The following is a 288358-nucleotide window of genomic DNA, read 5'->3' on the forward strand; positions in this document are numbered from 1 at the left end:
ATCTAAGTATGTATTATTTTATTAGCTGATCTGAATAACCTGTGTACATGTTTTGATCTGAATAGAGGGACTGACTGGGAATGTGCTGAGTGCAAACTAAATTTGAAATCAGCCATACTCAAAAAAGCTGAAGGGTCTTGTTGGGGCAGTCTCCAGGAGTCAACACTGACTAGAAGGCATAACCCCCCTCCCCCACACACACACTGTAGATAACTATGAGAAATACTATAGTGTGGACACATCTGGATTTGGTTGCCAGGTTGGTGTCCTTGCTTTTCCATACTCAATTCAAGCTCATCATTGCTGTGCGATTTGATGCTTTGTTTCTGGACTGCATTCATGTTTTGATCAATCTGCAATCCTAAGAGAGTGAATTCTGGCACACATTCAATCTTTTCACTGTCAATTGTTATTTTGAGATTTCCATTCTTTGCAGTGGTTATGAACTTGGTCCTTTTTGATGTTCAGGAAGGGGCCAAATTTCTTCTTTAATCCTTTTGATCAGATGTTTCAGGCCTTCTTTAGGTTTCTGAGAGGAGAGTTATGTCGTCAGCCTCCTGAAGACTGTGAATGTTCCTTCCTCCAATCCTCACCCCAGTTTTTGATTCTTCAGATTCCTGATCACTTCGGCATACATGTGCTTCCGGATTTGTGTACAGTGATTGCACCAGTTTGACCAGATGCGTTGGCACCTGCAGGTCTTTTAGGGCTGTCTACAGCTCGTTATGATCAACATCTAATCAGAGGCTTTTCTGAGTGGGTTACAAGGTAATTAATTCCCCCTTTCCTGGCCAGAACCACCCTCTTCATAGCACCTGCCTTAATTGCTCAGAATATTGCCCTCCCTTGGTTTACTCTGCTCAATATGCATTTTGAAACCTCAATAGCTTAGTTGGAGTTGCAGTCTTATGCGGCATGATGGAATTGCTTGGAAAACTTAAGACTGCTGCTCAAAAACCTAACTGTGCCTTTATCTATATTTTAACCGTCACCAGTGAGGAGGACAACACCCCCCCACACACACACATACACACACACTGTGTCATTTCTAGCCCATTTATTGGTTTACAGCTCAGAAGTCCTAACGAGGAGTGTCACAAATCCCCATGGTGTCATTGAATGCCTTTTGCATTAGGACCTCCGATTTAGCTGAAAGATACATAAAAATCACATTCAGCCAGACGGCTCCCTACTGGCGATACATCTGAGAAGGCTCATGAGCAGAAGGTCGGCACAGAGCAACTTATGTTCACAAAAGGAACTGGAGAACCACCTGTTTCAGATGTCAGAATGCAAAAGATTTTGCAAAGCTTGGAGCTCTTGCCCTCACCACATCACTCTGAGGGATCCATCCTCTCCCTGTCCAATACGCTTCTTTTTCAAACGGCAGGCATACATTCTGCTCAGCGCGAAGATTTCTCCACACAGAGACCGAGAGAGGAATGTTTGGAGAGGTACAATATTGCTTCAACTGCTGTTATTATTTATCCCAGGAGCCCTGCAGGACTTTGCAAGGAAGGGGAGGAAACGCTCAAATCCTATTCAATAAAAAGCAAAGTAACAGCAGAATGCACATTTGATTTCCCAGTTATTAAGTGCCATCACATCCAGGTGCACAACACCTCTTTGGGGGAAGGAGGCATCTCCCTTGGCCTTTCCTTGGCATGCTGGAAGCTAGGCGCCCAAGAGGACAAAACCTACATTGGATTTAATTTAATTTTAAATGACACGTCATTAACCAAATTCAGCCAATTTGATTACTTCCCATGCATAGAATTATTTCCCTTTCCTACAAAGCACTGAGAGGAGTTTCGCTGCTTTCAAAAAACCTAGGCAGAATCAGGTTTGGGAGTTTATGAGAAAATAGCAGGACTATAAGATAATAAAACTGGGAAGTTGAAATACATCCTAGAAGAAGGCATGTATTGCTGCCAAGAAAAGAAAATGGACCTATTTGTGAAATCAGCTGGAATGATGCTTTGATGGCGATTGGTGATGGGAAGGAAATCGGAAGGTTTCAGGGACTTTGTATCATCCTTTTATCTCAGGATGGGCTTCTTTGCATCACACCATTGAATAATAGCCCATGTCTACCCTACCTTTTCCATTTGACTCACCTCCGTTGGGGAGGGGGGGAGCTGAGATTGGCAATTACAGTATCTAAAATGATTTAAATCTATGATCTTGACTTTTTTTTTAAGTGCCTCCGAAAGTCTGAGATGAAAGAAGGCAGTGATATTATGTTACAGGGCTTTATAATGTAAAGGGACAAGGTCTCGTTAGGGATTATTAAGGATGGCAGTGACCTGAGAGGATAAAGAAAACAAAATCAAGAAAATACTTCTTTTTCCCCCATGGCTCTGTTTTTCCGCTATTGAAAGAATTCAAACTTTGAGGAAGATGGAAATAACAAGCGTTAGATTTCCCCCTTTCAATAAAATCAAAACTGTTTTAAAACAATATTGATTAACTGCTAAGCCAAAATTCAAAGGTAGTAACTGAAGTCTAGCAGGTGGCCCTGAAACTGATATTTGCTCCATTATTTTAAATGGTAAGTTATTCCAAGAACCATTTCTGGGCTGAAATAATTTGTTAGATGAATTAATAAACAAGGCACAGGCTTAGCCTCCTCTGTCAAGGATGGGGTGACAAGACAGATCCAGAGAGAGAGAGAGAGAAGAGATACTGACCTTTGGATGACTAAGCAATAATAAAATGGCAGATGAGATTCAAGCGCAAAGGGACAACTGCAGAGATTTGAAAGGTATAATTTAATCAAAATGAACTCCATCACATTCAAAGGGGCACACTGCCATCCTAGAAATGCTGGGTTCATACATGTATGAGGTCCAATTGGACGGCGGTTGGCCAGAAGAGAGAGAATAAGGGGTCCTTGGTGCTCTCTGAGCTTGCTTGTTTTCTTGCAGACATTTCATTACCCTAACTAGGTAACCTCATCAGTGCTAGTAAGGAGTGCTGTTTTCTGTCTGTTTATATTCCAATGTCTTGCCTGTCTGGGTGGGTGGAGGCGGTCTTAGGGATTATTTGGTTGGGCTGTTTACTAATGGCTCTTTGGCAATTTCTTGATTGGGGTATTTCTTACTTGACTGTTGGTCTGAAGTTGACCTTGGAGTTAGTCTATGCTGATCTGAGTACTGACTACCTGGTGGAGAGGTGCTGGAGTCTTTTTGTCCTTTGGGCTGGTTGATTGTCTCTTTTGCATAGTCTATAGATGTTGTTAATGGCTATATGTCCATTGATGGCTGATTTGTCAGAGTTCCAGGCTTCTAGAAATTCCCTGACATTTTTGGATTTGGCCAGGTCTAGGATTCTCACATTTGACACATGTGCAACTAACAACAACAATAACAATAGCAATAACAAGAAGAAGAAGAAGAAGAAGAAGAAGAAGAAGAAGAAGAAGAAGAAGAAGAAGAAGAAGAAGAAGAAGAAGAAGAAGAAGAAGAGGAGGAGGAGAAGAAAAGAATGAAGGGCAACAGCAGCTAAAAAACTGGAAGCTGTGAATTGATCTTGCTATGTATATAATAAAAATATATTAAATTTATATTCCATTCAGTTCTCAGTGATTCTGAATCTTGGGGTGACAGAAGAAATTTACTAAAAGCAGCTTTTACAAGACTTAAGTTATAGGAATTTTAGAACATAAATTGAAAACAAAACAGGAAGCATCCCGTAGTGAAAATTGTTACAGTCGCATTGAGAAAGATATGCTGTACATACAACTGCTTTGTCACATGAAGCCATTTTCCTCCAGTTGGGTCAAGAGACTTCCTGCTAAAGTAATTAATTGTCTGAGTGATTACAAAATATTTATAAAAATATATTTAGGTACCAGTCTTTATATAGCCCCAAATACCACCAAACAACCCAAATTAGAAGAATCAACAGTTTGGAAAAAACACTCTTGATTTTTACAAGTACAAAGGTTATATTAAGTGGGTGGGGAGAAGTTTGAAGCAGAAGTCAATACCATAACTACCTCCTCACACCCATAAAATGCTTGGGAAATTTATTTTATTCATCTGAAACAAAATAAGAAGAAATTAAAACCAGATGATCATCAAAAGGAAGGACTTAATAAAGATAGTGTCAACTTTGAAAATGAGCGTGGCTGCAGCCATTTTCCCTACTCATTTTCAATTGACACATAGCACGGAGGGAGGGGGGTTTACCCTGTGCTTCGCTAGACAAAATAGACTTTCTCCCGTGGGAACCAAGGTCCACCCGGAGACTTCAACTAGTGCAGAATGCAGCCGTGTGAGTTGTCTTGGGGGTTTCCCGATACTCCCATGTTACACCTTTGCTCCGTGAGCTGCATTGGCTACCGGTTGCTCTCCGGGTGAGGTTCAAGGTGTTAGTGATGACTTACAAAGCCCTTCATGGCATGGGTCCGGATTACCTACGGCAACACCTGCGGCCGGCGTCAACTTCCCTCCGTCCAGTGCGCTCCCACAGAGAGGGCCTCCTCAGGGTGCCGCCGATCAAAGAATGCCAATTGGTGGCCCCCAGGGGGAGAGCGTTCTCTGTGGGCGCGCCAGACCTTTGGAACCGCTTACCGGTCGAGCTCCGGATGGCCCCCGACCTTCGCTCCTTCTGGCGCGATCTCAAAACCTTCTTTTTCAAACAAGCTGGCCTGGTCTGACGGGATGGGGTTGGGTTTTTATAAATAGTTTTAATTTTAATATGTATTAATTATTACGGGCATAATGGTTTAATCACTTTTTAATTTTTGTATTCTGTTTTTTATTATGTATTGCCCTGTTCACCACCCTGAGTCCTTCGGGAGAAGGGCGGTATACAAATTAAATTATTAAATTAAATTAAATCAGCTGCTCCCGGGACTGCAGGCAGAGCGTTTCATGAAAAGCCCACCAAGAAGATGTATTGGGGAACATAGTAGCTTGCCTAGATTTAAGGGTGGGACTTCTTAACTTTGTATTGGGGATTGTTACAGGTCTATTCAGACTTGGTTTCACTTTTGACATGCCAATAGTGGAGAAGAGCCTAATGCTGGGAAAGGTTGAGGGCAAGAGAAGAAGGGGACGACAGAGAATGGGGTAGCTGGATGGAGTCATTGAAGCAGTAGGCGTGAGCTTAAATGGACTCCAGAAGATGGTAGAGGACAGGAAGGCCTGCAGGAACGTTGTCCATGGGGTCGCGATGGGTCGGACACGACTTCACAGCTAACAACAACAACTTTTTATCAATAAACATGTTCTTTGAGGAACTTGCAAGCCTCGGAGTTCTGCTTTATTTGTCTCTGTCTGTTGGAACCATGACAGCCTGGTTCTTGTCTGTTTAGCATAAAGTGTTTACCAATGAGAACCAGAGACTATAGTACAGATAGTCCTTGACTTACAACAGTTTGTTTAGTGACAAAGTTATAACTGCACTGAGAAAAGTGTCTTATGACCGTTTTTCACAATTATGACCTTTGCAGCACCCCCATGATCATGTGATAAAATTCAAACGCTTGGCGAGTGGATCATGTTTATGACCATTGCTGTGTCCCAAGGTCAGGCGATCCCCTTTTGTGACCTTCTGACAAGCAGAGTCAATGGGGAAGCCAGATTCACTTATCTATTGGGTAACTAACTTATCAACTACAGTAAGTCATTGAAGAACTGTGGCAAGAAAGGTTGTAAAATGGGACAAAACGCAGTCAACAAATGTCTCGCTTAACGACAGAAATGTGGGCTCAGTTGTGGTCATAAGCTGACAATTACCTGTATTCAGATTTTAAAAGAAAATGCCTTCGTTTGCTTCAGCATCATTCAGGATTGAAAGAAAATTATTTCAATTTATATCCTCAGAGGAGCTGAACGGTGGAGAACTGTTGAGGAGAAGCTTCCATTTATGATGGAATCCGCCTTTATAATCTGAGAGCATCTTACACTTTTCCTGTGCCTATCGCCAATTAACTGGCTAGTTTTAAACACTGGTTTAGTACCCTTTCAGAAGACATAAGTGGTGAGAGGTGTCAGGGATGATCCATTTCTGCTTAAAAATATCCTGACAGGTTCGTGAGGGACTTGTGCCAGATGGTGGGAAGGAGCATAGCTTATTGATCTCCCTTTCGCAGCCCTGTTTGTGATGATGCAGTCTCCAAAATCAGATCTTCCAGAGTCGCGAGAAAGCCCATGAAATGTTGCCTGACTGTGAGGCCGGGAGGATGGCGGGCCAGCAGACTGAAACTTCAGTTGATAAGCTGCAACATTTGGGGTCAGGCTAATTATTTTTGATCATTTCTCAGAACAAAATGAAGTAAGAACTGGGGGGCAAAAGATGGTAAGTCTCATAGAAGATTGGCTGGTAGGAGATGCCTAAGGCAATGCAGTGTTTGAGGCACCTTCCTCCCTCTCTCTCCCCCCTCCACCCCCTCTGACACACACAAGATAGTGACTCAAAAGTCCATTTATGAGGTAAACCTGGGCGACTCTGGACATATAAAAAGACAAGGAGCTGTAACTGGATGGCTACTGATGCACTGGCCCATTCCAGGCTAGTTTTCAAAAATGATCCAACTACAAGCAAAATGCAGTGGATTACAGTGGTCCACAATTCTTTTTGGTTTTCTGTAGGCTTGCAAAAGGGACTTCTCTAGCTGTAGGGAAATTTGCCAGTAGCATTTAACTCACAGGCCGAATATAAGCTTATAAGAAAGATACAGGCATGCATAGAAGTCCTATATTCATTAAGAAAATTATGGAGATCTTTATGTATCCCCAAACCTCTTTTTCTTGGCCGCGATGATTGCATTATCACAGGTTGCTCTTGTGAACGATGACCGAACTTACTTTTGCACATTGTCAGCTTTGAATTGTCACAACGTTTCATTACATTGCCATCTAATCCCTCCCTTAACATTTTTCTTTCTTTCTATGTATTCACTGATAATAGATATAAATACCACTGAGCTGTTTAAATATCCATCTGTTTATCAATTAAAGATGCACGTAACTGTCAATTGAGACTGTGTAATGATGTCAGGGACTCCAATCTAGGCAAACATATTTGTGCCTCGGCTAAAAAGCCTAAAATAACACTAATGGCTAATTATATATAACTAGATATTATCCAGAGAGATAAGAACTAGAGCCAATATGCTTAAATGAGAACATAATATAAAATAGAATTATTTTATGTGTCCAACGAGTCCGGATATTTTCATTTGATTTGTTTTGCAAATTTAGATGCCACCCATTTTGAACAGCCCTGGGCCCAGAATGGTCTGACAGGGAGCAGAATTATGAAACGTTGTACATTTCCCACAATATTCCATGGGCATGCATGGAGGGTGGAGCTTGCAACATGAGCACTGCAACATTTATTTATTTATTTATTTATTTAATAATATTTCTATACCGCCCTTCTCCCGAAGGACTCAGGGCGGTGAACAGGGCAATCATTGCTTTCGTGATTCCAAGGAAAGCCACAAGCTCCTGAGGAGACCTATGTCTTGGTGAGTTACAAATACGTACAGGTAATCCTCGACTTCAGTTAGTGACTTTTCAAAGTTGCAACAGCACTGAAACCCACACTGTGGGTTGATTGAAGTTACTTCTTTATTGTTACAATCCCTACTTACAGGAATCTCACCAGCTACATTCTCTTAGGAATGGTCAAATAAGGCTTCAGGGACTCTGGGAAAAGTGTACTGCTTCATACCTCCTCTCATTCTACTGGAGATTCCACCACAATTGTCACATGTAACAACCATCATAGTATCCCCATGGTCATGTGATGCAAATTTGGGCGTTTGGCAACCAACATGTATTTATAATGGCTGCAGTGTCCTGGAGTATGTGATCTGCATCCACAATCATCCCAGTTGACTTTTTGGCAAAGTCAATGGGGGAAGCTGTCTTTGCTTAATGACTGTGTGACTCGCTTAACATCTGCGGTGATTCGCTTAACAATTGCGGCAAAAAAATGATCAGGAAATCGGGCACAGCTCACTTAACTGCTTTACTTAGCAACAGAAATTCTGGTCCCATTTCTGGCTGTGAGTCAAGGACTACCTATCATACATAAATAAATGGACAGAGACCTCAGGAGGAGGAGCCAAAGGTATCAAAATGGCAGGTGCAACTGAGCGCTCAGAGGCATGTCCCTTACACGTAGGCATATTAAAAAGAGATGGGGGTTTGATTGCCCATTTTGATATTGCTGACTAGCCCCTGTGGATAACCTGAATCTGTCAATCATAAACTGTAAAAAATCTGGGTGAAAAGATATGATTTGAGTGCCATCCTGTTATAAAAAAGTGTGATGGTGGTGGGCTGCTTCCAGACTTTGGGCAATTTGCTGCTAATTCTAGGATAGGCATGTCCCACCCACAGCCCTTGGGCAGCAGGTGGCCCTGGCCAGCTGGTAATGTGACTCCACAAGATAATAAATTTGTAACATTATTATGTGGTTTATATCCATTAACTATATTATATGTTTCATAAGTGAGCCAAGACAATTCCTCTTCACTCAGTGTGGCCCAGGAAAGCCAAAAGATCAGACACACGTGATCATTCTAGGACCTGCCGCACAAAAGGCAGCATTAAGTGTGTCTTTCTGTGTCTTTTGTGCCAGTGTGTATCCATGCGCTTTAGGTGCTTTTTAAAACACATTGTCTAATTAATAAAATGCAGAATGCAACACTAACGATAAAAAAAAGAGTGTCACCCTTTGCATGATATTAAAATATTTTTATGTACGAATAGTAAATATTTTGCGCTCAAATTATGCCAACGTCTTTCCCAGGCATTGGCCCAGTAAAATGAGAGATTTTTCTTTCTTTTTTTTCTTTTTTAAATAAAGGCTCTCTTCCTTTCCCCATTAATGTTGTGTGTATATAAATAAGCCAGGTTATCTTCTTGTGCAAAATGCTTTATCTAACAGCTGCTCCCTGGTAGTTCACTACTCCACTTCTCTAAATTAGGACACTTTATCTTAAGGCTTCATAATCTTACGAGACTATAATTGGAAAGTTTATTAAAGAAAAAAAAGAGGGGGGAAAGAACGGGAGGGGGGGAAGCCCACCCTGCTTTGTAAAGCTTGGCAGTTGTGATAGGAAGAGGGAATGAGAAGAGCTCCGGCAGAATTACCCCATTGCTACAAGCCTGACTCCGTTTGACAGAGCCGTTTAATATTTTGACAAGACAAAATATAAAGCAGCCTTTTATTCTGTAGAGACTTCACTAGACACAAGCATGGGAGTGCTTGTGATCAATAAAGTTTGCGGTGGGAGAATGATTTATTTACAGCAGGGTATTATGTAGAGAAAGAACTGCGATATTTCCACCCGCCTCGACGGCATAATGGGCCCCTCTCAATCCTTACATGGAAGGGTTAGATTGTCGTGGCTGCTCAGGCAGTATTCAAAACGTTATCTGATCAGCCTTAAAGACTTCAGAACGAGACAGATGATTAGTTACCCTAAACGATCCTCATCATGCAGAAATTGATGATTTAATATAGTCAATGACAGACGATTCCATTTGTACTAGATAAAGTGTCTGCGGTTTGTATCAATCATAATAGAGTTATTATTGAGCATAAAAGGAAAGCATGTTTAATATCATTAATTCCAGATATGTCGCTTTGCACATCTGGCATTCATCCATAGAGCAGAAGCACTCCGGGCGATTATTCCTGCTGGTGCGTTAGTGACTCCAGTGTTTTTTTTGTAATTTCAAAATGTTTTTCAGCACCTCCAGCTAGGTGCAATAACAGTTTACAGATTACCTATGTCATCACATTTTGACAAACTTCTCAATCTGGTGTGACCTTCATCTTTAGCCATCTGCTTGCCTTTGTTTCTGCATCATCATCTTCTGTTTCTTTCTTTGTTTTTTCTCTCTCCTTCCATCCCTCTCTCTCTCCCTCCCTCCCTCCCGCCCTCTCCATTTGCTTTTTAAAGTAAACCTCCATCATTTAAAGATGTAGTAATTTATTCTCTATTTTTCTGGGTCAGCCTTCCTAAACTGATATTTCCCAGGTATGTCAGGATAGCTTCCCAATTTTCCTGCCAAAAGGTAGCTGGGAATTCCTGAGATTGTAGTCTCCACACATCTGGAGAGCATCTGGTTGAGCAAGCTACAGTTTTGAACTAAGACTAACACTTCCTAAGTCAATGTTTTCAGTTTTGTAGAACCTAAGCTGCAATTAAAATGCAGGAGCCTGGGTGAAATTCCAACTTGATTGGCACGTGGTGTCTTCTTGCCTACACGATTTTCAGCTCTATTGCCAAATACACCCTAATTGGGGCTTGAAAAGGATTGTTGGTGACCATAGATTGACTTCTTCTGAAAACGAACCCCGTCTTTTTGATGGTTCACTTACACAACTCACCAAACATCTGGGGCTTCTGGTAAACAGATATAGACTTGGACAGTGCAAAGATGCTGAAAAAAAAAAGCAATCAGGTTTTAATAGTCTTAATGATTTCTAAATCAATGAATTTCTCTCTAGAATTTGCTATCCCCCCCCTCAAGAAAATACAGACCTGAAGTCAAATGACAATGTTAAAAACCCCAATCAAGCCATCAGTAAAAAAAAAAAATCCATGCATTTATAATCGGTGAAAGGCAGGCTAATTTTATTCACCTCATATAGTGTCAAAGTCCTCCTTAAACAAAAAGGGGTTCATCCAGTTTGGTTGTAAATATCTAGCAGTATACTGGTCTGAATTTAACTCTAGCTTGGTCTCCTTTATGTATCATCAAAATCAAGCAATATTCTAGGATATGAATAACTTCCTAGGAGCTAGATGGTACAGAGTAGTAGAAGCAGATGCCTCCAGCAGACATGACATAGTAATCCATTGTTATCTCAGTGCCCAACCAGGCAGAAGGAAGGGAGAACTATCTTGCTCGCTGTGATTTCCTCTCTGACAGAAATCTTCCACTGAAACCAATGGATAGACATTTATCTAGATCACAGACCAGTTTGCAGCATTCTGATTTGGGAAACTCAGGAGGATTCTGGACTCCAGGGTTGATTATTTATTGATTTTTTTTAATGTTTGTCAGTCTGTCAGTTGGTCAATCCTTTGGGTCGTGGGACTTTTAGCACTGGAGCAAACCAGCTTGGAAAGCTCTGGTGGGAGACATTTATGAAAGCCGTTCTGATGTGAGATTTTCCTCTTCAGGGTCAGAGTGTTATTTTTATTCATTTATTATCCAATTTCAAGGCCGCACAAATCCTTAACAACTCTGTGTAGCTAACAAATAAAAGGAAAATAGCAAACATAAAAAAAAATCATAGCTGACTGTAAATGTAATGTCTCCAACTAAAAAACCAAACTTAACTAAAGGGAATTCCACAGTCACCCCATTTTAAGGCTTGGTAGAAGCTTTTTCTCTAATATTGGATTTTTAAAAAAAACAAAACAAACCCAAAAAACAATGTTCCTAGGTATGCTTGTGATTTCAACCTAAGAGAAAGATTGTAGGTGATTGTTATCTCCACTAGATTGGAGACTGTCTACTTTTATGGTCTTGTTCGATCAGCCAGCATGGTGTAGTGCAGACATGTCAAACACAAGGCCCGGGGGCCAGATCCGGCCCGCAAAGTGGTTTCATGTGGCCCGTGAAGCCATCCTGGAAACAGTGAGGGAATGGCCCCCACTACCTTGGCCCTGGCCCAGAGACCCTCCTTCGGCCAGAGACCATCAAGATCTGTCCCACTCCTGCCCAGGCCCCCATAGGCACCCTTGATGCGAACGAGGTAGAGCTGGCCACGCCCACCCAGTAGGCCATATGCACTCCAGCCACGCCCACCCAGTAGGCCACGCCCACCCTGGCCATACCCGCCCGGCCCCCTGAGGGCAACCGCAATGCTGATGCGGCCCTCCATGAAATTGAGTTTGACACCCCTGGTGTAGAGATTAAGCTGTTCAAGTAGAACTGGGGAGCCTCATGTTCACGTGCCATGGATTTGGGGCCAGTTGTCAGCCAACCAGCATCAAAGGATTGCTATTGCAGGAAAAAATGGAGGCGGAAACAGTAAAGAACTCTTAACTCCTGGAAGAAAAGCAGGATATGAATCTAAGAAATAAATATTAACCAATGGGCTGTTTGACTTGGCTGTTCTTATCACGAGCAGGCAAATTAGACTGGGATATGCTGAGAGACTTCCAGAAACTGGCAGAAGACCACACCAGTGGTTTTCAGCTCCCAGATATTCAATAAGAAGGACAGCAAAATTCTGTGTTTTTCCCCCCTTTCTTTATAAGACCGTTGAAATGTGTAATAATCTTTAAAAGCTGAGGAGAGAATAGGAGCATATGGGCCTGGAAAGATTTATGTTTGAACATCATTTGCAGAACTGAAAATAAATGTCAGTTTGTCAGCTCGGTTAGTGTTCTTCTGATCCATGGATTGGAAAGGAAAGTGGATCCCAGGAGCGATCTCAGTTCTAGGTAGGACCAACAAATTCTCCTGAGGGAATTCCTAACACTTTGTCTTATTAAATGTTTTAGTTTATATCCTCCCCCAATTTTCAACAATGGGCTTGGTAGGTACAAAGGAAGCACAGATATCATAGGTTGTCTCCTAGATGTAAATGCAAGATATAGTGATGATTTTATTTACTGAGTTTACTAATCAAAAAGAAGAAAAACAAAATAAGACTTCAGAGACAAAACTGTTACTGTAGGATATCATTTGAGCACTGCTACATTTCTTGTATTTCGATGCTTCTTTTGAAGTCCATTCTCACAGTTTCTCTTTTAAAGAAAAGGACACCCAACTAAATCATAAATATAAATGTTACTGGCCCTATAACTGGACAATGTTATTGGAGAGTCTTTGTTGACTGTTTCCCAGTTGCCTGATGTAGGAGACTCAAGAAATTGGATTTTTTTTAACCTCATATCCCTAGTTTTTATCTGAAACCCCCCCCTAAAAAGTTAATTATTTTTAAAAATGCATAATTATTTGAATAATGTGAAATTTCCTAGTCAGCAAAAGTCAGGTAAAATATCTTCTAAGTGCAAAATTACTCAACAGCAAATGGCTTAGCAGTGATACAAAATGTATTAACTAAATTCTTAACCCCAGAGCCATTGGTTTACAATTGTTGCTGCTAATATCGTTAGCATCTTCTATTTTTTACCTTTTCCTTTAAGGATCTCAGGATTACATAGCCCATTTTGTCCTCACAACAATGCCTTAAGATAGGTTAAGTGGGCCAAAATTATATAATGAATGGCATGGATTTGAATCAAGGTCTCTCGAGACCTTGCCTTTCATTTCAGCTACTACACCACATTGGCTGGCACACAATCTGTCATGGTTCCAACAGATGAAACTCTTCAAAAGAACTTCGAGACATTGTTTACCTTAAAGAATCTTTTATTCGAGAAACAAAGTATCAGCACTACATAGTTGAAACCAAAAACTAAATTCCCCTCCCCTGGATACAAAGTATCAAAGCACAATTCCCTCCTCCAGTCATAAATCACATTCCCCAATTAGCTTGAAGCCCGGGCTTTCTTCCCAGCTCTCCAGCCCGCCAAAACTCTGACAACTCTGGGCCCAATGACCTTGGATTCCCACGGCTGAGTTATTATTGTTATGACTAGCTGGACTCTCATCCACATTCCCCCCTCCCAGCATCAACTAACTCTAAAAGCAATGGAGAAAAATGGCTGCATTTCCCTCTGTTGTCAAAGCAAGAACATCCAATGTTAGCAGCGTTGACACAGTCTTTTAATGACTACAATGCACAACAATGCTTTGGAGCTGTCTCCCTCAACCTCATACCCACTTCTTGTGATGGGATAGCAACTTCCATAGGCCCCAGCTAGATATTCAGATAGCATGAACAAGTGGCAGGATGATGCATTATGAATAGAATGCTCAGAATTATTATTGCAAGGCCTTTTTGCTTCTATGAAATCCCTTGACAGATTCTACTGCCAGTTACCAACAACTATTTAAAAATCCTTTGGTTTTTGTGCACTTGTGGCTGAGGATCTAACATTCATTACGATGCTCATTTGCATATATTATGAGCCCTCATAATTGGAAATGTCCTGATCTCTTCAACACAATCTCTTTCTATGACGTTAGTACACACAATGAGCTCCTAATTCAGTGCTGAGACCAACTCAGAAAAAACCAGTAGGGATGACTAAATGCTATCCTAGGAGAAGAGATTGAAGGAAATGGGAAACCTGAGGGAGATATAATAGTGCTGATCAAACATCTGAACTTGTCCTTTATCATCCCACAAGGAGACATGGAAGATGCTTCCAAAGGCAGATTCTGTCTACATATTAAGAAAGGTCTTCTAACAGTAACAGCTCTTTAAAGGGTGCATTCAAGCAGAGGATGGCTAACCATCTGTCAGTGATGGTGTAATTTAGATTCTGCACCAAGAAAAAGGCCTGAATGGTCCCTTCCAACCTATTAGTTTATGTGTCTTGTCCAATGAGTCATTGTAGAAAAATAACATCCAATATATACATTTTAAAGCTGATCTTGCTCACTCTGGCAATCACCTTGACCTATTATTTGCTTGTTCATTGATACAAGGCATAATCCTACTGATATTATCCAAGCACTTCTGAATCTAGTCAAGTCACCATCCCCATATTGATCAAAACACGGTTTCAGCATTTCCTTTGATCATATAAAGCTGAGCGACAATACGTCATGCCTTTACGCGAATTGTCTCACTTCGGTGGGCCCAGTTTCCAACATTTGCAGCAGGTCTAGGATGCGCTTGGTATTTCTATTTAAAAAAAAATTGTGTATTGTAAGCTAGAGTACACAGTGCTCATGTTAGCACAGTCTGTGCATAAAACCTGAAAGAAAGGCTACCTTCTGCACGTAGTACAAAAAGACAAGCAAGCAGATAACTCGGCTCTAATACCATTTAACACATGGTGTGCAGCACAGTGATCAATCATTCCAATAACCCAAGTCCTCCAGGCAGCTGAAACTGCCAGAGCAAAGAAGCAGATGACGGCTTCCTAGGTATCATTAAACTTTTTAAGACAGGTCATTTCTTTCTCTATATATGTATATATAGATGTGTGTGTGTGTGTGTGTGTGTGTGTCTGTTCCTCTATGTGCGTGTTTGTGTGTATACTCTCCATCCCCACAAACAATAAACAATACCACGGAAATTAACAATTTAAACACAGCAAGCATTTCTATCCATCTAGATAACCTTAAGAGCAATTAAATAAAATAAGCACAGTTTTAAACAGCAATTGTCTCTTTTATTTATTTGTTTGTTTGTTTGTTTGTTTATTTATTATATTTTTATGCCGCCCTTCTCCCGAAGGACTCATGGCGGTGTACAGGGCAAGTCGTGGGAATGCCTATTCCCACGACATTAGGGAATGGCAGCAGGTGCAGAAACAGAGGGCCGTATCGATCTCAGGGAAGGCCTCTCCGCTACCTACAAGTGGTGAGGCGTTCCGGCCCTCTTGTTCTGCCCCGAGGTCCCGGGAGTGAGGATGTGCAGCCTCCTGAGCTCCGGCTGGTGTACTTGAATGCCAGGTCTGTCGTTAATAAAGCTCCTCTCGTCCGTGACTTGGTCGAGGGTGAGCAGGCGGACCTGGCTTGCATCACGGAGACTTGGTTGGGCCCAGAGGGCGGTATTCCTCTGGCTGATCTTTGCCCACCAGGTTTCCGGGTGCTACACCGGCCTCGGGCTCAGGGTAGGGGTGGGGGAGTGGCTGTTGTTATGAGGGAGACCTTAGCTCCGCGGGAGGCCACCGTTCTGCAGATAGTCGGGTGTGAGTCTCTCTTCTTGAGATGCGGCCCTGGTGCGCAGTTGGGCTTGCTGCTGGTGTACCTTTCGCCTAGTCACGCAGCAGCAGCCCTGCCTGAGCTTCTCGATGTCCTCTCTGGGTTGGTGGTTGAGTTCCCGAAACTTATAGTTTTGGGGGACTTCAATCTACCATCTCTGGGAGGATCATCTGAGTTGGCTCGGGAGTTCATGGCTTCCATGACGGCCATGGACCTGACGCAAGTAATTTCAGGACCGACTCATGAGGGAGGCCACACCCTTGACCTAGTTTTCTTATGTGGTCGGTGGTTAGATGATCTTGGTGGGGGCTCCCCAATTATTATGCCCCTGTCATGGACCGATCATCATCTCCTGCGGCTGGTCTTCCGTTTTGCCACCCCCCGCCGTGGGTGTGTGGAACCAGTTAGATGGTACCGCCCCAGACGCTTAATGGATTCCGCGAGATTCCAGGCAGCGCTGGGGTCCCCACCTGCCTCCCCCACTCACAGCTCGGCAGATGCCTTAGTGGAAGCTTGGGAAAGGGCAGCCACTGAGGCTCTTGACCGAGTTGTACCCTTGCGGCCCCTGACCCGATGCAGATCCCGTCAAGCTCCATGGTTCTCCGCGGAGCTCCGGGAGATGAAGCGTCGGAGACGGGGCCTAGAGAGCGGTTGGAGGTCCAGCCGATCCGAATCCGACCGATTGCGACTAAGAACCCATATTAGGTCTTATCTCGCTGCGATAAGGGTGGCGAGGTCTAATCACTTCGCTACCCTTATCGCGTCCGCAGATAATCGCCCGGCCGCTCTGTTTAGGGTGACTCGCTCCCTCCTTAATCAGGAGGTGAGGGAGGAACCCTTGCAGGGTCGTGCCGAGGAGTTTAACAATTATCTGTCGGACAAAATCACTCGGATTCGGACCGGTCTGGACTCTGACTGGGCAGAGTCTGGCGATCAGGACGCGGGTGGTCTTGTCGATATCACTTGGGAGGAGTTTGATTCTGTGACTCCGGAGGAAGTGGACAGGATTATGGGGAGACTGAGCTCCACCACATGTTTATTGGACCCGTGCCCTTCCTGGCTGGTTTATGCAGCCCGGGAGAGGACACGCAGCTGGTTCCAGGCAGTTATATCAGCTTCTTTGAGTGAGGGTAGCTTCCCTGCCGTCTTGAAAGAGGCGGTGGTGAGGCCCCTCCTCAAGAAGCCTGCCTTGGACCCAGCTGTATTGAACAACTTTCGTCCGGTCTCCAACCTTCGCTTTCTTGGCGCATCAGCTCCCTTTGGTCCTAGATGAAGCGGATTATCTAGACCCGTACCAATCGGGTTTCAGGCCCGGGCACAGCACGGAGACGGCATTGGTCGCGCTGGTGAATGATCTCTGGAGGGCTCGGGACAGGGGTCGTTCCTCTGTTCTAGTCCTATTAGACCTCTCAGCAGCTTTCGATACCATCGACCATGGTATCCTGCTGCGGCGTCTCAGGGGATTGGGAGTGGGAGGCACGGTTTTACAGTGGTTCTCCTCCTATCTCCAGGGACGCTCGCAGTCGGTGTTGACAGGAGGGCAGAGGTCGACCGCGAGGTCTCTCGTTTGTGGAGTTCCTCAGGGGTCGGTCCTCTCACCTCTCCTGTTCAACATCTATATGAAACCGTTGGGTGAGATCATTCGTGGCTTTGGAGTTGGGTATCATCAGTACGCTGATGATACCCAGCTTTTTCTTTCTACCCCAAACCACCCCAGTGATGCCCTCAATGTGATGTCCCGTTGCCTGGAGGCGGTTCGGGTCTGGATGGGGAGGAACAGACTTCAACTCAACCCCGACAAGACCGAGTGGCTTTGCATACCTTCATCCCGGGTCTATTCGGATATTCCATCTCTTTCTATGGGGGGTGAATTATTACCCCCCGTAGATAGGGCTCGCAACTTGGGAGTCCTCCTAGATTCGCGGCTCACCTTGGAAGATCACATGGTGGCTGTGACTAGGGGGGCTTTCGCCCAGGTTCGCCTGGTGCGCCAGTTGCGGCCCTATCTAAGCCGGGATGATTTATGCACGGTCACTCACGCGCTCGTGACCTCTCGTCTAGACTACTGCAACGCTCTCTACATGGGGCTTCTCTTGAGGACCACCCGGAGGCTCCAACTGGTATAGAATGCAGCCGCGAGAGTTGTGTTGGGAGTCTCCCGATACTCCTATGTGACACCTCTGCTCCGTGAGCTGCATTGGTTGCCAGTTGTCTTCCGGGTGAGATTCAAGGTGCTAGTAATGGTGTTCAAAGACCTCCATGGCATGGGGCCGGAGTACCTCAGGGAACATCTGCTGCCGGCATCAAGCTCCCTGCGCCCTGTGCGTTCCCACAGAGAGGGCCTCCTCAGGGTGCCACCGGTCAGAGAATGCCGACTGGTGGCCCCCAGGGGGAGATCCTTCTCTGTGGGCGCCCCGGAGCTATGGAACCAGTTACCGGTTGAGCTCCGGACGGCGCCCGATCTGCGCTCCTTTCGCCGCGATCTGAAAACATACTTGTTCGAGCAAGCCGGCCTGGCCTGAGGGGGGATTGGTGGGGTTTTTTATTATTTTTATTGGGGTTTTTACTATGTATCTATTGTATTTTAATCGGGCATGCATTTAATTATCTTTTAGTTTTTGTAAATTTCTGTGTTTTATTCTTGCCCTGTACACCGCCCTGAGTCCTCCGGGAGAAGGGCGGTATAGAAATATTAATAAATTAAATTAAATTAAATTAAATACAAAACAGGATACAAAAGTTAAAAGCGATTAGATAAATGCCCAAGGTTAAAACAATAATTAAGACGTATTTAAAACCCCAACCCTAACCCATCAGTCCAGGTCAGACTGCTCAAATAGATACGTTTTTAGATCGTGCTGGAAGGAGCGGAGGTCGGGGGCCGTCCGGAGCTCAACCGGCAAGCAGTTCCATAGGTCTGGCGCACCCACAGAGAACGCTCTCCCCCTGGGGGCCACCAATTGACATTCTTTTATTGGAGGCACCCTGAGGAGGCCCTCTCTGTGGGAGCGCACTGGACGGAGGGAAGTTGACGCTGGCCGCAGGTGTTGCCGTAGGGCTTTGTAAGGGCTTTTGATATTCTTCGATACTCTCAACTTGGGGGGGGGTCTGTTTCTAGCATAAAAACATGGCTTTGAACCACACTGTAATGTGTTTACCGAACATTTTAAGAGCACAGTTCTTCACTACTGCCGTCATTTAGATCTCATTGTTAACGCTGATCTATCTGTAGAGATGTCCTAAGCACTGTCTGGTCAAGTGTTGTTGGATGTGTCGCAATTTGTGAGGCTTGAAGATGTGTGCATGCTCTCATTTGATCTCTGCCCAACTTGACTGACTGCATTAAGTAGTATGATGATTGCTAGTTGGTCCTGGGAAATATCTCTTGAAGATATTTAAGAGAGGAAGTGGCTTCAACCTCAGAATAAGTACGGTCAGTGATAGATGTTGCTTTGATAGATAATGTACTTGAATTGATGATCAATCAAGGCCAGGCAATCTTGTATTATTATTCAGATCTGATTTTGTTCCTGGAACTGCTTTGAATGTTCTGCGGAAATTTTGTCAGAAGAGATACAGAATACAACCCTATCAGTACTTCTTCATTTTTTAAATCATAATAATGCTATCCTTCTGAATAGGTTTGGGTATGAACATTACAGCATTGCAATATTTCTGCTCGAGCGTAGGAGGAGTTGGATACAAATATTCTAAATAAAGGAATAAAGTAGGACATTGATTTCCTAGTTCCCAGGTTAGAAGTGGATTTTTGCAAGGCTTTGCATTTTTTTGTTTTCTTTTAACCATAAAGTGACAATTGTCAGATATTTTACCACTGGGAATGCCTAGCTGCCAGAGCCATATGCTGACTAGTTCTTCCTCTTGACTGCTCCATACCTAACTGAAATTAAAAGTAACTTTGGAGAACAGTGAATCCAATGCAACCACAGAGGCTCTCTTAATGTAGACTGCAAAATCAAAAGTGCAACTAAACCCATCCATTTAAAATTCACTTTCAGCATGATTGAAAAACATATTGGTGACGTGCTTAGCTTCTTTTCAAGTGGGTGAGAAAAGTTAACTAGTAAACACCTTTGTAGAAATGTCATAGAGTTGGTGTTGCAGGGATGTCAAAAGTGAAACATAAGCATGCTAAGTGGCCTTGAGCTTCTGGAAAAGAGGTGAGATGTAAACCCAACAAACAAAATCCACAGGAGTAAGATTGTGTTTATAGGATGTAGCCTTGGGCAAAGAATGGCGGCAGAGTCAGCCTATGAAAAGAAGAGAACGTTTGTAGCTCAGGGCTGAACGGTGGAGTCCTTGGTGCTGTCTGAAATTGTTTTCTTGCAAGCATTTCATTATCACGTTAGGTAACGCCACCAGTGCTAGAGCACTTAATGAAACATCTGCAGGAAAATGACCAAGCTCAGAGATCAGTTAATAATGCATCTTCACATTTTCAGGAAAAACAACAGTAGATCTGGCTGCAGCTTCATTTTCTGGGCCATTTCTAGCACCTACTCTGTATTTCCCTTCTATTCTTATTTTGCTTGCTCTTCGTTTAGTGAATATTGGCAAGCTAAAAGCAGCTCCAGATGGAACTGGATGGCATGCATGTGACTGGGGCTTAAACCTGCAAGAGGAAGTTCCCATTGGCCTGCATTCCCCACCTCGTAAAAATACCCTTTGTTGAATCAGGGGTGCAATAAAATTAGGGAAACTAGGAAGACATTTCCCTAAGCAGCTGCAGAGCATGACCCTCCAAGAGAAGATGTCTTAGTGATGCAGCTTCATGCTGTGAAGAAAGCGTATCAAATGTGTGAATCAACTGAAAGTAAAAGCTAAGTGCTGATACTTGCAAGGGCTGCAATCCTTTATTTCAACATTGAAGACAATTAGTTTATTAAGAATACGATATGATTCTTAATATATGCAATCTTGATTTATTACTTATCCAGTATATAAATGACAATATAATGCAGATGTCACGTTTCTAGAAATACTGACATTGTAATCAATGTTTTCTCTCTTTTTTTTTGTCTTTGATAATATACGTATGTCCTGAGGATGTGTTAGTACACTGCGTAGTATGATGCAAGTAACAACATTTTTGCTTGCAAGGTAATCTGTAGGCCTTAGCTTGCATAAAATAACATATGCATGATGCATACTGGGTAAAAAATGCCAAAGCTGACCAGTGTTTTCCTTAATTTCACAGGAATAGTAATATGGTACAAATAAAGTTGAAAATCCTACCTATACTTCTTATGTATGACTTAAACGTATGTGAAATATGTTCTACCAAAATCATGATGGGCAGCAAAGGTCACTATCTAAGGGGACAACCTTGGTATGTAGTAGATTCCAATGTGGAACGTAAGAACAAAAGAATGATGAAAGAAACGAATGAAAGAAGAATAGTTATTTGTGCTTCTGTGATACTAAGCAAAAGGGAGCCTTGACAGATAGATCTAAATGAAGGTAGTGGACTTATGTACACATTAGACTTTCGTCTTATGAAGTGGACTTCATGAATACATGCAGGGGAATAAAGTAAATGTTTAATTATGAATGGAAAGGCTATGAATTCTTAAAACGTAGATAGTTATAGGTGTGTATCAAACTAAGAATCCAAAGGTTGGTGATAGTTGCCTATTAGATTTGAGGGAAGTCAACTCCCCAGAGAAGGAAATATTAAAAGGGCAGAAAAATATATTTCCTAAAAAGAAATTGAACCAGGAAAGCATGCCAAGTTTTCTTCATAGTCTCAGTTCTCCTTCCCCCCCCCCCAAGCAGAAAACCAGTTCTATAGACATGTAAATGTGAGCCATCAAGAAGGTTGGAGCCAGGAGCTTAGGTAGACAAAAGCTTAACATCTACATACTCCAGCCCCAGGGAAGCAGGGGCTGGGACATAGCCATAACCAGCAAGATTCCTAGAAGGGCACACCTGGACTCAGGATACGTGACACAGGAAGTAGCCTCAAATAGGAACCGGAAATAACTCCAAACAATAGAGTCCAGGGGGTATAAAAACCCACTACCCACATGTGTTCAGCCCTTTTTCTCCTGGATCCATCTTGCTGTCTGTCTTTCTTCTGCAATAAACTGTAACCCTCTTCCCAAAGCAGTCTCCATGTTGTTTATCCCCGGCTTGGATGGAACCATGATGAAGACTTTTCTTCCTACAGATTCTAGAGCAGGGGTCTTCAAACTTGGCCCTTTTATGACTTTTGGACTTCAACTCTCAGAATTCTGGGAGTTGAAGTCCACAAGTCATAAAAGGGCCAAATTTGAAGACCCTTGTTCTAGAGCAGGGGTGTCAAACTGCCAGCCCACGGGCTGGATGCATCATGCGGAAGCCGCACCCACCCCATTGCCAGCAATGGCAAAAACCGTCCCAATACGTTGCATGACGTCATGTGACATCGTGAGTTTGTATGTCTGTTCTAGAGTACTGGGAAAGTAGAAGAACCAAGGATGCTTTTGGGGAAACATGAATACAACAATTCAGGGAAGAAAACAAATCTGTTAGTGTTATAACTGAGTTGAAACCAGACAAGGGACATCCAAAAACAATGATTATTGTGGAGTATCTGCCTAAAAAACACAAGCAAAACTCTTTGTTTTAAAAATGTACTTTAGGCATCAGTCTATTCATATGTACACAGAACAAGGAATTAATGCAAATTGAAAATAATGACTGATCTGATTGTTTATGATGAAGCACTGAGAACTAATGAAGGATGCAAGGATGATGGGAGATTATTGCCAGCATGAAAAGTGAATTTTAGGGGGGAAAAGAGAAATGGAAAAAAGAAACAAGAGTGACTGTAGCATGACTACAGGAAGTGGCAAACATTAAGTATTAGAAGGAGGAATAATCTTGCAAGATGTTATGGCATAAATAAAGAGAATGTAGGAACTGGTTGGAACAGAGTGAGCATACATGATACAGAGAGCAACAGAATTATTTCCTTTTTATGCTAATCGGTAATATAAAAAAATAATTAGCAAAATGAGGAAATAAAGCTATTAATTAGGGAGGAAATGCAAGTAACAGAACTATTAGTGAAAAAAATGATGAAAGCAAGAAAAATATTGTATATATAATATAATAAATACATAGAGAGAAAGACAATGGCCAAGATAGTAAAAGAGGCAAAGAAAATACAGAGCAATTTTAATGGCAATAAAAATTGTTCTGGAAACGCAAAAAGAGTCTCTAATAGAGGGAATGGAATTAAAAATAAAAACATTGAAATTATTCTAGATGAAACTAAACTGAGGCAACGATGACTACAGAATGTTAGAAGTTTGCATTGGAAAGACAGCGATAGGCAAAAGAGTGGAGCTGAAACAAATGCTATAAATGTTAGTATGCAAGAAAAATGATGAAAAAGAAACCATAAATGAAGAGCCTGGTGGAGCAGTGGGCTAATGCCTCCTTAAGTAACACCAGCTGCCTGCAATTAGTGCAGGTTCGAGTCCCACCAGGCTCAAGGTTGACTCAGCCTTCCATCCTTCCGAGGTAGGTAAAATGAGGACCCAGATTGTTGCGGGCAATAAGCTGACTTTGTAATAATGCCACTTGGGGGGTGTGTGAAAGCCCTAACAAGCAGGCATATACATAGAATGAAGGCTACTGCTAAGCTTGTAAGCCGCCCTGAGTCTTCGGAGAAGGGTGGGATATAAATGGAATTAAAATGAAAAATGAAAAATGAAATAAATACTGTGAATGTTGAAAAATGATAAGGCTGCAGGTATAGAGAGGGCAACTGGAAAAAAATTTAAATATGAAAATAGTTTGCTACATGACTTGATGTGTGTATTGTTTGGGAGAATACAATTATGCAATTATTCTTCTCTGTACCAGTGTTTCTCAACCTTGGCAACTTTTAAGATGTATGGACTTCACTTCCCAGAATTTCCCAGCTCGCGTCCATGCATGAAGTTGCCAAGATTGAGAAACACTGGCACGAAGAAAGAACAATTATATACTTCCAGCCAATGAGAAACACTACTCTATTCAAAGGAAAAAGGATACATGAAAAAAACTACAAGAAGATTAGTTAAAGTGTGCCAGGGAAGATATTTTGCAGACTTCTGATTTAAAAAGTGACAATGAGCAAATTCATGGCAAGCAGGGAATACGGAGGCCACGTGCTTTGCTCTTTGGCAGCCCCAGATGTATCAATATGAGAAACATATTGGATAAGTTTATTCTACAGTTTTATCAAACATATGATAAAACAAACAAATTTCATTTTTTAAAAAAAATAAAAATAGTGAAGTAGGATAAGCAGAAAAAGAAAAAAAAACATCAGTGTTCGTTCAATAAAAGTGATTAAAACAAATGTAACACTTAAGTGAAAGAAACAGCTTGAAATAATATTAATATAAAATTAATTCAAACTTTAATCTTATTATTAAATGTAGACTATATATTTTTAAATTTCTAAACTGGATAAAACAAGTAATAAGAGTAATTATAAAAGATTATTTAAAAAATATAAAACGTTTATTTATGTTTCTGGCGAATCCCCAATGCCGCTGCACAGAATCTAGCCACTTGCGCCGTGATCACTGCCTGCTCATCTTTAAGCAGCCACTGGAGATAAATACTTTCCAAACGACCAGGATACCTATCAATTACGGGGAGGATATGTTTTTTCCAAATAGCTCTATAGAAGGAACATCGAAGAAGTATGTGTCCAATGGTCTCCACCTCTCCTGAGCCACAGGAGCAGAGTCTTTATACTTGCCGTGCAGGACGGCCGATGGAAATGCATGGGACTGTCCAAGCGAGAATGCTTTACGGTGGTTTACTGACTCCAACTGACTAAGATACCAGGCAGGTGTAACCACGTATCTAATAGAGTCCGGAGCCAGAAACAGCAGAGCTATACCTAAGTCCGCTTGCCTCTAGATGTCCTCTACCCTTTGATGCAAGGTTTGTTTTGCTTGGTCGTAGTCAATGTAGACTATATGAAAATATATTACAGAAGTTTTTGTTGGAATAGAGAGTGGAGCATTGATCAATGAATGCTTTAAGAGTGGTATGTGATGGATATGATACTTACCTGAGAATAAATGAAATGCTGAGCATTGAGCAGAGAGTTAAGAAAGCATGCACGAGGACCTTTTGAATGTTTAATATATTTTATATGTGTAATAGTATAAGGATTTTATGGAGCTATATCTAGACAACGTCATATCGTTGGCTCAGAACAGACTGATTTCTGGCAAACGTTGTATAGATTATAATATGCAACAAGATCTAACGTCTGTCAAAGCCCAAGGTATTTATATTTAATACAGAAAAGGAAGTCAGGCAAGTTATACAAACATAATAAAAAAAAAAGCTAGGGAAAGGAGATGTGAACTTTTGTGTATTTGCTTAGAATGTTAACTGAAGGTGAATGTCAAAGGAAGCAAAACTTTATGTGTGTGTATAAGCATTCTTCTATCCTCTTCAGTATGGAAGTGAGTGAGAGAAATAGGCAAGTTGAATTCAGTGGCAATGGAAGGCTTAACGAGTGTAGGTGGTCAAATAAGAAGGTCAAGAAAGAGTAAGAACTGAAAGTATCTGGACAGAATACAAAAGTGAGTGACCAGGGAGAAAGGAAATGTTCTGAGGTCCTCCTCAATCCTCCACTAGCCCTGGACTTTTATATTATACTGGAGGATAGGGGATCTTTCTTATCTTCCGTTGACAAAGCAGATGCATCCCCCTTTTTGGCATCATTAAGGAATAGTTCGCTAACTTTTAGATTGAACAATGCAATGCAATTGTTATCAGGTGGCCCTTAAAGATGAATGTGGCATTTCCCCTCCACTGGTTACCGCTTTGGAGGCTCATTGCCTGGCTGCCTAGTGTTACGTGGTCTGCTACCGCTTCCGCCTTGGTGGAGCAGTGGGCTAATGCCTCCTTAAGTAACACCAGCTGCCTGCAATTAGTGCAGGTTCGCGTCCCACCAGGCTCAAGGTTGACTCAGCCTTCCATCCTTCCGAGGTAGGTAAAATGAGGACCCAGACTGTTGGGGGCAATCAAGCTGACTTTGTAATAATGCCGCTTGGGGGTGTGTGTGTGAAAGCCCTAATAAGCAGGCATATACATAGAATGAAGGCTACTGCTAAGCTTGTAAGCCGCCCTGAGTCTTCGGAGAAGGGCGGGATATAAATGGAATTAAAATATATATATATTTAAATCATCAAGAGTGCCTAGTAGCAAATCCCCATCTAATCTGAGAGTAAGCTCTGGCACAGCCTATGTACGATGGAACAAAATGTCATTAGAGTGAAAGAGAAGTCTCTCCTCATTACAGTTTTAAAGGAGGAGGGGGGGCTTTAAAATAAACCTTTTGTTTTAGTTTGGTGTTTTGGTGATAATGCATTTAACTGTTGAATATTAGATTGTGTAGAAACAGATGAGGGAGAGTGTAGCTTGTCAAGCTTTCAAAGACAACATAAACAAGGTGGGAAAATTGTTTGTGGTTTGTTTTTACTTTGAGGCTTGTTTGTTTGGTGGAGTTATGAAACCAAACTGTCCTGCCACAGCACGAGTCTCCCCAGTTTGTGGAATGCTCCAAGCAAACCCAGTTGGTGGCCCCACAGCTACTACTTCATTTTTGGCACTTTAAAATATCTATTTTTATTTTTCCCCCTTTTAAATCTGGATGAAACGCAGCTGAAGCTGCTGCTGCTATTTTTGATGTTATCTTGTTGTTTTATTTATTTATCCGTTTCAGTTTTATATTGTAAGCTGTTCTGGGAATCTATTTACACTGAAGGCTGGATGTTAACAGCTCAAATTAAATTACATTAAATTACATGAAATTGAAAGATACAGGCTGTCATCTGGGCAAACTAAAATTGGCCTGAAACTGTTCCATGTTTGGGCTTAATGCTGAAGAAGAAATGTTATTGATATTAATTGGAATTTGATCTCGTTCAAATGTAAGATTTGATTTCTTTGAGTATTTCCCTTATGGATGATCAGTATTAACTGAGCTTTACAATTATTACAATGTAATTGCCCATTAAGGCTGCTTGAATGCTCTACACACTCTGAGCCTCGGGTGCCATCACTGGCTGAATTCATACTCAGCCATAACAGGGTTTGTTTTACCTAAGTGAATCTAGCCATTGCAGCTTTTCAGTCATGGTTTCATGTTGTAGGGACCAAGGCACTTTGGCTTGTTCAACAAGCCATGATTGAAGTAAACCAGCACAATGTATTGAGGTGGGCTCTGAGTAGCTTTCTACATAACATAGGGTATAATCCTAAAACCAGAAATTTCTGATCTCAGTGGGAAGAAGAAGATTCAACACACAAGATCCTTAAGGAAAGGCTATGAGATTTTGGGATGAGAAACCTATTGGCCTCCAGATGTTTCTGCATCACAGTTCCCAGATGCCTCAACCAGATTGGTCCATGGTCAGGAATGTCAGCAGTTGCAGCTAATCCCACATCTGGAGGCCTACTGGGTCTTTAGTATTTTCCTTCTAAGAGATTTTCACGTAAACCTAGAACCAACAACATAACCTTGGTGGAGCAGTGGGCTAATGCCTCCTTAAGTAACACCAGCTGCTTGCAATTAGTGCAGGTTCGCATCCCACCAGGCTCAAGGTTGACTCAGCCTTCCATCCTTCCGAGGTAGGTAAAATGAGGACCCAGATTGTTGGGGGCAATAAGCTGACTTTGTAATAATGCCGCTGGGGTGTGTGTGAAAACACTAATAAGCAGGCATATACATAGAATGAAGGCTACTGCTAAGCCTGTAAGCCGCCCTGAGTCTTCGGAGAAGGGCGGGATATAAATGCAATTAAAATAAAATAAAATAAAAATAAAAAATAACAAACGGAAACAAGTCCAAGGGCATTTATGGCCTTTTTGTATTGGCTATTGGCAACTTTAACCATTTCCAAGATTAGCATTCATAAAGGTGCTCAGCCCTCTTCCTGGTACGGTTTTAAAAGTTATAGTTGGAAATTGAATGAATGTTCAGCTGAGTTCAAGTCTACATTCTATCCCGCTTATTTTACTTAGAGACTGCAGCTTGGGAACCTTGTGCCAGGTTCAACAGCTTTCGTCCTATTTATTTAATATTCTTGAAGTGTGAAATTTAAACACAAAAATAAATATTATGCTTCTGGAAATGTGTGCCATCCTTTGCTCTGTACAACATAAGAACCATACAGTTTGGTGTTTATTTTCACAGCAGCATACTGAGAGTTTCACGGAGGGTCTGCTTATTAATTCCCAGAGGTTGTAGATATCCACTTTACAATGTCTTCTTTTCAAGGTGCTTTCTCTCTCTCCCTCCCTCCCTCTCTCTCTCTCTCTCTCTCTCTCTCTCTCTCTCTCACACACACACACACACACACACACACAAAACTTCTTTCTTTATAAAATGCTCAACTGAAATTAATTTAAAGTGAAGCTTTTTTTCTTGTCTCAGTTTAGGTACTAACTGCTAGTAGCTCAAGAGTCTCTTGGTTGAGTTGGGCAGCTATAGAAATTGAATAAATAAATAAACTCCCATGAAATGTCAAATCCAAGTAATAAACTTGGGCCAGTATCACATCTCAAGTATCACATCTCATAGGACTTTTGTACTGGGGGGGGGGGAAGGAGGAGGAAGGAGTATTAGGGATGTTTATAAAAAAATAATAATGCTGAAGGTGGGATAAAAATAAATACAGGAGAGGATGGCGATTACACAATTAACATCATCCTTCTATGAGATCTGAAGGGATTTGGGTTACAGACTGGTCAGAAGTGATCAAAAAAAGGGTAGGGTCCAAGGATGACATCTTTCAAGGCCAGCAGAATTGGCATTAATCACCCCTGGGACCCATTTTACAGAAAGCCTTCACCAACTGGGGGAGCATAGGTCCAGATCACAGGTGGCAGGGTTCACCGCTGCAAAGATTCTGTCCACTTCCTCAGAATTCTGGAGCTCTAGACACAAAAGGGTTTTGCAGTTTCTTCTGAGAAAGACGTGTGAGATTTTTTTGTGTGCATGTGTGGCATTTGAGTGTTGGTTATCATCTTTAAAGCCATGCATGGCATGGGTCAGGGTCAGGCTATCTGAGAAACTGGCTTAGCCTGATAGGACTACCCTGCCCCACCCATGCTGGCAGAAGAAGTATGGCGGGAACCCCATCAGCCAAGGAATTTCAGCTATCTAGAAGATCTAGAAGAAGAGCCTTTTCTGCCATGGCTCCTGCATTATGGAACATTATGCCCTCTGAGGTCAGATCCTCTTCCACCCTTTTGGCCTTTAAGACAAGGCTGGGTCAACTAGCCTGGGGCCTCAATGTGAGGGTAGCACATTGGAGGTGGCTGTTGGAGTAGATAATAATAATAATATAATAATAATAATAATTTTATTTGTATACCGCCCTTCTCCCAAAGGACTCAGGGCGGTGAACAGGGCAATAAATAGTAAAATACAGAAATACAAAAATTAAGAATGGATTAAACAAAGTGCCCAGTACCTTAGAACAATAAGTAAAAATACATTTAAAACATTAAAACAATAATAAAACCCAAACCCATCAGGCCAGACCGGCTTGTTCAAACAAGTAGGTCTTTAGATCCCGTCGGAAGGAGCGAAGGTCGGGCGCCATCCGGAGCTCAACCGGTAAACGGTTCCACAAATCCGGCGCACCCACAGAGAAGGACCTCCCCCTGGGGGCCACCAGACGACATTCTCTGACCGGTGGCACCCTGAGGAGGCCCTCTCTGTGGGAGCGCACTGGGCGGAGGGAAGTTGATGCTGGCTGCAGGTGCTCCCTAAGGTACTCCGGACCCATGCCATGTAGGGCTTTAAAGGTCATTACCAGCACCTTGAATCTCACCCGGAAGACAACTGGCAGCCAATGCAGCTCACGGAGCAAAGGTGTAACATGGGAATATCGGGAGACTCCCAACACAACTCTTGCGGCTGCATTCTGCACCAGTTGGAGCCTCCGAGTGGTCCTCAAGGGCAGCCCCATGTAGAGAGCATTGCAGTAGTCTAAACGAGAGGTCACGAGTGCATGAGTGACCGTACGCAAGGCATCCCGGTCTAGATAGGGCTGCAACTGGCACACCAGGCGAACCTGGGCGAAGCCCCCCCCTAGTCACAGCTACTATATGATCTTCTAAAGAAAGCTGTGAATCTAGGAGGACTCCCAAGTTGCGAGCCCTATCTACGGGGGGTAATAGCTCACCCCCCATAGAAAGAGATGGAGTATTCTGAATATCCCGAGATGCCAGTACACACAGCCACTCAGTCTTGTCAGGGTTGAGTCGAAGCCTGTTCCTCCCCATCCAGACCCGAACCACCTCCAGGCAATGGGACATCATGTCGAGAGCATCACTGGGGTGGTTTGGGGTCGAAATAAAAAGCTGGGTATCATCAGCATACTGATGATACCCAACTCCAAAACCACGAATGATCTCACCCAGCGGTTTCATGTAGATGTTGAACAGGAGAGGCGAGAGGACCGACCCCTGAGGAACTCCACAAACGAGAGGCCTCGAGGTCGACCTCTGCCCCCCTGCCAACACCGACTGTGAACGTCCCAGGAGATAGGAGGAGAACCACTGAAGAACCGTGCCTCCCACTCCCAATCCCCTGAGACGCCGCAGCAAGATACCATGGTCAATGGTATCAAAAGCCGCTGAGAGGTCTAATAGGACTAGAACAGAGGAATATCCCCTGTCCCGAGCCCTCCATTCACCAGAGCAACCAATGCCGTCTCCGTGCTGTACCCAGGCCTGAAACCCGATTGGTACGGGTCTAGATAATCCGTTTCATCCAGAACCAGAGGGAGTTGATGCGCCACCACGCTCTCAACAAGCTTCGCGAGAAAGTGAAGGTTGGAGACCGGACGAAAGTTGTTTAACACAGCTGGGTCCAAGGCAGGCTTCTTGAGGAGAGGTCTCACCACCGCCTCCTTCAAGATGGCGGGGAAACTACCCTCACTCAAAGATGCAGATATAACCGCCTGGAACGAGCCTTGTGTCCCCTCCCGAGCCGCGTAAACCAGCCAGGAAGGGCACGGGTCCAATAAGCACGTGGTGGAGCTCAACCTCCCCATAATCCTGTCCACTTCCTCTGGAGTCACAGGATCGAACTCCTCCCAGATAACATTGACAAGACCACCCATGTCCTGATCGTCAGACTCTGCCCAGTCGGAGTCCAAACCGGTCCGAATCCAAGCGATTTTGTCTGACAGATGTTGGCTAAACTCCTCAGCATGACCCTGCAAGGGTTCCTCTCTCACCTCCTGATTAAGGAGGAAGCGGATTACCCTAAACACCCTTATCGCCACGAGGTAAGACCTAATAAAGGTTCTTAGTTGCAATCGGTCAGATTCAGACCGGCTGGATCTCCAACAGCTATCTAGGCCCCGTCTCCGACGCTTCATCTCCCGGAGCTCTGCGGAAAACCATGGAGTCTGCTGGGATCTGCACCTGGTCAGGGGCCGCAAGGGTACAACTCGGTCGAGTGCCTCTGTGGCTGCCTTTTCCCAGGCTTCCACTAAGGCATCCACCGAGCTGTGAGCAAAGGAGGCAGGTGGGGACCCCAGCACTGCCTGGAACCTCTCAGGGTCCATTAAGCGCCTGGAGCGGAACCATCTAGTTGGTTCAACACGCCCATGGCGGGGAGTGGCAAAATGGAAGTCCAGCCGCAGGAGATGATGATCGGTCCATGACAGGGGCATAACAATTGGAAAACCCTCCACCAAGATCATCTAACCACTGTCCAGATAGAAAAACCAAATCAAGGGTGTGGCCCCCTACATGAGTCGGTCCATGAATTACTTGTGTCAGGTCCATGGCCATCATGGAAGCCATGAACTCCCGAGCTAACTCAGATGATCCTCCCAGGGATGGTAGATTGAAGTCACCCAAAACCATAAGTTTGGGGAACTCAATCACCAGCCCTGAGAGGATATCGAGAAGCTCAGGTAGGGCTGCCGCTGCGCGACTAGGCGAAAGGTACACCAGCAGCAAGCCCAACTGCGCCCTAGGACCACATCTCAGGAGGAGAGACTCACACCTGAATATCTGGAGAATGGTGGTCTCCTGCAGACACAAGGTCTCCCTCATAACAACCCCACTTCCTCCCTGTGTGCACTCTGCTCCCTCCCTCTCCATCCTGCTTAGTTTTATTTAAGTTGAATTTCAAATTTACGGTCCTTATTTATTGTTTCAATGTTTTATAGTGCATTTTAATTGAATGCCTATAAGTCTCCCAGAGTCGCCTTTGGTGGGAGGGGCAGCATGCAAGTTTAATAAATAAATAAATGAATAATGTGCAAAATCCCCACAAGATCTCCTGGGAAATGGAAATGTTGCCAATTTGACATACTACACTATAGTTCATTACTTCCTACTCTGACAGTGTCTTTATGGAATCTCAGCCAGGAGTATCTTTCCCTGAGTTTTCTGGAGTTGCCTGGAAAGGAAGTGCTTTCCCACTAAGGCACTTGTTTCTTTTCAAAAGAAAAAAAAACTGTGACCTTCAATTATATCATTCTGGAGTGGTTTACAAAAGAGGCCAGAATGTGGTCATTTGGGAAATGTCAGATGATGTCCAAGCAGCCTGAAGGTGAAAAAGGCTGCACAGCTTTGTCCCGTGAAGGGAATGGCAGAAGAAATCCAGATCAGGACAATTTATGTATCCTCCTAACCTCCACAAATTCTTCTACTCCTATTTTGAGCTCATACTTCCTCCAGCTGCTTTCTTTAACCTGAATGTTCTTGAATTTGGAGTCTTGGGTGTGTGACAGTGTCTTTTCCTGATTGCGCTAATAGATGATTTTGTGGTTTCTCCCAACTGCTGTGTGTGTGTGTGTGTGTGTGTACATGTACACATGTACATCACTTAGTATAATGATGAAGGTACAAACCTAGAAACTGGAGGAAGACCATGACCAACTAGGGTGCAACCTTGGGCCAGTCACACACTCTCAGCTCAAGGAAGTTGTTATGTATGGGGTAGGAGCAGCAGCTCTGCAGGTACCACCAGGTGGCTCTGTGCTGTGGCTGGATTGGCTGAAGGGTTTTTGGCGGGAGATTCGGATGGATGGATTGGCCAGAGTGATACCTGGCTAGGTATATAAGGGGTCCAGGTAACCCCCTTTGTCCAGTATGCGCCTATCACTAATAAAGAGCTGAAATGCAGTACTCATCTGTCCATTCATTGCCATGCGGTCCAGAACCCACTACACAATAGAAGTGGTCAAGGGCAAACCTCTTCTGAGGGCAACCGCAATGCTGATGCGGCCTTCAATGAAATTGAGTTTGACACTCCTGTGTTAGAAAAATACTATGGAGATTCTCAGTCATCCAGGTCATAGTTGTTCCAAAGGTGCTTTTTCAAGAGGCAATTGGACTTGAACTGAAGAAGCTTCTTGGATGAGAAGCAAAATGTCTTCAAGGAAAAACAAGGAAAATCCAGTTGCCTCTTGAAAAAACAATATTATTTCCAGAATCTAATTACATTCTCCCCATAGAGTTGATTTGTATTATAAGACAACAGATATGGGGGAAATTTGCCTGATTTCAAGGACACATAAAGGTTAGAGAGTATTTAATCCACAACCCTCGTCATTTAAGAAAAATGCAGTACATTGGTGGCAACATTGGTCGAGTAGGATGTACCAGGAAAAGTGGAAGGGTGGATTTATGGCAAAAATGTAGCTTTGTACAAATACGACTATATTTTGGAACTATGAAAATTAAACAGAAAAAAGAATAGAAGCAACCTAAACCCATATGTGTCAGACCTTTACAAAAAGAAAAGAAAAAAAGACTGCTTAAATTCCTTCTGCCTTAAGTTAGTCTTACTTCCTTTGATTTCCACAGGTCTTTAAGAGGCGCGACAAAGTGTCTCCTGCATTACCAGCAATCTGTATTCAAGGGTATCAAATTGGTGTAAATTTCATAGCACTGCACTGTGCTCCATTTAACCTGTGAGAAATTCAAGTGCAAATGAGGCAATTCATGAACAGAACCCTTGATGCAGAGACGGAGCTTTGGGGGTGAATCTAGTGGTTGGCCAAAGGTATAAGACTGATGACCCTGGAATTGAAGGGTTCGGCTAATGGAATGAGGTATTCATGCTCTCATATAAAGCTATGGCCATATGCATGTCAATTCAAACAGGGAAGGCAGTATCAAGCAGGGAGGGGCAACTTTGGGTAGACAAGGAGCACCCTTACCACTGGGGAGAGGGCCCAAGTCTGCACAACACATGGGCTACAAGACACACAGAGCTATGTTCTGGAGGAGTGTTGAGGCTTTGCCTACCTCAGTGATTATTTACTACATTTGCTGCTTACTGTTGTCAGTTTTCCGAAATCATTCTCTTCCAATCCTAGAGCTCTGTGTGTTGCTGCTTCTGGATCAATAGCAACAGTACCTACTCACGGTGCAGTCATCAAAAATGGCAGAGGGAGTGGGAGTATTTTATGCAACCTAATAGGAAGTGTGGCGGTCAATAGATCCAGCTAATGTAGGGTAACAGGATTGAATCCCAGTTTGCTTCTGTTTTGTTTTGTTGTTTTGAAATGTCTCTTTGGACCACGAGGCAAAACTGCAGGCAAGTATACACAGAAGATGTCACACATACTGGGCCCGATTTTGGAACTGATGGTGACATATTATTCCCCCAAATTATTCTAAGTGTTAGACCTCTACATGGGAAACAAGGGACCAATTGTATGAAATGCAAGTCATGATCCTGCAACTTAGGTACATGTGTTCAGTGCTGAAGCACCCAAGGCAAAGGTGAGGTGCAGGTCTTATTTGTTGTTATTTTATTTATTTTATTTTAATTCCATTTATATCCCGCCCTTCTCCGAAGACTCAGGGCGGCTTACAAGCTTAGCAGTAGCCTTCATTCTATGTATATGCCTGCTTATTAGGGCTTATGACGTTTACTTGTGGATGCTGATGTTTGATGGAAGAGGGTTCCATGTGTATAACCAGTATCTCCATGTATGCATTTCCCAAGGAATGAATTGCTTACTTTTATTTGAAATGGGAATTTGTTTGATTAATATAACGTCTTATAAACAACAAGAGGCTTCAGTTATCAAAAAGACAGACAGATAAAGAAGCAATGGAATCTGCAACAAACCACGAAGAGTAAGCTCTCTGAAGGTTTCTAATCATTTAGCCAGACATACCCTCATTTCCTCCATCAGCATCTTCTCATAGACATACTATACAAATTCCCACACATCGTTCTATTCTATGGTTACATAACACGCTTAGTTCTCATTTGATTATTTTTGGGGTTTTTTTCTCTCTAATTTATTACCTTTTCTTCTTTTTTTTGGCTTTTTGCAAGAATAGTGCTTTAGCTATTGAAGAAGAACTAAATTCATTTTTAATCTATAAAACAAAGACCAGTGACATAATTTTCCATATATAGTGCATGTGTGTGTGTGTGTGTGTGTGTGTGTGAGAGAGAGAGAGAGAGAGAGAGAGAGAGAGAGAGAGAGAGAGAGAGAGAGAGAGAAAGAGAAAGAGAAAAAGAGAAATTAAATCTCATCAGAGATTTAAAAGCTTTTGTGATTTTAGAATTTCCAGACAGGATCTTGTGATGTCACTGAAAACACACAAGATTGGGCATGGTTATGAGATTTAGGATGATTGTGTACAGAAAAGGATGATGCACACTGGGTGACAATGGAAAAGGTGTCCTGGGTTTGAAGATTATTCAATAGGGGTAATGGAACTAAGACATATACAATAAGATTAAGAGGTTCTGTTCTGTTTTTATTACAGCAACCTTAGCAGTTACCTTAATGCAGGGTATTACCTTCTTCAAGCATGGTCCTTTTATGACTAGTGGACTTCAATTCCCAGAATTCCTCAGCCAGCGTGCCTGGGAGTTGAAGTCCACAAGCCATAAAAGGGCCAAGTTTGAAGACCCCTGCCCTAATATCTCTTGGTAATGTCAGATTGGATTGCACTTCTGCCACTATGCTGAACTTTCCCTTCCAAGGAATCCCAGCCTTATGTATTTGGATCATTTATGCTTAATCTCTTTTTTTAAAAAAAATCTATGTAGATGGAATCTCTTTAACACATTGCTTTATAACTGTTTCTGGAAAGAGAGAATGGGGAAGAGTTAACAGAAAGAGAGAGAGAGTTGGGTGTGTGTGTGTCAATATCAGTTGCCAGCTGCAAGAGCCAACTCAGGCTGCATCCAGTCTGCAGCTCAAGACTGGCTGTTCTGCAGTATGTGCCATTTCCAAGCTGTGAAATAATCCTTGCCTTGCGTTTCATCCTTCCCTTTGGGTACCTGCTCCAGTGAATGACCCCCATCTTGCTTTGTGCATTTGAGATTTAAAGCTGGCTGCTAACTACGGTGCTTGCATTCCTGACCCTGACTGGTGGGAATTGAACCCAAGTCTCTCAAGTGCTGTAGGATCTAATTAAAATGCATCTTATTCCAGGAAAGACTCATTACCTTTTTTGATATTTATATAAGGGGATGTCTACCATAATGGTTAGTAACTAGGAATAAAAGTTTCTTTTCAGGAATTAAAAATAAATCCAGTGGGACTCAGATTTAGATACAGATTTTTAGCCTTATAAAAATGTGCAACAGATAATTATATTGAGGAGCTTCGTCTGCCTCATGCACTTTGTTGAGACAGTTGTTGAGTGGCTTTTGCCCCATTTTACAACCCTTCTTGCCACAGTGGTTAAGTGAATCTGCAGTTGTTAAGTTAGTAAATGAATATTGGCTTATCCCTTGACTTTGCTTGTCAGAAGTTGATCACATGACCCTGGGACGCTGCCCAGCATCTGAATTTCAATCACCTGACCACAGAGATGCTGCAATGGTCATATGTGTGAAAAACGGTCATAAGTTACTTTTTCCAGTGGCACTGCAACTTCGAACAGTCACTAAATGAAGTGCTGTTAGCTGAGGACTACCTGTAGTTAGCTGAACTCTCCTTTCCCCACCCCCATCACTTCTACTTAAAGAAATTTGAAAGGGGTCAGTTTATTCCAATGGGTGCAAATCCACATCTTACTGAAATAAGTGGAGTAACATGCTTAGCTTTTCATGGGAGCAAATGAGCTCTTTGGAGTTGACCAGCCTTCCTCTTGAAGAGGCAATATTTCTATAGGGCTGGCCATTGGTCCTTGCCTCCATCAGTTGCCCATCTGATGGTGGCGCACTGGTTAGAATGTAGTACTGCAGGCTATTTCTGTTGACTGCCGCTACCAGCAGTTTGGCAGTTCAATTCTCACCAGCTCAAGGTCAACTCAGCCTTTCATCTTTTACTGAGGTCAGTAAAATGAGGACCCAGATTGTTGGGGGGCAATATGCTTGGATTCTCTTCAGAAAGACAGACGCGAGACCGTAGGCAAGGTTCGAAGGGTTTATTCGGTTCAGCTCCCGGCAGCTGACTGTCAAAACAATCCGGGCTTTTATAGGGAACTGTCAAAACAAACAACCAATCAGGTAACAGTGTTTTTCCCGCCGTTCTGAGGGCGGCCAATCGATGAACAGTATTTTGACAGCTCGGCGTCTGTCAGGGAATTCCTTCCAGCTGAGCGCTTAGCTCACTTGGAGGACTAGGTTGAAGACTGCGGATTTGACAGTTCCGGGAACTGTCAAATCCGGCGCGTGCGCGTTGGCCTCCGGCAGCCCTTTTGACAGCTGTCAACGGGAATGGCGGCCGGCTGGTTTGTGCGCGTGCGCCGTTGCTTCGGGCGGCCATTTGACAGCTGTCAACTGTCAAATGTTGGCCGGGCTGGCTTTTCCTTAGCGGCTTGGAAGCTCTTGTTTTCCCGATATAATTCACCCCCTTTCCCCCCCCCCCCCCCGAACAGGTACGTTATGCATAACAACAGTTGAACATTTTGGAACAGTAAGGTTAACAGGTTCTTTAACAGACGGCGAGTTTCCCTTCCATTCAAAGTCCGCGAGGTATGCGGGGGGCCTTCTAGCTCGGCTGGACCGACGGGGGCAGGGGTTGCTCTCTTCGGGTTGCGTGGCTGGAGGAGTTGTTTCTTGGTGGGGCTCGACAGGTGGTTGAGGGTCCTGGAGTTCATCAGGTCCGGGGGTGACGGCTGGTGAAGACTCACCCGGAGTCGGTTGCAGAGGGGGGTTGGGCAGTGACCTGGGTCGGAGCTGATCCGAGTGTCTGCGTTGTATGAGTCCAGTCCCAGTGTCCACTGTGTATGATAATGGTCCTGTTTGTTCCAGGATAACTCCCTGAACCCACTTATCCCTTCCCCCATAATCTCGGGACCAAACATTTTGTCCTTTGGAGAAAGTTTTTGGATGTGTGTTTGGTGTTATTTCGGCTGCTAGTCTGTCGGGGTGGAGTCTGTCGAGTCGTGTCACCAGGCGGCGGCCCCATCGTAGTTCAGCTGGGCTTTTGCCGGTGGATGTGCAGGGCGTGGAATGGTGGGCTAAGAGAAATTGAGACAAACGACGGTGCCAGTTCCCTGTGATGATTCTTTTGAGGGCGTCTTTGGTGGTCCTCACCATAACCTCCGCAAGGCCGTTGGACGATGGGTGGAAGGGAGCCGATGTTGAATGCCTAATACAATTTCTCCTCGTGAAGATCTGAAAGTCATGAGAAGTAAATTGAGGGCCATTGTCTGAAATAATAACGTCGGGGAGACCGTGTGTTGCGAAGATTCCCCTGAGGGCTTGGATGGTTGCGGCAGACGTTGTGCTGTGAACCGGGAGAACCTCCAGCCACTTGGAATAACTATCCACAACTATGAGGAAGACCTGTCCCTGGAATGGGCCGGCATAATCAATGTGGATTCGGGACCAGGGGTTTTTTGTGAGTTCCCATTTATGAATTGGAGCTCTGGGCTGGAGTGGGCGGGATTCTTGGCATAGGTAGCAGCCAGCGATGTATCTTTCTATGTCCTGGTCTATTCCTGGCCACCAGACGTAGCTGCGGGCCAGTGCTTTTGTTTTTACAATGCCAGGGTGGCCTTCATGTAATGTGTCTAGTACTTTTTGTCTGTGTTTGGAAGGCACGATTACCCTGCATCCCCAGAGTAAACATCCTAAGTGTGACGTTAGTTCGCTTTGCCTGGAGAAATATGGCTGAAATTCTGTGCCCGGGCAAGAGGTTTGCCAGCCTGTGTGTACCCATGCTAACACTCTGCTGAGTGTTTTGTCAGATGAAGTTGCGGCAGCAATGTCTTTTGCTGTCAGTGGGCATTCTGGTAGCTCTTGAATGGCTAAGATGTTGCTCGCTGGGGCTGGGTCTGGTTCTGTGTGGGGTAGGGGTAGCCTGCTGAGGCCGTCAGCGTGACACATTTGGTGTCCAGGCTTGTATATTAATTGGTAGGAATATGCTGTGAGGAACGTTGTCCAGCGCAACATCCTGGGAGATAATATTTGGGGGGTCTGGCGGTCCCATGTGAATAGTCCTAGCAGTGGTTTGTGATCTGTGTAAATCACAAAGGGGCGGCCGTAAAGGTAATCGTGAAATTTTTTTATTCCCGCCACAATTGCCAGGGCTTCTTTATCTATCTGGGCATAATTTCTTTCGGTTTTTGAAAGTGTTCTTGAATAATATGCCACCGGGGCTTGGGTGCCGTTGCTGTCTAAATGACTCAAAACTGCTCCGATCCCGTATGGGGATGCGTCGCAGGCTAGACAGAGGGGTTTGTCTTCTTTGTAGTGGGAGATGGTGGCGTTGCTGGAAAGCATTTGTTTGAGTGTTCTAAAACTGTTTTCATGGGCTGTTGTCCACTGCCAGGCTGCCCCTTTGTCAAGCAGCCTGTGTAGGGGTTCTGCGATTGTTGCTTTCCCTGGTAGGAAAACATGGTAAAAGTTTAAAAGTCCAAGGAAAGCTTGGAGCTTGGTTTTATTCTTTGGGGTAGGGGCACCTTTGATAGCAAGGACTTTTGAGTTCGTGGGGTGAATTCCCTGTGAGTCAATTCTGTAGCCTAAGAAATCTGCAGATGGGACGCCAATAGAACATTTTTCCCGTTTAAGTTTCAGCCCCGCTTTTCTAAATCTTAATAATACTTCTTGTAGTCTGTCTGCTAAGTTGTTTTCTGATTCCCCTGCGATGAGTATGTCATCGAAATAGGGGCATACACCTGGGATTCCTTTTAATGTTTTCTCCATGACCTCCTGGAAGATGCCAGGAGCCACTGAGATGCCGAATGGGAGGCGGTTTACCCTGAAAGCGCCTCGGTGTGTGACAATGGTTTGAGCTTCTGCTGTTTCTCGGGTGACAGGTAGTTGCAGGAAGGCATGCGCTAGGTCGAGTTTGGCGAATATTGAACCGGACCCAATTTCTGACAGCACGTCCCTGACAGCTGGCACTGGGTATGCATGGGGATTTAAAGCGCGGTTTAGCGTCGCCTTATAGTCCGCGCATAGTCTCACGTCACCATTGGGTTTGACTGGTGTGACTATGGGAGTTTCCCAGGTTCTCCCGTCTGTTGGTTCTAGGACCCCAAGGCTGATTAAACGGTCTAATTCTGCCTCGATTTTTTGTTTCAACGCAAAGGGGACCCTTCTTGCCTTGATGCGGATGGGAGCCACCTCAGGTTTTAATTTGAGGTCTATGGGGGTGCCTGTGTATTTGCCAAGCGTTCCGTCGAAAACGTCTGCGAACGCTTGGCAAACCTGTTCTAATGTTTGGGATTGTATACGGTTGGTGCCTTCTAGGTGGATGCCCAGGGCTTCAAACCAGTCTAACCCCAGGAGGGTGGACCTGGGTGCCTCAGTGATCTGGATCGTTAATTGCCCCAGGAACTTTTTATATTCTACTTTTATTTGTGCCTGTCCCTTTAATTGAATGGCAGCTCCCTGAAAATCTGCGAGGAGTATTTTGGAGGGCTGCAGGGGAATACGGCGTCTATTTTTTAACCCAATTTTCCTGAGGGTGTCCCAAGACATTATTGAAACTGAGGAGCCGGAGTCGACCTCCATCTCGCAGGGCACCCCTTGGATTTTAACCCAAACTTTAATTTTGGGTTGTAACTGGTGGATGGGCGACCTTTTTGTTTCGGCTTGTATGGACAAGACTGAGGGCCGGGGAATTCCCTTGGCTGGGGGAGGGACCTGGGTCCTACCTGCCGGAATTTCCTCAAGCTCGTGGAGGGTTTCCCGGTTCGAACTGCGGCATGCTGAGCGAATGTGCCCTGTCTTCTCGCATCCGTGGCATTTGGCGTTTCTAAAACGGCAGGTGGCTCTGGCGTGAGCCCCGCCGCAGCTGGCACATTTAGGTTTCAGCCCTGTGGCGGTGGGCCTTGAGCCCGGACCGGCTGGTCTGAATGGCCTGCGGTTCTTTCCGTGGTCGGCGCTCATCTTGCTGAAACGAGACATGATGTCGTCGACGCCGGTGTAGGTCTCTGGTTGCTCGTCGTCCGGCTCCCTGGCGTGGTGGACTGAACCGGCTGGGCTGCCTCTGTACACCGGAGAGACCTCACGGTGGCTATCTTCGTAGGCCATGATCTCTAACGTGAGTTGAGCGAGGTCCATCGTGGGCCTGGCTACCAGCTTCCGCTGGAGCCGCTCGTTAGAGAGGCCGGCGATAACCTGGTCTCTGATGCGATCTTCCAGGTCGGGAAATTGGCACCGGCGGGCGGCGTGACGTACCGCCGCGATGAAGGCTGTGGTGGTTTCGCCCGGTTGCTGGTGGCGGCGGGCGAAATGGAGGCGCCAGAATAGCTCGGACCGACGGGGCATGAAGTGCTTGCTGAGGCGGTCGGTCAGCACGGCGTACGGGATGGTCGCGATGGGGTCAGGGCTGCAAAGCCCTACGGCAATGTCATAGACGGCAGGCCCGCTTAGACAGAGGAGGGCGGCAGCTTTGTGGCGGTCCTCTGTTATCTTATTGACAACGAGGTAGCCTTCAATTTGTCCCCAGTGCGACTCCCATCCTTCAGGATGGCGGACGTCGAATTCTCTGACGTGACCTAAATTTGCCATGGTCTGGGTCCACAGTACTGTTCAAGCTGCTACAAGGGGTTCCTTTGCCCTCCAAGTGGCTTCAGCAGTGACTTGTCAGCGGGAGGGATCGGAACTCCTTTGCGGGGTGACTCGGCTCAATATGCAGCTCTATAGTACCGGGATCCCATCCTCGTCGCCAGGTGGATTGTCTTCAGAAAGACAGACGCGAGACCGTAGGCAAGGTTCGAAGGGTTTATTCGGTTCAGCTCCCGGCAGCTGACTGTCAAAACAATCCGGGCTTTTATAGGGAACTGTCAAAACAAACAACCAATCAGGTAACAGTGTTTTTCCCGCCGTTCTGAGGGCGGCCAATCGATGAACAGTATTTTGACAGCTCGGCGTCTGTCAGGGAATTCCTTCCAGCTGAGCGCTTAGCTCACTTGGAGGACTAGGTTGAAGACTGCGGATTTGACAGTTCCGGGAACTGTCAAATCCGGCGCGTGCGCGTTGGCCTCCGGCAGCCCTTTTGACAGCTGTCAACGGGAATGGCGGCCGGCTGGTTTGTGCGCGTGCGCCGTTGCTTCGGGCGGCCATTTGACAGCTGTCAACTGTCAAATGTTGGCCGGGCTGGCTTTTCCTTAGCGGCTTGGAAGCTCTTGTTTTCCCGATATAATTCAATGCTGACTCTGTAAACTGCTCAGAGAGGGCTGCAAAGTGCTATTGCTACCTAATGCTAATCTGTCATCACCCTTCCAAATTAAAGAGCTATTCCCTTTTGTGCTATAAGAAGCTTCTCAGAACAGCTATACCACAACCCTAGTGCAGGCTGGTCATTGCTGGCAATGATGGCAACCGAAGTCCGCCGCTTTGGAAGATCACCAGAATAGAAAAGAGTGCTCTAGAAGAAAAGCAGAAGTAGAAAAAAAATCCATTTCCTACTAGCTGGATAACTGGAGGAGAGATGATTCTGTGCCCAACTCTGCTGCATCAGGCAATTAACATTTCTGATTAATTTAGCTGGACTGATTCCATCATTTTTTCAGTATTCAAATGGGTTAGGGTTAGGTTTAATCTGATTTGGAAGAAAAGGATTGCGGAAATTCAATATGAGTTGGAAGGAGGGGTTCCCTAATGAACTGCTGCAGTGACAAGGAATGGTATATGTTAATTAATTAATATTTCTCTCAAGACTGACAAATCATTAAGGAACTGAGGATCTATAGAGCCAACCTTTGGATCCTGACAGTTTGGTTGATCTGAGGTCAACCTGGTCAAAGGACCTCCATAGCAAACAGTTAAGGTAAACCTGGAAATAAATGGAATACATGCCCTACTTGATTCTGTGTTCAGAATTAAAATAGGCTGTTGAAGGTAAGCTTTGGAGAAGCCACGATGCAAAGAGGGCAAAATTATACTAGCACACAATTCACATCGTTTGCCATCCTACGCATCTTATGTACTTTTGGGAGGTATTCTGTACTTTGGGGATGCAAAGAGTTTTCCATAGTTACGGATGGAAAAATGCCCACAGGACAAGTTTCTGCGCTTCAAAACAAGGCACCCATCCTAGTTCTGGTATTCTTTTTCATAAGACACAGCGCAGTGCACAATTCACCGGCTTCCTTAGCAAGTTAATATTGGAATGAGAGAATTCAACGTACAGTTGTATAAAATGTACTGTTTTACAACTAACTTCCATTAATCAAGTCATTTTTAAAAGTAAGGGTTCTCAGACATTGCTTGCACCGTGCATATGTCTAAATAAAAGATAACTTTTCTCTTTCAGTAAAAATAAAAGACCAGCCTTTCCATAATTTAACAATTATTGATTAGAGTTCTAGCCTCAGGTGTAGAGTCACAAAGAGGATTTCCAATGTCTGGCAGCTAAACGTGTCAGTTGTGACATTTCTAAAATTCTGTTTATACATCTGTAGATTAGGAAAAAATATTTTTGAACATGCTTTCTCTAGTTTTCTACTATACCTTTCAAAATAGTGTTGCTATGGGTTACAGAATTGTCCATCTCAATAATAAAGGCTATGGCCACCTTGATGGAAAGGACTTATATGGTTCCTTTCAATGTAATTGTTCCAACTTTCTTTTCCAATTCCATATTCTGCCATCACTCAAGAAAGGAACACATGCACGGAGTAACATTATATGAGGCCTGACTGCCTTCTGAAAGAAAGGAGAATACGAAGACTAATACCTAAATCAGATACTTTAAAGCAAAGCAAATCAAGATTGAACCAGGCATCAGAAGAGGGTCGAATTTGGCAGTGTTTCTGAGGACCCTCTGGGTCAATCAGTCACCAACAACCAGAATGTTTACTGGCTAGCAAGTGTGTCCACATATTTTTCATTGGCTAATCGTCTCCACTTAAAAGTAAGTTATAAGAGAGAACTTATTTTAGCATTGGTTCGTATCATATTCATCATAGGAACCCACATTTACACTTATTGAAATGTTAACAGTATATAGGCTATGTACTGTATTCTGCATGACTTTCCTTAGAAACCATTGTACACTGGGAAGAATATCCTCTCAGTCTGACTAAGATGTAAGGCTTAAGTCAAAACCAAATTCATAAAAAAAAGAAACATATATACAATTAGATGCTGGATTGCTCCTGGGTGACAACTGGGTCTTATGTTTTAAGTTGGTAAGGGAAAGCACTCTTATTATACTCAAGCAGGGGAGGAGCACTAACTCCAGTTAGGGCTGTGCAATGCTTTGGATTGAATTCTGAAAAGATATTTTTGTACCTCAGGTATGAATGTAATACTGTGTCTTTTCCGGGGACAAAATAGCATTTGCAAAAGCATACAAGAAGTTGTAAAAGGAATAGCATTTTGCAAAAATGGGAAAGAGAAAGGAAGTTAATGCTTTTTTGAGCCTGGAAGCAGAGTGAGGAGGAAATTGTCACCAAAAAAAATACAAGCCATCTACAAGCTCTGTTTAGCCATAGTTTGGCCCATCAAACTCTATTTTAGTTGGAAATAACTGTACATAGATCCAGATATTGGCCAGTTCAGCTTTTCAAGTGGGCCAATGTTATGCATTCTGATTGGTCCACAGTCAGCTTCAAACTGATTTGAAGTAATCACTTCTTGTCAGCACGTTGCCTGCTTCTGCAGGCATTTGTATACATGTTGTATTTCATCAGCACATTCATCCTTTCTGACCCGTGCAAGTCTAGGAGTAGTTCTGTTCACTCCATCTTCGGCCTGCATTTTGAAACACCATCAGAGAGGCAGAATTGCTTGCAAATTAACTGCCTCAGCTGGCTTGCAACTAACTTAACTTTCAAAGTACATTATTTTGAAGGTCAGCAGCATCCAAACAGTAACCAATCCGTAGGGTAGGGAAGGGACCAAAAAGTAAATACATTTTAAAAAATAAAAAATAAATCTTAAATCTAAGCAAAGAGAAGAGGGAAATTCCACAGGGAATTTCTGCCCAAATAGGTTCTTAAAATGACTAAAGTAGGAAAGTGTTCCATTTGCTCTGCTGCTGGAGGCGTCTTCCATTCCTGCAAATATAGCTGCATTTTAAAAGAAATGTTTGCTAAACATAAGGACATGTTTAACCTCTTAGGCAGTGGTGGGATTCTGGAAGTCCGTTCTGGGCCCGGGCAACAAAAAAATTAGCTACCGGTTCTGCCGAACTGGTGCGAACTGGCTGAATCCCACCACTACTCTGAGGTAAATAAAAAAGAACCTGCATGGTGCCAACTATCTCCTTAAGTAAATTAGTCAGGTTGTCAGCTTGCCAAAAAAACAACAACAGGAAAATGAAGCAATGGCGGATCTGCAGGTAGTCCTCACTTAATGACCACCCTGTTTGGTGATCATATGAAGTTACAGTGGTACTGAAAAGGAACTTTACAGCCAGTCCTTGCACTTCCCAGCTGCCTTCCAACAAGTAGAATCAATGGAGAAGCCAGCAGTGAAATCATGTCACAATCACAGGATCTCTCATTTAATGACTGCATAACTTAGCTATGGAGTTGCCAGTTCCAATGATGGTCATTAAGTGAGGATTTCCTGTAACAGCATTTAAACTCTTATGTCTGAATGAAGCCCCTGCCTATGGCCTTTAAAAATAGGACAAAAGCTGTATGAAATTAGGTGGGGCACCAGATGTGGTTGGTAGAAAGCCATTCAAAAATAGCCCAGGGAACATTGACAGACATTTCTAAATCAATGAGAAGGCTGTGTAATTTGGCAGTGAAAGTGTTGAACACAGAACCAGCTTGAAATACAAGTCCACTATTAACCATGGAGGCTCAGGAGTGACTTTTAGGTAATCAATATGTCTTGGTCTAGTCTACATCACACTGTTGTTGGAGGAAAGCATAAATCTAAATTGTTGCTGATATTATTAGCCATACTTTTGAAGGAGGATATATATGCATATGTTCGTATAAATGAGACCTACATGGCTCTGTCAACGATATATCTGTATTAGTGAGTTTGTGTCAAAAGCTTTCACCTTAATACATTCAGCTGAAAACCCAGGGAAATCTCCTTGGATATCACTTTATAATTTTAGGATTCTGTTTACATGTCTCAAATTTCCAGTACTGGTTTTGGCTCAGTGAAAACAGCTGCTGATAGAAACATGTGCCTTAAAGTATTTGTTGGGAGAGAAAATAAAGCAATTCTTCATGCACCCCCAGTTTCAACACCAAATAAAGCACTCAGGTTTATATTTCTTAATTAAATCCAAGCTGGTACATTATTTCTTGGAAACAGGCAATTGTGCTAACTGACAACGTCAACTCCGTAGGAGATCAGATTATCTGTTAGCCAAGTAAAAGGGAAAGTTTCCTTGGAAAAAGGGCAGCTTCAGATGGGGGAGTGTGTGTTTAAAGCCTTGGAAGTTACTGTAGCAATAGAAAAGATTAATAATTTGCACATGTGAGATTCTTGGCAAGCAGGATGCAGCTGTAAAGAATTAGCCCCACTTGAGAGATGTAAAAACACCAAGCAGCTGAGAAAGAAAAGAGGATAGGTTAGTAAAAAAAAGTGAGGCTGGGCTAATACAGATGTCCTAGAAGAGAAAATATGTAAAGTGGTTTTGGGGATTAGAATGCAACTGAAGCATGAACTAGCCTCAGTAATATTTCGGATGTGGATAAAAAGGACAGCCAAAGATGAAATAAACTGACTCACTGTGATTCAGCCTTCAGAACTGTTTAATGGTAAACATGTTCCATCTCGGCATTTCCTTGAGAAAAAGAGGCTCGGGCAATGTGGCCTTCACTTAACATTAAACAGCGAAGGCTTTATTTGGAGAGACTGCAAAAGAGGGCCATCCCGTCCTTCCTGAACTCTTACAGGGCATGACAACTAGTTCTCCACTTACAACCACAATGGGGATTAAAATTTCTCTTGCCAAGCAAGGTGGCTATTGAATGGGTTGTGCCCGATTTTATGACCTTTTTGGCCATGGTTGTTAAGTGAAATCACTGCAGTTGTTAAGTGAATCGTGCTAAGCAAATCCACCTTCCCCTGTTGACTTTGCTTGTCAGAAGCTGGCCAGGAAGATCCCAAATGGTGATCATGTGACCCTAGGAAAGGGGTAGGCAACCTTGGCTCTTTTATGACTCATGGACTTCAACTCCCAGAATTCCTGAGCCAGCCATGCTGGGAGTTGAAGTCCACGAGTCATTAAAGAGTCCAAGGTTGCCTAGCCCTGCCCTAGGACATTCCAATTGTCATGAATACAAGCCAGTTGCCAAATGCCTGAATTTTGATCATGGGACTGCGGGGAATGCTGGGGTGATGATAAGTGTGAAGCCCGGTTGTAAGTCACTTTTTTCAGTGTCATTGTAACTTTGAATGTTCACTGAATGAATGTTCACTGAATACAAACTACCTTTGTATTCACAATTTGTGCTTATTGGACTCTTCTCCCTGAAGGAAAAGCAAATTCCTGGCAATGTTTAAAAAGCAAGTCTTCAAGAGTTTGGTTGTGGTGTCGTCACAGCAGAATCTGTGGCATTTTGCTAAGCGAATCCTTTGCACATTGATGTAAAACTAAGCCCATTTCAAGAATGAGCTTTGTATACTGGGCTGATTTGTTTTCTTCTTGAGGCAGAGATAGCTCACTTCCCAAACAGATTCCAAATCCCTCCTTGTAACATGCTGTAAGTGTTACAAAGAGTAACTCAGAAGAGTTTCTGATCTGATTATGCCATAAATTCTGCTCGCACTCACGCATGTCAAGGTCTTTGCAGATCTCAAAGGTTAGGAATAAGAGAAGTCCTATCTAATATACTTGCGGGCAGTGTCATCATGCAACAATTGAAGGGTGGTGTTTGAATACCAACATCAAACACATTGTCATTATAACTAGGGATGGACACCTATGAGGCATAGATGTCCTCTTACCTTATTCAAGGATTATTCCTGACCAGAATTTAGCCTGAATTCTCATTGTACTGCCTGGGACTCCTGGTTACACAAGATACTTTTGCTCTGATCCTCCCTACATTAGTCATTGCACCCAGGATATTCTCTCCAATTTCCAAGCATGTCCATTAGTTAAAAGATTGGGAGATCCTAATTTATCTTCAAGAGCCAACTGAACGAAAGATTGAAACACACATGTACACATGCGCCCAGGTTTTGCAAATGTGTATATCAGAGAAGGGACGCGGTGGCTCAGTGGGTTAGGACGCTGAGCTTGTCGATCAGAAGGTCGGCAGTTTGGCGGGTCGAATCCCGAGTGCCGCGTAACACAGTGAGCGCCTGTTACTCGTCCCAGCTTCTGCCCACCTAGCAGTTCGAAAGCACGTAAAAATGCAAGTAGAAAAATAGGGACCACTATGGTGGGAAGGTAACAGCATTCCGTGTGCCTTTGGCATCTAGTCATGCCGGCCACATGACCACGGAGACGTCCTCGGACAAACGCTGGCTCTTCGGCTATGAAACGGAGATGAGCACCGGCCCCTAGAGTCGGAAACGACTAGCACGCATGTGCGGGGGAACCTTTACCTTTACCTTTATATCAGAGAAGATGTCTTAAAATGCCTCTCTAGACAGGTATATTTACTTGCCATGACTCTGAAATGTGCCCTGAAAGTCTCCTCTGATTCCACTGTGGCTCCAGAAGGGCCTAACAGAGGTATAATAGATTTTCCTTTAATTAGAAACGAAAGGAATTTAGACACATTGTTGAGGAGTCAGCATACCCAATTAAAGTGGAAGGAAACATTTGGTGTTCCCTTGAGATGAAGTGCAGGGAAGATCATTTGTGATTATGTCAGTTTCCTCATCTGATTAAAAACAGTTGGCAAGCATATTCCAGAAGAAGTCTTTCAGAAACAGCCCTAGATAGTAAATCGTCTCTTTAAGACATATAGGAAGTCTCATTTGAGTCAACTTTGATTTCTGATGACTTCATCAACATGTCTATTTAGAGATTTGTTTGGTGACATTTTTTTTAAAAAAATCAACAATATAGCAGTGGGCGGTTCTTGCCTTATTTTAGGAACTTAGCCTTCATATCTAGAATTTCTTGCTAATCTTCCACCTATGCACTAGTCAGGTCTGACCCTCCTTAGATTTGTCTATTCAGTGCTGCCAACTACCTGGGGAATCAAGATTAATCAGTTGAAAAGTCAGAAGCATTTCCAAAGAAATTCTTTGCCAATGTTTTATCTTTCTCTACTGTGCTCCCATTCTGAGTGTGACATCGGCCTTTTTGTCCCAATACATCCTGCACTTTCCATTATTTCTTTGGCATGGCTTAATTGTCCTTGAATATGCCTCCTTTGTGCCATTTTAGCGACGTCATAATTGACCTGGAATCTTTTGTTGTATTTCCTGAGAGAGACAAGAGAGAGAGAAAAAAACTTTAGAGTGTATTTGCTATATAATCATGGTGAAGGCCTGCAACTTGTCTACTGCTGGAGGCATCTCTGCTAAGTTGATATCGGTGTCTCCAATCTGATGGTGGCATGATGCAAATTGGCAAAAACGACTGGTTGGGTTATAGCTGCTGGAAATCACCTGCCTTCCAATTTCTTGACTCATGATATTGTAGCAGTTCTGTAGAATCATAAGACCACTCTAATATGTCCCACCCTTTTTTCCCCCTGTGGATTAAAAATATCCGTCTCCTACTGACCCAGCTCATACTTTTCCCGATAAACCCCCTCATCGTTTCGATAGCCCTTTTCTGAACTTCTCCAATTTGTCACGGTCCTTTTGCACTCTGGGGCACAGAGTTGGACACTAGATAAATGACCACTTACCAAGGCAGAGTATCACTTCCTTTGACCTGGGCTCAACCCTCATATTAATGCACCCAAAGATAGCATTTCCTGTTAAGCTGCTGCATCGCCCCCTTGACTTGTAATAAATAATGATACTTTTTCACATGTTTTATTGACAAATCTTCCTTATTTTGTGCCTTATATTTTACCATTCAGATGCAGGTCTTTCTAATTTTCCATTAAATTCCATCCTATGCATTTCAGCCCAATGCTCAAGTCTTTGTGAATCTTCTCTCTTTCATCTAAAATATTAACCACCTCTCCTAGTGGGTGCTCCAGCACTGAAGAGTTTTAAGAAGAGACTAGACTAGTCACTTGTCTGAAATGGTATAGTTTCTCCTGCTTGAGCAGGGAGCTGGACTAGAAGAGCTCCATGGTTCTTCTATTCTATTCTATTCTATTCTATTCTATTCTATTCTATTCTATTCTATTCTATTCTATTCTATTCTATTCTATTCTATTCTATTCTATTCTATTCTATTCTATTCGTTGTGATAGGGTCCAGGAGAGAGCGCTAAACGCTCTCTTGATAATTCCTTCCAAGCTGAAGTGGAACATATTTGATGAGTGATCTGTTAATCAAATGAGAATTAATCTAGCTCATATTTTGTCATTTTATGGAAGACAATATCACATAGGAGTCCTCAACTTACAACCGGTTGCTTAATAGTTGCGTGAAATTATGACAGGCCTGGAATGAGAGGTACTTTATGTCTTTGGCCTTCCCACAATCTACTAAGTTAGTAGTTAGTAGTTCTATCAAAGAAGGCAGTACGAATAGTCTGGCACAATATCTTTGTGACAAACCCAGGCTGATTTCTATTAATTCTTATAGGCTTAAGTGGTCACAAACTGCTGAATAATAAACTATGTAAAGATTTTGCTCAGTATAGACAATATGCTGGCAAGTCTGTAGCTTCCTGAATTCTCATTCTTTCCCTCTTTGAAGGTAGGAATGATATATGCTCTTCTTCAGATCTCAACACTGTTCTGGGTGTCCTCAACAATGATCAAGGATGGCTCTACTATCACTTCTGCTACTTCCTTTAGTACCCCAAAATATAACTCATCTGTATTACCTTAGGTAAATTACTGCTTCTCCTTGGCTATCCAAAATTTCTCTCATTCCTTTCATGGCATAGTTTAAATCAACTAGGACTCCATTTTACTTCTAGGGGAGGAGAGACACAAAATAGGAGTTAAGAAGCTCTCCCTTCTCATTATCCCCTTTTACTGGATCACCAATTTCTTCCCGCCATGGGTCAATAATTTCTTTGGCTTTGCTTTTATTTCTAACATATCAAAAGAGCTCTCTCTTTTGTTATTTTTGATAACTTTCACAAGCCTCAGCTTATTCTGAGCTTCAGCTTTTCAGACCCAATTCCTCCAGTCATGAAGACTATCTTGCATTCTCTTTTGGCTAAGCTCTCCTTTTTCCATTTTCTGATTTGGCATTTTAGAAAACTCTGCACGTATCCATACTGCCCTTTTTAGATTTCTGCCATTTTCCCCCTTCTTTTAGGGATTGTTAATGGCTGCAACTTCAGCATCTCATTTTATAGACATTTCCATCCTTCCTAGACAGTTCACACAGAGGTTTTATAAGACACACTATACTATTCTATAGGATTATTTCCGAATGCATTGTAGTTATTGTGAGGAAACATAAGTATAAGTCTACAAATCTCTTGTTGCCTGAATTTTTGGCAGCATGCCCAATATTACAATCTTACTTCTTGTTCTCATCTCATATCAACTCATGTTCTTGTGTCATCAATCCATCTAGTATTGCATCATGCTCCTGGTGAAATTTCCAAAGAATCTTTCAAATACCACCCCTGTGAAAAGAGTGATGAGCTGCAGGTGATATTCCTCAGGGCTAGGTCACCTAGCCAGGTATTCCATTTGCTTTCTTTTCAGTTAATATAATGGCAGCAGGTACCAGCAAAATGTGGGAATTTATTCGCTGAGTAGAACTGTGTTTAGGGTCATAGTCTCGTCTATGACGTGCAATTAGGATGTGTCTTTTGACATTGCCGTGATGAATATTCAAATGTGAAGGAGTAACCACTGTGGAACAGATGGGCAAATTCCTCCTTATTTCACTAGTACAGTACAAAAAGTAGTTGTGCCTCCTTTGCATAGCTGAGCAAGAAAAAAAAATTAATGCTGGCAATGTTTGCATGCAATTAATCTCTGTATTTCTGCTTCAAAATATCCATTCGATAACATTCCGAATGAAGTGTTCCTAGATTTGTAATCATGAGTTGTCTCCTTAAGGGGGAAAATGAAGGGGGCTGGAATAGATTGGAAGTGCTGTCAGTTTGATTGGCAGTTTTTTTAAAGGAGCAGATATTTGTAAATGGTATGCAAACATAAAATGCCCAACACTTTCAATCAAAGCAACATTAAAAGCATTGATGTTGTCTTAAAAAGCAATGCCCTGGTTCCAAACAAGGATTCCCCTCCCCCATCAAAGACATTGGCCTTAAAGGATTAAGATTTAAGGGCCTTGTATATTAGATTAGACAGATAAATAAACAGTTTTATGTTGTGCTACACTAAGATTTGGATACCGAGATCACTTGTTGGCACCATGCAGTACCTATTTTTCCCCCTCCTGCTCAGTTGCTCTTCTTAAGACCCAAGAGAGAAAGATAGTTTTGTAAAAGCTCTCTCACATCCTTTCAGCTCTTCAGGCAGATAATCATCATAAAGTCACTTTCTTCAGCAGACAAAAACTGTCACAAAACTGACCCAGTCACTTGTATCTTTAAATGTATCATATTTATTTATAAAGAAGAGGGTTGGGGGGAAAAATCCATCTTACCAGGTAAAAAAGAAAAGAAGGAAAGCAGAAGAGGGATCACTTCATTCAAACACTTGAATTTTCCCTGAAGTTCTCTTATAAACGATAAAAAATATATACCCATATAGTTTAGAAAGCTATAATCAAGCTTAACACAATATATTCAGTTCTTAAAATGTCAAACTATACCATCCATAGGTCTGGATGTGGAAACTCAAAGGTGGAGATTGCATTGTTTACTAAGGTTCTACTTTTGGTATATACTTATTTTTTATTTGCTAATATTTCCATGGAGGATTATTGAAAGGAAGACAGGTAGTCCTGTTGTGATTCAGGGTCAGCCTGTGGGTTCGGCAGTTGGGTCAGACGAATCAGAGGAGGAGGGGGGTGTTGAAGACCTTGCTGAGGGGGTTGAAGATCTTGCTGATGATAGCCCTCAGGCAGGCCCCTCCCACTTGGTCACCATGGAGACCCAGCTGTGTGAGCCTGACAGTGTGGATGAAGATGACCCACAGCTGGCCCTGTTCAAGGACGCCCGACGCAGGAGGCAGTCAATTAGGAGTAAACAGAGGAAGGCAATGGGGCTTCTCGGAAGGAGGCAGAGAGAAGCCACGCCCTGAACTCTATATAAGGGGAATGTGTGGGGAGGGCTGGTTTGCTGAAAGCAACCGCTCAGATAGTGTTTCAAAGCTCCTGAATCTTGGTTCGAGTCTTGTTTTTTGTAGTAATAAATTTGGCAGACGTCATTCCAGCCTCTTGCCATTTATAAAGGGGTTGCCTTTTCTGCAGGGCCAGTAGCAGGCTGGTACAGAACAAGTCCCTGCTTACCAACAGTAATGGGAACTCCATGCTACATGATGTGGTTGTAAGATGTGGTGTCACATGATTGCATTGACTTACAATGGAAGTTCCGGAAGTCCCAGTTGCCATTATTAGGCAAATTCCACAAGGTTGCAGCATCTTGCAATCACATGATTGCCATTTGCAATCTCTTGCAGCTTCCCCATTGACTGTGCTTCTCAGAAGCTGTCTGGGAAGGTTGCAAATGGTGATCACATGATCAAAGGGATGCTGCAATATTGTAATTGCAGGTTGATTGCCAAGCAGCTGAATTGTGCTCAGTGACCACGGGGAAGCTGTGATGGCCACAACTAAGAAGAAGACCAGTTATATGTGCCCCTTGTTCAGTGCCATTGTAATTTCGAATGATCACTGAACGAGTGGATATCAAACAAACTCTACTTGTAGTTGCTAGTTATTAGAAATAATAATATTAAAGCCAATAATTTTATTTGAGTCCATACAAATCAAAGAACCAAAGCAACAATGGCAAATACCTCTTTAACAAAATTGCTTGCCATTTAGAAATATATTATTTCTAAGATAATTCTGTCATTTATTTCCAGGTCTTGTCACAAATGTGTAAATATTTCCTTTTCCTTGACATATGTTTTGAAATGGAATTGGAAAATATTCATACCATATCAAGGCACCCAAGTATCTAACTACAGAACTTAGAAGGAAAGAAGGAAGAAAATTGCAAAATAAGTATTTTTTAAAAGAACCTGTCAGGTAATGAAAAATGCTAGACTTGCAAAAGTTTCCAGAGTGACATTTTAATTTCATTAAGTTGTGACTAAAAATGAATCTGGATTTGCAGCAAATACATTATGTAAATATTAACCACTTCAGCAGAAATTATCCAAATTTTGTGAACACACTAATGACTTCTCCCATGTAAGGGCCTTTTAAATATGTTTCTAAAATGCTAAGCAGAAAAAGTAACAAAATTAAGCCATTTCAGCATGAGCTGAACATAAAGTAGAGAAAGACGTTGGATGCAGAAATGTTCCTTCTTAAAAACAATCTAACCAGCTATGATCATGACAGATAGGAGAAGGAAACTTTTCTCCAACCAAGAGCCTCTGAGAGTTGCAAGAAGAGAGGATAGGAAGTGTAGCAGCCATAAAGATATTTGTAGATGTGATAAGAGTGAAAATGGATTTAGTCAGTGCTTTTTTTCTAAAAAAAAGAAAAGGTGCTGGAACTCTCATCTTGGTGGGCGCATGAGGCGGGGGTGGGTGGGGTGGGGTGGCGCTGCTGCGGTCACGGGTGCGAGGGGTGTTGGCGGCAGGCTCCCCCCCCGGGGCCAGAGCTGGCACGGTTGGTGCTGTGGGAGCAGCAGGGCCCACTCTATATGGTGGGGCTGCGTGGGGCGGGCAGTGGAGGCGGTGCGGGCCAAGCGATGCAGGGTGGTCACTTATGCACGCAGGGCGAGGCAATGGTGGCGCAGGTCCAGCACCAGGTAGGCCACCAGCCTGGCTGACACGGGTGAGCACAAGGATGGAGTGCACACGGACTCCGCAGAACCCACCTCCCACTCCTTGTCCTCTCTTACTTACCTACTTGAGATGGTGTAGTTGGGCAGCAGGGAGGGATGCAAAGTTCCTGCCTACTTGCTTTCGCTGCAGACAACTAGCCGGTGCAACGTTTGCTAGCCAGGTCTTTTGGTGCGCTCAGCAGCAATTCCTATTGGCTTTTGAAAGCCAATAGGCTTTTGAAAGCCAATAGAGGGAGTAGCATAGCTTGTGCAAAAGCTTTTTTGTGTGTGTGCAAAAAAGGTGCCAGAACGCCATTCTGAGCGTTCTATGAGGAAAAAAAAGCCCTGCTTTTATGTTTTAATCTTATGATTTTAAATATATATATTTTTCTATTGTAAATTGCCCCAATATGTAGCTCCCATATTCAAAAAATGGAAAAAAATAGATCCTGGAAACTACAGACCTATCAGCCTGACCTCAATATCTGGGAAGATTCTGGAAAAGATAATCAAGCAACAAATCAGCGAACACCTTGATGCAAACAAAGTTATCACTAAAAGCCAACATGGGTTTGTCAAAAACAGATCATGCCAGACAAATCTTATTGCATTCTTTGACCAAGTGACAAAACTAGTGGACCAGAGGAATGCATTTAGTGAGCTCAAAGCTGTCTTGCTCTCAAAAGGACCTTGAGATAGTATTATATCTGTGCTGATCTGGAGCAGCCATTGGTATTTTTAATCAAGCCCTTAATTCAAAGTGCCTTTGTTTGAAAATACAGCTTGGGGAAAATAGGGTAGGGAGGAATAAAACCCTCCCCCTTCACACCCATTGTGGTTCCTGTAAGTTGATAAAGTAATAGCGTCACCTGTGGATTTCCCATTGATGCACAGAAAGTGCTTGCCCTTTTGTGACTCCTATATGCACATTTACTCAAAGCAACTCCTATTTATTCCAATATTTAGGTAAATTTAGAGGAGGTTGGGGGTACATGGACAAAAAGACAGGCCTATTGGGCTGTGGCTGTGGCCTCATGTTGTGGAACATTCTAGAAGGTCATATGGAATTCCAGGCGGCCATTTTTCTTCCATGTTTCAACTGAGCTGATTGTTGTGTGGTATGTTTTATAAGGGCAGTTTGTCTTATGGCTTTCTTTTTTCTGCTGCATTTGTATTGTTATTACTTTTTTGTATGAGGCCTGGACTCTAGAGATTGGGGTGGGTTAGGTTACAAAAACTGTAAATAAATAAAAATTAACTAAATTACAGAATAATGTGATATTTTTCTTTTTATGAACCTTACCCTGAGAACTTGGTTACCGAGTGGTTCACAAGCTATAAAGAACAATAAATGAATGCATAAATGTATCTGGGCTTATAGGCTCGGAATACAAATATAGATGAATCCACTTGAACTGACTTAAGTGGTACATGAGGATATGATGAGACAGCCTTCTCTGGTTTAACCTCCCTGCAGCAATAATAAAGGAATGTATTAAACATTTGGACTCACTAAATGCTGCACAAAGTATTTTTTTATATATTTCACAGATATCTGTTTTTATAACAACTCAGAAAATAAGGCAAACAAACAATGAACTTCCAACTTGGAAGTCTAAACTTCAGAAACAAAGCAGAGACATCTGTAGCAGCCCAGACAGTGGGTCTTACGCAATGCATCCCCTTCAGACAGAGAATTTTTGAAGGTTGCTAGAAAAAGAGGCCATTTGGTTCATTAAGGGCCCAATTTTAAAAAAAAACTGGGGTCCATAACCCACAACCAGGACCAAAACTAGAACATTTCATATGGGAACAACATTATGAACTGAAGCTAACTGTAATTCATATTACAGGTGGAGTAAAGGAGAACAAGTTTCAAATGCTTACAAAGATCTGTACATTCAGTTGAGAAGAGATTTGAGCTATGTATTTACTGGCATATATAATATCCTTAATATATGTCTGCAAGTAGAGGCAGTGCTCATTTAGTCACCCCAATTGGGCCCAGCAGCTCAGTATTAACTGAAATGGTCACTAAGTGAAACCATAACTGTGCTTATGTTTACAGACCTGCGAAGGCTGTAAATGCAGGCATTGGATGCAAAGTTACTTTTTCCATCAGTGGTTGCTAAACAAGGTGGTCACTAAACAAGGACTACCTGTAGCAGCGGCAACCAAATGTAGTGCTTAGAAATCTAATCTATCCTATGCTAAAGGATTGTGCACAGTGAGCAAGTAATCTTCCGTAATCCCATCAGGAAGCAGCCTGGATCTGGCAGAACAATATGATTAATTGCCTCCCTTGGTTATTTCAAACTGCTCTATCAAGAGCCAGACAAAATGTGTATATCTATACCCACGTATTTGAAAAATGCTGAAGCATTATCCTTACAGATTTATAGCTTTTGTTGGAGCCACATAGTAGAGTAGAGCACTAGGCAGGGTACCACTTTTTATTTTCATCTAGATTAGATGTTTTAAATCATCTGCTCAGGGGGGGGACTGTCCAGTACTACATTGGCATTATTTAACTTTTTGTGCATGGGAATCCAAACTTGGCATTTCATGTTACACAGTCAAAGCTGCTGCTTGCCAACCTAATGTAGACAGATGTCTATGGAGATTCTCAGTCATCCAGGTCAGGGTTGTCCCAAAAGTGCTTTTTCAAGAGCCAACTTTGTTTTTCCTTGAAGCCTGAGAATCTCCATAGACATGTAGCCCATAACTAACTTTTAGTACCTCTCCATTTCCAAACTGTACAATTGCTATGTAAAGAAACCTATTGCTTGGACATAACAACATTTAATAGAACGCATTCATTCAAAAGCATTGCTTCTGCAAGCCATGACAGGAAATCATTATACAACATGAATTACATTAAAATGAATCTTTCTTTACTAGGACAATTTGCTTGCTTAATCTGTTGATATCCATGGGTGAACACAAATGGATGGATTTTCTCATTTCCTAATAGCTGCCATTGCCAGGGATATTTTTTTAGGAAATGTATTCTTCTTTTATGGCTTTTACAGCCACCCAATACGTTTTTGCTCTTTCTTGGAGGTTTTAAATGAGGAGAGTGAAATATATTTATTTGCATTTAACCATACCAATATCTTCAGTATCATTTCTCCATTGCTATGTTTTGCCCAGAGACATTCTTTTTAAGAGGCTATAAACCTCAGGGGTGTGTCTTATCTCCTGCGATGTAATTAATTTTTATTGTATTGCAGACATTTCAGATTTGCTAACTTCTGTGTTCTGAAGAGAGAGAAACAGAGAAAACATAATATACCTACTAATTAACCAACTAAAATGGGAAAATAGTTCAAAATATTTTAGAGCTGGAAGGAACATACCAATTTTCCCTTTCATCAGATCAGTTTTAACAAGTAAAGTTTTTCCCTTAAAAAAAAAGGGGGGGGTTAGAAAGCAAGATTTTAAATGGCGAATGTTTAAAGATCACTTGAAAGGTAAACTTGTCTTCACTGTTAAATGCTTTTATATGTCTAGTCCCTCTCCAAGAGAAACAGACCAAATTCTACATGGTAATAGAAAAGTAGGTCCTTTCTGTGATCACAATGTCTTTTTAGTATTCAGCCCAAAGGATTCAGAAAGATTACATTTACCATAATTAACATATATGTAAATGGAGATCATGGCTATGAATGATAAATTTTCATAGCAATTTAAACCTTGTTCAAATTAATCAACCATACAGACACTTGATTAATGAAAGGCAGCATCACTTTAAAATGCAACATGTTAATATATATTTCTGTTATCACTGATCAAAGAATCTTTAAACATAAACCAATTAAGCCCAGGGTTCAATCTACATTTTTACTGGTTTAATTCCTACATAATTATAACAGAATCTGGGAGTGGAGGGAGCGTTTTACCCTAGTTCATATTTATTCACTAAATTGACTTGTAAAGCAGAGACATGCAATGCCTTAATAAAATTTATTCCAAAAGTGTAGAATTGATACTGCCACCAAACTAACAGTTGACAATTAAAGCAGCTTACAGTTTTGTTGTTGTTGTGTTGTGTTTTTTGTTGTTTTTTTTTTGCATTTTCAAATTTTTTTTTTTGGGTGGGGGGAGGGCTATAGTTGCCACACACTTGTTTACTATTTCTGAACCTTTAACAAGAGCTCTGTCTGAATAAATTAAGTAGAAGATCTTTCTGTTTAATTTCCATGCATAAAGTTATAAGAATATATTTACTGCAGGGGCAGCAGATAATAAAAATGTAGAATAAATACAGATTTAGCTACCTTATATCTAGTAAATCAGCAAAGTGGAATGCCACTGTGACAAAAAAAGAGGTTGGGGGAGAATGAATAAGAACTCCCTGCCTGCCAATAGTAAGCAGAAAAGACAGTTTTGCACTACGAGTTCATTCCCTAAGGGATTCTCACAGGAATCCAGGAAACTTCTTTTGTTCTTCTAAGAGTCAACAGAGTGGAAGGTGTATTATGTTCCGTCTTTCTTAAAGTTACTGGTGGGTTCTCATCTTTTTATAGGGTAGGGAAAAATCACATCTGAGAGACAGGCTTCCCAAGAGTCAAGAATACGCAATTTGTAGGCTTTGGGGAAGAACAATTCCATGCATTTAGTGTAGTCCACATTCTGAAAAGAACACTATTATTACCGAAGTGCTGCTTCTAAACTTATTTGAGCTTTGTTTATTCTCCACAGTTGTGCGGGAATCAAAAAAAGACTTGGATTCTGAAATGAGAATTCTATTTGGGTGACATTCCTGCTGACAGGTCTAGGTAAAAAGAAAATCAGCAGAAATTGTCCCATACTTTCCATTCAGCAGAAGCATCTATTAGATTAAACATCTACAGTGAGTAGAAGGTTAAGTCCAAATTGTTGCCCTTAGCCAATATGATTATCCTCCAGTCATGAATATTTTCCTTCCTTTAGTCATACTACAGAAAATCAAGCTGTGGTAACAACATATTTGGAGGCCTATGGAACACACTCCAACCTTTAGAAGACCATTTCCCAATCCAGGTTATCTAGAGTCTAAACTGAACACTATTGATTAGCAAATGGCAAAGGGTGGGTCAGGAGTCAACAGAGTCTCTGGTAATATTATTTCTGTCTCTTCCAATCCCAGTGTAGAGACCAGAAGAGGCTCTTTCAGAGTTCTCCCTCCCCACTTTTATGAAATCTTTTAACCCAGGGGTCCCCAACCCCTGGTCCGTGGACTGGTACCAGGCCACGGCATGCCAGCAATCGGTCTGCACAAACAAGCAAAGCCCCTTCGGTGGGATGCAGGCAGCACACAAAACCATGCACTCTCCGGTCCATGAAAAAACCTTTTTCCACAGAACCGGTCCCTCTGTTTTAACCCACTCCATTACACGAACCAAAATTGTTGGAGATGGAAACATGCAGCTTCTGACTTTCAGAAGGCAACTTTCTAGATTTCTCTGCTACAAATAGAGTAGAAAGATTCTAAATTTACCTCTTGGAGCAAATAGGAGCAAATTAGGAGTTGTCAATGTTCATAGTTTTCAATTGATTAAAATATAAGCCCCAAATAATATTTTTTTATAGTTGAACTCCTTGGCAATTGTCTTAACCCGGTGCTGCTAAGGGGGCTCATGTGGTTAGGATGCTGGGATGGAGGCAAACCTATGTTTGAGACGCAAGTGCTGGTGTAGGGTGGGATGAGCTTCCACCCTTCACTCCAGCTTCTGCCAGGGACATGAAAGGGGCCCCTAACTGGGCACCCCCCAGGCAATGGATATCACCAGCTAATCCTTTCAACTGGAAGCGCCTTGGTGCTTCTGACACATGTGTGATGCGATGCATTTTAATACTAGACAAAATATTTAATCACTGCAGTATTATCATTTAAAAAAAATAAGTATCACATCATTTCCATTTCTAAGTGTGCTTAAAAAATAAACAATGATAGTTTCACAGCCCTTTCCAAATATTTGCAAGTCTATTATTACTTGCCAGTTAAAGGGAACAATTTTAAATAGAAAAATTGTTGAATGCGTTGTTATGAACAATTCCTTATATTTCATCTTACTTCCTATCACTATAGATGAATAACCTAAAATTCCTTTCTTCAGTTTACCCATACTAAAACCCTATTTTTGAATTTTAGAAAAAGTGGCAGAAAGACAGTGACTAGCCTCAAATCAACCACTTCCATGGCTAAGAGTAGACTTGAATCTGGGTCTCCCTAGACCTAGTACAACATAACCACTACATTATACTAGCTCTCTATTAATAATTTTAAGCTTATCCCATAATTTGCAGCTCTTATTAAGTATATAGGTAGATCTCACTTAGCTACTGCCTTGAACAAGTATTTGAAATTATGATAGCAATGAAAAAGTAACTTTGTGACTAATACCCATATTTATGACTTTTGCAGCATGTATTCACAGTTAATATGCATTGTCCTATGCCTCACTTTTTTTGTTTTTCCCTCCTCACAGAGGAGAGTTTGCCTAAATAAGCTACCTCTTCTTGAGCTGCTTTTCTCTGCCACTCAGTACATCCCTAAAAAGGGCTAACTGCAAGTGAAAAAGTTCAGTTCTGGCTGTTGCCTCTAACTGACAAAACTTTAATCACTTTCACACCTTTAGATTTGCTTGTTTCCTCAGCTGCTCTGAGCTGCAAGCATACTAGGCAGAGCTGGCACAATGGGGAATAAACATCACTCCTTTCGATATGTATTCCCCATTGTGTTAGATTACTCTCTTATAATCCCTTTCTCTCCAATGAATGTAAATACAAATATTAAGTCCTTTATCTCAGTGGAAAAGGAAAGCTGAAGTAAAATCATAAGCACAGTCACAGTCACGTGATTTTCCACTTAATGAGTTTGTCAATCAGTGACTGAGTTGTTGTTGTTAGTTGCAAAGTCGTGTCTGACCCATCGCGACCCCATGGACAATGTTCCTCCAGGCCTTCCTGTCCTCTACAATCTTCTGGAGTCCATTTAGGCTCACACCTGCTTCAGTGACTCCATCCAGCCACCTCATTCTCTGACATACCCTTCTTCTCTTGCCCTCAACCTTTCCCAGCATTAGGCTCTTCTCCAGTGAGTCCTTCCTTCTCATTAGGTGGCCAAAGTATTTGAGTTTCAACTTCAGCATCTGGCCTTCTAAAGAGCAGTTAGGGTTGATCTCCTCTAGGACTGACCTTGCAGTCCAAGGGACTCGCAGGAGTCTTCTCCATCACCATAGTTCAAAGGTTTCAATTCTTTGGCGCTCAGTCTTTCTTATGGTCCAACTTTCACAGCCATACATTGCAACTGGGAAGACCATAGCCTTGACTATGCGCACTTTTGTTGGCAGGGTGATGTCTCTGCTTTTTAGTGTGCTGTCTAGATTTGCCATGGCTTTCCTCCCCAGGAGCAAGCGTCTTTTAATTTCTTGGGTGCACTTCCCCATCTGCGGTGATCTTGGAGCCCAGGAAAATAAAAACTGTCACTACCTCCATTTCTTCCCCATCTATTTGCCAGGAATTGAGAGAGCCAGATGCCATGATCTTGGTTTTCTTAATGTTTAGTTTCAACCCAACTTTTGCACTCTCCTTCTTCACTCGCAATAAGAGGCTCTTTAGTTCCTCTTCACTTTCTGCCATTAGAGTGGTATTATCTGCATATCTTAGGTTGTTGATATTTCTCCTGGCAATCTTAATTCCAACTTTTGATTCATCGATTCCTGACTTTCTCATGATGTGCTCTGCATATAAGTTAAACAGGAAAGGTGACAATATACAGCCTTGCCGGACTCCTTTCCCAATTTTGAACCAATCAGTGGTTCCGTGTCCAGTTCTCACTGTTGCTTCTTGACCCGCATATAGGTTTCTCAAGAGACAAATAAGATGGTCTGGTACTCCCATCTCTTTAAGAACTTGCCACAGTTTGTTGTGATCCACACAATCAAATGCTTTAGCATAGTCAATGAAGCAGAAGTAGATGCGTTTCTGGAACTCCCTAGCTTTCTCCATGATCCAGCGTATGTTGGCAATTTGATCTCTAGTTCCTCTGCCTCTTCGAAATCCTGCCTGTACTTCTGGTAGTTCTCAATCCACATACTGCTGGAGTCTAGCTTGTAAGGATTTTAAGCATAACTTTACTAGCATGTGAAATGAGTGCAATGGTGCAATAGTTTGAACATTCTTTGGCACTGCCTTTCTTTGGAATTGGAATGTAAACTAATCTTTTCCAATCCTGTGGCCACTGTTGAGTTTTCCAAATTTGCTGGCAAATTGAGTGTAGCACTTTTACTGCATCATCTTTTAAGATTTTGAATAGCTCAGCTGGAATACTGTCACCTCCACTAGCTTTGCTGTTGCTCAGCTTTTCTAAGGCCCACTTCACTTCACATTCTAGGATGTCTGGCTCGAGGTCAGTGACCACCTCATTGTGATTATCAGGAACATTAATCTCATTCTTGTATAGTTCTTCTGTGTAATTTTGCCACCTCTTCTTAATCTCTTCTGCATCTGTTAGGTCCCTGCCATTTTGGTCCTTTATCATGCCCATTTTTGCATGAAACGTTCCTTTCATCTCTCCAATTTTCTTGAAGAGATCTCTGGTCCTCTCTATTCTATTGTTTACTTCTATTTCTTTGCACTGTTCATTTAAGAAGGCATTCTTATCTCTTCTAGCTATTCTCTGGAATTCTGCATTCAATTGGGTGTATCTTTCTTTTTCTCCCTTGCCTTTCGCTTCCTTCTTGTCCTCAGCTATTTGCAAAGCTTCCTCAGACAGCCATTTTGCTTTCTTGCATTTCTTTTTCTTTGGGATGGTTTTAGTTGCTACTTCTTGTACAATGTTGCGAACCTCTGTGCATAGTTCTTCAGGCACCCTGTCTATCAGATCTAATTCCTTAAATCTATTTGTCACCTCTACTGCATATTCGTCAGTGATATGATTTAGTTCATACCTGAGTGGCCTAGTGCTTTTCCCTACTTTCTTCCGTTTAAGCCTAAATTTTGCAATGAGAAGCTCATGGTCTGAGACACAGTCAGCTCCTGGTCTCGTTTTTACTGGCTGCATCAAGCTTCTTCACCTTTGGCTGCAGAGCACATAGTCAATCTGATTTCTGTGTTGACCGTCTGGTGATGTCCATGTGTAATAATAATAATAATAATAATAATAATAATAATAATAATAATAATAATAATAATAATAATAATAATAATAATAATAATAATATAATAAACCTTTATTGTCAAAGTACAACATGTGTACATTGAGATTAGCTGAGCCTCCCCCTGTGCTCTCTCCCCCCAACACACAGTGACAACAAACCCTCCATCCCACCACACTATGTGAACCAATTACACCACACACCGGCCTCCCAAGTCAATTCTGCATAAGATTATGTCCCATTTAAAAGCCTAACAGCCCACGGATAAAAGCTGTTCTTCAGCCTGTTGGTACGGCTGGCTATATTCCTATATCTCCTACCGGATGGTAGGAGAGTAAAGAGATACCGTCCAGGGTGTGAGTCATCCCTGAGAATCTTCCTCACTCTTCCAAGGCAACGAGTGTAGAGTCATCTCTTGGGTTGTTGGAAAAGAGTGTTTGCTATGACCATCGTATTCTCTTGACAAAATTCTATCAGCCTGTGCCCTGCTTCATTTTGTACTCCAAGGCCAAACTTGCCTGTTATTCGGGTTATCTTTTGGCTTCCTACTTTAGCATTCCAATCCCCCATGATGATAAGGATATCATTTTTTGGTGTTAGTTCTATAAGGTGCTGTAGGGCTTCATAGAACCGGTCAATTTCATCCTCTTCAGCACCGGTGGTTGGGGCATAGACTTGGACTACTGTGATATTGAATGGTTTGCCTTGGATTCGAACTGAGATCATTCTGTCATTTTGGGGATTGTATCCCAGTATTGCTTTTCCTGCTCTTTTATTGACTATGAAGGCTACTCCATTTCTTCTGAGGGATTCTTGCCCACAGTAGTATACCTGATGGTCATCTGAATTAAATTCACCCATTCCTGTCCATTTTAGTTCGCTGATACCTAAGATGTCAATGTTCAGTCTTGTCATCTCTTGTTTGACCACCTCCAGCTTTCCTTGATTCATGGATCTTACATTCCAGGTTCCTATGGAGAAAAAATCTTTACAGCATCGGACTTTCCTTTCACCACCAGATACATCCACAGCTGAGCATCCTTTCGGCTTTGGCCCAGTCGCTTCATTCTTTCTGGCGCTATTAGTACTAGCCCTCTGCTCTTCCCCAGTAGCATATTGGATGCCTTCCGACATGAGGGGCTCATCTTCCAGCGTTGTATCTTTTTTCCTTTTGGTACTGTCCATGGGGTTTTCATGGCAAAGATACTGGAGTGGGTTGCCATTTCCTTCTCCAGTGGATCACGTTTTGTCAGAACTCTCTGCTATGACCTGTCCGTCTTGGGTGGCCCTGCATGGCATAGCTCATAGCTTCATTGAATTACGCAAGCCCCTTCGCCACGACAAGGCAGTAATCCATGAAGGGGAGTTACTGAGTTACTTGTCCCAATTATGGTTGCTAAACAAAGACAACATGTAGTTCTGTATTATAAGGGCACCCAAAGGCCACTGAAATTGCTTCCATCTTTGCAGAAAATGTCTATTTCAGATGGTGGGTTAGTGGACCTAGGAGTATAGCTCTATCCTTTCTTTCACACAATGTCAAATGTAATTAATTTAAACATACCAACATGCATCACATATAACATTACTGTCACTTTCTGCTAACATTGCAATGCAGGTCAGCCCATTGCAACCAGCCTACTGCAGTGAATATGCTAGGATAAGATGGAAGAAAGGTTGCTTAAAGCTCTGCTATGAGTTCCTCAAAAGTTGGCTTTTGAGGAATTGGGTTTCTCAGTCTTTGATGGTTAGGAGGAAACTTTTGTGCATTCTCACAAAGCAGTTGCCTGGGGAAGATCCTACCCAGTTGTAAAATGGCTATGGTAGTGAATCTACGCTTAATTCCTTTTGGATTAATGAAATACTGTATGTGTAAGGAATATAGCCTTATTATATACCTTAGAATAATTTTAATACCATCTACTGAAGGAGCAGATGAATGTTTAGATTTTTTTATGCAGTGATAAAATTGTACAGTAAACCTGAAGTTCACTAAAATCTCTGGAAAATAACAATCTTGGTTTAGAAAATCCTTGCTTTAACTTTAGAAAACAAAATTGAATATTTTTACAGATACAAGTTCTAGAACCTTCATATATTTCTTGTGTGTGAACTTTCTCATCTAAATTGAACTTCAATTGCTCAATAGTACAACCAGGGCTTTTTTTTTCTCATAGAACGCTCAGAACGGAGTTCCGGCACCTTTTTTGGATGGAACCTTGTAGGGTAGGCAAGGCGGGTTGTATGACATGTGTGAGTTCCGGCACCTTTTTCTTTTACAAAAAAAGCACTGAGTACAACACTAATCAAGAAGGTGACATCACACTATTGTGTAACGTCAGTTTTACAAACATGCTTGGCAATTTTAAAATTGCATCAGTGTGCATATGGTTTTCTGAATAAACTCTCTGATGTGCAGGATTATTTTTCCCCTGGTGATTAATAAGGATTAGCAAGCTTTGTTAGTGGCAATAATGTTAATAGTGGATTTAGAAACCATCTCTTTAAATATAGAAAATAAATAATATTATAATAAGAATTGGGTTGTTCTTTCTTTCTTTCTTTCTTTCTTTCTTTCTTTCTTTCTTTCTTTCTTTCTTTCTTTCTTTCTTTCTTTCTTTCCTCTATAATCACATAATAGAATACTGGCAAAAATAATCTATAAAAGCATAATAAATCATGAGAATAACTGGTATAAAGTCATAATACTAAAATAATCCAACCCACAAAGCCAACCATACTCACTTTTTTCATTTCTGGAAAGCTCTCCAGAACATTTCTCTTTTTAACCAGTTTCTGGAAAACTATCACAATAGGCACCTTAGTATATCAGGTAGTATTTATAGTACAGCATTCCCATCCCTGAAAAAAAAATCATAAGACACTCATTTTATGGGAGGAAATTACTCAGATGCTTCTTATTTTCTCCTTGAGTCATCCACTCCGATTCATGTTTCTCTCATAGTACTAAGCAGGATCCCTCCCAACAAAATATTGGGCTTCCGTTTTCTAGGATATATACATATCCATCCCACCTTTATTATTTTTACAAATAAGTCGGTGAACATATCCAGACCTTCCTCCTCTTATTTTCCCCCAATAAAGCCATGAAAGATGGGTTGAGCTACCTGTGGGTCACTTGTATAGGACAAAGGTGTACTTACTAATAAAAATGATGCTTGAGATTGATGCTTTGCCTTAGAGCATCTAATTTTATTGGAAATCAAAAGCATCTATTTTCGTTAAAAAAAATTCAAACATCAGATTGAGCAGAGAGCCTGGCAGTGCGAAGATCAGTGTCCATGGGCGCACAGATGAAGTAAGTCATACTGGGAATCAAAGCATGAATCACTACGTTACACCAATTAGCCGTGCATAAAAATAATCATTCTCATTTTTTTTTAATGAAGGTTGGAGTTGTGATGAAAAGGCAGCAACTCCTAAAACAATTGAAAACCAGAAGATAAAAAGAAACAAACAAATGCCAAACAGTGGCAAAAAAATGACAAATTAAACCTTCCTCCTAAAGAGAAAGCTCAAGTCATCTCATGAAAATGAAATTAAGTGACTTTAATTTGTGTTTACTAAGGTATGAGCTGAGAAATTGACATATAATCAGCCCAGGTTCGAATCTCGTAAGGGTATGGCTGACTGATGAAAACTAATAAGTTTGAAATGCATATCAGTCTCCCTTAATTCTTTGTTAGCAATTTAAAATTTACACAAATATGAGCTGTCACCGGTGTGACTACTGCCTGTCGATGGCCTTCAGGATAGGCTGACACAGATTTGTCCCATGTTTGGGGCCTAGCAAGGTAATCTAATAGTTAACAAGCATTTGTCATATATCTCCCCTTGCTTCTCTGCTAACAAAGTGAGAGAGATCCTGTGGCCTAGAGGTGAAAACAACTGCCTAATGTGTAATCAGCCCAGGTTCGAATCTTGGAAGGGTATGGCTGACTGATGAAAACTAATAAGTTTGAAATGCATATCAGACGAAATCCCATCTGTCATCGTCAGGCTGGTGGCTTCAGCTTCCTTCTTCTGGGAGAAGCATGTGGTAGTGACTGTTTGTTCCTCTTTTTTAAACGGCCAGAGGGGGTGTGTTCTGTGGGTGGAGGTGTGCTCTGATTGGGTGGGGGATTAGGTGTGTTCTGATTGGGTGGGAGTGTGTTTTGAATGGGGTGTGTGTTCTGATTGGTTGGGGGGGTGTTTTGAGTGGATGGGCTGGTCTTAGCTGCCAGCCTCAGACCTGAGCTGGTGAGTTGTGCTGCTTTTGTTCGGCTTCGTGTTTGTGGTGGTGCCATGTTTTTATAGTGGGTGTCAGTTTGCTTATTGTGTGGTTTGGAGGGGTTTAAAGTGGCTGATGTTGCAGCTGTAGTTAGGTTTCTGTTTTGTGGTTGTGCGTCGTTATCATTGTGGGTTCGGATTTGCTTTTTGGATGGTTGTGTGGTGGTGATGTCATGTGATGTTATCATGAGTTTGGGTCTGGTATCATTCTTGGTGGTTGGGACTCATCTGTCAATCAAGGCAGGTTTCCAAATACATATATATATATATATTGCCTGGACTAGTCTCTGCAATTTTTTTGGGCAAGATGTCAGAAGTGCCTTGTTTTTGCTTTTTTCCTAGGCTGAGAGAGAGAGAGTGAGTAACTGGCCGAAGGTCACCTAGCTGGCTTCATGCCTAACATGGGATTTGACCTCACTGCCTCCTGGTTTCTAGCCTGGTGCCTTAATCACTACTCCAAACTGGTTCATTGTATAATTGGCTTATTATGGTTATTGGGCAGTCTAAAAATATATGGAAAAAACACATTCTGCTTTTAGCCAAGCAGCCCTGAAAAAGTTTGTTCTTTCCTAGTTCTGTGATTGACTTGAAAAAGCATTGGAGATTCTCCAGTAATTTTCAAGTTCTTTGCCCTGTTTTGACTGCTCACTGAAACATAGGAGTGTCATTTTGGGAGAGCAGCAAAAGAGGGGGGGGGAAGGGCTGTAAATGTCTTGGGTGAGTGGCCTTGCTATAATCAGCCTGGCTTTAGAAACCAAACATAACACATGTTTTTAAAAATCCTGACATTTTTGTGGGAAGGGTGGTAATGTGATTTAATCTTGAATATACCGAAGAATGACTTTTGAATCTTTTGCAAATTTTACCACCTTTGTCCCCTGAAATTATCTTTCCTTTAAAAAAAAAGCACTCTTGCTGACATGTTATCATATTGTTAGCAATTTACTCCAAACTGGTAAACTTTTAGCTATCTTACATTATCGACTTTAGTCCTCAACTTTATTAAGCCAAGATTGGGAGTACATGTTTTATTGTTTTCCTATACATTTACTACAAAGCTCTGTTTCAATAAAGCATGGGGATGCTCATATATGATTCCATCCACAGAAGCAGAATAAATTTTACAAAAGAAAAAAAAAGAAGAAGAAAGTTTGGGCAATGTACTCTGTTCTTCTTTGATGAGTAAGGATAACTAATAATTTTTTAAAATAATGTGCTGACACTCTTGACAGCAATCCAGTTGCTTGGCCATCATTGCTTCTTCATGATGGGCTTTGGGGTGCTTATTCTAACATTCTTTGCACACTGTTAACTTCAGACAAGAGAGGGAACCTGGAACTATGTCCATCGGTTTTGTAACACTGATCTATCTGACAGACCAAGTAACTGGGTTAGATTAAACAAAAATTGAAGAAATCCTGGCCATTTTCATTTGCCTGTTATTCAGATGTAACGAATTCAGCCTCTGTTACATTTGGAATACAGTGGTACCTCGGTACTCAGTGCGTACTAAAAAGGATGAGTCCCAAACAAACCACGTGACTTACCATGTAACCCTTTGTTTCAGACAGGAAGAACTTTCTGTCTGTCCCTTTTCCTGTGTCAGCAACCTTCCCAGCATGGCCGACTTCCTGTCCACCGTCTGTGGCTATTCCCCTCCTTTTGCAGTGACCTTTCCAGCATGGCTGGCTTCCTATCTGTTCCCCACAGCTATCCCCCTTTTCCAATAGCACGGCACTGAGTACTAAACAAAGGCCAAATACTGGGACAACATTTTCAAGTCAAAATGCATCAAGTACCAACCTCAGTTTTGAAGCAGTAAGGTGCTGAGGTACCACTGTAGCATTTCCGCTGTCTGTGCCTCATCAAAAGGTCAGCTAAAATTACTGTGGCTAAGGCTGATTCACATAGACCAGGAATTCCTAATAGTTTTGTCATCATGCCTCCTCTTAGTGTAATCTTAACGTACATACCTCTCTCACAAAATCCAAACACCCAAATAAGCACAAATGAACAATGAAAACATTAAAAAGAAATGTTGGGAAATGCAGGTTTATTGTAACTTTGTACATCTAAAAGTTTCTTCACACCTCCTCTGGACTCTGTCTGCACCAAGGAAGGGGCACCTCACACTTTGGGACACCTTGCTGTAGACGGAAACCAATTTATAATCCACTGAGCCAAGCAGCTCTCAGGCATTCAAAACTTATGTTTGCGGGACCAGATTCACAGGATATGGCTGCACTGAAGAAACCTGAAATTTTGGATACATGAAGAGAAGCTGGCCATGTGAAGAAGCCACCATCAATCCTCCTCAAGCAGAGAACACAGCACTGACAAGGCTGGGCCAGTGAAAGTGGCTGAGAAAGCATGTCTTCATTGGGAAAAAATGATGAAGAAAATATCTGCAGAGCAGCCCCATTCTCAGCAAACCACAAGGATGCCAGAAGAGGACTTGAGAGATCAACCAAGTTTATACTGTGGGCTTTGATACAAGCTTGAAGTGGCAGTAAGCTCTGTCTAACTCAGTCAACACAGTTCAGGTAGAAGTGAAGGACCGCAAGCAACCAAATGGGGAGGTGTTTTAATTTATTTATTTTTATCCCACCTTTATTATTTTTATAAATAACTCAAGGTGGCAAACATACCTCATGCTCCTTCCTTCTACTATTTTCCCCATAACATCAATCCTGTTAGGTGGGTTGGGGGGGGGAGGAGAGAGACAGGGAGAGGGAGAGAGAGAGGGAGGGAGGGAGGGAGAGAGAGAGAGAGGGAGGGAGAGAGAGGGAGAGAGAGTGGGAGGGAGAGAGGGTGGGAGAGGGAGGGAGAGGTAGAGGTAGAGAGAGAGAGGCAGGGCGGGAGGGGGAGAGAGAGAGGGAGGGAGGGAGGGAGAGAGAGAGAGAGAGAGAGAGAGAGAGAGAATGAATGAGAATGAATTCCTGGCTCAGGAATTCTGAGACTTGAAGTCCATGAGTGATAAAAGACCCAGGGCTACCTACCCCTGCACTAGACCAAACTGTCTCTCTTGAATTGTCTTCCATGGACACCAAACACTTCTTGTTCTCTGTGTGCTGCCTAGTGAGTGGAAGCCACACCTGTGCCCTATGTCCTAGCCCTTGGTGGGGAAGGGAGCTCGTGCTCTGAAGAATCACCCTGTGTCGGAGCAAGGGCACTTGGCATCAGCAAGTTGACCAGGAGAGCCGATGTTGACAAAGTTGAGAAGATCTGAGTAGTTAACATCAATAGGAGGTTGCAGTTCCACTGCATTGCTGAACACAACATTTGTGGCCACATATAAGGTGGATCAGGGAAAGAAGCCGCCCAATGTTGCTAGACCATGCGTGTTTTCCCACATTCATTTGATTTGTGTGTTCTTTTTTCCCCCCCTTCAAATGCTAGGGTTGTATTGCTCACTAAAGGAACTCCAGTCCCCAGCAGTCTTGAATATAAAAGGCAAGTCTTCCCACTAATGAACAGTTTGTCTAGTGTTCTTAACCTTATCAGCAGCTCCTGAAGTGATAAAGGCTTAACTATTATGCACTGAAAGGTGTTGTTAATTCTCAATCTTCATGCAGGGAAAAGAGAGAGAGAGAGAGAGAGAGAGAGAGAGAGAGAGAGAGGCGCTTTTTTTGTCACATTGGACTTTACTGTTAAACTTCGCTGGCTGCTTACAGATTATCTTGCCTGTGCCATAGAGCAGACAGTGGAACCCGCTGGTGGATAAGCAGCAGGTGAAAGCTTTCTCTAAGTCAGGACAAAAAGATGCCGACTGCTTGGTAGAAAAAGAAGCGTTTGAAAATTAATGAGATAGAACCGTCTCAGGACATTGGGTGGCTCAATTGTGGGTGATGACGAAGCAGAGGGTTGGAAGATGGGGGAGAACAGAAGAATTCAGAAATGCTAAAGAAATTAAACGGGGGGGAAAAGAAAAACAAAACAAAACACCAAGATACCGTTGACACAGGGAAGAGCTTCCTCTTCCTCTCCCTCACCCTGCCTGCCTCCCAAAATGCTGAGTTTAGGTCGAGCCTTTGTCAGTCTTTTCGAATGAAGAATGTGGAGCTTGGCAGAGCTGTGAGAGAGAGACAATAAAAAGCTTGATCAGCTAATGCTTAAATATGGCTGAATGTTTGATGAGATGAAGATGTAATTTTGTCTGCATTCCCCAAGGATCTGGATTAAATATGTCTACAGGGCCTAATCAAATAGCACGCCGCTGAACAACAGCCCCAAACTGCATTTTTCATTCCGTGCATGCCGTTTGCCTTCTCCCTTCACTGCAACAACGCCCCCCCCAACTTCTGTCCATTACTTATTCACTGGTTTGTCAGCACTGTGCATTATTAGCGCTTGAGAGATAAAACTTTAAGTGTTGCTCCCAATTAGCACAACAGTGACCATGCACCATGCTCTGTGCTTAATGCCTGCTCTCAGAGAGGAGCTGGTTGGAAGGTCTGAGGTGGAGAAGAGGGAAAAAAACAACAAAAAAAAACACGAAACAGCTTAAGCATTCATTTTGAGTGGAGAGACAGCTCCTATTAACATTTAACAGCATTTGTGCAACTTGGTGCGGAGGTTATGATGCAAATGAGGAGGAATTAAAAGTGGCCAGGGGTTTGTCATTGATGGATTGCAGTCTGGCGGTGTTCACACTTCTGCCGTGTCCATCAGAAGCGATTACTGTGTAATTAAACCTTATTTCTCGACTCTTCAGTGCATAATTACTTTGTGAATGTAACCATCATCGGGAAAAAAAAAGCTACCAAACCGCTTTAGCATTTAGTCTAGCAGTCATTTCCCCCTTGCTTGTGTCAGATATAACCATCAGACGGTGCAAAAAGAACTGTCACTTTTAATAAGAGGCAAAAAATTAAATGAAACAGTATGCTTATTACAGGAAAATTAGGCGTTCAAGTGGTAGAGTCCTTTTCCTGTTATTTGCATAATTTATTCTCTTTTTGTCCCTCGCACCAGAAGCTTCAGGCAATTTTCCCTCCCATTTAAATAGATCGCACATTTAAGGCTACTTAAGGAAAATTATCACTTTGCATATTTTAATTGTTGTGAAGAAAGTGAATAGAAGAGGTCTGCAGCTTGGACTCTGGAGTGGGTCAGATGCTCAACCGTCTGATCCTGCAGCTCCCCACTGTTCCACTAGAGATAACCTGACGGTTCACAGCCATCCACTCGCATTTCATCAGCATGCAAATGGAGCTCCAAGCACTGTAAGAAGTGGGTCTTTGATATTTACAAACTAGCCGCTAATAACCAAAATGTAATTTGTTTGACATAACTTTAGATTCCCTTATCTGCCTGCTTTTTTTTTTTAAAAAAGAAAACCTTGATAAGTCCTTTAGCATTACAAAATCTGAAGATATCATCCATTCAAACCACAGCTTGCCCTATTAGGTCTGGCAGCATTGTGCTTAGGAAAATTGTATCAGCTACTGTCTTCACTTTCCTTGCAGCTAGCCGTCCCTTCCCTTCCGTTTCAAATTCTTTTGTTTAATTTTTCTCCTCTCACTTCCCCGCTTTAATCAAACGAAATGAAATTCAGATACGATTAAAGCGAGAAACTCTTTCCATTTACCTGCAGACACAGATCTCTTATGGCACACGCACACAAAAAACTGGGGTATTTCAGGCATTAAAGGAGGATATAATACTGCAATTTGCTCCTTCGTGTTTCTGGAAAATAATTGAGTGGGGAAGAGACAGTCTTATATTACAGAACATTATGGAACCGTAAACAGTCCAAGGATGTTAATTATCAAGCTAATGAAATTGTTAAAAGGAGATCTGATGAAAAATGTGACCATATGTTACAAAAATTGCCATTACGTTTAATCAGATAGTATGGGGGGGAAATGCTCTCCGAGGTATCAATTTTTGTTATACATGATTTTTTACATGTTACCAAACCTGGTCAAGTTAGCAAAAACAACAACCACATGCCACCAAAAACCTAATCAACAAACTACTTTGCCTCCTGATGCCTTAAAGCATGTCAAGAGGAGAATTTTATTAGTTCGGCATCACTTGGACTAAATTATAAATAATTATGTGCTGCCTTTGACTGGTCTACCTTTGTCTGCAGTTTCTAAACATCGGACTGATTGGACTCTTGATGTGCAGTACTGATGATGTGAGAAATTCAGTACAAGAAGTTATGTCTTTACCAACTAAAATGCATCATCCACCAGTGAATTATTTTAGTACCTGCTAACTCTTAAGTAGGCGAAGCTGCGTTCCTTTCTTCTCTAATATATTTAAATCTATTTGTCATAGTAGTCTCTAGCAGCAGATAATAGCAATAGCGCTTAAACTTATATACTGCTTCACAGTGTTTTACAGCCCTCTCTAAGCGGTTTACAGAGTCAGCATATTGTCCCCAACAATCTGGGTCCTCATTTTATCGACTCCGGAAGGATGGATGGCTAAGCCAGTCAGGATTGAACTCCTGGCAGTGGAATGCAGAGTTAGCTTGCAATACTGCCTTCTAACCACTGTGCTACTACGGCTCTAATACACAAGGCTTACAAACGTTCCTACCATGAAGTCCGTCAGCTTCCTCTATCGATTGCATATTTCATTCTCTCTGCTACTTGTGTTATTTGGCCTTTAGGTTCACAACACCTCCACCAGGTAGACTGAGAGGTAGAGACTTGTTCAAGGTGACAAACTGAGATTCATGGAAAGCAGCCGTTTAGATTGGAGTTTCTCACTAACCATTGGCTTGAGGGAGCTGCGTGCAGTTTCCCAAAGTTTGGATGCAGTTCCCGGAGACCTCCCACTGTTGTTATCAAAATGTAATATTTAATAAGGCAGGAGAAAATTATTCAGTTCATAACTGGAGAGTCATACATTATTTACACCGTTAGTTATACTTAATTTGCTTTTAGCCAAAGACCACTGCAATGGAGTAATCACATTACCTGTATTTAATTTTAATTAAATGAAATCAGATTTAGTTTCCATTCTAGCTCCACCTTCTGCTTTTTCAACTGCAGTTCCTGGCACACCAGCCAAAAGCCAAGGGTGGTCCCTCAGCCCAGAAAAAGCTGAGCGTCCCTGGTGTGTTCACACTACTTTGAAGCCCGGTGTTTCTCTTCTGCTTAACTCTGCATTGGGAGCGGTTCCAGTTTCCATGGCTCACTTGAGAAGAGAGCAAAAGGGTTCAGCCTCCAGAGAAGAGACACGGCCTTATATCAAGTCCAATTCCTTATTTCAAACTTGCCATTCTGACAATGGCAAGTGCTGAATCTCAGGCAGAAAGGCCGATCCAGAATGTGTGATCCTTTCTATCTGAGAATGATGGACCGTCAACATGTCCTACAGGCTGGAGGCAAAACACCCTTATCATGTTTCCCACTTAGGGATCTCTCTTCAGATTTTAGCTGCAAGTCTTTTCTCTTTGTCTGGCCTGGGGTTTCTTATTGTTATGATTTGATAGAGAGTATCATAAGCATTCCACAACTTCTGTTCTAGATTGGCATCTTTCTGCTGTCTTTGGAATCCTTCTCAATTCTCCACCTGTGCGAAACCCGATACATTTTTCTGTTCTCAGCAGAGCAGAGTAGCAGCAGATCAGTAACAAGAGGACGAGGGGATACGCAGTCTGAAGCAGTGCGCAAAGGAAGTTGGGGTGCCCTTGTCTGACCTCCTCCTTAGCCTATAGCATGGACAATCAAACAGCAGAACAAGATCCAGGGCACCAATTTATCTTTTACAGACTGCTTACACATGGAAGATTTAAAGGCGATTACTGACATGCATGGGAAGAAAAACAGGTCTGGGATTGTATCACCATTGCTACCACAACTGTCCACATTTTCATGAAATTTAATTGCTTGCCACTGGCCTCTTGCCAGTACTGATATATTCAGAGATATAGGAGTTGATCCAACATAAATATGGCTCCAAGACATCATAATATTATAGCTGTGTTCATATGCATAAAAGAATCTAAAGAAATACAGCACTGATGCTAGCTTTTCCACTAAGAAACATTATGCAATCTACTGTCCAAATATTTCATAAGTGCTACCGCTTCCAATGACAGATAAATCGTTGATTGTGAAAATCCATAGAGCTATTAAAAGATTTCAGGTAAATGTATCCTAATTCAAAACCAGACATTTATGTATTTATAAAGAACCATTTTTTTCTGGATGGAAACTAATCAAGGAGAGAAGCAACCTAGAACTAAGGAGAAATTTCCTGACAATTAGAACAATTAATCAGTGGAACAATTTGTCTCCAGAAGTTGTGAATGCTCCAACAGTGGAAGTTTTTAAGAAGAGATTGGACAACAATTTGTTTGAAATAGTATAGGGCTCCCTTCCTGAGCAGGGGGTTGGACTAGATGACCTCCAAGGTCCCTTCCAATTCTGTTATTCTATTCTATTCTATTCTATTCTATTCTATTCTATTCTATTCTATTCTATTCTATTCTATTCTGTTCTCTTCTGTTGTTCTGTTCTTATCCTATCCTATCCTATCCTATCCTATCCTATCCTATCCTATCCTATCCTATCCTATCCTATCCTATCCTATCACACACCTCAAAAAATGACCAAAGCCGTATCTTGGGGCTTCTTTTCATGATCCCGTAACCACTGCACAAAGATTCTCAGGAACCCTTTTCAATTGACAAAATTCTTCTGATTTTTGCCTATTTTTGTCCTCAACCCACAGCTTTCAAGATTAAACTTACATTTCCCCTCTTCTCTATATACAATTTTTCTATGGCTCTTTGCTGGGGCTACAATATTTCCTGCACTTTTGAAGGAACACCAGCTTGCCTTTTAGACATGACTCCAGTTTAGATCGGTAGTTAGGCCTAGAGTTTTCTGGAGAAACTAGCAGTCCTGTGCTGTATAAACGTTCCATGAAACTGGAAAGAGAGCCTGATTCTACTGACAAAGGGTTCCAGATCCTCATACTCTGTGGGGCCTGTCCTTTGTGTTCTCCATGAGTTACTCCATGTTGCTGTCAGCCATGAGGCCGTAACTGGCTACTCACTCAGCAAGCCATATAGTAATGTCATTCAACTGCATGGTACAGAGTGCAGCTGCACGGACACTTTTGGGGGCTTCCCGATACTCCCATATTAAAACCTCTCCTCCGTGAGCTGCACTGGCTTCCAGTTGCCTTCCAAGTGAAATTCAAGGTGCTAGTGATGACATACAAAGCCCTACATGGCATGGGTCCGGATTACCTACGGGAGCACCTACTGCCAGCGTCAACACCCCTCCGTCCTGTGCGCTCCCACAGAGAGGGCCTTCTCAGGGTGCCACGGGTCAGAGAATGCCGGCTGGTGGCGCCCAGGGGGAGATCATTCTCAGTGGGTGCGCCAACCCTTTGGAATTGCTTGCCTGCCGAAATCCAGATGGCCCCCGACCTTCGCACCTTCCGACGTGACTTAAAAACATACCTATTCCAGCAAGCCGGCCTGGCCTGATAGATTTTGGGGTTTCATTTATTTTACTATTATTTTTTACTGTATACTTACCTTGCTCTGTACACCGCCCCGAGTCCTTCGGGAGAAGGGCGGTATATAAAAACAAACAAACAAATAAATAAATAAATAAATAAATGTTCAATTACATGCCATTCCTATCATGCCTAGAACATAAACATAGAGCAGGGATGCTGGGTGAAACAGTAAAGGGGCCTGCTGATCCTCCTCACAGCTGCTCTGCTGGGCCTGTGACCTGTCAGTCGGCCTGTTTGGAGGCAGGGATTTAGCAGTTTCCCAGAAGAGCACTGGAACCACGAAAGACCACCTCCATCCCTTTGGCCCAGCAATGAGGGAAGAGAAAAGACAGCTAAAACCTCTGTCCCAGGCAACCAGTTATACTTGTCCAACCTTCCTCCACCAGAGAAGTGCTGCTGGTGGTTTTGAGTGCCGACAGATGATGGCTGATGGAAAAAGGAAATCAAACTGGGAGAATCCACTCTTCACTTTCCCAAATGTGTCTTGTATCAATTCTATAAGAGCAGCATCCAGGTACCAGCCTCAGCAAGTCAGGGTAGAGCCATTTATTTTGGCATCCTTTTCTGATGATTCATCGACTGATGGAATGTATACTAATATAACTGTGAGGACAAGCACACGAATAATTTAAAGGGTACAAAAGAAAAACTTCTTCTGATTTTTAAATATTACAAATGGCACAGGGCACACTTTGTTCAGATCTGGTATGTCCCCTCTTGTTAAATATTTGCATTTTTAATGAAATATAGAGTTTTATTCCTTATTCATGGTTCTTTAATAGGACATGGAATTTCTAATATTTGTGTTGGTCACTCCGTTATCAATTTCAGATCCCTCATGGTAACCCCCAATTTGCTGAGTCAAATTCAGTAATAACTAGTCTAGATAATACTTACATCCCATTTATATCACACATACTCATCAGCTTTAAGGGGGACACCATTGCCCTCCTACTTTCTCTAGATTTTTTTTCTTGTAAAATAGCTTCTTTTATAATTTATTACTGCTTCTAGGTAGAATATCACAGTACATAGCAGTGGAGATAACAGTGTATTCTAGATCAGAGCCATGGCAAAGTGGGATGGAAAAAGTCTAAATTCCCTAAATAAATCCCTGAAGAATTGTCACTTGTGAGTTGTTGTCCCTCTAAAATTGGAGGAGTCAGTTCTAAAGCAGACAAGTTCATCCTATGATGACTCATCTCTTTTTTAAGTGAGGCCAAGGATGTGAGATTTTCCAGACATCTTCAGTCTGATATTTTGAATCTGCATAGACAATGCTTCTTTGACCATGGCGAACCATCTAGCTTGCCACCTTCTGATCAAGACAGCGCTCCAACCGCACTTACCAGCGTATTATATCTAGCAGAAATTTAATCAGTGCTCCAGCCCTGGGCTTGCCTTTCACATTCTCCTGCCTTGCTATCTTGTTCAGTTTTCACTGATGGTAACTGCAAATGGTTTCATTACTGGAGATGAAAAAATAACGGCAGAACTATAGAATCGAGTACAAACTCTCCTAGCTGGTTCTATAGGAGGAAAGAGGAAAAAAACACACAACAACGAGAGAAACAAGTGAGAATAATGATGCAGTGCCAACCTCATTGGAAAACAATAGGGATGAATTTGCATGTTTTGTGAAGACAAATATTAATTTTGATGGCCCTATTATTCTCTGATCTAAATTAGGCTTCAGAATGTGAGGCAAAATATAGCTGTTGCCCTCGCCCTCCTTATACTGGTCTTTGATTGCAATAAAGATTTGATTTGAAACAACCACTGTGCTTGTGGTAATTCCTTTCCGCCCCTATTGAGGATGGGTCCACATCTGTGGCAAAGACGTGACATGTGTTTGCCAAACAAAGTTGCTGCTTTGAAGGAACTTTCAATGGAAATCAAGCTGCAATGGGATTTTTAATCTCCTCTTCTGCATCCCGACAAGAGGTTGTGGGGCTGAGGAGGCCAAAGGAGGGACACATTCTACCAGCATTTGACACACTAACACCAGAATGATACACATGCACACAATCTTTTGTCTTGGATCACCCAATTTTGTCAATCAGGTATGTGAAATAATTACTTATAAAATTAGTATGATGGTACTGTATGTCCCACATATAGTTCCTTCACCAAATTTGGTAAAATGGCCATTTTAACGGCTTATGAGTGTCAAATGTTTGATCTCAGATAGGGCGACAAATTTCGTATTTTGTTTTGTTTTTACATTTCCCTTACTACTTTTGTTTTTATTATTATTACAAATGTTTGATCTCGGATAGGGCGACAAATTTTGTATTTTGTTTCGTTTTTACATTTCCCTTACTACTTTGTTTTTATTATTATTACATATTTGGATTAAAGGAAAAAAAATACAAAAAGCAAGTACAGGTTTAAAAGAATATAGAACTTAATACATTTTTTTTAAAAAAAGCCCACCCAAATTCAATAAATTATGGTCAGATAGCCAACAAAATTAAAATATCATGACTAAAATTTTCCAGTAGACCATTAAGAAGTTACAATAAGGCATTGTATTCTCATTTTTTAAAAAAATAAAACATGTTTCTACTAAACCTCAAAGGTACCTGGTCAAATGGTTATAAAGAAAAAAAGAAAGAGACAATATCAGTGATGAACTGATGACTTATCTGCCACCACTTTTTAACATATTTCACCAACATACCATACAAATATTATTGTGCAAAGTTTTCCACATTCTAACCCCTCCTAAGCATTCTAAGCACATTCACATCCAGTGAAAAAAGGTTGAGATGATGTGCGTGTCAACATTAGATCATATAGAGAAATAGTAATCAGTGAAGAAGGAATTCACGTTAGTTGAATTTCTAATGTTACTTTCATGGCACCAAAACAATTGTAACTATAGGATGCTGAATGTACTTCCATGTACGACCATGACAATCCTCAGAAAAGCTGACGATTGTATGAGCATCTTCCATGTAATCTTTCAGCCTTACTGAAGAACGGAGAAAGAAATATACTGTCACTTTTAAATATAATATGGAAGAAGCTCTACGTTAGGTGATCCATAAACAGAAAAAGAGATGTGCCAAGGGCAGAGTGCTTTTGGCTGTGCCCCTTACTTCTTCCCTGTCTTTTGGACAAAAATGGCAGACTTTGAACTCTGTGAACAAGTACCAGAAAGATATATTGATTTATCTTATTTATCTTGTCCGCTGAACTCAAGGTGGAAAATATACTCACAGGATTCCAACCAGTCTCCTGTCCACGCACTGATCAAACTGAAAGCGACTTAGCTTCATCAAAGTTGCTATTGTGCCTTCAAACAATTGCTAAACATAGTTTCTCAGTAAGGATGGCAGTTTCTTCATACCTGTCTCATTTTTAAATTATTGCTTCTGGCAGATGCAAGGAAAAATAAAGTTGCAGCTATTTTGCACCCTGTTTTCCACAGGGTGTGAATGACCCCTAACGAATAAAGAGTTTATTGGTTGCCATTCTTCTCATTACAATTAATACAGAGCAATTGCAGCCAAATTTCTCCTTCCAGAAATTTTACAACTGCCAGCAAAAGTGTAGTAGTCGTCCACCTGTCCAATTCACATAAAGAAACAATAGATTGCCCTCCTTCCCTTGAAAACTATATTTATGGAGTCTCAAAATAACTTGTGTATATGAAAAAGATCTTGATAGCATAGTAGAGAATACAGAAATTTATACAGGATATAACAAAGCCAGTTTTTAAAGGTACATAGGAGAGTTCTTGTAAAAGACATTAGATATTAAATAATCCATTTTTGAAAGCTCATTATTAACAGATTAAATTCTATACCAAAGACAAATTATATTTCAGGAAGTGCATTTCAGAGTTGTTGTAATAAAGTCATATACCTTTACACAAATATATTCAGAAATATGAACCAAAGTGACAAGCATGGGCAATGCATAACAATATATTTTTCCTAGTTTAAATATATATATACTAATACCATTTCTACCATGAACAATATATAAAGAAAAATGCTTTAGACAATAACACAAATGAGTCACTCCTCGAAGCAGTATTTCTAGTTACCATCCTTCTGTTTCATTCCGAACCTAAGTGAAGAAGGAATTCACATTAGCTGAATTGACTCATTTTAGCCAAGTATAACCTTGTTGAGGATACATGGATGACAACAAGTTATCCCCTGTAATGGTCACTACTGGGCTACTGTCCCTACTACAGCCAATGTGATGGTATATAGTGAAGTGATGGTGGTGATGATATGGAAAGTAAGTGATTATTCATAGAGCATGACTTAATTCACATTGTCTTTATGCACCATTCCTTATATATGTAGTTCAGGAATAATGTAAAAACAAGGTAGTAATTAAGTAAGTAAGTTGCAGAAGCTGGGCCACCAGCATCACTTATAGCTTTGGAACTGGCCTAAAAGTGTCCTATTCTGCTAAGAATATCCAAGGGTGAATTTCCCTTGAAGAAACAGACCAATGAAATTCTTTATTACCTGAATAGAAAACAACCTTTTCTTCCGTTCTGTTGGAGCAGCAAGTTGGATATGAGATTCAAAGTCCTTGGAATTTCTTGAATGCCAGTATCTCCTCTAGAAATCTTCATATAAGCACTTGCCCATTAATGACAAAGTAAAATGGCATTTGGGAAGCAAAATCTGGGCACCGTTAAAATAACAATTGAATGAATAAATTTCACTCATGCCTTCATTCCACGTTGCAGATAGGTTCTGCCCCAGGATGAAATTGTCTTGGAAAGTGGTAGAAACTATTGCCATTTTTAAACTAGATGACATCACACATTTGACAACAGATTTCTTTCAAGAAGGAAGACTAAAACTGCTGTGGCTGCCAGAGAAGAAACTGGTAAAATTTAGAGGAAATCTGGGCCAAACTGTTAAGTCCTGGGCAAAGGGAAAAATTTGCAAGGAATTCTGAGCATCGTTTTAACTGTAAACTTGATATTGGTGAGTTCTGCATTTTAAATAGCTACATATTCCATTTGGTTTAAAACTATAACATGAACCAAAACATTTTGAAAGCATTTTAGTTCTGTTCTCAAATTTGATTTAAATTTACTTCCTGAGATATTGAAAGAAGAAACAGATTCTCCTTTGTGAGTTAAAATTGCAAACAATTTGGCACTAGCAAATTGGAGTGGCAATTCTGATTTAAACTAGCCAGAATTTTCCAGACTAAGGCCAGAATTGATTCAGAAGCCTGAGACTTGCTTCCTGACGAATTTGCTACTTTCCCCTTCTCAGAAATTAATCCATTGGTTTTTATTTATTTTCTAAAGTTAGATACTGGGATGTTTTATGCTACTGAGATAGGAATTATTTGGATTTGCCTTGGATTTGGTTCTTTTTGATTAACTTTACAAGAAATACCATGTATTTTGAGCGCGAATCCAGATTCTCAGCAAGGAAGATTTTTAGCACTAATGGTTACAAATGGAACTTCAGAATGTATTTCAGAATATGAGTTGTAGGGTGGCTTTGGATTTTGTTGTAAGATATGCAACCCACTCACTGCAGTTTTCAAATGCTCATCCACAAATACCAAAGCTAAGACAACGTATTAGGAAACAGTCAATGCTCCAAGTTCTCTCTTTTGTAAACACTTCAGAACAATATTTCTTTGCCACTAATTTTAAGTGAAAAATAGCCATGCCTGCCCCAGAACATACAAAAGGCTCTTGCTTCTTCAATTTAGGTGCATTCTTCAGCACAAACAAGCAAAACACCTAGCCTGTGGGTCCTACAAATTCCAAGCAGAAGCAATTTCTGGGAGCTAAATTCATTCCTGGATACAAAAGAAAGAACAGAGAGCTTCAATAATAGAACTCGTTTCTTTTTCTTTGTGGCAAAAGCCGAAGGTCTTTGCATTGTCCTATTTTTATTGGGCTTGCAAGAATAAGATTCTGCCTTCCAATGTAATGGCAAATTAAGCTTTAGTTATTAGTAGTTTATGTACTTGCACTAATGTATTTGCTGTCTTGTATCTTTATTTCCAACAAGGGAGATCAGCCCTCTCTCACCAAAGACGCAGAGAGAGGCTCCTTCCCAATCACAAAATACGGATTTCTGGTGGATGGCGGTGAGTAAAAGACTTGCTCACTGATAGGTGCTACAGTCTGCAAATAGTTCTCGTGTCGGCACGGTAACTGTGACTCCTGCTGTCAGACAAGTGAAAAGAAAACCGCAGTCAGCAGCTATTCAGCAGCAAATCATTAATTAATTACATTTTAATGAACCTTAAGTAGCAACTGCAGGAGCCTTCAGAAGTTTATCAAAAATGAAGAATTGCCTTGTGTAAATCTGAAGTTGACTGGGGAAAAAAAACACCCAACCCCTAAAGGTATGAGCCAATCTAGTGTAATTTCCAGATGTTCACTACAACCTGGAATTTTAGCAATGCTGTATTTGTTTTCACTGCAAAACCGACAGAGGATGGGAGCTTTTAACATCTGTTAAAAGCCAATATTTTCCCTCTGCTAATCTGCTAGTATGTAGATGAAAAGCACGTGGAGGTGTGAGGGAAGACTCCAGATGTTAAATGCTCTCTAAACAGTGCAATTATTTACACAATAAAAGCCTCATCCAAGAAGTTTGTGCATTTTTTTTATAAAAACATATTTTCCTTGTGTGTGTGTGTGTGTGTGTGTGTGTGTGTGTGTGTGAGAGAGAGAGAGAGAGAGAGAGAGAGAGAGAGAGAGAGAGAGCCCAAATGGATCCAACTTGCAACAAGTTTGAATCCATTGAACATAATGAGGCAATATACGAAGTCTTTTTTCCCCTTGAACCCACATAATGTAGGAGTGGGAGTCTCTTCAGGCTTCCCCTACCCCCAGCATATCTTGTGTTGAATTATACAAGCTCTACAATGACAGGAGTTGTAGAGGCTGAACTGAAAAAAAAGCTTTCCTGAATTCTCTGCAGATTCCTTTGTGTGTCTTTGCAGAGAGAAAGATCATAAGTTTAACCCTAAGGAAGAGGCATCAGGTTTATTATCTTTTCTGTGCCATTCACAATATTTGGCTTGCAAAATACTTAACAATACTGAGGGGAAAAAAATCTTTTGAATAGTTGCACTGAGGTGGATTTAAAACATAGGCTAATTCAAGAGGTAGCTTGGAAAATAAAAGATAGGGAAGGTAAATAAAAAAACCCTTAACTCTGCATATTTTTTTAAACTCAGAATTCTTTTATTTGAGGTATGCTTGTTCTTTTTTCGTATTCCATGATAGTAGCATAGCCATATACAACAAATTTTACAATAGAGAAAACTTTTCATAAAAATATCTGCCTTGAACCACAACTTTTATTTTAATTCTTCAATGATTACTACTGAAACTAGTTATTCTATATGAAAACTTAATTTCCCTGTGGTAGCAAGTATTTATGAAAAGGAATATTCAGTAGGGACAGTTAGTTACAATACTGAGCACTGGTTTTTTTTTTTAATATTACAGTGCTAACACCCAAGAAAATGAGATGCATGGATTACAATTGAAACTGTAACAATGAGGACAAAAAAGCATTTTCAGATCTCCAGGTTAATTGTACAGCAGCTTCCTACACACATATGATCAACCATATAATGATCCCATCAAAATAATAAAAAAAATTCCAAGCAGAAATGTCTCATTTACATTAATAATGTTCACAAATTATATGAATTCAGTTTGCAAGTGATGGATAATTTAAGCTTTCATCATCTAAAGCTTGTCATTTTTTTCCAAGAGAAATGGATCATTTCACTTTTTCCTTAATGAGTGCAGTAATATCACATTTAGTTTCAGAAGATGCAAAATAATGCACAACAAAAATGATTTCAAATCTGATGAATAGAGAAGCAAAAACAGTACCAGAAGAATTCAAAGAAATATATACTATAGAAGTCTTTCTTTCCTTGTGAGAGGTCAAAATCTGGTCAAACCCAACACATTGTTTCAATTTAAGCAAATAAAATCAATATGGCCAGGAAAGCAAAGTGCACCAAAATTTTAATTTAGTTGGGCTTTAACTGAAAGGGGAGGGGGACTGTCCCAGACAAGGCGTATTATTATTTGATGAGAAATATGGCATCCCACAGAAAACCAACCAAAATAATTCCCCCTACTTCTTAATCATTCCACTAGGCAATGGTGCTTCTTCAAGGAACTGCAAAATAAAAAGTTCTGATGCTACTTTATTAATGGAACTTAAAGAACAGATTGTCAGGCATACCAAAAAAAAATATTCAAATGCATTTCTGCATTAACATCTGTGAATGTTGTGGATTGTCACAGTTCATTTGCTTTTGTAAAAAGATCCACAATTTGCTGACAAGCAAACTAGAAAAGTCCATGCATTGATTTGGGGCATTTCACCCATTCAGTATTTTCTTACAAAAGAAAAAACGAAATGAAAATGAGAGAGAAACAGAGAGAAATGTATTCTTCTCCTACAGTACTGTAATGCAAAGCTAGTGGAGACAAAGGGGAGGGGGAAATGATGCAAAAATAAATAATAAAATATAAAATACTTCATACAAAGTACTTCAAATGTGCCATCTGTGTACAATTACTTCCAAAAAACAAATGTTTATAAAGCAGAATCAACAATAAAACTATTTGATTACAGAACACATGAGCACCTTCACTCTACGGATTCAGTCCTGTGCACATGTCTGCGCATGTCGGTAAACGGTAATGAACTTCAGACGTGCGCAATTGTGTGCAGGACTGAAGCCCATATTTTAAAGTCCTTTGGGAAGTGCCTCTTTTTTATTTTTATTTTTGGTTTATGTTTAAACCTTGCACAGACTCTTACAAAATGCATTGTTTCATTTTAGTACGCAGGAAGTGAGAAACTTACAGTCTTAACAGTGTGTGACACATTTCTTTTTACACCACTGAAGATAAAAAATAATCCTTAAGTACTATCATTTGTTTGGAGTTTAAGAGCCAAGTTGGACCGCATGTCAGTTAACAGTAATAGATGGTAGCCAGATTGCCAATGCAAAAAATAAAAATAAAACAAAAATCTTGCATCTTATTATGTTTTCTTTCTCCCCAATCAGGGTTCATCCTATTAAAGTGGGATGTTCCTAGAGCAAGCCCCAAAGTGGGACACTGATCAAGATTTGCACAGTGCATGATTTCCTTTAAGTTCCCTTAAGCAATCTTGTGTTACAAGAGTACAATTAAAAGTCCATCAATATGCCAAGTCCCCATGTATTATCTGCCCTGCCATACTTTGCTAATGCATCTTATTGTCCTGGTGGGTTAATACTATTCAGTGTAGTGACAGTCTTTCTGAGGTAGACTGTTCAAGTTCAAGGACACGTCTTTCTTACAAAATGCATGACATTCAAAAAAAGACAACAAATAAATACTACATGTACAATATGTAGTAATGAGGTAGAAATGGTTTCAAAGAACAATGTCTGAACACACACCCAATGTGGTGGTGGGAATCTATGGAGACAAACAAAACTACTTGAGACTGCATGTAAACCACAAGAACCATTTGGGGTGAGGAAAAAAATGTATACAAGCAAAGTTTTGGTTGGGAAGTATCTCCTCCTCTTTGTGTATCATGAAACAACAAGAAGGAATGACTGCCGTCCCAACCTTCGTGGAGAAGAGAACCGTTTTATAAATATTTAACATTCTATAGGACTGAGCCATATACTCTTACAAAATTCGGTTGCAAGGCTGACTGACCCACACTGCCGACATTTTATGTATCACTTAGACAGGGAGGTGAAATTTTTCTGCTTTCAGTCTAATTGTCTTTGACAACGGCGATGCCTAGCGCTACACTTCTTGTGTTGCCTTTAAAAATAGGGGAAAGTATAGAAGCTTGTTCATTAAAGATGCAGTATCCCTGGTTCACAAAAAAAACACATATCTGGCAGGTTCAAAATCGAATGTCAACCAAAAGATCTTTGCAAAGGGGAAGGGTCAGTTCATGGACTGACTAGTTCCCCAGGGCAGCAGCTTCTCTGGGTCTAGAAATATTACTAGCTCCATGTTTACCAATGTGCTTTGAGTATAAATCTGCAAATGATTAAGGAAAAGAAAGCTTTTCATCCTTTCCTTGAAAGAGAGAACAAAAGCGGCCTCGTATTATGTGTGTATGTCCATATAAAGATTATATAAACACACGCATGCATAACAAGATGGAAGGGTGTTAAGGCTGTGGGAGGCCACATGTTGATCTTTACGGTTAGCTATCCCCAGTTATATCCTTGGAATTTCTGGTGAAATGAATGGGAGAGATGCACAAGAGACTCTTAGTCTCAGTGGGGGGTTTTTCAAAAGGGAACTGGACTTTGTTTTTCCTGGAAGACATTTTGCTTCTCATCCAAGAAGCTTCATCAATTCTGGCAGGATGGTGAGAGGAGAGGAAGGAAACAATCCTTCCATTTCCTCCCCCCCCCCAATTATCCTGCCAGAACTGATGAAGCTTCTTGGATAAGAAGCAAAACCTCTTCCAGGAAAAAGAGACAGTCCAGATGCCTTTTGAAAAAAGGACGTTTGGGACAACCATGACCCACCCGGATGACTGAGAATCTCCACAGACAGGAGACTCTTAGGCAATCACATCAATGTAACTTGTGCACATGGCCTGTCTAAGGAAGTAAGTCTAAACCATGAGAGAGAGGTTAGGTATACGGGGACAGCTGCACCAAAACTAACAGATTAGTTTCTGCAAAATTTACTCAATTCTAGGGTGCCTGTGTATGTGTACTGTATTTCTGAGATTTCACTTTCTAAAAGATTATCTATATTTGTAGATTAGAGTGAAACATATTATGGAACTTATAACTGTTCCTCTACTCAAAGTTGCACACGTTTTCAGGCAGCAGAAACCTTTATTTGCAGCTTTTGACATGTAAACACATTACCATCCACGAACATCTGTTGGAATTAATTGGGGTTTTTACACTAGATTATCTCCTTTTGAAAATTGCCTAGCAAAGTATTATGCTAACCCATATAAAATGACCTTGTACTATTTTGCAGAGCATAGCCCCTGGACAGATGAGCTAGCTTTCCCAGATGGTGCTTTGCCTATGTGTTTTACTGGGAGGTTTTATTTTCTCCTTGATGGGTTTGAAATGCACAAGGAAAACCATTTTGCCCATCTATCTACATTTGAATAGAATACAAATTGACTAATACAGAAATATTTTGTTAAAAAAAAAGTAAATAGCCCCAAACTGCCTTCACATTCCATTGATCAGCTCAGTCAGCAAACTTTTCACTACTATCCTTAATGGCCTAAATATTTTGGAGGGAAGGATGCTAGAAGTGAAGATTTATTTATAAATATATATTAAAAAGTCATCGTGCCAGGATTTCAGTTGGCAGTGATAATTTGTTTGGCAGAAACCAGTCCCCTGCTTTTTGTTATTATAATTATTCTCCTCACCAGAGAAAAAAACTGAGGGGGGGGAGGAGAGAGAGAGACACACACACAATGAAGTCTCACCTAATGAAAAATTGTCTCAAGTAGAAAGGGAAGCATCTGATATATGTTTATCTCCAATTATTCCTAGAATTTTCCAACAAACGATGAAGCCAAGCTATATGTCCTGAAGTGAAGGGAGAATTGAGTCAATGGAAGTTTGGCCATCATAAAGATGTAATGGTGGAAAAGATATTAACAATTAATGCTCTTCCTTTTATTCAAAGTATAGAAGAGGGGTCTTCAAACTTGGCCCTTTTATGAGTTGTGGACTTCAACTCCCAGAATTCCTCAGCCAGCCTGGCTGAGGAATTCTGGGAGTTGAAGTCCACAACTCATAAAAGGGCCAAGTTTGAAGACCCCTGGTGTAGAAGACCTGCCTCGTGTGGAATCTGGCCATAAAAACCTCATTGTTTTATGCTCTACTCAGGCAGAATCCTGAGTCCCAATCAAATGAAAAACACAGCTGAACCATTTTACCTCTTCAGAATGCTAGTACGATTTGGCCATATCAAACTCCCTATCAAAAGCTAGTCTTCTCATTTGTGGAACACCCAAATAGCCCGGAAAGGAAATTCTTAGGAGTTTTGATTGCAATGAAATGTATATGGTCGCAATTCTATGCAGGCCTAAATGTAGCAGCAGAAGGAACAAATGGCCTAATTTGTCTAAAAAGTGCAAATAAAAGCAATGGCCAAAAAAGGATAATATTCGTAACTCAGGGTTGAACTAAATGGTTCTGAGTGAACCAGGCAAAGTCTGAGTGATTCTATTTACCAAGGAATCTCCATTGGCAGAGAGCGGAGAGTGGATTATAGCTTGCCTCAATTTTGTACAAGTGCAGTACAGTAAACAAAAGTATTATTTTTGTATCAGGTAAAATATTACCCCTCACTAGTTGCAGCTAATTACCATTTGGGAGAAAATGTCCTGATATTTTCAGCCATGAATCCGCAATATAAGATTCAAAGGATTTGGGAGAGGACAAACTCTTTCAAGTTTCTTAACCTCACAGTTAAGTCTTTTATTTATGAAGCTCACTGGAAGAATACTGTAATTTGTTTTCCCCAAATATGCAGAGTAAAATGTGAGGTAAACTGAGCACCTGCCGATTCCAAAGCTAACTGAAGTGTTCCTGGGATTATACTGTAGCTATATACGTGAACTGAATGTATTTGGTGCCACCTTAAAATTAGATAACGTTAGTTTTAAAGGATGTATAGACAGAGGTGATACAATTGTAAATTTAGTTTTTCAAAACATGTTCGAACCTTTCAAATAGACGGCAGTACAATAGCATAATGTGATATCTAAAAGTCAGAAGATTGGTCAGCAATATGCATCAGAAAGCCATCTGCAAGATCAATATGAATCTGGGGAAGGAGATTGTGCCTCTTCCCAAATGGAAAAGATATAATGGAAGAAATAGATGGGAATGAAAAACGGAGAAAGAAAGACCTTTGCTAACTGAAAACGCAAAGCATTTATTAAGACTTATTTTACTATATCCTTAGTGAAAGGCCCTGTTTTACTTTTTAATGTACTCCTCTGCCTTTTAGAAGCAACCCATAAGTTTAGAATGAACAGAAGGACTTTTAGGATGTGCATTTTGGTTTATTTGCTCAATTTTTAGCAATGAAAATTAACATTTTAGCAGAGGAAACACCAAGTGTAATAATTGGGCAGTAGCTTTAAAGACAAACTAAGTAGGTGACTAATTGGTCTTTTTCTCATTAGAGCTCTTCAGTGCATTCATTTCACGGATTTGAAGGTACCTTACTTAAGAGTAACATTAAATGCCAATAAATTTGTAATTGTTCTGCTGCCATTTCTTTAAAGTAAACAAAAGATGACATTAAAAAAAAACAGAGAGGGGAAAGAGAAAGGGAGGGATGGGGAGAGAAGAGGCTGTTCTCTGCTCGTGTGGCTGAGGAAGGTTTGAATTGCTCTACTGTTCAGCGACATTACAGCATCAGTCAGCTGTCATGAAAGGAATTGCTCATAAAAGCATTAAAGAATAAAAAAAGGGAGACAATGTGGAGCAGGGGCACAAACAGAATAAAATGCCAATATCCTATCTAGCTTCTCTTTCCTGAGGCAAAAACAGTCACCATTTGCAATAGGTGGCCACAGGGAGAGGAGGTAGAGAAGGATTTCCTTCCCAATCCCCTATTTTTGACTGCAATTCTTCAGACACTTACTTGGGACAAAACCTCACCAAACACAAAGCTGGTTCTTTTCAAAGAACCCTGTTTAGGATTATGCGTCAATAGGGCCTTCCACAGCTCTGCCTGCTAGCGGTAATCTGGGCTCGTCCTATTCTTTACGTGCCTCCCTAAGACAAATAAAACAAAATCTGAGGTAGAAATAAAATGACGGGCATTTTCCAGCCAGGCAAATTTCTAATGACTGTGGAATGATCACATTAAAAATAAAACAAACAAAGCCATCAAGGAAACAGAAGAGGCCACAGCACACATAAAAACAAAGGGATAACTTTTCATTTGGTGGTGAAAATGCAAAGCAAAGAGAGGAAGAGAGGTGCCATTTGAGGGTTCAATTTTTTTCCTTGCTTTCTTTTTTTTTTTTTGGTCTTGTTTGGTCGCTCTCTGCTGCATTGCTGTAAACAGCTCTGCAGCCCCTAAGCCAGTGGTGGGATTCAAATACGTGAACAACCGGTTCTCTGTGTGGATGCCGCTTCCGGAAGTCCATTCTGGGCCTGGGCAACAAAAAAATTAGCTACCGGTTCTGCCAAACTGGCGCGAACTGGCTGGATCCCACCACCGGCCTAAGCTCTCTGTGGCCTACAAGTATTCTGTGCTAATGATGCATTGGGAGAATCAAGATGCTACCTTAGCTGAGATTAAAAAAAAGTTGTATCTTGTGGTCTAAGGTAATTTGCCTCTCAGAGTCCTAATCAGATCTTGTCTCTGACTATCCCAGATGACTCGACAATTCAACAGAGGGACTTTTTTTTATTGTCTGTGTGCTCTCTACTGACTTGTCACAAAATTTCTCTAGGACTAAGGACTTTCACACATGACTGCCATGAAAATTGCCTTGCTCCAATTTGATCCCCAGTATTGGTTAAAAAGAAAGAAAGAAACGTTTCTTAAACACTGGGATACTTCTGCTGTATTTTCAAAGTTTTAGAGATTATCTTTTTTTTTAGCACGCTTCAGCTTGCTCCTTAATACATTCAAAATATTTCTCCTTGTCATTTTTCCCCAACCACTGAGGTAAACATACATATTTAAGATAAAGTAACCTTGAAGCCTAGCCTATTAAATCTCAGCAGTACATAGTGCTTTCAACACATTCCTTTGAGGTACTGTACAAATCACAATCACTTTCCTGAGTTTTTTTTCTTTTTTTTTCTTTTTTTGCAGACAGAACAATAAACAAAACAAACCGCAGAAATTAAAGTCCAGATTACCATTACCCTGTTTTACCTGTTCTTAGTTTAATACTGCAGAACAGAACAGGATTGAGGAATACTGTTGCTTTTAGACTAGCCAAAAGAGGGGAAGAAGACCAAAAAAAAAAAAAAAAAAGCAGAAGTAAACCAAAGTCACACCTGGTTCTCTGTCACAACACAACTGTTCATGTCTTTAGTCCCATAAGATTTTGAAGTTAAAGCTCTTTATATTAGCACATGCCACCAATGTAATTGTGAGGCAAAAAAAGAGGGGAAAAAAATAAAAGTACCACGTTAGGCACTTGACAGCAACTAAACCCAAAAAAACAGCCGAATGAATCAACACACAGGGTTCATGTCCTTCTAAAAAAAAAAAAAATCAACCCTCCATGGTGAGAGTGTGATGTCTAGTCTGAACGGGGCATCAACAGACTCCACCTCTCATCTGTGGCTTCGCAGATCAATAGTTCTCCTCAGATGCACTATTCCTTCAAGCCTAAACCTGGCTGTTTAGATGCAACATGATTATCTCCCCACCCCGCCCCCACTACCCTCCCACAATTTCAACACGACTGAAAAAGGGGTTCCGTGCCCTATATAACAGGTTTGTGTGTGTACGTGTGTGTGTGTGCGCGCACCAACATTCATTACATTTTGTGTGTGTGTGTGTGTGTGCGTGGGTTTTTTTTTTGTTTCACTTTTCTTTCTTTTTTTAAAAAAAAGCGAGAGACGACTTGTCACTGACTGCAACCAAACATTTTGTTCCATTCAACATATGTATCGAGCTCCTTTGGAGAGATGCTAGGCTGTATTTTGCAAAAAGCCTTGTCGAAGTCTTGGTACGTGACAGGCCTCAACTGACTGGGCATAAGGGCTGAAAGGTCTGTGGCTGGCATGGCATGGAGAGGGCCCACTATGGCTTCCTGACACAAATGAGCCACGTCGAGTCCAGAAAAGCCTTCCGTACGCTGGACTAGCAGTGCAACCTCCTTATCGCTGAGGCAGTAATTGTGCTGTGAAAGCAGCTGTACTATTATCTGGTGCCTGGCTGTGCTGTCAGGAAGTGGGATTAAAAGTCGTTTCATGAAGTACCTTCGAAGAGATTCATCTATTTCTTCCGGTTTACTGGTGGCACAGATGACTACTATTTGGTCCTCAGCAGAAGTGAGCACGGTGTCCAGCTGCATAAGGAACTCAGTTCTCATCCGACAGACTGGACTGTGCTCTTCACTCACTTGGGATGAAAGGAGCATATCAATGTCACTAACAAAAATCACCGAGGGCTGTCGACACCTTGCCACCAGGAAGGAAGAGTGAACAATTTTTTCTCCTTCTCCTAACCATTTTGTGGCAAGAACAGAACCTGTGAGTTTGAAAAATGTGGCACCCAGTTGGGTAGCTATACATCTCCCCAGTAATGTTTTGCCTGTGCCCCGAGGTCCAAATAAGAGGATGCTCCGAGGTAGAGCAGTCAGCCCATTAAATGCATCTGACCTCAAGACTGGCCATAAAACCTCCTCTTTAATGACAGCCTTCACCAAATCTAGTCCAGCAATGTCATTCCAGTCCACCGGTGGCCCTTGGTTGATAATCTCATTGGTCACAAGGTCCATGAGGTGCGCATCAGTGTTCTTCAGTTGCTCGTCCACAGAGTGGTTGGATGAGGTAGCTGCACGAAGTCCTGGGCCTTGCATTGGATGAGGAAGAAGCTGCCTATGTTCTTCGCTGTGTTCGTTCATGACGGGAGAGCTGTACTTCCCAAAGGGCTCACTTGCTCTGGAGCCAAGGGAATTCTTAGCAGAACTATAGGAAGGGGGCGTCAGAGCCCGACCGGACTGGTTAAATTTCCTTTGCTGCTCAGAAGCCATGATTTGTTTGGTTGGCTTAAAGCCCAAGGAGGAGGATTCAGAGCTTCGGTCAAAGCCATTCCCTCTGCTGGCATTGGAAATGCTGTTGTCAGGCATCCTGTACATGGGGCTTTGTGTAGATCTCTGTTGGCCGTAGTTGTAATTTCCATAGCTGGAGTCCATTTCTCCTTGCCCTGCCATATAGAAAGCTTTTCTCTTGAGAGAAGTTGCTGAGCTGTTGGTCAGGGCTGACGGCGCAATGGGCGTTAACCCATGACTCTGGTAGGTGTACCCAGGTACTGTGGTGGGCGGGAGAGGAGTCGGGGCAGGGATACCTGAAGGCAGATAGGCTGAAGGAGGTGGTGCTCCACCAGGGCTATAGCCAGGCCCAACAGCACTCTGAGGGGGATAACTTGCTGGTGGGTAGCTATAACCGGAAAGGTTAGATGTCCCATTGTAGCCTGGCACTAGGGCTGGTGGTGGTGGTGGCGGAGGGGGTGGCTGTAAAAGCCCAGAGCTATGCAAAGGAGAGGGATGAGGTGAAGGAAGTGCAGGTGCTGGCTGGCCACTGTAACTTGTATGCAGGTACGATCCATTATATCCTGCAGCGTATTCCTGAGATGGGAGCCCTGAATGCAGACTAGGGACTGAATGACTTCCACATGTACTACTTGAGTAACTAGGTTCTGTCAGGTTACTTGCCACCCCAGGTGAGCTCCCTATACTGGCAGAGACATCTGCCGGAGGGAGGGCAGTACTTACTCCAGCTTTGCTGGCGGCAATAACATCTGGGACACAGTTCATAGGATAGACACTCTCAGAGTTCAAAGAAGGCTGCCAGGGCTCACTTTCGCTTTTGCGACCATTCACCAGCCCTGATGGAGGCTCCACATAGTTACCCAGGATGGGACGTTCGGCTGGCCCTTCCAAAAGGCCGGAATACTTTTCTGCATATTTCTTTAGCAGATTTGAGGCCGTCAGAGCAGAGATGTCATCGTTAGCCCAGGCATACTGGTAGGTGCGCTGAAGATGTCCACGATAAGCTTCTACCTTGTGGGCAGGAGAGCGGGTGGTTGAAGTGATGTCAAAGTGCTGCTCTGGCCACTGGGCATGTTCTGGCGTCCACTGCATCTTCAAGCCTAAGGGTTGGGGAGGGAGGAAAAGCAAAATTAGCCATTAGATTTTTTTTTTAAAAAAAGACACGCGTATTCAACTTGAGTTCTCCATTTATATGCAGAATTGCAAAGTTGAAATCAACAGATGACATGCAAATGATCTGTAAAAGAATAAAAGTACTGCCGGTGACTCATTTTTCTTTGGGGGCGTGGGGTGGGGGAGAAAGGATATAGCTATCCTTCTAATGCATTTTGCCAACTTGGAAGGGGGGAGAGAGAGTCAAAGAAATGATTTTATCCAGCCGGATTTGTTTTAAAGGGTCACGCATGGACTTTCTTCGTATCCCAAGCGTGGACCTGCTATTAGATCATCTGCTCTTCGACATCTAAAACGTACCACCTTCCCTCATTGCATTTTTAAATTTTGATAGAGGAGGAAAAAAACAACCAGCACCTTCCGTGAGCTACAGCTGACAAATCGCATCTAGGATACCTTTCTTATTTGGTACTGAACACCTAGTTAGCACAGTGTAATGCACCCTGTGCAGAACCATATGACACAGACATAGCAGGTCACTCCATAATCCAACTCTCATCTAAAGCGGTCCACGATAGTTTCAAATCTGCTTCCTGGAGTGCAGCAAAGCAATCTCCCAGGCAGCGCTCCATTGCTTTCATCACACAAACCCTACAACTTGGTATGAATTACAACGGGCTTCTCTCTGCATCAAGAGTTCTGTCGTTGAGGCTCTGGAAGGAAGCAGGCGGGGGGGGGGGGCGTAGAAAGAGCAAAGCCCAGCAACACTTGTCTATCTTCTTTCTCCTCCCATTCCCTTCCAATTCCCCCCAAACCAAGAGGGAATGGGGGGAGGGGGGGGAGAAAAGAGAAGTAGATGTAAGTCAGTTACTAGCAGTTTGAAAGGGGGGCGGGGGGGGGCAATGGAACAAATGCTAGCTACCAGAAGAAAATCAACACTGCTCTGACAAAATGAGCTTGCCAAAACAGAGAGGAAATTATCTTAATTTAGATTTGGTTTAGTCCTGTACCAGACATGTCAGGTGGAGTTCATCAGAAAAAAAAATCCTTTAGAATACTTTATATCCTCTCTCTCTCTCTCTCTCTCTCTCTCTCTCTCTCTCTCTCTCTCTCTCTCTCTCTCTCTCTCTCTCTCTCTCTCTCTCTTCATATTCTTTTGAGAACAGGCATCAGAATTTCATTTAATGTGTGCCATTTCACAGAAAAAGTGGCAGTAAAGTTTATCTTACTTTATCATCTCATCTTATCATATCACCTTAGACTTGTTCTGCCTAGTAAAGGTAAAGGTAAAGGTTCCCCTGCACATGCGTGCTAGTCGTTTCCAACTCTAGGGGCCAGTGCTCATCTCCGTTTCAAAGCCGAAGAGCCAGCGCTTGTCCGTCTCCGTGGTCATGTGGCTGGCATGACTAGACGCTAAAGGCGCACGGAACGCTGTTACCTTCCCACCGTAGTGGTCCCTATTTTTCTACTTGCATTTTTACGTGCTTTCGAACTGCTAGGTTGGCAGAAGCTGGGACGAGTAACAGGCGCTCAATCTGTTATGCGGCACTCGGGATTCGACCCGAGAAACTGCCGACCATCTGATCAACAAGCTCAGTGTACTAACCCACTGAGCCACCGCATCCCTTGTGTTCTGCCTAGTAGGCAACACTAAAACAACATTCCTTCCTTTCCTTTTTTCCTTTCCTTTCCTTTCCTTCCCTTCCTTCCCCCCTATCAGATGCTCAGATAAAAAGTCTCAGGATACATCAAACATGGATGACAGAGTTTCTCTGATAAATTACTACTATCTTTTACTTAACTGCCTGTACTCTTCCTATTTTGCGCTTCTTCATTTAGCTCTTCTTTGCCTGACTCCAGCATCTTGGCGTGACTGTCTTAGCCCTGCTGAGCTAGACCGAACACAACATACAGTTTGGCAACAGAGTGGCATGTTTATTCCCTGCTGAATCCCTATTCCTTGTTTGCACATCCACTGTACCAGACACAGGAAGTTAATTAGCAGCATGATGCTGTGCTAATTGTGTTAATTTACAAGGTTTTAGTCAAAAAGAATCATGCCAGGGCTGGCACTGCTGTCAGGCTTCCGGCTTAATGATTAAGAAATACTGAAAACAAGGTGGGAAGAATTGCAGTAATTACACAAATAATTAATAGAGCAACGGGATTAATTTGTAAATATATTGTATTGCAATAGTGCGGATATGAATTTGGATTATTTAAACTGGAGGCTGTTGACAAGATTCACACAGGTATCCTTTCTCACTTAGTCCAAGAATTTAATAACATAACTTAGATCCAGTACTGAAAGTTTTACACTGTATGAGATTATGAATCCTGAATCCTCAGCTTAGTTAAAAAAGATGGGACTCAATGCAATATGTTTATTGGGTTCGTGAAAGCTATATTTTCAAAAATTTTAATTAAACATAATTTATAGAAGCCTCTAATTTCATTAAGAAATTGTTGGCAGTTTCTTCACAATATTTCACATTAAGTTGGAAAGAGCAAGAAAAAAAAAAATCCCAGCAGGGTATTTATTAAATAGGGGAAAAAATAGAAAAGAGACATGAATGCCTTAACCTCATAGTTCTTTTTAACAAAAATCCTTCTTTCATGCTTACATCTTTGGAGTTTTAAGTTTTCAGAAATTATAAAACACAAAAGGCAGAAAATTCAAGCTTCTAGAATAAAGCTTCTCTTCATTGATAAAAATAAGCATCATATACAAAATTTGGAAAGAGATCTATTCAGCTGCAACCTTGCTCTATAAATCACCGGAATGTAAAATTTCTCTGAAAAATTATTTTCCCCATATTTGAGTTTTCACATAGGTCCTACCTACTATTTTATAAAAGGAATCTAAAGTGACCAAACTTTGGTACCTTTTCCATTTATTTCAGAAACAAAGTCATCCTGCATATGATGTGCCAGTTTGAAAAAGTACAGTAATTCCCCACTTTGACTCAGCCAACAGGCTATGCCTTTTTTTTAAACTTCTCTGCAAATAATCCTGTAACTGTTACTAGTCTCTCACATCTTGTGTAAGAGTTTTGCTTCACTGCTCCATGACTAACTCAGTAATACTTGAAGGTTTTCCAGCAGGAACTGCTTGTTTCAGGTTTTCCTTCAGGGATTTGGATCTGACTCTCCCCTGACCATTCCAACATCCTGAATTTGTTCATCGTGCATTCTCCTTAGATTGGCCTCTACATCTGGGATCATTGTCTTGCTACATGATCTGCGCTTCAGCTGATGGGTAGGTTGTAGCTTGACATTTTCCTGTAGAATTTCCTAGTAGAAAGTAGGTTTCGTGGTTCTGTCATGTTGTACATCATCCGGGCCCTAAATCAGCAGAGTGCATCCAAATCATGCAACTACTTGAAAGCTGGCATAACATTCTGACTGACTGCTTTCCATGAAACACAATGATACCCATCTAGACCACAAAGTACCACTCTTGCGTCATCGGTCTGAAGACTCACCTAGGAGCTTTGGAGCAAACTTGAGATGAGCAATGATATTTTAATGAACAATGGTTACTGTAGGCGATGACAAGGCTGAGCCCGAGGGAGGGGTCATACACGTCATAAGTCAGTAGTCCCTTCGGACCTGCAAGAGATCTAGGTACAGCCCACCTTGAATTCCTTTCTATTCTTAGAATAGAAGGAATTTCCCTTAACAGTCACCTGGCAAAATGCTCGTAGAGAACTTAAGCTTGCAATAAATCTTCATACTCATTTGAACTGCCTGAATCTCCTGATTTCCTGGGCGCCTGACATTAATCTAAGCCTAAGGAATTCAAGGTAGGCTGGACTTAGATCTCTTGAAGGCACGAAGGGGCTCCTGACTTATGACACGTTTGACACCTCCCCCTCGGGCTCAGCCTGGCCATCTCCTATATCTTCTGCCTTTTTAATTTTCCTTGAATCCCATTTTTATCCATCATTTTTCCGTGGTTGAGTCTTGAACATTGACTTAAGCTAAAGCAAAAGTGATGCAGAACACTATTATTCTGGGGCTTCTAATATTTTCTAGATTATTTTAATCCTATGCAGTTGGAGTGATTTTGTCAGGACAATAACTTTTGGGAAAGTTCTTTGTTATCTTCTCCATCTTTGAATTGGTGGAGCCTCACAACTGTAGAATTGTTTTTATAATTTTTCTCGGACTGAGAGGGATTTAAAAGAATCTCACATTTTGTGGAATTGATTCAGATTTATAAATTCCTTGAATTTGGAGCATTATTACTTTTTCACATTGGTATACTGCAAATTATTTTTTTTTGTGTAATAAGTGAAACAATCAGCAAGCTCTTTGTTTAGTTATTCTCTACCAGTTGGACCTACAGAAAGCTTTGGTTATATTCAGTGGTAAAGATCTGCAAATATTCAGGAAATGTGAAAGAGGTCAAATGCTTTTTTATCAAACGTTTTGTTATTCCGCAGCTCATTTTTTTTTTTAAAAAAAAGCCATACAGGAGCTAAGAAATATACAGCCGTCATGAAACATTTAATGGTTTCTTGCAATGCAGTAAAGATCTGAATGCAGAGAAAAATTATGGAGACAGACTGAAAAATATTACAGATATTTAGCTTTAAAATTTTCAAACTGTTCCACATTCATCACCTTGGAGTAATGTATAACACAGGTATTCCTATATACTGTATTTCATGTAAAATCTGAATTCACAGATCAGTCCCTAGATAACAAGCGTGGGTTAATGCAGCATCTGTAAGGCGTGTCCCTGTGTTTGTGGACACTTATCCTGGTGCTTATCTGCCACCTATTCCCTACTTGGGTTGTTTTTTTACATTAAAACATTATGTAAAAATACTTTATTTTGAAGAATGCCTCTTAGGATGCCCCTTATAAATCTGACAGGTGGCTGAAGTTGTGCTTTGTGCCTGCCTATCCAAAACAAGACCACATTAAGTAAAGAAAGGGAGGATGGCCAACATTCTGATATGCCAATGCATTGTCACTAGCCACATTCCCCCTAAGGTCTGTTCTGTGTATAGGCAAGGCCCACAGCAGCCATTTGTAGTGACACTTGTAATATATACTGCTCAAAAAATAAAGGGAACACTTCAACAACACAATGTACTGTATTTAATAGTAGGATGTCTTATCTTGTGTTCCCTTTATTTTTTGAGCAGTATACTTTCAAATTTTCAAGTGTGCCCACCAGGGCAAAAAAACTTGGGGATCTCTGAAATCTCTTCTAACAGGAAAAACTATGAGCATACATAAAGCTGGGTGTTTGTGTGTGTGCAGATGCATGCTTTCTATAGCTATCTTGTATTCTTGCACGACTGACAAGACCCAGTCTGTTGTGCTCTTTGTGCCACCATATAAATGGCGCTATTTTCAGCCTGCAGTCTCTGATCACTCTGTTTCCTGTTATATAGGGCAGACGATACTCTGCCTTCTTCTGTCTTAGGCTGTGTGAATGACATGTTAAACTCCCTGTCTTTTACGGCTGTATTCCCTGCATAAAGAGTAGGGTAATTCAATAGGATTTTTTAAAATATTTTAATAGGGTAAGAATTAGAAGCACTTACTGGGTTTACCCTCACTTCATAGCTGCCTGTGGCAACAATTTTAGTTGTGTTAATAGAGCTTGATTGTATCTGATATTCTTTTACACATAGGGAAATACAAAATGAACGAAGATTATTGGATATAAATAAGTGGAGGAAAAGTGGCAAGCAAACATTAAGTTAATGGCTAACTTGGTGTAAAACAGTCTGTCTTTCTCTGTTTCACACACACACACACACTTACACAAACACACAAATTATAATGCTAAAATATGTATTATAAATTATCTATTTTCTTAAACCTGATCCTGGAAAACAAGTCAGGTATTCATTTTCTAGCGTAAAGGTTCACATGCATCAAAATTATTTATTTGGCATAATTATTAGTTAGCCCATTGGTTTCAGATTGCTATCCGAGCTGTGGATCTGCTCTCCGCACAATACAGTAATTGAAAGTTTATTTATTGACGCACGCTAAGTACCAGTGCATTTAACAAAGGTTGTAAAAAGCAGCATTTCAGAATTTATAATATGAATTTAAGGTAGAGGGCCTGTTCTCCTAAACTAAAGCGTAAACTTTTGCTCTACTAGTTGTACTAATTAGTTTTATTTGAAAGTTAATGTTTAATTACAAAATCATTATCTATTTTAAGTGGTTTTATTCCAGCATATGCAGCTGCACCAAGGCTGGCAGATCAAAGATTAAAAAGAAAGAATATTGTGGGATAAAGCTGTCATGGTCTGAAAAAAATTGGCAAGCTCCATAATTATTTTAAAATAAGTGGTAATAGTAACTGCTGTGCTCTCAAGTAATTTGTACTGAAACAGAGATCAGTGCAACTAAATTTGTATCAGTAAATTAATATTTGACATCTGACATGGGTAGTTTTATTAGTATACCTCTATTTGTGATAAAAGAAAAAACAAAAAAATGATACTAAAGACATAAAATTGGGAAATATCCTCTCCAAGAATAAAGACATGCAAGAGTTCAGTTTTGAACACAGAGTTCTAAATTACTTTACACATGATATCATTAGCATATGTAAATAGTTCTACAAAAAGCTTTCTTGTACAAATGAGGGTCCATTTTTATATTTTTGTTGTTGTGCAAATTAAAATAATCAGAATTGCTTCAAATCAGGGTTTCTTTCCTTTTGGTTTTTTTCACCATTTCATTATCTATAATTTAAAAGGAAAAAAAATGTCATTTCAGAATATTTTACGGAATTTGCACGAATACCATATGCAGAGATATGCCAGAAACTTTATAAATGTTTCCTGTCCACTGCTTTAAATTACCTCTAAAACTTGTCAAGGTTAAAGAAAATAAGTTTTAAAATTATAGCACACCTGGGCTTCTGTTAGGCAAATGCAGATGGACAGTATCTAACACAAAAATAATCCAAACTGAGAGAGAGGGGGAGGGAGGGAGGGAGAGGGGAAGAAGAAGAAGAAGAAGAAGAAGAAGAAGAAGAAGAAGAAGAAGAAGAAGAAGAAGAAGAAGAAGAAGAAGAAGAAGAAGAAGAAGAAAGTTTTTGTTTTCTTTTGTTTTGAAAGGTTAGTAGAAATTAGTATAATTGTTGAGTTACTTCTCTAACCATCTACGCTATTTGTCGGTGCTTTTATTCCAACTCGTGTGATCAAAGGGATTAATTACTTTTCAGATTAACAATTAAGCCAAATATATTAAGATTGGCCACTCCAGTAGCAAAAGAAAACAAAACAAAAAGACTTGTTTTCTTGCAGAAAGAAGAAAATGGAGGAAGCATACAAAAGCCCAGAAAAGAGTTGAAAAATCTTGAACCCTTTCATGCTGAGGGCATACTTCTTTTTTCTTCTTCTCACGAACATTAGTTCATATGAATCGAGGCAAAAAGAAACAATTGTCTTCCCATCTGTGTTAATTTTATGTCCTTGCCACTGTACCGTCAAAGAAGTCAACATAACGTTCTGTTCATTGTAGGCTGCAAATAAGAGCTTTGCTAAATAGGGCTGGTCTACTGAATTAAAGGGCAAAGAGCTAAAGCTGTAAGTGAGACATGCATCTGATTATCCATTAGAAGCGGGCTGATGGTAGCTTTGCCCGTGCATATTCCTTGCCAAGGGACGCGGTGGCTCAGTGGGTTAGGACGCTGACCTTGTCGATCAGAAGTCGGCAATCTGGTGGGTCGAATCCCGAGTGCCGCGTAACAGAGTGAGCGCCTGTTACTCGTCCCAGCTTCTGCCAACCTAGCAGTTCGAAAGCACGTACAAATGCAAGTAGAAAAATAGGGACCACTACAGTGGGAAGGTAACAGCGTTCCGTGCGCCTTTGGCGTCTAGTCATGCCGGCCACATGACCACGGAGACGTCCTCGGACAAGCGCTGGCTCTTTGGCTTTGAAACGGAGATGAGCACCGGCCCCTAGAGTTGGAAACGACTAGCATGCATGTGCGGGGGAACCTTTACCTTTACCTTTATTCCTTGCCAAAGCCACTGGCCTTGTCCCTCGCTCCCCACCATATGTACAAGTGCTCATTTCCTGTAATGCCCTTAAACAAAAATCAATAATTAGAAATTTCACATCTATTCACTTATCCGTCGTATGCAAAACCAACATCTTTGTAGATATCTGTTTTCTTCTTTCTTTTTGAGAGGTAAAGTTACTTTTTTTTTCCTCCGTAAAAGTTACCTTCATACTTTATTTACTTGGATATTTTTTTCCATTTTATTTTTTAAATAGAAAAGAAGCAGACAAATAGAAGCAATCACCCAGCAAGGATACTATTGCCCCAAAGACGCTTGATGCAGTAGGGACCTTCACTCCACGATTGACCATATTACCGTACCTTCTTTCCATGAAGTCAATCAAGCCCATGGATACAGAGAGGTAAAGACAGCAGTGCAAACCATTAGATTTATGCAATGTAAAAAACAGAAAATAATTCGATTACCTATACAATTGGGAGTAAGTCAATTCACAATCATTTTAATTTGTATTAACTCCGCATGAAACATGAATGGGGACTTTTTTATATATCCCCCCTTGCTACCATAGATTAAAAGGAAAAAAAAGAAGTGTGATAACAAAAAATACAAAAGAATAAATACCGAGGGCCACATGAAGCTGGAACTACCAACCTTAGATCCAGAGCTGTAAATTAACCTCAGCCTCAACCTTAAATTTATATTTACTGTACTAAAACAGCATAGTGCATTGATTATTGCAACAGCACAGCCTTTGTTCTATTAGGCAATTCTATTTTCCCAGTTTTTCAAGTGCTAAGAGCCAAACATTTAGAACATGGACTATAATAATTAGCTTGAAGTGATTGAATACAGACACCTGATACCACATCAGAGGCGAAACATCCATCAACTCGGATGAGATCCCAGTGCTCAAAGATGTCAAGTGCTCTCAAGTGTTTGGCTTCATTGAGCTGAAGATGCTCAATATCTTTAAGAATCAGATCCTTAATAGGGACCATTTTGATTTGCAGTTCTGCAGTTTTAAAAAGACAGACTTACACACAAGCCATTTCTGCATATATTTTATAGCTACACAGATGTATATCAGAAATTTGAAATACAGGTTCCCCTATTCTGAAAGCTTCATTTAAGAATAACAATGGATTAGATTTTATTATTTCAAACAGTTAAAAGTTAACACACATACTGCCTGCTAGAATAGCACAGTAGATAACAAATGGCGTTTGAGCATTACTGGGACCATACACACCTCTTTTGGCACCTGCCATACTACCCTTCTACTCCTGATTTTCAAAATAGACTTTTTAAAATAATTCAAGCGTTCTTAAGTGTTTCACTTGCTTGAGCTGAAGATGTCCAAGGATCAAGGTGTAGCCTTATTTTTATGTACATGAATGTATCTCAAATAATTCTTAAGATAAGAAGTATTTTGATTAGATACAGAATAGTATTTTATTTAGAACTATTCCTACAAATTCAGGAAAAGGTAGCTGGAAAAACAGAAAGATATCCCGCAGGTAATAAGAATGGGCCTAAGAGAAGAAAGAGAGAGGAATGCCATCTAATGAGGTGGAGCTTCATGGATGGCCATGAGTATTACAGTGGCTCTTTTGTACATGGACAAATAATATCCTAAGGGTCATTTTCTACTTTCAAAAATCCTTGTGGCCACTGGCCTAAAAGAAACAAGAAGTCAGCTATGCTTTTAGGTTGGTCTTTGGCCAGATATGTGGTCCATAATAACGGCTTAAGATGAACGTGAAATGTCAGCATATGGGAAGAACAATGTTATGTTTAAATGGTTAACAACAAGACCAACAATGTTGGTGATGATGATGATGATGCAACTGTTCTGCTCACAGAAGAAATGAAAGGAGGATCAAAAGTAGATGTTTAAAAGCCCAAATATTTGTCTTTCCGTTTTCTTACAAGTACTTGACTGCAGAGAGAATCATGGACAATGAGGAGATATTAAAACCTTACATTCTCCATTACTAAATATTGTAACTTAAATATCATAACAACATACTAAGCCTCTGGAAACTTATTAGAGGAACATTTCTAAACCTATGGATATCTAATTTTAATATGGTTACACAATGCAATTATTCTTTTTAAATCACAGCTCATGACTCTCAATTACCGTCCCAGCAAATTACCCCCATTTCCTCCCTAGCAATATTCTGATCATTTGGATGCTTTCGCTTCTAACATTTATGAAGCCATTTTTGTCTTAACTTGTTTAGCAAGAACTGCTGAATTCCCATACTAGCAAAAATTGATATCAAAGTGAATGTTTAACATGTCAACAAAGGAACAAGGCAACTAATTAGAAAATACATCAATCATGCTACTGTTTTCATTTATTATAAGGACAAAATCATTTAATAAAATCAACTTTTTTGATTGAAGTTGATTACAAAAGGACAACTCAATTAGAATTCTCTTTAGTGGTACCTCAAGTCTTGAAGCTAAAACTCAAATACTTTGGCCACCTAATGAGAAGGAAGGACTCACTGGAGAAGAGCCTAATGCTGGGAAAGATCGAGGGCAATAGAAGAAGGGGACGACAGAGAATGAGGTGGCTGGATGGAGTCACTGAAGCAGTAGGCGTGAGCTTAAATGGACTCCAGAAGATGGTGGAAGACAGGAAGGCCTGGAGGAACGTTGTCCATAGGGTCGCGATGAGTCGGACACGACTTCGCAGCTAACAACAACAAGTTCTCAACATCAAGTTCCCATCCAGATTTTTTCCACTCTGAATTTTACAGTGTTTTGTTACCAGTGTTTGCTGCATATAAAACTGGGACTATTTCCTACTCCATTTACCAATAGGTTTAATTTCTTGTGGAAAAGTATCAAATGATACGATCCAGCCATATTTATTTCATTTTTGTTCCTGCTGATTTGCGGGGAAATATTAAAAAAAATATGCTTAGTAATATCACACTGAAGTCAACAGGGCTCAGAAGATCTTAATTTTGATCAAACATATTAAAAACATTAAGGGGCAAAGTATTTTAAAGATTAATATCAACTGAAGCTAGAACTTTTCCTTTTCGGATTGATGGATAAACAGATATATGATTACTGTAGCAAGATTATCATAAGCACAAAGATGGAACAATTTGGCAATATCCACCATGGAGGAATGGTTGGTAAATACAGATAGAACTCACTGAGGTGACAAACTTGTTTAAAGAAAGGACAATATCTACATTTATTAGTGACTTAAGGACTTTTGCATAAATATGATTTATGGTTTTGATGATTAGATAGGATAGATTATAGAAAAAGAATTATTATGTAAATTTCGGAGAAGTTAAAAAAATAACTATAGTTAAAACTGCTGTGAAGAATATTGGAAGCTACTTCTTCATATCTTTCTCTTTTTTTCTACTTTTTCAATTTTCTTCCTTTTACTGCATTTTTAGCTTTTTGTTTTTTTCTCTTTCATTTGTGTTTTCTCTGTTCTATTTAATTTATATTAGTTCTTATTATTGCTTTTAATACTATGTATATGAAAAAAGTTAACAGCAAGTGGAAATAAATAAGGTTTTGTTTTGTTTTGTTTTTTTAAAAAAATCCTCTCCATGATTTGGAAGAGGCCAAAGGTAATTAAAATATATAACATATGCATTACGGACAAAATATTATTTCAATATTCGTTAAATAAAGCCCACAGTATATAAGAAACAATGTGAAAAATGTTTTATGGTATTCCATATAGTTGTTACATGCCTATGTTTTCAGCCAAAATGGAAATTAGATTGAAATTCAATCATTTCCAGAAACTATTTCATTAATCTTGAGTTTTACTACTAATTCTTATTAATGACATTTGACTTCTGCCATGGTAAAGGTCAGTGTTTACTAGTCAATTATGTAAATAGGGATGAAATTTGGTAATGTGCCAGAGACACTTATAGTGCAATTTTGTATATGTCCACTCAGATATAAGTCTTCACTGAATTCCAGAGCTTTCCCACTGATATGTGACTATGTCACTGCATATTTAGTTGCTTTTGTAGAATTATGTTCTACAAAATAAAAGGCTTGAACATTTTCTCTTGCCTAGAAGCCAAAGAACAATACTCAAGCAAAAAAAAAAGTAGAAGTCATATTGGTGCATCAGGGGAAAAAAAAATCTCAAATCTACTTTCTAGTTTTATTTAACAAATCGTGAAACAGAACCACAAAACAGTTATAGAATGCCAATCATTCCGGGGGTTTTCATTTACTTTTTTTTAAAAAGAAACCTTTGCATTTTATGGTTTACAGACTTGTAGAAAAACCTATATAGCTTTCCAAAAGTTTTTGGCCTACCCATATAAAGATTCAAGTGGTGGTCTCTGTCTTTCCTTCCGCTTTTTGTCTATAAGAAGAGCAGCCTTTGTTGATAAAGACCAACAATCTGTTCAGCTTCAAGTAGTGTCAATTTTAGTACTTGCTAGGGATGGTGCACATGTGAATGCTCTTCATGAATGCAGGAAGTTTCTATGTGGTGATCTCATTACTAAAGTCATCTATTTCTTAGGAGGCCAAGTTACTCTCTTTTATTATCATTCCACCAAAGCCTTCTATTTAATGAGGAGAGAGAGAAAAACAGAAACTTCTCGGGCTTTTGCGGACAAGCAGATCTGCTGGTAGCAGACTGCTGAATAAGGCAATGTTTTTTTTCTTAAGTCCTAGGAGCCATTAACACTAGGTTAATCAGCAACGTTTCCATTTTTTTCTGCACTGTGCTGCTTCAAGAATGCTCCCCTCTTTTTTTTTCCAAAAAATAAAATAAAACACTGCAGACAACCAAATGAATACCAATTGCCTGCTTTTAATCCTGAAGATTCAACATGCAGGAACACACACACACACACACACACACACACACACACACACACAATGTACATTTTATAAGTTCAGTAGGGTTAATTCTAGAGGCCACTCTGTACTGGTGTGTTCTCTTGAAGTACATGAAGGCAAAGAACAATCTGGAAAGTTTAAAATAAATGGTAGTCAATCACTGAGTAACACTTAGGTATCACTGTACAGATTTAGAGGCCAATATGCCACACACATCTGTAATAAAACCTATGTGTTTTCTTTCCACTTTCCCACTTCTAATGGTCCTACCTAGGCCATCAGGTTATGTACCTACTTCATTTGGATTAAAGTATGTCATGACTAGTAAACGAAAGGAGAGGACGTACAGTTTATAATCTAGTACTTCCAGGGGGAAAATTCTTTTTTTTTAAAGGTTGCTACAAAATGGAAAAGGGCTTTGCAAAACATTTGGGTTATTTACACATTTCGATATAATTGGTCATTCGTACATTAATTTTTAATGCAATTGTACAAAGATGTTGCATTTCAGGTTTGCAGAGAAATATTCTATAGCCATGGCTGGGTGACATGGTGCATTAATTCAATGTCCTTCACTTCTAGGACCTGCGTATAATTTAGTTCAGCCTGAAGAAAATAACTTTGATCCGAGAGCTGTGGGGGAAAAGAAAACTACATATGAAATGAGGTTTTCTGGGTTTAGGGTGGTTTCTTATATACAAGGTGATGTATGAAGACAAACTGCTTCGGCATGCGGCTGATGTAGTATAGGATTAAGAGCATAATGGTTTTAATAGACTAAATACACACATACATACAGTTTATTCCCTGGCTACTATCTCTTTCCCACTATTCTACATATTGTACAAAATACACCTCTTTAGAGTTCACACACACAAATACACACCCCTCATGAATAGAAATGTATTTTTGCAGTATTGTATAAAAATGGGTGGATTATGAAATATAGCTGTCAGAATAATAAGTACAGTTAATCACATAGCACTCCCAAAGACAATGCTGCCTAAATTAATCTGATATAGCACTAATTTTTGTTCAACTAAAAGGGCAAGGGGAATCTTGAATTAGTTGGTTTTTTTTTTACAGATCCAGCCTACTTTTCTTCCTACAATATATTGTCTCCTCATCGTGACAAGAAATGAATAAACAAATTGACACACTAGAAAAGGGGTGTCAAACTGCTGGCCCGCTGGCCGGACACGTCACATGGAAGCTGCGCCCAGCCCCGCTGCCGATAATGGCAAAACTGTCCTGATACGTCGCACGACGTCACGTGACATCTTCAGTTTGACATGTCTGCACTAGAACATCAGGGTAAAATTGGCATTCCCTTTGCTGATATCTTACAGCTATGCAGTCCATCGACGTGTTTCCTTTGCTTGTTCTTCCAACGAAAGGTTTTGAAATAAAATAGTTTGAGGAAGGAATTTTGAAACTGCTATCACAGTTCATATACATTTTTTCCACCCATAAAACACACAAGACAAACAATTGTTAAACCAGTAAACTGTTAATGAAACCGAAAAAGTGAAGAACTCTGGAGGAAGATAGCCCTTTTTGAAATTTTCTGAAACTTCTACGGGTACTTCTACTTCTATTATTTACTATGAAATCCAAACTCATCCATTATATTGGCATATTAAAAATGGATACACTTGAGCAGAAATATTTAAACTAGTACTACCTACTTCCCTCTCATCACTGTTCGGTATATTGCTCCTGTTCACAGAAACAGCATACATTTTACAGTAACACTGGAGGCTTACTTGAAGGAAGGAACAGCATGGGTGACAGACACGGTGTTAATGTGCAAGGTTTTTTTTTTTTTGAAAGGGTGCAGATAGGAGACATTGAATAAGTCTACCTGTTCGTGATAAAAAAAATCATTTCCCAAAACTATTTTTCCTTTCACCCTCTCTGCTTTCAAATCAACTAATTAAGATAATATCCACAATTTTACATGCTTACCATAAAGTTGGACTTCTGCCAATGGAAACAGTTAAATGATTCAATTTAAGGAGCACATTTCAGTAAGTTTAGGAATCTCTTGAATTTTTTTAGATAAAAAAAAATAGCAGCTGGTTTGTGTATCTATAACTGAATAGATCCAGTTTTATTATCTATTTGCAGTTATATTGATAGATTCTGGATTTCTGCTACTATATACATATTACGTAGTATCGTGTAATTTGTTTATATCAATTAGTCACTGATTATTGTAACTATAATCCTGTATTTAGCTCTGGGAAGTGGGGGGGGGAAGTGGGTGGGTTTGGGGTGGGAGGGATTTGGGGATATATTGTAAAATTTTGTTTTTGTAAAACTCTTTAATAAAAAAAATTAGTCACTGATATTTTTTTAAAGGATGGTCTGAATATTCATTTATGGCTATCTCCATATTATCATGGTTGCGATTTCCCTCTCAATAAGGGTAAACAGTATTAACTAGGGTCAGCCAGTCCAAATTGTTTTAAGCCCTCCTCCAAAAGTATGTTATTATGTTTGCTGTTTTAAGCTTATATGGTCTTTCATATATAGCCTGAAATACATTGGATGAACTAGTAGTTGGGTCTTTCATATAATTCCTATCTTGTATCGCAGCAAATCCCAAAACACTAATTCTCATTGTTTGCAATAGTTCTCTAATCTTTAATAATGCTGGTTTCCATAATCACAGTACCATATTTCACTAGCTTTCATTCCACAAAGGAGCAGTGTGTGTGTGTGTGTGTGTGTGTGTGTGTGTACACACACACACACACACACACATCTATATATACACACACACACACATACACACACACATCCAAAGATCTCAGACAGCCTTAAAACAGAACTTCTATCACTTCACCTAGACTCATTAAAATCTTCCCAGCACAACAACTAAACAGCAACAGTGACAGCTAAACACTTAAGGACTTAACCACATTTCCCTCCCCCGCCTCCCCCACCCCGTTTTCCGTAACAATGTTCAAGGCATGATTTAATAGAGAGACAGTCATTAAATATAGTTAACACATTTTTACACCCAAGCTAAGCTTAGAAATGAATGAATATTTACTTAAGCATCCTAACACAATCAGCAACGGTAGTTTAAAACAATTTTGCAAGAGTGCTGATTTTAAAAGTTGAATGGCTCTATTTACCTTGACAAATCAGAAAACCTTAATAGCCGGGTTAAAAAAAAACCAAAACCAACAACAACAACTGAGATGCAAAGTGTGCTTAATTAACAAATGTATACATTTTAAATGCCACTTTAGAAAGAAAGCTCCTTTCAATTATAGCTATCTCTTAAAACAAAAAGCAGAGAGTACATCAACATGCATGTGTGTCTATCTAATAATGTATAATCATATCATGTCTCAGAAAGCTTTAGCAGGTTTAAAGCCCACAAAATTATGCCTGTCCCTTTTGTTTTCTATGTCAATCGGGCAGCTTCTTTCTATTCATTACTGAACTGTGGAAAGGAAACACAAGAGGTGTTTTCCATTTTTAAACCATGTAATGTCTTATACCCAGATTAAAAAAAAAAAAGACCCGTTGCTTTTTTTTTTTTTTTTTTTGGCCTGGTAGACAAGCTGTCGTAATTGAAACGAAGTCTAATCAGACTCATTACTGTTTTCAGCAATTTGCACCACCAAAGATGCTTATTAGGTAACAGTGTTTAATAAACCGCTCTTTAGAAAACTACCAATAATGAGCTCTTAACAGCCAATCTTTAGCAGGAATGTAATGTGAAAAGTGTTCCTAGCTCTGAATAGATTTTCACATTTAGTAGTGTCATAATTAAGCTGGAGGAATTGGGTGACTGACTGCAGTGTTAGATTTATTGCAATCTAATCTATAGTCCTTCAGCCTCTAACAACTACATTTGAGAATGCGATCCTTATACATTTAACCAAAATTACAGTTAATATTTCCACAGCAGATTTTAAAAAGCATCTCAACCTTTCCTAATGCTCATCTGTATAATTTAAAAATAATTTATCATAAACACTGTTACTTATATGTTTGCAATTTTTTTTGTGAGGAATTCCTTAAATGTTATTAATTCTAATTGTAGTTAATTCTAATAATAAGCACCACCCAATAGCCACCCTGGTAACAGGCCGAAGTATATTAACTCATAAAAAGACAGCAATTAATGACATAGGTTTGTAAGAATCAAAAGCACCACAAAGACTCAGCAAGTACTACATACAAATACGTATAAATGAATTATTTTTTTCAAAGATCAACGTGTAAACTGACAATTTTAAAAAAGTGAAAGCATTCAAGACAACAACCCATGCTTTCATTCTGACGCTGCATATATTTGTTCTTAACATACCTGGTCCTCCTACCTAAACTATAATCTAGAAATAGATTGATGACCATATGTATTCTCGATGTGAAAAACAATTTTTAAAGGATATTAATATTATTTGGTTTATCTTAAAACTACTTCAAACTGACAAAAATGCTCAAAAACTACAAAAAAGCTAAAGCCAAGTTTTTATTAAGGATACATGCCATATCCCACAAACAACTTACAAGTGAACTGCAGAAAATCAACTGAGCTTTAAGCATAATGAAGACATCCATAACTGTTCTCAAAAACAATGAGAACAAAGCCAAGAATATGCTGTTCATTTGTTATCTCAAGCAATATAAATTATTGCAAGATAAGATTTTTATTAGTCAGAGTGAGAAGTTGACAGGATAGTTAAAATATATTTAATAACCTTTGGGGCACTTTTGGTATGGGCCACAAAGGCAACCAAATTTTAAAACATTCCATTCCATCAATCTAAATAAACAGTTCTTAAAGTGTTCTCTGGGGACCCCAGTGTCAAACAAATATTTTTCAAAGTCTCAGCTTTAATCTCCAATACAGTAAATATCAATAGATATAATTTACATAAACCAAAGCTGTTTGGGGTTCTCAGTCACTTTTAAGAATAGAAAGGGGTCCTGAGACTAAATGTCTGAGAACCAATGATCTAAAGCAGGAGTCCCCAACCTCTAGTCCATGGACCAGTACTGGGCTGTGGCATGCCAGCAACCAGTCTGCACAAACAAGCAAAGCCCCATCTGCGGGATGCAGGCAGCACACAAAATCACGGCCCCTCCGGTCCACGGAAAAACCTCTTTCCATCTAACTGGTCCCTGGGGCCCAAAAGGTTGGGGGCCTCTGATCTAAAGGAAAGAGAGAACTTGAGAAGAGAGAGATAGCCTCCTATTCTAACCAGCCGGGTGATAAGTTCCCTTTGCCAGTTGGATCCATAATTAACTGTGGTCCAATGAGGCCACTAGGTTGGGGATGTAATTTTTTTCACTTATTGTTCTCTTGTATGCTTAATGTAATAAATGTCAGTTAAAAATAGGAAAAGTTGCTCCTAATAATGATTAACATTGGCGAATAAAGTACAGGTAGACCTTGACTTACAATAGTTCATAGTTTAGTGACTGAAGTTACAAAGGCACTGAAAAAAGTGACTTATGACCACTTACGACCAGTGCATCATCCCCATGGACATGTGATCAAAATTCAGATGCTGGGCAACTGACTCATGTCTATGACGGTTGCAGTGTCCCGGAGTCATGTGATCACCTTATGCGACCTTCTGACAAACAACGTCAATGGGCAAGCCAGATTCAGTTAACAACTGTCTTAACTGCAGTGATTCACTTAACTGTGGCAAGAAAGGTCGTAAAATGAGGCAAAACTCACTTAACAAATGTCTCACTTAGCAACAGAAATTTTGGGCTCAGTTATGGTCATAATTCGAGGACTACCTGTAAAAGTAGAATCTCTCTCAAGTGGAGCTCAAGTCTTGGACACATTCCTGGAATCCAAATGGAATGGTGTGTCATTTCCTTCTCTTGAGACATTTAGCCTACTAGCCTGTGATTTCTGATGAACTCACACTAAAAACTAATCAGGTCCAGTCCCATTATTAATTGGGTTTTTTTTTTTTTACTCTGACCAAGTTTGGCTACATGTTGCCATCAGCTGTAATTAGTAACCATATACCCTAAGGAGCAAATAAATCTTAATACTGACAATTTATATAACCACTATAGGATTTACATTAAATATTGGGAGGAGAAATGGTAGACAGTGCTTCAGACCATGATGCAACCTTAATTTTAAACATATCCCAGAAAATAGGGTCAATTTGAACATGTATACCTCTATCAAATAGCCTCTGATGTCCTATTGCAAGAAGAATTAAATAATATGTGCTACTGGTCAGGATATCCAAAGTATTATCAAAATAATTACAGTAGTAAAGTAAGCCTACATGTTTGATAGTTGTATGCACAACTGTAAACATCTGACAAACTTAATACCTATTATTCAGAAATATTAACAAAAATATGAATATTAGATTTTTCGATATATTTTAACAAACAACCATAAAAGGCCGTCTTTTAGAGAAACACTAGGAAATATTTATCACAGTGGATGAAATATTTTACAATTTTTGAATACATCTGCCCTCTATCTCAAACTTGCACCAAAACAAAGAAAGTGAGATTTGAGAGAGAGAGAGGGACAGACAGACAGAGACAGAGAAAGAAATGGCTACAAAACTGAATGAGAAAGCAGTTGAAAGAGAAAAAACACCCAAGAATAATTTTGTTCTTTACGTACATCATATAAAAATTATACAAGGATTAAAAGATCTAATTTATAACAAACATTCACATACGTCACGTGCGTATTTTCTGGGTCTGATTGTACTATACTTTATAGTGCTGTATAAAACTTGTAGGAATGAACTGGGAAGAGATTTGAAGAGATTAGCAAGATCTGGGAAAATGAAGACCAAGGAAGGCTTCTATTTAATGCAGTACATCACCACTTTATCTCAAAAGAGGCAATTCCCACTTACATAATTAATGTTCAAAAATACTAATCATCTTCAGATATATATTGAAGATTATCATTACTACAAGTCTGATTAAATGTTTAATGCTTAATTGGCAAAATGCCATATTGTTGAGATATCAGATTTTATGACATTACTGATATTTAACGTTATTACATTTTTATTATGCTGTTTTGCATCATTTGCTTTTATCTGTATGAGAATGTAGGCATAGTACACAGTGAAAGTCGAAATGATGTCCCCAACAACATAGCATGCATCAAGGTGTCATCACACTACAGACTAGCTTCACGCTAATTTCAAACTTGCATCGTTTTGCAATTATAGAATTCATGTCACCTGCATGTAGCCCTCATTTACATTCTTGAAGATGAAGAAGAACCATACTCAAAGCATGACAGAAGATCTCAGCTAATAAATATTACGAGACACAAGAGTTAATACTCTCTCGTCCAAATTTATGGAAAGCAAAAATATCCAGCACATCTCAATTTGATAAACTGAATCAATGCAAAGGTTTGGCAAACCTTTATGGCTGCTCACTTTGAAACAAGGGTGAGAAATCTATGATTCATAGAATAGTAGTGAATTCTAAATAGCTCAATAGGGTTGGGCTATTTGACCAGTGGTGTTTTCTTTAACATTAGTAAGATGTTTGTTAGAGGGTTTTTTTGTTCCATCCATCCTAATCTCTCTCTCTCTCTCTCTCTCTCTCTCTCTCTCTCTCTCTCTCTATATATATATATATATATATATATATATATATATATATATATATATATATATATATATATATATAAACGCCCCCACAGCATGAACAAACGAGATGATACCTCTCGCCTACCAGCTATTTGGAAACCCGCCTTGATTGACAGACGAGTCCCAACCACCAAGAATGATACCAGACCCAAACTCATGATAACATCACATGACATCACCACCACACAACTATTCAAAAAGCAAATCCGAACCCACAATGATGGGGAGGCACAACCACAGGACAGAAACCTAACTACAGCTGCAACATCAGCCACTTTAAACCCCTCCAAACCACATAATAAGCAAACTGACACCCACTATAAAAACATGGCACCACCACAAACACGAAGGCAAACAAAAACAGCACAACTCACCAGCTCAGGTCTAAGGCTGGCAGCTGAGACCAGCCCATCCACTCAAAACACACCCCCACCCAATCAGAACACCCCCACCATTCAAAACACACTCCCACCCAATCAGAACACACATAATCCCCACCCAATCAGCACACTTCCACTCACGGAACACCCCCCCTCTGGCAGTTTTAAAAAGAAAAACAAACAGCCACATACTTCTCCCAGAAGAAGGAAGCAGAAACCACTAGCCTGATGATGACTATAATATTTTATTTCAATTATCTGCCTTGGTTATATTCAGATGACTCATTACAGCATAAATTGGAAATAATTTGGAAAGTTGATAAAAAATAATAAAGCACATAAGAGGGAAATGTTTTGCCTCTATCTCTTTGTCACCAATCTAAAATTTTTATGGTGTACATCCTAGGAATTTATCATAAACTGTTTTAATAAATTTTTATACATGTCTAAGGTTATTATTTGTACAGATAAAAAATATCTCTACAAAAGGATTGAAATAGGTAGCATATCTTGACTGGACTGAACAGAGATGTGTGAGATATTACAAATAATTGGAGGCCATGGGCTGTTATTTAAAGAGATAAGGTTGCAGCTAGGTAGCTTTGATGAGCTACTTTATGTTGAGGATAACTAGTTATGATATTTCTTTAAAAAGCTTAAAATTGCTGAGAAGTGCTCTAAACCAGAGGTCGCCAACCTTTTGGGCACCAGGGACCGGTTCCGTGGAGAAAGGTTTTTCTACAGACCATACAGTGCATGGTTTTGTATGCTCCTTGCATCCCACGGATTGGGCTTTGGTTGTCTGTGCAGCCCGGTTGCTGGTATGCCGGGTCCACGGATCATGGTTGGAGACCCCTGCTCTAAACACATGGTTAAGAACATTGCATGACTGCCTTAAAAAAGACACTTTTAAAAGACTTTTAAGTATCTTTTAATTTAATATTTTTCAGTCATGCTAGGATGTTTAAACATATTTAACAAGTAGTGCACATGTTTTGGATCAATTACAAAGTATCTTGTTATGAAACCTAAGCTATAACTTTTTACATTTGCAGTGATATAATAACTAACAAGGTTCTACTGCTTTACAAACTAAGCATTCTTTCAGAACAGAATTAACTTACAAATTATAACTATAAATTTCATTACAAGTTGGCTTTTATTTGATACTCTATTCCAGGGGTCCCCAACCCCCGGTCCGTGGACTGGCACCAGTCTGCGGCAGGCCAGCCACCGGTCCACAGAAAGAAGCAAAGCCCCATTTGCAGGATGCTCTATTCAACAGATTGGGAGAGGAACAAATATATGCTGCCCAAAACTCTCACATGAAATAGGAGATAAATCTGTATAACCTGTACGTAAGCTCTTTCAGAAGATGCCTCCCAAATGGTAGGATGCTGTGTCGTCTTGAAGGTTCAACTTTGTGTTGAACCTTCAAGAAAATGCTTCACTATGTCCACAGTCAGAGGGCCTGTGGAGGCACTTAAGTGTTCAAAAGGACAAAGTGCTTCAAGGCTTTGGGTAATGGGCTTGGTCAGATGCTCCATTCAACTCTCCCTTCCCAGCAGTTTTGCACAGCTATAGTACATTGATATACAATCTGCAAATGCCGAAGTCCTGTTGAAACCAACATGAGTCTTTTCAGTGGAGCTCCATCCCCATCCAAGTTCAAAACATTTATTTGGCATTGCCCTCACAGTGTTTCAGACTAGGGCAGTTAATATTGTTATATTTTTATTTTGAAACAGAAATCCATTAAAATCTGTGGGATGCTCTTTTCAAGTGAGCTGTGTTTTTTTTTTTTTTTTGGTCAGGGACTACAGTATCTCTACTTTTTAAGCAGTTTGTGCTAAAACGATTGGACTGAGTCAGAGAATGCTTTTTTGTGCCCAGAAATTTATGTTTTCCATGTTCTTCTTTACAAAAAGACCCTGTGTCAGTTTTAAAACTTCTCACAACAAATCTGCCTAGATAGTTATCTGTAATAAAGGGAATGAAAATGAAATAAAGAATAATTTTCTGTGTTGGCTCCATGCATTTAAGATCTGATGGCAGCCTGCGCCTTCTCAGTGCTTCTCCTGGAGAAGAGATAATGTACGGGAAGAGGCACAAAATTGTAGGTTTAGTCATGTCAAAACTTGATATGTGCCAAAATAGAGATCTGAGGTGTCAGCAACTGCAAAATAAGTGACAAGTGTTAAACTACTCCATAGAAGTAAATTTTGTAATTATTTACCTTTCTCTAGCTATATCAGTGTGTGCTAATTTGTGGCATACACCCATAGTTGAAAGCAAGCCAGACACTAAAATCAAATCTCTTTGCTCTCTGTAATTCAGGCACATGCTAATAGTGTCTTGTCATTCACTGAGAGATTATGTTTGGCTGGGTAGTTGTACGTGGGGGATGAATAATAAAACCGAAATGCCACAAAGTGCTATGCAAGTGAACAAAGCCTTGGCAGTGAGGGCACTAGCTTAATATGTTGGGAGCTCCAATGCCTAGCTGCTGCAAATGGACAACATTAATTTGAATCCTGGCACCGCTGTCCATGCTGAGATTTCTCTCCTCTCAATAGGGGTTTGCTCCTTAAAGTATTGCTCCCTGAAGGGAGCGCAAAACCAGAGAAAGGATTTCCAACAGCCCAGCACAGATGAATGGCTGTGTCAATGGTGAATATTGGTTAAGCTTTGAAATAGGGAATCCTGCAGTGGTCTCTCAGCTTCCTACCCCCACTGGTGATTGCCACGGTGGACTTCAAATGTTGCAGCAGCCTTTAGGGGACAGGCCATAAATGAAAAAACATCAATAAACCGGTTTCATTAAAAAAGAAGAAGAAATAATAATAATAATAAGGGCATTTTTCTGACTCTGTACTTGGAGCATTTCCCTGGATAATTTGATAAGAGATGTTCATCTTAAGGGATGTCTAGGCATTCGTACATTTTACATGAGACTCAGTGGTTCTTACCTAGTCTCTGTACTAATTAGTAATGAAACAATTTAATGTGCACCCCCTCCTCTGGGGCGGTAGCCATGCAATCGTTTTAGTCATGTGGCTGTTTTTGCTACATTATCTTCCATGACTTATTCATTTATTTTCTTATTAGTTTGTCTGAAATATTATTTATATGTGTGTGTGTGTGTGTGTGTGTGTGTGTGTCTGTGTGTGTGTGTGTGTAAATTTAAAAATTGGAATCCCAGGTGTAGACATTTGAAATCAGTAAAAATAAAAACGATGAACTCTGGGATATAAGAAAAAATTCTTCTTTATTGCTGTGCTTTCGTCAACAAGCTGTTGACATCATCAGAGCAAGTTCGTTTTTATTTTTACTGATTTCAAATACACACACACACACACACGCGCGTGTGTGTGTGTGTGTGTGTGTGTGTGTGTGTGTGTGTGTGTGTGTGTAAAGCGAGCAGGCAAGTGGTGGTAATTTTCCTTTATCGTAGGTTGTTTAATCCAATGGCAAAATGATGCAAACAAAATGTGCTTCCTTTTTTGGCATATTTCATGGTTTTCCAGTTTTCAATCAATCACTTGGTGGCATGATATAATTTCCTAATCATACTAATATTCATGCTTTTATCACCATTAAACTAAGAGCAGACACAACTCAGTAAGACCGAAGTCTAATTATTTAAATATGATGCAGCACAGCATTTCTGTAAGGCTGTCTGTTTTGTGAGCCCTTCTCTGTTTTAAAACACTGATTTTATAAAACGAAAAATAAACATATGAACATTCTCCAAGTAAATAGAGCTCGCTCTTTCCATTTTCAATAATGATAGTATTTTGCCTGTTTTCATATCAAATTGGAATTCTTCCAATTTGCACTCAGGTAGTTCCATTAGGTAGATAGTCCGAGTAGGCATTTTAAGGATAACTAAAATAGTATCTGCTGAAGCGCTAATGGGATGGACAACTAAGAGCTGGTTAACTGGTTATAAGGAGGAGGAGAGATCACTTTCATAGTTCATATAGTGAACTATATTTTAATATATTTTATTCCACTTTATAATACTAAAATATGTAGAAGCTGTCGACATACTACAGACAGAAAAAAAATGATAAAAATACCAGAAATAAAATTCTAATAAATCAAAAGCATATTTTTCTCTTTCCCTATTTCTACCACTTATTAACTTATACTGTGGGAACTTACCCTGCCCTCATTCCTAATAGAATCTACGCAAGATGGAGACCATGTTAACCTTCTGCAACAAAAACAATGAATTTTTATTCTTTATATACTCTATTCTTATACAATTTATTATCACTTTTGCTTCTGCGAATCACAGTTAAGGTATTTTCTCCTCTTGGTGTGAAATACTAAGCCTTTTCAATTTCTCTATAAAGTCAAGGTTTCTACAACAAATAATGAGCTAACAAACAAATAAAAGCAATAGCACTTAGACTTATATACTGCTCCATAGTGCTTTACAGCCCTCTCTAAGCGGTTTACATATTGTCAGCATATTGTGCCCAACAATATGGGTCCTCATTTTACCGATCTCAGAAGGATGGAAGGCTCAGTCAACCTTGAGCCAGTGAGAATCAAACACCTGAATGTGGGCAGAGTCAGTGTGCAATACTGTATTCTAACCACTGCGCCACCATGGCTCTTCATTCAGTAATTTTCCAGGAAAATTTTAAGAATTGTTTTGTATCTATTTGGGAAAGATAGAAATGGATAACATTCCTTTGGCCAGACATACTTTATTCTGGAGGAACACCAAGGACTATGGGAGGGTATACAATTACACAATGATACAACAAGTGGGAATCTGTGGTCCTCTCTTGGGTGGGTGGTAATGGTGATTTTTAGAAAAGTGTACTTAAAATAGAGCCTTTTGATACACATATGCAAAACATTCTGAACTGCTGGGTTCAGCTCCTCCATGCACCCATCAAAATATGTATTCTCTTCAGCCATAGTTAGGGTTAGAGATTGTGGGCAAAAACAACGTGAATGGCAGCTTAGGGAAGGTTAAAAAAAGTGCTGGGAGAATCTGGTAGGAATTGGCTGGTTGGGTATACCATTCCTACATTCAGGCATGTACAGGTAGATTTTGGAGTCCTAGACAATCACTTAAATATGAGCCAGAAATGTGCTGCAGCCATCAAAAAAAGCCAATGCAGTCCTAAGGTGCATTAATCAGGAGACAGCATGAAGATCATATAAAGGGTTACTCACTTTATATCTATAAAGTTATATCACTTTATAATGCCTTGGTAAGATTACTGCATCCAGTTTTGGTTGCCACAATAAAAGAAAGACGTTGAGATACTAGAAAGAGTGCAGAAAAGAGCAACAAGGTGATTAGGGGCCCGGGAACTAAAACATATGAAGAAGGGTTGCAGGAACCGGGTATGTGTAGTTTAATGAAAAGGCGTAACACAATAGCAGTGTTCCAATATCTCAGGGGCTGCCACAAAGAAGAGGGAGTCAATGTAGTCTCCAAAGTACCTGAAGGCAGGACAAGAAGCAATAGGTGGAAACTAACCAAGGAGAGAAGCAACCTAGAACTAAGGAGAAACTTCCTGACAGTTAGAACAATTAATCAGTGGAAAGACTTGCCTCCAGAAGCTGTGGGTGCTCCAACACTGGAGGTTTTTAAGAAGAGATTGGACAACCATTTGTCTGAAATAGTACAGGGTTTTCTGCCTGAGCAGGGGGTTGGACTAGATGACTTACAAAGTTGCTTCCAACTCTGTTATTCTGTCATTACTGAAATCGTGGAGAAGATTGGTGGATGGGATGGCACACTGGCCACATGGGATGGTGACAGAAAAGGGTAAACAGGCATTGATCTTGCTCTCTTTGTCTGGAACAGGAGTCTTCAAACTTGGCCCTTCTATGACTTGTGGACTTCAACTCCCAGAATTCCTCAGCCAGCTTGCCTGGCTGAGGAATTCTGTGAGTTGAAGCCCACAAGACATAGAAGGGCCAAGTTTGAAGACCCCTGTTCTAGAAAGACCCTGCTGGAGAGTTTCTGGGCTGAAACCGAGAACCAAGATACTCCAGCTTTTCATTTGGCTGAACTGTTACCTTCCTAGGAAAAGTCCCGTGAAACATCGGAGCCACAGTGCAGATTTCATGCATACCATAGAGTAGCGTTTCCCAACCTAACTCTGCTGTAAAACCAAATACATTTTCTGTTTCAAGCACACCTCTGTTTGCAAATTAATGTATTTTTAGAAAAGAAAAGAAAAAGCATCCTGAAAATCTAATTAAGGGGCCATTTTGGGATTTCTGGACTGGAAAACACGTGTCTATAGTTTTCATGGGATCTAAAAAAATTTCATATTGATTTAAATAGTTCAATGCCACCTTCCCCTATTTCATTTTGCCACTCTGGCTAGAAAGTACTGTATGGGATTAATTGTACAATTTATCTACAGAGCATTTAGTTGGGAAGAGCTGAGTTTGGAGACGGTTATAACTTTATTTTCTTGGCAAATGTTATCTCAGTGTGATTTTACACCAAAAATCCAGGGAGGAGCCGGAACAGGAAGTTATGGGACAGCATATCCCAAATAATACCTTGATACAGTTCAGGCAATTTTGAAATTAAATTGAATATCTGCATGTTTTTTCCCCCCTGAGAAACCCACCTGGAAAGTAAGCATGATAAATCGAATGCTTACCAAAACATGGAGTTTGTTTTTAACTATGTTTGCCAAAATACGTGATTATCCTCCTCATTACAGAAGATATTTCATATCAGTAGGGGATGTTTCATAAAGATTCACAGCCCAGTTCCATTCTGCAAAAAGATTAAGCCTGATGTAAACAGATTTTGCTGTACTAACTTTAATTTTTCAGCACTTTATTGCCTAATGCTGGGCCACACTAAATTCTGACAAAAAAACCCCACAAAACACCTTAAGATTAAAGTGTTGTATTCTTAATTCATATGTGTGTTCATCCGGGAAATACAGCCCTCTTCTTCTAGCTGATTCCAAGATCTAACAGAACCAGGTTCAAACAGGTTAACATCAGGCTAGCCTGGCATTAGTGACTGAACTTCGTAACTGCTCCCATTAAAAAGATAGCTGTTGCAAGTCTATAAAACAGAATGCAAACCACTATGGCTGCAGATAGTTTCCTAACCTGGGTTTAAGTATCTGAAGGGTAAGTAAAAGAGGCAACTTACAGCATCAATCTTAAGAGAGGACACAGAGAAACACAGAAGGGCATCAAAAAAACATGTCCCCACTTCAGACAATAGTTCAGGTATACTTCTCCAGGACCATCTTCTTTGGCTGCCTTTCATCAGTCTGGTCCTCTCCAAATACGTTGCAATTAGTTTCATGTTTGTAAATTCAACCCATCAGCAGGTAGACTGAAGGTAGTACACAAGGAGGGGAGGATTCAAGGCCAGACCAAGAATGATCCTTGGAAGACCTCTCCTTCTCTTCCCCTCATTGTGGATATAGTATAACGATGAAAGGCGCTGGCATTTATTTGAATGCAGAAGGATTCTCCTAACTCTTAAGTTGCGTGTTCTAAAACTAGATTAGGAAGATTCAGGCAGCAGGCAGAGCATTCTGGAGTATTCTATGCCATTCCACATCTCTAGAAGCTGCCCAGGTTGGGAAAGACTGGTCTGAGATCTCCTCTCATATTCTTCCTTGCTTAGAGAACAATTCAGGAAAATTCAAGTGAGTTGCTTACGTGTGTTTCCTACTTCCTCTTCAAATAGCTTGACAGCCTTTGCTTAAGTGTCACAAAATCTCAGTCATTAGCCCTAGCAGTGCACAGATGGAATAGTATTTGCTCTGCCATTGGCATTCAATTAGGATGATGCCAGCTCTAAACATTAAGCCAGTTAAACTATGCTTTAGGCAAAGCAAAGCCCATAATTAGAGCTTGTAAATTATCACTTGGAATCCTAATTTATCTGGGTGCAATATAAGGTACATATTAGGCATCTGTGTGTGAATCTGTGCACCCACACAAGCACTTAAAAACACACATTCATGTAGACAAGGAGCAGCAGTAGAGACGTATTTCATGATAAGTGGCAAAAAAAAAAAAAAAGAATTCCAAAATAGATTTGCAAATTCAAACCTGGGCTTCTTTACTAAGGTTCAGGCTTATGTAGAATTCAAAGGCTTTTAAAAAAAAACTCCAAAAGGCTAGATATCCTGTGCAAATGATCTGCTTTTAGAAAAGTGAATATTGTAAAGCAAATGAGTGTGGGGGTCTGGGTAAGGGCTGTAGCTTACTTCTCAAGCAGCAGCATTGGGGATATGTAAAAAGTAGCAAATATTATCAGCAATAATGTGTATATGGAAGACCAGATTCTATTTTGGGGGCCAAACAGCCCTGTCTAGCATACGTTCCATGGATCTCAGGATCCAAGTTACTAACAATGGGGAACTGCAGCACCGTTTGATTCAAGAAAGGGACACGAAAAGGCCAAATAAACAGATTCAGTCCTGAGAAGGTGGAGTAGATCAATCTCTTATACATGCAGCAGTCAGTCTATTCAACACAGGGCTATATTCTCTCTTGAAGAGCGAATTTGGCAGTCTTAGGATGCTGACTGATCTATTAGTCTATCCGAACCTTGAGTGACTTCAGTGGCTGACAGCACATTTCATTAAAAAAATTATTTATTTATCTATTAAATACTGAACATACTTAAAATAGCCACCCAGCTAACTAAAGATGGGTGGATAAAAGCAACAATCATAATCCACAGCATTAAAAATGGGATAAAAAGGAAAGAGCAAAAGTAGTTAAGGCGCCTAAAATAATCTCACAAGAGCAACACTAGCTCATCCTGCACCAACATCAGAGCTCCATTCGCACCCTGGCACCGGTGTCTGGAGAAATAGCCAGGTGTTTAGAGCTGTGCAAAAGGCTAGCAGGACTGGGGCTGCCCATCTCTCAAAGGGGAGGCTGTTCTACAAAACAGGTGTACTGACAAGAAGATGCATTTGTAGGGACACAGCTTCACTGATGAGACTCAGTGGTGGGATGGGCAATTTTCAGGGAGAGACAGTCCCACGAGTAATACGGACTCACGCCATGTAAATCTTTAGAGGTTACCAGCAGCACCTTGAATTGCACCCAGAGCCAGTGCAGCAAGCAACGGTATTATGTGGGTGTACTGCAGAGTATCCACTACTGCCCATGCGGCTGCATTCTGGATTAGCTGTAGCTTTAAAATACTCTTCAAGGGCAGCCCCAAGTAGAGCATGTTGCAACAATGCAGGTGAAAAATGATTAAGGCACGAGTGTCTGTGACCCCAACATTCTAGGTATGTGTGCAACTGACACACAAAATGTAATAATTGTGCGAAGACTTTCCTAGCCTCAGCTGCTACTTGGTCTTTGAGCAGGCCACCAAAGTGTCCACCAACTCCGCCTGGGGGAGGGTTACCTTATTCGCAGTTAATGATGGAAAATAACTAGATATGGAGAAGGCTACAACCCACAGCCTCTCGTGTCTTCTCTGGGTTGAGCTGAAGTCAGTTCCTCCCCACACAGACACACACGCACAGCCTCCAGGAAAAGCATCTCAGTGACACTCCTTGGATGGCCTGGGGCAGAGATATATAACTATGTATCATCAGCATAAAGATGGCACTTATCTCTGGGTCAAAGGAAGACTTCACCCAGCAGGTTCACGCAGACATTAAACGACAGCGGAGAAAGAGTGGAAGCCGGGACATCCCCCCAAAGGGGCAAGGACTGGAATTGTTCCCTCCTATTAACAGTGACTGGAGTCAACCTTGGAGGAAGGAACAGAACCACTGAAGAAACGTACCTCCTACTCGCCCCTCAACACAGAAGGAAGCGGTTATCAATGGCATCAAAACTTGCTGAGAGATAAAGGAGAGCCCAGCTGGACACACTCACTCCCATCTCCAGCCCACCAGAGGTAATCCAAAAAGTTTATCAATGCCACTTGGATACAGGTAGTTCTTGACTTACAACAGTTCGTGTCGTGGCTTGTTTGAAGTTACAACGGATATAGGAAAGGTGACCTATGACCATTTTTCACATGACCATTGCAGCATCCCCATGGTCATGTGATAGAAATTCAGACGCTGGGCAACTGACTCCTATTTATAAAGGTTGCAATGTCCCGGGTTCACCTTCTGCAACCTTCTGACAAGCAAAGTCAAAGGGGAAGCCGGATTAACCTAACAACCGTGTCGCTAACTTAGCAACTTCAGTGTTTCAGTTAACAACTCTGGCAAGAAAGGTCGTGAAATTGGGGCAAAAATTCACTAAACTGTCTCGCTTAGCAACGCAACTTTGGGGCTCAATTGTGGTTGTAAGTTGAGGACAACCTATAGTATATCCTGGTCTGAAAGCCAACTGTAATGGGTCTGGATAATCTGCATCCTCCACAGCCCTTTGGTGCTGCAAGCCTACCACCTTCTCAATCGCCTTCCTTAACAAAAAGAATGTTGGAGACTGGACAGAACATATCCAGTACTGCTGGGTCCAAGAATGGCTTCTTAAGCAGGGGCAGAAGACTCCTTCCAACAAAGAGGCATTCATGACCGCAAGGACCAGAAGGATGGCCAAGGATCTTCTAACACAGTGATGGCGAACCTTTTAGAGACCGACTGCCCAAACTGCAACCCAAAACCTACTTATGTATCGTCAGGAGCTGGGTGGGTGTGGCCCATTGGGTGAGCGTGGCTGCAGTGGTAATGGCAGACTGTGTGAGAATAAAAAGTTCAATCAATCAATTCCAACTTTGCAAGATCTTTTTTTTCCCTCGCGAGAAGTTAAAATTCATTGATTGATTGAACCTATTTTTTTTTTTGCACACGGCGGCAGAGGCCTAAAGCGAAAAGGTTTTATAAAAACCAGCTGAAGGCCTAGGACTGGGGCGACGGCGCTTGTGCCCACAGAGAGAATTCTGCGTGCCACCTATGGCACGCGTGCCATAGGTTCGCCACCATGGTTCTAACACATAGCTGGAAGGACTGAAAGACCCTGTCCACTACCTCAGGCGTTACTAGATCAAACTCATATGGCATTTGCTTATACAAGGTGTCCCCAAATCACTGTTATGATGAAATGGTATGTGGGAGTGACCTTGGGAGATGGGGTGTGTGTGTGTGTGTGTGTGTAGATGTTACTGAGGAACAATCAGATAAGAGAGGTCATAGCCTGTAGCTATGTAAACAGCAAAGAAAGAAACTCAAAAGGGAACCTCCTTAATGCAGGGTGTAAAAAGAGGCAGCAGCAATGGGTACTTTCAGATTTCTACCTCTATTCATATTTCTACAAGTAGTCCTTGACTGACAACAGTTTGTTTAGCCACCAAAGTTACATTGGCTCTGAAAAAGTGACTTATAACAGTTTTTTACACTTATGAACATCCTCATGGCCATGTGATCAAAATTCAGCCGCTTGGCAACTAATTCATATTTAGGACAGTGACCCTGGGGCCAACTTTTGTGACCTTCTGAAGAGCAAAGTCAATGGGGAAGTTGTTAAGCCACTTAACAACCGTGTCACTAACTTAACAACGGCAGTGATTCCCTTAACAACTGTGGCAAGAAAGGCCATAAAATGGGGGGAAATGCACTTAACATATGTATCACTTAGCAACAGAGGTTTTGGGCTCAATTGTGGCCGTCCGTCGGGGAGCACCTATACTTATACATCTCTAATGTAGCCTTCAATAAAGTAGAATAGCTCATCTGGTTGGTGTTGTGATTCAGGGTCCGCCTGTGGGTTCGGCAGTTGGGTCGGAAGACTCAGAGGAGGAGGAGGGGGGTGTTGAAGAGCTTGATGATGATGGCTTTGAGGCTCCGCAGAGCCCTCAGCCAGGCCCCTCCCACCTGGTGGAGACCCAGCTGTGTGAGCCTGACAGCGTGGATGAAGATGACCCACAGCTGGCCCTGTTCAAGGACGCCCGACGCAGGAGGCAGTCAATCAGGAGTAAACAGAGGAAGGCAATGGGGCACCTCAGAAGGAGGCAGAGAGGCCACGCCCTGAGCTGTATTTAAGGGGAATGTGTGGGAGGGCTGGTTTGCTGAAGGCAACCGCTTGGATAGTTCCTGTTTCATAGCTCCTGTTTCATGGTTGGTGTCTGTTTTATGTTAATACATTTGGCAGGCTTTATTCCAGCCTCTTGCCGTTTGTAAAGGGGTTGTCCCTGCCTTTTCTGCAGGGCCGGTAGCAGGCTGGTACAGAACAGTTGGGTTTTCTGCCTGGTCTACCAGAAAAGGCTGACCTTAGGTTAAGGCAGTGGGCTAGATACTGAGAGTTACTTGGATGAATGTTGGCCCAAAATTATCTTAGAACTGTTGGCTCGTGGAAATATAATATATGCCACTTTCAGCTCCTGAGAGAAAGACAAAATATATCTACAAACAAATAAACAAATAAAATGGGACTGCTAGGTTATTTGATCATTTTACATCTGGTTATTTTACACGAAGAGTCTTCCAGTTTGTTTCCAGATTCAGCTTAGATTGCTAGCTTTTTTTAGGAAAGTTCTAAGCAAGCAAGTTTGGGATACCTGAAAAGGTTGTCTTTTCATCTGAGGATTGAAACCTGAAAGGTTGTCTAAACCTTGATATCTCCCTGAATGAAGCAAGGCAGCCAAGTGTTTTTTGGGTGCTTCCATTCCACTCACTGGAGAAGAGCCTAATGCTGGGAAAGGTTGAGGGCAAGAGAAGAAGGGGACGAGAGAGAATGAGGTGGCTGAATGGAGTCACTGAAGCAGTGGGAGTGAGCTTAAATGGACTCCAGAAGATGGTAGAGGACAGGAAGGCCTGGAGGAACATTGTCCATAGGGTCGTGATGGGTCGGACACGACTTCGCAACTAACAACAACAACATTTACTCCTCAGTTTTGGAACAGTCTTACCAAAGAGTTTTGTCTGATGCCAGTTCTTGGGAGTCCTCAAGAACAAGGAAAACCTTTCCTGTCCATCCAAACTCTTCAAAGTTCTGGCCATCACAGTGTTCTCATGGTCATGTGACCGCTATTTCTCAAGCTTCACCAATGACCTCTGACAAGCAAAGTCAATGGGGAAGCCAGCGGAAAGTCACAATGGTCACTGTGTGACACCATGCCTAAAAATAGCAGAGGATTCATTTCATATTGGCAACTGGAAGTGCTGGAATTGCTATCACTAAGTGGCATAGTCATGTGCTTGCTGCTTTACGACCGTGAAGCTTAGTAATGGAAATTCGTTAACTGAGGACTACCTGTATTGTCACATTTTATATTACTTTGAACTTACTTGCTTTGTGTTCTATTTTGTATGCACTTTGTGTATGGGTACATATATCTCTTTCCCCCCCTTTCCCCCCCCTCTTTTTTTCTCTGTGTGTATGTACACACACATACATGGGTTTATGTGTGTTTAAGGTTAAGTTTAAGTTTATTGAATTTTTATACCGCCCTTCTCCCGAAGGACTCAGGGCGGTGAACAGGGCATATAAATAGAAATACAAAAATTAAAAAAGAATTAAATTATTGCCCAAATTAAAACAATCAAAGGATAAAAACATTAAAACCCTAACATTCCCCCATCAGGCCAGGCCAGCTTGTTCGAATAGATGGGTCTTTAACCCGCGCCGGAAGGAGCGAAGATGTTTGCTTATTTAAAGCAACCCAAGAACATTAATATAGAGCAGCATGCAAATGTCACGATCGGGCAAAGAAAACACAGCTTAATTTGTTTTCACCCATATTTAAACACATCATTAGTATTTGCATTAATGTCACTATTCTGTAAAAATGTTTTTATGCTTGAAAATCATTCAGTAAACCAGTCAAACTGCTGACTGACCAAAACGGTAACGGCGCTTCTTTATGGCATTTAGCCGGTCTATGTAGGAACACAATGAGCCTGATTTTATTCAAAAAATTCAGTTTGAAAAAGATCCTGTTCCCTAAAGCAATCCCCAATACTCCGTAAGAAGCTATGGGGAGGAAAAAAATCGGATTGCACTTAACCAAGTTATGTAGATGTTATGAGACTGTAACTTCTAAAAATAACTTCGTAAGTCAATTCAAGTAAACTTCAAATCAAGATCTCACCTTCCATAGAGCCCAGTACTTGTGTTATGTAATTCAGCTTTCAAATGATCAAACTGACATTGTTGTGTTAAAAAAAAAAGGCCTACACACAAAAAGACTTATGTACTTTCAATGGATTTCTGCCTCGGAAATTTATCCCATCCTATTATGTCTAGCATTTGTTAGAGCTATTACATTATGCTGCATTTTAGAATGCCTCAGGCTGGATAAAATGATAATAAATCATATGAATAAATATGCTCGCCAGCTACATTAATAAGAGCCGCAATGGGAAGGTAGATTTTGATATTATTCTTCCACTCCTAACGCAACATTTGAGAAGCAAAAGTACAGTACCTAGTTAGATAACCTTGCAAATGAAAGGATAAAAGGGAAGGGAAGGGAAAGGCACATTGTAATTTCTAGAATATTTTCGCCCCTCGAGTTGTTTTTAAGAACAGCCACTTCCTACCACAATAGACATTTACTGTAACAAATTTATTGTAACAAAAGTTAGTTTGGAGTGATAGCTAATGATTTGCCTGAGGCTGGCCAGTAAGCATGCTCATGGATGTATAGGAATTGGAACAATATCCAACATTCTTTTCCACTACCATCAAACTGGGTTCTCACTGGCCATGTAACTACTGAAAGCCAGTCATAATGACCAATATAACACCTCAACAATGCCCCAGGGAAAGCCCTTATTAAATAGCAGTTGTGACACATAATTAGTAGGGTTCCAGGTAAAACAGTATTCACAACAATCTCAATTGTTATGGCTGGCTCTTTGAGCTATCTGGTCTGGACTGAGGGGGTTTAATGTTTTTAAATTGTGATTTTAATTTTTGCGGCTAGACTTAATTTAATTTAATTTTAATTTTATATTGTATTGTTTTTAAATTTTGCCTTGTAAACCGCACTGAGTCCTTTGGGAGTAGGGCGGTATATAAACCGAATTAATAAATAAATAATAATTAATTATTTAAAATAATTTATACTTTGCACACATGCATGTGACATTTCAGCTAAGTTATTTTAAAAAATTATAACGGACACCCGTGTGGAGCACAAAAGAGGATCCTTCTGTACGGACGTAAGAAACTTGAGTTTTATGTTATTACTTTAAGCACCGATAGCAGCTATATACAGAATCACAAATATACATTGAACACATTTCATCCACATTGATAGTCTCTGGAGAATTGTTTCCATAGCATTATGACTTACTGATCTGTATATTTATAGGCAGTTCAGATTTCTGTTCAGATTTCTTGTCTGCTGAAATATCACCGGTAATAAAATCTAAGTAAGATGGGGCCCAATTGAATCCCAAAGCTTTGATGGAGACGAGATCTTGAAGAGCCTTCCAGTACTGAAAAATTTAAGATGTATCTCTTCATAGTTGAAAGAAACTAGTTGCAAAAAAATCTTTAAGCTTTACCAAGAGTAAAAGAAAAATCCACGTACTGAGAAGAAAGGTTCTGATCATAATTTTCAGGTGTCTATGGATTTTTTTTTAAAAGTTCCTCACCTGAGTTTCTCTCACCTGCATGTCTTGAAATTGAGTCTTTTTTTTTGAAAGAAACAAACATAACCTATTGCTACCCCAAACTGGGTTACTGTTACAATGGAACACCTGAAAACTCATGGAACAGAATTTGCAAGCCTTGAATTTGTGACTCTCATTTTGATCTAGACCAGGGCTAGACAACCTTGGCTCTTTTATGATTCGTGGACTTCAAGTCCCAGAATTCCTGAGCCAGCCACCAAGGGTAGCCACCATGGCTGGCTCAGGAATTCTGGGAGTTGAAGTCCACGAGTCATAAATGAGCCAAGGTTGCCTAGCCCTGATCTAGACCCACACAGGAGACACTGAAAGTCCACTACTGTGTATCCCAAATCTAGAAACTGAGAAGTTGTAACAGCTGGTAAGGAAGAAGGATAAACAAGACTGCTCTAGTCACTTTCCTAGATCAGATTTCATTTTAAAAAATGTTTACTAATACAGGTGAAACTCGAAAAATTAGAATATCGTGCAAAAGTTCATTTATTTCAGTAATGCAACTTAAAAGGGGAAACTAATATATGAGCTAGACTCATTACATGCAAAGCAAGATAGTTCAAGCCGTGATTTGTCATAATTGTGATGATTATGGCTTACAGCTCATGAAAACCCCAAATCCACAATCTCAGTAAATTAGAATATTGTGAAAAGGTGCAATATTCTAGGCTCAAAGTGTCCCACTCTAATCAGCTAATTAAGCCATAACACCTGCAAAGGGTTCCTGAGCCTTTAAATGGTCTCTCAGTCTGGTTCAGTAGGAATCACAATCGTGGAGAAGACTGCTGACCTGACAGTTGTGCAGAAAACCATCATTGACACCCACCACAAGGAGGGAAAGCCTTAAAAGGTAATTGCAAAAGAAGTTGGATGTTCCCAAAGTGCTGTATCAAAGCACATTAATAGAAAGTTATGTGGAAGGGAAAAGTGTGAAAGAAAAAGGTGCACAAGCAGCAGGGATGACCGCAGCCTGGAGAGGATTGTCAGGAAAAGGCCATTCAAAAGTGTTGGGGACTTTCACAAGGAGTGGACTGAGGCTGGAGTCAGTGCATCAAGAGCCACCACACACAAACGGATCCTGGAAATGGGCTTCAAATGTCGTATTCCTCTTGTCAAGCCGCTCATGAACAACAAACAACATCAGAAGCGTCTTACCTGGGTTAAAGAAAAACAGACCTGGTCTGTTGCTCAGTGGTCCAAAGTCCTCTTTTCTGATGAGAGCAACTTTTGCATCTCATTTGGAAACCAAGGACCCAGAGTCTGGAGGAAGAATGGAGAGGCACACACTGCAAGATGCTTGAAGTCCAGAGTGAAGTTTCCACAGTCTGTGTGGATTTGGGGAGCCATGTCATCTGCTGGTGTTGGTCCACTGTGCTTCATTAAGTCCAGGGTCAACGCAGCCGTCTACCTTCATGCTTCCTTCCGCAGATGAGCTTTATGGGGATGCTGACTTCATTTTCCAGCAGGACTTGGCACCTGCCCACACTGCCAAAAGCACCAAAACCTGGTTCAATGACCGTGGGATTACTGTGCTTGATTGGCCAGCAAACTTGCCTGACGTGAACCCCATAGAGAATCTATGGGGCAATGCCAAGAGAAAGATGAGAGACATGAGACCGAACAATGCAGAAGAGCTGAAGGCCGCTATTGAAGCATCCTGGTCTTCCATAACACCTCAGCAGTGCCACAGGCTGATAGCTTCCATGCCAGGCCGCATTGAGGCAGTAATTGCTGCAAAAGGGGCCCAAACCAAGTACTGAGTCCACATGCATGCTTATACTTTGCAGAGGTCTGATATTGTTCTATGTACACTCCTTGTTTTATTGATTGCATGTAATATTCTAATTTTCTGAGATTGTGGATTTGGGGTTTTCATGAGCTGTACGCCTTAATCATCACAATTACGACAAATCACGGCTTGAACTATCTTGCTTTGCATGTAATGAGTCTATCTCATATATTAGTTTCCCCTTTTAAGTTGCATTACTGAAATAAATGAACTTTTGCATGATATTCCAATTTTTCGAGTTTCACCTGTAATGCTTGGAATTCATTTGTATCATAGAAGGAGAACCTAGTTATTTCTTCTATATTTTTTGTCTTGCACTGAACTCTCAACACTGTCTTCAAGGTGTAACTGCTGAAAATTGCTTCCAATGTTTTATAGGTAGTCCTCAAGTTACGACTACAACTGAGCCCAACATTTCTGTTGCTAAGTGAAAGTTCTTAAGTGACTTTTGCCCCTTTATATGACTCTTCTTGGCACAGTTGTTAAAGGGAATCGCTGCAGTTGTTAAGCTGGTAACACATTTGTTAAGTCAATCTGGCTTCCCCATTGATTTTGCTTGTCAGAAGCTCACAAAAGGTGATCGCATGACCCAGGGAAGCTGCAACGGTCATATAGCATCCAAATTTTGATCACATGACCACAGAGATGCTGCAACGGTCCTAAGTGTGAAAAAACAATCATAAGTCGCTTTTTCCCCCAGCGCCATTGTAACTTTGAATAGTCACTAAACAAACCGTTGCAAGTCGAGGACGACCTGTAGCACAAGGCTTCTAAGATGCCATGTTTTTCAAAATCAAAGATAAGCTGTCAGCGTTACGTTGCAGATGATCCAAGTTTGGGGTCTGAACCTGGCATCAGAAGGAAGAAATAATGGAGACGGTGCAGAAGGTACAAGGGAAAGGGGAGAATGAATGGCAGAGCACGCATAACTAGATTGGAGAGAGCTGAGATAGCAATCCATGTAGACCTTGAGTATCAGGATTGACACAGACATTCCCTCCTGCTTTTGAACAGAAGTGCTCAGGCCAAAGAAATGAGAGATGGTTCACCTCCCTAGATCCATCTCAGAAATACAAGCTCATGATACAGTAGCTAATTTCTGAAACCGAGGGACTCCTGCTTCATACTCTGAATCTGCTGAGAGGTACTTATTTTTTCCCCCCCTGAAGGCTGAGTGGTAAGGCAACGGTGAACCTAACAGGGGATTATCTTATTATGCATAACAGCATTCATGAAAAGTCAGATTTCGGAATGGCTTGAGGAAAGCAAAGTATGAGTGAGAACTAAAGTGTGTGTGTGTGTGTGTGTGTGTGTGTGTGTGTGTGTGTGTGTGTGTGTAGAAATGTGACTTTCACTCTCACTAATATCAGCAGGTGCTGAAGTGGTGCCAAGATGACCTGGGATCAGACTTATTTTGCATTTCTAGCTGGCCAGAGGGATGCCACATTTGATTTCAGAGTTGACTTCTAGGCAGAAATTGGCATCTGGGAACTTCTAATGGGTTTTCAGCTCAGATAGTATTCTGGATTCTGGTCCTCATAGTTATGTTAACTGCATTAAATGGGCTGTGCAAGAATATATTGACTGGATGAGGTACAAGATATTCTTGGATGTGGGTGCTGTAGACTTAAGCCACGCGATAAGGAATTGTGTTCCTGCCTTGTCCGTGTAAGTGGTCCTCATGGGCAACCAAAGCTGACACTATTTTCTGATTCAAGAAAATGAAAGTCCAACTTAAAACCCCGAAAGCCTCTTTCTGAGCCAAGGAGAAAGCTAGAGCAAACTACTCCCAAAAATCTTTCTAAGAGAACTGCGGGGACTAGTCCACACAGTCACCAGTAGTCAACACTGACTCGAAAGCTAGTAACAACACTGGTCCTTAATAACCATGATATGGCTTACATTTTTATGTATGAAAATTAATTGTGATGGTGGGATTATAGAAAAAATAGTTTTGTCAGTGCAAAGCATGGAAGCACCATACTGTAAACAACAGATAAATTTCAGGGACATTCCTATTCTGTGTGTATGACAAACACTGGCTGTGTCTGAAAGTATGTTTAAATACAAGGTCATCATCAAGGTATGGTATCCTTTTGTTCACATAGGTTGGTATAGGGGTTTCCCTATTTTGTTTGTTTCTTTATTAAAATTACAGATATTTGCTTCTTTATGACAATTATAAGTTGTATATGTCCACAAAACCTCACAAAACATACTATATTCTTTATTTCATTAAAAAGCAACCTAGAAAAACTAGCAAAATAAATCTCCTGCAAAATAGTTACAAAAAAAGAGGAAAAACTTAAGGAGTGGCAGTAATAACACAGATATAAATAAATAAAAATACGAATTCAAGCATGCCACATAATTAGTAAAAAGGTAAAACTCAGCAAGGAAGCTAAAAGGCAAACAATTTTTTTAAAGGTTTCATTGAAAATTAACAGGGTTAACCATATAATATGAGAAAGGAATTCCACAAATTTGGGAAGCTCTTTATACACACAGCTGTATGCAGCCATTGTCATTCCTATTCTATAGTAAAAGACAGATCTGGCTACACATCTTCCTATACCTCCAAACTTCCCTAGATACTTATTCAGATTTCTCCTGATGAATTTGGGAAAAATTTTGAACACTGAATCTTATAAAGGACATTTTTGAGGTAACATTCTGAAGAAATGTGAAGAAGCATTTGAAAAGGAAAGAATGCAGCATCACTATTGCAATTCACTAATGTGAGTGAAATATAGAGGTTATTAATGTTCTTGTGATACCTAAGCCCAATCTCTGAATTACTTCCCCCATGGGGTGATGGTGGAAGGGTTGGATTCATGCATGCACCTACCACTTATGCGGCCCGGTACTGGAAATCACTAGGAAGGAACCATTTTAACTCTCTTCCTTCCGACCAATCATTCCAAGCTTTGCTCTCTGGAATGCAACCTCTCCCTCCTGGGAATCCAAACTACATTCCACCACAGATGTACAGATGTCTATTTTCTTTCCAAGATTTTGCTGGAAAATTTCTTGGCCAAGAAGAGTGGGAAGTATTGCAAAAAAAAAAAAAGTAGCACTCCTCAATTCTTCAAATAACTTGTTCAAATTCCATATCCAAGATGAATAAGAAGCCATAATTTTGGCCTTATTCATCTGAGCTTCCAACAAAGTTGCTGTGTCTAAGACAAAACTAATGCAAGTGATTTTATCTACAAAACGAAGTGCAAATTGGTCAAAGAGAGTTTTCTAGGTCCATTAATTGATTTAGCAAAACAATATGCAAAAGATTCTTGACATGAAAAAAACCCACTGGTGGCAGTCCTCTCATGTAATAGTGGTAGATATGAGTTATTATCATTCATAAAGTTATTGTTTTTTTAACCTAGGGTGGATAAACACTCATCATGAATCTTCTATTCCAGCGGAATACTAAGTTTTAATTGATCCGTTTTACTTTGTGCAATCCCTGGGAAACCATACATGTAGTACTTTATTTATCTGGAAGAGTTAATAGGCATAATATAATAGAGCAACTCCTTTAAGTTACAGAAAAATTCACATGATGTAAGAAACCACAAAGTACTTCTGTTAAGTACTTTTTGCTTTTAGCTGCAAGAATATCTTGTCTATGTGGCCTCTTTTGAATCAGCAATGCCTTGAAGTTCTTTGAAGTACTGCATTTGTCAGAACCATGCAATAAACATTTGCTAGGTGACTTCGGGCTAGTCTTTCTTTCTCAACCCAAGTCACCTCACAGGATTGTTGTTGTGAGAAAAAATAAGTAGGGGAAGAGTATTAGTTATGTTTGCCTCCTTGAGTTATTTATAAAAATAACAAAGGGGATAAAAATGAATAAATAAAAATAGTAGCACAGTAGACAATAGGTTTAGAGTGAAGGATTCTTCTTAAGAATGTGAAATATAGACTAGATGTATATAAAGTCATCCTAATCAAACTTTTTAGCAATAAACAGGAAACAATGACAGCTTGTTTGTGAGAACCTAATATTGGTAATATATGGAATTCCAACCAGAAGCACCATCTTATTCATAACTCAGTTAAATAATACTTATTTCCCATTTGATTGATTGATGGCTAAATACTTACGTATTTCATATGTGAAAGACATTTCTAAATTTTGAATTCCAATCTTGAAAATAATTATTTATCATTTTGCTTATATGCAGCGAAAGCAGCTTTTCTCTGTATGAACTTTCAGACTGTGATAATGATCCAAATGGTTACCTCCGTCCTTTAAGGACACTGACAATTATTGTCATCATTCTTCGTGCTGGCAGTTCAAGTTGCTTAAAACTTTGATAATGATTACTTGACTGCATTTAAATGAAGGTCATTTATCCTTCCATTTCCTACTCATATAGTGCCTTTCCATTCAATGTGCCTCAAGGCCCCTTTCAAAATACACTAATAAGTATACAAAATTATATTGAGGCAAATAACCTTGTCACAAATGCCATTACGCAGGAAAAGCTAAATAAAAAAATAATAGCTTTCATCTCTGTATTTAAAATATATATTTCCACTTAGTGTCAAGCATTTCAAGAATGAAGGACTGCAGGTGATGAATGGAGATTTCAGTCTATTTTAGGAGAAAAATATTACCAGATCAGAATGTTCGTTTGGCCAAAAAATACTGGAGGCATTTGATAAAGTACATTTAGTGGTGATATAATGCCAAAAATATAGTAATTGCAAATGGCTTCTAACATCCTATCAAACTGAACAGCCAACTAGACTGATCAAGGAATCTAGTCTACTCATAATAAAAAATTAGTTGACTATTTTAAAGTTAGATTGTGACAGTGGTGGAATCAGAATGAGAGCACAACTTACTGCAAACTATAATTATTTCATTCAGTTGGCTCATGCAAAAAGTATGGCATTTCTTACCACAATTGAGGGTATTGTACATATTTGCCCAAATTCTAGACTGGCTCTAACAAATGCATTTACCTCTACTTCCAGGCTATAAAGATTTCACAAAAGATTACTGTTTGTATCTGGGCCCCCTGGTTCTGGAGATTTTCCAGCTTTTGTCTTGGATGGGGTTGCATTTCCTCACTGAAGAGTGGTGTAAAATCTGGGAGTTACCTTGGACTTCCCATTTAGATTAGAGGGTTGAAGATGGTGGCACTTTGGCGACTCTGGAGGCCGATGTTGAATTATTTTTTAACAAATATTTTTTTACTATAGCTAATTCAGGTCTGGCATGAACTCACAGAATTATCCAAAAATATCAGCCTTAGAACCTATATGTAATAAGGCATTATATTCCTATTTGCTTTGTAGTATTTTAAACATTATAGAGTGTATGTGTCAGTATCTGACTGGCTCAAGGTTGACTCAGCCTTCCATCCTTCCGAGATTAGTAAAATGAGGACCCAGATTGCTGGGGCAATAGGGTGATTCTGTAAACCGAGAGGGCTGTAAAGAGGTATATAAGTCTAAGTGCTACTGCTATTGCTATCCATGTCAGCATCTATGTCTGCGTCTGTTTAAATATGTGTGCATATAAATTCCAACTGCAACAGGCACAGAACTGGCGCTTTCCAAATATAAGGGAATTCATATTGCTCATTAGAAGCACAACATTTAAGTTTGTATTTAACATGTCCTTATGCAAAAATAGATTAAAAGTGAATGAATACATTAAGAAAAAGAAACCCGAAAGTTAGCTGAGAATTTCAGTCACATAATTATGGTATATCGAGGCCTGTCCACGTCAACTTCTCTGCAGCTGTCGGGGAATTCTTTGTGAATGAAGGCAAATGTTCTTCATGATTACAGCTAAGTGTCATACTGAATATCATCAGTAATGTCTCCTTATGTAATATTAAATAATCCACAAATTAATTTTAGCCACTTGCTCATATGGAAACTAAAAGTTTAAAGAAAAACAACATGGGGTCATCCAATGCAAATACCTGAGGACAGGGTAGCTAAAATGATCTGACCCGTGATTTGGAAAGACCATGAGTATTTTACGGATGAAATAGGCTTAAAGCAGCTAAGCAAGAAAGACCCAAAATATTTGCTGGACCCACTCTGAGGGACTGCAAAAGGGATATTAGTGGATCACCTGGCCTTGGCCAGGCCATTCCCTTCTCTCTTGACTTTTTCTACTCTACATATTTTAAAGCAAAATACAAAGTTCTAGCTTTGCCTGCCTTCATATGGTAATGTCTCCGAATAAGCAGAGCTCAAAGATGACGGTTGCCAACCAGGTTTGCTGTGCAGCATGCAGTCACCCAAATAAATAAATGGGGCCGGGGCTGTGGCTGGAGAGAACTAGTCTTCTAAATGGCTGACCATGATCCCTTCTTTGATAATTAGCAGTAGCATAAAAACAGGGGTCCCCAACCCCCAGTCCGTGGACCAGTACCAGACTGTGGCATGGCAGCAACCAGTCTGCACAAACAAGCAAAACCCCATCCGTGGGATACAGGCAGCACACAAAACCACACACTCTCTGGTCCATGGAAAAACCTCTCTCCACGGAACCGGTCCCTGATGCCCAAAAGTTTGGGGACCTCTGGCATGAAAAACAAAAGTATCTGTAGAGTAGATTGTAAACCGCCCTGAGTCTTCGGAGAAGGGCGGGATATAAATGGGATTTTTTAAAAAAAGGTTATGAAACCCCTTATTTGCAGAGTTCTATCTGGTTCTTTTCATTCCTACTTTACACCCAATGTAAAAATGTTATCTAGCATAATGACATAATTAAGAAAGCAAAAAATGTAAATATCTGCATATGAAAAGTCCAGGTGCGATAAAAACAGGTGGGTGGAGGAATAGAAGAAATTTAAAATCAATTCAAATATTTCTGCTAAAAATACCCTTGGGATTTGTATCCAAGGTTGTAAACTATTGATAGTGAGCTGGAAATATTTACAGGTAGTCCTCAACTTATTATGACTGTTTATTTAACAACAGTCCAAAGTGACGACAGCCTTAGGACCTCTACCCACACTTTCAACCATTGCACCACTATCACGATTGGAATTTGGGATCTTGGCAATCGGCTTGCATTTATGACAGGTTGCAGCATCCTGAAGTCACATGATCATGATTTGTGAACTTTTGTGTCGATTTCTAGAATAAATTCCCACTGGAGAAGTTGGATTTGCTCAACAACCAAGATTCACTCAACAAACATAGTGATTTGCTTAACCACCACCATAAAAAATAGTCATAAAATTGGGAGGGAGGGAGGGAGGGAGGGAGGGAGGGAGGGAGGGAGGAAGGAAGGAAGGAAGGAAGGAAGGAAGGAAGGAAGGAAGGAAGGAAGGAAGGAAGGAAGGAAAAAAAATGAAGCAGTCAAGTAATTTCTGTATACCATGGAATTAGCATTGTGAATAAGGACAGGATAGAACAGAAACAACTCATTAAATGGTTGAGCTACCTGCTAACATTTCAAACATTTGTTTCAAAAAACTTTCTTTACAAAAATTTTGTTATCATTTAAAACACTATGAACCAGAAAAAGATGTAAAGTAGGGAAAACAAAATTATTAAGACATTACAACAGGTAGTCCTCGAGTTATGACCACAATTGAGCCCAAGTGTGGTTAAGTGAAACATTTGTTAAGTGAGTTTTGCCCCATTTCATGCCACAGTTGTTAAGTGAATCACTGCAGTGGAGAAGTTAGTTGTTAAGTGAATCAGGCTTCCCCATTGACTTTGCTTGTCGGAAGGTTGTGAAACGTGATCACATGACTTTGGGACACAGCAACGGTCATAAGTATGAACCAGTTGCCAAGCCTCTGAATTTTGATCGTATGATCATGGGGCTGCTACAAAGGTCGCAAGTGTGAAAAACGGTTGTAAGTCATTTTTTTTCAGTGCCGTTGTAACCTTGAACAGTCACTAAATGAACTGTTGTGAGTTGAGGACTACCTAGACTGCAGGGTCCTGCACTCAAATTATCACTATTGTGTACTTTGCAACCTTTTCATTTGGGAAACACAGAGTTAGTACTGTGCAGTATGGAAGGCAGGGAGTAAAATCACAAGTAGTGTGATTATTATTTTTTTTTGCTTAGTGCCTGTGTCACTTTGCTTAAGGACTGAAGGAGAACTAAAGTCATAAGCCAGCTGCAGTCATATGATTTTCTGCTTAGTGACCATGTTGCTTAATGATTACGTAGCTGTAATCATTAGCAACTGTAGTTGCTAAGCACGTATTATCTATAATTGGACTATGGGATTAGCTATTGTCAGAAATTAAAATAGCCACTCATGTACAGAATTTAACAGTGCTAGGACAGAGAGTTAGTCTCGATGGCTGTTTACTACTTCCTGAATCACAAACCGCATTTTAAAATACCAGTTGCTAAAAAGGAGAGGAAGATGGAAAGAGCTGAGAAGGCTGAAAAACTGAGTAGGTAAAGGGGAAAAACAGGTTATGTAATCTGTTGTTGTTAGTTGCAAAGTGGTGTCCGACCCATCGCGACCCCATGGACAATGTTCCTCCAGGCCTTCCTGTCCTCTACTATCTTCTGGAGTCCAGTTAGGCTCACGCCTACAAAAGTGCCTAACAAACAGGGCTGGGACCCCAGAATGAATTGGGAACCTTTCTCTGAACATTACAGGTAGTTCTTGACTTACAACAGTTCATTTAGTGACTGTTCGAAGTTACAACAGGACTGAAAAAAGTGAGTTATGATCATTTTTCACACGACCGTTGCAACATCCCCATGGTCACGTGATCAGAATTCGGACACTTGGCAACTGACTCATATTTATGACAGTTCCGAGGTCATGTGATTTACTTTTTGCAATCTTCTGACCAGCAAAGTTAATGGGGAAGCCAGACTCATTTAACAACTGTGTTACTAACTTAACAACTGCAATAATTCACTTAACAGCTGTGGCGACAAAGGCTGTAAATAGGGCAACATTCATTTAACAAATGTCTCGCTTAGCAACAGAAATTTTGGGCTCAGTTGTGGTTGTAAGTCAACACTACCTGTATTTTCCAATAAAGAAGTTACTTGCAGGAATTCTGTAGCTTCCTACCCAACTCTGCCACTTCCCTAAAACAAAACCGCAACGTATATATTGACTACACGTTGCTAATAAATTCAGTCGCATGACTAAAGGTGTTCTATCAATGAATTACTTTTTTCACAAAATACCTCGGGTTCCAGAAAATGGGTAATCTGACTTTATATTTTAAAGTAAGTTTTAGCAATCGATTAAAGACTGTGCACTTTACAAACTGGTACTGAAAATAAATGTGGCTCTAATGTAGATCAACCGTGTGGCTTTCAAAATCACCAAATACACGAACACTGCATTCCATTTCCCTTTGAAACCTTGAAATGTGAGCGACGGTATTTTTCTCTGCCGTTTCGGAACAGATGCACTGAATTCTGGCAAGGAGGAAAGTTGACATGAGTTCAGACCCCCCTCACTGAGAGGAAAAGTGCTGTGAAGTCATTTGGAATATGAGCTACAGAAAACAGTATTTCCAGGAAAAGAGTGACCACTAACATTAACTGGTTCAAACTGTTTCAGTAATATGTCAAGTGTCTGGCCTGCTCCCCCTGTCAAGATTTAGTAACCATTAACTCAGAATTAATTAGTTTCACTTTAACATGGAAGTTGAGTTTTTAGCTGGCAAAAAGTCAAGTACAGGAGGACCAGGCTACCAGTAATCCAAAGATTAGAGATATTATCCTCTAAAAAATTGCCCAAGCAGCAGTAGGCCAGAGGAAGAATGATGGAGCCCCTGCTACTTTTTGTCCTTGGTTAATAAGGTTACAGCCGGACAAGAAAAGTATATTTGTGCCTGCATGTTTGTACATACGCTGCAGGGGGGAAGACGAATAAATGAGAATAAGAACAAAGAATAAATACTGTGCTAATAAATTAATGCGAATCTCTAAATGCGAATCTCTAAAACTGAATCGTAATGTGCATCTCTGAACTAGAATCCTCTGCCAATCACAGTTGATTTTCCAGTCTGTTTTTGCTGAAAGGCAAGGACTTCACTCCTAATTTACTTCTGCTTAAAAAAACAACAACACAAGAGTGAAAGCCCACCGATGCATTTTTTTTTCTTTTAGTAAGCATGCATTGCATCTAAATCTATATCTAAAATCTATACCATAGTTAAGCTGCAAATTGGTTTGAAGCGGCTTTGCATAAAGGGCCTAATTAATGTAAATATCTTGCATATGCACATTGTAGATGGGATTTGCTCCCTAAGCAAGGGAAGAGAGATGGCAAGAGTTAGGCAAGCCTTCTCCTGGTCATGCCTTTAAGAATTAAAAGTGAAAACAAAACAAAACAAAAAAGACAGGCATCTGGTAAAAAGGTAAAGGTAGAGGTTCCCCCGCACATGCGTGCTAGTCGTTTCCGACTCTAGGGGCCGGTGCTCATCTCCGTTTCAAAGCCGAAGAGCCAGCGCTTGTCCGAGGACGTCTCCGTGGTCATGTGGCCGGCATGACTAGACACCAGAGGCACACAGAACGCTGTTACCTTCCCACCGTAGTGGTCCCTATTTTTCTACTTGCATTTTTTACGTGCTTTCGAACTGCTAGGTTGGCAGAAGCTGGGACAAGTAACAGGCGCTCACTCTGTTACGCGGCACTCGGGATTCGACCCGCCAAACTGCCAACCATCTGATCGACAAGCTCAGCGTACTAACCCACTGAGCCACCGCATCCCTAGGCATCTGGTAGCATGTTGCATTCGGCATCTGGTAGCAGTTGCATTCTGCTATGAAAACACGCCAATATATTCTTCCATTAGGTTCACGCCTGTAGCCAACGCTTGAAGAAAATAAAGCTAACTAGAACAGCAAGTGGCCCTACTTCAGCTCATAAGAGAGTATAAACGTGTACAATTAAATACCAGAGAGCATCAGGAGATGATCAAGAAAGTAGGTTGTCAAAAGGGAGGCAAAAAGGAAAGAGGACAAGAATGACCAACAGGAGGTATTTCTGCATTTCTGAAAGTCAAAAAAACAAAAAAACAAAACAGCTTTCAAGCCTACATAGAAACTACAGTCTTTGAGCCTTCGTGGGAAGAAAAAGTGACATTATGGACACAAAACAGGATGATGGGTCACTGAAAAGTAGAGATGATATAGTTTTACCTGGAAGAAAATGAAAAGTGGTGAGAAATGGTGACTAACTGCCGCAAGAAACTAAAACAAATGCACAATGACAATTTTCATTGATTTGTGAAGCATTCTTACGATGTGACAAAATAGTCATAGCACTTAGACTTATATGCCACTTCACAGTGATTTACAGCCCTCTTTAAACAGAGTCAGTGTATTGCCCCCAACAGTCTGGGCCCTCATTTTACTGACCTCGGAGGGATGGAAGGCTGAGTCAACCTTCAGCTGGTCAGGATTGAACTGCTGGCAGTTGTCAGAATTAGCCTGTAATACTGCATTCTAACCACTGCGCCACCAAGGCTCTTAAAATCATTTCTAAAACTTAGCAAGTCCACTGACAATTATCCTTTTTAGCTAGGACATGCAGAAATAAATGATATAGCAACACTAGACAATTGTTAACTTTAAAGATTTAGGAAGGAAGCTGTAGTAAATAGGGGTTCAAGTAATCTTTTCATTCCTCTTTCCAGTCCATGGAAGATGCCTGCAAATGGAAGGAGTAGATTGACTATACAAATAGTGTTGATAGGTATAATTTGGTCTTATAGTTTGAATTATTTCCATAATGAACATGTACTATCGGCATGGGGTATATCTTACAAGAATTGGTAAAAATGCATTCAGGCAAAGTTTAGTATGTTTTTGTGTGTCTGTCTGTGTGTGTGTGTACACAAATAGATACACATACACAAAATCAGGAAATTTATTGCTCGGAATGAGTTGAAGCTAGAAATGAATGCTAACAACAACAAAATAAATTAAGAATGTTTTAAATATAATAAAAAGAAAAGAATAAGTGTGGGATCTGCTTAATGAAGACAGCAATTAATAAAGAAAAGGCAAAGCTATTCAATCTCTTTTTTCGGTCAAACCCCCCCCCCCCAAAAATGTATCAGTTCCACCAGGAAATTACAAAGAGCAGAACAAAGGAACAGAACTGAAGCAAAACTGACATGTGTGGAGTAAAGGAAAAAGAGAAAATACAGTTTATAAAAGTCCTGTTGGAAGTAAGTCATTAGTGAAAAGCAATTCTGAGCTAGAGCTTAAGGGATCCTGGAGGACATACATTGTCTGGACTTTTTTCAATTAGGTTTCAAGCTAGGTTACATTATGGAGACAGCATTGCTTCCACTTGTTGATGACCTGCGGTGGAACTAGGACAGGGGGAGTGTGTCTATCCTCATGCTCCTTGATCTCTCAGAAGCTTTCAATACTAAGCATGGTACCCTTTGGGACCAGTTGTGTGGCTTGGGGGTAGGGGCACAATGGCAGTTCTCTTTTCTTTGTGGCTACTTTCAGTCAGTGCTAAGAAGGGGAGAGATCGAGTCCATGGTCAACACTTGTGAGGAATGATAGGGCTCAATGTTCTTACCCCTTGTTATAATGCCCACATGATACTGCTAGGTGGGGTTATCCACTAGTTCAGGGTCAGGAATCATCAGTACATTGGTGATAACCAATCCGATTATGTATCTTGGGAGACAATATGTGACCTTCTCCCCTAAACTTGACTTCCATCAGACTGTCTCTGAGGAAAAGTAAAAGGTAAAGGTAAAGGTAAAGTTTCCCCTGCACATGCGTGCTAGTCGTTTCCAACTCTAGGGGCCGGTGCTCATCTCCATTTCAAAGCCGAAGAGCCAGCGCTTGTCCGAGGACGTCTCCGTGGTCATGTGGCCGGCATGACTAGACGCCAAAGGTGCACGGAGCGCTGTTACCTTCCCACCGTAGTGGTCCCTATTTTTCTACTTGCATTTTTACATGCTTTCGAACTGCTAGGTTGGCAGAAGCTGGGACGAGTAACAGGCACTCACTGTTACGCGGCACTCGGGATTCGACCCGCCAAACTGCCAACCTTCTGATCGACAAGCTCAGCGTCCTAACCCACTGAGCCACCGCGTCCCTTGATGAGGAAAAGTATCTCTTGGCAAAAAAAGAGGTTGACTTGTTCTCTTTTTGTGAAATGGTCTGTGTGAATAACCTTGGGAGACAGGAGGAAGAGATGAAAGAGAAGTGTTTTCAGATTGGAAGACTGATACCAGTTCTTCAAGGTAACCCAGACAAGAAGAACAAATGGTAAGTACTAATGCTACCTTTATTGTAAGGTTATAGTAACAGAATCTTGCAAGTCTCAAACCACCTTTCCCCTTCCTGAATTTTATTTTCCAGAAAACTAGGAGGGACCCCTTGTGAGATGCCTCCCACGCCTTCTGTGGGCTGAGATTTTTTTGCACGACTGCTGTCAAGGCTGTGTTTTTTCCTCCTGTCTTCCCAGGTCATTCTCACAGACCATTACACCTTGCTTCAAGGTGTAGATTCCTGTTGGCATGCTTGTCTCACAAATGAAGAATATTTCTTGCCATACAAATAAATGTAGATGAATCTGTCCTTTTACACTACTTCATCTTTGTATGTCTGAGTTTGTATTCGTTCACATACAAACTAATTAATTATCCGTTCAGTTCAATAAGATGCAGGGAATTCCATGATACTGAAACAAGCAGGAGGTCAAAACCCTTGCATTGTCCAACAGCTTTAATGCTCAAGGATGTTGCAGAGCAGTATTCTGTTGATGAATGTATTCTTAACTAGCAACCAGTAATAGTTAAAGGAACATCGACATTGAGAGGCAATAATTTTGCTGAAGGCAAACAAGTCTACGCTGTGATAAGCTAACTTAGATAAAATATGGGAGATATGTAATGTGCTTTCTCAGTATTTTTCTTTTGTTAGAGCATCCAACAAAAGAAAGGTTACTCATTTCACCTTTTCAGCCCACGGCATCCTCCTGATCTAAACTATACATACATGAAAAAAATACATCCAGGTTCTTGTTGGGATCCATCTATCTTGCAAGATCTGTTGATTACTCCAAGAGGCTGGGAGAGAAAGACGACTATCAGGTTTTTGCTGCTATTTTTATTAATCGTGCAAAAAGACACAGAAATCTGTAATTCTAGAAACACGCAATCTGAAAAGCATGTATACAATATAAAATATTAACTGATGAAAACAGTAGCTGGTCTACATTAGGATTTCCCAATAACTTCATTTTAGAGATACAAAGTCCAGGGAAGGTGTGAAGATTTTTTATGTTTTATGCCTTTATGAAAAATAAAGTTTCATTTTATTGTTTCCATTTGTTCATTTGGTTTTTTTGGTGTTTGGATTTTTAGGGGAGATACGTACATTAAGGTTACATTCAAGGAAGGTGTGATGGCAAAAGGTTTGAGAACATTTTGTCTATATTTTGAAAATACAGTGAGCTCCTAAGTAATTTCCTCTGATCCCTACTGCAAAATTCATTTGCCAGTTTCCAATGTTCTTCTTTAGGACATGCTCAACAATGTTCCCTAGATATTAAGGAGAGAACTGTAGCTCATAGCAAAGTACTTGCTTTAAATGCATGAATTTCAGATTTAACTCTTGGCCATTCCAGGTAGGACTAGAAAAAAAATTGGTCTGAAACTCTGGCAAACTCTGGCAAACTGGCAGGTGAATGTGGAGAATACCGAACTAATTGGATAAAAGATATAGAACTCTTTTCTTGACAAATCTCAGGAAGTTCTCAAAACTGTAAACATTTAGTGTTGCAATCAATCGGTCCATCAATCAATCAATCAATCAAACCCAGTACATTCTTCAGACTGTTGCTCTGTGTCTCTATTACAGGATATGATATCAGACAACACAGCTGGCATGCAAGAAAAATGTGTTCCGCAGATGTTCATGGAAGCAGTTGATTCTAGTGAAGCCCTTCCTGCTGGACAAACGTTTAAGGAAATGCAACCTAAACGATCATAAAGAGGACCAAAGATTTGATGTTCACATCTGGTTTAGACAGATATTCCGTTAACTGAGGCAACTTCTTCCAGATTAAATTTTACTTGATGTGTATAATGCTTGTTAACTATTTAGATTACCTTGCTAGGCCCCAAACATAGGACAAATCTTATTTCCTGTTTCGGCCTAACCGAAGGCCATCCACAGGCAGTAGTCACAACAGTGACAGCTCATATTTGTAAATCTAAAAATTTACACACACACACACACACACACACACAGAGAGAGAGAGACACATACACACACACACACACACACACACACACACACACACACACACACACACACACACACACACACATATATATATATATATATATATATATATATATATATATATATATATATATATATATATATATATATATATATATATATATATAAAACACCTTTGGATACTTTAACAAAGCAAATGTCAATCAGCTTTGTGAAAACACAATATATGGAAGAGATAACGAAGGGTATTGCCCGTAATGGGTAGCAGTCATTCTTCTACCATAAAGCATTGTTAAGCTTTTACAATATAGATATAGAAGAAAAATGAAGGCAGGTTTGAAAGTAGAAAGAGCAAAAGCAATCCTGCAGAGTTATTATTTTAAATTGCAAGGCCAAAGGCTTGAAGGGTAAAGGTTTTTGTGATCTGAACTCCTAATTTCAAGTTGGGAAGGTGCAGCAACAGGTAAAAAAATAAAATAAAAAAGAGTATTTTCTGCTATGTGGAATTCTGAATAGAGGCTGTAAGAGGGTTTTTTTTTTTTACAATGGTTCCCCCAAAGTGAAAACACTGTTCACGTTCATCCTATAGAAAAAGGCAATCTGGAAAGGATAAGATGACTGGATAAACTATTTATCAGGATTTTCTTCACATAGGCACTTGAAGAAAAAGCCACCATATAGAGGTGGCATACTTGACTGAAGACCTGGAAGATAGGGAAGAATTGGGATCTTGCACTCTCCTTTGAACATGAAAACAATTTTTGTACTAAAAGAAGTGACATTGAATTTAGGCACATTTAACTTAGCAAAGGAGGACCCAATCTAAACTTCTTAATGTAACTTACCAGCCTTTCATTTTAGGAAAATGAAAAGGAAGTGAAGATCTGCTACCTACTTAGCTTCAGTTATTTGATATTTCTGGTATCACATTGGTACCACGTTAGGATAGTAAACTTTTTTTATAGAGAACGTTCTAGAGCAGAGGTAGGCAACCTTGGCTCTTTTATGACTTGTGGACTTCAACTCCCAGAATTCCTGAGCCAGCCCTGCTGAGGGGAAAGGGAAAGGTTTCCAAGATGAGCCATGCTGGCTCAGGAATTCTGGGAGTTGAAGTCCACGAATCATAAAAGAGCCAAGGTTGCCTACCCCTGTTCTAGAGGTTTTAAAATCTGGTTGTACCTCTTTAATAATGTAAACTAGTTAGGGGAACGTTTGCCTTGAAAAGGCTGCATAGTCCATTTTAAACACATATAAGTAAGAATGCCTCGTTCTTATGAGGAAATTTGCCCCTCCATACCATAAACATATATTCAGACCTCAAGAGAATTACTCAGGTAAGTGTGCATGTGACAGCACACTTGGCCAATCATTGATCAGGTGCTTGGTCAGACCATTTTTCTACTCCAATATGGCTTTGGAGGACTGCTAATCAGTGGTAAAATATCTTCTTTGGATGCAAAAATCCAAAATTCAATCCCTTTATTACAGGATTCTATTTTAATAGAAGAAACAACTAAGTAATGGTGCAAGAGTTTTATTGAGAAATAAAGGATTAATGACAAGCAGAATCTGACCTAACAGAAGGTGTATTTATGGAATTCTACAAAATGATTGATTGCGTTACTTACTGAAAATTTTAAGCTACACCTTCATCCAGAATTGATTCTAATAATCAAAACATACATACAACACTCAAAATGTGAGGTGCATAATATCACAGGACCGAGGATAAGAACCAGTGTTCAAGGCAGCTAAAGTGCAAATGATGTTAAATACTTATGTGAACAGAAAAAGTGAAGCTGTTAATAAAAAGAATAGAGTGGTAACCGATCGATAGACAAGAAAGAATAGAGTGCTAGCCATACCTTCACCAACAGAATTACTCAAAACCATAGATTAGAACACAGAGAGACCCAACTGTTATCATAACATCATTTTTGTATAGATAACAGCCAGATGATCCAAAGGCATGGCTAGGTTAATATGATAGGATCATATCATATCCCTCTAGATCAGGGGATCCAATTTGTGGCCCACAAGCTGCACACAACTCTGGACAGCTGGTAATGCAGCCCAAGATCATAATAAAAAATATTTGAAAAGGAGGTTTATTATTTTTATATATTAACTGTATTATATACTTTACAGTATATGAGTCCCAAGATAATTTTTCTTCACTCGATAAAGGCCAAGCAAGCCAAATTGTTGGACACTAAAGCTTTAGATCAACAGCCCCTAACGTTTTGGAGCCAGGGACTGGTTCCATGGAGAGAGGTGTTTCCACAGACCAGGAGGTAGGGGTGTGTGTGTGTGTGTGTGTGTGTGTGTGTGTGTGTGTGTGTTTGTGTGTGTGTGTGTGTGTTTTACGCTTTGCCTGCATCCTGTGCGTGTGTAGGTGGGGCTTCTGTCGCTTGCATAGCCTGGTTCCTAGCAGGGCGTGGAATATAACGTAATTTAGTGGCTGAAAATTTATTATCAACATCAAATTGTAAGCCGCCCTGAGTCTTCGGAGAAGGGCGGGATAGAAATGGGATTTAAAAAAAAGTGAACTCCTAGTCTCATCAGTTCCTGAAAATGTGCTTGGAGGGAATGGTGGCATAGTAACATGGATGGATCAATGATCTGACTCTGTTGAAGGCAACTGTTGTGTTCCTATGGCACTCTTAATTATTCATCTGCTTACATTTTTTATATACCTCCAGGAAGGCTGAGATAACTGGCTCATCTGGATGGCAAGCATCCTGAATGAATCTTCCCTCCCCATAATAAGGGCTAATAATTGAAATGTTAAAAACATCTACTGACATCAATTATTGCAAGGATTTGAGATTTAATTCAGATATGTAAAATCAACTGCCTGAAATGGAATTATGTGCAGTTTTGTCTAGCTCAAGCAAACCTACGCAACCTATACACTTCGGTCTTTTCTAAATCAGGAGTAAAACTTTCTGAGGACAGAACTATGGAAAAAAGAGTGCTTGCACAAGTACGATTTACTCAGGCCCCTTCAAGAATGCTCCACACCACAGGGAATGCGTAAAACAGGTCTTAAAAAATGCATCTGTTGCCAAGTAAATAATGAAGATCCATAACTAGGGTTTTGCAAAACTTTGTTTAAAACATGGAATGTGGGCAAACAAATCAAGATGTGGTAACAGACGTTGCCTTGCAAACAGACTTTGTTTCACTTTGGCCAAAAATAGCACCCACTTTTTTCAACAGAAAAGTGAGTGCTCCATAAAGAAATAGCACTGATAATACTAGCCTTTTCCTCTAGGCATGCTACAATGCTCCCTTTTTCCCAGAGGTCCTAAGAATATGAACTGTGGCTCCTGTATAGCAGTCCAGAAAATAATTGATCATTTGCCAGTGTCCTGTTGGTAAATTATATACTCCTGGGACCCAGTTTCAATTTCACACCATTTTGACTTTCTGGACAGCATGGGTTAATTTCTGAGAGAAAAGATGTTACATACTTCAGCTGCTGCAACAATTGTAGTTTTACTATGTACCTTATGTACATGGTGTTTGTCTATGAAAACTACAGGAACAAAAACCACAGAAATGAGTTTGGGTTTTATTGTAACAGGAAAAGACAAAACAACCCCGGATTACTTTATGAAGGGAAGTCATCCTTTCATCCACCAGATGGAAATCACGACATTTTTCTGAACAGATCATTGTTTCTTTTTAAAAAAAATGGAAATGGAGAAAGAATGAGGGAACAAAACATTTTAGAACACGTCTTCCATGGGAAGACCTCCAGGTGTGTTCAGAAAAGGCGTGGCAGTGACTTCTGAGTCTTACTCCACACATTTACAGAGCATGTTAGAGAAAGATAGTGTTCTTCTAATTTCAAGGTGCATTTGAAATTCAAGGATGGGCAGTGTATTTATCTTAACACTTTGTGGACAAAAAAATAATGCAGTAGAACAAAGAATTTCAGCTCTACAAATGTGCTTAAGAAGATGTTTGTATGTGAGACCTCAAACAATTAAATATAAATCTTTATTCCTAACTGGAAAGGTGTTCTATTTTTTTTATTTTTGCTGTATGTGTTTCCTAACTCTATGGAAGGCAGTATTTACTATCCTCATCTGATAATTTGGGGAAATCTAGAGGCACTCTCCCAATGTGAAGGAAGGGCAAGAAAGAATGAAAGGACTCTTCAGACAATCTATATGCACACAATATGAGGCTTTCATTAACAAGGATATAGATTCAATAGACAACAAGCTGAATAATCACAAAGACGGAGGAAAAAAAACCTTATCCAAGCATTAATAATACCATTAGTATTCATTGGAATAACATTGATTTTAATGAATTTATTTCACAGCATTGTTGCTGTCCTATGTACTTTTTAAACTTTTCCATTATAGGTTTAACAATCATTAAGATACAAGCTTTAACTTTTTTTCTTCCTTCCTTCCTTTTTTTATTTTTGAAGAAAAATAGCAGAGGGAAAACACTATGAGGAAAAAGATTACGTATTTTATAATTATTTCAATTACAATGAAATCTGTTCTAGTAAAATTAACATAGCAAAGAAGATTAACAAATAAGAAGCATATATGTTTTAGAATTCTTATTCTAAAATGCATCTTTCCATCCTTTTTCAGCAAATGTATAAAAACATTATTTATGTCAAAGCTCTTATTTTACCCATGATGGCATTTTAAAAATAACAATTGGAAATATCTATTAACAATAAAAGAAAAATAGAATCTGCTATAAAATTCCCAGTACTATAATAAAATAAGCTAACGTACAAAATAGGCAGTAATCTATACAAATAAATGCAGTTGTGTTCAAAAGTGCTCATATAACCTTTTTCATCTGTGAATATTTTTTCCTTAAAATAAAAATAATTTTACTTGAAACTAGTGTGGGAAACATTCTAGCTTTCCACATGCTTAAGAAATCTCAAAAGTGTCCAGGACGGGTCATTAGAGGGTACCAGATACTTAATATCATGAGGTGCCTAAAGGAAGGTAACAAAGAAAGAATCAGGGGGGTGAGCCAAACTCCTCTGCAATTAAAAAGAACAAAAGGGTGAGAGAAAATGGCAATATTCTTTTCATTCAACAGAGCTCAAAGAAAGAATTTCAGAATAAACACAGCATGTTGATACCTTTTAAGAAAGTGGAAGGTTTAGTGTTATAGTAGCATCAACTTTCAACAGCATCAACATGCCCTTATGCTTCTAGATTTAGTGGTTTTATGGACGGCTGAAAACATACTTGAAAAGTTTCCTTCCTTCCTTCCTTCCTTCCTTCCTTCCTTCCTTCCTTCCTTCCTTCCTTCCTTCCTTCCTTCCTCTTTTTCTCCCAAGACTTGTAGCATGTTGCAGAAAACAGTTTCCTTCTCCTGGTCATGAAATAATTGGCTGGAAGCTTCTGCAACCTATTGCTTGTGCTAAATGGGATTTTCCAGTTTTGTGTAAACTGGTTGCGAAAGACACTTCTTGAAAGCTAATTTAGACTTAACACTGGAATATTCATTAAATACGCAATAAAAAGTCAGTAGCATCTCTCGAAGCCGGAGGTACTTAAAAACCTGTCTTGAGTGCCTCTAGTACTCAATTCCTGGAAAGACTAAAGCTGTGTGGTCCTCTGAACCTCAGGATGCATCACTTCTGTCTATCCTTCCAGAAATTCAGATATTGGCCCCTTCTATTTTGTCCTTTTCTATAAAAGGGTACATTCACAATGAGCCATTCCTGACAGATGATTCCCTTAGGGGATGTCTGCAGCAATTCCATCTTAATGGGCAAACTTTGGCATTGAACCAACTTGGGGACACCACGATAAGGCTACACTGTTCTACACATAAATGTAATTCCTTCTTACATTTCACCATTTGTTTTGCGTCATGTCAGATATGAAAGTGATGCAAAAGTACCCAGCACTTTAAAAAAGAAAAAGAGGACTTGGAATTACAATATCACAACATTGCCTTATGAAAACCTATGCATCCTCCATGGCTATATTCTTATTTTCCGTGAAAAGTGGCAAGAGAGCTTTCTCTGCATTTTAGAACAAAGAATTTTCCAGTTGTTCTCACAGCAGGTGGCAGCAACAAGCCAATCAATGACTGATGCAAGATAGGTAGAATCAGTTCTGATGAGAGAGGAGACACCACCAGGAAATCCTAAAGTTGTAGGCCTGATGGGGAAGTCAGAACCATTTTGGAAGACAGATCTTTTCTAACAAGATTACACAGAAGTATCCACGCCATCACCAGAAGACAACTCCTCTTTTTGAGGAAGTCTATCTTTCATTTCCAAGTTTCTTATTCTCATTAATTTATAAGTTTTGGATTTATGTTCAGAAGTAGTAAACTTCTTGTTGAAAAGAAACACTTTGTGCCTCTGAGATCAGCTTCAGAAATAGTATACTCAACTCTTACTTGGTTAAATGCCACTTTTCTTTTCTGGCCTTGCGTTCAGATAAACAAAGGATGTACTATTTTCCAGCTCTGGAAGTAAGGAAGCAGCCTTCAAAACTTATATTAAGTGACAATTTAGTGTTATGTTCAGGAGCAGAGATGAGTATCTTTCTTCTTCTCCTTTCAACATGCAGCGGGAAATAAATTTGTCTACAAATTAGCCTCATCTAATATATACATACATTGCAAACCATAGTGGATTTTTTGATTGAAATATTATTCCAGTTATTCAATTCTATGTATAGTTGATCACTACTATGTACCAGAGCAGGCAATATAGCTATCTGAATCTTTAGCAGCAAGTTAGTTTTAGTGCTAAGTCTGATTTAACTATTTGGTTATGTAGCAAGGGGGTGTCAAAACAAACCTCTCATCTTATAGGTCTATACTGTATTAACTACCAATGTGCCTGTATCATATACACATAAATATGAGTGTTTAAAAGTCTGAAGAATTTTTGACCCTAAATCTATTGTAAATATATAAACTACAAATGCTGGGGGCAGGTATATGGGCCTAGAACAGGGGTGTCAAACTGCCAGCCCATGGGCCGGAGCGTCACGGAGAAACCGCGCCCATCCCATTTTTGGCAATGGGAAAAAGTTCCGATACGTCGCGTGACGTCACGTGACGTCGTGAGTTTGACATGCCTGGCCTAGAAAGATGGAATTCCTTTACAAACAACACCTCTTCCAGTTATAGCTGGTAAAGCTTAATTGGGAAAGAAAATCTAGAGAAGAGCCAAAGATTATGGTCATGGAGGATACACTGGTTTGCATAAGGTCGGATAACATTGTTTAGTAAGAACAAAACTGATCGTTTCACGGTTGTCCCATAAAATCCATAAGATCACACCAGAGGTAAATTCAGTAAACTAATCAGTCTGCCTAGGGCCTAGGCTTTGCTGAGCTGTTGCAAAGTCACAGAAGCCTGCATGTTGAAGAAATTAACTTAGACAGTAGCTACCTTGCCAGCAAATGTTCAGAATTGTCTGCCAAGTAAACTGAGGTCCCACCAAATCAAGTCAACAGCTTCCAGCTGCATTTCAGTAATTCTGAGGAAGTCCCCATCGTCAAGCTATTTCCTGGATGACTCTCAAAACCTGTTTGTCACAGCAAAGCTGCTTACCTCTGTTACCAGCTGGCCTAAGAGTTATATAACTAGTAAAAACTGATGTCCGAATATTCTCCTTTTCTCTTTTCCTCCCCATTTTTCTCCTTTTGTGTTGGGTCTTTTTTCATTGTTACTGAAGTTCTCTTCCTGGCTGAAGAGTAGCATTTAAATGAGACGGATGGCCCCCGACCTCCGCTCCTTCCGGCGCGACTTAAAAACATATCTATTCGAGCAGTTCTGACCTGGTCTGATGGGTTAGGGTTGGGGTTTTAATATGTTTTAATACTGTTTTAAACTGGGCTAAATATTTAATCGTTTTTTAACTTTTGTATTCCGCTTTTTTATATTTATTGCCCTGTACACCGCCCTGAGTCCTTCGGGAGAAGGGCGGTATAAAAATATAATTAAATAAATAAATAAATAAATGCTTTTCATAAAGACAGATTCTAAACTGCACATGAATGCATTGTATGGACCGCAAAAGCGGCACCAGGACCGATGGAGCTTGCGATGTTTAGGGGAATAGAAAAATGAGATAGAACTATTGGGCAGTAGGACGTTAGGGCAGGGGTGTCAAACTGCCGGCCCGCGGGCCGGAGCGTCACGGAGAAACCGCACCCATCCCATTTTCGGCAATGGGAAAAAGTTCCGATACGTCGCGCGATATCACGTGACAACGCGAGTTTGACATGCCTGCGTTAGGGGATGCAAAAATAAATGGTGCAGTCATGATGGCCATTGTTCTTGTTGGTCTCCGCTCGTATACTCTCTAAATACAATTTTTCGATGTGCAGTTTGGCGTGTTTAGAATGGTGTAGTGGTACCTGCTGTTGCTTAAATGAAGAGGGTATGCCATGCTAGTAACACCTGAGTACCTTTATGAGATACTGAGGAGGAACACCTTCCTAAAGATTGTATACATTAGCTCAGTATAATACAACAGCACAGTTTACACTGTTTCCTAAAAACACTGTAATTGGCTTATCAAAGATCCTGGGAAAGTCCAGATAGAAAAGGTCAGCAGCAATATATATTTGTACAATACTGAGGATGCATTATCTTCTCAGCTGGCATGGCACGGCATATAATTTTACACAACACGCTGTAGCAGCATGTGGTAACTAAGAAAGACAGTGATCACAGCTCTCTAAAATCTCCAGATCTATCACTTGCCATCTCTGTAAATGGCCTCTGGATGCACATCAGTACACATTTATGCGAGTTAGTTAAACTTCTCAGCAATATATAGCAAATAATAAAGATATCTCAGACTGAAGATAAATAATAGTGCTGCATACACTTCAAAAATGATTGGAAGTACTGCTTCTGGCTTCAAACAAGTGCTTCCTATAAGAAGAAGTGCTTCTGGCTTAATATCACCTCTCTGCTATTCCTTAAAGCAGCTTTTCTTTTTCCAGATGTCAACATGAGTCAGAAAAGTCACTGATTTAAGAGGCAGATTAAAAACAGATTCCTTAAAGCAGCTGCAACTTTTTTTTTACTTGCATGCAGCCTTAGAGGGGAAAAATAAGAGCTGCTTTAAGAAATTATATAGATTGTTCTTTTTCTTTGCAACCCAACAAAATGTTGGCTCAGGATTCTGTGAACCTGTTAAGTCTATAAATATGACAATAGAACGGGGTTAAGCTTGGCCAGGGTGGCAGAATATCTTAATGGGCACTCTGCTCTGGATTGTGTGACTGGAAAAGAGGACGGAGAACATGAAGTATGGAGCAGAATGGCAGCCCTCCGAGTCTCTGCCCAACTCTCTCTATCCAGGGAAGTACTAGAGACTTTTTCCAGATTTTTTTTTCTGCTCAAACCACAGCCAGATCCAGCTCATTTTCCAATTCAGTTTTCCTTTTGTTAGCTTTTTCCACCATACCAAATTCCGTTTCATTCTATTCAGGTTTTAGAGTGTTATCCTGTTGGTGAATGAAGTCCAAGATCTTTCATATAGTTACTTTCATCATTCCATCGGTTCTAGAACAGGAGTAGACAACCTTGGCTCTTTTAGGACTCGTGGACTTCAACTCCCAGAATTCCTGAGTCAGCTGGCTCAGGAATTCTGGGAATTGAAGTCCACGAGTCCTAAAAGAGCCAAGGTTGCCTACCCCTGGTCTAGAAGGAATAACAACAACACTAGTTAAGAGAGAAGGCGGGGCCATAGGTTATTAATTGTGCATCACCGGAAGAGCGGTTTGTGGAAAACCACTGAAAAAGACTTGAATTCAAAGGTAAACTCACTGGCAGAATGGATGCCTTCTTAGCAAGATGGTACGAGTTCAATCCATGACATTTCAGGTTAAAAACAAAATGATGGGAAGGACCTGATGAGTCCAAGACTTCAAGAGACCTAGCTACTGTGGTCTGATGTGAGATAGTTTCCCCTTGTTTCTAAGCAAGCTGAACAGCAAGAAAATAAGAGGCAGACAGAAGGGGGGGGCGCAAGCTATGAAAACCTGGGTTTCAAAATGAGAACCAGATCAAATCAAACACCATTTTGAAATGGGATCTGATTCAAAATGGAATTAGACCTGCATCTATTAATCTTCAGAGATTATACCATCGCTACATGTAAGTATTTTTAGGTCACGGTCATGTATAATGCCATTGCTGCTCTTCCAATGCATTTTTAAAAGACACAAGAGGATCTGCTGATGATGGCTAATTTAGCTCTGGATATAGCTACACATATACAACACTTCTAGGAAGTGTGGGGGCAGCCTGGGGAATGCTAGTGCTTTAGGCAAGACAAAATCCCAATTTCAAATGCCTGGCTTATGCAAAAAATGACAGCTGCTTCAAAGTCATACTTTTAAATGGTAGCAGAGTACATATATTATCATTTTCTGAATGAATGCATTTCTCCTAAGAGAGAGATAACTGGGATTTGATAATAATCTCTTATGTCTCATCTGCCCCTACTGAAGAATTTCTAAAGCACACATCTTTTTCAGCAACACAATAGCAATAGCACTAAAGACTTATATACTGCTTCACATGCTTTACAGCCCTCTCTAAGCGGTTTACAGTCAGCATATTGCCCCCAACAATCTGGGCCTTCATTTTACCGACCTCAGAAGGAAGGAAGGCGGAGTCAAATCTTGAGCGGGTAAGAATTGAACTGCTGATACAATATCAGTATTAGAGACAATGGGCTAGCAGCAGCTGTCAAAATATAACTCGAAATGGCAAGGATTAAATCTGGAAGCTGCTCCATGCATTGCCTGTCTTTAATTTAATTCACTCCCAGGCTGTAATAAATACTGCCACCTTTCTATATATTTCTGAAAAGTGCATGCACAAACACACACACACACACGGCCCATCTTAATTTGAGAGAAAAACTCTCAAATTAATGGAGTCCCAGACTGAAGTTGGACTTTGTAGATAGCAGGCCGTTTCAGTCTACTGGAGCTTTTTGCCCATAGAGCAACAGTTCATGGTTTGCCTCATCCATTTGGCTTCGTAGAGCCAGCTCATCTGCAGCATTCCCGCTTCTCCGGTTCCTATACACATAGGTTAGAGGAAATGTTGCCGATCATCAGCAAAACAGCGAAACTGCCTATACATAAAATGTTAAGGTAGAGTAATTTCTCATAGCTGTAGTAAGGGCAAGCTGACAGGATCTTTTCAAAAACAGTCTGTGCAAGGATGCTGGTGGACAGAATGCACAATTTTTAAAAGAGGATCACCAGATAGGTGAACTGTTATGCTTGAATGGATGTATGTGCATTTTGATAAAAAGACTAAATATAGCAGTCTGTCTCTGAATAAACACGTTAATCGGCAATTACGGAAACAGAAACAAAAGCCGGGCATTCTGAAACAGAGTAGTGGTATGCTAATGTGGTAGCCATTCCTATAGCACAGGGGTGTCAAACTCAATTTCATTGAGGGCCGCATCAGCATTGCAGTTGCCCTCAGGGGGCTGGGTGGGTATGACCAGGGTGGACGTGGCCTACTGGGTGGGCGTGGCTAGAGTGCGTATGGCCTACTGGGTGGGCGTGGCCAGCTCTACATCGTTCGCATCAAGGGTGCCTATGGGGGCCTGGGCAGGAGTGGGACAGATCTGAGGGTCTCTAGCAGAAGGAGGGTCTCTGGGCCAGGGCCAAGGCAGTGGGGGCCATTCCCTCACTGTTTCCAGGATGGCTCCGCGGGCCACATGAAACCACTTTGTGGGCCGGGTCCGGCCCCCGGGCCTTGTGTTTGACATGTCTGCTATAGCAGAACTGCTCTTTCATCGCGAATTAACTATATTGGCTTTGTTCAGTAAGGCCAGGGGTAGGCAACTTTGGCTCTTTTAGGACTCGTGGACTTCAACTCCCAGAATTCCTGAGCCAGCATGGCTCAGCATGGAAATCTCTCCCTTTCTCCTCAGCATGGCTGGCTCAGGAATTCTGGGAGTTGAAGTCCACGAGTCCTAAAAGAGCCAAGGTTGCCTACCCCTGGGCCAGGCAGAAGCTCTCCGGTGGAATTCAGCGGCATTACCTAGAATTCAAGAAATGGTCCACTGCTTTTTATCTCAGTATTCGAATATGGGGAAAAAAATACTCTACATGTAGTCCTCGACTTACAACAGTCCATTTAGTGACTGTTCAGTTACAACAGCACTGAAAAAAGTGACTTATGACCGTTTTTCACACTTAACGACCACTGCAGCATCCCCATGGTCACTTGCTCAAAATCCAGACGCTTGGCAACTGGCTCGCATTTATGACAGATTGCAGTGTTCCGGGATCCTGTGATCCTCTTTTGCGACTTTCTGACATGCAGAGTCAACAGGGAAGCCAGATTCACTTAGCAACCATGATATTAACAAATGCAGGGATTCCCTTAACAATTGTAGCTAGAAAGGTCATAAATAAGGCAAAATTCACAACAAATGTCTCGCTTAGCAACAGAAATTTTGAGCTCAGCTGTGGTCATAAGTTGAGGGTTACCTGTATTTCCCCATGGGAAAAACCACACTGGATCCTAGAGAATATGACTCAGCAATAGTTGAGTCGTGCTCCTTATAATTGGATTTGGGTGGTTTTTTTAAGTACCAGTAGCTTAATTATTTTGTGAAAAATATGCTAAAATTTGTTGCAGCAAATAACCTTACAGGGAGAACTTCCTTGCCAAATTCATTCAGATGCATCTAAAAGAATGTGAATAAAGGGAAAAGACTGTAAGAAATTACCATGCCTCTTTTTAAATGAAATGTAGGATGTGAAGGATACATTTATTCAGTATCTAGTGTTTTTATGTAACCAGATCAATTAGCTAATACAGTCACCCAATTGCTCAGAAGACGAGATCAGACGGAATGTGAGAAGAATACAATTAAACAATGCTCAACTTTTCCAAAATAGTCTATGAATATTTGCTACAACTTGAGGGCAAAACTTGTCGATCACAAAATCTAATGGCACTCTCTCCATTACGACAATTTTATTTCAACATTCAACTTTCTTTTGGTTGTTCACTTTTTGCTTCTGATACAAAGGCCTCATGTCTTTCATAGCACACATAAATGGATCGGTCTCTCTCTGTCTCTGTCTCTCTGTCTGTCTGTCTGTCTGTCTGTCTGTCTGTCTGTCTGTCTGTCTCTCTCTCTCTCTCTCTCTCTCTCTCTCTCTCTCTCTCTCTCTCTCTCTCTCTCTCTGTGTGTGTGTGTGTGTGTGTGTGTGAGAATGTTTGGGGACACCCAAAACTGGAATGGGACATTGAACCCACTTAAATGAAAATCTTTCCAAATAACCTTCCTCATGATCTGAGATTTGGATAATCATGCTAGGATTGTTTCTAAATAAATGGAATGTGGTTTCAAATAGTTGGAACGAACAGCTGTGGTGCTTTTAAGGGGAGGCAGTTTATTTTTTTGGGGGGGGGGGGTTGTCTACTTTTCTCTCCCTTTGTAAAATTACCACATCCTGCTGCCTCTGCCTTTGTTCACTATTAAGACTGTGCATTAAGATAATATACAGCTCCTTTATTTTCAGTTCAACGCCCAAAGTATCCTAATACACTCAAAGAGAATGGCAACAATAATGAAAAACATCTGCACATCTTTATTATTTGTTTCTCTGATCAGCTGGAAGGCATCAACTCCACAGCTTGGTGTCAGAAACAGACTGGAGGAGGATTGCGTGCAAAAAAACCAGTCATTCACCTTTCTTTCCCCTCCTCTTTGTTTTTTTTTGTCTTCCTGGATACTGTTGGGAGTGAGAAATGCAATTTGATGCATCAGGATGCTCCCCCTTCCCCCTTCCTACATCCAGAAACTTGGTCCATTGTACAGTTCGGAACTCTTTGTTGTCTTTGGCTGGGCAGACAACCGTGGGTGCAAAATAGGGTTTTTGTGTAGTGCTCAGCACTCTTTCCTCTACTTTGCACTCAGTTAATTAGCCTCTTTCCCTCATTTTGTCTTTGGGGGGGGGAAAGACTTTCTACCAATACTAAGAGGAAAAAAAATGGGTTTTTATTTATTTTATTTATTTATTTGGATTTATATACCGCCCCTCTCCGAAGGGACTCGGGGCGGTGTACAGGGCAATTCAAACACTATAAACAACACATAATGTATAAAAATTAAAATGAGATTAAATCAAATAGCCCTAAACAATAAACACACGCTAAAATTTAAAATTTTTAAAATTTAAGATCTAAAATCCCAATCCCTCAGTCCAGGCCGTTAAGTTCAAATAGCCAAGGCTTCAGGTCGCGGCGAAACGAGTTAAAACACACTTATATTGTTGTGAACATCTGATCTTTCAGTTTTTTGGCAATAAGCATAGCTTATATATTTGTCTTTAGCTGCTTCTATTGGGGCCCCTTTTTTTTAAAAAAAGCAAAGGGAAAATTTGGAACTATATGCTCTGTTGGCACCATTGTATCATTTTGCATGATCTGTTGTCTCTTTCTATCTACCCAAAGTTATATATTTATGTCAGAGGTGTCACAAGGGGGTAAAAAAAAGGCAAGGTAGAGGGTCCAACATGCAAATGAAGCCCTACACAATAACCTTAAAAATGTATGGAGGTTTGATCACAGGGTTGTAGCCATCTTGACTTTTTTAAACCCCTTACTGTGGCTACCCCAATTCATGTCTTCCATTTGTCATTATAATTCTCGCTAGTTCAGGCTAATGCTACAGTTCAGACTGTGACATATAATCTCTTCTTTTCTTAATCAAGATCAGAATAGACAAAGTAATGAAAACTGCAATGTTGCTTTCCAAATTAATATAGTTCATCAGCTTTTGATTTACTTGATATAGCATCCAGAGTATTCATTTAAAAAAAATACCTAGCCTGCCAGAGCATGTCCTTATATTGATTTAAGGATTAAAGACATCAATTTTATTTGGTGAAAATATATTTTCTCGTTCCAAACCTAAGACTAGAACACTATCCTCCTGATATGATAACTTAAAGAAATGTATAATGTTCAAAGGACGCCTAAGAAATAATTATTGTTTAATTTGGGATTGAATCATGATATTTTGCATCATCAGGCAAGTAGCCACTCATGCTTTTCTTCCAAGCACGGGGTTGTTTTGGCACTCGAGGCAGAAAATGCAGAAGAATGTCCTCTCTTTGGCAATAAAAATGCAAGAATAAAATATTAAATAATTAACTATGTGTTATGACTTTCCGACAATATACTTTTACCCCATTACAGCTTGGTAAGAAAATTTATTTTTTTTACTAACTTAAAAAATAAAATATCAGAAAATATTAAATTTCAATTCTTTATATATTAGCATATTATTATTATAGTAAATTTAAAACTTAATAAATTGGCCATCTTAATTCATGCTTCAAAACAATTTTGACAGGAAACCTCCTAGGAAAAATGTGCTTGTTTGCTATCTCAGCTCCCCTCCAATAAAACTTTTCACTGGCTACGATTCTAAGACAAAGATTATTAAAATCACTCACGATAGCTGAAGGCAACAGGTATAAGACTTCACCAACTTTTTCTTGCCTAATGCTGTAATTGCTACAGTTCTAGAACTCAGACTCATTACGTACCGAGTGTTTTAACATTAACGTAACAGATTGTAGAGCCCCCTTGACCTCAACTGGAATATTCAAATCCAAGACATGTTAATCAGAACACATTAAAATGCAGGCGACACAAGATATTTAACATAATGCTAGTCAGGATGACTTTAGCATCCACCGTATCACCCATTGAGTGAAATTAATTTGAGAAGTGAAGAACAATCACCTGTGCCATTCCAATCCCTACCACTAGAGAAAGAATGGCCTTAAACAGCCCTTCTGCTATTTTTTTTCAACTGAATATGGCTGTGGAGATTGTAAATATCCTACATGAATGGACCCCGCAGACACATTTTATCGTAAATGCACGTAGACAAATTTATATCGTAGTGCCATCACCAGAGTCCAATTCCAAATTGAGTTTTGATTGGCACTTAATTTCTAGACTTCACACCCATTACTTGCCTACTGTCTCGTGCAGAAGGAGAAAGAGGCTACCCTTTCATCCAGGGAAATGTGTAAGCCTACCCAAGGGTCACACTTCTCTTGGAATTTATTTTAGTGTGCTGATGCATTTTTTCCGTTTCAGAAATGTAGCATGGGAGGGACTCAGAGTACAGCACATGCCCCTTATCTCCAGGAGAGCCATTACACAGACAGAAAGTCTGAGGGATCAAATTAGCTGCCGATGATACTAAGCATCATAAATGTAATAAGTACTACAGCTGAATACAGACGGTTAGCTCTATCAAGCAATGAAAACTTAGCTCTTCTTAGTAGGATCCATATTCACAGGTTGCATTAAGCCAGAGTATGTTTTCTGGCATACTATGAAACTACAGCTATCCTGGCATTACTTTAATAAGTTATTAGGAACACAGGAATAACCCTATCGTTTCTGTTTTCCTAAGAACAGATCCACAAAATCCTTCCTTATTCATGAAGCAGTGACTTATCAATTTCATTCTTTCCAACTAAACAGGTAGCTCTTCACTTATGACTTCAATTGAGTCCAAAATTTCTGTTGCTAAGCGAAACATTTGTTAGGTGAATTTTGCCCCATTTTACAACCTTACTTGCCACTTAAGTGAATCACTGCAGTTATTAAGTTAAATGAACTGTTGTTAAGTCGAGGACTACCCGTACTTCTGCAAAACATGACAGGGCTAATACTGGGAGGTGAAAATGATTAGTTTTCAGACGCAAAGAAAGTTGAAGATACTCAATACTACTGACATACCTAAGTCTTCCTACTCAACAATGGAAAGAACCAATAATATCAAGGAATCTTCTATTACAGAAGCCAAATCAATGCATCACCCCACCAAGAAGCGTTCACGGAGAAGTTTTCCACTGCTAGCGTGAGCACGATCACAGGCTTGTGCAACCTGGGACCCTCCAGATGTGCTGCACTGCAGCTCGCATTATTCCTAACGAGCACACTTGTTGAAACTGCTGACTGAACTGACAAGGAATTGCGGTTAAATATCTGGAGTATGAAGATCTGAGGAAGATTGCATTGATCACCAGCTGAACTTCAGGGACGCTTGATTCACTGGGAAATGTATACTTCAAAACTGTGTCCCAGTTGGGTATGTGTAGTTCAACGAAGTGAAGGGTGAGGGGTGACATGATAGCAGTGTTCCACTATCTCAGGGGCTGCCACAAAGAAGAGGGAGTCAAACTATTCTCCAAAGCACCTGAAAGCAGGACAAGAAGCAACGGATGGAAACTAGTCAAGGAGAGAAGCAACCTACAACTAAGGAGAAACTTCCTGACAGTTAGAACAATTAACTAGTGGAACAACCTGCCTCCAGAAGTGGTGAATGCTCCAACACTGGAGGTTTTTAAGAAGAGACTGGACAGCCATTTGCCTGAAATGGTATAAGGTTTTCTGCCTGAGCAGGTTGGACTAGATGACCTCCAAGGTCCCTTCCAACTTTATTATTATTATTATTATTATTATTATTATTATTATTATTATTATTATTATTATTATTATTATTATTATTATTAGTTTAGGACAGCAGATTAAAAACAATCAAACAAAGCCAATATTCTGGTAGGCACTGCTCACGAGGGCTTCCCTTGTCGGCTTTAGCAAATAATAACTTGCATGCATTAGAAACACCCCACCCCACCCTATGTTAATTACCCACATTGGCCTTTCATGCATCCCAGCAGCAGTGGAATCACAACACAACAAATACTAATTCATGTATGGGGGAAAAAATGTAATAGGGGAAGACACATTTCAGAAAAAGATGAATTTGTAAATTTGCTCATAAATGATGTCAGCCACCTCCTAATAAAAGTATTACATCCCAGCCCCTTTGGCGTTTTATCTATTGGATTAACATAGCTTCAGTGATTTTTATATCGTAAAACACATATTGCTATCTAAAAGTAACACTATCCTCCTGGCAGTATTTTCCTCCCAAGTACTTAATGTTTATACAATATTGTTCCGAGTAGGTTATGGGATTAGTAAAATGACTATTCTAAATAATAATCTCTTCCAAGGAGAAGCTAATATGCTAATGACAACTTAAGATTCCCACTGTGACTCAAACTCTAATTGTTCCATCAGCTCTGAACCTAACCCAAACTCACTGCCCTGCTTCTCAGGCAGAAGAGGCACTCCCCAAATTCTTAAGTGGGAAATATCAGCCCTCCTCCCAGTCATGCATGTATACATTTACACCATTCTTTACTCTTCTCTGATATTTATATTAGATCAAATTGGTCAATTCCATACACCTTAGGTGTATTTCCTTTGCAGGATTTCCTCCCCACCTAATATCCCCACTCTTTTTCTGAAGTGACTTCCTACTGCCTTTTCCCCTCCTGTAATATCCATGCCATATTTACCCAAAAGACCTTTTCACATTACATGAAACTGAGCAAATATTAAAAAAAAATATGATATCATGAGAAAATGCATAGAAGCTCTGCATAATAACCACAATCCTAAGAATAGTGACAGTGATTGCAATGGGAGAGATATAAGTATGTACCTCTTTCGTTGCCCCATAACCCGCTCTGTAAGAGATAGATTTCTTCCAGAGTTGCTGAAAGGATAAGAGCACTGGTCAAGTTTACAGAAAATTGATTTCCAGCTTGCAAATAACAATGACAAGTTCATTCAAAAATTGCAGAGCTCAAACTGGCTTTGGCTGAAGCTGTACAAATGCATATGGATTTTCATATCTTTTTGCTGTAGTATAGATGTTTAATATTTGTGCTAGCCAAAATACATGGGATAGAGTTTAAGGATGATCGTTTTTACCACCTTTGGTTTCTTATTTCCAATTATATTGCTTTTATCCATGGAACTGGCTCTATGTTTTTAATAACAAACCCAATTGTTCCTTTGGTGAACAGTCTCCAGAAAGCCCATAAGCTAACTTGTTTTTAATGGTTCAAGGGAAAAAACACACAACCATCTTTGCTGTTAATTTTTCCATTAAAATCACTGAATATTAGAAGTTACACAATGCTTTACCCTGGTAATATATGTTCAATATGTATCAAAGGTAATCTAAGCATTCACAACACAGATGGAAAACAAATATATTAAATAAATACTGAAAAATAATCTGGATAATGTCAGCATGCAATAGTAACCTAAGGGGGAAAAATCACTGCAGAAAACAATTTAATTATTAAAATGAAGTCAGATCTACTGACAGGCTGGGTAACTTGCATTCAGAGAACTTCCTTTTTTTAACTTTTATTTTTATTTATTGTGACTAGAAGGCATCTTTTCCATGGAGGTTTTTAATCTACTATTTCAGTGAAATACTATAGAGATACATGCAGTCCTCACTTACTGACCACTCATTCAGCAACTATTCAAAGATACAGCGCTGAATATTGAAACTTACATCCTGCTGTCAAAGTTGCAGTTGCCACAGCATCCCTAATTGTCATTTGTGACTTTCACACCTGGGCAACAATTGCAGCCAGAACGAACATCATAAGCCAGTGCCATCACATGATGTTTCACTTTATGATATCATTTAGCAATGGAGCTGCTAGTCCCCATTGTAGTCAGTAAGTAAGGACCTATCTGTAGTTAGAAAAGGATGGAACTCCTCTCTATGTTTCTTTGATATATACTGAGTACTTGCAGTTCAAGTATAACACTTAAATAAGATGAGGAGAAAATAGAGAGAAGTAAGATCATCAGTAAGTATGGAAATAAGAATGGCCATTCTTTTACTAGAATCTTAACTGGAAGTGTTTTTGGCAAGGAAGCAATGCAAAGCTGCATTGAAATACATTATGAACAGAAAGTAAAATTCATACTTAATCCTCAAGAAAAAAAATGCAATGCCTTCTTGGTGTATCTAAATCCAATAGCAAATGGGAGAAGGACAATGCAAAAACCAAATTGTTTTGTGCAGGGCTTTTTTTCTCATAGAACGCTCAGAACGGAGTTCTGGCACCTTTTTTGGATGGAACATTGTAGGATAGGCAAGGCGGGTTGTATGACGTGTGAGTTCCGGCACCTTTTTCTTTTACAAAAAAAGCACTGCTTTTGTGAAACAATGTTAAGTAAACCTCTCACTTCCAAGTCTGACTTTTGCTACACTTTGATAGCATTTAACAGGTAAGACAACATTACATAAACAATTACTAGCAGATTTCCAATTTAAACACGAGGAGTTTATTTTGCAGGGTTCGTAAAAAATAAAGTTTTTTGGTGGAAAAGAACTGGCAAACCTTTAGGGAGTAACAGGACACATTACAGGTAGTCCTCGGTTTATGACAACTGGGGCTAGATATGATGCGGACATTAAGCGAATCATCATGTGAACTGGACCACAATTTACAACTATTTTTACCACCATTGATAAGCCAATCATGTGCCTGTGAAGGTGAGCTGGTTGCCAAACACCCAAATTCAGATCACGTGACTGTGGAGGCTGTATGAAGATCGTAACTTTGAGGACAGGTTGTAAGTCCTTTCTGAGGCCATCAAACTGACAGAGTGCCACCTGTATTAATTTCTATGTCAGTGTTTCCCAACCTCAGCAATTTTGAGCTGTGTGGACTTCAACAGAAGGCTGGGGAATTCTGGGAACTGAAGTCCACACATCTTAAAGATGCTGAGGTTAAAAAAGAGTGGTGCAATACCTTAGGTTTTCGGTTAAGTCAATGAAAATAAAAATGTTTAAGCATATTTGTCTTTATTGTTATTTGTATTACATTTTACACTGCTTGAAAAAACAAACCCATACCTTTCTTGGGTTTTTACAAAATATGTGATCTACACGCTGGTAAGATTATAGCTTTTTTAAAAAAGAGAAAGACAAATATTGGTATATCAACAACCAACACTATCTGAAGTATATTGTGGCTGAATGAGCAAAATGAGATGATTAATCCAAAAAAAGTTTAGGTATGGCATTATTTTATCACACCATTTCATTAATAAACTATTACTCTTACAACAGCAAATGTAAGAGCATTGGGAATCTACAGTATATAATGTTGCAGTGCTACACGTGGGAAATATGTGGTTGTTGTTGTTTTGTTTTGTTTATTATGTTTTTAATTAATATTATTGTGAGCTACCTAGGATTACTTTGTATACGATAAGTAGTCATATAACTCTCTAAATTTTATGCAAGCCATTTTATTTTGAGGCAATTTTAGGCACAGTGTTATGCAGAACCAAATTTCTAGCATATAAAACTCAGGATGGAGCAGCGGCTGAAATAGGATGCATAGGTAGTCTTTGCTTATCAATTGCCTGTTCAGCCAATGTTCAAAGTTATGAGCACACTGGAAAAGGAGATTTACCCTTAAAACATGTGGCGATTGTAAAAAATCCCTGAAGTCACATGATTGCAATTTGGGTGCTTGGCAAACAATGCGCATTTACAATGGTCATGGGGTCCTGAGATCATGAGATTGCCCTATGTGACCATCACAGTCAACCTTCCAAGAAACTGGGAAATTGCAAGTCATGGTCACATGACACTATGCTGAACAACCTCTAGTGATTTCATTAATGCCAGAACCGACATCATAAGCCAGTGTGGTCATGTGACATTTCACTTTCTGACCACATTGCTTAGAAAATGAGGACTACCCGTAGATAGCTTAAAGAAATGTCATCCTAGTAAATTTTTGCAGGCTTTTCTGCCATGGCTGTTGGTTAGCAAGCCTTATTTTGTAGGCCAATGTTTCTTGACCACAACCACTTTAAGATACATGGACTTCAACTCCCAGAATTCTGAGAGTTAAAGTCTTGACCTCTTAAAAGTGGTCAGGGTTGTTCTAGGCCACGGCTGTTAAACTCAATTGCGTCATGTGACACATTGTGACATTTTTTTGCCTTTGCGGAGATGGGGTGGCCTGTGTGTAATACATCTGGCCTGTGGGCTGGCATTTTGACACCCCTGTACTAGGCAATCAAACCAGGAATCACAAAGGTCAAGTGAAAGCCCCTCATTTTGGAGTGTGTGTATGGGAGACTTTGCAATCTGAGGGGCAAGCAAGAGTCCATACCTAGAATACTTTTACCGACAGCCACATTTTTCTGGTGTTTGCATCTACTGTTGTCCACTGACTCATTGCAAACAGCTCCACTCTTTGGAGTGGTCAATACACTAATCAGGCTAGTGATGCCCTGATCTCAGAAAGTCCACGAGTTTTCCCCTTTCAGCTCAGACCTGGAGGTAGGACATGTATCAGTTTGCACTGTATCTGACTAGCTAACTCTTCTTATAATTGTACACATGCACTCTGCAAGCAAAGGTAAAGGAATCCCACAGGTACAAATGTTGTAGATGGAGAGAAGGCAACATTTTTCACCCAGAATGAGATTCTAGCAGACTGTTTCATTTCCCCATTTGTTTCTGGCTCGGCACCCATTCTGAATAGGTAAAGAGGTTTAGAATAAAACGGATCAGTCCTCTGATAAACTAAATAATATTTCATTTAGTGGTTCACTATATATAAAATTATGTAAAGCCAGCAAGAATTTATGGATCTAGTGTCATCCAGGCACTGCTACTTATTCCATGTATGGACTGCTGCAGGGTCTATTTTTCACTAAGCCATTGGAATCAATGGTAAGAAAGGACTCATTAGAATGTAAACGCCAGTAAATCAGATACCTAGAACAAGATATAAACTACATTGTCTTGGTTGCGCACAGCCCAGGCAGCAGAACAGCATGAATTTGTGCCAGAAAAGGCCAGCTGTCAAAAAATTGGCTAAACATCCTTCAGTTTCAGACATTAGCTTATAAAGAAATTAAGGATTCAGTTAAACTAATTCACTTTTAGACGAGCTTGCCGTCATAAGGCTGACAGTATTCCAGTAGCTCAATAGTCAGACACAGAGACTATCAATGATCCTGCAAGCAATTAACTTTCTTCCAGCTCCTCAAAACTGCATTATGTAGAAAGGGAGATGGAATCTTACACCCGGGCTTTTCAGGAAATGCCAAAACACAACGATGCCACGTATCATAAGCTTTATCCGATTGCCAAAAATGATAATGGATGAGCGGATGAGTGGCTGGGTGGGCAGGATGAACGGGGCAGGGCACAATCAGCCAAATAATTTTGCATTTTGTACCAACAGCAACAAAATACCCATAGAATCACTAAGCTCAATTACACAAGACCTAATGGGAACTGATGTGTGGAATAAGCTAATATTTCATTTACTGGGTAAATAAAATGGGTAGTGAGTATTATGGATAGCTACTGGTTAAATTAGGCAAAAGCCCATTCATATCAAAATTCACATTTATTAAAAAAAATTGGACATATTCAAAACATTCAGCTTCATGGAGACGGGTATTTATTTTTTAATAAGGAGATGCCTTTGGATCTGATTTCCCCTAGTCTAAGTCCCACTACCTGTACAGGAGTTGATGGAACCATTTAATATTATATTTATAGAATGCAGGTAGTTCTCGACTTTGATCACAATTGAGAATAGGATTTATATTTCAAAGCAAGGCGGTTAAGTGAGTTGTGCTTGATTTTACCATTTTTTTCTACCACAGTTCTTAAGTAAATCACAGTAGCTCTTAAGTGAATCATTGGGTTGTAAAAGGAATCCAGACTTCCCCATTGACTTTGCTTGTTGAAAGCTGGCTGTGAAGGTCACAAACAGTAATTCCCAGGATCCTGGGATGCTGCAGTTGTCATAAATACACACTGTCTGCCAAGTACCCAGATTTTGATCGTGTGATCATGGGGATGCTGCACTGGTCATAAGTGTAAGGAATGGTTGTGCTATTGCAACTTCAAATGGTCACCGAATGAATGGTTGTAAGACAAGGGCTACTGGTAATTAAACTTCTTTAAAATATATATTAAGCTGAAAAAGGCTTCAGGTGATACAGTAGAGCAGGGGCCTTCAAACCTGGCCCTTTTATGACTTGTGGACTTCCAACTCCCAGAATTTCTCAGCCAGGCACATTGGCTGAGGAATTCTGGGAGTTGAAGTCCACAAGTTATAAAAGAGCCAAGTTTGAAAGCCCCTGCAGTAGAGAAACAACATTGATTGCACTCCTGGATTGCCACTGGCAGGACCATCTATCATGGCCTCATTTATCCCAATGGCTGTTAATACTACCAAACATGGCATCCTTCTGGACTGGCTACAAGGTTTAAGAGTGACAGGTATGGTGCTGCAATGCTTTTCCTCCTTCTCCAGGACCAGTTCTCATTGATAGGAAAGAGTTAGCCCAGGGTTCTCTTTTGGCTCTGCTCTTATTTAACATCGACATGAAATTGCTGGGTGAGCTCCCACTTCAGTATCAGGTCAGGTATCATGAATACACTCACGATAACTAATTACGAATTTCCACCTTTAGCTGAGCCAATGATGCTATCAATGTTCTTTCCCAATATCTGGAGGGCTGTTGGTTTTGAGGTCCCTTGGCTATGGAGACTCTCCATTTTTAGTGCTGGACTAGCTTACATCCCCTCAGACAAAACTAGTGCATAACCTGAGGACCCTTTAGGACTCTCGGCATTTACCACCATGTCTACTACACCGTTCCTGGATCTGGAAGGCCTACTCATGTTACTTTTCCTTAGTGATCTCTTGTGTGAACATTACATGCTCATCAGCACCAGGCTGTGCAAGTGGTGGGTGACTCCATTTGCACAAGTGGCGGGCACTCACGCTCGCACATAAAACTCCATTTGTGCAAAGGGCGGGCTGCTACTCACACAAATAGAGCTTCACATGTGAGCACAAGTGCCTGCCGCTTGTGCAAATGGAGCTGCGCACGCCAGCACGCACCTTCCCTCACCTGCAACCATTTCCTTTCCCCCGCCCCCGGGCTGGTCCACAAAACCGTAAAGGTTGGGGTCTGCCACATCAGAGGACCGGCCTTAAAGACCATCCAAAGCTATACTAGGTTCAGAATGTAGTGTTGCAGTTACGGGCACACATCAATATAGCCATATAACACTACTGCTTTGTGACATGTACTGAATCCTTATAAGCTTCCAGATGCAATTCAAAAATGCTGGTTTTCACCCATAAAGCACAGAGCTGGGTTCTTTGCTAGACTGCCTGTCTCCAGGTATCTGCTTATTTCATGAGAACTAGCAGAATTGAGTACATTTTTGGATCCCTTCCATGAAAAAATGACACCTAATGGGACCCAGGAAGTTTGCCTTCTCTGATACAGATTCTGCTCTATAAAACTGCATTCAACCCAAGGTTTAGATGGCCCCGAATCTGTCAGCCTGATTCTTCCTCGAGGCATTAGACCGAAGCATGGGATAAATCCATCCAGACTGAAAGCTCTTGAATGGAATATGCAATGAGCGGCCTTGGTTGTTTCTTTTTTTTCTTTTCTTTCCTGTTCTGGTGTTTTGGGGATGTTGCAATAGCTACTTTGTTTTCATGGGTCTAACTAACTGTAAGCCATCCAGAATCACTTTATGAGTTAGAAGGCCATAAACATAAACTAGTCAAATAAACAATAGAGGGGGAAAAACTCTGTATATTAGACCAATTCCTGATAGTAATACATGTGATTTATAAAGTGGGGCAATTGAATTTCAGTAGGTGCAATCCTGCAAAGTCTGGTTGCTGAGGTTCAGTAGAATTCATTTCTGTTAACTGACTTATACATCCATGCTCCAGTTCATACTTAAAAAAAGATCTCTTTAATAAAAAAAGCTGCAAATCTATCATGGATACAGAAACTGAACAGAAGCATGAACAGAAACCGTTACATCAATGAAATAAATACTGAATCATAACGTTTCGGTGTGTGGCCTCAAGTTACTTTATTTACTGATAGATATTCTGGTGTGAGGGGAGGGAAATAAGTAATTAATGGCCTAGTCCAGATGATATTTACATTGCATGAAGCTAATATTGTTTACACAGAGTAAGAATTATCTGCCCAGATTACCACTACCTTGTGGATTTTACATTCTTCAGGGACCATAAGTATGTTTTTATAAAGATCATTCATGAAACTATATTAGAGGTGCCTGATGTCTATTAATGTTACATTCTTTGACATCCAGTCAATGAAAGATAAAAGATAGCATTAACTTTTCACAGGGGAGCAAAATGAACATGTTAAAAGAAATGAGCAGATGATGTGCAGTGCAAGGTGACCCAGTCGACTTTAACAGAGTACCAAAATATAATCAAATAAAACCTATGATCTTTAGACTGGAAAAATGGTGAGCCAGGAAGGCAAACACAATTTTTAAATCTGCAAAGACCCACTGAAATAAATCATGCATACGCTGTATATGCTGCTGACTCTGCTACAACCACTTGATCCTTGCAAGGGCATCAATACTGAAAGGGTGAGCTTCAGTCAGGGTGAGCTCAGCTTCCCTTGGAACTCCTCCTCTCCTCCCCAGATTACACAAACACAAAACAATATGATGCCTACAAAGTCAGATTGCATCTCTCCATGTTCCTCCAACTGTTGCGTTCCTGATACGCCAAATACTAAGCTGATGAACTACCACCGTGGAGTTAGGAATGGTCCACCTTTTGTTCAGTTTGACGAACGTTCTGGAGTCCATTTGGCCCTTAGCTTAGTTTTACACGGATGCTGCATTTTTCTGCTACAACAGCCACAGTGTATTGCATTGTTTAAAAGACAACAAAATCGTAAAGAAAAACATGGTCCTGGAGCACCAAGACATCAGTAAAAGAACTGTAACATGGTAGGGTTGAGAATCAATTGAGCATCCCAGGAGGAAGATAAAGGGGAACAGAAGAGAAAGGACATGTTTTATATGCCAGGCAATCTTTAATACTATATGTGCCCTGTAGTAGCCTACCGGTGTCAAGTACCCCCAAAATGAAATCTTGAGGCTAGTACTGAAATATGTTAAACCCTGATTTGCTATTTGCATGTTCCTTAGTTCAGGTAACAAATTGGCTTGGGCGAGAACTGCAAATCAGCTGCTTAAATCAAAGAGCTGGAAGAGATCTCAAGCAACAACTAATTCTCACCCCCTCCAGCCCACCTCATGCAGGAAATTCACTACTTACTTTGGGGAGGGGGGGCATCTCCAAACCTTATGGACTTCAACTCCCAGAATTCCTCAGCCAAGCCAACCCCTGACTTGCTGCATCCCCACTAGGTAGCCATCCAGCTTCAGTTTTGAACAGGGCTCTTCAAACTTGGCCCTTTTATGACTTGTGGACTTCATCTCCCAGCATGCCTGCCTGAGGAATTCTGAGAGTTGAAGTCCACGAGTCATAAAAGGGCCAAGTTTGAAGAACCCTGGTTTTGAACCTCAAGGGGCAGAGATTCCTTAATCTTCAGAGGCAATGGGTTGCTCTGTCAAAGCATCAGGACTGCTAGTCCTGTGGCTGCTGATCAAGGATTACAAGCAGGTTTGCAAGCAAGAATGAACAGGCTTGCAAGTAGGAATGAACAAGCAGAGGGTATGAGGACTGGAAGTGGAGATCCATATATTTTAAGGCCAGGTACTTGTGAGGCCTGGACTTTCATCATGTCCTCTATGGCTTTACTATAAACTACTAACGGCTTATTGTAGAAAATCCTGGAACTCCAGTTACCCCTTTTCAGTAATTCCTAGTAGTGTCAAAGATTTGGAGTGGCAGAATGCGGTGGGGAGAGTGGGGTCCAGGAAAGGAGGAACACATGCATCTTTCTTTTTAACCTCTTTCCAAGCATTGCTGCCTTACCTTTTAACAAAGAAAGCAACCGGCAAAGTTCACTCGAAATTACAGAACTCTGCATATGGGTAAAAAAACAATTGCCACATGGAAGCCAATTTCTCAAAGAGCACTGAAAGCGAGTATTCAAAATGGCTGCATGGGTAGTGAACTGTGTCTATTATCAAGGGATTATCATTTCCATCAATTAGGTTTAAAGCAATATCACTGTATCTAAGAACTGTCTTTTCCACAATCACAAGGTAGCTCGCCTGCTTTGGAGTCAGCTAAACAGTTCCAGAATACTTGTCACTGTGACTCTCTCAGTTCTCCAATATCACTGTGTCTCGTTGCTAATAGGTGCTCATTTTTCACCTTTCTGATTTCCACGCTGTTCTGTTTTGAGACTAATTTGCTTTGGAAGCACCGATGCACAAACTATCAGCTTGACAGTAGCCATAATAAAATGAATGGGAACGTATATTCCTACCTACACTACTAGACAAATGAAGTAATTCTATCTGTGCCATGCACTGTGTTGTCCACTGTTTTAAAAGTGTATCTGTTTGCCTCTCCATACTCTTTGAATGCTACACTTGCACCCAGACCGCTTCCTCTAACCTAGCACTTTTCATCAGTAACCTAAAACGCAAGTGGCAGGTTAGGCAGACCAGGTTAGGCAGACCAAGATAGATAACCTTGGTTAGAAAAGAGATTGCATGCATTACATGCATGGTGGTCTCTTTTTCTTAGCAGATTCCCACCCGGAACTTCTCAAAGATGTTTGGAGGGAGGGGGCGTGCCAGAAGTTGCAGCACACGTTCACTGTACAAAATATTCAGAATCTGACATCTCAAGTTAAAAGGATCCAGAAGCAGTTGATGCCTGAAAACTCCTTCTGAGATCCAGAAATCTACTGCCAATCACAGAGGAAATAGTATAACTGATAAAGACACGCTCTAATTCAGCTTTCCAAATTCCTCATCACTTCCGTATAACGCTTTGGCACGAATAGGTAAGCAGAAAGTCATCAAGATTCTAATAAATCCATTGCTCTGGAAAGGGGAAATAAAACATTACATGACAGCTTGAAAGTAAAGCAGCTAGTGAAGTGAAGGTTTGTGTGTAAAAGGATCTGAAGCTACAGAGTGACTAAAGAACTCAGCTAAGCAGAATAAAATAGTGTTGAAATTGCATGCCGAAGATATCTAAAGACTGTGTTACAGCTTCAAATGGTTCTTAGCCTCTTCAACCAAATTGATACTACCAAGAATATAAGTTAATAGACTGAAAAAGTTATATTTGAATGGAAAATCTGCATCTTTATATATAATAGAATGGTAATAAAATCCCAATTATCCAGTTCTTATGCACAAAGCAGACATATTCTTTCATGCCTTAATTTTATGGTTTTTTTTTCTTTGCCCCTCACTAAAAGCACCAACATAATTATATTTTCCAAGGTTGGATAAGGTCTCTAAAAAGCTACTCAGTTATTATTTGACTCTCTTTTTATTTCTAGAATTTAGGTTATATAGTTTCAGGTTTGTTTCTTTTGTAGCAAAATAAATGCATGGCTAGTGTTAGCATTTCTTATAATTGTGTAAAAAAAACCCAAGTTTGGTAATAAACGAAATTTGGAAAACAAGGTTAAATGGATTAATTTCTAATTTGCATGTGCATGCAAGACAAGAATTTCTCATTCTGTTTAGTTTAAGCACATTAAAAAAATTAGCTTATAATTCCAAAATAAGCCATAAAAACAGGACATATTTTTGTGATGATTATTATTTAAAGGATTTCTAAGTCACCTTTACAAAAAAAGACAGATTACATACAGTAAAAGAATTAAAACATTATTAAAATCAGTATTAAAATAATCAGAGAAGTGTTAAACATTTTTAATTGCTAAATCCCAGTTACAAGCAGGTCACTAGACAGAAGAATTAACTTATACAGCAAAAATCTTAAGTAGACAAATGGATCTTTAGAACTTTTTTAAAAGGATGACAATAATGTTTAAAATGTTTGCTTTTTCTTTATGCATTGAACTTTTTTAAACTAATGATCCTACACATTTTTGGTTTCCTGTTTCAAATATATGCTAAACTATTCTTTAGTTGTTTTAAAGCACTAATGGTTTGGCAATCTTTTAAAAATCAGTTAATTGGTATGATATGCTGTGGGGAAAAATGCAATCTATGGTTCATTCTTATTTCAACTTACAAAATATGTCGCATTACTTCAATTTCCATTTTATAGTTCTAGACATGTAATCCCCAAATAAAATGTCCCAGCCAACATGGATGAATCCAAATTAAGAACTTATTCCAATCTCTTTACGGTCACACAACTTTTTGCTAAGTTTTACTATTGTGTTTCATGCATTTTCACTTAGACAGACATACTGAGGTCCTCCAGGGCAGTCTGTTCCTTGCCTTTCAAACCCTTCTTTATATAATAATAATAATAATAATAATAATAATAATAATAATAATAATAATAATAATAATAATAATAATAATAATAATTTTATTTGTATACCGCCCTTCTCCCGAAGGACTCAGGGCGGTGAACAGGGCAATACATGTTAAAAGACAAGAATACAAAAATTAAAAGAGATTAAACAAGATGCCCAAAAACTATAACAATAAATTAAAATACATAAAAAGCAATAAAACCCAAACCCATCACCCATCAGGCCAGACATTCTTTGACTGGTGGCACCCTGAGGAGGCCCTCTCTGTGGGAGCGCACTGGGCGGAGGGAAGTTGATGCCGGACGCAGGTGCTCCCTGAGGTATTCCGGACCCATGCCATGAAGGGCTTTGTAGGTCATTACCAGCACCTTGAATCTCACACAGAAGACAACTGGGAGCCAATGCAGCTCGCGGAGCAAGGGTGTAACATGGGAGTATCGGGAAACTCCCAACACAACTCTCGCGGCTGCATTCTGTACCAGTTGGAGCCTCCGAGTGGTCAAGGGCAGCCCCATGTAGAGAGCGTTGCAGTAGTCCAAACGAGAGGTCACGAGCGCATGAATGATCGTGCGCAAGGCCTCCCGGTCTAGATAAACAAGGCTGGCCTTGGAAAACCTGGTACCAAACACTTAAGAAAGATCTTAAGGTTATTAATGTCCCTTGGAATGATGTTGAAGGTGCTGCAAATGATCACATTGGGTGGAAAACACTTGCTGCCCAGTGTGCTGGGAGGAGAAGGAGAAGAAGGAGGAGGAGGAGGATAACAACAACAACAATAATAAAGTTGGAAGGGACCTTGGAGGTCCAACCCACTGCTCAGGCAGGAAACCCTATACCATTTCAGACAAATGGCTGTCCAGTCTCTTCTTAAAAACTTCCAGTGTTGGAGCATTCACCACTTCTGGAGGCAGGATGTTCCACTGGTTAATTGTTCTCTTTTTTATTAATTGGTTAATTAATAAAAAAAACAATTAACCACTGGTTAATTGTTCTAACTGTCAGGAAGTTTCTCTTTAGTTCTAGGTTGCTTGTCTCCTTGATTAGTTTCCATCCGTTGCTTCTGGTCCTTCCTTCAGGTGCTTTGGAGAATAGCTTGACTCCCTCTTCTCTGTGGCAGCCCCTGAGATATTGGAACACTGCTATCATGTCACCCCTCACCCTTCTCTTCATTAAAATACACATACCCAATTCCAGCAACAGTTCCTTATATGTTTTAGTCTCCAGTCCCCTAATCATCTTTGTTGCTCTTCTCTGTACACTTTCTAGAGTCTCAACATCTTTCTTACATCATGGTGACCAAAACTGGATGCAGTATTCCAAGTGTGCCCTTACCAAGGCATTGTAAAGTGGTATTAATACTTCACATGATCTTGATTCTATCCCTCTGTTAATGCAGCCTAGCACTGTGGTGGCTTTTTTGGCAGCTGCAGCACACTGCTGGCTCATATTGAAGTGATTGTGCACTAGGACTCCGAGATCCCTCTCACAGTTACTACTATTGAGCAAGGTACCACCTATACTATACCTGTACATTTGGTTTTTCCTGCCTAAATGTAGAACCTTACTTTTTTCACAATTCAATTTCATTTTGTTAGATAGTGCCCAGTGTTTGAGTCTGTCCAGATCCTCCTGTATCTTAAGCCTATCTTCTGGAGTATTGGCTATTCCTGCCAACTTGGTGTCATCTGCAAATTTGATGAGTTCCCCATCTATCCCCTTGTCCAAATCATTGATGAAGGTGTTGAAGAGCACTGGGCCTAGAACAGAGCCCTGGGGCACCCCACTACACACTTCCTTCCATGTAGACGCAGTTCCACTGAGGAGCACAAGCTGAGTATGGCCAGTCAGCTAGCTACGAATCCATCTGGTGGTGATGCTGCCTAACCCACATTTTTATATCTTATCAAGTAGTAGGTTGTGATCTACTTTATCAAATGCCTTACTGAAGTCCAAGTAAATTATATCCACAGCATTCCTCAGGAGGAGGAGGAGGAGGAGGAGGAGGAGGAGGAGGAGGAGGAGGAGGAGGAGGAGGAGGAGGAGGAGGAGGAGGAGGAGAAAGAGAAGGAGAAGGAGAAGGAGAAGGAGAAGAAGAAGAAGAAGAAGAAGAAGAAGAAGAAGAAGAAGAAGAAGAAGAAGAAGAAGAAGACGACCTCAATCTGGATGAAGCTCACTGGCAAAAGAATTAATGAGTACTAAGAGTCCTCAACTTATGATGTAATTGAGCCTGAAATTACAATCATAAATCATTACATTCAAGTCAAAGCATCATGTGACCAGATCTGATTTTTCAACATTTTGGCAGCAGTCATTAAGCGAATCACTGTTCCCTAATGGACATTATTGGCTGGAAAACAAAAATAAACATAGAAACCAGCAAAAAATGTCGCAAATCACAGTCACATGGCCACAAGATACTGCAAAAGGCCATAAAGGTGGGCTTGTTCCCAAGTACCCAAAATGCAATCACATGACTGCAGGAGGAGATTGCAGCTGTCATAACTCTGAAAACAGGCCATGAATAGCAAGGGGCGGCATTGTAATTTTGAATGTTCATTAAGCAACCGGTCATAAGTTGAGGATTAGAGTCTCTACTTCGCTGTCAGTGGAACTCAAGAAATCTGCCTTCCCTCTAATAATTATGATCCAATAAATGAGCCACAGATCATGATTTTGGGTACCATAGCCTACTGATTTCAATTAGTACATCATTTAAAAAGTTATGTACATATTGCTTCTACAGATAAAAATGACAGAATATTAATGCCTTTTGGAAAAATTACAATGGAAATGTGTTATAACTGTAAATCGGAAAGTTAAGTCCCCAATTTCAATTGCTAGGCTACATCTGTCTTTTAAAGTGATTGAGACAGATGTCAGCTGGCATTGCCAGATGTCTATTTTCTTTATGTCTCCAAGCAATCTAACATACCCTCTCTGATTAGTCAATGATGGTATAGAAACATTTGTATGAATTTATGCCAGCTATGGAAGAAGACAGAAGGAACTACTATAAGGGTACAAAAGTCAAATTATCTTGAAGGATCAAATTCAATCCTGAATTCAGTCCTGAAAGTCTCTACTCTACTGGGCTGCAGCACAATTTTCCCCAGCACGCACTACTTAGCTGCTGTACAACTGATTTCCTTAAGATATTATTTGGTGGCTTCAAATATTAACCATATTTCTAAGTGTGTGTAGGTCAGCAGGAATCCCTTCAACCAATGGATTATCATGTAAGCAACAGTATCTCAGGTCTAGATATAGCTTAAGCGTCTGAAAATCTCTGCCGAGTATTCTGATACCCAGAGAATAACATTTCCCTGCTGCAATGCATTTAATATGGAAATGTAGTGTTCTAACAGCCAGACACGTTTGAGGCAAATGAATTTTCAAACCTTAATCAGGGTGAATAAAAATATCCAGCAGGCCAATAATAAAACAGCATTTCCAGGTCTTGACCAAAACTGTAAGCATGCAGCATTTAGTCACAGGATTGTATCCAGACTTAGTTAAGCACACCAATTAAAGCTTGGTAAGACTAAATTTAGTCATATTGATTTGAAAGGGTCTATTCTAAAGGGACGCAGTGGCTCAGTGGGTTAGGATGCTGAGCTTGTCGATCAGATGGCTGACAGTTTGGTGGGTCGAATCCCGAGTGCCGTGTAGCAGAGTGAGCGCCTGTTACTCGTCCCAGCTTCTGCCAACCTACGTTCGAAAGCACATAAAAATGCAAGTAGAAAAATAGGGACCACTACGGTGGGAAGGTAACAGTGTTCTGTGCGCCTTTGGCGCCTAGTCATGCCGGCCACATGACCACGGAGACATCCTCGGACAAGTGCTGGCTCTTCGGCTTTGAAATGGAGATGAGCACCAGTCCCTAGAGTTGGAAATGACTAGCATGCATGTGCGGGGGAACCTTTACCTTTATTCTAAAAACAGCTATGAATCTGCACTGCTGGTGTGACACCATTTTACTGGCAGAGCATGGACCCTGAGTGCAAGAGTATCCAGGCTGAACCCCACATACCCAATATACTAAGAAAGAATCCTGTCTGCATCTTAAGGTCTATGGAAATCTTAGTCATCCAGGTCATGGTTGTCCCAAAGGTGCTTTGTCAGAACTGAAGAAGCTTCTTGGATGAGAAGCGAAACGTCTTGAAGGAAAAACAAAGGAAGTCTAGTTGCGTTAAAAAAAACAGCTTTGGGATGTCTGCATCTTAGTAATTCCTAGTAATAAATCCCAGCTACTCTTTCAGGCAAAACATCTAAACAAGGAACCAGTGACAATGTGTTTCTACTGAGGAAGGATGGTCTAGTGCAGGGGTAGGCAACCTTGACTCTTTTATGACTCATGGACTTCAGAGCCAAGGTTGCCTACCCCTGGTCTAGTGTCTCTGCACCATCTGGCACTTTCTTTAGTCAGGGTTGTTGACCACAACGATGATTTTACCAATGTGGACGGAGACTGTTGCCAACCAACTCTCCCATTCAATGTAGGATGGCAAGAAGCATAACAAGTGGAAACAATGGGGGACAGGAAGATTGTCTAACCCACTTCAGATACTGATCTAAGCAATTTTATCCATTGACTGCCTTTTCTAACTGGGGTTTTTCCCCCCAAAAAAGTACTTTCTAGAACACGGGTGTCAAACTCATCACGTGACATGTTGCAACGTATTGCGACTTTTTGCATTGCCGGCAATGGGGTGGGCGCGGCTTCAGCATTATAAAATCGGCCTGCAGGGCCGGCAGTTTGACACCCCTATTCTAGAATATAGCAATTGCCTATTTCAAGAAAATTCTTAAATTTCTGGTATCCTGAATTTCTGGTACTGAAAATATCAAAGAGAAAAATAAATGCCCAATCCACCTAGGGACACTACAGACCTTAATATAGATAGTTCTTGACTTATGACCATTTATTTAATGACCATTCAAAGTTATGACAGTGCTGAAAAATGGCAGCTTATGACAGGTCCTGGCATTTACAAGTATCGCAGTATTCCTGTGGTCACTGATTGCAATTTGGGCGCTTGGCAACCGGCATGTGTTTATGACAACTGCAGCATCCCAGGTCAAGTGATCCCCATTCACAACCTTCCCAGGGGCCTTCTGACAAGCAACGGGAAAGGGGAAATCTGAATTCACTTAAGGATCTCAACAAAAAAGGTCATAAAATTGGGGATGGCTCCTTTAACAGCCACATTGCTTAGCCATGGAAGTTCTGGTCCAAATTATGGTCACAAGTCAAGGACTACATGTAATGTATGATCTACCAAAGTGCCCAATGTGTATTATTCAATAAACATACTGGCCACCTTATACAGGTAGGCCATCTCTATTAAGACCTATCTGGGTCTGTAGTCATAAGCAGACTACATAAAAGAAAAAAAAATAGATGAGATGCCTTCATTTTCCCAGCCACATGAATTAGATGTAAAGTTGCATTAAAACAGTTGCATTCAAAAAAGGCCAAATTGGACTTTTTACACTTTCCTTGGTAATGTAGTTACATGGCCAATACAATGATGTAAGACATCATAACATAACATAACATAACATAACATAACATAACAATATAATATAATATAATAAATATAATAATAATATAATATAATATAATAAATATAATAATAATATAATAATATAATATAATATAATATAATATAATATAATATAATATAATATAATATAATATAATATAATATAATATAATATAATATAATAAATATAATAATATAATATAATATAATATAATAATATAATATAATATAATATAATATAATATAATATAATATAATATAATATAATATAATATAAATATAAATATAAATATTCTGAAAATTTGTGTCTTTCTTCAGACCTATATAGGTTAAAACAGGGGTCCCCAACCCCCGGTCCGTGGACCAGTACCAGGCCCCGGCATGCCAGAAACAGGTCTGCTCAAAAAAGCAAAGCCCCATCCACAGGATGCAGGCAGCACACAAAACCACACCCCACGGAAAAACCTCTCTCCACAAAACCGGTCCCTGGTGCCCAAAAGGTTGGGGACCTCTGGGTTAGAGAATGAGAACATAAGCTTGAATCTGAAATGATAGATAGATAGATAGATAGATAGATAGATAGATAGATAGATAGATAGATACACACACACACACACACACACACAAACTTTCATTGATATGTCAACATTTCTTGAAATGACTCCAGGCAGTCATCGACTTACAACAGTTCTCTTAGTGACACTACAAAGTTACCTTTTTCACACTTACAACCGTTGCCACATCCCCATGATCATTTGATCAAAACTGAGATGCTAGGCGGCTGCAGTGTCCCGGATTTATGTGATCATCCTTCGTGACCTTCTGGCAAACAAGGTCCATGGGGAAGCCAGATTCACTTAACAACCGTGTTACTAACTTAACAACTGCAGCAATTCACTTTTTGATTTGTGCTTAGATTGTAAGCCGCCCTGAGTCTTCCGAGAAGGGCGGGATATAAATGGGATTAAAGTAAAATAAAAAATAAAAAAATAAAATTCACTTACCAACTGTGGCCAGAAAGGTTGTAAAATGGGGGAAAACTGACTTAACAAACATTCCCTAAGCCTGGGGTCTGGCTGAGGAATTCTGGGAGCTGAAGCCCACAAGTCTTAAAGTTGTCAAGGTTGCAGACCCCTGCACTAAGCTATAGGAAATTTGGGCTCAATTGTGCTCCTAAGTCGAGGACTTCAGAAAATCAGCAGATCACAGTTAAAAGACCACATATATTTACAAACTGATGATAACCCATTCCATCTCTTTTATATTCATGTTTTTACATATAAGCCATTCTGAATTCGGTGCTTCTTGTGAGGAAAGCTAAATGCGACAAAAACCTCCACACGGCAAAAGCCCGAAACTCTTAATGCATCCAATTTTTGTACTTGGTGATTGTTCAGATGGTATTACATCTTAATGGATTCCTTTTTAAAGAACTAGATTGTGATTAATTGCAGGGCATGATTATGTACATGAAAAGGATTGGTTTGAACCTTTGCCCTAACCATACACCAGGGTAAAAGGAAGTTATAAAAAGGTGATGATGATTTAATAGTTTTACTGAAATAAAATGGTGACATCTTAGTAGACACAAACAATCCTATTTGTGTGTTAAATGAGCAGCACTTTACTGCCTAGCGTAAATGCAAGTCATGTACCACAAATCAAACAAGTTTTTGAAAGGAAAAAAAATCGTTTAAATATTAACTCCTGGCAATATTTTTCCTTTTCAATTCAGTTGAAAAGACTAATCTAGAACCAATCTAGACCATTATTTGCAAATCATCCCTTGTTCCCGTCTCATTTGGTAGTCCCACTAAGGCTAAGCTCTCTCGCAAGATTGTTGGCATCTGTTAGTTTGGAAGCAGGGCAGAGGTGGGTAAATTTAACCAGAGCCTAAAAACCCAGGAAGGCATAGCCAAGGCTGCAAATATATTACAAAAAAGGCAATTAAAATCATGCTTGAGGAAATTCAGAAAGTCACCAGCAGCTTTGCCTAACTCCAGCTCTCCTAGTTTTGTTAGAATAAAATAACGGTAAAGTGAAACATGCAGCATTTTCAACGGAGTGTTGCTGGTTAAGTTCTCCTTTAAACAAAGAGAATATATTTGTGTAGCTTCAGCAATACAAATAATGACATGCTCTCCCAAGGAATATCAGCTCCACGGAGGGAGGGAGGGATAGTTGCTGGAAGGGATATAGGAGATAATAATCAGGGACATGGATCCCTGGGAGAAGGAGAGCCAATTGTGCCTGGGAAACCTGAAGGCTCAAAAGATGCGAGTAACTGTCAGATAGATGTGGCTAAATGATAAATGTATGATTTAGCTACATCATGTATGGCATCATTTGCAAATTTAAAAAAGGTTGTTAAAGAATATTCATAGGGAGGGAGGGAGGGAGGGAGGGAGGGAGGGAAGGAAGGAAGGAAGGAAGGAAGGAAGGAAGGAAGGAAGGAAGGAAGGAAGGAAGGAAGAAGATAACTAGAAGTGAACTTTTCCAGAACTGAATCAGTGAATTGCACTGGTTGGACTGACTGAATGATTTGAACCCCATTTTTCATACAGAACTTTTAATAAATAAACACAGCACTTCTTCCTCCTATTTTTCCCCATAGCAGCTATCCTGTGAAGAAGGCCAGGCTGAGAAAGTCAGCCAGTCAGCCGGAGCTGAAAGTGAACCCAACCAAACATGAGGGTCTTTAGTCTTAATAAACCATCTTATCCACTACACCAAGGGTGTCAAAACTCAATTTCATTGAGGGCCGCATCAGTATGGCAGTTGCCCTCAGGGGGCCGGGTGGGTATGGCCTGGGTGGGCGTGGCCTACTGGGTGGGCGTGGCTCGAGTGCATATGGCCTACTGGGTGGGCGTGGCCAGCTCTACATCATTCGCATCAAGGGTGCCTATGGGGGCCTGGGCAGGAGTGGGACAGATCTGAGGGTCTCTGGCAGGAGGAGGGTCTCTGGGCCAGGGCCAAGGCAGTGGGGGCCGTTCCCTCACTGTTTCCAGGATGGCTTCACGGGCCACATGAAACCACTTCGCGGGCCGGATCTGGCCCCCGGGCCTTGTGTTTGACATGTCTGCACTACACCATACTGGCTCTCAAGAAAGAAAAAAATAAATCCTATGCTTTATTGCAGGAAGCATATAGGTTGCACTTTAATTGGCTTTTCATTGGTGGATTTCAGGACTAGACTGAATAAGCCTGAACTACCTCTCCTGATCTGGCATTCGTGTACAAAATCATTAGGTTTGTCTATAAATTGTAGCAGTGTTTTGTACAATATTTTTTACAATATTGTATAAGGCACTGTACAATATGTACAGTATCTGTATCACATGTAAAACTATCTGTGTAATGTATGTCACATGTAGGGGGAAAGTGGGCAGATTTTTTTTCTTTTTTGAACAGTTTCCTGGTTCTGATTGGGAAAATATAACAGGAGTATTGCATCAGAAAAAAAGAGTGCAATATTGAGACTATAAAAGCCTACAAACGATTAGCGACTTTAATTCAAAGTTTACATGTATTCGAACTGGTTTCTAAAAATTAGTGTTAAAATGTATAGAAGGGATAAAGAATCTATTGCTCTTGCTGACCTATAGCTTTCGCTGCAGGCCCTGCAAATTGACCTTGTGGAGACTTATACCTCTACCTAGGGCACTACGAATCTCTCATCTCTCCCGTACAGAAAACCCGAAGGCATTTCGAGAAATAGATGTATTTATGGAATTCATCATTTTGTTTTTTTTAAAAAAATACGCCCATATTTGTTCAAAACATTTTAGTCATGGGTGAATGAAATAGAAAATGCAGGACACATGAAACCTGCATTTTACCGAGACCACTGGTATCGCTTTGCAAAGGACACATTTAAACTTTTTATGAGATGCACCTGAATTACGAAACTTTATTGAGCCGAATACTCATCAGATGATCTTTATTGGAGAAGAAATTTTCCTTCCCAGGTTTTGAGGATCCATCCAATGGTCAGAATTTGCATGAATCTGATGAGCAGATATTATAGTAGGGTAACATCTAAGTTACTCTTGTGATAGATGCCTCAAGTACAGAGCACAACTGCAGGTCACTCGGCCACAGCCAATTTACATACAAAAAGCAGATACCTCTTCCTACAAATTGAACACTTTATAGGAGAGACACAGAGGGGAACTGTTGTTATTTAAACATATGTGGAATCGGAATGCTGATTATTGCATCTTTTAGTTCTTTCTAGAAACTCACTTAGATATTTACCACAAATAAGACTACAACACAAAAGCACTCGGGGTTACATGCTGAAAAGGGAAAGCACCATTCGATTCCGTTCCACACTTAAATTTCAGAGCTAGACAAAACTGCATTGTGCTCCCCAAGCACCCAACCTGGAGCTAACAGAAATGAGCAGATGTAACTTTCTAGCAGTATTCCTACTCGTTTTAAGACTTGAAGATCTATGTAATTTGGAAGGTGCTTCAATCAACGTTTACCACATTTATCTAATACACAGTACACAAAAATGGGGTGCTGATAATTGAAATCATCTGGGTAATCAGTTTGACCAAGTGAAATATTCTTTAACTTTATCATTCTTCAATGTTATGATACCAAATGAGCGGATGATTGTATACACCCCAAATCATTTAGCTTCCAAAAGTATGGCTCGTTTTTGTGAAAAAACAACGCAAGAGGAAGGACGTTGGCATTTGGAAGGGCTGCCTTCAAAAGCAGTGAAAGCAAGCTGAGTCTCACTGTTTCACTGGCAATAATAAGGAAACCAAACAATCAACCCAACGTCATCAAAATAATTTACCTGACATCATGGATGGCAAAGTCAGCCATGACCATCTCGCAAATTATTATTTTGATCCAGTTGTTAAGAGAGAATTACAGCAAAACCTGCAGTTTCCACAGCTATTAAAGCACTGACCCCAGCAGAGCACTCTTTTGTGCTGAACTTTTTTTATATCAGGGAGACTATTAATCAGGTGCCAGTTCTACTGGTATGCTTTATATAGCTGACCCCTACCAGTGCCTTAATTACCAGGTTTTAAATGCTAATTAGGATTCTCTGCATTAAGGTTTAATTTCTTTTAAAAAAATAATGCAAAAATCTAAAAAGTACTGCATTCCTTTGTTGCTGCTGCCACATGGATACAAGAGGATGGAGCAATTTGCTATGGTCATTTCACAAGGATAGTGTGGACAAAGGTGAACTGGGCAACTGATGAAAATCGGTAGTCAAGACGAAATAGCAATCTCTGAGAGAAAGAGTAATAAAGTTCCTGGAATGAAGCAATGCAGCTTTTAAAGTGAACTGTCATATGGAGGAAATGGATTTCAGAGTAATTAAAACCAGGACTGAACTAAACATTAGTCTAAATAAACTACGGTGCAAAGATTCCAAGGAAGGTAGAGGAGGTTTCATACAATAACACAAAGCCTGATCTTCCTAACAAGAGCAAACTAATGAATAGAATTAGCAACAAAAGAAGACCGCATACATGGATGTAGGAGACAGTATACTTGCATGCATCCATACATGGCAGCTTAGCATATGCCTGAAAATTAACACATTAAACATTACATAGGGAAGAACATTCCTAGCATTACTGAATTCTGCAGCCAGGAGAACAAAACATGAAAGTCTGGAAAGCCATGTATCAAATGACCTTGCCAAACTTCAGATTTTTACTTCGGATGATATGGCCAGAGAAGCAAAGGGCAGGAAATAATTATCACCTGCCCTAGTGGGTCATAACATAGGGAGAATCCACATTTCTACGGAAACATCCCACCAAGATGGGGAAGAGAGTTCAACTCAGTTGTTCAGGAAGGATATGGAATCCTTCTCTCTCTTAATTCCATTTTAGTAATCACTGAATGGGGCAAGAGAAAGAAAGGGTTTATTTTATTTAGATAAAAAGGCTCCAGGTTTAATATATTTACATAGGTAGAAACTTTGCTGTCCAAGAAAAAGAAATAAAATCTCAGCCTTTTTTATTCTTCACTGAAACAACACTTTTGAGGACTATATATTTATACTATAGTTCCTCTTATCTGAGGAAAAAAGAATCAGTAAGAATCCTACTTAGATTAAGGCAAACCATTTCAAAATGGGACGAGCAATCACCAAAAAGATTATAATCACTGTGAACAGAACTATGAATCAGCAGCAGAAAAAAAACACGAATGCAGCAGCTAACATTACCCAGCCCCCAACACTCTCACACATCCTGCACAAATTATGTTAATTATATTAACTAAAATATGCAAATTAGCTGTGGCCCTTTACATTTCCCAAGGTGACTCTCCATGCTGAATACATTGCATATTTGATGCACTAAATGATGCTGGTTGGATAGGCAACTATATTTTATCTGCTGGAACATGCATAATTTTAACATTATTCCAAAACATTGTTTTCCCAAATAAACTGCGTTCAAAAAAACTTTTTAGTTTCAAAAAAGCAAAGAAACCTGTAGTAAGATATAACTAATTCCTCACATTTGGCATAAGCAATAACATTGTGTCTAAATATAGAAGAGATACTCAGTGTGTTTATGTGTGTGTTCGTGTGCATACATGCAAGTGTGGATGTGTGTGGGTGTGTGTGCACATGAGTGGGAAAAAAAGAATGTTTATATCTTCCTTGAATTTTGTTTCAAATATCTAAAGAGAGATGTTTTCACGTTGTCTGAATTAAACCAAAGAAGTCAGATATGATTAAAAATATCACCAGTTATATCTATCGCTTGGGTAAAACTATCATCTGAAAAGCACACTGCTGATTAATTAAGACTGCAGTTCTGTACAGACATAGGATCAATGAAAGAGATAGCAATGAATTATATTCAGAAGGTTAGCAAACATACACAATATTCTCAGTAATAGATAAATATTTGGAGATAGATTTTTTTTAGAAGTCAAATTGAATCTATGCCTCACTATTCCAGAAACAAATACCTCAGCAGTTAAATATACAATCTTAATACTGGGAAATATTTTACGTTATAAATGGGCAGTTTTACTCATTGTAATACTAAATGGCAACATATCTGTGAAAGTATGAAGTATACGTTCTGCCAGGGGAATGCAATCAAATATAAAAAGCAGTCCAAATGATTGCAATAAGTTAAAATGGCCTATAGTTTGCTCCTTTAAAAAAAACCACCAAATGAACACAGAAACAGCAACGGATTCACTAAGGAGAACTATCTGTAGACCATTTCCTTCATGAAAACATTAGGTGGGAGGGAAAGCCTGGAACCTCCATAAGATGGGAGCTAGAGTACACAATACCAAATGCTGGAGGTTTTTTTTTTTCTTCAGGTGAGTAAAACTAATACATATTTCCATACTTCCTAAAATTCAAGGTCTAACAAAGTACTTTTGCAAAATGAAGATTTAAGATAGTTATAATTATTTTATAAATACAAAGATATTCCACCATAACTTCCCTTCTACAGTCATTAGAATAAAGATCTGTTCTATACTGAATAACAGAGTTCTAACATCTTCATCGTGTCATAGATAATTCTAAATTGTGCACATTCAAGTATAGTGTACCTCAGCTAATATGCCAACAGATGATGCTGAAAGCAAGGCCAAACATTTGTAGATTGTTTAACTGTGAAAACACAGAGATGACTAAACTTGAAAGGCTATGCTACTGTTAAAAAAAAAGTGTGTGTTTGTGTGTGTGTGTGTGTGTGTCGAGGATGGGGGAAGAAGGTGATACTACAAAGCATGCAAGGATCTGTTCCCAGTTCTCCTTGCTTCAGGAAACAATGAAAGCAATCAAAATGTAGAGATGGAATTCCAACTCTATTCAAATGCCAAAAGGTAAAAAACACAAAACTCAAAAGTATGTGAATTTGAGTCTCATCTCACAGCACAGGCTACTAATGTTTGATGGCAGGGCAATATTCTTATGGTCAACCCTCATCCTTTTGATCAACTGTAAAAGCTTGAGACAAGGCAAGAACGAGACAGCACCTATATGTTTTTTTTTTAAAAAACATGCTGATAACAATTTTATTTTTGATGTGCAATGTCAATTTTATTTTTCTTAAATAAAGCATTATACTTGACAATACTAGAACCTCTATCTATAAAAGCCACACGGAATTGAAGAGCCCTTTGGGATTATAGATGACCCATTAATATCTGACTTTAGATTTCATAAACCTGGTTGTTTTGGTACAGGAATTGGCCACGTTCATTATTACACTGCATTTTTTTTAGACAAAGTTCAAAATATTCCATCCATACAGCCACCCCCCCTTTCTCTTTCATATCACACCCACAATAAAATAAACTTTATAAACATTTTTTTCTCTCCAAAGGATGTAACATTTCATTCTTATCTGTCTTCAGAGCAGGAAGGGAGTTGCCGTATTTCCTCAAAGAAAATTCAATTACCATGACTAGTGTACATTAGTCGCTTTAGAATTCTGATTGAGTTTAACACTGTTTCATGTTGCATCAAAGTACAAAATCAATACCATTTGTCCAACATACAGGAAAAATGCAATCTATAAACTGCTCTTATTGAGTAATTAAACACCTATTATTGTCACCAGAACGGAAAAAATGAATTTGGTAAGATAAATTCTCACAAGAAACACTGCAGTGATTAATACCTCCCCATGTATTAAATAAAAATGACTGCCTTTTGTGCAGGACTGCTAGCAGAAGAACCAAAATGAGAGAAGGAGTTGCCAATACCACAATAACAGGCTAACCTTGAACTGAACTCCTTTCCTCAAGAAATTAAAGGCTATAGCAGGACGTTAAATCCCTCCACTTAGAGCTCATTTGTGTTCCTTGTAACCTGCAGTTCCTGAAAAGGGGGGGGAGAGGACTCATTATCTTCAAAAGGAGAATCCTTGTATAATTTCTTTACAAATATGCATATTGTTTTTCCCCCAAAAAAGTATTTCACATTAGAAGGATAAGAGTATTAGTAGCATCAGCAAGCACAAAAGGGAGAAAGATTAAGACTTGCACACTCTCTCTCTTCTGCTTTCTGGACATTCAAATCCTGTCTGTACAGCATTTAGAAGAAAATGGGATGTGAATAGGGGTTAAAGAAAATGTACCTTTGTGACAAAAATGTAATCGGTCAGACTGATGTTAAATATTGAGATCCCTTTGTTGGTATAGGCCTATATTCTACACACATACAGCCCCTCCCTCAATATTTATCCCAACGCCTGCCTTTCTATCTCTATTTTTGTCTTCCCTTGCACTAATACACTAGGAACAACTATTCGGTGCAAAAGATGAATGTGAGGATGCAACACTTGTAAAGGGTAACCCTATTTCACAAGTGTGATAGGACACACACAAAAAGAGGGAGGGTGAAAGGCCGCTGAAGCAATAACTGCTCACTGAATTACCATTAAATGGTAAGATTTATAATCCAATGTACAGTAAGTGCATATCTAATGGCGTTTGTCCTCTAAAGGAATATAAAGTAGATTTTCAAGCATGTGGTTGTACACAGGCTAATAGTCATTCCTTGCTTCATTTTATTTAAAAACTTTGAGGAAAAAGAAGGTCACTACAATCATCAAAGATGTATATATAACAACATAAAGTTTAGACTCCAGAGTTGTGAATAGGCTTATCTCCCACTGGAAGAAAAAAAATCAATGGATTTCATAGGCAGAATTTTAAACCTAAATTAAGAGAATGATAAATATATTCTACATGCTTGGACTTGTGTTTTGCTTACACATGTTTAACTGATCCATTCTTCATGCAAGGTAAAAAGGCAGCTCTATGTTGTCAAGTTAAAATTTCTCGTTCAGAGGAATCACTAATAAAATGAGATATGATAGCATCCAGTGATTTGTATATTGCTATTCAGAAAGGCTCCTCTGATCCACCCCAACCTCAAAATTGTGTTGTTTTGTCAAAACAGTGTTAATCTTTATGATCAGAACTTTACATTTTTATTAAAATTTACATTCATGAAATAATAGCACTGTAAAGTGGCATTCACCCTCACACATTTGGGGCTGCTTTTTGGTAACAAATAGTCTTTGCTACCATTCATATTAATGAGATAATATAAAAAGAGTCCATTTTGAAGAGAACTGGCTGAGCATTTAATGCTGCGCAACCCTCCATTGTTTTTAACATGGTATGGTTTTCAACGCACAATTTTACTAAAATGAACTACAACTGGATGACTGCAGAATTTCCTAAAAGGAAACCCACTGTAGCTTGAGCAATCCTATTTGGGATTTTTCAGATTCATACAAGTCATGCTTTCTCCCTTCATCAGGTAACCCTAAATAAAAATGTGTGCCTAAAATTAAATGTTGTTGTTATTGTTATTATTATTGTTGTCATTTTAAGGAGACATTGGGTCTTATAGAAATTACCCAAAATAGAAGTCATATCACTTTTTCCAATGAGTTCTCAGTTCAAAATGGCCTGGGTACAATGGTTCATTTTTTCCTCAGTTTTTTGTGTTCCTTAAACTCATTCACAGAGTACAACTGGGACTTACAACCACAATTGAGCCCAAAATTTATGTTGCTAAGCGAGACATTTGTTAAGTGAGTTTTGTCCCATTTTTACAACCTTTCTTGACACAGTTGTTAAGTGAATCACTGCAGTTGTTAAGTTAGTAACATGGTTGTTAAGAAAATCTGGTTTCCCCATTGACTTTGTCAGAAAGTCGTAAAAGGTGATCACATGACCCTTTCCCACTGCCACAGTCATAAATATGAACCAGTTGCCAAATATTTTAATTTTGATCATATGACCATGGGAATGCTGCAAAGGTCCTAAGTATGAAAAATGGTCATAAGTCACATTTTCCAGTGCCGTTCTAACTTTGAACGGTTACTAAATGAACTTAAATTGAGGATTACCTCGAGGATTACCTGTATACTCCCAAACAGATTAGGGTAAACAGATATAGAAGAAGCAGAAAGAAAGAAGATGCTGAATATTCATCCTTTATTATTCAAGAAATATGTTGAGCCAAGCAATTAATAAAACTTGCTCGTGAGTAGAATTATATTTTAGAAAGTTTCAAAAATATTGCCTGCTTTGGACTTTGCTAAACAAACTTCAGTAAAAAGTTAAATACTAGTATTAGAAGAATAAGTGCTTGTGTTAATCAAGACTTTTGGGCTGACAGCATATAGAAATGCCTGAACAAACAGGAGAATCTCTCCATTCTGAAAAAAGATGATATGATCCCACATTCACTGTGTTTACTGTTATGATGATTAGTTCAATTCTTATACAAATGTTTTCTTAAGCGGTGGGTTCAACATGGAAAAGTCAGGATTTGGAGAATTTAAGGTTTAAAAAGACCATTTCTCTCTCTCTCTCTGTCCCTCCCTGCCTCCTCCCCCCACATAAAGAATATTATAGCAGTGCAGGAAAGTCAGTTTTCCGCTATCTGATTAGTTTGTTTCAGAGAGGTGATAAAATTAATGGATTGGTTCAATTCATGGATGATGCCTTATTGTGGGAAGCAGGCTAGTTAGATTAAAACAGGAAGAGGGTGCTAAAGAAAGCAGCTTCACTTCAACAGGAACTAATTGTCAGGTGATACATTTAGCAAAACGAGAGGCGGTGTTTCTGGCATCACATACCATCACAAGGCTGAGGTTTTTCACCCTGCTGTTTTCTCCAGGCAAGCTGATTTGCTAACAAAGTGGTCAGTTCAGCAGTCCCTCAGCATCTCCGTAGGTTCACTGCCAGCTGCTTTGCCAAGCAGAGAAACACAACACTATTTTCCAATCTGATTACACGGCTTCTTATTCCAGCAACCTTAAACCTTCATGGCAATCATCATTTCCCGCCCCCCCTTTTTTTTAACAAAGCAAAAGAGCTGATAAGCTTACAGAATTTCATAATCAATGGTTGACAATCAGCCAACAGCCAGCTGCCTTCAGAACATAAACTCTTATAACGCAACAGTAAGAAAAGGGGGGGGGAAGACATTTTATTGCCCAAGCACGTTTACTCAAAAGTCAGTCCCCCGTCAACATTTACAATCAAAGCAACACATTTTCCAGACCCCCAAAATGAAGGGGAAACGGGAGAGATTGTCTTGGAGAGAGGGGGGAGATAGAGAATAATTTTAATTTAAAGAAATCACCTAGTATCTTCTGTTTTTAAATATGTACGTTCATTTCCCTGCTTCAGTACCATTTAACAGCAACAGACAGGAAATATTTATTCACATGCAGTACATACTTTAAGACTAGGTTATAACCTTTAAAATAATCAGTGTAGCCTCAAGAGCTGGCCCACACTGCTATAAATGAAATTAAATAATTTACATCGAATTAAATGTCTTAAATAAAAACTATCGGGGGGATTTAATTAACTTAAAATAGATGCATTTCTAGAAAGGGGTTTAAAAAGAGTTTTTAAATGATTCAGTTTTTATTCTGTTATCTAGCTACCTTAAAAAAAATACCCACAGGAATTAAAATATTAGAAGATGTGTAATACAAAGCATTCTCCCTTGCCCAGTCCAAATGGAAAGACAATGAGGATGAGAAATTCCTTACAAAGATTATAAAATGTCATTAAGATAAATCATAAATCTACATGATTTGTGATTAATGTTTTCTGCCAGTGATTGTAACTGATCTTTCATACGTAAAAGGAGCAAGACAAAAAGAGGGCAAAAATTCAACCAGGTTCAATATTATCTCAAAAATCAACCACAGTGAAATAGGAAAAGGGAGCAATACTTTTACTTAGCTTTTCTTAATGCATATTTAGTACAAAGCATGGGGGGGATGGAGGAATGCAGAATTTGGGAGCGGGGGCGGGATAATAGAGAATAAGGAAATGTACAATTAAACTGGTGAAATGGGAGAGTTCTCTGGATCACCAGCACATTGATCCTCTATATCTCAGAATCATGCCAGTTCTGCCTTGGGATGTGAATCTGCATAGAGTTATGTGGACATTCATGATTTGGGGAAGGATTATCCTCTAAAATCATTGCATTCAGGAGGAGACAGATGGATAAATGACTGTCATATATTTTAAGCATTGAATATGCTGCTGATTCAGGAATGGCCATTGACAGGCACCAATGTTTCAAGCCAGCTTATTCCTAGTGCGAGTTGTTTAGGGCACTGGTGCTGACAGGTATGTACAGAAGTCATGGGGAAATCATATTCTCATATACATATATACATATATACACACATATACATATATATAGAAGAATGAAGCTGAAGCCACCAGCCTGAGGATGACGGATGAGATTTAGTCGAAACGTTGCCCTGATACCTCCAATTCTACGTGGGGAAAAACCCGAATGACCAAAGATCTACATACAAACATCCGCGAAAACCTCAGAAAACATATATATGTGTGTGTGTGTGTGTGTGTATGTATATATGTGTGTGTTTACACACACACACACACACACACATATATATATATATATATATATATATATATACATACATACATACATACACAGAGAGAAAGAGATACACACACACACACACACACACACACTCACATCATGTGCATTTTATATTTATATGGGTAACAACAAAAAAGATAACTTATACCAGGTATGTGTGAATGAATACAAAAGGGAACTGGGCACCTTTTAATTCCTACAGAGTTTGTGCTAAGTGTTCATTTGTAATGTTGCGCTTGCAGCCTTTCGCCTCAGACATTTAAGTCCGACATCCCGGGATACGTGCATATATTATGCACACATGTAATTTGCATATATGTAGTATCATGCATAAAATGATGGCCAATTTAAAATGCCATTCTCTAATTTATATGCAAATTTTACCCCTAGTAAAATAAAAACATATTTTAAAAGCAGCTTATAATGCTAACATATTATTCCCATGAATGATTCTCAGTAAACTACATATGCTGACTCCAGGGCTCTTTTTTATTATTAAATGATTTATTGGTTGGAGAATAAACCCACTTACAACTACAGTGGTCCACATGAATCAGTAAATTTTCATGTTTCTAATTAAAATGTAAACAGTGTAATGAAGACATCACGTTTTTAGGCAAATGTCTCTGCTGGTGCCACTTGGGGTATGGTAATTACTGGAGCAGATCTATGGATGCTCCTGAATCCTCTACAAGTCCAGATTAAAACCATTACTACTAAACCTTTCTTTTGCACCAGGGAATTGTGTGCTCCAGCCTATTCCCAGTTTGCTTACACAGGCAAATATGCACTCCTCACTTTTAACTGGTAAAGTACAGTGATAGGAGTTTACCATACTAATGACATCTGCGATGTTAAAAGTTGATTGCCATTGCATCCTGATTTCAATGTGAAATTCATTTATAGATTCCAGCGGTTATGTGCATAAAATATAGAATACATTCAATTCATGTTTCCGTTACAAAAGAAATCCAGTAAGAAGATTCTGTCCAAAACACATTAACAGGAATAGGTAATATTTAGTTTCTTAAAGATTTTTTTAAAAAAAATAATTACATTTTTTGATATACATTTTCAGAACATGATCCTGTGGCTAATAACATAAATACATTACAATGAGTAGTTAATGCCATATGAATGAATCTTTATTGTCAAAAGTACAACTATGTATACATTGAGATTAGCTGAGCTTAGACCTCTTTTTTTAGATATTTTTGAAAGACAAAATGGGAACCACACAATATGCCCTTCCTCTACAGGGCCCCCTCATCGGATGCCTTGAACTAAAACTCTTATACTTTGCAGCCCTGCCAGCCTAGAGAATGGGTATTGTAGTCTAATACATCTGAACAATTAATGAAAGCTTGATACAGGTTTTAAACGGGGCACTTATTTGGAATGCAACTAAAACCGCTTATATATTTCTATTTCACGCTGTATTGGATATTTGTCAGAATTTATCTTAAGGCAAGGGTCCTCTCCTGTGTATATCCAAGGAATGCAAGCCTCATCTGCTCACAATTAGCAGACCTTGTCTAATGCAGCGGCTCTCTCCCCAGCCCCCACATACAGTACTGAACAAACAGAGCTTCATAAAAAAGAAAAGATTAAAATAAACCTCCATGCATACCTATGTTTGCTGTTAAGCACTTAAATAGATGTCATGCCTATTTTGTTTATTCTATTCATGAAGCCATCTTTTTCTTCCCCACGGTATTGAATCAACCTAAAACTGCAGCCACTAAAGCCAAATACTGCACAAGGGTTTTAGCACATAGATAGGCAATTCAGACCCCAATTAGTATACGTATCTTTTAGACTGCTATTACATTTGTGCTAAAAAAGAATGCCTGCTTTACTAACCTGGTTATGAAAATAAGTAGCATAACAAATGCATGTGTGTAGGGAAAGATTTTACAAAGGGATGCCTTGTTAAAGCAATGTACATTCTCCATTAATATCATCTGAATACAGAATTCACTAAACCACAAAATGTAAAATTCTCACATTGAAGAAAAAAATGTCTTAAATGTTTTATACAAAGATTTTTGCATGAAAGGTCTTTCTAACAATGAAAGATTTAGTTAGACAAATAGAATCCCGAATGGCAGTGTTTCATAGCATTGAGAGAAATCTAAATACTTAATGATTTAAAACAAATCATGTTTCACTTAGCTAAATGTTAAAAATATTGTTTTAAAAAAAATCCTGGTATTCGATTCTCCAGCAGGCAGCTTAAGATAATATGAGAACTTTATACTTTCCACCTCCAAAGCCTAAATTAATCAGATCTTTATTTATTATTATTTTTGTTTTAATGTAGGTAATAAGTATTTGGAGTTCATTTAAGGTATTTCATTAGCAGCTTATTCATTTAACATAAACATTCCAGCCATCTCAAAGCTTTAACCTTTTGTGAAATGTGAATGAACACTTTAAACAAGGAGATTAATAAAAAAAAAAGAATGTTCCAATTCCAAGCATGGCATGCTATGTATTTCAAAATTTGTCTATGCCAGATGCTGTCAGTCAGAACAAAAAACTGTCCAAGCAGACAATCTGTGTGTCTGAATGTTGATCATGTTGGAAAGTTAAAAAAAAAGGAAAAGAAAAAAGGAAAGGGGGGGAATGTTTGTGTCAAGGATTCATGGTCCTTCATCTTTGCAGTAGAGCAAACACGTCTTTCAGTACAGCGACAGACAGCTGCTTCCACTTTCTAATGTGCCCTAACTTAGATCACTGAAAGAATTGTCAGCACTCAGAGAAACACACAAAGATAACACAGCCAGCTGCCAAGGGGGTGGGGGTGGGGGGGAAGAGAAAAAACCAGAACAGCTCAGAAGAAATGGGATTTGTTCCATTTGCATGATGCTGGCTCCCTTGGGCCCCATTCTTTCAAATCCACAGCACAAAAGACAACACTTAACATATTTGCTTAAAGATGACAACCTCACGTTGATTTCATTTGGATGTAAGAGTGTCAGGATTACAGATATGAGAATATATTATACCTGTAACAGAGACTGACAAATGTATCCATCAGTAGAACTGTCGGATTCATCTGCTTATACAGCCATTTTGCCATCCCAAGGGGTCTATCTAAGTACTAACTTTGGAAGACTGAAGGTCTAATTTTATTACACATTTCAACCCACTAAACAATATTATTTCTAAAATAGATCATTTTTATTGGAAGTCTCCCTGATGAAACATCTAGTAGACACCAGAGAATTTATGGACCAGCAGGATACTTTCAACTCAATACACAGCCAATTTTAAGCAACTTACTTTCTACATTAACAAAATGTAAAATCAAAAATGATCAGAATCACCTTCTGAGGGGAAAAAAAAGTTGCATTAAAAAGAAACTACCCGTGTTAACATTGAAATCCATTCAGCACTGAATTGTTACAGCAACAGTCCATTCGCAAGCACATCAAGCAATAGCATCTTTGCTCCTTAAACGAATAAGTACCACTTTATTCCTGCATTTATCTCGCTAGTATCTAAACACTTCAGTGGTTCGTGGTGGTGGCATGAGGAGTGCTAACTAATTACTGCACTCGCATATTTTGGGGGCTGCCAATAGTTGGCTGCCTTTTCTGTTAAGGAATTTCTTCATTCGTATCTTAGCCCTATTCACAGAATTAAAACCAAAACAGACTATTCACGAGAAAGACATGGCTATGGAAACAAGGATGTCAACAGACACGGACACATTTCTGCAATTCGCCTTTGTGTACCATTTCAAAGATCAACCCTTATACACGGCTGAGGCAGTTTTTGATCAAATTAAACAATTAGGCCCAGGTTTCACTCCATTGCTAAATGCCTTACTTTTATATAGAGTATTATGCACAGCCTATTCTGCCTCCCCTCCCTCCCCTCCTTTCTCTTCCTTCTTTCTCTTCAACCCCTCCCACTACACAAAGTGACTAGGCATAATGAAATGCTGGCTGCAGGCCTTTGTCCAGAGGAACTCTAAACTGCTTGTTGCTGTTTGATAGCAGAGAAGAACAACTGCATCATAATTCACTAGATTGAGGACATTTTGTAAAATGGAGTTAACTGCTGTACGTGGAATTTCAGCCTTGCAGTTGGTTACTAATCATTATCTTCAATTTGTTTGGTTTCGTGAGAGGAAGGGACAGAGAACGCAGGAGCAAAATATACGACAAGGTGAGGGAAAGGGTGAATGTGCTGGATTATAAGAAAGCAGCCCTGGAAATAGCCCCATAGAGCAAAGACTAAAACACACACATGGACAGCCTTGTTCCTCTTCTCAGATCTCTTAAAGCCTGGTTGGAAACCTTCAGCCCTAAAATCTGAGACAAATGATACTTAAAAAAAAAAGAATCCACTGTGCTTTATTTTGGAATAAATGGGATGGCAAGGGCTCCAAAAACAGAATCATCCTTCTTTACATTTGCCATTGTTCAAGCCCAGCCCCACTCTTTCTTCATAAGTGGAGCAATTGTCTGAGTGGAAAAGGAAAATAAAGCTTTTAGAGACAAGTGCATATAGACAGGAACTGACCTGAGAATATGGAGAAGCCAAATATGGGAGCCTACAAACATCTGGAGTTTTAAAGGCAAGGTACAACTTAATCCAGAAGTGGCTACTTAATTGTACAATTGACACATACACCTCTTACTTCATATATATATATATATATATATATATATATATATATATATATATATATATATATATATATATATATGCACACACACACACACACACACACACACACATATATATATACGTATATGTATACACACACACACACACACACACACACACACACACAAAATTGCAATATATATAAAATGTTATTTTCAAAGAAAATGAAAAAGTAACGTAAGGAGGTATGTCTGTGTTTCAATATCACTGCAGTACACCAGAGTGGGGGGGGGGGGTGGAGGAGAAACACCGTCTTCTCTAATACTTCTCTAGAAAACAATGGCAGGATTTCTATTTCAAGGATAAACACTTAAAAACATTTAAATTAAAACCAAAGCAACGTGCTACAAAAGGTGTGGTCATTGAATTATAATGTTTCAGAGCATCCTTAAAAAGCTTCCTTTGAACAGTTCCATGATTAAATCGCTTCACTTTTTTTTGTACAATAAAGAAACACATTTAATAATGTTGTTCAAAAGGCATCAACAGAATTAATGCCCTTATAAGCATACTTATTAGCATTTCATTCTAGAGAGCCGATTTATTTGATTCTGTTGCCACATTATCGGAGCTCCCATCAGAAGTATTCAGACATGCTTTCCTTCTAAGCAGTATTAAGGAGGCTGTGAAGACCCTCTTGGTTTAAAAGTGCCTGCCCTTCTTCACAGCAAAAAAAGCCTAAACGGAAAAGCTGTAAAAGCCATCTATTCAACAGGGTAGCTTAGAAAGATTAAGGATTTAGACTTTTAGACAAGGGTAGTAGACACTGTCAATCATCTAGTGGGCAGAAGCTTAATTTTCTCACTGGATTATATTTCTGGATTTATTTAACAATTAAAATATTGCCGAGGTAGTATGCAATCTCATGAACTGACTGATAGAGCAAAAGAAAGTCCATTACAGGAGCTAGTCTCTGACCATGACCAGCCAGCCAGCCCCAAGATTCTCAAGAGGGCATGATTGTGATAAACATTCAGTGATAGCCTTCCCCCACCCCATTCCCAATAAACACTTTATCTATTGATTTGGGTTAATTTCTGACCATCCTGACTACAGGTAGGCTTCCTCTTCTAAAGAATTGAAGCTAGCAACAAGCACCCTTCATGGCAAGGAATTTCACAAATTAATTGAAAACAATCTGTTTTATGTCCCCTGAATATTGCTGAATCCAGAAAGATGATGAGAGAGAAAAATGATATTTCCAAACAAGCACGCACACAGCAAACTAATTCTTATGCCTGACACTCAGTTTATATATTCTTCAAGTAGCCTACAACAAGCCAAAAATGGGACTTCATGAACAACAAATCTCAAGCATTATTTATTTTGTCTGAGAAAGAAATTGTGCCAAGGAAAACCATTTGTGTCTGTAACATCAGAGCAATGGATCATTGTTTTGTGTTAACTTTGCCTTCTCTGTTCCACAATATCATTGCAATGTTTATATTTTGAATTAAGAATTTCAGATAACAGTTTAATTCTTTCCAAGTCAGAAAATCACAAGAAAACAGTGTTCAAGATAATTATTTTAATTATATATATGGAATTTTGTATAAACTTAATCCAGAGTCCAGATGGGAAAAAAAAACAATCTCAGTTCTCCGTTAAAAAAAATCACTCTCCAACATTATAACTTTTACTTTCTTCTGGGCTCTCACTTGTCATTTGTACTCAGGTAAACACACAGGGATTTTCGCATACAGCAATTTCCACAGCAACAAAATCTTCTTGTGTCTTAAGATTAACAATGTTCTATGGACTGAAGTAGTAAAGCCACTCTAGCTTTTCAAGAAGAATGAAGCACACTATATCTGACCCCACCCTCCCAAAGCTAAATACAGAGAAACAGCAGAAAAAGCCTCTATTTGTCATTTAACTCCTCCTGTCCCAAATCCTATGGGGTGGAGGGGAAAGCTCAAAACTCAACTGTGAAAGTTTAACACATCTGTTTTGTCCAAACCAAGCCATCATTAGCCTGCTCTGTAATTTCTAGCCAATCTTTTCACCGTTTTAAAAACAGTCTTCTCCGGAATACATTTTTCTCTGTGGCATTTCTGTTAGTCTTTCCCATACAAAGTTCAGGCCAGTAAAAGAACGCAGGTAGTCTTCGCTTACCAACTGCTCATTCAGCAACTGTTCAAAATTAACAATATTACTGAACAAAAAAAATTATGACCGGTCCTCAAAGTTGCAGCCATTGCAACATCCCCATGGTCACATGATCATTACCCAGTGCTTGGCAACCCACACGCAGCATCCTGCAGTCACATGGGCACCATTTGAAACCTTCAAAGCCAGCTTCTAAGCAAAATCAATGGGGAAGTCAGCAAGAAGTCGCACGTCTCGTGACGCTGCACTTAATGACCACAGTCGGACCTGACAGTGTAAGTTGGTTGTGGTTATGCAATGTTTCATTTTACAACAACTAGTGACATAGTGGCTGATCCTAATTGCAATCAGTGAGAACCACCTGTACTGGAAAGTATTTTAGGTATAATAAGCTGCCCAGAGTTGCGTTGATAATGAGATGGGCAGCATATAAATTTAATAAACTAACACTGTAAATACCTGCAATGCTCCCTCTTCAACCAATCGTAGCTTAGACATCACTGCTGACAAAAGCCATCTGCTATATCATCCAAATAGTGACCTCTGCCCAATATTCCTTTTCTCTCCGATTCCTTACAAGCCCCACAAAGCTCTTAAGTATCTATGCCACATCTTTCCTGAGAAGGCAGAGAAAATTATATTCTTAGACATCTACCTCCAGGAGAATAACATGTCTTAGGTCTATCTTCTCATTTTCCTTGTCTACCTTTTTCTAGACCTTCATTAATAGATCCACAGGAACTCATATAGTAGATGAGAAAACATACAGCTACTTGGGAAAAAATAGATATGCCTTCTGAAAAAGTCTATCCCTGGATTTTCACTCAAATAGAAATAAAAATAATATCTACTGTCAGAGTAAGTGCACTTGGGATGTTATACCAAAAATGCACGCCCATGAACTATCGGATTAAATCACAGTATCATTAAAAAGAGAATGTATCTTCCAACACTTAACTGAAATTTGCAAACAAAGGCTGCATATTTCAGTATGGAATATTTTCATGTTATTAAACTGACAAAGAAATAGCCCAGAAAGGACTTGAAAAAAATTATATTGTTTATAAACTTGTTGCAGTTAGGAACCTCACAATTTCAGTCGTTTAGCTGCAGGGAAGTAATTTTCCCTAATTTTCCACTAACAAACCAATCCATCCATCTTCTCTAACTTGCTCAGCAGCTATTTACATGGACAAGATAGCAGGCCTTCTCAGTGGCAGCCCCCACACTTTCAAACTTTTTCTCCGCAGAAGATTGTAAAGCTCCCTCTCTCATGGTCATTAGCAGAGAACCAAAGACTGTTTTATTCCACCCAGCTCATTTGAATGTTGCTTGTGTCCACTGGGGCTGATTGGATTTTGTATATTTACTCTTTATAACTTGTCCAGAGAAAGCACTGGAAAGGGGCAAGATGTCAGACTGACCAAAGCATCACTATGGTGAAAGCCCTGCCCTTTTTCTATGTCCACTATAACACAAAAGGGGTGAGAAACCGCAGTACTACACTGCTTTAGTCGTTCTACATCCACAGACTTTTAACTGGGTAGGTGAGTAATGGCGCATTTATGATACGCGCATCAAAGGTAACACACCGAAATGTTTTGGATGATATGTCAGCTTTCACCAACACCCAACAACTATTCTTGAAAGCACACCTTTTTGCATGATTTTCGAAGGCTGTGAAGACGGTGCAAAAATGGAGTGGGCTCTTGTGGTGACCTTCAAAGCCTCCAAAAATCTCACAAGAACAGGGTGTGCTTTTGCCTAGTTTTCGGAGGTTGCAGAGGCCACAAAAGAGCATTCTCTAAAGCTGCTTCAAGAACAAAGGCCTTTTGTGACCCAGAGTAGTTTTGGGCACACTGCAGGGCCCTGTCATGCCTTGAGGAATGGTGTGAGACAGCCTTTTTGCATGGCAGTGATGGCCTTAGGGCTGAAGTTGAGATATGGACCTCTACTTTAGGCCCAACCCTAGTGCTGCCACTCTTCAGGTTGACCTAAATGTGGAGAATTGTTTCTCTTTTGCTCAGGAATATGACACACCAGCAGAGTCAAGTGAGGCATTTTCTGAATTTTTGACACACTGAGCCAAAAGGATTCACCATTACCAAAACAGTAATACAGTAAAATTTAAAATCAATTAAATTAACTAATAACTTAAGATCAATTCATGCAAATATGAACTTGCCTCTCCTCTCCTTCCCCTCCCCCTCCCCCCCCCAAATAGGCATTGTAAAGGATAAGAATTTAAGCTTGAGGTACTGTTGTCCAAAAATAGTTTTCACGGTATCCTAGGAAGAATTTAACACCTATAGGCCTCATATGAAAACTGCTGCCTCATCAGTATTTTTAGGAAGGACCAAATAAAAGCAAACAAACCAGTTTTCTAAGGTAACAATTACTAAATGGCCATTTTAATGGCCTCAATGAAGCGGCATCATGAAAGCTTCTTCTGATAAAGCCTATAAACACTTCTGATATGAACTATGTTTTGTTGTATATTACTATCTTGACAATAGTTGCTCTGAATTATGTCATGCCCACCCCTAAATGGAATAACCACATGAATAAATTGCAATAATAAAAAAAATATCCAGAATTTTAAACCAAGGGGCGCAGGTGAAAAAAATATAAGACATTTACAAGAGCTAGATGAGCTGGGCAATTTTTTTCAGCCCCGGGGTCATATGCAATGTTCACTGATGAATTGGCAGCCGAACACTAGCACAGATGAGAAGGGAAACAAAAGCCTTAGCAACAATCTCAGGCCGTCTAGGATAGTGAGAAAAGAAAAATTAAAGCCTCTCTTTTCCCCTCTAACTTACTTGTGCTGGAGCCGATTTACTAAAAGGTCCTATTTACTTCCAAAAGGGTTTGTTTTAATTAATTAACTTATTTATTAAATTTGTTTGCTGCCTATCTCGCCACAAAGTGACTCTATTCATACTCATGACCACAACATCCACTCAGCCCTAAAGCTAGGATTTTCCAGCAGTGATTCTGAAAAGATTCTGAGGGTTGCAGGAAGAGACCATTTTTCTGCATAGCCACCAGGGACTCCAATATCCGTATGTTCAAAAGAGCAAGATGTCCTGGGTAACCTGCAAAGGGCCCCAGATTTCCTGTCCCAGGCCTAGGTGGGTCTTCATGTATCGCCCACATTTAGTGCCAGGAAAGTTTATCAGGGGAGGGTGTTCCGTAACAAAATGCTACAATTTTTTTAAAAAAAACCTAATACAGATAATCCTCGACTTATGACTGCTCGCTTAGCAACCATTCACAGTTACGACCAAGCCATCAAAGGGGACTTACCACCTGGATTTGAAGTTCCAATGGTCAAGACTCCTCCGCTGTCGTATGACTGAACCTGGTGAGGTTGGTAACACAGCTGCTTTTATGGCTGTTTGCAGTGTCTCGTGGGCAACATGACTCCATTTTACGAGGATTTTGCTGAAAACCAGCACTTACTTCGTTTTCAGCAAAACTGTGTCCATAGTGAACCATTCCTTCACTTAATGACTGTGGTGTTCATTTTGGATTCACTTGATGATTGCAGTGATTCACTTAACAACCACTGCAAAAAAAGGTCACAAAATTGGGTTGGTCATGTGACTGACCCGTTCACAACCATAATGGGCAGTTGCCATCATGATTGTATCCCGAGCCTGTAAATACCTGTATTTAGCAATCTTACCTCATTTTTGACAGTGGAACTTCAAGCACCAAGAGTCACTTTGCCACACCTGGAGAAGGTCATCTTTTGATTACATAGCCTAAAGCCATTTGGATATTTAAAAATATTTTTTTAAAAAAACCTATCGAAACACATGGGGTTTTGAAATAGAAGTTTGTTCAGTTGCTGGAGTACAAGAAAATATGATCAAAATGTCGAACTCTAGTCAATAATCTTGTGATCCTGTGTTGGACAAATGCCTGGTTTTGAACTGTTTTCAAGACCCTTTATAGCAGTGATGGCGAACCTTTTTTAGAGACCGAGTGCCCAAACTGCAACCCAAAACCTACTTATGTATTGTCGGGTGCCGGGTGGGCATGGCCCATTGGGTGGGTGTGGCCCATTGGGTGGGCATGGCTGCGGTGGTAATGGCAGACTGGGTGGGACTAAAAAGTTTAATCAATCAATTCCAACTTTGCGAGATCTTTTTTTTTCCGTGAAAAGTTGAAATTGATTGACTGAACTTTTTTTTTCTTTTTGCACACGGTGCTGGAGGCCTAAAGTGAAAAGGTTTTATAAAACCCAGCTGAAGGCCTAGGACTGGGGCGACGGCGTGCGTGCCTACAGAGAGGGCTCTGCGTGCCACCTGTGGCACACGTGCCATAGGTTCGCCACCACAGTCTTATAGTAACCTAAATCATTAGAGCAGGGGTTCCAAACCAGGGGTGCTCGAGACAATATTCCAGGGTGTGTGAAAACTTGGGTTTAGAAATTTCAAAATTATAGTTTATATGCATAATTCGTCGCCGTTATTTTGAACTTTTGTAAAGGGTGGGAGAATATATCAGAAATGTTCTAGGGATGCGGGGTATAGAAAAGGTTGGGAACCGCTGCACTAGAGCCAAATCACCAACCACAAGTATGTGTTGTTTCCTATTTATAAATGATAGTTGGTCATACCTCCTTCTCTTGCCGGCATTCTTTCAATTATTAGATAACATCTACTTTATTTATCGATTCATTCATTGCTTCATTCTTTCGTTCAAAAGAGCTCTAGTCATTCTGTTAGTCATCCTGTTCACTATACACAGCCATTGGCTCATGTTTCTGTACCATGGAAACACACAGCCATTCAAACCTATTTTGCAGAAAGGAGCAGCAAAAAAAAAACCACCCCAGAGCTGGGACAGAGTGTTTCCCCACATGTCTATCCATTGACTCAGAGGTGAACTGGTCTCTCCAGTCTCTCTTTGGAAGTGTCTCTTCTTCAGCTGGAGCACTGATTCATGACCCATAGCGTGTCTATCAGTTGGGAAGCAAGGACGGGAAATTAGTTGGTTGCATGAGCTGGCTCTTTGCCTGGAGCTGCAATTTGACACATTAATCAGATTTTATTTAAATTTTTGCACCTGGAATTTAACACACTATCAGAAAATCTGGAGGGCTTAGAAGATCAGGTTTTTTTTCTATTGATTGTTAACCATTACAAAGAGAGATGCATACATATCTTCTTGTAAAGACTCTTCTTTTAGTAAGACTCTTTTTACGGCATTACCAAAGACAAAGGGCTAGTTGATAACAGGAAGCCATAGGACAGGTGGTCCACAAACTGAACCAAGTTATTCTCCAAATTATGTCTTTTTAGATGCTGACAAAATAATAGAACTAACTGTGTTGTCCTACTTTGCTAAAAACTTTTCTCTCCTGCAAAGCCAAATTACACACAGGCTACATTTCCATTTCATTTAGTCTTAAGTGAATTTATTTAATCACCAAACAAATCCTGACATTATAGTGTTCATACTTAAGTCTTAGGTGTGAGTATTAAATTCAGTGGGGTCTACTCATAAATACAGGCGCACAGAATTAACGTTTTTTACTTAATCCTGCCCCATTTGAAAGACTATGTGGAAGGAGAGAGCTTGGAACACACATATCTGGTTACAGAGCTGTCAAAAGTACAATAATGAATGTAATGCTATCCAATGTAGGTGAAGGCCAGTCACATTTAACAAATGCACAGAAGCTATGCCTACTGATCATAAATGGTTTTTTTAGGCTTGGAGGCAACATACTGTTTAAAATGACTTGCTAGAAAAGCAAACAGCAGGAGAGCGTTGTTGTTGTCAAAACCCAATTATGTGAGTCCTAGGTTTGCTCTTTTACTAGACTAGGTGAACATCAGTTATCAGGTTAGAATATATTTGTATATGGAGCAATGAATCACGTGTCAGGACTACCTTAAAACAATAAAATGAAAAAAAATCTAATTCTTTGGAAAACATATTTAAACCAAGACTCAAAGAGAAAAAAAATGTATAGAAGTATTGTAGTAGGTACTGCATTTTAATGGCAATGGAGCTAGATAGCATTCATAACTAAGGTGATCTAAAAAAAAAGAAAGTCCATTATAAATAATGTGAAATGTTATAAATACATATTCACAGAATTTTCAAATATATGCTTTGGGAAATGTTTATACATGGAAAAGTAAGCTAAAAGTGTGTACATGCACACAAACATCCTTCCAAAAACTGAGTTCTGCAATTTATGCTATGAAAATGGCAGAGTTTAGTGTTTCAATCCAAAACTGGGTTAATGCTGGAATAGGGCTTTGTAATCATTACAATGGTATTTCTCCACTTACGTAATTTGAATTATTCAACGTGAAGTCTTCTTTCAAATTAAATGACTCACTAGAAATGCTTGCTATATGAAACACTGATTGACCACCTATGAAACATCATTCTAGCTTCTGAGATCCGATATCCCTCTTTTCAATTGCTTGCAACAAAACACTAACTAATGTGGCTGTGCACCTTTCAAAGATAATTTGAAAAACATAAGTGTTTTGGGCCCTCTGCCAGTTCAGCATTTCTCTGCTACTCATTAAAGCTTTTCAGACTGTATTGCTTGGAACACAAGGGTTCTGTGGCAACGATGGTGTGCCATTACAGATTTAAGACAAAGGGGGGGGGAGTTCATTCAGTTAATTTTCTTTCTCTAAAACTTTGCTTTTTGCTCAGAGGTTCCAGAGTTAAAAAAACAAAACAAAAATTAAACTAAGACTCTGGGATCTGAAAATGTTTTAAAATTTCTTCAATTAAGAAAGCCACTGTTGTCCCGTCCCCCCAGGCTTCTGAATGAGTCTAAAAATCTTACGGCTACATTCAGATTCCCCAAAATTTCAGTATGCAAATTTCTTAAAGCAGGCACAGTATTCTTTTTTTCCAGGCTAGATAGGCAGTCAGAAAAATGACTGCCTCTTCTTTAACAAAAAGCAGAGAATTGCTGGAATTCTTCTAAGTCTGAAGTACTTTTTTCAAACTTTTTAAAAACATGAACAGCCCTGGCAACAACCCTTTTTGAATTTATCTTAAATATCATAAACTTACATACATTTACAGTAGAGATGGCTTAAGAAACTGCAGTCCTAAGGACACATGAGGTGCCTCAATTTGATTTTGTGGGATCCTTTGCAGCCTATTTTAGATCTCTGGCCAAAGCAAGTGGGTACTCTCTCGGAAGAATGCTGAGAAGAGTGGGAGAAAAACCGCCCTCAAATCAGGAATGATGTCTAGTAGCTCCATGGACATATCCACGCTCTTTTTTAAAGGAAAAGAAGGAATTATCACCAAGTAAAGGCAAACTAGACTAGAAAAATTAGAAAGATGGTCTATGGGCAGTCCTCAACAGCATTTGATTTAGTTATCACATACTTTGGTTCTGACAATAGAGCTATAGTGCATGCAACAGAGTGCCTCTGAAAAACATGGTCCAGGGCAGAATGAGGAGACACTTCACCCAAACATAAGATGGAGCTGCTCTTCCCCAAAGGTGTCCTCTTACAAATGGCCCTAGAGTTGCTCAGCCTTGGGGAAGGGGGTGTACTGAAGTCTCAGGTTGTTTTTTTAAAAGGAATATTATTGGATTTTATTTAATATAACCACAACTGATTTAAATGAGTTCTTCCTGGGCCTCTTAATTTTCCAACCTAGAGGTAGTCCTTGATTATAACCAAATTGGGACCAGAATTCCCTTATAAGTCACCATGTGACCGGATCTGGTTTTACAATCATTTATACCATGGTCATTAAGAGAATGACATAGTTGTTAAGTGAATCACATAGTCATTAAGAGAATCCAGCTTCCTTGATGGGCTTTGCTTGTTGGAAGCTGGCTGAGAAGGTCGCAAATTGTGAACACATGACTGCAAGATGCTGTAATCAATAAATATGTGTTAGTTGCCATGCACCCAAATTGCAATCACACGACTGTGGAGTGGATCAACAGTCATAACCCTCAGGATGGGTCGTAAATAACTTCCTTCAATAACTTTGAACCATTGTTAAACAAATGGTCATAAGTCAAGGACAACCTGTGTTGTATAAAGCATACCAAAGTACAAGTGTCATTTAACAGAACTTCTGAAAGCCAAAGTCCCATTTCTCAGTATACGGCATTCTAGGCACAAGCACTGTTCCAAAGAAAGACCTGGTCAAGTGGTCAAGCAACAATTTATACAGGTAGTCCTCAACTTACAACTGAGACAAACATTTTTGTTGCTAACAAGACAGTCGTTAAGTGAGTTGTGTCTCATTTTACCACTTTTATTGCCACAGTTGTTAAGTGAATCCCTGCAGTTGTTAAGTTAGTAGCCACTGTTGTTAAGTGAATCTAACTTCCTCATTACTTGTCAGAAGGTTGTCAAAAGGTGATCACATGACCACAGGACACTGCAACCCAGATTCAATTGCCAAGCGTCTAAATTTTGATCACGTCACCATGGGGAATGCTGCAATGGCCGTAAGTGTGAAAAACAGTCATAAGTCACTTTTTTCACTGCCGTTGTAACTTCGAACGGTCACTAAATCAACTATTGTAAGTCGAGGACTGCATGTACAGCTACAGCACATTGGATGAATTTGTACATGTGTATGAAAAAAAAATCACAAATAATTCACGCCATTTATTAAATCCAGAAGAATGTAGAGGAAACAAAATAGATGAAAGCAGGGTTGGATATTGTATCCTGTATTTTTCAGGACGTCCCCTGAAAAGATGAACGGAAAATCTCCAGTAGCATTTTATATTAACATAAACAGGAATGAAATATAAGGATGAGTATGAATAAATAATCCTAGCAATTAACACAAACTTATTTTTTCTTAGTCATTTTAAAAAGTCATTTTCTTTAAAAGGAGTAATTTTTAGGTCTTTTGGTCACATTTGTGTAAAATAAACCTCCTTTCCAAATTAAATTTAAAAAGAAACAGCTAGCCCAGGGTGTCAAACTGCCGGCCCACGGGCCGGACATGTCATCAGGAAGCCACGCCCACCCCATTGCCGGCAATGGCGAAAAAGCTCCAATACGTTGCGAGTCATCACGTGACGTCATGAGTTTGGCATGTCTGAACTAGCCCATAGCTTTATTTTTGTTGCTTACGATTTCCAAGCTTCTTATTTCAAATATGCTACACTTTAGTGTAAATGTCAATGAGAAAACAAAACAAATTAAAATGCCCATTTTTTTATGTAGCAGTAGTTAAAAAACTGTGTGTTGCCTCTCTGTATCCTGAAAGATTTAATCCCACATGCAGCAAGTATACAGAACCCCAGATCCCACCATACTGCTACACATAATATTCCATCTTCCAAATTATGCCTGAAGTTGAACGGTTTTACACTTGAGGCTGTACATGTCTGCCATAGCGAGCGAGGAATTCACATTCTGAAGCTTCTCATATAACCCACCCGCTCTCCGAGGACTCAGCAAATCAGCCTTAAAATCAATAGCTAGCATATGATAGCTCTAACCTTTGCATATAATCTTACAATTGCATACAAATTATAATAATCAAGTCACAAAAGTTATTAAACCACATGAACCAGCTACAGCTATATTTCCAAAGGCATGTTCATGTTCATCACTTCATCTTATCTTCACAACACTCTAAAATAGGTGAGACAGACAGACAGACAGACAGACAGACAGACACACACACACACACACACACACACACACAGAAAGAGAGAGGGAGAGGGAGAGAGAGAAAGAAAGACTATGCCAGAATCAGCCAATAAATTAAGCTGAACCAACATTCAAGCTGGAGTTCCACAGACCTAGCCTGACTTGTTAATCACTCAACATACCTACCAGTACTGCATCACTAGTGTAGTATAAGAAGCAAAAAAAGTTTTTGCTTAAATCAACATTCCTACTAAGCACTCTTCATATCTGTGATACTGTAAACACACTATCCATCCATGCGCCACCTAAGGAACTGTAGTCTAATACAGCCCAATAGGAGAAATCTGGTATAAATAGAGAAGGAAAAAGATTTTTTTTCAAGTTATTATTTATAATTCTCCCTTAAAGTCAAAGAAGTTCTATTTTCCATCAAGGAAGAAATACCCCCCAAACTCCTAATATTTACCGTTGAGAGATTTGGCCTTAATAACAATCAAAAAATGTTTGTACAACTGTAACACATTTTCTCTGTTTAAATGTTTGTAAAGATAATTAATTAAAAAGTAAGCCAGAAATTTGACTCAGTTCCTATATGGCTACCCTTACGCGTAGTTTTGCTCTCCACAAATCTGACTACTTAATATAGTAGGATTACATGCATGGATGTTTTATCCCAAAATGGGGAATGGTTTTATTTTTCCTCACAGGATGCTATTCATTTGAAACCTTTATATATATAAAAGGCATTGTTAGACAAGGAAAAACTTAACAATTTCACCTCATCTCATGTTAACTATGCTTGACTTGGTTAAAAATAATTGCTGTATTCCTTTCTCTAAGCTTAAGTCGTTTTTCCCCAGTTGAATTTGTCCTGAGATGCACATTCAGCAAGACGTGGTGTCAAGCCCATTTGAAAAAGGAAGTTTCAGAGAGCAAAGTAACATTATAAGCAGCAGCCTGATCGTCAGATTGTCTGCTTTTTGAGGAAAAAAGAGAAAACACTGTTGCCTTAAATTTATCCAATTGTTTTTTTCTCATCATGGAGCCGGAGTAGTAAAGGAGGAAAAAGTCACCTGCTGAAATATATCCTACTCAGCTAAGAGAGGCAATGTAGGCCCCACCCACCCTGTTTGGCATCTGGGCTGTTTTGTTTTCTTCCCAATCTAGCTGCACATCGCAACACACACTTTTTATGTACATTAAGTCAGCAAAGAAGACCGTCCAGCTTTTCCATCTGAAGTTGCAGTTGTAGGAGAGCTGCTTTAAAATAAATCCCAGTGAATTCCTGTAAGTGTTACTAAGAAGTAAAGATACATGGAGAGGGCATTAAAGGGATACTGGAAAATGCGGGACCAACTCCCAAGATGGCAACTTTAGCTCATAGCTTACAAAATATAGTAGTATAGCTGGGAGACAACTATGTAATCACTAAGGTTTCTTATTTGTAAGTTTAATAGACAAATTAAGGAATCACATTTTGCAGTGTTTAGAACTGCAGGGAAAATAACATGTAAACACTTGCATATGCATTTAATTTAATTTGCCATTTAATTTACCATTAAATATTTGCAAATTACAAAGCATTTCCCTCAAAGAAGAAAACAATTCTACCGTTCCCGTTTGTAGAGTGTACAAGATACCAGTGCAGGTTATTTATTTAGTTCAATAGTATTTTTCTTTTTTGCTGTTTGTACGGTTATATTATTATTATTACCACCACTATTATAGAAAATGTTAAGATGCCAAATTTGCAAATAATTGGAAATGATCAGGCACATGTTTACAAACTAGCAAAAAGACAGAAGCCAAATAATTGCTTTAGTCTGAGAAGCACCTACATTGCTGATTCAGAGGCTCATCATTATTTAACTTTTTAAATTTATTCTACTTATATACTAGATACTCCTGTTAAATAAAGCCAGCTCTCCTAATTTTATTTGAGGGGGGGGGCAGGAGAAATGAGGAAGATACCGTAGGGCGAGTTGCAAAAATCAAACATACACCTTACTGGTCTCTCCCTGGATTTCAACTTGCATAAATCCTAAGCTTATGGACTTTATATTGCATCTCATAAATGCAGAACTGAAATGTCCTTAGAATGATGGCTCTATCCACTCCTTAAAAATAGGCAGAAATGGACAATGGCAACCGTGATGTTTTCAATTTATTGTAGGCTTATATTGCTGAGCATGACAAAGGGATGCACAGAAATAGACAAGCTCAAAGCTCACAGGCGGGGGAAAAAACTGAAGATACAAAGCATTTTCAAAGATAACCCAATCCCTCCCTTCTTCTCATCCACTGCAGACATAGGCCTGAACCTGTCCAGACTAAAGTCCTTTAAACATCTGTGAAAACAGTGATTTCATATGGCCCTTTTCTTCCTTCCACAACCAAAGCATGCGGCAAGTATCAACACTGAAGCATTAATTCACTGACAGCAGCCTATACAACAACCCTTCTCCTGTGAATAGAGGAGCATGTTCTCCATGCACAGAGCTGCTGCTAGTTGGGACAGTAAAGATATTGGGGGGTGGGAATTACTGTACTCTAATCTAGTGCCCTATGTGAGTCAATGAAGTATGGACTAAGACTATGGGGACCTTCCACTGAAAACCTCATTCAGCAACTTTAGGCCACTGCCCATCTGGATTCTTTAGAAGAATAACTGCACTTTTAAAGAAACGACAGTTTTAATATCTATGTTTTTATGCCCAAGAGAGAAATAATGTCATCTGAAGAAGAAAAAAATTCAACAGGAGAGTATTCCATGAACAAATCAAATGCAAAAGTCTATAAAGAAATAGAACTACATCCTGACACCAAGCAGATTTCTTAGAACTAGAGAAACCTTTGGGGGATGTAGAGGGAGCGAAATGAGAGCAAGTGCACTCAAGTGATGTTGGAGGTAGCTGACTGTCATTCATTTTACTAGAACCCATTCAAGGAAATTAGCCGAAACCTTGCAAAACTCCCTTTCGCCATTGAAAATAGCCCGGCCTCTAGAAACATTGCATCGCACAAGACTTTTTAGTATAGTACATTTTGTCCCTAAGCCAAACTTGACCAACAAACTCAGACAATCCTTTAAGGAAATGTGACCAACACAAATAGCACACAGAAAAAGCCCCCCACCCATCAAAACAGCTCCAGCTTAAAACAACATCGCTAACAAGTACTTTGCTTTCCATGGCTTCTTTTTATGCTTATGAGGTAATGAGCCAGTTAAATCTACACCATATGAGAGCAAAGGAATTCAGGAGAAGTGAAGAAACTATAACAACAACAACAACAACAACAAAAGCAGGGATAGTTTACTTAGCATCATACCTTACACATACCAAGAGCATATCATTAGCAAGAATACAAGAATATCAGGGTTAAACAAAGACTCCATGATGTTTCTTCTTGTTTTCATTTTTTCATCCATTGCTTCAAATCTAGACTTCCTTCTCTATGTTCAGTTCACTTACTCCAGAGTAATTCCAACAGTACGATAAAGTACAACCCGTGCTAAAGCAAAGAAGTTGTTATATTTGTGGCAAGGCAAATTTAAATCTTCACTAAATTCACTAAATCTTCACTCTTAAGAGAATTATCCGCAAATTCTTTGGTCGGAAAGCAGAAAATATTTTCAATGTAATGTCCATTTTTACATGCTGCCTTGTTAAAGACACCACCCTTTATGATGAATTTCCTAATCCACAGACTTTCTAGCTTGCTTTTTTTTACCTGAACTACAGCATTGTGTCACTCAGGGTCTTTCTCCCTATAACAGGGATATTATGTCCCCGTACAGTTGCCCTGTTTTCTTCTGGCTCTCTGCTGCTGCATCTTTAAAATTGACCTGCCGGGGAAAATAAGCAAGTTTCCAAGAAGTAGGAAACCTGTTTGAAAAATTAATCTGTAAAGATTTCTGCTGGATTTCTGTACTGTTCCTGCCGCTCAAGGAGAGGGAAAGGCACATTATAACAGTCATTCAAATGCATGCTTACTCAGAAGCTGCTCCTACTGAATTCAGTAGGATTTCTTTGAGGTCTAATCAGACACAGGGTAGCAACTTTTGTGAACTAAAGGTGCAATCCACTATCACTCCCTCAAAAACAATAGGGCTTGCTGTTGAATAAACCTGCAATATAAAATCCCTCCTTGCACACAACCCTCTCTGCTGTTATGGGAAACTGGTTTATTTCTTTCCACTACTTGCTAAGTAGCTCACTTAGACTGTTGCAAGTGCCGATGGTAGAAGTGCATCTATCCATTAAGCCCAATGTCTAAGAAAGTTTGTTTCTAAAGCTCTCCATATAGAATGAGACTTGCAAATGCAAACAACAAGGCATCTAAAATAGGATCATTTCTTCCCCCTTCTTGGAAACAATCCTGTCAAGTACCTGAGTGCTCAAACACATGAAAGAACCAGGTTGCCTCTTTTGATATCCTCCCTCCTCTCTCTCCTCCATGGAATCTTTCTTGTCGGAAGGCAGAAATTTCTTTTGAAAATGGATGGCACCCCTTCCCCATGTGTTCAGATTATTTCCTAGATGCCTCAGTTATCCCTCAAAAAGGTGGCTTGATATTTAATTCACTTCAACTATCACAACGATATTTTAAGAGAGCAAATCTTATTTCTGCAGCGCCAGAAACTTTATGAGTTTCTCTGTGGAAAAAGGCAATTCCATTGGCGAGAACCGGGATGGGGAAGAGAGAAACAAAATAATGGCCAGGAAAGAAGAACAAGCACCACACTTTACATCAATAAGCAGACTACGATCTGCACGGTAGAATACGCAAAAGGACTCAAAAGGTGTGAGTACTAGTAGAAAAAAAATAAGGTCTACAGCAGTCTGTTTCTGGACCCATTTTTCCAGAAATGCAACAGCCTGAGCCCTCAAATAAGCAAATTTTCAGATAACCACAGCCTTTTTATCTTATTTCCAGCTGGCCTTTAATGATTCTTTCAAGTTGTTCCAGAACAATTCCAAATAACAAAAGCAACATGCAGAAATGTGAAATTTTGGTTTGAATCATTTCCAAATATTTTTTTTTTAAAGCAAAGAAAAAAGATGGTTGGACACAACCCGCAGAGGCTTATACTTGTCATGAGCCTATACAGGTTGCAAGCTTGCAAAAGGCTGGGTGTTTTAAAGATAATTAAATTATTTAGATTTAACCATATCGAGAAATGCAGGCTTCTTCTTCAAAGTCTAGATTAAATACTTTTTAAAAATTCCTCATACGCAAAGAATACAGAAACAGAAAAAATTTAGGCATGCTGCTTAATATTTAATAGAATAATCTTAATCTAGCATCATTGAAAACAGTTTCAGCAAACATCCCACTACAAAGAGTTAACACACACATATGACTGAAATATACAAGAAATTAAATTATATTGTTCAAACAAGCCATTGCTCAATCTGCAATTTGGACCGTGGGTAGACAAACACAGATAGACAACTCCAGATAAATCATTGAAGGAAGCTATGTCATGTGTGCGTTTATGCACATAAACTCATTGAAGTTCCTAAAACCACACCAGAGATTTTATATGACCAATAAGTCATTTCTCTGCTGAGGAAAATGCATTGTTTCCTTTCGTAAGAACACTTTTACAATACTGGATTCACATTACGCATATGACCTGATTGTTTAATAAAAACAATGATAAATGGCAGCAACCAATTATTTGGGAAGTCCTGCATTAAAACTACTTTCAGCAAAAGATATAAAATACCATTTTTATTCCTGCATTTCAAAGTTTCTACTTTAAATACAATTTCCCCTCAAAAGAAAATATGAAACGTGTGGCTGGAGCCATGATTGATATTGCTGGACAAACTGTAATCCAAAATACCTTGTTCTCAAATGCCGTGCAAAAAACAAGTTGTTATGATGAGGCAGAGAAATTTTATTCACATTATAACAAGAACAACTGTTATGCCTGTGCTGTTATTTTTAATTGTGCTTTTTTATTTTCTACAATTATCTATTAATATTTTATCGGAGAAACCAAACTCAGTTTGTTTGGGGGAAGATTAGTTACTCTCCTTGATTAAATCAACAGGTATTTAGACCTCTAGAATCGTTCATTTATTCTGCGAGACTGATAGCTCCAGGTTTTTAATTTATCCTTTCAGGAAGTTCAGGCTTTGTCACCATTAAAGATTACAATATTCCCCGCACAGAATAATATACCTATTATGCATTTGCCTGGTGTAAAAGAGACAAGTTTTATCCTTTCTTTTCCTCCCTCTCTTTGTGAAAAACAAATTGGGTATTTGTTTATATTTAGTAGTAACATTAATACACATAATTCAGTTCTTATGCAGAAATCATGATTTGAATATTTGTCATCAGATAACATATATTTACCTACATCCACACACCTTTTAATATATAGTCTAATGATATATGGAAATCTATAAACTAGAAGAGAGTTTACATTTGTAAACTCTATCTTTAGGGCTTTTCTTTTTAATGATGCTAATACAATATTTTAGGAGTAAACCCCATTTAACTAAAATAAACTAAATTTCTGAGTAGGCAGATAGAACACTGAACTCTTAATTAAATAGAGTTCCCTTTGTCTGCTTAGATCTAAAAATTCCAAGAAACTATATTCTATGTAAAATTTATTGTAAGAGAAACACAGAATTGCCCTTTACCACAGAAAGAACATTAAACTTAACAATAGTAATTGTACAAAGCGTGTTATAGCTCAAAAAAGGAAAGAAAATATAGTAGTATTTTTAAAAAGGGAAAAAAAATCTCATATATACAATAAGAAATTAAATTACACTGAATCCAGCCAGGTTTACTTCCTGGTAAGATACGATCACAATGGTTAAAATATTTGATTCTCAGAGCATAATTACTAATTGGTAAGGGGGGGAAACATGTGATAGACCTACTTTAGACCTTTAAAAGGCAATTGGTCTTAATAACTACATGCAAATTATTGTTTTGCTTTTTTTCAGAATAAAGAAAATATTAATTGAAGAGTAATCAATAGATTCAAAGTTACTCTGCTATCACTAACTTCCACTGATTAGTTCAGCTTCTGGTTCACAAAAGAGGAAGGGGAAAAAGAAAGAGAAAGCTGACTATACCAAATTAAATGTTATTATTTGTTTCTATTGCTTTGCTCATTAATGATGGGGGATAGCTAGCAAATAAGCTGGTGCCCCGATGAAATGGTTCATTGTGCCTATTGACAGCAAAATGCTCCATTACTTTGCAAAATGCCCAGATAACATATTTTCTCCCATTAAAATCATTATGAAATTCCAGTTAATTAAAAAAAAGCATGTCAATACACCCACCACTATTTTGAAGATACTTAAATGCAAAGAAAATGTTGTCTTTTGTTTGTTTTCAGGTCTTGTTGTTTCATAATAAGGATGCATTTTAATTGCATTATTAATTGAAGGCAAAGCAACACATTTTCCTTTTTATCTGATCTGGTAACACTAGATTAGACAAGTGGATTAAAAACAACTTGCAAGAGAGTTTCCTACGTACAGCTATCATGCTGGTTTTGTATCATTAAAATGGCTCCTAAACAAGCAGATTAGCTGATTAATTGATGATTAAGACTGCAGGAAGATCAGTCATTACACGGAGAAACTCCTTGCATGCACACACAGGGCTAACTAATTGACAGCTACACATGAATTGGAACAACCAGTCTCCAAAAGCATTATTGCAAAAGTAGATAAAATACTTGCCGCAGCCTCCCTATTCCCCCCACCCCTCAATCCCCCCACCCCTCCTCAACATGTTTTAGACACAAGCCCTTAACTGTTTCTTTAAGTTCAAGTTGGGCTGTCTAGAATCTGCATGGATACACCTGCGTGCGTGTGAGTGGGTAGGTGGGTGGAAGGAGATACTTCCAAGCAGTAGACTAAGTATAAAAAGTCAGCATCTGAACACAGAGATAACCTTGCTGCTTCTCCATAAAGTTCATAGAATATACCCTGTCATAAATTGAGCTTTCATACCAAATGTCTGCTCTTTGAAAAGACTTGGAGAAAAGTTCCTTGGTTGTATTGATCTGGTGACTCTGAGGGTTTGCAGCTATTGGTTTTTTTTTATGTCCTGCTAGATCTGCCTGAACAGTCCTGAAGCCATTGCTTATTATCCAGAGGCAAACACCAATTTGTCTGCTATAAAACTGATACAAATCCCACTCTTATTCCAATACAGCTCTACTGTCATATAATCGCTTTGGTGGAGGGTGGAGAAAGGGGAGGAGTGATGACCATCCAACATAAGATTACACAGCAGTCACTTTTTGACACGAAAGATCACACAATACAGTAAGTTGTCCTACTGCACTGCCTGTGAAGCAGGCATGATTCACTAATAAATATGAATATCAAAACTTCCTATTAGGCTTTGTGCAACTCAGCAGTGGAGATTATAACAGTCCTTATTTTGCAGTTAACGAAAAGGGTAAAGAAAAGTCTCCAGAATAAATCTATTTCAAGGAACTTTTTAACAGAATTTTTTAAAAAAAATCTGTCTTGCAAAGAAAACAGAACTTTTCTGGAAGTTTACATCCCATATAGTTTTGAAAATAATTTTATGTGCAATAAACAAAGGGATTCCTAATCCAAATAACCTGTAATGATGCTTCCTACTTACAGTAGGAATTCCCTTGTGCATTTGTCAATGAGAAATTATACAAAGGTGTCTTTAACAGGCTGTGTGATTTGGTGCAAAGCAGTGACAACATTTCCTGGCAAGTTCAACTGACTAGAAAAGATTTATCAGAAGTCAGAAATCTTCTATCTAAACCTTGCCATCCCCACCTGGAAAGCAACTTAAAGATGATTTCTGATTTTATTAAAACAATAGAAAAAGAAATCACAGCTATTAACATTCAACTAACAGATGCAATAAAATTTTACTCTAGAAACATAATGAGGGAGCAGATGCATCCTTATCTTAAGAAGCACACAATCACAACAGTTAAGAAGAGAATGTGCTAGTTGTAGCTCTACTACAGCTTTCCCAGCACTTGGATACATTTTTTTTTTAAGTCAAGGAAAGAAGGAACATTTTAAGGCAGCTTTCCCAACTTTTTTCCACAATATATTGTGACAAGTGGCTGTTTGATAGATGTTCTCCTTGATAAATGACTTGTTCAAAAGAGACACAGTAGCTTTCATTTCCTGACCAGAACACACTTTTAATTTGCACCAGCAGAATTGCTGGAATGTGACTGGCTCCCGATTCTAGATGTTTTGCCTCTGGCAGGCCCCCATCCTCCACAAAACAAAATAATCATGAGGCACATCTGCAGACAACGATCACTGCCACACATTTGACTGAGTTGTTATAATCGAGATGTAGAAATGATTAGATTTGTTAGCTCTCTTGGACTCTGTTCTCTACTCCCCCCCCCCAGGACGGGTGCAATTTCTCAACCACTCTCTCTGCAAGTTAAGATATTCTATTAGGAAACTGAGAAGCAGGGAAGTGGATGGGGTGAAAAGCACGCACATGGAGGGGGGGGCGAAGTACACATGTGCCGTACAATATACAAAACTGCAGCACCCAGGCATGATTACAACCTATTACTACTGTTAGAATCATCTTCCTCATCCTCCTTCTTCAGGAACTGCATTTAAACAGTGGCAACAATTCACCCCATCCAATTTCAGTTCTCAGCATACTATCCAATTCCCGATTTAAAATTTATAAATGTAATACCCTCATCACAAGCAGCAGGTCCAATCTGCTGTGAATATATATTACAGCTTTAACATCACAGAGGGAAATCTCCCATCTGGCAATCACATTCTCTCCAACAGCTCTAGGAAAGGGGGGGGGGAGAGAGAGAGCTGTGCCTTTCTGCTCTCCCCCCTTTCACTCCCCTCCCATTTAAAATGAGTCAGGGTTGATTATTTGCATCTAAAATAAACCCTGCTGTATTGATCATCTGAAAGGCAACAAGTTCAGATAGATAGATAGATAGATAGATAGATAGATAGATAGATAGATAGATAGATAGATAGATAGATAGATAATATCCACTGTGATAGCAATTCTGTTTTACTCTATTGGAAATATACAGAAACCTTCAGCATCAGCTTATGGGCACGGCCGACTGGTCAACTACTTCTGAACTGAATGCAGAGCTCAGGGTTGTGCTGTTATGAAAAATCAATGGCCAACTCAGTCCATGCTCCTGCAACAGCCCAACCGATGCCCATGAGTTTCTACCCTAGATGCTTGTTTGTTTCTAATTTGGCCTATTAAAAAGCAGACATATTCTTGGCTTTTCCCTCATGGCGCAAATTCCCCAAACTTATATACAAAATCCTGGGCTTCTACCAATGGCCTTGTGTGCATTGCACTGGGCAGGTATATTCAAGTTCTCCTTGTTTCATCAGGCATGCTTAGCATGACTCTTTTTTAAAAAAAATAGAATATCTCCTCTTAGAATAATTGTTCAAGTCTCCTGTAACATCTGATGGTTTTCCATTGCACAGCACAGCAATGACAAGCCGACAGATGAAAAACAGGATAGAAAATATACAGGCCGTTATTAAACTGGAAGACTGGGGGGGTGTATTTGCAGGAAACAGAGGCATTTATTAGAAGATCCCTAGAAAGGATTTTATTATTCTCATCTCTAAAACCCAGTGGGAAAAAAATAGAAAAGGGGGGAGACCTCAATTGAAAAAATAATAACTACACTTGAAAAATAAACAGGAAACCCTAGCAGTATAGGAAGGCTTTTAGCTGTGTGCGTTGTCTCTCCCCCCTCCTCCTTTTACAGTGAGCAAGTTGACTAATTTACATCCTATTTTGAGTGTTCATGGTGACCTGCTAGTAAGATGCAACTTTAGCTTTATGACAGAAGTCTGTTCAAAGCAGAAAATTAGAAATAATACAATAAGACAGTGCACACCCACATATCCCCATCTTATTTATACACCTAAAGCTTTATCATTAACCTTGCTTGTTACAGTGATCTTTAGCGGCGTGCAAAGTCCTCTGAAATGTGTTCATCATGCTCTTTTAAAAACAAAAGGAACACTGTCCATAGTACAACAGCAACAACAACAAAAGTAAACAAGATTCTAAAACAGACCTACCATAAACACTGGTGCTACTGATCATTTCTCGCCGGCAGCACAAAAAAAAAAGCTGAATTGGAATTTTTTTTTTTTGCCCCCTCTCCTTCTTCTCACAAGCAGGAATTCCAAAGGTTGCTTTTCATGAATGCCACTTTTTCTCTCCAGTATCAAATGTCACTGCCTTGAAACGTGGGCCTTTTTCGTCAGGTATTCATTTAACCTACATGCATATAATTGAGAGGGAAAGCAACATCAACAAAAACGAAATCTCAGATCAGAGAAGAAAGAAAGGGGGGGAGAGACTGAGAGAGAGAGAGAGCAAGAGAGAGAGAGAGAGAGAGAGAGAGCACATGACCAGCAATACAAGTCCATGTCAATTTCACTCACTCCCATTGAAACTAACAAGAGCTCCAGGGAAGATAGTAATAGGATCAGTGGGTTGTATATACCAGTAAATTATACATCTTCCTCTCAGTTCCAAGCCAACAATACGCCCACCGAGCCATGCTCCCCCCCCTTCCATGATGAGGTGCTTATTTTTTTTTCCTGCATCAGCTTCTCAAGATATATTAACACACCCCCTCGCCCTTAACTTTCCCCATCCTTATTTGCACGGATTTGCTTAAAAGTTACTTCCTCCGATTGCACTTAAGCCGCAATTGCACTTCAGAACTTGAAAAATAAATAGACACCCACCCCCACCCCCACCGTGAAAGTGGCTTAATTTATTTATTTATTTATTAAATTTTTATACCGCCCTTCTCCCGAAGGACTCAGGGCGGTGTACAGGGCAATAAATATCAAAACGTAAATACAAAAGTTCAAAAAAGAGATTAAAAAGCATTAAATAATTACGCCCATAATAAAAAGGGGAGCGCAAAATCAATCTCTCCCATCCCGAATTCTTTACTCTCCGCACTATTGTTAGCAACGATCAGGGGAAAAGAAAAAAAAAAAGCCATCGCTGCGATTGCTATCGCTTTACTTTCCACATCGCGCTTTAAAACAAGGGGGGTGAGGAGAACTCGGGGGGGGGGAAGAGGAGGAGAGAGAATAAACCCAGATTTGGGCGATTTCCGACGTATCTCAGCATACATTTCATTCTAAAGCTCGGGGGTTTTAGAGCGGACGCGCGCCCGCTCGGGATACATTTCAAATTGTATAAAATTTTTTAAAGAGAACAGGCGGAGGCAAAGGAGGAGGAGGAGGAGGAGGAGGAGGAGGAGGAAGAGAAAGAGAAACGAGTCACCGATGAGCTTACCTGGCGGGTCGGGCACAATCGATTCTTTCGGCGCGCTGACGAATTTGGGGCTCGGGTTAAGCGAAGGCGCCTCCGATTTGAAATCCTTCCAAGTTTTTGACGGGAAGACTGACCGCAGCCTCTGCCATGTTGGAATTTCAAACCCCAAACAGCTGCTTTGCAAAGAGCCACCATGCCAGCAGCTAGCTGAACGCCTGCGCAGAGCGCCGCCGAGCCAAATTCAAATCACTTTCACACTAAGAGCCAAAGATCAGTTTGCAAAAAAAAAAAAAAAAAAGGAGGAAGGGGAGGAGGGGGGAGGTTTGGAAGAAGAAAAAAAAGAAAGAAAGAAAAGAAAGGCGAGAGAGAGAGAGAGAGGAGAGAGAGGGACGCACCAGATTCAGGAGCAAAAGAGGGCTCTCAATGGCCGCGCTGCCGCTGTTTGCCTCCGCCGCCAAGCACGACCGCCGCCGCCGCGCAAGGCCCCCGGCTGCACAGGTCAGGTTACATGGTAGGGGCCGTCGCTTGCCAGAAAACATGCAAACACCGCCCGGAGGTGGCCGGCAGGTCATGGTAGAGCAGCCAGGAAGCTCGCCCTCCCTTTCTGCGGCTCCAGCAGGGCAACCGGGAACGGAGGGAGTCGGGATCCCCGCTCCCAGCTTCGCCTCCGGCTCCCGCGGCGACGGAGAGACTTCTCGGAGCTCTGGCAGCTTCCCTGCCGCCGGGGAAGCTCCATAGCCCCAGTCCCATCCCACCCCACCACCCCCCTCCCGCCTCCCGCGCCAGAGAAGCACAAGCGGCGGCGGCGAGGGCGAGCGAGCGGGCGAGGTAGCGAGCGCCTCTGGCTTCCCCTCCCCCTTTGCGAGAAGCGGGAGCGGCGGCGGCGCCTTCGCTTCCAGCCCCTACCGCGTCTCGGAGGCACGGCGGGCTCCGCGCACCCCGCTCTCTCTCTCTCTCTCTCTCTCCTTGACTCACTTCAAGAGACTTTGGGAGGCCGGGATGAGCTGTTATTAACCGGGACGGCGAGGGAAAAAGAGCGCGAACGCGAACTTGAGAGAAGAGAGGGAGAGGTTCGCGGGCAGCCCGAGCCCGGGAATCGCCCGCCGGTGTGCGCGGGAGGAAAGTCACACGGTCTCCGCTCCTTCCAGAGAAGCGTGTGTGTGTGTGGGGGGGGGGGGGGGGGAGAGTGGGGTCGTCTTTCGGCCCAGGTAAGGGGAACGTGTGGAGAAGGGGATGGCAGCCTGGACGTGGGTTAGCGAGCAGCCGGGTAGGACGAGGCGAAGTGTGAATAAAACGTATTCGAGTTGCTTGCTTTTCTCGGCTACGTTTCGTTTACCCGCGCCATATATATATATATGAATTTTTCTCTCTCTCTCTCGTGGCGCCGCTCGTTTTTCTGGACACGGATTGACTTTTAACGGCACCATCCTAAAACGCATCCCACCCCTCTTTTATATCTTTTTTTAAAAATAATAATAAAAAGGCTACTCTCCCTCTAAACGTCAAAAAGTTTACCACTTCCTTAGGACCAAGTCAGTCTTAGGAATTCACTACGGCTTGGCTTTTATTTTGTGCAAGCGTGCCTACATCCCCCTCATCAAACTCTTGAGGGCCTCTCTTTTTTTTTTTTAAATGATCCTTTTTAGAACTTGCTACAGATTTCCTTGCAGGGAAAGCCTCTGGTGGCATCTAAAGATTAGCATTAATTATGGCATGCGCTTTCGAGGAATTTCACCTGATCCACCAATTATCCTAATTTAAAAGTGTATATAGTTAATGGTTACTCTCCGAAATGCTCTGCATTTCATTTTCCCTGCCATCTGACTATTTGCATTTCCCATCCAAAGCTATATGTGTATATTTTGACCTGTAACTCTGGATAACATTTCAGGCATGTGAGGAATTCTGATGCACAAAAGCTTGTGCCACAATAAATCATCTAGTCTTCCAGATATCTGTAAGATAGGCCTCCCTAAAACAAGAACCCTGATGGGTGTCGGTGAAACCACTTGGAAGAACTCAGTAAGTGAGAAGGTGAAGCTCCAACGCATTTGCCAAACAGCAGGTCCCCTTCTTTATTTTAAGTGCATCTTAGTAAATATCTGAATTTATGGTGTAGAACTTGCATCTCCAGAAGCATCCAAGGCTTTGGGCTGTACCTGATGTTACTTGTTGGTTGAGGTTGCACATCACAAAAGCCACCAATTGTTCTAACCATGCCTTATTCTAAAAAATAAAAATAAATCACACTAGCTACCAGTAAGTACACACAATATGCCCATCCTTCATCTGTGGTTTCCAAACAAAACTAAAGAAATAATTTAGGTACAATGTATGAACCTAACAATTTTGCCCTTAGTATTACTGTTCTTGTCTACAATATAAAATGGGATCTGTCTTTGAGTCAAATAGTATTCTCTCATCTTGTATAAAGAAGTATTAACCCATAGATTTGAGCAACGGGATGAACATTAGTTAGCATTAGAATGGCTTTCTTCACATACTTTACTTCCATAGAACTGGAAACATTCCCAGCAATTTTAAGTATTAAGTAGTTGGGAACAACTAACTATTCTGCCACGGCTTTGTTAGAATAATGTGATTTGATGCGACATCCTTTGCAATGCAGGCAATGATTCATGGCTTCATTGTAATTTACTGTATTTGAGATGTAAAGATACAGTAATGCCACTGACAGGTTAAAAAATCTGAGCAATTAATACAATAGATAAATAGCTGCTTTCCAAATGTTTCAAATGCTAATTCCCATCAGCTCATCTATCCAGCATGGCTAACAACAAAGGTTCTTGGGAGTTGTAGTTGATATTTTCCAGAGGCATTGGATTGCCTATTTCATTGTTTCTCCAAGCTAGGCAATTTCAGTTGTGTGGAGCAGCATGGCTGTTGCTGAGATCAGGTAGCTGAAGTCTACATACCTGGGAGTTACTAAGCTTCAAAGGCACTTGTCTCAACTTCTTGTGTTGAAACAAGCTTGCTGGCAAACCCTACCAATGCTTTTTAAACAGAAGCAGCCTTTCTCTGAAATTTTGAGTGAAATTTTCTCACAGATATACAGCCTGGGACTCGTCACACACGCTTACTGGGTAAGCTCATTGATGCATATAATAGTGAAAGGGGTCTGGATATTTACCTCTTGTCAATAAACTTGATCCTTTCCAGAAGCTTCATTTTCATTACAACCTCTCAATATAATATCCAGTTCATCTTGGTTTTTGGCATGAAAGCATAAAATATTACTGAAAGGTTCTGTTTGAATGACACTGAACCACAAACTAGTCAATCATATTTTAGTTTAGTGTATTCTGTTTGGCTTGTAGAGCAAACAATTCTGGGCTACAAATATATATATATATATATATATATATATATATATATATATATATATATATATATATATATATATATATATATATATATATATATATATATATTACAGCCAATAGATGGCAGAAAATCATTTTTAGAGTTTTTCTGAATCTCTAAGGAGCCTTCTAGTGGGTATGCAGAGCTTCACAGTCTGGATCAACTCTATCCGCTTCCCATCTTCTAAAAATGACTACTTTCCAGCACTTGGTCATTAAAGTACGCTTAAATGGTACAATATCAATAGAAAATGTTTTAAAACCTTGTTAGTCATGTGCATATTGAGCATGTAAAGCAGTGAAACTCCAGTGAACTACATCAGAAGTTGCACACCCAAAATGGAGTGAATTGACTTGTTCAACCCCAACATGCAGATCCCAACGCTTATGCACAGGGTTACTTTAGTTCTTGGGCCCAAAGTGGTTTACGTTTGTTACACAGAGCATTGATTTCCCCAGATATAAAATGTAACATTTGAGTTGGAAAAAAAAGAGTGGCAGAGAATTAGTATAATGACTCTATAAAAAGAGTTTTTAATTATGGAGTAGGTGTGTTTAAATTGCACACAATCCACACAGTATTCAATTCTACCTGTGTAATCATCTTTAAAACATTGTTTTTCTAAATTAAACTTGAAAAGACTATGCTGCCTGAAAATGCATTTCTGGAAAATGTCTTTTATCAGCTATAATCAGGTTTTCAAGCTTTGCTACTGATAAATTATTTTAAATACTTTTAGTGCCTTTTAGAGAGCTCTGTTGTGCCTCTAAGGCAGTCATTCTCAACCTGGCACCTTCTAGAAATGTGGGGAATTCATTTCCCATGCTCTCCGGGAATTCTGGAAGATGAAGAGCCACGATCTCTAGAAAGCACTGGTATAGGAAGACTACGGTATTCTAGAAGGATAATGATCCTAGCTCAGGAGTTTTAAGATCTTGTTACTCCTCAGAACACTTCATACATGCTGACTCCATTAGAAACTCAAGTGTTGTAATTTATGAAGTACAGATCACATTCAGGGTGGGGCCAGAGGTGGAAAGATTTAACAGCTGGAATTAATGCTTCATTGCCTGGAGTCTACAGACTTCATAGATCAGCTCCTCCTCCTTTGGACACTACTGTACTTTTGGAAGTGGTCATTGAGGAGGCTGGCTTCACACTTACATAATGATATCCTATAATGTTTGCTCCTATTCCTAATCATTGGGACAGATGACTGGAGAGAGTCCCATTCAGTCCTGTCATTTCATTTATGAAATTCCTTCAGTGAGGTTTTGCTTGATGTCAACTTGGAAATCAGCTGGAATCCCGCAAAGATCTTTTCATCCGTTCAGTTATTTCAGAATGGAATTCTGAGTGTAGGATCTTACAGCATTGTTCAACCTGTGGATTTTGTTGTCTTAATCCTGTGGGAATTACATGGTATTAATTTAGTGCATGTCAAATTGGGAAATTTTCAATAGAAGAGACTCCTCCAGATCCTACTTCTAACAATTACCCATGCCAAATGAATCTGTAAGGTACTTCACTGAGGCAAATCAAAGCCACTTTACACAATTATGCCTATAACTTCTGGATGCTTTTGAAAATCTTTACATATGCTGGGACCTCTAGTCTGGGGAATTTTGGAGACTGTAGCCTAAAGTCATCAAGTGATCAGCAGCTAGAGAAGGCAGAGAAGAGCAAGCACAGCCTCTTACTATCTGAGTACTTTTCTCATCAGTTCTGCTCGGCAGTCATCCAGGACTCTGCCACTGAATATGATGTACCAATATACTGTATTTGCAATTATAATGCTGTTTTTTAATATAGATGCCATTTTAGTCTATTATAGATTAGTTTATTATAGCTCTGATACTAAGCCTTGGTGGCACATTGGTCAGAATGCAGTATTGCAGGATGACTCTGCTCACTGTCAGTGGTTCAATCCTGATGGGACTCAAGGTTTCCATCCTTCCAAGGTTGGTAAAATGAGGATCCAGATTGTTGGGGGCAATATGTTGACTCTTTAAACTATTTAGAGGGCTGCGAAGCACCCTGAAGCAGTATATAAGTGTAGGTGCTATTGCTATAAATTAATGTTGGTTTGATGGCACATATAGTTAAGGCATAAAATGCATCTATTTCTTTCCTCTCCGTACTCCTTAGGATCTACCTTATTGGTGTGAGCAGTACTTTCATTCTGTCCAGATGATCCACCTGAAAGACAGACTGAAGAAGTTCTAAAGGTTACTAATCTCTATGTGCTTTTCTATGCAGGAAGACCAGAAGGACGTCTATAGACCATTAGCTATTTCCATACCATGTTGATCTATACTGAATTGTAAACATATCTAAGATCATTCTGATATTATAGGATATAATTCTGGTAGTGATAATAAGCAGTAGTAGTACTTTTCAAAGCTGTTCACTTTTGTGCTACTTGCTGTTTGAATGAAATTCTGCCAATGCAGCAATAATGTTTTTCATTAATTGAAGACATGTGGCCACAGTAAAATGAATATTGTTATATCTCAAAGTTAATGCATGGCAGTGGCTATACTTTGAAGTTAAGTTGCAACACCTCAGTACCAAGTGTCCTTACTGAGTAACTTGGAAAATCAGTATTGGCTACCTTAAACGGTCCATACAGTATAGGTTTAACAGCCTAATAGGGTGTGTATCTGCTTTGTTGTTGTTGTTAGCTGCGAAGTCGTGTCCGACCCATCGCGACCCTATGGACAACATTCCTCCAGGCCTTCCTGTCCTCTACCATCTTCTGGAGTCCATTTAAGCTCACGCCTACTGCTTCAGTGACTCCATCCAGCCACCTCATTCTCTGTCGTCCCCTTCTTCTATTGCCCTCGATCTTTCCCAGCATTAGGCTCTTCTCCAGTGAGTCCTTCCTTCTCATTAGGTGGCCAAAGTATTTGAGTTTTAGCTTCAGGATCTGGCCTTCTAAAGAGCAGTCAGGATTGATATCCTCTAGGACTGACCGGTTTGATCGCCTTGCAGTCCAAGGGACTCGCAGGAGTCTTCTCCAGCACCATAGTTCAAAGGCCTCAATTCTTTGGCGCTCAGCCTTTCTTATGTTCCAACTTTCACTGCCATACATTGCAACTGGGAAGACCATAGCCTTGACTATACGCACTTTTGTTGACAGGGTGATGTCTCTGCTTTTTAGTGTGCTGTCTAGATTTGCCATGGCTTTCCTCCCCAGGAGCAAGCGTCTTTTAATTTCTTGGCTACAGTCCCCATCTGCAGTGGTGTATCTGCTTAGAAGTCATGTAAATTTATATCTAGTGCTCTGCTATGCTACCCAGACTCGCTTTTAGTGAGATGAGCAGCTCTATAATTTTTATAAATAAATAAGGCCAGTTAGTATTATGTAATGGGGCCCAAATTGCATAATGATCCATTTTCCACTTTAATTTTATATGTAAAGTATAAACGCCTCTCTTGCTGATTTATAGTAAAATATAAGAAAAGACAGTGAAGCAAGAACTATATAGAGGAAAACTAATTGTTCAACACAATTCCTTTCTACTCTAATTCCCTAAATGGGAAGTATCACTTAGCAATTTTGCACATTGCCAATATAATACATTCTGCAATAAATTTCATAAAATTACAATTTATTTTAAAGCTCATCATTTGTAATTCTGTTATCATAAGATGATTTGATGCATGAGTCTTTTCGTTTCAAAGACCTGCTAATCGTCTTCACAAAAGAATTTATTCGGGTCCTTGACCTTCACCTGATATAACTGCATCATATTATCAGAATTAAAGTTGTTTTTAAGTGATGCTCAATTTTATCAAGGTGAGGGTGGAGGGAGTCAGAGACACAAACCAAGAGCTCCAAATTTAGTGATGATTTTAGCCTCATTGCAAGAAACTTTGATAGGATATAATAGGAACATGCAGAGTTAGAAGGGGATGCTTTAATTTGAAGGAGATTCAGTCAAATTGCACATTCAAATTGATTTCAGAAGTTTGATCACATAAAGTACTTTCAAATCATTTCAGACTTATTCAAAGACTATTTGATGGACTTCCTGGTGCTCTCTGATTTGGCAGTTTTAGACATTATTGCAGCTTTCATTTAGTATGCAGGCAAAATTGAGCAAGGTTGACTAGCATGATGAACTCCATGGCACTGACATATATTGCTGGCCAAATACTTTTATCACCTCTGGAAATCTTGCCTATCGCAACAGGTGTTTGTATGGCATTATTCTGCAAGAATTTGTTTACAGTAGGAAGGTTCAGGTAGGAGAGAATAAAATATTCATTTGCTCTTTTTTATCTGATTCATTTTTTCCTATGAGATCCTTTATCTTCAAATTCATCATATTAGTTGTCTAATCTATAGTATAGTTTCTGTTAGTTCTTGTCTGTCTCAGATCTCCAGCAATTTCACTACTGCTTTTCACACACACACACACACACACACACACACACACACAGAGAGAGAGAGAGAGAGAGAGAGAGAGAGAGAGGGAGGGAGGGAGAGGGAGAGAGAGACAGAAAGACAGAGAAAGTGTGTTTCTTAATTGTCTGGCACTGAGCATGTCCTAACTATCTGAGGTCTAATGAAATAATAGGCTTTTCTTTATACAGTATTATGTATGGAGTAATAACCTATGTGCTACTACTCCTTTTAAAAAAATGCTCAAGCGACATGTAAAACTTAATTCCTAAAAAAGGCTGTTTATGGTTGAGCTGTTCCGACAAGTCAATACATTAAGAAATACAGGTGGTCAGAAAGTGGTATTATCTGTTCACAACACATTGTTATTATTATACAACCAAAACTGAAATCAAAGCTGCCAGTTCTTTAGCTGTATTGTCCTTCATATGCATCAAGTTCCTCCCAAGAACCTAGGATGTTGTAATGTATTGCCATAGTATGTGTGTAGATCCAAGTATGGTCTGCTGTAATTGACAGGTGGAAATTTTGTCAATGGACATATTTTCTAAGTTCTGTCCAAGATTTTTTGGTATGGTGTGCCCTATAACTACTGGCACCACTATTATTAGTTCACATTTTACCAGTTGGAATGTGTGTGTTTTTTTTGTTTTGTTTTTAAATTAAAATTGGAAGATAGTAGTTTCTGCTTTGGTTCAGAACAACTTCTTCATAGGCTTTTTGTTGGACAAGATAGATGTTGCTGTGCTTTCCGTTCTGCATCCCTGCTATCTCTGCCTTCAAGAAAAGTGCAAGATGAATAGTTCAAATAAAGTATGTTGCAGTGAAAGTCTTGAAACTGTCCTTTATAAGAGGAATGTCCTTTATAGCAGAGGTCTCCAACCTTCGAACTGCAAACAGGTATCGGTCCACGGCCTGTTAAGATGCGGGCCATGCAAGCGGCGAACGAGCAAGCGAGCAAAGCTTCATCTGCATAGCAGCAGGATCTAGGTCCCCTCTCCCCCTCCCCCCCCGGTGGAAAAATTGTTTTCCACAAAACCGGTCCCTGGTGCCAGAAAAGTTGGGGACCGCTACTTTATAGGATTTATAATTTTTTGCTATTTTGTAACTAGACACAAAAACATGGTACTTCATGCTCACTTACTTTAGGAGCATATCCAAACTTAATGAAAGAACCATCATTGAGAACCAGAGCTTAGTTAACTCTGTGAAGCCGGCTTACAGGAAAGATGAAAAGACTTTGTGATGAATATTTTTAACATTTTTGGTAGTGACTTTCGAGTTTTATACTATCTTTTCTCCAAAGGTCGGAGGAAAAAGAGACCCGACAAGAAACTTGTATTTATTAAAGAGTTTAATAGTTGAATAAATATGTATTTTTCACTATTTTAAAACATCTGAGGGAGATGGGCAGTTAAGAAATATGAAATATAAATGAATAAAGTTTAACTTGAAATGAAGGAAAAATATATAACTAATGGCTACCATCTAAAGAATGCCACCCTTTATTGCATGTTTGTCATGAGTTTGAAATGATGCAGTATTTAGCTAATAATTCCAAAAGTTACAATTCATCACACGTGCACTAATTTTCAGTGGGTAGCATCTGATGGAGCTTTGCTTTACAAGACTGTGTGGTTGTTGTTTTCTCCTGTCTGCCTTTGGAGGATCTGCCTCTAAAGGCAGAGATTTCTTCAGAATAGAATGGAATATGGATAAAGTTCTAGCATAGTAATAAAGATAGCTGATAGGATACAACCTATTAATTTCACTGGGTTTAAGCAAATTTAACTCTTTGCTAGATCCTGGGCAAAGAGTGTTTTATACAGAAGTAAAGATCATCTCATCAGAAATTATATAGCTCCCTGTTCTAAATAAAATATTCTAGCAAAAATACATCAGTACATCAACTGGTTGGATTTTGAGCATAAAGGGGGTTTTCAAGAGCATACTTTTTAATTCCCTTAAATCTGCATTGTATTATGGAGTCTGTTGATGTTTGGAATTAATGTGCAAGTTATTAATCTCTCTAGCCCTGGATTTAAAATTAGACAAAGCAATAATTAGTTTGCCCCCATTGTTTTGCTATCCAGAGGGAAATATAAGTCATAAAACCCAAGAATCTATTAAAATTCTTTTTTTTACTTTCTGTCTTTTTCTTTCTGTTTTTGTTACTAGAAAGAGATATTGTAGAAATTCCAAAATCAGTGATAGCTAGGCAGAATAAATAGTTTTGGGAACCCTGGCTCACTTGTTGCAGGTTTTTTTTTATAAATCCAGTTTGTTATTGTTATTAACCATTAGCTCTTTTCCAGGACACTATAAATCCCCATCAATGTTATGAGCCTTGGTGGAGCAGTGGGCTAATGCCTCCTTAAGTAACACCAGCTGCCTGCAATTAGTGCAGGTTCGCATCCCACCAGGCTCAAGGTTGACTCAGCCTTCCATCCTTCCGAGGTAGGTAAAATGAGGACCCAGATTGTTGGGGGCAATTAAGCTGACTTTGTAATAATGCGGTTTGGGGGTGTGTGTGAAAGCCCTAATAAGCAGGCATATACATAGAATGAAGGCTACTGCTAAGCTTGTAAGCCGCCCTGAGTCTTCGGAGAAGGGCGGGATATAAATGGAATTAAAATAAATAAATAAATAAAATGTGTTTGGAGATTTAAGAAAGTAAAAATAAAAATACTTTCTGAGCATTTTATATCTTATCCTAACATATACAGCATAATAATAATAATAATAATAATAATAATAATAATAATAATAATAATAATAATAATGATGATGATGATGATGAAGATTCAAAGGAGAAAGCACCATATACACACCTCGCTTTGAAAACATTCTGGAACTTCAGTGGTGCCATCAAACTTTGATTATGAGGGAAGAATCCAGATCTGTATTCCACAGATGGAGGCCCTCCATTGATCACATTTGAGAAGAAGTAATGTGTATCGTCACCATAAAACTCCTTTCCTTAAGTCAAGACTCTAAAATTATTGAATAGAATTGCTCCTCCTTTTTTTGTGACTCACTTTTGCTTGAGGTTGAACCCAAGTGCAAGTCACTTTATGTTCATATTGCCACAGATAGGCTTTTTTGATTCATAGATACAATGTGCTTTACGAAGCTTCCTTGCCAATAAAAGAGAATATTTGTAGCTCGGAGTTGAAATGAAGGGTCCTTGGTGCTCTCTGAGCTTGGTTTTTTTCTTGCAGACGTTTCATAACCCAAACTAGGTAACATCATCAATGCTACTAAGGAGTGGGATTTGCTCTCAGTTTAATTTTTTATTTATTTTATTTATTAATGGGACTTATATCCCGCCCTATCTCCCGAAGGACTCAGGGCGGCTAACAACAATAATATATAATAAGTACAGAGATTAAGATAAAATTAAAAATTAAAGTCATCTGTGCAATAAATTAAAATTAAAAATTAAAATAAATTAAAAATTGTAAATATAATTAAAATGCCTGTCAGTCCAGGTCAGCCAGGTGGAAAAGGAGTGTTTTGAGGCCGCGGCGAAAGGACTGGAGATCTTGGGCCATCCGAAGCTCAGGGGGGAGCTGGTTACACAGGGCAGGCGCTCCCACAGAGAAGGCCCTCCCCCTGGGGGTCGCCAGCCGACATTGTCTAGCCGACGGTACCCTGAGGAGGCCTTCTCTGTGTGAGCGTACTGGGCGATGGGAATTCGTTCCCGGTAGCAGATGGTCCTGCAAGTATCCCGGGCCTAAGCCATGTAGGGCTTTAAAGGTAAGTACCAGCACCTTAAATCTCTAGTTTATATTCTAAATCTAGTGGCTTGCCTACTGGGTTTTGTTTTGGTTTAGGTTTTTTGTCTTTTTTTTGGGGTTTTTTTTGCACATCTGCAAGAAAACAACCAAGTTCAGAGAGCACCAAAAAGCTTTCTTGGATGGATACTGATGATCAGCCTCTGGAGCTGCTCATACAACAAGGATTTTCTCCCATTTTTAAAGTTTTTTTTTTTAAAAAAAAAAATATCAGATTTGACATTTGCCCATTTGTATTTCCTTTTCTGTTTTTTCTAAAACATTTTGGGGCATAACAGTCCCACTAAGTTACACAAGTTAGGAAAATGGAGTCATGAGATAGTTATCTCCCTTTTTTTTCACCCTATTGCTAAGTTACTCACTGAGGTGGAATTCAGTACCTGAAGGTACTCAAAACCATATTAGAATGTCTTAATACTGATCAATTCACTATGTATACCTCACTTCACTGATAGCTAAAAGTCTTAACAAGAAACCTAGAGAATTGAAAAGAAGTCAACAAATAAGAGAAAGTCAAGAAATAAGGTGGATGGACAAGATCAGGGAGATGGTTAGAGATTACTGTTGGGGAAAGATTCAGACAATAAGCCATTTGCTCATATGGTCCTCAGCAGTTGGACCTGACTACCAAGAACAGAATAAAAAAAAACAACAAAATGTATTGTCCCTGAGTGCTGCTGCAATTGAATGGTGAAAAATATATCGATAAATGTATATTAAATTTGTTCCTATCTTACAGGCTTTAAGGGTATGGAAGATCAGGGTAGAAGACACAGGCATCCATAGATGCTTAATGTCTCCTTGTGTTGAAATCCCAACAGAATACTGCCCCCTCCCTTGCTTTTTCTTAGCCTTAAGGAAAATCTTTCACTGCAGCTGATATTGATACTCCTATATTGCACTCATTATTATGATTCAAATGTAGGAGAAACATCTGGGTTCTAACCTGCCTCTTCTTCCTCCTCCCAAAAAAAGGAGGTTGAATTCTGATAATGCAATCTTGAAAGTGGATTTTTGAAATTTAGAAGCACACTGAAAGCCCGGGACTTGGGTGCCTGAAGCTGCTGCCCAGATAGATGATTGCTGGCAGTTTTAATAATTCAAGCCGAGAAACTGGCCTTGTCAGTCCCCTGTGCCTGATTTCCAGGTAAAATGGCGAGATTAGGTATTCATCAGCTATCAAAACTGGCCATATTTTTTTTACTTAAAGTGTAGCACTCCACACCATCTCCAATGAGCAAAATATACCTATTGTTGGATTTTCTCACTTAAACAAAGAACACTGCATAATAATGCATTATATCTTGGGCTACTACACTATATACAACTACTCAAATACAGTACATATTTACAAAGAGGAAGGAAGAGGTAGAGAAAATAGAAGAATATAGATTCATTGTTATTGGTGGTTTGTGGATGTATACGTACATACACACACACACACACACCATAACGCCTTTAAAGCTAGGCTTTTTTGGTAATAAATGCCACTAATACAAAGTTGCTAATGATAATTATAGAAGTGATGCTGATTTAGTCATTTCAAGAAAGCCATAGAGGCATAATTAGTGTCTGAATGGCCTCAATATTGCATTATTAGGAGGCGAGGGTGAAACTTGAAATAGGAACATCAAGGCTGATAGAAGGGAAAACATGAAATACATACATAATTCATTCCAAGATATTATGATAAAGGTTTACAACCAGATACAATAATTTGCAGAAAGCATTTCGTGTATTGAGCTGACAGCTGCAGTCAATTGGTCAACCTGTTTAAGATCAAACAGCATTCTTCCCTATTCTCAGTGGTATCTTTGTAATAAAGTAACAGCAAACAGACAATGTTTGCTTCTGGTCACTTTTAAAAAATGCTCAGTTTATCAGTCAAGACTTTAATCTCAAGCTTCATAGAGTACAAAAAGAACATTGATCCTACTGTGTTGTCCTTTAGGCCACAAGGCATGAACATCTTTACATTTACTTGTCGGGGGGGGGGGAGAATATAATACTCTGAATGCAACAAATATCAAAATTATTCTTCATGTCTTTTCCCATCTCTCTACAACAGGGGTGTCAAACTCAATTTCATTGAGGGCCGCATCAGCATTGCGGTTGCCCTCAGGGGGCCGGGTGGGTGTGGCCAGGGTGGGTGTGGCCTACTGGGTGGGCGTGGCTAGAGTGTGTATGGCCTACTGGGTGGGCATGGCCAGCTCTACATCGTTCGCATCAAGGGTGCCTATGGGGGCCTGGGCAGGAGTGGGACAGATCTGAGGGTCTCTGGCAGAAGGAGGGTCTCTGGGCCAGGGCCAAGGCAGTGGGGGCCGTTCCCTCACTGTTTCCAGGATGGCTTTGCGGGTCACATGAAACCACTTCACGGGCCGGATTCGGCCCCCCGGCCTTGTGTTTGACATGTCTGCTCTACAATATCTCTCCTTCCTTCCTTCCTTCCTTCCTTCCTTCCTTCCTTCCTTCCTTCCCTTCCCTTCCCTTCCCTTCCCTTCCACTTATTCTGCGTGCATCCCATCTTTCAGTTAGGAATAGTACAGCTTTAAAGAGCTTTAAAGTAAGATATAATTGTGGAATCCTGTTATATCATCTCCCTTACAGTGAGTGGAAAATGAGGTTTTGTTGCCACTCCCCCCCACCCCTTCATTGTAAACTGTTTTCTCCCTCCACACCACTGCTCGGGGAAGCCAGGAGGGGAGGGCGATCCTCACCCCACGCAGGTCTATATACAGAAAGGAAACCAAGCAAAAGCTTTGGGGAATCAGTAGCTCAGCCCAACTGAGGCAAACGATAGAAGGCAATCCGGTCAATTGAAATAAAACTCAACTTTATGAAGGGCACCAAAAGAAAATAAATTTGTACTCGCGCAACAGACAGTTTAAATTACAAACAACCAGTGGTGAGATTCAAATACGAGAAACAACCAGTTCTCTCTGTGGATGCCGCTTCCGGAAGTCCATTCTGGGCCTGGGCAACAAAAAAATAGCTACCGGTTCTGCCGAAGTGGTGCGAACCAGCTGAATTGCAGCATTGCAAACAACCCCTAATGCATTTCTAACTAGACACACTTTTCACCTTCTTGGGCTCACACAGTCTTCCAGCCAACTCCCTCACCAAGGACACACCCAAAACTTCCTGGCCCAAATTATTGGCTCTCAGGGGTCAGGTGACTCCCTCTGGGCACATCAGGCTTGCTTGAAATCAAGGGCCAGCTGTCTCCCCCCCCCCAAAAAAAAACCTAGTGTTATTGTTTCTGGTAAGAAATGTAAAAATAAAGAGGGCTCAATAAACTATTTTTGTCTCCTGTAGTTGACATTTATTTTGAATTCTGCATTTAACCAAACATAACACAACCATAAGTGGCAAAACAATAAAACGATATAACCAACCGTACTTAACAATATAGCCAAGCACAAGCAACTGAACATTCTTACCTGGGTGGGTGAGCATGGTGGGTGAAAGGAAAGAAAGGAAGGAAGGAAGGAAGGAAGGAAGGAAGGAAGGAAGGAAGGAAGGAAGGAAGGAAGGAAGGAAAGAGTTATCCAAGCCATTCCTATTGTTAATACAATCCAAATACTATATGTTTCGTCTCCAGTTTCTTCAGCATAGCACTAGAACTGCAGTGCTGTCGGAGGAGCTCTCCTCTTTGGTTTGGCAACAGCCGTTGTGGTATAGCTTATAGAAGCCCTGAGCCTGGCACATTTTCAATAGTATCTAGGAGTTAACAAACCACGTGTGACCTGCTTGGAAATTAGCCAAGATTATTTTTTTCCTCCCTTCTTCAAAAATATTAGGAAGTAGCACAGCTGACTTCTGATCCAAACCTTTATAAACCACAAGCTCTTAAAAATGAGAATCTTGACTTATGCTGTATAAATGGCGCAATCCATTATTACCTTGGCAATAAACAGTCTCAGTTTACTACAGTGTCTTATCGAAACGAGGACTATGAATTACTCACTTCTGGATGAAATCTTCCCTTAAATGAAACACCAAGTTGGGTATGTAGTATTGAGAACCAATTTGGTGTGGAGGCTAAAGTGCTGGACTAAAAACCAGAAACCGTAAGTTCCAATCTTCCCTTGGGCATAGACACTGGGTGGGTGACGTTTGGACAATCGCTCCATCTTAAACCCCTGTATGGAAAATAGAGGTGGGAAGCCCAGGTCCCATCTAGATGACTAGATTCAAATTTAAAGGTGGGGGGAACCCCTTGCAAGCACATTAAAAGAGCCTTGGTGGAGCAGTGGGCTAATGCCTCCTTAAGTAACACCAGCTGCCTGCAATTAGTGCAGGTTTGAGTCCCACCAGGCTCAAGGTTGACTCAGCCTTCCATCCTTCCGAGGTAGGTAAAATGAGGACCCAGATTGTTGGGGGCAATTAAGCTGACTTTGTAAAATGCCGCTTGGGCCCCCCCCCCGAAAGCCCTAATAAGCAGGCATATACACAGAAGGAAGGCTGTTGCTAAGCACATTGATTTGTGCTTCTTAGATTGTAAGCTGGCCTGAGTCTTCAGAGAAGGGCGGGATATAAATGGGATTTAAAACAAATAAACCCCTAAGGCTTCTAAGCCACTCATAAAATAGAGTTAAAATTATTATTATTATTTCTGATTTTCTCCCAGAACACTTTCGTTTTCCAGGAATTAAAATTACAGCCAAATTAAAAAGCACTTTAAGAGAACTAAATTGAAATGGCCAGAAACTTCTATTTTTCAGATGAGGGACATGGGCACATGCACGTAGTTAGATTGGACTACTCCTTCCAAGAGTTGATAATTTCGTTCTTTATTTATTTATCCAGCTTACATGGCCGCCCGTCTCAGTGAGTGATTCTGGGTGGCGAACTATTAGCATGTGTAATGTTGTAGAAGAGCGATATGTCTTGGCCTGCCCTCAGAACTTGAATACAACTACAACCAGGAAATAATCAGGGTGCAGTGTTTGATTCGTATTTACTAAAAAAACATCTACCTAATTAGACATTTCAGAAGGTACAGATCAAAAGATGTTGCTGCTACAGGCATTGGGGTAAGTGCAGCAGTTGTCAACACCATTATTGTCTGAAACAAAAATCTCAGGGGAATTTTCTTCATCAGCAGGGTATGGATTCTTTAGCTTCACTGAAGGTTCACATCAAATGTTAGGGTCCGTATACTGTCGGTGTGCCCTCCAAGAAAGAGAGGAAGGAGGAAGGAGTTCTGGAGGAATAGGTTGGGCTAGTATGAGGGCTGGCTGAGGAATTCTGGGGGTTGAAGTCCACAAGTCATAAAAGGGCCAAGATTGAAGACCCCTGTCATAGGCCAATGCCTGTGTCTTTATGTTTCTTATATCAATCGATCAACTTCACTTTATGTGTTAGAACTTAGCTAAGTACAGAAGAACAGTAACAAAATGTATCTCAAGCCCAGACAATTATTATTATTTTTGGGGGGTTGGCAATGGATATTCTTCAGAATAAGATGAGCTCAAGGGTATTGCGTGATTATTTTTTAACTCTTCTGAGAAGCTATGATCTGCCTTACTCTCAGAAGCAGCCTAAAAGAAATATGTCAAATTTGAGGATAACAGCCATTCCCTCATGCAAATTTTATACTCGGTATCAAGCAGATGTGATCTCTAGTAATGAAATCTCTGTGTATAAGGCTTAATTTGATTGTACCTATCTCAGGAGGATCTTGAGAGGAGGGGAAAATATCAAACTTGGAGCACATGCTGCATTTTGCAAGCCGTCCTTATAAACTTATATATGCTTGGCAACTGTCTCCTATTTTAAACTGCAATGCTGCCTGGTGCCTACATGGGCATAATGCCACTGTAACAGATGGGCATTAGTATAAGTCTGCCAGAGTACTGGGACACATTTTTAGGGGTCCAGAAACCCATTAATACCTGCAAGGAATAAAAGCATTTATGATTAAAGAGCTACGATATTCCCTTCTAAAACCTATCCAATGGCACAGTTGCGTTGGCCTAAGGATGCAAGAATCCTTTGAATTCAAAGGTAGAACTTGGAAAAGGGTGGCTGTTGTTGTTATCAACTTTTACTTCTCAGCTGGATCTCACTAGTCTCATTCATGTCTCTACAACCCGAGGTTTCAAGACCACCTCCGGGCCCCGCAAAGCCTGGCTGCAGCACCCAGGGCATTTACACATGTTGCTGTCAAAGAGATTAATTGTTTTAATGTGACAGAAGGTGACAATCATTAATAATAAGCAGAGTAATTAGGCTAAATGTATTTAATTTTCAATTAACCCTTTCCTGGTTTTGTCTAATTTGGGGAGCCAGCGCATAACTCTACCCAAAGGGGAAGAACAAGTCCAGCCTCTGGTCTAATGACCATTTCCAATATATCACAAAGATTAGTACATTTCCATACTTAATGAAATTATCCTTGAGCACACATATAGGCTTCATATAGGTAATGTAGCATCCTCACAGTTGTGTTTTTTTTACCAAACTTTGGGTTAGACATCTGATGTGTAGAGTCATATCAGTGTAGGTCAGGGCTATCCAAACTTTGGCAACTTTAAGACTTGTGGACTTCAACTGGCTGGCTGAGGAATTCTGGGAATTGAAGTCAACCAGTCATAAAGCTGCCAAGTTTGGAGACTCCTAATGTAGGTCCATATGTTGAATGTTCAAATCTTTTGCTTGAAGAGAAAGAGTTTCTTCCATTCATGAGGAGACTGATCTAGGAAGAGCTTCTATTGAAGAGCCTTCCCCAAACTACTGTGTCCTCCAGATCTGCTAGACTTCAACTTCACTAAGTATCCGAGGGCATCAGATGTTACACAGAATGAGAGGAGGTCTTATAGATTTTTTTTTCCTAAGGGCACCCTGTCTAAAATAGATTTTCAGGGATGCAAAGAGCAATAGTCCTTCTACATTGGCAAAAAAGAAAAAAATACTTCACTCTTGCCAATAGGGGAGATGAATTGCTATAGATGGAATGCTATTTAAGACCCAAATCCTATGTAAGTTTATTGCTTTCTTTCCTAAATTGAGAATAGGCAAATGCTTGCTATTTTTCTACCCTGTGGCACTACAGAATGCTGTTTGTAAAGTCATTACTGCTATTTCACACTTCTATTGTAATTCCCATCTCTGGAATTTGCATGAATGGCTCTTCAGTCATAGATGCTGTATTCCCCCTAGGCAGAGGCATTTTAAGGGCCGAGCTTTGTGTCAAAATGATGCGAGTAGCGATGCACTGTTGCAATGACAACTTTGCCCCTTTTGTACATGCATGTAACATCACAAGACAGATGCAAAAGAGGTGGAGCCTGTGCCACAAAGGCGTGCTGATGCTTTCATCATGCGCCTGCTTCTCAACAACCCCAGCAGAGGTTTTGGTTGGCAGGTATCCAGATCAGCAACATAAGGTGGCTGCAAACTACTGGGTTATCCCAAAGGGAATTCCTTCAGTCTTAGCATTGTGAAAAACTCATAGTCTTCAAATGGCAGGAATTTATGGTGGCATTCCAGACTTATTGAATAATAATAATAATAATAATAATAATAATAATAATAATAATAATAATAATAATAATAATAATAATAATAATAATAATAATATAAAGTTGGAAGGGACCTTGGAGGTCATCTAGTCCAACCCCCTGCTCAGGCAGGAAACCCTATACCATTTCAGGCAAATGGCTGTCCAGTCTCTTCTTAAAAACCTCCAGTGTTGGAGCATTCACCACCTCTAGAGGCAGGTTGTTCCACTGGTTAATTGTTCTAACTGTCAGGAAGTTTCTCCTTAGTTCTAGGTTGCTTCTCTCCTTGACTAGTTTCCATCCGTTGCTTCTTGTCCTGCCTTCGGGCGCTTTGTAGAATAGCTTGACTTCCTCTTCTTTGTGGCAGCCCCTGAGATATTGGATCACTGCTATCATGTCACACCTCACCCTTCTCTTCGTTACACTACACATACCCAATTCCAGCAACCGTTCCCTATATGTTTTAGCCTCCAGCCCCTAATCATCTTGGTTGCTCTTCTCTGTACCCTTTCTAGAGTCTCGACATCTTTTTTACATCGTGATGACCAAAACTGGATGCAGTATTCCAGGTGTGGCCTTACCAAAGCATTGTAAAGTGGTATTAGTACTTCACTTGATCTTGATTCTATCCCTCTGTTAATGCAGCCTAGCACTGTGTTGGCTTTTTTGGCAGCTGCAGCACACTGCTGGCTCATATTGAAGTGATTGTGCACTAGGACTCCGAGATCCCTCTCACAGTTACTACTATTGAGCAAGGTACCACCTATACTATACCTGTGCATTTGACTTTTCCTGCCTAAATGTAGAACCTTACTTTTTTCACCATTGAATTTCATTTTGTTAGATAGTGCCCAGTGTTCGAGTCTGTCCAGATCCTTTTGTATCTTAAGCCTATCTTCTGGAGTTTTGGCTACTCCTGCCAGCTTGGTGTCGTCTGCAAATTTGATGAGTTCCCCATCTATCCCCTCATCCAAATCATTAATGAAGATATTGAAGAGCACTGGGCCCAGAACAGAGCCCTGGGGCACCCCACTACTCACTTCCCTGCATGTAGATGCGGTTCCATTGAGGACCACACGCTGAGTACGGCCTGTCAGCCAGCTAGGAATCCATCTGGTGGTAATGCTATCTAACCCACATTTTTCTATCTTATCAAGTAGTAGGTTGTGATCTACTTTATCAAATGCCTTACTGAAGTCCAAGTAAATTATATCTACAGCGTTCCTCTGGTCCACTAATTTTGTCACTTGGTCAAAGAATGTAATAAGATTTGTCTGGCATGATCTGTTTTTGACAAACCCATGTTGACTTTTAGTGATGACTTTGTTTGCATCAAGGTGTTCGCTGATTTGTTGTTTGATTATCTTTTCCAGAATCTTCCCAGGTATTGAGGTCAGGCTGATAGGTCTGTAGTTTCCTGGATCTATTTTTTTCCCTTTTTTGAAGATGGGAACTACATCAGCTCTCTTCCAGTCCTCTGGTAGTTCCCCAGTGCTCCAGGATCTTTGAAAAATATAGTTCAGTGGTTCTGAGATCACGTCTGCCAGTTCCTTGAGAACCTTGGGGTGTAATCCATCTGGTTGTTTGGGGGTGGGGGGGCAGAGAGTCAGGGGTTCCATCTTGAAACAAGAAGCAGCAGCACTCCTTACTCTAAATAGATCAAGAGGAAAATGAATTATCTTAATACCTAATTGCATTTTGAGAATGGACAAAGACAGAAATGAGACAGATAAAAGGAGACAAGTCAGTCACGATGAAAGCTAAGTTTAATGTTAACTGACAGTGTGTATTTTTCTCCACATGTTTTCATGTGGATGGTTAGATTTTTAGCAAAAATCTTTACCTTCCCTCTATACAATGCAAACAGAGCTGCGACATTCAGCATCCAGGGCTGTCTATACTCATTTCTGGGTTTCCAGCACGGAAATGAGGCAATCTCATAATACAAGAAAGCCTTTTTGCAATTCCATGTCATTCTGCAGTTGTCACAAGAAGACCCCCACCATGTTACCCTTCAGTAGAAAAAAACCATAGCTGATCTAGGTAGATAGTTAATGCATTTAACTGTTTATAGAGAAAGTCCATATTCATGACTCGCCATCTGTTTATGGAGAAAGTCCATATTCATGACTCACCATCCGGTATGGTGATTGGAGACGTTTCCATCTTATGGCAAAGTGAAGTGATTCTTCTGATAATGGATACTAACAGTCAAGGAATGGAGACAAAATGTTGGGAAAAAGCTAGGTATTTTATTTGACCTGCTTTCACTCTTTAAAAGATTGTTCTAGAGCCAGAGTACCCATAAGATTCAAGTAATTTGGCTCTGTCCCAAAGGTGATTTTTCAAAAGGCAACTGGACTTTGTTTTACCTTGAAGATGTTTCACTTCTCATCCAAGAAGCTTCTTCAGTTGCTTCAGTTGCATCTTTGGGACATCCATGACCTGGATGACTGTGAATCTTCATAGACATTTAATTTGGCTCCGCTTATTGAAAAGGGTGAGAGGCTCATCTGAGATTTCTTGGCTTCCAGCTTTAAATTCTCCCATCTGACCAGGGCAATGACAAACAATTGAAGGAATTGTGCACTAAATTATTCAGAAAGTTTCCTATCCCTTCCGTAACAGATGCATACTGTTCACTTACATTTCCAATCTACATTTACCTAATAATGTTTAGCATGCTCACTGAGTGTTGCTTGGCTATCTCATTTGGCCAGTATGAATTGTTTTATCCCATTTTAGGATAGAATAGAATAGAATAGAATAGAATAGAATAGAATAGAATAGAATAGAATAGAATAGAATAGAATAGAATAGAATAGAATAGGGGAGGAGAGGAGAGGAGAGGAGAGGGAAGGGACCTTGGAGATTTTCTAGTCCAGCCTGCTGCTCAAGCAGGAGAACCTGCACTGTTTCAGACAGGTGAATATCCAGTCTCTTCTTAAAAATCTCCATTGATGAAGTGTCCACTATTTCTGGGGGTAAGCTATTCCACTGGTTAATTGTCCTCACTGTCATGAAGTTTCTTCTTAATTCCAGGTTGCTTCTCTCTTTGATCAGTTTCCAACCATTGTTTCTCGTCCTGCCCTCTGGTGCTTTGGTGAATAACGTGACCTCCTCTTCTTTGTGGCAGCCCCTCAGATACTGGAATACTGCTATCGTGTCTCCCCTATTTCTTCTTTTCTTTAGACTAGCCAAACCCAAGTCCCGCAGCTGTTCTTCGTATGTTTTAGTCTCCAGGCCTTTGATCATCTTAGTTGCTCTTCTCTTTTGAGAGAGACCATCTTACATTTTGGCATACAGTACCACTTGGGAAAACAAATCTGTGGCCTTCAATAGATGACTCATGACGTGCCCCGTAAATGGGGGGGGGGGAAACATGTGTTCCAAGTAGTTCCTTTCACTGCTGTTCATCTCTGTATGCCACATTTAATCTTGAATCTTTTCTTCCAGGTTTATTAAGCATGATGGCTTTTGCTGGTTTCTGCAATCTGAAATGTATCCATTATATTTGCAAAGAAGCCAGAATTGAGTCTGAGTTCTAATGCAGTAGTCCTGATATCATAAAGACAGGGCAAGATTTTTTTTTATTCCTCCATAACAGATGTGGTCATTCCATGACTTGCAAATTGTTATGTTGTGTATTGGAATGCAATGGACCCACCCCCCCTCGCCTTCCTGATGCAGATCTTCACAAAAGCTACTTCAGCATTTCCTCCCTGCAAGATAAAAAGGAAGAACTATCATTTCCACCCCCACTTGATTCTTTAGTCAAGGAAGGGGCATTTTGAGGGCTAACGTAGATTCAACAAATTAGCATATATTTTTTTGGTCAAATGGCTCTTATTGAAGATCCTGTACAGAATCATTTCTTTGCACTTATTATGAACACAGAAAACACATATGCCTCTACCTTCCCCAGCCAACCTCATGGATTTCATCTGGCTATTCATTAAACCAAATCCACCACATAGTGGTTCGGGGGGGGGGAGAATCATTTGAATATGTTGTTCTGGTTGGCTTTGTAAGCTGCCCAGAGTTGCTCTTGATAGTGAAATGGGCAGCATATAAATTTCATAAATAAACTGATGGTCTCCTTTGACTCTCAGATAATAATTCTATTTATGCAAGCAAATACGTTTTTAATTGACTATCGATTCTAAAACCGAACAAATATTGTGAACTTCTGGGGACTGAAAGGTGGGATCTTATGAATGTGTGTATGCATATTTGGGAACAAAAAAAAATAGGAAAAAGGGTTTCTGAGCCAGGGGACATCTCTATATAAGATGCACAGTCCTGAAAGTGCAATTTTGTTAACTGCGTCTATTGTTTTAGAGGTTGATCTAGCCCTCCATTACTCCCTTGCAGCTTTATTGACATACTCTTTTTTTTCTATCTTGTGTAAGAGTATAAATTCATTGATAAGTCATTTAAGCTTTCTTTAGACAGAATTTACAATGCTGCTTCCAGGTGCACGCACGCACGCACACGCGCGCGCACACACACACATATATATTTCAGCTAGTATACTGCAGCTATTCATAAATGCATTTGCCTTGGAGGCATGAAATCAGAGTAGTTATTTGTATTACACAGAAATGACCATGGCTACAGAAGAATTTACATAATAAATACACCTGCCTTCCATACACCATATGTAACTCTTTAAATGCGTATGGGCTATGGAGGGCAGAAGGCACAAACATGCAGAAATAGATGTGGATTTCAAGCCAACCCGAACAATTTATTCAGATCATTCTCCCCTCTCCCCCAGCTTCTCCGCAATCCACCCCATGCAATGTATTTGGAAATCATCCACATCCTGTAGTATTTGAACACTGTCCTAAAATTATGAATGAGATACTGATAACAAATAAAAACATTATTTTAAAAAAAAATCCACGCGCCCCCCGCCCCCCCATGTTCACATTCCAGACTTTAAATCGGTCTCCAATTTCAAAAAGACTGAAATCTGGCAACTGCTCGTCCCTTTGGTGCCTATGCTAAACAGCTCGTTTCAATTTGTTTTGTTTTGTTTTAAAGCCACAAAACAAAATCATAAAGTACCACAACAGCACAAAGTACTTTTTAAATGATCCTGACATCCCATATCCTTTTACTTTCTCCTTTGATATAACCACTCACCCTTTTAACAGCGAAGGTCCCCTAAGGATATCGTAACAGGAAAGCAAATGGAAAACAGACAGGTGTTTAAATGTGCCCAGTTTATCTGGACATTAAGAGATTACGTGTCAGTCAGCCTTCTTTCTGATATTTATATGAAGGCCACTGCATTGAAGGCTCTCCTGCTTCATTCTAGTCTTCCTTCTGGGTCAAGGACACTCTGCCTTGGGGGTCTATTGCAACTCACCCCAGCTAACTTGCCATGGCCAACTTATCATGGCTACCTTGCCATGGGAAACACGCCATGGCCAAGAGCTACACTAATATGATAACAAATAGTGGAATAGAATCATTAAAGAAAGGATACCAAAGGAGGAACAAAATAAAATGCAAATGACATTTTAAAATTATCTTAAATAATTAAATTGAATTGCTGTCCCACGGTGAGTTGGCCACGGCGAGTTGTCCCATTCTACTTCTCTGCCCCTTCCGAAATCTGAGCAATGTGGGTACAGATCCTCCATGTGGATTCTGCCCAGAGCGATTCTGAATACAGTATGGACTGAATGTGTACTGAGCAGAAATATCCATATACAGTGCTTTTTTTTGTAAAAGAAAAAGGTGCCGGAACTCACACATGTTATACAACCCACCTTGCCTACCCTACAAGGTTCCATCCAAAAAAGGTTCCGGAACTCCGTTCTGAGCGTTCAATGAGAAAAAAAGCCCTGTCCACATATGAGCACAGCCATTCTGTTCTTAATTTACAGTAGAAGCATTTGTGGTTTCGTACTAAGGCAACTCATCCAACCCATAATTTTAAATAGCTCAGCACAGCACCCCTGAGTAGAGTTAAATACTAAGTGTTCTTAAAGAAGAGCTGAGATGAAGGCCATGCTCAGTGACCAACCTTTCTTTATCCTTTGTCTTATGCATTAGCTTTAAGGGAAGGAAACTTTTTAAGGCACTCCGTGGATGATAGATGCTGGCAGCAGAAGATATTAGCAACAAACCCCTTTGTATTAAGGCTAATTTTGGGGCACGTTCCCATGATTATGGGATATCTGATTCAAGCTTGTTGCTGAGTGATCTTTTAAATCCTAGCCAACAAAAAGATTTGACAGTACCATATAATGGGGAAAAAGATCAGAATAAGAGAATAACTGGAAAAGACCTTAGTCCAACCCCCTGCTCAGGCAGCAAACCCTATACCATTTCAGACAAATGGTTGTCCAATCTCTTCTTAAAAACTTCCAGTTTTAAGTGGGAGCACCTACAGCTTCTGGAGGCAAGTCATTCCACTGATTAATTGTTCTAACTGTTGGGATCCTCACATCTACTTTTTAAATCTAATTATCCCTTCCTATTATCCCCACGATGCTCATCCCTCTCGATTGAGAAACTGTTCTTTTTATTTCCAACAATCTCACAACAGTGACACGAAGCAGTGGTCACAGTTCCAGAACAACAGACATTTTTCTTTGCAATAGAATGTTAAGAACCAAAGGAATTACGTTTCGTTGGAAGATTTTAAAGAGATTGTATTCTGGAACTGAATCTTCCAGTTGATAGAATAAAAAAAAAATATTAAACTTCATTGCTTATATTGACCAGGGAGCTTTCATGTTGTCAGTTAGATCTCTTTATGTCAATTTAAAGGCCTCTTGTGCTGAAAGAAAGCTTCTCCATATTTCTGATTTATCACAAGCCTCTTTCAAATAACACACTTGAACCGAAAGCCTCAATCTCAGGAGCAAGTTTCTGTTAATTAACATTCCCTAGAAGGTACATTGAAACTCAGTCTGCCGGATGGGAATTGAATTAAGTCCACATATGGGGTAAAAAGGAATACTGGCTTCATACATTGCACTAAGCGAGAATTGTTCAGTGCTGTTTTAACTTTGAACGATCACTAAACAAACGGTTGTAAGTCGAGGACTACCTTACTAGAAGACTTTTTAACGGACAATGTCTTCTTTCTTTGGCTCTCAATAGCAGAGATCCCAACCTTTTTGGGCACCAGGGACCGGTTCCATGGAGAGAGGTTTTTCTGTGGATCGGAGGGGGCATGGTTTTGCGTGCTGCCTGCATCCCACGGATGGGGCTTTGCTTGTTTGTGTGGACCAGTTGCTGGCATGCCGTGGCCCGGTACTGATCCACAGACCAGGGTTGGTGACCCCTGCTCAATAGTTTTGGTAATGTTCAACGTAATACATTCTCCTGTTTTACATAATAGAGACCTTAGATATGTTTTCATCTTGCCCCAAGACAAGTTGTTAAATTTATTATTATTTCTGATCCTCTCCAGAATGCAAGCCAAAGCACGTACATGACTTAGGTTTTCCAGGTATTTCCTACAGCCAAATTTTTTTAAAAAAATGCCTTCAGAGAGCTAAAACATCTATTTTTGATATGAGGGATATCTGCGTATGTATGGAATTGTACTGGACCTCTTCTCCAAAAGGTACATGGCTGCCCACTGAATGAGTGACTCTTAAGTGACAAACAGAATTAAAACAAAAGCAATATTTTATTAGATCATGCAAAGTTATAGAATACCGATATGTCTCAGACTGCCCTAAAAATCTGAATATAACTATAATCAGGAAATAATCAGGCTGCGAAGCTTAATCTGTCATTCTCGTCTCATCTGAGAAGGCCTTAAGTCAACAAGAGGAAGCAGCATTCCTTTGAGAAGATGTGCCATGTGACCTTTCGGTTTCAGAGTGACCGACCGTAAAAGTGCAAATCCTATGTAAAACACATGTTACTGTGGAAGCATGGCAAGGATTTCTGATTTTTAATTTAATTGTGTGTGTTATCTTGCCACAGGAAGGAAAAGAGAGAGGAAAAAGCTGGGCCTTGAGAATATAAGCAGCGATCAAGAATGCCTTAAGGCAGGGGTCTCCAAGCTTGGCAAGTTTTGGACTTGTGGACTTCAACTCCCAGAATTCCCCAGCCAGCATGGCTGGCTGGGGAATATTGGGAGTTGAAGTCCATAGTGCTGAGGTTGCCAAGGTTGGAGACCCCTGCCCTAAGGAATTAAGCCAAACCAGAAAGACAAAATGACTACATAAAAAAGATTGCACTATCTCACAACAATCTATGGAAACTTCTCATAAATCAGTCAAAACATCTCCACTGCCTATTATTTAGTTATGAATTAGACATTTTGGGCTCTAACATTTGTAGTCCGTAGACGATGCAAAAAAAAGCACATAAAAATTTTATGGGATCACTTGTTGGAGCAAATATACCTATATTTTTGAACGGCACAAAACTTTACGATCATTTAATGGAAGATTCTCATTTTTTTCAAAGTTGACATGAACAAACATTAAACTTAGCCTATGAAATAATATCTTCTGGATCACTTTTCAATCATTAAGCTGCCAGTTTGTCAGCTGGTGCATGAAGATGGCACCAAACTAAAATTACCATTCAACATTGCCAGATTGCTAAATTGAATCGAATCTAGTGGCCTCTGTACTCTATTGGTGCAGGAAGTCTTTTTTTTTAAAGTACCTGTCTAGTACAGAGTAGAGTTAACATGTACAGATCAAACAAGACACATTAGGATACTCCAACATGAATTTAAAATTCACTGTCACAAGTCTTAAACTAAAAACATCTGTCCTGAATTTGACTTGGTCACAGGTTACACTGTTAGTGTGCCATAGTTTATAAATCTTGATTTATGGATTATGAATGATATGAGAATCCGGTTGTCTCTGTCCATGAATTCAATTAGCCCATACTGTACTTATTTAAGAAACTATTGAGAAAACAAATCTGCCCCAGACATACTCTATAAGAACTGCATTTCCCAGAATCCAATTCTAGAATTCCATTTCCTACAAATCTAAATGGTACCACGTTGGATAAAGCTGATATGAAAGAATTACATGCGGTGGTTTTGCAGGCATGTTATTTGGCCACAGAAAAAATTGAGAGAGAATAAGATAATATGAACAGAGTTCTTGGTGAGTGGGCTTCTCCCATGGAGGCATGGAGGGTGATGGCCTATTTCTCAAATTTGTGTGTATCTTATCCTCTCATTTCAAAACCAAGGGAGAATAATCTGCCCTTTATATCAAGAATCGGGGGAACACAATGACTTCAGATGCTGGCTCAGTTTTCTCTTGGTTTCAAATAAAGAACCAAACAATGCATTAAGATGTTGGATGATGAGTGAGGCAAAAAAAATCCTTGCTATGAAAATATGGCTAGTTTTTTTAAGGTCTGTCAAGGCCAGAAAGGAATTTCTTACAGTTTTACATTGTCAGTGGCATGCAGAGTAACAAGACCAGCCTTACAATATGAATACATTGCTAGCCATGATGGGTCATTTGAAACACTGGAGTGCCAATTCATTTCTTCAGCTCCAGACCAAGTTTTCTTTCTTATTTCTTCAGCATGGAGTATGGCGTACTTGCACTGCTTCTGAGTATCTTTTCCACGTCCTTAATTTTATCACTTTTCCCCTTAAGATTTCCTAAGAAGGAAAACATTGAAAACCACCCTTCTTACCAGGTACACCATAACATTATGCTCAGCTTTTATTCTCCTACTGTCGCCATTTTAGGAATGCCTCACTTATTCATGTGTAATTTTCTTTGAATTAAGCTCCACGGGCTTTGTGCAAGATCTGAGTTAATATACAAGTATATATTTAGCTAGGTGGCAGCATCTAGCCAAACATGGGTGATTTCCAACAATAAAGAAGGTCGGACCTGGTTTGAACTTGGATGAGGGATCATCAAAAAGTCCCAGAATCACAGAACAAGGAAGCTATAAAAAAACCCAGTGAGAAAACAATGGAAAACCATAGAGGCATCCTCAGAATACAACATTTTCATCAAAAGGACAAAGGTAGCTTGATGCCATTCCAACAGAAGCTATATTTCTTTTGTTGGCAAACTCCCTTTGGATGCCTTTGGAAAATCACTCTTGTATTGTTGGCCAAAAAACCCAAAAAAATCCCATACTTGAATATTTCCAAGAAGCTACCACAAGTCCTGCCCACTTAGCAGTTGGAAAGCATGCAAATGCAAGTAGATTAATAGGTACCACTTCGGTGGGAAGGTAACAGCATTCCGTGTGCCTTTGGCATATAGTCATTCTGGCCACATGACCACAGAAATTGTCTTTAGACAATGCTGGCTCCTGCAGCCAAGAGACAGAGCTGAGCACCCGCCCCCAAGAGTCGGACACAGCTGGACCGGGTTACCTTTACCTTTACCACAAGTCAAAATCATTGAGCATATTTGGAGATTTACAACTGAAGTACTCCAACAAATGTCCTGAAGTGTAGTGTACCCCTGTTGGGTTTTAGACAGATGCCCGAAACTCTGAAGGACCACTTTTCACTTTGATGGCCCCGGTGATTCCAGTATGGTTTATTTAGCCAGGTGGGAGTATAAAGACAGGCCCTTTTCTTGAACTCTGTTTCTCTTAGTTAGTCAAAAGCTAGCCATTCGTTCCCCCCCCCCCCGCCCCAGAGGGGACTCTGCTGAGCTGAACCTGTGCAATGAGTTTAACCTACTTCAGCAGTTCTTGTTAGATGAAACCCAGGGTTGGAAGGGACCCCTGGAGGATGCCAAGCATCCTCTCCAGCACTCTAACAATGCTGCTGTTTACTGGCATTATTCCATCCATGTTTATCAGAGACGTTACAAATTCGCGACCTCTTTGAAAGAAAAACTGACAGTAAGGCATTCCTTTCGCAGCAACTATGTTCATAGCTGCCGTCTACCGCAGTCAGTCAAACTAAATAAACCACCAAGAACTCCAGGCTAGAAATGAGCTATTTGTGGATTTCATTACTATGCTCCCTTTGAGATCGGATATTGGAAAGTGAGATATCTTTGCCACGAGTAGGTTTCCAACTGGTGCTGATGATGGCTGAAAAGTACCTGCATCATTTTTTTTTATTATTATTATTATTTTGTAGTGGTGGGATTAGGATGAGAGGTGCTAGGCACTAAAACAATTTGCTATTTTGGTTTTCCAGAAACCTGTAATGCAGATGCACAGGATAATTCTCCTTTGATAGCTAGACACTTTATTCCATATCTTATTATTTGCCCTTATGGGCCAGAATTATCCATTCTCATTTATATCTCTCCGCAGCTAAAGATGCATAATCGGCAACCTTTCCAAGGCTTTGATGTGGATTCTCAAAGACCCTCCTAACCTAAGTTGCCCCGAATGGCATTTTTTTTTTAATATGGCAGAAGAGGAAAGTGGTTGAATAGAATGGGAGCAATCATTTGAATTGTGATCAATTACTAACTGTATTTCATTTCATTAAATGAACATTCCTGCCCACCTCGTTGGCTTGCTCACTGCTTAGACTTTGGCCTTCAACAAGCCAGTCAAAAGATTGGTGTGTCCCTTGGGCAAAAAAAAGAAGTTTGTGTTTTAACTATTAAAAGTTAAAAAAAAGAACTTAATATATGTATAAATTTCAGTATGGATCAAAAAAACTGCTCAAAGCCTGCAGGATTTTTAAGGTAAAGGTAAAGGTTCCCCTGCACATGCGTGCTAGTCGTTTCCGACTCTAGGGGCCGGTGCTCATCTCTGTTTCAAAGCCAAAGAGCCAGCGCTTGTCCAAGGACATCTCCGTGGTCATGTGGCCGGCATGACTAGACGCCAAAGGCGCACGGAACGCTGTTACCTTCCCACCGTAGTGGTTCCTATTTTTCTACTTGCATTTTTACGTGCTTTCGAACTGCTAGGTTGGCAGAAGCTGGGACGAGTAACAGGTGCTCACTCTGTTACGCGGCACTCAGGATTTGACCCGCCAAACTGCCGACCTTCTGATCGACAAGCTCAGCGTCCTAACCCACTGAGCCACTGCGTCACCCCTCCTAACTGGGAGTAAAAGTAAAATCTTAGAGGTTTCCTAACAAGCAGTGGTTGCTTCAGAAAATTAAGAACAAAGTGCATTCTTTTTGGAAAAGAGAGAAAAAGCTGTGCATTTCTTTTTCTATATTCTATATTGGCAAGTCTAGTTCAGGTTCAGCCAACAGCCATACCAATCTGTATCAACCATATTGAGCTAGAATGGACCGAGGGCCTCACTCTAGATAAGGCCGTGTCTTACTTTCCTATTTGGTTGTCCCAGAGAAAGATTGTGTCACTTATGAAAGCAGCCCAGGTCTGAGGTCTTAGGCAATCTCATCTGGAATGATGTCAGAATGATGTTCCTTAGAAATCAAGAGGACTGTCAAAGACAATTTTGGCTGAGCTTCAATACCATGAAGTTGACCCTTTATTTTAGATGTCGATTTATGGTGAGTGTCTTTAAAAGATCAAACTTTAGATCTGTTTTCTCAAAAGTAAGTCCCAACGAAATCAATAACACTTACTCCCTGGTAAAGCATGCAGTTATAGATAGAGAAAGCAGCTTTCCAAACATCTTAAGCCATGCTTACTCGGAAAGAAGCCTTATTTGAGCCCAGGGGGAATTTAGTATCCGAAAAATAGTATGGCTTGTCCTAAGTGTGCATTTTTCTTGGAAATAAGTCCCGCTGTATTCAGTGAGGCACGTGGCCAGCTGTATTTTATGCAGCCTTGCAGCTTCAAAAACCACTCTGTTATTCCAATTTGCAATAGGAAAGATTTCATCCCTTGTTCAACACCGCTTTTGCTGCTTTTTTAAAAAGAAATATTTTGCAGCTGGCTAGAGGGAGGCATTCCTCATGCTGCAAATGTCCCCAGGAAGTGTGTGAGCTGAGTAACAATACAGGCACAATGCATTGTGTCACCTAGCAATATATCATGGTGTAAAACAAGATTAATGACATCAGCCATGTATAGGGAACAGGATTTGCACTAATATGAGAAATGTAATCATTGGAAGGCATGGGAAGGAAAAGGCTAGAGCAAAATCCAGGGTCATGAGCCAGTGAGGGGAAAAGAGACAACTCCAAAAGTACATGTGAATTCTCTCTGCCTTTGTATTTATGACTCAAGATATTCAGCACTTTGCAAACTAGCAAAAAAATAGAAAATCTGCTAGGTGCTTCTGTAGACTTCAGGGATAAGGGATCTTCAGGGATCTTCCCAAGTTAGACCAGCTAGCACTGCAGTGTTTATTTTCTTTATTTCTCTTTGAACCCCAAGTTTGTTAAGTGACATCTATAGCTGAATTCATGCTGTTTACAAAGACGGCTGCACTGACAAATGGCAGGCTGTTACAATAGGACAACAAGACGTGCAGACTAGGCTGGTGACACAAGTTTGCACAGGGTAGCCAAACTTCAACCGAACACCATCAAGTGCCACTAAGAACAATGGTTGTCAGATACATCCGGCCAGGCCATCATGGCATCTCACATAATTGATGGCCAATGAGGGTGGGGATTAGCAAGACCAGGTTGATTTTGAAAAGCTAGTTGTGCATAAATACCATAGTCTACAGGTAGTCCTCAGCTTACAACCGGTAGCTTAGTAATGACAGACCCCCCCCAAATCTACTTACAACCCAGTTCCAGAGTTCTGACAGCTACAGACATACCTACACACACACACATACACCCCCACACACTCACACACACCTGTGGTCACATGTTTGCATTTCAGACGATTGCCTCACCTTTACAATTGGCTGCAGTATTCCACAATCTCGTGATCTTGATTTAATATATTTGATATTTTTTTCTTTGGCAATCTTTCAACCACAAATGATGAATCATAATATTTTGTTATTTTCTCCCTTTTTTAAAAAAAAAATCAATTTAATTGTTTCTAAGTTCTGCAACATCACTGCAACTCTGTCACACATTGCTCATACTCTCTGAACAATTTTACTACAGTCACTAATGAGATGATCTACAAGTTCATCCTTAATTAGTATGATGGTGATGATAATGATGACAATGGTTGAATCATGTTGCCTAATATTGTTACATGTTTATTTTTCATAACAATTCTTTAAAGAGAGATAAGAAATACGCACTCATACATACAATATTGCAGCTAATCTCTCAAGTTTCTAAACTACGTTTCTAATCCTCAAATTAACTTACATGGAAAAGCAGTGTTGCAAACCTGGAATTAATGATCCTCAGTACCAAATTCTGTTGATGATATTGATTCCTATTTATGAAGATCAAAATTAACTTCTGATTGTTTTTCTTACTTCTTATTCCATTTAGCTTTGTTACCGCAGCTGTATAATCCCTTATTTTCATACAGTTATACAGTATTTCTGTTGTTTCTATTATTAGGCGAATTATATATCTCAATAGGGTTTGGGCACCAGCCACTGAAAAACATCCACAGATGTTATTTGGAAAAACAAATTGAGTGTGTATTCTTCATGCAGCTGTAATATGGAAATTGTTGACTGCAATATATTCAATCCTGATAGATAGGATCACTGCCTGACACAAAATTAGTGTGCTTAAGGGCTCGATATATAACTGTGTTTTTGAGCTCTGCCATACCATAACCTATTCAGTTTGAGAAGCAAGTGCTAACCAATGGCACTTTCAAATGCATTTTATACGTCTCTCTAATCTGGAGCTCCAGGAAAAATCAGTGAAGGATGAGAGGAAGTAACTTTTGCAAATCAGAGCCTTTGCACAACCTCTGGAGAAGGGAGCAGGTCTGTGGGAGTGGTAGCTTGTCTGTATTTCCACCAATTTCTCCACTGTGAGAAGAACAAGCTGGGAGCACAGAGTTCACAGTAAGTAAACTTACAGGAGTGTGCATATCAGTCATGCTCGAAGCACAAATGGCTGGAGGAGACCTTAATTTTCTCCAAGAGCTTAAAGAACAGATTGTTGGGAAGTTTGATGCCCACCAGCAAAGGTCCACTCTCATCACCTGCACTGTCATCACCAGCAAACCGATCCAAAGTTCTTACCTGAGGCACAAATGACTAGGCCACAGGTCTGCAACCCGCGGCTCCGGAGCCGCATGCGGCTCTTTCAGCCGTCTCCTGCGGCTCCCAGTCCTCTGCCATGTGCAGTCCAAAAAAAAAAAGTGGGACTAAAAAAGTTCAACCAATCAATTCAAATATGCAGGGTAGGTGCATATCTCGCCTTGGCTCTCTTCAGTCAAACCCTGTTCTGCGCATGCGCGCATTTACACGCATGTGCACACATTTTTTGCGGCTCCCAGTTTTTCCTTTTGTGAGGGAACCGGTTCCGAGTGGCTCTTTCACTGTTTCAGGTTGCTGACCCCTGGACTAGGCTCAAATTATCATATTTTGGATACATCATGCAAAGATCCATCTCCCTTAAGGAGCCATAATGTTGGAAAAGGTTGAAGGAAAGAGAATAAGATGGTGGCCGGTAGCAAGATGGATGGACTCACATAATAGCGGTGATAGCTGCACCACTGAGAGATGTGCAGAACCGGGTTGGGAACAGATCATCCTGAAAAAAGTCTATATTAGAGACCGAGTGCCCAAACTGCAACCTAAAACCCACTTATGTATCATTGGGTGCTGGGTGGGCGTCGCCCTTTGGGTGGGCGTGGCCCATTGGGTGGGCATAGCTGCAGTGGTAACGGCAGACTGGGTGGGACTAAAAAGTTCAATCAATTAATTCCAACTTTGCAAGAACGTTTTTTCCCCGTGAGAAGTTGAAATTGATGGATTGAACCTTTTTTTTTTGTGTACATGGCGGTGGAGGCCTAAAGCGAAAAGGTTTTATAAAACCCAGCTGAAGGCCTAGGACCAGGGTGACGGCGCGTGTGCCCATAGAGAGGGCTCTGCGTGCCACCTGTGGCACCTGTGCCATAGGTTTGGCACCACAGGTCTATATGATTTTTAAGAATCAACACCAACCTGACGGCATATAATCAATCTATCTATCTATCTATCCATTAAATTAAGCTGAAGAAAATATCTGATGAGCCTACAGTGAAGGAATTGATTTGTCCCATGAAACTAAGTTCCATCTGCCCACAGTTGTTCAGTTCAACAATGCTCATTGTTAACGTGCACATAATACACGCACCACTCTTTCCACTCTAATCAGAGTCAAAGGGATTTAAAATTGCAATCCTTGTCAAGGACAAGTTGTCTTCAGTGTCCATTCAGGAACTGAGTGTTTTAAGGCTCTGAGATTAAGGAGGGCACCACCAAGCTGATGGCTTGGCACACTAAGTGTATTACAGCAGCAATTTAAATACTTTTATATTTATATTCAGCAATAGCTATATCAAGATTCAACTCTCCATCCCTAACAAAAGAACTGAGGAATTTTTTTTAAAAAAGCATTCACTTACATGGCAATATTTAAAAGTTACGAAACTGGGAATAATGCCATTGAGTTAAATATACATTTTTGTTCCTCTGGATCTGGTCTTGGACGTTTAGCTACACTATTGATAACTTGCCATATAAAAACAGTCTGTGGGTTAGATAATGACTACATAAATAATAATATAATGAAGCAAATCTGGTTATCAGAAGCATTGATATTAAAGATTGACCTGTTGCTTTCTTTGGGCTATGGATATATCCCACCACTTGTACACAAGCTTGTTGATTCTTTTTATAGAGAAATGGGAGGCATTTCAACTGGAGTTTCATTTAATAGAAAGTCTCAGGGGAAGGAAACCCCTTTGATTCCAAACCAGTCAATGCTTATTATTTGCTTAGTTTCATTTAATAAACAAGGGGCCAATTACTAGGAAAGGTAATCGCTTGCAAGTCCCATTGAAATTAATGGGATGTCAATGTTATGTATCCAAGTCATCTGCATAGCAACAGCCACCAGGGGGCGTTGGCCTGGACAGTTTTGGTGGGAAACCTAGTTTCGGCAGGAAACCTAGGGCCAACCCCATTGGCTGGTCGCCTACCTGGCTGGGTATTTAAGGAGGCCAGGTAGCCCTTGTTCCTGCAGTACGCTACCCCCCAATAAAGAGCTGAACACGTACTCCGGCTGGCGTCTCTTCCTTGCGTCGGACCCACTACATTACAGTGGCGACGAAGGTGGGATAATGACCCTGCTTCCCCAGAGGAGGCAACCCCTGTGCGTGGAGAGCTCATGACGCCTGGTGAAATAGGTCTGGAACTCAGGCCCCGGGGACTTGTCCTGCCATGCACAGGGTGGCAGGACAAGTCCCTGGGGCCTGAGTTCCAGGCCTATTTCACAGAGGATTCACGAGCCAGCTGTCCAAGTCCAGGGCCAAGCCACACCCAGACGGTCCACCAGGACCCACAGGACACCTGCCTATTTAGCGGATTATGTGTGCAAGTGACCACCCCACAGTTGCATTGTATTAACACACAGTGTATATAGTTATAATATTTGTTCTATAGCTGTAATGTGGTTCTTCTCTAAGGGGGGAGGGGTGTTATGTATCCAAGTCATCTGCATAGCAACAGCCACCAGGGGACGTTGGCCTGGACGGTTTAGGCGGGAAATCTAGTTTTGGCGGGAAACCTAGGGCCAACCCCATTGGCTGGTCGCCTACCTGGCTGGGTATTTAAGGAGGCCAGGTAGCCCTTGTTCCAGCAGTACGCTACCCCCCCCCCAATAAAGAGCTGAACATGTACTCCAGCTGGCATCTCTTCCTTGCGTCGGACCCACTACATTACAGTCAATAAATCATAACTAGCCAGAATACTGATTTCACAGTCAGTTCCACATAAGAAGGATTTCATGAGTCCCAGAGAAGCAAGTAAACACCACTTCAATGCTTCCTCCAGCTGAAAGTTCTTAAATAGACAAAATCAAGGTGAATAGAGAGAGGAATCCGTAGATGAAATAATGAAATTTATTATTTAGGTTTTTAATTTTTTCCCTTCAAATACTATATTATTTGTATGCATTTAAGGAACGCATGTTTGTTTCAGTATGTTTTTATGACTTTGTATGCATGTGCCCATCCATCCATCCATATCTATTTGTCTGTCTGTCTGTCTGTCTGTCTGTCTGTCTGTCTGTCTGTCTATCTATCTATCTATCTATCTATCTATCTATCTATCTATCTATCTATCTATCATCTATCTATCATATATTTGTCTTCCCCCCCCCCCCTTTCATTCATTTGTGTACAGTTCTCTGAGGTTGCCTGGACAATTTCCTGCAGTTTATTGCCAATGTTTTCCAGAAGTGGTTTGCCATTGCCTCCTTCCTAGGGTTGAAAGAAAATGAGTGGCCACAAAGACAGATGGCTTTGTATATAAGTGTGCTGTCCCACTCTCATTCGGTCTCTCATACCACCACACACAAATAACAATGGTTTAGTGGGTTTATTAATATTCCCCAGCAATTCCGTTTATCAAAAACCCAGAACTGTCCCGATTAAGTCCAGCCACAAGAAGACCAATGCTAAACCACATAGCAGTGGCCATTGAGTCCACAAGGCACTTGAAAGTTTCCTAATCAAAATAAACCCACCAGGCAAAATTAAATCCACAATACAAGAGGGTTCATGAGGCAAGAAAAGTCCAGAGTTCACAAGGTATGATCCAATTCAAGCATGGTGTCAATTCAAAGCGAGGCAAGAATCACAATGGCCAGAAAACACACAGCTAGGAAATTAACACATCTGCTTGAGCAGGGGGCTGGACTAGAAGACCTCCAAGGTCCCTTCCAGCTCTATTCTATTCTTCCTCCACATTGTCCCCAGCATCATTTCCATCTGTCTGCTGTGCTAAATAGCCAGATTCTGGTTCAGCCCATCAAGAAGGGCAATGCTTTCTCCTCTTGAGTCATCTGGCTGACCTTCTCTGTTTCTGCCTTTTCTCTATCCTATGTGTTCTTGGATAGGTGCAGAAGACAGTTCCTTTTTTTCATCACTGACTGATTGTAGCTGTGTGCTTTCCTCACCTGAAGCCTCAGGGCTGTCCTGCTGTAGCTGTGCTTCAGCCAAATATCAACTGCCATTCACCAACTGCCCTGCAGACATGCCTGGAACTGGTTCATCTTCTTTCCTGCTGACAACTGGAGAGGTATCTGGGGAAGCATCCAGGGGAATCATCACATTAAGATAGAACTAGAACTCACAATCTTCTGGTTTCTAGTCTGTTGCCTTAGCCACTACATCAAACTGGCTCTTAACTATCTCAAGAGTTAAACCATGTATTTACTCTGAATTTCTGTTCTAATATGTATTATACTTATAGAAACATCACCAATGTTGCATTTATAATATGATTTCTAAACACCGTTTTCTCTTCTTTCCATAAACACAACAGAAGAGAACATTGACTTTCATCCTTTGGAGCCTAACGTAATGTCTAGAACTGAAAAGAGACCTGTAGCTCTCCAGATGGTGTTAGATTCCAACTCCTATTAATGTCAGTAATATAACCAAAGTAAGAGTGATAGGCGTGGGAACTAGATATGTTAATGATCACAGGAACCCATAGATATGTATAGGAGAACCACTGAATGCAACCTGAAGGAATAATGCCATTGTACAGGCTATTCACTAAGCCCGTGGTGGCAAACCTATGGCACACGTGCCACAGGTGGTACGCGAAGCCATCCCTGTGGGCATGGGTACCATTGCCCCGGAGGGAGGCAGGGCCAGGCTGCTCCTCTCCACCTCTCCATGTGTGCCTGTGCTCTCTTTCTCTCTGCACTGAGAGTCAGGGAGCAGCTGCAAGAGCTGCTGGGCGGATCCAGGCTGGATGGTGGAGGCAGCTGCCAGCACGAGTCCAGATAAGCCTCTGGAGTGATTTTTGCGGCGCTCCAGCAGCCAGATCCGGGCTCTGGAGGCCTGGAAAATGCTTCTGCCACCCGGATCAGCCATGGGGGGGGGGCGCAAAATCGCTCTGCAGCCCTAGATCCAGGCAGCAGAAGCATTTTCCAGGCCTCTGGAGCACAGATTGGGCCACTTGCTAGCCCCAAAATCGTCATGAGGACATGAATGCGAGCTCCACCCACAGTAGGCCACACCCACCCAGTGGGACACACCCACCCAGCACCCAACAATAAATAAGTGGGTTTTGGGTTGCAGTTTGGGCACTTGGTCTCTAAAAGGTTCACCATCACTGCACTAAGCCCTTATGGGTGTTGTTATATCTAGGTGGGGTCAGGCATATCCTACTGTTCTAGTCATATTTGGGGAAAAATAAAGTTCACGGCTTACTTCCTGACCAGAGATCCATGATAACAAAGGATAGAGTGCTATCTATCATGGGCTACCCGCAGGGTCCGACTGAATATTACAAATACAGAATATGCTACTACACGGGCATTGCAGCAAGCTCTTTTTTATGAGTGACACTGTCAACAATCATTTTAGGTATTGAATGACATTAGTAGGTCTACCAAAATAGTTGGTAGGTCTACCAATTATTAAGAATAGCCTGCTCAAAGTAAAAATCATGCTATAGGATGGTTGCCTTAGAGAATGCTGGGTCATGCACACCGTCTGGAACAGGCAACCACACATAATCTTAGATTTGGTTCAACTGCAGACGCCCTTATCTCAATATGGTTGCTAACCAGGGTTAAGACCAAGAAAATATATTTACATTAAAAGTGTGCTTATTTTCTGTCGGCTTTGGTGAAAGTGGCTCTGCCGACTTTAGAATGGAACAGAGAAAGGAAATAACTATGAAACTTCTGTGGACAGATTTTTCTCTTTGACCATTGAGATCAATTGTCATTCTCTTCTCCAGCCTTTTGGTAACAATCTGTCATTGATCTCTTACCAGTCAAGCCATTTTTGATAGCAAAGTGTTGGTATCTGAGCAGCATTTTACTTTCTCCTCCTACTAGGGTTCCTCCAATTTGTAAATTGTGTGATCACCTTATGTTTTTTATGATAATTTCACATAAAATTGATGAAATTTGTTATCCTATTCAATCTAGTAGAAATAGAGATGCATTGGAGTTTAATGTCCTCTCCTCCTTCTCCCCCCACTTCTCTCCTTTTTTTTATTGTCAAGAACAAATTGATTTGCTTGTTGCTCGAGGCTGTCTGATAATTTGTTCCTTCTTTCGGTCTCTGCATGCTACCACATCTACTTACCCTTGGGCATAAGGCATGAAATGTTCCAGGCTACTGAGGACTTCTTAAATTAAGCAATGGAGATTTGGAAACTGTGTAACACTGCTCTGAAACTATGTCAGTAACAGTTTCACAAACCGGAAATTTAAAAGGAATAATAATAATAATAACAACAATTCCCAGAAGTAATGCAGAGTGATGTTAGCATGATCACCAGTTGCTTCATAGTTTATGGATTCCACTTCTGAAACCCATGTGTCATTGATAAGATACAAAGTAGGAATCAATGGCAGGCTAATGTATTATAATTCATGCATGTGTTACATGCTAGTAACTTCCATTCTATCAAGCTAGGCAACAGGTCCGTTTCTGCTTCATAGCCAAATTGTTCTCTCTGGCCAGCCTGTGAACAGCTACTATTCTGTCCATGCTGCAGATGTTAATAAAGTGTACGGTGTTTGCTTTTCAACCTTGAATGATTTGGGATCTGAATGCTTAAAAGACATCCTGCTCCCACATAATGTGGTCCTATTCAGGGGTCTTATTCATGTCCTTGCATGAACTGAGATGGGTTGCCCGTAGAGTTGGGCCTTCTTAGGAACGTCTGTGGAGAGTCTCCGTCATCCAGGTCATATTTGTCTTAAAGGTGTTTTTCTGTTCAAAAGGCATCTGGACTGTTTTTTTCTTTAAAGAAGAAGAAGAAGAAGAAGAAGAAGAAGAAGAAGAAGAAGAAGAAGAAGAAGAAGAAGAAGAAGAAGAAGAAGAAGAAGAAGAAGAAGAAGAAGAAGAAGAAGAAGAAGAAGAAGAAGAAGAAGAAGGAGAAGGAGAAGAAGATTTTGCTTCTCATCCAAGAAGTTTCTTCATCAGAACTGATGAAGTTCCTTGGATGAGAAGTGAAACGTTTTCTTCTTCCTCAAAGAAAAAACAGTCCAGATGCCTTTTGAAGAAGAAAAAAAAAGAAAGAAAAAAAGCACCTTTGAGGCCTTTTTAGGAATGATGTCATCCTTCCTTGAACCCCAGTCAAACTCATCTATTGTCAAAGCAGTTACTTTTTTCACATGTATTAAATATCTCCAAATCTTGTGACTGCTTCGGCTGCTTCTTACTATTGTATATTTTTATAAATTGAACTTCATTCTGATCTTATTAGAATGCCAAATGTGTGAAAGCACTGCTGAAGGGTGGTCTATAAACTCTTGAAACGAAACGAATTGCTTTGTCTTCTCCTTTTACTGAACATCACAGTTATGTTCGAATGTTGAATGTTCATTTTTTTTAGTGATTTTATTGCAATGTTATTAATACATCTTTATTTTAGCGGCACTAGAAAATAGCCAGATTTAAGAAAGGAGCCCAAAGAAAGTTGAAACCAAGAATTGGAGAAAATTTAGGTTATATTATTGGAGCTTTCAGTAACCACATCGCCTTCTGCTATGCTGGGATTACAGCTGCTATTATTCCCAATCATGTTGACAAAGAAATGATGGGAGTTGTAACTGGAGACCTGCAGATTGGAGAAAACGGCACCACTCTAAATTAGCAGTGACATTCTAGAACAGGGGTCTTCAAACTAGGCCCTTTTATGACCTGTGGACTTCAGCTCCCAGAATTCTTCAGCCAGCGTGCCTGGCTGAGGAATTCTGGGAGCTGAAGTCCACAAGTCACAAAAGGGCCAAGTTTGAAGGCCCCTGTTCTAGAAACTCAAGGTACAAATAAATAGGGCTTAAATTAAAATTATGAATTATATTCCATGAGCACTCAGGTGAAAGGGTCTTGAGCATCCCTTATGACTGCATCCATGAAGAAAGGTCTTCTCATGTTCAAATGAACATGCTTCTGAGTCTCTTTCTGACATTATTTGTTGATTGGGGACTGAAGATGAGACAGTATGTAAACACCAAGACTCCACTTGGAGGTCCCGAATCATCAGACATTCCTACAGGAGGGGGGGAGTGGAGAGAGAGGGAGAGAGAGAGAGAGAGAGGTGGGGAGAGAGAAAGAGAGAGAGAGAGAGAGAGAGAGAGAGAGAGAGAGAGAGAGAGAACATGAATTTATATAAATATGTATACATGATATATTTCTCCATCAAAACAAGAACATCAATTTATATCCCAAGTGATACAATTATTTTTAGATCTCACTACTGAAATTGTGTCTCTTAGTAGGGAAAAAGACGATAATTACCAGAGAAATCTGGAAAAAAAAATCCCTCCCTTCCTCTGTCCGTTTCCTATCTGACTGCCAAAGTTCACAGGACCACAATGTAAATCTGAGTGTCCTTAATTTCTTAAAACATTCCAGTGAGTTTACGGCTCTTAAATAACAATTTGCTGCCAACTGACGCTGAGAAATGGATATTTAGAGTTTAGTAGGCAGTGTGAAAGCTCCAAAAGAGGTTTTACACTGAGGCACAGAAGAGAGGCTTGGGTGGAATAAGCAGAAAGTGTTTTTTCAGAGATGATGATGATGATGACGACGATGGAGGCAATGGGTGTTTTGTGAATTTGTTCTGTTAATTATTGTTGGGCTGTGATTCTTGTTTTGTTTTGTGAGGCAATTTTGACATGGTGAAAAGAATGCCAGGTTGCAAGTTCTGTTTTGCCTTCAAGATACATTTTGGAGAAAATCGATAACATCTCCAATGGCAGCTGTGAAAAACAGATGCTTGTTAATTGCAAGCTTTGTTTTACCAGAATGATTTCAGCTCACTATAAGCCCTAGCACTGGGGTTAAGGCAGCTACCAAAACAGAACCGAACTAGTTCTTCATTATTTTAGCTAAACTGTTCCTTCTTTTTGTCCTGTCACATTTAAAAAGTCCTGCCACAGGAGCCTGGCTTGAAAGCCTTGAAACTCTTACTTTGAAGGGACCTGGCTGACTTAAAAAGGATTGCTCCGGTGAAAATATCATGAGGACTGCAGCCTTTGTGGTGGTGTAAGCCCTGTAATCAGACTTGTCAATGCGATGGTATTCGGCCTATGCTGAGGGAGTTTGTGTGAGCTCTGTCCTTCTTCTGGTCCTTTGTTGATAGCTTAATAGTATCCTTGCCGAGACATTTCCCAACTTGCAAGATAACCAAATTTACATAACCGTGGAAAGCTACAACGCTATGCACAGAAGAGCAAGAAATATGGTCCCCTTGAGTAAAAAGTAGTAAGTTGTATTCAAGCATTTATTGACTTTTTATCTTTGTAGTGTAATAATTGATTGCAATCTTGGCATCAAATGCTATGTGCTTGGGAAAAAAACACAGAGGCAACCCCTGTATTTTGCAAGTTGCTAGTGATTAATGTTTCTTTGTTTCTGAATGAAGCATGTATTGACAGAGTCAGTTTAGAGCCGGGGTATCAAACTGCCGGCCTGTGGGCCAGTTTCATCATACTGAAGCCACGCCCACCCCATTGCCAGCAATGCAAAAAAGAGTCGTGATACGTCGCAACACGTCACGTGACGTGGTGAGTTTGACACCCGTGGTTTAGAGGCATTTTAGTTAAGAAATATAAATGAGGGGTCTGACTGAAAATCAGATGAAGGGAGGAGGAAGGTCTAAGTCAGGGGTAGGCAACCTCGGCTCTTTTATGACTCATGGACTTCAATTCCCAGAATTCCTGAGCCAGCCTGGCTCAGGAATTCTGGGAGTTGAGGTCCATGAGTCATAAAAGAGCCGAGGTTGCCTACCCCTGGTCTAAGTCATCCCAGCAACATCTGAGGCAGGCAGCCTTTGTCAACCATAGAATCTCCAATATGGCTAGTTTGTAATTCCCATTATCCCCAGCTACTTACCTTCCTGGCCAGGATGATGGAACCTGTTATGTTCTGGCTTTGCCAATTAGCATTGGGGGGTCAAGGAGTGATATGCAACCCTAGGGGGCGGCTGATGACTTGACGGGCTTCCCTCCGTCTTTTAAAAAAAATTTAAATATATTTTTAAAAAATATTTTATCTTTGTTTTGAACTCTGTTTTAACTCTGTTGTATTTATGCTTTTAATCCACTTTTTATCTTTTTATTGTAAATCGCAGAGTCATTTGGTGAGATGGGCAGTGTAGGAATATGATAAATAAATAAATCCACATGTGAATAACATTTGTGATACCAAGGCTGAGAAGGTCTGATCTAAGTACTTTGACTGATTTATAAAGAAAAAAAGGCCCAATTAAGGTGTTTTTTTTCTTCATGTCACTTATTATCTATTTCAGCGTTTCCCAACCTTAGGAACTTGAAGATGCGTGGACTTCAACTCCCAGAATTCCCCAGCCAGCACAGCTGGCTGGGGAATTCTGGGAGTTGAAGTCCACGCATCTTCAAGTTCCTAAGGTTGGGAAACGCTGATCTATTTAACTAAAACTGAAAATAACATACATTTAAAAATTCAATCTAGAAATCTCTCAAATGGGGGTGGAGGGGTGGGGGTGAGGAGTTTCCAAGCTCTCTTCTGTGGCAGGATCACTGCTTCAGAGCTAGCCCCATTTTTAAAAAAAGTCTTCCTTCCATCATAAAAGGTCATCCGCTCCTACTGAGAGAAAGAAAAAGCAGCTGATTCCCAAGCAGCAGTGTATATTGTGTATAGACTTTCTGTCCCTCTATCAAAAGGCAAGTGAAATAAAACTTAAATAATGATTTTTGAAAATCTGCAGAGTCAGTGTTAGAAAATAAAATCTTGCTTAATTCACTTATATGGCTGGGTCGCACAATTGGCTATTGACAAACAGTTGGTAAGACGAAATCTTATTTAAAACTGGCTATTATATTATGGTCATCTTGAAGCGTGGGAAGGAAAATTGTGGGTTGCAAAATATTATCAATGCAGAACATTTGCACATTCATCTTCTACCAGGAAAGTGGCTAGCGACTTCTCCTTAGCATCAGTCAATGATTAGCAGAATGATGGAGAAAGTTCTATTCTAATAAACGTAAAGAGATAAATCCTGTGTTAAAGTAAATTTGCCCAGTTGGCAAGATTTCTCTGTTTCCCTTTTCTCCTTCAATAAAGCTTGTTAAAGAAGACTAAAAATTTTGTTTTTTAGTTGAAAGAGGCTGCTAAGGTGTATGATCTTAGTTCAGCTTTCTTCTGCTTAACATACCTGCAAAGGACTAGTTGTAATGTTACTTTTTCATTACTATTAATGGCAAATGGTCACGAAACAAGGCAGTCACGAAACAAGGACTATCTCATTCCAATTCCGTACAAGGCATTAATGACATTCCATTGATCATATTTATGTCATTTTGGCTATCGACCAGAAAGAAAAATGGAAGAAAATAGCAACATTACTATGGAACTGGTCAGTTTGCATTATTTTTCCTCACTGTGACATCATTGTTATCAACTATGAGGACCCAGATTGTTGGGGGCAATAAGCTGACTTTGTAATAATGCCGCTTGGGGTGTGTGTGAAAGCCCTAACAAGCAGGCATATACATAGAATGAAGGCTACTGCTAAGCTTGTAAGCCGCCCTGAGTCTTCAGAGAAGGGCGGGATATAAATGGAATTTAAAAAAAAACTATCATCAATGCTCACATTTGTGCCTTTATATTAGCCATCATTTTGGGGGGGGCCCTTCCATAACCTGATGCTCTTCAGATGTGTTGGACTTATTCACATATAGTTTCCAGCTTCACATCTTTTAGCCATGAACCCATGAGATATGGGAATTGAAGTCTAGTACAACTAGAAGGCTCTTTGTTCATTTTGCTGCCGTGTCTGGGATATCTCAACTGGGAATCAGGAGACCAAATGAAATAAAAGAGACAGAAAAAAGAAAGAAGAAAACGGTCTCTTTGAGCACAGCAGCCAGCTCCATTTTAGCATTATATAGCACAGCAGGTAAGGATGGGATAGAAAAAGAAAGCATCAACTATAAACTCTAAATATATTTGAAAGATTATTTTTTTTATACTGCCTTGTCAAGAATTTCAGAGGATGTGGATACACTCCACTGGTCTGTTTATTATCAACATTCGTATATTGCTCCTTTAAGATTTCAGGATGGTTGGCAACGTGTGCCAAATTCATAAGTGTATCAAAGTCAGAATGATAAAAAAATACAATAATTAAAACAGAACAAAACATCCCAATCTACTCCACCATCTATCTCTGATAAACGACAATATGTTAAGATGGCATCCGAAAGGTTCATGCTGCACCTCCAGAGGAAGCATATCCATAGTCATAATGAATCTCTACCAAAATTTATAATTTCCAGCATCATGGAATTGCATCTTTTTTCAACATGATCTTGCAGATAGAAAGTGAGCCACCATATAATTATGTCTGGAGTTTTCCAAGACCTCAAGTAAACAAATCAATAGGCAGTTGTCAGCATCAAGAGTAAAACACCTCAGTCTATATTGAATCTGCATAACATATGCAGGTGAATGAACTTGAAGGCTGATTCCTCCCAACTCATCCACTCAGTTCTCACTCAGGTAAAGGTAAAAGGTAAAGGTTCCCCCGCACATGCGTGCTAGTGGTTTCCGACTCTAGGGGCCGATGCTCATATCCATTTCAAAGCTGAAGAGCCAGCGCTTGTCTGAGGATGTCTCCGTGGTCATGTGGCCAGCGTAACTAGACGCCAAAGGCATACGGAACGCTGTTACCTTCCCACCGTAGTGGTCCCTATTTTTCTACTTGCATTTTTACGTGCTTTCGAACTGCTAGGTTGGCAGAAGCTGGGACTAGTAACAGGCGCTCACTCTGTTACGCGGCACTCGGGATTCGACCCGCCAAACTGCCAACCATCTGATCGACAAGCTCAGCATCCTAACCCACTGAGCCACTGCGTCAGACACATCTCAGACACATCTCCAAAGCACCTGAGGGCAGGACAAGAAGCAGTGGATGCAAACTAATCAAGGAGAGAAGCAACCTGTCCTAGAAGGAAGGAGGAATTTCCTGACAGTTAGAACAATTAATCAATGGAGTGACTTGCCTCCAGAAGCCATGGGTGCACCAACACTGGAGGTTTGTAAGGAGAGATTGGATAACCATTTGTCTGAAATGATGTAGGATTTCTTGCCTGAGCAGGGAGTTGGACTAGAAGACCTCTAAAGTCCCTTCCAATTCTGTTTATTCTGTTAAAGCACAGATGATACTACAACTGATCCCTAAGATATATGAAGCAGTAATATGACAATTGCCTCTGAGTTTATGTGAAGCTGAGGATAGGTCACCACAACTATAGGATTAAGAAGTAAAATGTGGACATGTTACTAGACTTCTTTATGTTCTAGAATCTTTCTTTTAGCTATTTATTGTTGAATATGGGTTAAGTAAATAATACATTTATGAACCATTTCATTTAATACTTTGTCTCCAAGAATCACTGCTTCATTTTTTTGGTTTGTCAGAAAATACACATCTCTAATTAGATATAACAATTTTCATTAACATAGCTTTCCATAACAAATCATTTTTTTTGTGATGTAATTGCATACATGATGAAATTACATTCTTGCATCATGACATCTGATAGAAGCATGTGGGTTCCAGCATTTGTTATAATGTCATGACACACGTCACCATTGGCCCCCTGCATGACATTCCCCTCACCACACACACAAATGCTAATGCCCTACAATGGCCAATAACTAATAATGCATGGTTTTGCATGCTGCCCTCATCTTGCAGATGAGGCATTGCTTGTTTGTGCGGACCAGTTGCTGGCATGCCACGGCCTGATTCTGGTCCACAGACCAGGGGTTGGGGACCCCTGATCTAGAGAGGGTTTATTAACATACACTCTGAGGAGAACAAGACGTAGACTCAGCGGAAAGTTCTTTCTGTAGTGATCTTTATACTCTGGAACATGCTTCCCTAGAAGTATACATAGATTCAGTCCTTCTTATATTTTGCAATCAGGTTAAAAAAATCTATCACTGCAACATGTCTTTGGCTCTAGTTGATTGTGGGTGCCCATTGTTTTTTATTGCATTTGTCTCTGAACTTTGTTGCTTACTGCCCAGAGCCCATCAGTATTGAGGTGATTAATGAATATTGTTAAAGAAATAAATAAAAAATCCAGAGTCTGAAATATTTAGAAGCACCATATTGTCTGCTGGCTGATGATGCACCAAGACAATGTCCAAATTGAATGAATAATATATTCTATTCAACCCAGATTTTTTTCATTTGATTCCAGACTTTTTTGCTTTTAGATTATTGTTGAATACATTTACTGTTACTACTATTCTACCTATTATGTTTATTTTATATGGTCATATATTTTTATCCAGTCTTGTGATGGGTTGGGTACCTTAATGATGGGTAATTGGCGTTGCTTAGTGTAGCCTCCTCCCCATGAGCAGGTTTATTATTATTTATTATTACATTTATATCCCGCCCTTCTCTGAAGACTAAGGGCGGCTTACAAGCTTAGCATGTTAAATATATGAAGGATAATAAATTATTTGTGATCTTGAGAAAGAAGAGAAGCAGAGCACCAAAACAGTTGCTTTCTTTCCTTGAATCACTGTCAGTGGACAATACTGAACAATTCACTGCTTTTCATTCTGTCTACTAGGAAGGTGCCAAGAAGCTGGCAAGAGCCTGAGAATGTAGGCCAAGCATGCAAGGCTTAGTTTTAGAGACAGCTCTAGGAAAATGCTTGTGCATTCAGCACACATTCATTAATGTTTCATTCTTTTCATTATCAGCCAAACTTTGACAGCACAATGCAAGAATTGTAATAGGAAACCTAAATCATGCATTTGGGATCCCATTCCCTAATCTTGTCTTTGCATGGTCCTAGACAGTAAATATGTTCTTGAAGGAATTCAGACAGAAAATCACTCTGTGTTTAGAGTGTTACATATGGAATGAAACACAAAACTAATAAGACTTCAATATCATAGTTTGGCTGCACTGATTGTATAGCTATACAATGACTTCTCCAGAACCTGGGCTCTTTAATTTTTTTTAAAACATATTTTTTCCTTGTTATAATAAATTTATGATTTTTCAGAAAATGAGGTCTCTTGGGCAACTCATCACCTGGTTACCACGGATGATATGTCCATTCACATCAAGCTGTGAATAACCAACCTGAACAAGAGAGAGGAGACGAGCATTATAATACAGAAGGGATATACTTTTCAATGATTACCATATCGAAGTTGACCAATTATGTGTAATCCCTTGCCAGACTAGGGCAAAATATTTATTGCATTAAAGAATTTAGGCTGGAGTTCTTAGATACACTGACAAAAAGAGATTAGCAAAATCCTATCATTTTGAATGTCTTATAGTGTGCATTTCAAACCGAGATCAGTGGATAATAGTTGCCTTTTTATTTAGCTTGCCATCTTCCTTTATCTAAATCAGAGGCTGCATCCTAGTTAAATAAATTCTGCAACTGCATATGCTGTACAGGTACAGTAATGAAAATCAATGAAAGGAAATTTCAAAGAAACAAATGGAAGTGCTTCTACATGTAAGTGCCTTATTTAAAGTGTGGAGTTCTCTTCTGCATAATAGGGTGATGGTTGCTGACTCTGACAACTTTGAAAGTTTAAAAGATTAGACAAATTCACGGTGATAAGCATATAAATAGCTGTTGGCTATACATTTGGATGCCATGAGCGGAGGATGCTATTATGCTTGTGTTATCCTTATAATCTTCCCGTAGGCATCTTGTTCACTGTGAAAGCAGAAAACAGGACTAAACAGATGTGAGGTCTGATCCAGCATAGTCTTAATTTCCTTCAGTCTTTTAATGAATCCCCTACACGTTGACACAGATCATTGTCACCATACACATTTAAAGAATAAGAATCCAATTCCCATTGATGAAAATTAGGAATGGGACATATAGGTTTAGTGCAATTACAATGCCTAGTAGTTAAAACATCAGAAAGGAACCAGAAGTGATAAGATTCTGTTATTACAGCCACTCACAATAAGAACAGTCTTCGCCTTCCTAGTAGAGTTGATTCCTAGTTTGGTCCACCTAGTGGGGCTGACATTGATCCTTTCGGCTGATTTTGGACAAACTACATATTGTCGCTTTGGTAACAAATCTAGCATATTTCTGTCAAGGTCACCTATGCATGTTTGCATCTGTACTTACTGTATATAGAGAAATGTTCATTGGTGTACCCAGTGCTTTTCTTGTAAAAGAAAAAGGTGCCGGAACTCACACATGTCATACAACCTGCTTTGCCTAACCTACAAGGTTCCATCCAAAAAGGGTGCCGGAACTCCGTTCTGAGCGTTCTATGAGGAAAAAAAACCTGGGTGTACCATCTAGGAAGTATCATTCTGTATTAACTATTGTTTGAACATCACAAGCATTTCCGCAAGCAGTTCCAATTCTTTCTTTCTTTTTCTTGATGGCAGAAAATTGTTGCTGTTGTTTTTTAGTGCAAGGATGTGAGCAATTACAAATTAAACATAAACGTTATTCGTAGGCCTGTACCACATATGTGGATGTGTCTATAGCCAGATAGCTTCATCTCAAGGCTTATCCAGTGTGATGTGTTATTCATTTCTAATATGTTTGTGGCTTAGAAATATCTATCCAAGCTATTAAAGAGGTTCAGTGTCTGTGGTTGGCATTCAAAGTAACGGGGTAATATAACTGATTGGCACTGCTGTAATTACACCTAGATAAGTATTCATTTATTGGCAAAATAGTTTCTTACGCAGACCTGACAGATTCCTTCCAAAATTACAGCCCTAGGACTCTATTATCTTGCTGTGCTTTTCATTAAATTGTGTAAATCCATGCAAAATCCAGCTAAGCAATTGTCTCAATCACATCTTGTAACACTGAATCCCACAAATCAATGGTAAATTTTAAAGCTCTTTCAGTTTTACTCTTTTGATCCATTTTAATCCTTTTGGATTCTGTTCAATTCAACTTAACCCAATCCATATTTATTGTTTCCAGTTCAATTCTTCCAGGGTTTTTTTTTCCTCGTGAGTTTTATTTATCCAGATGAACCCTTCTGTGCATAAGAAAGGCTATATGCTTGGAAGAGCTATCTTCATACTACCTGGCAGCATACAATGCAATGAAATATCTAGGATTTATTTTTATTTATACAAAATGCAAGAATGCAGCATTGCATTAATTTTATTAAGAAATACTTTGCCACCTCAGGGCAGCTACAAAAAATTACGTATCATTCATTTTTACTTAATCAGTCTGACACCCTTATCCCTAGAAAATAGAATGAAAAGGTCTCCTCTTTAGAGCCACAAGGACAGCTTCACCATTACAAAGTTTAGCTTCTTTTGGGTAAAAGAACATTAGAGTTTTATTATATCTTTTAAATATTTATTTTATTTATTAGAGGGGTGGAAAGTCTATGGTCCTCCAGATGATGCTGAAGTTCAACTCCTTGAAGGCTCAGTGGCAAGACAGTTTGAGGGCTAACTAGAACTTTTAGAGGTTCAGGGATTTGTTCATCCTGATTCACAATATCACTCGGAATTATTATAAGACATTTTTGATGATTTAGTCCTTAATAAGATTTCCCCAGAACAGCTCCCCCATCCCTCTGCCAAGTTTCCTCTCAGTTTTTAATTAACTTCAACTAGACTTTCAACTCTCTCATGCCTTCATTCAAAGTTCAGCTCCTTTCCATTCCCAAATGCTCACAACAATGGAGAAGTCCCAATTCTATCTCCTACAAACTGATTGATCACTCAATAACCGTCTCTAAACCCAGACTTTCCTAATCTGGTGCCCTCTCTAGAGGCATTGGTACTACAATTCCCATCATCCATAATCACTGGAATCCTCAGACAGCACCAGACTGGCAAAGACTGTACTTCTGTTCATACCTGATGATGATTCTGGATATTCAGCCTCACTCTCTTTAAATTGCAGATAAGTTAGACGGATTGACTAGGAAATCCAGGGAATAATATTAAGCTAAGACATTTTGTTTTTTAAAAGGCCAATATTATGTACTTTATGAAAAGATTTACAACATGTCTAAACTGAGGATTGGCGGAGTTATCCAGATGCAGTTAACTATCCATTCAACCTTTTGTTGGAATCCTTTACTCTTTGAATCTATTTTGGATAACCCAATTCCACTTGAGGTAAGTTATATGCGGGACAAAATATAACGGTATGTGGGAATGACCCTAGGAAATGGGGTCAAGAGATGATGCCTAGGGAATGGTCAAATAAGAGACAGTATAGCCTGGAACTGGACAATAGATGGGGTAAGAGGCTCAGAAAAAAACCCTCACTAGTTTCTTGGGCTGTAAAGGAGCCAGTGGGAGAATTGTATTTTTGGACGTTCAACATTCTGTTAATGTATCTTTATAATAAAGTAGCATTAACTCATCTGGTCTTGTTTCCTGTCTGGTCTACCTCAGAAGGCTGCTAATAGTATACTAAAGCCCACTTGAGTATTTAAAATGGCTTAAGTGAATAGAAAACATTACGGGAGCACTCAGAATTATTCTGGATATCATTCTCAGAAGAACATAATAACAGAAATTATTAATGCAATGCTAATAATAAATCAGTATGTCCTTTGTGCTCTTCATTCTTCAGAGTTCATACAATAGTTATTCAGCTTTATTGGCTCAGTAAGGCCAAAAGCAATGCAAAAAAAAAAAGAGTGCTGAGGAAGAAAATATTCTTGGCAACTCAAATACCAATATGGAGTGGAGAGATCCTAAAAAAACCTAACAGAACAATCCTCTACTAGTCTACTTAATGTAAGCCTCTTCAGTCCTGGGGGAGTGAATTTCAAGAAAGTGTATATAGAAGGGCATCCTTAAATATAGTTAAAAGCACTGTTCGAATTACAATGTTGATCTTTCTTTCTCCTGTTTAAGCACACTTCTCTTTGAAGCCTCTTCTTAAAACAGAGTTAAAGACTTAACCAAATGTTCAGAAAATTAAGCCAGGACAGAAATAGGAAAAAAATAGCCTTTCCATACTTTATCGTGCTGATCAATAATAATTATAAAAGTAAAATGGATGGAGTTGTAATTCAGTACCGAGGACCCTAAAATCAGGGCAAGATAGGAGGTAAATTTCGCTAATCTCGAAATGATTTCCTATTCATTAAAATCCCTTTATCTGGATGTTTTTGAAGAGGGGAGAATGAAGTGGGATTCTTATCCCAGAAAAGATCATTCTGGAGCTTTTGGAGGTGGAGGAAAATTTTCCATAAAAAATGAAGATTTCCAACTGGGGTCAGCTATTAGTTTCTGCAACTGCATGAGTCCAGGGAGGGAAGAAAGACAAGTAATATATCCCATGATGCCATCATGTACACAATGCAAATTGCCAATTTCTGAGGGAGATATGTTGAATTGAAGATGGCTTTGCAAATGGAGTTGACAACCACAGCAAAGACCAAGAAACTGCTCAGTAGACCAGTACTTTGGAACCTCTCCAGATAAGGAGAGGATAGGAGATCTCCCACATATGCTCCAGATGGCTGCTCCTCACAAGGGGATTACAGAACAGTTTTCTGAGGATTTGAGTTGGGAGAGATGACAAGATTAGCCATATTTCTCCCATATACAATAGAGAATTTTAAGGGACATTAAGTTTGTATACCTCACTTTCTAATCACTTTCAGAATTTTTCATTAACTATTTGTAAGCTATTAGAGACCTTCAGGATGACAAATTTGAAAATACCAGGTGAGCCTGCCTTCAATCCTAAATGAAAGAGAATTTTAATAATAAGCTTAAGAGAGTATTTATATATTCATAAAAGCGAACCAAATTATAAATTTTCATTGTAGCATGTACTGAATGCTTATGTCCATAACAACCTAAAACAGTAATGTATCTGGAATGTTACACACACACACACACACACACACACACACACACACACACACACACACAGGGCAAAAGTGACCACTTCCACTTTTCACTTCATTTCACACTGTGAACGATAGCAACAAAAAGTGATCAGAGGACATTTCAGCTCAGCAAGAACAACCCACCATTGCCTAACTTCCTAGAACTTCCAAGTTCTGTTATATTTTATGTTATATTTCCAATTCTGATGTATTTTTATGGGATTGAGCTAACCAGTAGTTGGAGTTTTACACAACTATGAAATATTTTTAAAAAGGTGTTCCTCAGTCCTGAATAGAATAGAAAGTGCCATGAGATTAAGCCCCAAAATTACCCTTAAGAGTCCCAAGAAACCTTTGTTACTCTTCATTCTACATGAAGCTACCCTGCCAGCTTTGCAAGATAATGTAAAGGCAAGTCTTTTCAAAGGAGCCCCCTAAATTAATGTACTGTATCTCCAAGGGGTACCTTTTTACCTGCTTGACTCTATTTGACATTAATAGAAGTTTCACAGCTAAATCCTAGTGCTCTAATCTGACAAATTTATCCAAATGGAAAATTGCACTCCACACGCCTTCATACAGGAAGAGGGAGGGGGGACATGTTTTGCTGTGTAGCAGCACATGCGCCACTAATCAGCATTTAACATGGAGATCCTATTTCATGCTTTAAATCTCCAAAGTCAAGCGGAAAAAAAGTCAGTTCAGTCTGAACTGTAGAACCGGTTGAGCTATTCATTGTAAAGAAATTAGCCCCTTCCTATTCATAAGCCATTCAGAAAATGATCTTTGATTTCTGGGAATGTAATTGTTATTCATAAGATCCATCAAATGGTCTGAAAATGATTTCTAGGTTATGGGTTGTTCAAGGGCTTCTTTTCCACAATTTTCTACAGTGTTGCATACCATGAATCCCAAAGTGCAGCTCCTATTATCTCTTCGTTTAAAACTTGGAGGCTCTTAAAAAAATGTAACGTATAAAAAGAGCGCACTGTAATTTGCTATGAGATTCTAGTTTCTGTGCATAACTGAAAATGATTTTCTTATGCGTGGCTAGAGAGAAATGTTGTTGAACTCCACATCTGGAATGTTATTAATTGCTCATCCCAAATCCAAATCTCAGTTTCAAGGCTACCTAAAATCTTATTGATGTGTGATGAACAAGAGCACGTTCAGTATGCTGACCGAATCAGCCTATACAGACACTAATTAGCAAACACCATCAAATAATCATCTATGTAGGTTGATCACAATCTTGTTCTACTATTCAAACCAAAGCATCATACACAGTCAGATGCAGCGTGCCAACCTGCCGGCCCACGGGCCGGATGTGTCACACGGAAGCCGTGCCACCCCAGCTCCGGCAATGGAAAAAAAAAAGTCACGACATGTCACGCGACACGGCGAGTTTGACCACACCCGATCTAAATGGAGAAGCAAATTCAGAAGACATGGTCCATTCACATAGGTCTGAATGTGACTGTAATTGTCTTATTGTTTTATCATCGAAGGAAGGATGTTATCTAAATTAGGTAATGTCAGGCAAGGGTTTGATAGAAACGACTGGTTCTGCCCTGATAACTTTCTCCTCCAAGTTGGTTGGCCCACTGGATTCGTATCCTGGGTCTTGTAGAACTGAAACAAGTTTATCCTGAAGCGACGACAGCAGCAAATGCACCAGCGGGAGCCATGACTGAAGAGGAGGCAGCCAGTGAAGGCCCAGGCAGCAAAAGTGCAGAGATGAAGAGTCGGGTCTGCTCCTAGAGATCAGCCTGAACTTGGTGGCCTCTTCTTTGAAGGAAGTATTTAACAACTAGTTCATAAGAACCAGACCAAAACAGCTAGATAACACAAAACAGCTAGATAACATCTTAATCAAGCGGGAGTAGAACTCTTTCAAACCCAACTACTCAAGGTCAAGATCAGGATCAGGGAAAGTAAAGACAGGGATGTTGGGAATAAGACCATGCTTTTGAATGGATTCCCACGCTTTGTTTGAAAATACAATTGAATGGAATAAATGTGTAATTCGTTATTTGCAAATTAATGTGCTTCCTACTCTGAAATGGCCTGAAATGAGAAAGAGTGAAAAAGCAAGACAGTGAGAAGTGGACAGTGGCGCACATTTTTTAAAAAAATACAAACAACACCATAAACACCATCTAAAACGTATAGGCCAGGGGTAGGCAACCTCGGCTCTTTTATGACTCATGGACTTCAACTCCCAGAATTCCTGAGTCAGCATAGCTGACTCAGGAATTCTGGGAATTGAAGTCCATGAGTCATAAAAGAGCCAAGGTTGCCTACCCCTGGTATAGGGAGAGGCAGATTTTAAGCTTCTTCTTAAACTGCCACAAAGAGGGGGGGCAGGGGAGTCCTTTACCAACTCCAACATTAGCTGGTTCCACAATAAAGCCCCCCTCCCCACAGCTAAAAATAGAATTGGCAGTCCTATGGGAGTAGACCAGCCGTGAAGATATGGTAATGTGGATCTACACTAAGAAATGTCACTCAGCACCTGATGGTCATTTTCTTGGTCAACTACAATTTCTAGCCATCTCTAAAGTTTGCTGCACAGTGACTGTGTATTATATCTGTAAACAGTTAAAGTTATATGTAATCACTTGTTAAACCATATACGTGAGGAAAACCAAGTCTGACAGGAGAACACGCGGGAACTTTGACAGCTGTCAAAGTTCCCCGCACAGCGCAGGCGCAACCACTGACAGCTCGCGGCTGTCAAAACACCGAGCCATGCGGAAGCCTGAACTGTCAAGAACAGACGACGCGGATTGGTCCGGATAGACGCGGCGCCAAAATGGACGTTCCTGATTGGCCCTCACTGACAGCTGCCGGCTATAAAAGCCGGGCGAGTTATTCTGTTTTGTCTTGCTCTAAATAAATCTTTAAGTTAACTAGCCTGTCGTCCCGTAGCCTGCTTAAAACTTAAAGTGAAAGTGCGTCACAATTGTAAGTAAAAGATGGCGGCTAAACCTCCCCCTAGAACTTTTCGGAGTGCTGGAAATTCTCCGGTGCAACAACAATCATTACTGCAGGCGTTGCATTCTCCCGATGTATTGACATCGAAGGATCTTGAAAAACATACCCAGTTAATTTTGGAGTCAATGGGTGTTAAATTTGTACAGATGGAGGAGAAATTGGAGAAATTGGAGCAGAGAATGGAAGAAAGGATGGAACAGAAACTCAGAGAGATGAAGGTAGACATTTTGTCCTCAGTGCATAAAGTAGCTAAATGTGTGGAGGTGCTGGATGACAAAGTGGAAGATTTGACTCAAAAGAATGCTATATTAGAAGCAAAAGTATTGGAAATTGAAGATTTAAAAGACAAAATGGATAGCGAACTGAGTCTGGCTCAATTTTACCAGATGCAGTTTGCTGTTAGAATTAGAGGCCTAAAAGAGAATATTAAGGAAGATTTAAAGCAGCTGGTTTCTGAGGCTTTTGAGGTGGTATTGAACCATCCAGCATCTGAAATAAAACAAGGCATGGACAAAGTGTTTCGTGTGAACTCGTGGATTGCTAAACAGAGAAAGTTGCCTAGAGATGTGGTGGTTTATTTTGTAAAAAGGGAAATTAGAGATGAAGTTATACAAGCTGCCTATGATACTAAAGTTGTGATTGCTGGTCAAGAAGTTTTGGTTCTAAAAGAAATTCCTCCAAAGATTTTAAAGAGAAGGAAGGACTTTATATTTCTTGTGCAAGAGCTCAAGCAAAGAGATATAAGGTTCAGATGGGAGATCCCAGCTGGGTTGAGCTTCATGTATGAAGGCAAAAGGTACTGTTTGGGTACTGTGAAGCAAGCGCATGATTTTTACAACAATGTTTTAAAAGCAACCCCATCAACACTTTTGGAAGCTGCAGAGGGATCTGGAGAAGGAGAACATCAAGAGGATGAAGATGGACAGATGGACGAGAATGGTACAGGAGGAGATCAAGCTGCAACTCTTTTGGATGATCCTAGAGAACAGAGGGTGACGCGTGCTGCCTTAAAACGCTCAAAAAAGATAAAAAAATAAGACCAGTAGAAATCTATGGAACTTCCACAATATACTTACAGTCAAGTGGTAGTTGTGTTTTTAAGAGTTTTGGGATGATATGTATGGTAACAGAATCTTCAATTTGGAATTAATGGACAATTTACTACAGAGGAAGAGGAAGAAAGTTTTGTGGGTTAATGCGGGTTAATTTGTGTAAGAACTATCTATTATAGCCTATTTTGGCTAGAGAGGTTAATAGGGATAGGTGCTTGTGATGTGTAAATGAGAATATGTTTAGGAAATAGTGAATTGTGGAAGAACATAGATGGGAATGACGCTAGTTTTCTTTTATTTTAGTTCTTTATACATATTTAGTATTATTAAGGATTGGTTTACTCTATATAAGCTAGAGAGTGATGGATTTTAGAGTTTATAATTGTTAGTATATGATTGTTTATGATTGCTTTTTAGATATATACCTTGTATTTTGCTCTGGGAAGTCGGGGGGGAGGGGGGGAGGAGGGGAAGTAGGGGGGGGAGGCAGGGGAGGGAGGAGGGAGAGGGGGAGGGGGGGAGATAGGGGGGAGGTAGGGAGGGGAGGAGGGAGGGGGAAGGGGGGTTTTCTAAAGGAAAACTGTATTTTAAAACTTTTCAATAAAAAAAACAAAAAAAAAACACCGAGCCATGCGGAAGCCTGAACTGTCAAGAACAGACGACGCGGATTGGTCCGGATAGACGCGGCGCCAAAATGGACGTTCCTGATTGGCCCTCACTGACAGCTGCCGGCTATAAAAGCCGGGCGAGTTATTCTGTTTTGTCTTGCTCTAAATAAATCTTTAAGTTAACTAGCCTGTCGTCCCGAGTGGTCCTTCGGCTACTTCACTGGCGACGAGGGTGGGATCACTCCAGAGCTGAAGTCACGGCCGCGGAAGAGAGTTCCCGGCCAGAGCTGTCACGGGAAGTTTTAACTTCCAACGGAGCGAGACCCAGGACCGGACGACATGGCAAACTTCGGCCGCGTGAGGGAATTCGACACCCGACATCCCGAAAGGTGGCAATCGCACCTGGGTCAAGTCGAGGGATTCCTCCTTGTCAGCAAAATCACCGATGACCGAGCCAAGGCCGCGGCGCTGCTCTACATCAGCGGACCCCCCGTCTACGACGCTGCCGTGGGGCTGTTCAGCCCGGTACCCATCACCGAGGTATCCTACGCGGACCTGGTAGACCAGCTGACGAAGCATTACATGCCAGCCCGATCCGAACTGTACTGGCGGGTTCAATTCGCCCAGAGGAAGCAACGTCCAGACGAACCTGCAAACGATTTCATCGCTGGGGTCTGACACGCCGCGTGGAACTGCCACTTCCCCGACCTAGAAAACCGCATCAGAGACCAGGTGGTGATCGGCCTGAGGGACGAACGCTTACAGAAGAAGCTGACATCCAAGACCGACATGAGCCTGGCAGAGTTGACCAGAGAAATCATGGCCTACGAGTACAACCACAAGAAGAAGCCGACTACCACAACCCCAGAGAGCCCAGCGACCGTCTTCCAAGAGAGCGCAACCCTCAGCGACAGCGAAGAGTCGGTGGATTTCACCGACGGAGAAGCCCTGCAGCGCCGAATGGAACGCAGACAACCGAGGAGAAGCGACACTTTGGATCGCCGAAGGTCTAGGAACCCCCCTCCGCCACCACCACCGCATTACGAGCAACGGGCCGCCTGCGCCAGCTGCGGGGGCAACCATGCCCGGGCAAGCTGCCGGTTCAGAAATGCTAAGTGCCATAATTGTGGGAAGACCGGCCACATCAAACCGGTGTGCAGCAGCAAGGGCCGTGACAACATCAATGAGTTGGAGACAAACTCCCCAGGTAGGCCAGCTACCCAGGCCAACAGAGGAAAAACGCCAGGGGCCCTGGTAGAAACAATTGACAGGGTAAACAGCCTAAGCTCTAAGGTTAGGATCAGGGTAAAAATTCAGGGGGTGCCCTGCCTCATGGAAGTGGATTCAGGTTCAGCAGTCTCCTTAATTTCGTTTAAAACATATCAGGAGATCTGTCAACAAGGCAAGGAAAAAATTCCTCTGAGACAAACCCAGGTCCACCTAGCAGACTTCCAGAAAACCCCTATTCCGCTGGAAGGGAGGGCTAAGGTGGAAGTAGAGTACAAGTCTTTCAGGGGTCCCCTAGAAGTGCTGGTAACGCCGGGAAATCGCACCAACCTGATAGGGCTGAACTGGTTCGGGCCGTTAGGGATCGCCATAACGGGGGTAAATACTGTACAATCACCCAGCCTCGAAGCCGTTTGCAATAAGTATGCAGACGTCTTTGATGGCACTTTAGGAAAATACACGGGTCCCCCCATCTCTTTACAATTAAACCCAGCAATCCAACCCATAAAGATAAGAGCTAGGAGAGTGCCCTTTGCCCTTAAAGAAAAAATTGAAAGGGAACTAGAGCGCCTCGTAGGGCTCGGGGTGCTTGAACCTACGGAGGGGGGAAGCTGGGAGACCCCAATAGTCACCCTGGTTAAACCTAACGGGGAGATAAGATTATGCGCGGACTATAAGGCGACCCTCAACCTAGCTCTCAGCCCCCATGCTTACCCGGTGCCAGCGGTAAGGGACGTTTTTGCTTCCATCCGCTCCGGCGCCATTTTTGCTAAGCTTGATCTCACGCAGGCGTATTTGCAACTGCCTGTCACAAATGACACCGCGGAAGCCCAGACAATTGTCACCCACCGCGGTGCCTTTAAAGTAAAACGGCTACAATTCGGCATATCAGCAGCCCCGGGTATCTTCCAGGGTATCATGGAGAAAACCCTGAAAGGAATACCCGGGGTCTGCCCCTACTTCGACGATGTTCTCATCGCCGGAGAAAATGAAGAAAACTTAGCTGACAGACTGTCAGCTGTGCTGAGCCGGCTCAGAGAAGCCGGCCTCAAGCTTAAGCGGGAAAAGTGCTCCATCGGAGTCACTTCCACAGAGTTCCTAGGGTACAAAATAGACGGCCAAGGTATCCACCCCACCACAGACAAACTAAGGGCTATTCAAACAGCACCAAGCCCAAGGAATAAA

At 40.2% G+C, this 288358-nt stretch overlaps 1 protein-coding gene across 2 annotated transcripts; it reads right to left on the reverse strand.

Moving 5' to 3' along the window:
- Positions 1–88522: 88522 nt before the first annotated feature.
- FIGN (fidgetin, microtubule severing factor) lies at positions 88523–228063 on the reverse strand. Of its 2 annotated transcripts, none has more exons than XM_083353814.1 (3): positions 227734–228063; positions 226117–226318; positions 88523–95911 (listed from the first exon to the last, which is right to left on the reverse strand). In XM_083353814.1, the coding sequence occupies exons 2-3, from the start codon at positions 226139–226141 to the stop codon at positions 93663–93665; spliced, it is 2274 nt and encodes a 757-aa protein (XP_083209940.1). In that variant the 5' UTR covers positions 226142–226318; positions 227734–228063; the 3' UTR covers positions 88523–93662. The 2 variants fall into 2 exon arrangements, with proteins under 2 accessions (XP_083209940.1, XP_083209939.1); XM_083353813.1 differs by having other exon boundaries at positions 227360–228063.
- Between the last annotated feature and the right edge of the window lie 60295 nt (positions 228064–288358).

This window comes from Vipera ursinii, assembly GCF_947247035.1.
Source record: "Vipera ursinii genome assembly, chromosome: 1".
NCBI lineage: Eukaryota > Metazoa > Chordata > Lepidosauria > Squamata > Viperidae > Vipera > Vipera ursinii.

Coding starts and splice junctions, on each gene's coding strand:
- FIGN (XM_083353814.1), bottom strand. CDS start 226,141: ATGATCAGTAGCACCAGTGTTTATG. Junction 95,912..226,116: donor CAGTAGCACCAGTGTTTATG/GTAGGTCTGTTT, acceptor CCCAACCCTTAG/GCTTGAAGATGCAGTGGACG.